Below are 288,358 nucleotides of genomic sequence, written 5' to 3' on the forward strand. Positions count from 1 at the left end.
ACGGCTTTCCTTGTGAAAGATTGTTGCTCGCAATCCACCACTTCAAGTCCACAGCAGCATCTCTGGAGATCTTGACCGCACCTTCTAGATCTCCCTTGTGTTGAGACCACTGCCTTCGGAGGCACCACTGAAGAGCCCTCATGTGCCAGCGAGCATGCGTGACCAACAGTATGCAGGAGGCAAATAGACCGAGCAGACAAAGGACCTTGAGGACTGGAACTACCGCTCCATTTCGAAACATTGGAACCAATTCCTGAATATCTTGAACCCGCTGAGGCAGAGGAAAGGCTCGATTCAATGTTGTATCCATAACTGCCCCTATGAACAGGAGGCGCTGAGAGGGCTCCAGGTGAGATTTGGGCACATTCACCGAAAAGCCCAGGTCGAACAACAACTGAGTTGTTGACTGCAGATGATACGACACAAGCTCCGGGGACTTGGCTTTGATCAACCAGTCGTCCAAGTAAGGGAATACTGCTATCACCTTCCTTCTGAGCTCTGCCACAACCACTGACATCACCTTCGTGAAGACTCGAGGTGCTGAAGTAAGACCAAACGGAAGGACCGCAAACTGATAGTGCTGCGACCCTACCACAAACCGGAGATACTTCCTGTGTGACTTGAGTATCGGAATATGAAAATAAGCATCCTGCAAGTCGACAGACACCATCCAATCTTCTTTGTTCAACGCCAAAAGCACCTGTGCTAGGGTCAGCATCTTGAACTTTTCCTGATTGAGGAACAAATTCAAGATCCTCAGATCCAGGATCGGTCTCAACCGACCATCTTTCTTGGGAATCAGGAAGTACCTTGAGTAACAACCTCGACCCCTTTCCTGCTCTGGAACCAACTCCACCGCGCCCTTTGAAAGGAGGAATTGAACCTCCTGTTCTAGCAACAGGAGGTGTTCTTCTGAACAATAAGATGGGCGGGGCGGGAGGGGGGGCGGAAACTCCCGAAAGGGAAGGGTGTAGCCTTTTTCCACAATACTGATAACCCAAGTGTCCGTTGTAATAGTCTCCCACTTGTGGAGAAAATGCCGTAATCTTACCCCTACAGGAGAGGAGTGAGTGGGAAATGGTGGAAGCCTAAGGCTGCTTTCCCTGCTGCACCCCTCCAGAGGACGAGGAAGAGGCAGAGTGCTGTTGAGAGGCTCCTCTGGTGCGGGCCCTACCTCTCCCTCTAAATGACCTATAGGGGTGAGAAGAGGCGGGTTGCTGGAACCTCCTCCGAAAGGAAGAGGAGGAAGAGCCACGCCCAAATCCACTAAACCTCCTGAAAAACCTGGAAGAGGCAGAGGAAGAAGGAGCTTGCAGCCCTAACGATTTGGCTGTGGCCCTGCTCTCTTTAAATCGCTCCAAAGCCGAATCTGCCTTTGCTCCAAACAGTTTGTCCCCATCAAACGGGAGGTCTAATAGGGTCGACTGTACGTCCGCAGAAAACCCTGAATTACGGAGCCAGGCCCGTCTCCTTGCCACCACAGCCGTGCCCATCGCCCTAGCCACCGAGTCGGTCGTGTCCAGCCCAGACTGGATAATCTGGGTTGCGGCAGCCTGGGCGTCTGAGACAACATCCAAGAGTCCCTGGGGAAGCTCCGTAAAAGAAGATGAAATATCATCCATAAGAGCATGGATATATCTCCCCAGAATGCAAGTTGCGTTGGTGGCCTTCAACGCCAAACTGCAAGAAGAAAATATTTTCTTGGATTGCGCATCCAGTTTTTTGGAGTCCCTGTCTCCTGGCACCGTCGGGAAAGATCCAGGCGCTGATTTTGATGAACAGGAGGCTTGCACCACCAAGCTCTCCGGCGTAGGGTGTCTTGAAAGAAAACCAGGGTCAGATGGTGCAGCCCGATATCTTCTGGCCACAGCCCTATGAACTGCCGAGGAAGATACCGGCTTCTTCCACACCTCCAACACCGGATCAAGCAAAGCCTCATTAAACGGCAAGAGAGGCTCCGCTGCAGCAGAGGCCGGATGCAGCACCAATAAATTCTGCTTCGCCTCTGCCACCGGCAAAGGCAGGTCCAGAAAGTTAGCCGCCTTCCTCACCACTGCGTGAAAGGTAGCAGCCTCCTCCGTATACTCCCCTGGAGATGAAAGGTCCCACTCAGGGGAAGTATCCAGCCCACTGGCCGTATCCAGACCATGCAGTCCATCACCAGAGTCCTCAACCTCTCCTTCCTCCAGGACTCGCTGGTACTCCTGCTCTTCCAAAAGACGGAGAGCACGCCTCCTTGAATGTAGTCTCTGCTCAATACGCGGAGTCGACATGGCCTCTGCCGAAGTCGAAGATCGGCGCCGATCTCCAGAAGCATCCGACGCCGCATCCAGCGCCACAGGCAGCTTCGGCGCCGATGAAGGAGCAGGACAAAGAGATCTTGGAGCCGATGGACCCACCGGAGTCACAGGACGAAATCCCGACGTCGACGGGATGGAAACCTCCGGAGCCAATCCCTCTGAAGCCACCGGAGCGGCCACCGGCGCCGAGCCCACATTCCCAAAAGGGAGAAAGGGCATAAAGGGTGCCGGCCGAAGAGGCGCAGGATCACCCAATGAAAAGGCCAAAGGCCCCGAAGGACCAGCCGGAGCACCTCCTGGAGCCATCTGCTGAAAGATGGTATACATCGCATTCAGAAATGCGGTGCTATCGGCTCCAGGGGCGGGAAAAGCCGGATACTGAGGTGCCTGGATCGAAGGCGACCCCGACGCCGGCCTCGACGCCGGAGACATCACAAGAGGCTGCATCACCTCAACCACAGACGCTTGTCCAGGCGAAGTCGGCGACGCCGGAGAGGGCAACGGGCGTCGATGGATGCGGCGTGACCGTGGGACTGACCTCCCAAGTCCTCCGACGCCGAGCCGAAGGCGACCTCGAACGAGTCTCCTTGCTGGAATGACGCCGTGAATCTCTACGGCGCCGGGAGTCTCGATGACGCCGATGAGACTTTGGCGAGGAAGACTTTTTGTGATGTTTTTCCTTTCTCTTCGCCTTCGCCAGGAATAGTTTAGCCTCACGTTCTTTGAGGGCCTTCGGATTCATGTGCTGACATGAATCGCAAGTCACGACGTCGTGGTCGGAGCTCAAACACCAGAGACAGTCGGAGTGAGGATCTGTAACGGACATCTTGCCCCCACACTCTCGACAGGGCTTGAACCCCGACTTTCTCTGAGACATTGTTACCGCAGAGAAGAACTAAGCAGCAGAAAACACACTGTAACTACTAAAGTAACAGTGGCTCCCTCGAAGATAACCGTTTTGAATGCACGGAAAAAAGGGAACTGACGTCGGCGAGGACCTCTTATTGCCTGTATGACGTCAGACGGCGTCGCGTGGGCTAGAGTGACGTCCTCGTCGACGTGCAGAGACTAGGAAGAAGATTTCCGTCGAATGCTGGCGCCATGGGAGTATTCATTAGGTGAGGAATCCACAGGTAGTTGTATCCATCAGAAATGTAGTATTTTTGACAAGATGCATCAGGATTTTTGTGCTTTCTACCGAAGAACAAGTTACTTACCTTTGGTAATGCCTTATCTGTTGGAGACTCTATCTAGCCGCAGATTCTTACCTTAGAATATTTCCCAGGCATCAAAGCAGATCCAGAAAATCTTGCACAGTACCCCTGCACACCGGTAGGTGGCATCGAACAGCTCAGAGTCAGTGTCATAGGTGTGCTAGATGTAAAGCACATATATATGCACCACCCCAGCGTGTTAAAATCAGTTTATTTTTGTGAATATTTCCATGCCAGAAGCACAGAGCCCCGTCAGAAGGCTGATCTACCAGTGAGCAGACTTTAAGGGCCTACAAGAACCTTTTTTATGCAGATAAAACCAGTTCACAGAACTGGGAAGATTGGGGGTGGGGCCAGGGGAGTCAAGAAGATGGTCTGTAAGGAAGCTGCCCCTAAATAGTCCAATGTTCACAAGCAAGGTTAAGAGTTTTTAAAGATTGAATCCCACTAAAGACCTTAGAAACGCAATAGCTCCAACTGGGGCTGTCACAGCATCGTTGACGGGGTCGTTCACAATTATCCAACGCCACGTGCACCGGTCATGGAGTCACACGGACCCCCAGACACAGTACTTTTGAAAACAAGGAAATGAAGTCGTGGGTATGAAGCGCCGCTGGAGCCGATGCGGCGTCCGTCCCTTACGGCATCCGGGGAGATGAGGTGTCGGTTCCGTACTACGAGGCAGAAGTGGTGAGGCATTGGTTCCGTCCAGTTGCAGGGGAAGCTGGTGTGGCATCAGTGGCGGGGCATGGGTTCCTTTCGAACTGGCAGGGTCGATGAATCCAGTCACTCAAGATGTGATGAGTCGACTTTGCAGTGTCGTTGATAACACCGCGAGACATCAGCAATATCGCAGTGACATCAGACTTGCACTACAGGCCGCAGTCGTTGAGTGCAGAGAGGACCAAGGAGACGGACCGGCATGGGTGCGGCATCGGGCAGCGGCATCTGTGCTGTAGTCGCTGAAATCGGTCCTGGATTCGCTGAAGTCAGAAAACTAGGTAGAAGCTAGTAGGTGAAATCTTTGTTGGCACTGAGACTTCAGAACAGGAGGCAAGCTCAATCCAAGCCCTTCAAGAGCACTTTTGGGGAAGGCAGATTCCTTCCAGCAAAGTCAGAAGCAAGCAGGCAGCAGGGCAACAAGCAAGGCACCAGTCCTTCTCAGTAAAGCAGTGCAGATAAGTCCTTTGGGTAGCCAGGCAGTTCCTCTGAAAGAGTTCAGGTGTAGATCCAGAACTGTCTGATTTGATGTGGTCAGAGTCTGTGTGTGGGGGGGGGGGGGGGGGGTTTGAGTCCTTTGTGTGAGGGCAGGCCACTGGCCTTTCTTTGAAATGACCTCCACCCTTCCTGTCCAGGGAGTCCCATTCAGTATGCAGATGAATGCAGATGTGACCGAGTGTCCTGTGTTTATGATTGTCTGGGTGGAATGCACAAGGGGAGCTGCCAACCAGCACAGCCCAGATGTGGATTAGAGACAGGCTGGAAGACACAGATGGCAGAAAGTGCCTTAGCTCTAGAAGACTGATGTGGAGCTGACACTCCACCGGAGACCAAAGTCCTCTAATCTCCAGCTCTCCCAGATGGCCACCCCACTCACATAAGCGATGCATCATCACCACTGTAAGCCTTTTTGGGGGGCAGGGAAATGGGTCTGCCACTGATTCAATCGTGGTTTGTCAGCCACTACTGCAGATCTTTTGTAGTCTTTGAAATCAGGACCAGGTCAGAGAGATTCCCCTGGTGTTGTGCCCCTAGGACCTCAGATCCCACAGCAAACGCCAAGTATGCCATCAAGCATGCTTTACGAGCAGGCTGCAGGAAGAATCAGACCTAGCAGTCTCGGAGTCAGACTAACCAAAATCCCAGACTGCGGTCAAAACATTGGGATCACAGGCCAAATATCCTGGATTCTCCTGTCCAGCAGACAGGTGTGGAATTGAACCATGTCCAGAATGTTTCAAACGAAAGGAAGAATTTGGGAATGAGTAAGGGGTGACTTCAGGATGTAGATAGTGAACCCCAGAGAATGCAGAGGTCCGCCGTAGTCTGAAGGTGGGTAACAACTGCTTGTTGGGGGGGGCATCTTCAGCAGCCAGTCATCTAGGGAGGAAACGACTGGAACTTCCAAAATCAGCAAATGTGCAGCAACCATCATTGTCACCTTTGTGAACACTTGAAGAAAAATGATGAGACCAAAGGGGAGCACAACGAACTGAAAATGCTTCAGTCACACTGTGTACCACCACGCTGCCATCCAATCTCCAGAGTCTAATGCAGAAAGTGTCAGAGAAAAAGTTAGCATCTTTAATTTCTCCTTCTTCAGAAATGCATTGAAATGGCGCAGATGTAAGATAGGAAGAAGGCCTTTGTCCTCCTTAGGCACCAGTAGGTAGAGGAAACAGCACCACAACAGACTTCTGATGCTGGCATCCTCTTGATAACTCTTTCGGCCAAAACAGCCTGCATTTCCTTGTGCAACAATAAGAGGTGCTCTTGCGTCAGCCGGTGTGAGAACTGTTGCAGAGGCAGCAGGGTTTCTAACTTGCAACAGCATCCCTTAATCAGACAATTTGAAGCACCCACTTGTCAGAAATGATGGCTTTCAAATGGGACGGGTGGTGCCTAATCCTGCCTCCAAAGCTGGCTCCCATAAAGTTGCAAGGGAATACTAAAGCGATTTTGGAGGCTGCTGGAGTGGTGGCAGAGGAGGCAGATCTCTGGCCTGGTTTCCCACTGGACTTGCAGGAGACGTGGCCAGAAAAAGCCTGAGAAGCCTGTTGGCTGTGGTGGTTCTGCTAAAAAGGATGCAGCTGGCAGCCCTGAACGCAACCAGCCAAGGAAGAAGCAAAGAGAAGAGTGAGGTTGGTGGGGCCATGGGGAGCACCAACAACTGGGCGGTGACACTACTGTCCTTGAACCGTTCAAGCACTGAATCAACTTTTTAGTTGAACCATCAAGTGCCATTGAAAGGCATATCCATAAAGCAATCTTGGACATCCCCCAAAAATCTATATGACCTCAGCCAGGTGTGGTGGCAGAGTGCCACAAACGAAGCAATGACCATGCTCAGAGAGTCTGTTGTGTCCAGCATCTGATGGCAAACTTTGCTACGTCTCCGCCATCAGCAACAGCCTGGTCTCAGGATGGCTCAGGCCTCCTCCCAGACCATAGGTAGCCCTTGTGCAACCGAGTCCCACACAGTGTGGCTATGTCTGCTCAAGAGTCACATGGTATTCACCGACCACAATGCAAGGCTGGCGGAGGAGAAAAGCCTTTTACCTAAGGTATTCAACCTCTTGGATTCCTTGGTGGAGTGATAGGAAATGTGCCAGGATTCACTCTCGATGTTGAGGCCTCCACCACTAGGCTCTCAGAGCTGGGGTGCTAGGTGAAGAAAGCTAAGTCTCCAGGAGTAGGGCAGTGGCGATGTGCAATCGTCCTGTACGTGGCGAGTGCCTATGCAGGGCTTGGCCCAGGCCCGAGTAGGACATCAAAGAGGGCTTCAGTAAAGGGCAATAGGGGTTGAAGCACTTCCGTCAAGACATGGTTCTTGACCTCCACGTATGGCAGCTCAAAGTCGAGGACCTCAACCACCCTCTTTACCACCATAGCAAAGGAAATCCCTTTCTCCATAACCACACTAACAGACATTAGGGGCAGTGTCTGGTGAGGTGTCCAGGGAACTAGCATCTGCCAGTTCCTCATACCAGTTGTCGTCATCCAAATGTGTCAGAGGGTCTTCTTAGGGCTCAGGGTAACTTTAAGGACCCTCATATCCATCCCAGTCGAACTCCCCACAGTACCAGTCAAGCAAAGATGGCACTGTCTCTGACCCTGACAAATGTTGGGGTCAAGGCGGCACCCGGGTGGACATTGAACAACACTGGTCCAGCTCTCTGTCAGTGTTAGGAATGAATAGGGCATCGCCGCCATGGGACCAAACCTGAGCAAAGATTCTAGATTTGTGATCGCAGTTAGTCCAGATCAACTACAGAGAATAGAGGGCCCGACTGGCACCAAGGGTGAGCCCAAAGATGGGAGTCCAATCGAGGCACCTCTTAGACCAGTGGGACCCAAGGTCGCTCCAGAGGGATCTGCACATCCAAATATGAGGTGCATAGCCTCATAAAACTTTTTCAGTAGGGCAGGGATTTCTCCAGTTCCAGTTCCAGGACCCAGGCTCAGGCTCCCCTGGTGTAGTGCTGGAGCAGAGCCTCGACTTGTGCAGTATTCACTGCACCTCATCTAATGATATGGACCAGTGCAGTTAAGTCGAAGAGTGCTTCGACTTCTTAGAGTTCTTGTTTTTCTGGGACTTACCTGATGACTTAAAACGCGATGACGGGAATGACTCTGAGAGCAGGCCCGAGACCTTCCACATGACCTAGAGTTCAGTGCAGTCTTCAGATGTTGCACCACAAGAAGCTTCTTTTCCTGGTTCCAAATCACCTTCAAATTCATGGTGCGGACGTCGGGACAGTTCCTTGAGGTGTGGTCTGGCTTCATGAAACATGGACCAACCAAATGGGGGGGGGGGGGGGGGGGGGTCTCAGACATTAGCTTGTGACACGCCCCAGGTTTCAAACCCCACTGGCTTTTTAGGGAATATCCCTAGCACACAGGGAGTAGAATGCTTAAAAAACACTGACAGAAATGGTGACATGGTCAAAAAGTGACTAAGGTAACTTTTCCAAATCCACACTGTTGGGGAAGAAAAAAAGGAGTGATATCAGTGTGCTATATAGGCACTGCACGTCACATCCGATGCAGATGACACCTAGGCAGAGCCGCTCAAATCCACCTATCGCTGTGCTAGAGTACAGCTCAAGATCTTCCTGGCCCAGTCTGCTGCCTGGGGAATATTCTAAGTGAAGGAATCAGTGGCTAAAAGTCTCTATCAGATGATCCCTACCCATGTAGTCAAATCACTAATCGACACAAGTAAGGTACAAAAGAGCAACAACTTCTAGGTTTGTTTTCCACGACACTCCAAGCTTCCCATCACATCGGTAACATTTGCTCCTGAACCCTGCTCCACTTTTCGCTCCACACACCCACATTCTAATATTGCCCTCCAGCTGTTGGTTTTCAGCTAAGTTCCTTGCTTTTTTAAAGTAATTAATCTGCAAGGTACTACACATCATAATGACGCCCCCAGGACCTACATTCTGCAAATAACTTTAAATAGTTTCCAAGTCCTAATTTGCTACATCTGAATACAGAGCATTCCACTTACTGTACCCACTGCACTAGAGCCCAGGCTTCCCCCTCAAGCTGCTTGTCACTTTCACACTATTTATGTATGGAAGTGCACCAGCAAGGAGCTGTTTTCAATGATTTTGCAGCATGAAGCCGCACAGGCTCAAGTGGTGTGAGGAGCAGTAAAAAGGCTATCAAAACATATTGTCAGGAAAAAAATACACCATTCCATAAATAAAAAGAATTCAATTGCCCAGCTAAATCTGTATTGCACAACTAAAAACTGAACATACAAATATAGGAAAGTGATACACTAAAATTGAGTGGAACTGAATTAAGAGAATCAAAAGTGATCCAAAGCAAGGATGATGGCCAGCATAAGTAATCTCTATGGCCGAAAGGCAAAGGCCTTGAGGAATGTGGATATATGGAATAATAATAAAGAAGTCCTGTTCAGAGCAGCCCAATGGCTTCCTCGCGCAGAAAGCACTGGTGTTTGAATATCCCACAGTACCTCCAAGCACGAGTTGCAGGGCAAGGTGGGCGTGCTGCCCCAAGGCAGGCTGAAGCCTGCAGTCCTAGTAAGAGTGGCTCAATGGCTTCCATACACAGCAATATCCCAAAGTGCTTCCAGGCGCGAGTTGCGGGGTGAGGTGGGCGGGCTACCCAAAGGCTGGAGCCTGCAGTCCTGTTTAGAGCGGCACTATTGCTTTCCCCTGTCAATAAGTGACAGAGGGTAGCTCTTTTCCAGGATCAGCACTAACTCCCCAGGAAAGAGAAGAACTGACGTCCACATGCTGAGATGGTGCATAGATAGGTGGTCATGGCGTCACTTCCGGCGCCAAGGACGAGCAGAACCGAACGAAGTCACCAGACGGTGTATAAGAGTACTGCTCACGCAAGAAGTTTCCAGATCCAGTCTGATGCCTGGGAAATTCAAATGTTAGGAATCTACAGCTAGAAGTCACTATCAGATTTACAGATATAGACAAAATTGCAGTTGGCAAATCAACAGTGACAAGGGCATGACAAGAATTATCAATTAAAAATCTTCAACGCCAAGTGTTAGAAAAAGGGGGTAACCAACAACACCACAAAAATCTGTGAAATTCCATGTAACATATAATCGGTCTACAGCCTTTAAAACTGTGTAATCACAACACATCCTTAAATGCCAACTTGTGTTAACAAATGTTTTAACTTGGTCAGGCTTGCTGCCTTGTAACTTTTTTTGAGGCAGATTGAGATGACAGACACCTTGTTTGTGTGAGCTCCCCACTAGTAAACATACCTGTTATGAAAGGTGCACCTATGATTTTCATTCAGGAGTGTCTTAGCTGAATCGGCTCCACTTCTCCACCCAAAAAAAATAATGTAATGGAATGTCCTTCTAAAACATTTGGATTACATCCATGAAAAAACATAACTGATAGCTAAACCAGGGTATCCTGTCAAAACCAAACCCATTACTTATTTCATAAAAAAACTACAGATTTTGTCAGTAGGGAGGTCGGAGGTATTTTGGATTAAACCATTTCCAAGCTAAAAACACAATTTGACAAAACACATTACAGTGTAAATCAGAATTAATACTTACTATATAACCGACAGAAACAATCACTATTAAATATTTCTGAATTCAGCTCATGCCACACCACCAATCTCGAACTGAAGTTAATACAGAGCATAAAATAAAAATTAATCAATCACCGGCAAGTAGGAGAAATAAGTCCCCAATTAAATCGTTAATCGTGCATTTTCCCCAAAGAATCAAAGCATGAAGTGACGTATTTCAACGTAGCTCAGAGCACTGTCTTTATTATTTTTCAAAGAGGTTTCCAGCAAGAATTGTAGTTATTTGGCAACCATATTTCATCTATTTCCCATAGCGGTGTCCTTTAGCACCACTGGATTTAATTCGTTTTTTGGAAAGGAACGAATGATTTATCGGACTCTCCATTTGAGGCAGTATAGGCAACGTAGCAAAGGACAATGTCAGTTCCTCGGGGTTTCTATCACAGTGTTTTGAGAAAAGCAAGCAGGGACCATATACAAGATCCTTGCACTTTAAAACAGCTAGCGTAACACTTCGTTATCAGCCGTTATCCCTCTTGCAGAAGTTACTGAGGCGCTCCATTTACGCAGAGTCCTTCGACATATGAGTGATGCCTGCCTCGTGCTCCCAGATAAAATTATCTCATCTGCCAGTTTGCACTATGCTTCAAGGGAAAACAAGGCAAAAGCGGGACATAAATCAATTGACTATCGAGAAAAAAATACTTACAAATAAACCATATCTATTTAATCACTCTAAAATGTAATGCAGCTACAAAAGAGCAGCACCGATACAGGAGGGTGTAATGGGTAAAGAAAAGCAAATGACAAACGATTTATGGGTACACTCTCCGACAATAGTGTAATATGGCTGTTTGGTCATTTTCTTTGTCCAGCCACGCAGGCCACCGGTGTCTATAGACCTCCAGCAGCATAGCTGGCCTCTTCAATGCGGCTCTCATAATCGTGTTAATTGTCAACGAAGAGGGCTGCAGTCAATTAATCGTCCGAATCGGTGTCATGCCGTCTCTTGGGTCCACGTGCGGAAGGGGACGCTATTCTTCGCTGCCCGGTATGGGGCTCCCGCCGTCTGCCGCCACTGTGGCTCCCGCCACCACTCTGGGTGGGAGGCCTCGACAGCCGGCGGCGGAGGGGGCTCTCCCCATTGCTCGACGAATCTGTGTCATGCCTCCGCCTGCCAGGCGGTCGCTGGGCATCTTCATCGCCTGATGAATGCCTGTCATGCCGGCTGGCTCCATACTGCCGGGGCGATGATGGATGATTCCGCTGTTGTGAGGCATTTTTCCTCCTGCAGTATAGAAATAATAAAAAATAATAAAACAAAACAAAAAAGGACAAAGGGGAACAGGTCAAATTGTCACATTAAACACCAGGCCTTCTGTATGTCATGAATGGGAATGAAGCAGAAACAAATGGAACAAAGGCGCAGGCAGTTCAACATGCTGGGTCTAGGCTGTTGTTTAAAAACAGTAGCAGGAGAGAAACCAAAGGGGAGAATAGCACACGCATTCCTGTCCAATTACCCGGGCCCCACCTCAGCACAAAAGCGGCATCCTCTGAACGGAGGACCGTTTGTGGTTTTAGATGTGTAAAGTGATCACGGCTATCTTCCCGCCTCTGTGCCAAGCGACGTGCATGTTTTTCTGCGCACTTGATAGGTTCTTTTAGTATACCGTGAACACGAGTGAAAACTAAGAGCCATCGGTCGTCTGTGATCGCAGAGAACACGAAAAAGAAAGCGCAGGCAGCATGTAGTTTAACGTTTTCTCACACACATTGACATCAGCAATCAACTGTTTTAGTCGCGTCCTTAATTTTGTCACTTAAATTAACAGACACGGCATAACTGAAGTATTTGCCACACACACAGCCGGTAGCGTAGCAAGGATGCCATGACAGGAGCAAGCACCAGTGCCAACATCTTTGTGAATTTAAAATATACCCCTTTCCTTCGGAGAAAGGCTTTGGCCCCCCCCCAAAAAAAAAAAAAAAGCTTTACCATTGCCAGCAACTAATTCCCAATTCCCAGTCTGTACGGTTTCTCTTTTCGGGGCCCACCAGTGAGCTGTGTCAAACCTATGCATTTGCAGTTTTTGGATTTATCTCACCGAATCACGCAGCTACACAGTTCGTGACTTTCTCTTTGAATTTATCGCCTTAGTTCACTTTAGGGTGATTTTCCTTTGCTTTCTGATTAAAGCAGCAGAGGGGACATGCTTTACACGCAGCCAAGATATAGCCACTATCGGCTAATGTTTGTCACGTCTTTTTGGTAGGCCCTTTTCCACTCAGCACCCATAAAGCGAAATCTGGCTCTCCAATAGAGACGCCCCTACGACTACACACTATTTCATCGTGTCATGATGTCCTGGAAGAAATACCAAATCCCTTTAGAACAGCTTACTACATATGCAGAAGCCTACCACAGACTTATTAATCACACAAGGGTGTAAACAGCAATGATTCATCTGAGCATCTAATGGTCCAATGAACATTTCTGGTGTACAGCGTTACAAAAACATTACTTTTGACAGAGACAATGGCTGGAATTTTTAATCCGGTGGACAAATTATTCATTCTTGTAAAGCGGTAATCTGCAGAAGGCATTTAGGGCAGTCTGGGGTCACCCGGCCCTCCTCCAAGGAAGAGGATCACTACAACCACATTGCTCTGAACCTTCCCAGTCTGCACAGACTCATACATGCATCTAGAAAGATGTGGTTAGAAAAATAGGCAACCTGCTTGACCTTGCATCAGTGTACCAGTAGCAGGGGAAAAAGAAGACAGGAACCACCAAAGCTGCTCTACTTGCTACATGTCCTGGCATAGGCATAATGGTATAAGGATTTAAACACTGGTATGCAGACTCGGGGAGAGAAGGACTTAAACGCAGGCAAATATGTCAAATACATCATGCCACCCAGATCATACTCTCATTAACTCAAGACGGAGGAAACCTGCTTCCCTTAAAATTCTGTAACCTCAGTGAAACTGAAGGCAAGGTGGAATTATTGTCACATAAAAACAATCAATGTGAAACACTCTGAAATGTTTGGGATCTCGATCAGATACTTCTTCACCTGTGGTTTATCAATGCTGTACGATCGATCACCTGTGGGTGATTGTGCTGGGACTGAATAAAGTCATAGTTGAACATGGCCTATCAACACTTATCTCGAGAGCTAGGAAATGCAGGAAAGTTCAAACAAAGGAGACCTCTCTCAGCCATGTTTGGTGTCTGCCCAGTTCTAAGAGTCAGCGAGGAGGAACCAAAGTCATGAGGATAAAAATAAATTAAGTGAAGACCGCAAAATATTAGCATCTCAATTGAACTGTCTCGTCCAGATTGGAACTATTCAAATTTTATAACCAATATATTTTGTTGAGAAGAGGTAAGCCCAAAATAAGCAAAAAAGGATACCAGATCAATGTGGCCTTAAGCCTACATCCAGTCTATGTAGGGATGTCTCATCAGTATCGACAAGACTTAGGGCTTTATTAAGAGTTTGGCAGTCCCACCGGGACCGCCAAACTCACGGGGAGGACGTCACCACCATAGCAGTGACATTCCCCAGAGCATTTTAAAATCCTCCCACCCGGCTGACCAGCAGGAACACTGTAATATGCGTTCCCGTTGGGCTGACCAACGGGAACAGTGTTACGATACTGGGAGCCGAGGCCACTATTCTAACACTCCAGCACCCTCGGAATGCGCACTACAAAGCACTGCAAAACAGACAGTGCGCACTCCCATGATGCTGAGCAGGAGGGGCCTGCACTGCTCATGATATGGTCGTAGGCAGTGCAAGGGCCCAACTGTGGCCCCCAGCACTTCTTTTCCGCCAGCCTTTTCACGGCGGGCTCCCCACAATGAAAAGGCTGGCCGAAAGAAGGGTTATCATCAGCCAGGCGGTGCGGAGTTCAGTGCCGGCATGGCTGACTGCAAGCCCGACTGCCACCAGGAACCATGTTTCCCGTGGGGATGGCTGTCCTTTGGCGGTCCGACTGCTAAAGTCGTAATTTGGCGGTTGGTCCGCCAAAGCCACAACATTCGACTGCCACCACGAGTTTGGCGGACTCATGACTGCCAAACTCATAATGAGGCCACTTGTCTTTTGAGACCCTAGATCAATAAAACTCTGGACTGTTGGCGTACAAAATGGTTTGCCAGTAGGTCAATCAGTGGGGAATGCAATCTGGTGAACAGTGCAGGCCAATATTCAAGATAGCAGTTAAGTGCAGCTTATCAACGTATAACACTGGCCTTTAGAATTTAATGGTGATGAAAATGTTTTCGCCAAAAACATTGGAAGAAGCCGGTCTTAATGATGGCTTTACTTTTATGTCATATTATTTTCTACAACTCTGCAGACGTGACTGGCAAAGCTGCATTTTCCAATAGGACTAGGGAGGCAACGTTATATTTGAAATAAAAAGCAGTTTAACAGGTGGATTTTATGAGAGTAGTTGCTTCAGTGGACATTTGAAGAGCTGCTCACGCTGCTCGGGTGCTAAGGAAAGTAGAAGTGGGTTGACCAAGGTGATTTGGTCGAACCACGTTCTGAAGAGATGGGTATAAATACATTTCTTGAATGCCAGACAGGAGACTCTTTCCTGCTGTTTTTCAGGAAAGACATCCAAAGTCAGCCGCTCAGAGGGACTGATGGCTGGGAAGCATTGGTTTGAGTTTGGGAACACCACTGGTCTCATTCCGATTAGTCCTGATGAACAGTCTGGCAAGTGGGATTTGCTTGTTTGGTGGGCAGGCTTTTTAGGGTTTTGTCTATAATTCACAAGCACTTAATACCTCATGGGCAGAGGCGTAGCTTGGTCAGTAAGATTGGGGGGGTGTGAGTTTCAGATTTCCCAACAATCATGCTGGTTAAAATATATTATGTGAGAAGCAGGGCATGACGGTGGTTTGGGAGCAGTAGAATGGGACAGGGGTGGGGATTGGGAGGGGTACTCAAAACTCAATATTTTGTAAAATATCAATTTTAAGACCTTTAAAACAGAGACGGTATGTTTGTGTGTGTATAAGTTAAAATGTAAACATCCTAAGTGAAATCCAAAAAAACATCTCATCATACCCAACTTAAAGCACCAGCACCCAACAATTTACTACAGAATACATTTACTAGAGCTAATAGAGAAGGTTTACTGTGTGTGTGCCAAGCATAATGAACACGTAAGTGTGCATAACACACAGATTTCTGGTCTTTCCTGAACTGGAATCAATCAATCAATCAAAAGATTTATAAAGCGCGCTATGTACCCGTTACGGTTTCGAGGCGCTGGGGAGGGGGGGGGTGGGAGGGGGTGCTGCTAACGTTCGAAGAGCCATGTCTTGAGGAGTCTCCTGAAGGTGAGGAGGTCCTGGGTCTGGCGAAGAGAGGTGGGGAGAGAGTTCCAGGTCTTGGCGGCGAGGTAGGAGAAGGATCTGCCGCCAGAGGTCTTGCGCTGGATTCGGGGGACGATGGCGAGGGCGAGGTTGGCAGAGAGTAGTTGACGTGAGGGAACGTAGAAGTTGAGTCTGGAGTTCAGGTAGGTGGGTCCGGTGTTGTGGAGTGCCTTGTGTGCGTGGGTGAGGAGTTTAAAGGTGATCCTCTTTTCCACGGGGAGCCAGTGGAGGTTCTTCAGGTGAGGGGAGATGTGACCTCGGCGGGGTACGTCGAGGATCAGGCAGGCGGCTGCGTTCTGGATGCGTTGGAGTCGTTTGATGTCTTTCGTTGGGATGCCTGTGTAGAGTGCGTTGCCGTAGTCGAGTCTGCTACTGACGAGGGCTTGGGTCACGGTCTTTCTGGTTCCTGTTGGAATCCACTTGAAAATCCTGCGGAGCATGCGGAGGGTGTTGAAACAGGAAGAGGAGACAGCATTGACCTGTTTGGACATGGTGAGAGCGGAGTCGAGGATAAAGCCCAGGTTTCGTGCGTGGCTGGCAGGGGTGGGTGGGCCACCAGGAGTCGTTCCAGGCCGAGGGGGTGCGTCCGAGGATGAGGACTTCCGTCTTGTCGGAGTTGAGTTTCAGGCGGCTGTTGCTCATCCACTCGGCGATGGATTTCAGTCCCTCGTGGAGGTTGGTTTTGGCGGTGAGAGGATCTTTGGTCACGGAGAGGACGAGTTGGGTGTCGTCGGCTTAGGAGATGATGCTGAGGTTGTGTTGGCGGGCCACTTGTGCGAGGGGGGCCATGTAGACATTGAACAACGTTGGGCTGAGTGAGGAGCCTTGGGGGACGCCGCAGATGAGGTTGGTGGCTTTGGAGCGGAAAGGTGAGAGTCGGACTCTCTGAGTTCTGTCGGAGAGAAAGGATGAGATCCAGTTGAGGGCTTTGTCTTGGATGCCGGCCTCGTGGAGACGGTTTAGTAGGGTGCGGTGGCAGACTGTATCGAAAGCGGCTGATAGGTCTAAGAGGATCAGGGCTGAGGTTTCGCCGTTGTCCATTTGTTGTCTGATGTCATCTGTGGCGGCGAGGAGTGCGGTCTCAGTGCTGTGGTTTCGTCTGAAACCAGATTGAGAGGGGTCTAGGGTGGCGTTGTCTTCTAGGAAGTGGGCGAATTGTGCGTTGACGATCTTCTCGATGACTTTCGCTGGGAAAGGGAGGAGGGAGATCGGACGGAAGTTTTTGAGATCGTTGAGGTCAGCCTTGGGTTTCTTGAGGAGGGGTTGGATTTCTTGAAGGTGAAGTGTACGCAGTGATGATCAGTCCAATGGAGTTCGGAGGTGTGGCTGAAAGAGATGTGGTTGCTTGAAGTGAAGAGTGGGTCAAGGGTGTGTCCTGCGATGTGGGTGGGGGTGTTGACCAGTTGACGGAGTCCGAGGTTGGAGAGGTTGGTGGTCAGTGATGCGGTGTTGGCGTCATTGTTGTTCTCCAGGTGGAAATTGAGATCTCCCAGGAGGATGTAGCCTGGAGAGGCGAGGGCGTGGGTGCTTGCGAGGTCGGAGACGGTGTCGCTGAAGGGGGCTCTTGGTCCTGGCGGACGGTATATGAGGGTTCCTCTGAGGGTGGTGTTGGGGTCCGTGTGAATCTGGAAGTGGAGGTGATCGGCTGACTTGAGGGTGTCGTCCGTGTGGGTGAGGATCTTGAGGGAAGATTTGTGGGCGATGGCTATTCCTCCGCCGATTCCGTTGGTGCGATCTCTTCTGGTGATGTCCTGTCACAGGAAAAGCAAGCACTGACAAATGATTATTAATCACAATCAAAAGCACACAAAGAAGTACGGGGTTCTATAGAGAAGACGTTAAGGGCACAATTGTTGCCCTTGGTTGTACGTGTTCCTATTTGGATAGGTAAGGTCAGTGAGAGGTCAGTAAGTGGCTGCGAAGTGTGTGGGTGGGGGGGGGAAGAAAAAGGGGGGGGGATTCCCTTTACGGACTAGGTGGTCTCACACACTATATAGAGTCATGCTTCATCATTTGACCACCTAGCCCCACCCAGGTAGGACAGGTACACCTGGGTGGACTCAACCTCGCTGTTAAAGGAACAGGAGGGAGTGCGTAAATAAACTTTTGTTGTGGAAAGATCGGGATCCAGCTAATCTAGTGAAAAATTAAAAACACCTAAGCAGACACCTGTGAGAAGTGACAATTTTAATGATGGTGTCTGATTGGTGTGGTTAAAATAAGGGTTGGGACACCTCTGTGAGAACAAGGACTCACAGGGTCACCTAACTATCAAATAGTAGCCAACATGTTTCTGCCCTCAGGAGTGAGCCAAGGAAGGTCTCGGGGCATTCATCAGGGCCTAGGATCCTTAAGCCTCACGTTGGAGGAGGAAAACTCTACTTAAATATTAAGAGGTGTAATGTAAAAGGTATACCTTATCCAAGGAATTACCTTGAGGCGGCCTGTAGAGGATAAACAGATAATTAGAACAATTGTGACACACGCCACTGCAAAATCAAACCAACCACACACGTGTCAGGGGGACGCATTCATGCACAAAAAACATCTGCTCATAGTAGGCAATATTCATGCACAAAGTGAAAAAGTAGGTAAATCTAAATAGGCAGGTAGGAAGTCCTACCACTGCAGGGAATTACATAGTCTTACCCTTTCCTTAGAGGCTACTGGCCTCTGGTATCCAGGAGGGGGAGTGTCCCCTTATAGTCAAACACTAAGGAAAAACACGGAAGGAAACAGATAGGGAGAAAAGGTGAGGAATGTCATACATATGTGGGGGAGTATAACCCAAGGGTAGGGTAGATAAAAAGAGGAAAAGGGGACAGTAGGAGAGGTTCCCACTAGGAACCCACCATCAATAATAAATGGATAAAGAGATACTGCATTGTGAGGATGGCAGTCACAAGAGATGGCTACAATTAATTGTAAAAAACAGATAATAAAAATAAGGGAAAAGGGGAGGTGGAGAAGAAGATTCTTATCTGTGCTGCCTGTGGTCCATTCAGTCACTCACTACATCAAAGGGGGCGTGCCGTCCTCTCCTCTTAATACATGAGTCCTCAAGCTTTTTCTCCTTTTTCCTTCCTGGCCCCCCTTCCCCTTCCCCTTCTTTCTTCCTTCCCCCTTCTCTCGCCCTTCACCCTTCTGTTTCTCCCCCACCCATCCCTCCCCTTCCTCTTCTTCCTTCCCCCTCCCCCTCCCGTCCCCCTCCTTCTAACTTCCCCGCCCCTCATTCCCCTCCCCCTTTTCACTTCCCCTTCCCCCCCCCCCCTGCGTACGTTGTCTGTGTCACTGGTATTTCTGTTACTCTTCTCCTGGCCGCCTCTTATGTCCCCTTTTTCTCCATTGTCCTCCTCCTTGTCTCCTTTTTTCCCCTCCCCTTTTCATCCCGCGTACTTTGTCTTGTGTCACTGGTATTTCTGTTACTCTTCACCTGGCTGCCTCTTATGTCCTCTTTTTCTCCATTGTCCTCATCCTTGTCTCTTTTCCTTCCCCTCCTTCCTCTCTCTCCCCCCTGAAAAACTGTCACTCCTTTTTTCTGTCCCTCTTCTTTCTTCAGTTAGTATTATGTCTAGTTTTTATCTTCCTTTCTTTCTGTCCTCCACTTCTTCTCTCTCTCCCTCCTTCCCTCTGTTGGTCTAAATTTCTCAATTTGTTTTGTTCCCTATTCCCCTGCTCATCTCCCCCTTTGGCTATTGCCCCCTTCCCCCCCCCTTTTTCTCTCCTTTTCTTCCCTTCCCCCACCCCCTTCCGCTTCCCTTTCCCTTTTTCTCAACCACTACCCCTACCTCGCCCTCCTCCACATCTCCCATATCCCCCTCCCCACCCCTCTCTCTCTGCCTGGTTTCTTCTTTTTCCTCCTCTTTACCGCATCGCGTAACAAGACCGCTGGGAACTACATTTCCCAGCTGCCCCGGGCAGCACCCGATGCTTCCGGGCTCCATACTTCGGCCAGAGGCTTCCGGCCCGGCTTCCCTCGACACGTGCCTGCCCTCAGCCGGCGCTTTCCCCCAGCTGTGGCACACACGTCCCCGGCAACCATACCAAGGCCAGAAACGCACTGCGGGCATGCGGCGGTGATCCTTTCCACCTGAGACATGGCGAGCGCCCCCTTTGATGTAGTGAGTGACTGAATGGACCACAGGCAGCACAGATATGATTCTTCTCCTCCACCTCCCCTTTTCCCTTTTGTTTATTATCTGTTTTTTACAATTTATTGTAGCCATCTCTTGTGACTGCCATCCTCACAATGCAGTATCTCTTTATCCATTTATTATTGATAGTGGGTTCCTAGTGGGAACCTTTCCTACTGTCCTCTTTTCCTCTTTTTATCTACCCTAGGGTTATACTGCCCCCCTTATATATGACATTCCTCACCTTTTCTCCCTATCTGTTTCCTTCCGCGTTTTTCCTCAGTGTTTGACTATAAGGGGACACTCCCCCTCCTGGATACCAGAGGCCAGTAGCCTCTAGGGAAAGGATAAGACTATATAATTCCCTGCAGTGGTAGGACTTTCTACCTGCCTATTTATATTTACCTACTTTTTCACTTTGTGCATGAATATTGCCAACTATGAGCAGATGTATTTTGTGCATGAATGCATCCCCCTGACACGTGTGTGGTTGGTTTAATTTTGCAGTGGCGTGTGTCACGATTGTTCTAATTATCTGTTTATCCTCTACAGGCCGCCTCAAGGTAATTCCTTGGGTAAGGTAGACCTTTTACATTACACCTCTTAATATTTAAGTAGAGATTTCCTCCTCCAACGTGAGGCTTAAGGATCCTAGGCCCTGAAGAATGCCCCGAGACCTTCCTTGGCTCACTCCTGAGGGCAGAAACTTGTTGGCTACTATTTGATAGTTAGGTGACCCTGTGAGTCCTTGTTCTCACAGAGGTGTCCCAACCCTTATTTTAACCACACCAAGCAGATACCATCATTAAAATTGTCACTTCTCACAGGTGTCTGCTTAGGTGTTTTAATTTTCACTAGATTAGCTGGATCCCGATCTTTCCAGAACAAAAGTTTATTTACGCACTCCCTCCTGTTCCTTTAACAGCGAGGTTTAGTCCGCCCAGGTGGCACTGTCCTACCTGGGTGGGGCTAGGTGGTCAAATGATGAAGCATGACACTATACAGTGTGTGAGACCACCTAGTCCGTAAAGGGAATCCCCCCCTTTGCCTTTCCCCCCACCCACACACTTCGCAGCCACTTACTGACCTCTCACTGACCTTACCTATCCAAATAGGAACACGTACAACCAAGGGCAACAATTGCGCCCTTAACGTCTTCTCTACAGAACCCCGTACTTCTTTCTGTGCTTTTGGTTATAGAATTAGGGAGCTAAGTACGGTTGGGTTCCTTCAAAAAACGTCCCTCCTTCTCCCTTATACTCTCTCAATGTGTATTGATAGTTGAGGAGCTGGTTAGCTGCGAGAGTCCGTCCTAGTGAGCAATTTTGGTTCTTATCTTCAGGTTTATACGCCGACACTAAGGATCTGGTTGTTTGTTTGTTTTTTTCCCCCCTCCTACTTCCCCACACCTCCGTCCTCTCCTTCATTATGGCGGAAGGGCTCTCTTTCAACGATGAGGATTTGACAGCCATTCTATTAGCCCCCTCACTCCTTGGTGATACAGCCCTCTCCAAAAGTCTGTCCCAGCTGGGAGACTGGGACACACTAGTGGAACTGAAGCGATCACATGTAAAAACCATCCTCCACGGAGCTGTCCTAACAGAATATCTCCGTAGCAACACAGCACCTAATGGGCTGTTGGTCACTAATGAACCACGCATCTTCCTAGAAGATCTGGAATTTAGAAAAGACTGGACCCTAATAGCATGGAAGTGTACGCGAGATTGGCTCATCCTCATCATAAAAACAGCGACAAGGTTATCTGAGGCACTTCTAATTCAGATAAAAACGAGTGAGAATAACCTGAAATCGGGGCTGAGTATTCTCTCCTTCAAAATGAAACTAGAGGAGGTAAACAAAAATATGAATGAGCACAAAGACTATCTCACCCAGCAAAAGATCTCTAAATTCCAGAAAGATCTCAACCGGTTCTCTCATGAGAAAATATACCCTTACACCAAATCCGACTATGTAGCAAAAGCTAACAACATGTCTGATACTTCGTCTGGCGGTAATCCCAGCTCAGATAATGACAGAGTATCATCAGACAACACCGGCAACGCCGCAGACGACGCGGCCAACGCCGGGGAAGGTGGAATTATCCACCAATGTTACCTCCATGCCCCCGTATAATAACCAACAATGGGGTTGGCCTCCTCAATATGGACCCCCAATCCAATACCAGGCGCCTTTCTTCCAGCACCCTGCACAATAGTCATTTCCTGAGCCACCACAACCTTTTTTAGACAGAGGCCACGGGAGGGGAAAAGGGAAAAGGAAAGAGGTGCACTGGCCGCCAAGAGAGGACGCCCCAGAGAATGCGACACAAAGGGAACCCCTCCCAGGGACGAACAAAACACTATAACTAGCCTGGTAGATAATAAAACAAATAACATTATCAATCTCAGCAACCGGGTACTTAGTGAACTTGAAACTAAAGCACTGAACAAGGGCCTTAATTTTGTTCCCACGCCCAAAATCGATCTATTTAAAACTCGAACAGAACTAGCAGGTCTGTTCCGCAAAATCCACCTAAAGACTCTCTTTCTGGGCAAGCATTTTGAGGCCCCAGAACAAAATACAGGACTACGCCCTAAGTCCACCTTCTGTCCAACAACAGGACAGATGCCTCCTGAGGTCCTGGCGTTTGAGAAATCAGTATCTCTAAGGATAAACTGACTCACCGAGACAGCTAATAAAACATACCAGAACATGAGTACGCATGAGCTTACGGCCCTGGAAGGTCTAACATCCGACCCCACGATAATCATCATACCTGCTGACAAAGGTGGAGCAACGGTAATTTCTCCTAAAAAATGTACAGAGATGAATGTGAACGTTTGCTGGGTAACACCCAACATTACAAACGCTTGTCTCGAGACCCCACACCTGACATCCAAGATGAGATTTCCTTCTTTGTGACTAAAGGTATGGAGAATGACTGGATCACCCAGCATGAAGCAGATTTCCTGGTACAAGCTAACCCAAGGATCCCCTATTTCTACATTCTTCCTAAGGTGCATAAAGGGAAAATCCCTCCGCCAGGTAGACCAATAGCGTCAGGGATAGGTTCAATATTAGAACCCCTCTCCCAATTCGTGGACTTCTTCCTTCAGCCACTGGTTAAAAGAATTCCAACTTAACTAAAGGATACTACAGACGTATTGGTATTGCTAGATTCTGTGTCCTTTGACAAGACCAGATAACTCTTGATCACCCTGGATGTGGAATCCCTTTATACCATATCCCCCAGGAGGCCACTCTGCAGGTTATCAGCAATCTCCTGGAAGCCAATAGAGGAGAGTCATGCACGCCTCCTGACTTCATACTGGACCTGGCTCATCTGGCACTCACAAGGAATTATTTCAAGTTTGAAGATAGTTTCTTCTTACAAATACAAGGAACATCCATGGGTAGCACATTTGCACCTAGCTTGGCATGCCTCTACGTCGACCACTTTGAAAGACAGGTGGTTGTCCATGATGACAACCCGTTCCTCCAGCAGATTAAACTCTGGAAACGATATGGAAAATGTCACTTACCCAGTGTACATCTGTTCGTGGCATGAGACGCTGCAGATTCACATACTTTGCACATCCCGCCATCTAGTGTTGTTCTCGGAGTGTTACAAGTTGTTTTTCTTTGAAGAAGTCTTTTCGAGTCACGAGATCGAGGGACTCCTCCCCTTTCGGCTCCATTGCGCATGGGCATCGACTCCATCTTAGATTGTTTTCCCCGCAGAGGGTGAGGTAGGAGTTGTGTATTATAGTAATAGTGCCCATGCAACGGAGTAAATATGTATGTACATAATGCGGTTTAAAGTGATATATTTACAAATTTACAAATGTTCAAGATCAACTTCGAAACGGCTACAGGCTCCCGGGGAGGCAGGTGGGCGCATGTGAATCTGCAGCGTCTCATGCCACGAACAGATGTACACTGGGTAAGTGACATTTTCCGTTCGATGGCATGTGTAGCTGCAGATACACATGCTTTGCATAGACTATTAAGCAGTTATCTCCCCAAAAGCGGTGGCTCAGACTGTAGGAGTTGAAGTTGTTTGAAATAAAGTTCGTAATACTGCTTGTCCTACTGTGGCTTGTTGTGTTGTTAACACATCCACGCAGTAATGTTTGGTGAATGTATGAGGCGTAGACCATGTGGCTGCCTTACATATTTCAGTCATTGGAATGTTTCCTAGAAAGGCCATAGTAGCACCTTTCTTCCTAGTTGAATGTGCCTTTGGTGTTTTAGGCAGTTCTCTTTTTGCTTTGAGATAACAGGTTTGAATACATTTAACTATCCATCTGGCAATGCCTTGTTTGGATATTGGATTCCCCGTATGAGGTTTTTGAAAAGTAACGAACAGTTGTTTTGTTTTTCGTATTTGTTTTGTTCTATCAATGTAGTACATTAAAGCTCTTTTGATGTCTAATGTATGTAGTGCTCTTTCAGCTACAGAATCTGGTTCTGGAAAGAACACTGGTAGTTCTACTGTTTGATTTAAGTGAAACGGTGATATGACTTTTGGTAAGAACTTTGGGTTAGTTCGTAAAACTATTTTATGCTTGTGTATCTGAATAAAGGGTTCTTGTATGGTAAATGCCTGTATTTCACTTACTCTTCTTTGAGATGTGATGGCCATGAGAAACGCTACTTTCCATGTTAAATATTGTATCTCACATGAGTGCATGGGTTCAAAAGGTGGACCCATGAGTCGTGTTAAGACAATGTTAAGGTTCCACGAAGGAAATGGGGGCGTTCTTGGTGGAATAATTCTCTTTAGGCCCTCCATAAATGCTTTTATGACTGGGATCCTAAATAAAGAAGTTGAGTGCGTAATTTGCAGATAAGCTGAAATTGCGGTAAGATGTATTTTAATGGAAGAAAAAGCTAGCTTTGACTTTTGTAAATGCAGTAAGTAGCTTACGATGTTTTTAGCAGATGCATGTAATGGTTGAATTTGATTATTATGGCAATAATAAACAAATCTTTTCCACTTATTTGCATAGCAATGTCTGGTGGTTGGTTTCCTTGCTTGTTTTATGACCTCCATACATTCCTGTGTAAGGTCTAGATGTCCGAATTCTAAGACTTCAGGAGCCAAATTGCTAGATTCAGTGATGCTGGATTTGGATGCCTGATCTGTTGTTTGTGTTGAGTTAACAGATCTGGTCTGTTTGGAAGCCTGATATGAGGCACTACAGATGGAGTCGACGCCCATGCGCAATGGAGCCGAAAGGGGAGGAGACCCTCGATCTCGTGACTCGAAAAGACTTCTTCGAAGAAAAACAACTTGTAACACTCCGAGCCCAACACTAGATGGCGGGATGTGCAAAGCATGTGTATCTGCAGCTACACATGCCATCGAACATAGATGATATCCTACTGGTCTGGACAGGAACCAGAGAGGAGGCACTCACCTTTTCGAACTGGCTAAATGCAGCCGATCCGTTCTTGAATTTCACCATTACTATAGGTGACAATCGGCTAGCGTTTCTTGACCTACTCATCTATGAAAACGATGGAGCTTTGGCCACGGAGGTATATTATAAACCAATGGACCGGAACAACCTACTCCAATTTCAGAGCTTCCACCCTTGGTCCTTGAAGGAGAACCTCCCTGTGGGTCAATTTTTGAGTCTGCAACGGAACTGCTCAACCCTAACAGATTACTGCAAGCATGCTGATAAACTGGCTATTAAGCTACAAACCAAGGACTACCCTACACATCTGGTCAAAAGAGCCTACAAAAGAGCGCTCAACAACAACAGGGACCAGTTACTGCAACCACGCGGCCAAAAACCTGACATGGCACAAATAGTGTGTGTGACTACTTTTAACCCGCTCTCCAACAAGATTCAGAGAATCATTAAAGAGGAGTGGAAAATCCTCACATCTGGGGGTTTACCTTTCCAGCAGCCATTACATGCCTACAAGAGAGCCACGAATATACGGGACATGATTGTCCACACAAGATCCAAAGAAAAAAACAATTCCCCAACCATACAGACCACACTATGGGGTCTTCCCCCACCAACAGGCCACTACCCATGTGGCAATTGTAGTGTCTGTCGTTTTACCCAAAAATCTACAACTATAGATTTAGACCTATAGACCCCATGGGTACAAAAATCCCTAACCAACTGTAATAGTAAAAATGTGATTTATCTGATCAAATGTCCCTGTAACCTCAAATACGTGGGAGTGACCACCAGGAAGGTCGCCACAAGGATCTGTGAACATAGAAGCACGATCCGTTGCAAGCGAGAAGCAACAAAACTGACCAACCACTTCCTTCTGAAAAAGCTTTCTTCAGATGACGTAAACTGGACGGTCATAGAGCAATTACCTCCTTCCACTTCTAATATGACACAGAGACTGTTCCAGACCGAACAGCGTTGGGTCTGGAGATTACACTTAGACCTGGTCTGAACAAGGAGATCCCTTGGTTTGCTCTTAATAAATGAGTCCTCAAGCTTTTTCTCCTTTTTCCTTCCTGGCACCCCTTCCCCTTATTTCTTCCTTCTCCCTTCTCTCGCCTTTCCCCCTTCTGTTTTCCCCCCACCCATCCCTCCCCTTCCTCTTCTTCCTTCACCCTCCCCCCCGTCCCCCTCCTTCTAACTTCTCCTCCCCTCCTTCCCCTCCCTCTTTTCCCTTCCCCTCCCCCCGTGCGTACTTTGTCTTGTGTCACTGGTATTTCTGTTACTCTTCTCCTGGCCGCCTCTTAGGTCCCCTTTTTCTCCATTATCCTCCTTCTTGTCTCCTTTTTTTCCTCCCCTCCCCCCGCGTACTTTGTCTTGTGTCACTGGTATTTCTGTTACTCTTCTCCTGGCTGCCTCTTATGTCCTCTTTTTTCCATGGTCCTCCTCCTTGTCTCCTTTTTTCCTTCTCCCTCCTCCCTCTCTCCCCTCTTCCCCCCCCCCTGAAAAACTGTCTCTCCTTTTTTCTGTCCCTCTTCTTTCTTCAGTTAGTATTATGTCTAGTTTTTATCTTCCTTTCTTTCTGTCCTCCACTTCTTCTCTCTCTCCCTCCCTCTGTTGGTCTCCATTTCTCCAATTTTTTTGTTCCCAATTCACCTGCTCATCTCCCCCTTTGGCTATTCCCCCCTTTTCTCTCCTTTTCTTCCCTTCCCCCACCCCCTTCCGCTTCCCTTTTTCTCAACCACCCCCCCACCACCAACACCCCCCACCTCGCCCTCCTCCACGTCTCCCATATCCCCCTCCCCCACCTCTCTCTCTCTGCCTGGTTTCTTCTTTTTCCTCCTCTTTACCGCCTCGCGTAACAAGACTGCTGGGAACTACATTTCCCAGCGGCCCCGGGCGGCACACAGTGCTTCCGGGCTCCATACTTCAGCCGGAGGCTTCCGGCCCCGGTTTCCCTCGGCACGTGCCTGCCCTCAGCCGACGCTTTCCCCCAGCTGTGGCACACAGGTCCCCGGCAACCATACCGAGGCCAGAAACGCACTGCGGGCCTGCGGCAGTGATCCTTTCCACCTGAGACATGGCGATTGCCAATTATCGCGCTAATTACGCACACCTCACACACCAAGCGGTCTCAGGAGAGGACGTCATAGGCGCACGACGAGCGCCCCCTTTGATGTAGTGAGTGACTGAATGGACCACAGGCAGCACAGATAAGATTCTTCTTCTCCACCTCCCCTTTCCCCTTATTTTTATTATCTGTTTTTTTACAATTAATTGTAGCCATCTCTAGTGACTGCCAACCTCACAATGCAGTATCTCTTTATCCATTTATTATTGATGGTGGGTTCCTAGTGGGAACCTCTCCTACTGTCCCCTTTTCCTCTTTTTATCAACCCTACCCTTGGGTTATACTCCCCACCCCTATAAATGACATTCCTCACCTTTTCTCCCTATCTGTTTCCTTCCGCTTTTTCCTTAGTGTTTGACTATAAGGGGACACTCCCCCTCCTGGATACCAGAGGCCAGTAGCCTCTAGGGAAAGGGTAAGACTATGTAATTCCCTGCAGTGGTGGGACTTCCTATCTGCCTATTTAGATTTACCTACTTTTTCACTTTGTGCATGAATATTGCCTACTATGAGCAGATGTATTTTGTGCATGAATGCATCCCCCTGACACGTGTGTGGTTGGTTTGATTTTGCAGTGGCGTGGGTCACGATTGTTCTAATTATCTGTTTATCCTCTACAGGCTGCCTCAAGCTAATTCCTTGGGTAAGGTAGACCTTTTACATTACACCTCTTAATATTTAAGTAGAGTTTTCTTCCCCCAACGTGAGGCTTAGGGATCCTAGGCACTGATGAATGCCCAGAGACCTTCCTTGGCTCACTCCTGAGGGCAGAAACATGTTAGCTACTATTTGATAGTTAGGTGACCCTGTGAGTCCTTGTTCTCACAGAGGTGTCCCAACCCTTATTTTAACCACACCAATCAGACACCATCATTAAAACTGTCACTTCTCACAGGTGTCTGCTTAGGTGTTTTTAATTTTTCACTAGATTAGCTGGATCCCGATCTTTCCACAACAAAAGTTTATTTACGCACTCCCTCCTGTTCCTTTAACAGCGAGGTTGAGTCCGCCCAGGTGGCACTGTCCTACCTGGGTGGGGGGATCGGTGGTCAAATGATGAAGCATGACTATATAGTGTGTGAGACCACCTAGTCCGTAAAGGGAATCCTCCCCCTTTTCCTTTCCCCCCCACCCACACAGTTCGCAGCCACTTACTGACCTCTCACTGACCTTACCTATCCAAATACGAACACGTACAACCAAGGGCAACAATTGTGCCCTTAACGTCTTCTCTATAGAACCCCGTACTTCTTTGTGTGCTTTTGGTTATAGAATTAGGGAGCTAAGTACGGTTGGGTTCTTTAAAAAACTTCCCTCCTTCTCCCTTATACTCTCTCCATGTGTATTGTTATTAATCGAAATCAGCAATACTGGTAGCACTGAGCTGAAGCTCGACTTACGAGAAACTACAAACCTGGAGCTGTTTTATGAATTTATTTGTACTACCTCGACAATTCTGAAGGGCCATAACTGTGTAATGTTCCATTTCTGCACTACACAAAACCAAAATATATTAGTTAAAAACTTAAGGCAGGTGCATTTATTTATTGAACTGATTTTCTCTGACCAACTCAGTAACTGCCATCCTGATGAAATCATCTTCCACAGGAATCAGAGATGTGTTTGGCTTGGCTCTATGGCCATGTTGGTAAATGTTGATAATTAATATTCAAACAGAAGCCCGTGCAATGAGTACATCACACATTCTTGCACGTGGCTGAACAATGAAGTGCATAATAGTTATTTGCGTTTGTTATCAGTTAAGAACATTAAAGCAGCGTGTGAGGTTTATTAATGAAACATCAAATTTAAATCAATAAAATAAATAAAAATTTCCCTTAAATAGCAACAGTTTGATTTTGTCATCCGTCTAGAACAGCTTGGGAATCACATTTGGTAACATGGATTTTTTTCATTTTTTAATTAATCCGGAGATTGCAGCACCCTTGCACCCGTGGATGAGATTTCATATAGCATTTTGTTCAAGGTAACATTTTACATCCAAATGGGCGCCAAGCATTCCATGGGTTTCTCAATTTTCTGTTTGTAATGTTTCAGAAGGCCTGGTCCGTCAACAATTATATGATTGAACGGTACAAGGTCTTTCAAAAGACGACAAACGGGGGTTATCTTTGTAGGGGTTATTTGTCATTGATTACCTTTTATAAGATATTGTAAATTCGGATAACTCAGTAAGTTAAGTGTTTGACACTAAGATCTGTATACAATTTGCAGCTCACGGTTTGCAACACTGAATTGGGATCCATTCAGAGACGTCTTAGACGATAATATGTCGTGACTTTCAACATACATGGAAGCCAATGCAGATTGTTACAAGCGAAGGACCGGAGCATAAGTGGCGTTAACACCTAAGCAATGCATTTACACTGACAAAGCCAGTAGATCTGACCATGACAAGTGTGCATTTTTTGTTTTGACAAACGTAAAAGATTTTTTTTTTAAATGGGAAACATAAAAATAACGTAGTACCCCATGATCCCTGGCCCATGAAGTGGATTCACTTTCAGGTGGCTGTGTGCACGTGATCACGAAATATATCAATGGATGAAGTAGATTGACAGACTGCCACATGCTGTGTGCTGTGGTGGGCAGAAGCAACACTTGAAAGACACCAGAACTGACCAATGGATGAAGAGGACTGCCTGAAGGCCCCTGTAAGTATGCATACAAGTCTCCATTTTTAAAAATCATGAGGCTTGCGAGACAACAAAATCTGTCTCTACACCACATTTAAAAAACAGGAAGACTACATTTGTTTAGATAACCTGGTATATGTGACGTTATAGGATTAGGCGGCACAAGTTATTAAGTGGGTGTTATTTGTTAAGCACTCACATTACCAGTTGATAGACTGAAAGCATTAAGTGGAGTCAGTAGTTAGGCAAGTCTATATATTCAGGAGAGTGTCTTCAGTTAGGTGGGTCTTCAAAATTAGGAAGCATCCTTTTATTGTCAGGAAGCAAAATATGTGAAACATCATTCAGTACTAACTTCCAAGGCCTAGATATTATCTATTGAACAAGTGGGTAAAATTAAAGTAAAAGAAAATTACAAATGACGTAAAATGGTACATGCCCCTGTATGATCCTTTGCAGGAAATGAACACTGGCGGATCTAGTGCTCTTAACTGCACTTAGGCTCAGAGTCTCCACTTTGCTAAAGAATTCATGCTTGAATGAAATCATTTCTCATCATAAAGGGGTTTTATACACTGTGAGTATACTGCTGAACTGTGGAGATGCTCAGAGGTTCTATGACATCAGCAGATATAATGTAATTGTAATTATGTAGCGCTTACTAACTGTGGCAAAGCATCAAAGCACTTTATGGCGAGTAGCATATTCCTCCAGAACCCAAGGTTATTGGTTAATCCAGTGGTTAATGTGATTAGTCATGTGGTCTCAAGAAAATATATACGTTACTTTGTGACAGACTATAATAATACCAGTTAGGTGTGATCAATCGTGGGGGCTTTGTGGTTTCAGGCAAATGATTGGTGAGACTGATAGGCTGGCGAAGAGGAGTTAATGTTAGATTTGAGGGTCAGGGTTTTTAAAGAGGAGAGGTTGTTATCTCTGAAATGAGATATCAGCCAATTGCAGAATTACAGTTAGAGAGATTAAGGAAGACTAGCATGAGAGTAGGGGGAAGCTATACCCAGAAATAGAAAGTATGCAAAGGATGGAAGGTAACAAAATGGTTACTTAACTGTAGGGGTAGTTCTGCAGCCTGAACAATCTTCTGCATTCACATGCCGTGCGTTATTCAGACTTCTTGTGGTTTAGGCCGAACTCTCCTCTTGTATAGTTGTCTCTTTTCTCTTTACCTTTTTGGTTTTGTTTCATTCTGTTGACCGTTCTCACCAAATGGCACAAAGTCCAGACACCCTTGACGTCAAACGTCCTCCCTGGAAGTCAGCATTCAAGGTTGCCATCATCAGATTCCTTTTTTCCCTGTGATTGAGTGTCTTTTAATGTCCCATGGCCTTCCTCTTGTGTGTACCTTCCTTATGTCCCCCGTTTACTTGTCTCAACTCATTTCCTGCGGAGGCCGGTGGGTCACATATGTATCCAAATAATTTTCCAAGCTGGAAAACTACTCCTACACGTAGGTAAACATTTAATTTTGCAGCATGAATCTTTTCTGGATTCACATGCTTTGCAACAATTTCGTAGCTGTTTCTGCAGTGTGGTGGCCGGGTTGGAGATGAAGTTGAGTTTGTAAATAAATGCTTCAGTACTCTGTCCCACTTGTTCTTCTCTTTTCATCTGTACATCGATGCAGTAGAGTCTTGTGAACGTGTGCACTGATGACCATTTGGCTGACCTACATATTTCATTAGACGGAATATTGGCCAGGACGGCTATTGTAGCTCCCTCTTTCCTTGTCAAATGTGGCCTCTGTCTAGTTTCCAGCTATATACTAGCTCTTATGTGGCACATTTGAATTGTTTGAGTTATCCACCTTGCAATGGTGTTCCTAGTGACAGGGTTTCTTTTGTTATTGTATGCAAAAGATACAAAGAGCTGCTTCCCCTTCCTGATTGGCTTGGTTCTTTCCATATAATACATTATAGCTCTTTGGCCATCCAGTGTATGCAGTGGTCTTTTTGTTAGTCTTTGGTTCTTGGAAAAAACTCTATATCTTGACTGTACGATTTAAATGGAAGTGGGGTATGAACTTGGGAAGGAAGTTTCGGTTCAACCTCATGACTATCCTGTCCTTGAGTATTTGCATGTAGGGTTCTTGTATGGTGAGCCCTTGCAGTTTGCTTACTCTGCGGAGTTAAGTCATTACACTTAGGAACACAGTCATAAGGGTGACAAATTTTAAGGTGGCCCTGTTGGGTGGTTCAAATGATTCTTTCATTAGCTGGGTCAGAACCACATTTAGGTTCCATGTGGGTGTTGGCACACTTCCTGGTGGGGCTATCCTGTTTGCCCCTTCCAGAAACCTTTAAATCACTGGTGTAGTGAAGAAGCTTCTTCCAATGCATCCCCTTTAGAAGGCCACTACTGCTTCTAAATGCACTTTTGGTGATGCATTACTTAGGTTTTCCTCTAATAATTGTGTAAGGTATTTGATGGCTGTAGTATCAAGTCTCGTCCTGAAAAAAGGAAAGATGTTTGGCACCATCGTGTGCATCTCTACCATTTGGCTGTGCAACATTTCCTAATTGATGGTCTTCTTGCCTCCCTGAGAACTGCCATTGCTTTCTCAGGCAGTCCCAGATGACCAAATTATTTGTCTTCAAGAGCCACACTGCTAGACTCGGTGTGTGTGGCTCTGGGTGAAGAACGTTACCCCCTGCATGAAAAGCAGACCTTGCAATGCTGGCAGCCCCTATCCGTTGTGTGCCGTCTCCATCAGATCTGAGAACTAGGTTAGTCTTGCCCACTGGGGGGGGGGGGGGAGGGGGGGGATAGAATGAGTATCAGCATCATTCACAATATTCTACAGTTGTTGATGAACATTGATAATAGCGGGATTTGGGGAGAAGAGTAAGTACATTTCTCTCACCAGTTTATTGACCGCGCATTCCTTAGGGAGTGGGATGAGGGTGTTTGGACTGGTATATTGCATTTCCTGGTGTTGCGAACTGGTCTATTTCTGGTGTTCCCCACCTTTTCAACATCTCTATCACTGCCTGACTCAACTCCCACTCATGAAAGGTGGATGCTTGCCTTTACAGTTTGTCCATTTCCAAGTTGTCTACTTCTGATCGATGTATTGCTGTTAAGGTTCTCTCTCTCTCTGTGGGCAACCTCCATATCTCCTGTGCTGGCTTTGATACAGCAAAGGATTTTGTCCCCCCCCTTGCATGTTGAGGTAGAACAGTGTTGTCATGTTGTCCGTCTGAACAGCCATTTTCTATGGTATTGTATACTGAGTCACTGTAATCGTCATTGCTTCATGTGTTAATGTACACCTGCTACTGTTACATAAACGCAATACAGTTTGTGTAAAAATTGTTGTCCGTATGAACTTGTACTGATTTGCTCCAAAACTGCTTCTAAAAGGCTATGAAGGCTAGGAACACCGTCGTAAGTGCAGCAAATTTATGTGTTGTACCACTTTTTCTGGTTCCCCTGTACATTTTGTGTTACAACCACTAGGTACTCCCAGAAGCCTGTTGCTTGTGACCATTCGTTTTGGACCCATTCCTGGATCGGTCTCAGGTGTAGCCTCACATGTGGCACAGTTGTCACTGCCAGAGACTCACCCCTCTGGTAGCACCAAACTTCTTGCGTTACTGCCTGAACTCTTTTTCCGCATGTGAGTGCTTTTGTTTGTGTTATGTTTATTCTTGCTCCCAAGAAGATTTTCTTTTGATATGTGGTGGCTGAAGATTTCTTCATAGTTATGTGGAAGCCCAGTCTCTGAAGTGTTGTTGCCACTGTTCTTATGCGGTCTCTGCACTTGAGTTAGGAACTTGCTCTCACCAGCCAGTCACCTAATTAGTATTCTTTTCCTTTTCAGATGATCGGCTAGGCCCGCTAAGCACTTCATGAACTCTCTGGGAGTTGATTTTATCCCGAATGGAAGAACCCTGAATTGTTAGTTTGTTTTGTCTCTTATAGAGTGCAGAAACTCCCTGTGCTTCATAACAGACAATGCACACTAACAATTCAGGGTTTTTCCATTCGGGATAAAATCAACTCCCAGAGAGTTCATGAAGTGCTTAGCGGGCCTAGCGGATCATCTGAGAAGGAAAAGAATACTTGTGTACCCCCGAATTAGGAGAATGGCTGGTGAAAGCAAGTTCCTCACACAAGTGCAGAGACCGCATAAGAACAGGACGCCTAGCTACACATCCTGTCCATATGGATGTGTAGATAGGAGTCCTTCAGGTCTATGGTTCCCATGTAATCACCCTGGTGGAGCTGGGGAATAAGTTCTTGCAGAGTTAACATTTTGTACTTTTGCAATTTTATGACCTTTTTAGGAAGTGGAGGTCTTGCATGAGCCATAGCAATTTGCCTGGTTTCAGTACCAAGAAGTATGTTGAGTAGATTCCCTGGTTGAGCTCTTTGAGGGGCACGTTTTCTATTGCCTTTTTTTTTTGTAGCAATACTTCTACTTCTCAACGAAGATAGGTTTTCTATGGTTTGTATGCTTTGGGCCTTTTCTTGGTGGGTGCTTTTCCAGTTCTATGCAATAGCTGCATTGGGTTATGTTGAATATCCACTTGTCTGATGTGACCTCTCTCCAGTCATGGAGGAAGGCTACTGTTTTCTCCCCTCACAGGTGTTATTTGTGGGTAGGACTCCCAGCCTTGCCAGTCAGTTGTCTGTTGCCCCTTGACGGCTTTCCTTTGCCATATCGCTCGTGCGTGAAAGGACTGTCTCTGTGGCACCTGAAATTGCCACTGTTGTGCTGGTGCTTGAGTTTGACTTGTGTGCTGGAATGCTTGATGTTTTGTGATTATTTGAAAGACTCCTTCTCCCGTCGGCTTTCTAGTGGTGGTGATTCCCAATCTCTGCTGCCCTCTAAACTGTAGGGCTCCCACCAACTTTGCTGTGTCACTGTCCTTTTTCAGCTATTGCAGTGTGTCAACTACTGCACTCCCAAACAGGTGTTCTCCATTGAAAAGGTTGTTGGCCTGAACCTCTTTCCACAACCTGGAGATTCGCAGAGAGGCATGCCTCCTTAAAGTTGTTCCAACAACAAGTTGTCTTTTTGTTGTGTCAGCGGCATCCAGTGCTGATTTTAGGCATTTGTTCACTATGCTCTTCTCTCTCTTTTGAGAGGAAGGCTACCCTCTCCTGGTATTTTTTTGGCAGGTGCTTCATTAACTTGGTCATCTCTTCCCAGTGTTGGTGGACATACCTGTTAAGCAGGGCGTTCCAGTTTGAGATACACCACTCCACTGTGCTGTGGCTTCACTCTCTTTCTCCCCAACATTTTTATCTTTTTTCTTTCCTTATCTGGGGATGGCCTGGAAGTAGTGGGTATACGGGCTCCTTTCCTAACGGTGGCTACAATGATGGAGTCTGCCACTGAAATGCCCCCAGTGTATACAGGGCCCTTCAGAGAATGTTTATATTTCTTACTGACCGTGGTGTCAATGACCTGCAGGTTTCTGTTTCTTTGAACACCTCGCTCCCCTGGTCCAAGATGCTCAGGAGCATTGGCAGGAATTGGCTCTTGCTTTGCGAAGGCAGGAGTGTCTCTAGTAGAAAGGATGTCTGATACTTCTCTTCATCCAACAGATCTCCATACCATTCTGCTGCACTTTTAACAATCTGGTTATAAATGACAATGTCATCCGGGGCTTATAGCGTTAACGAGTACATGTTCACACCTTCTTTGGGGGAATCTGCATCGAGTCCTTTGTATGCTGAATGTGGGCATTTCCCCCTGGCCCTGCATGGCTTAGTGAGCTTGCCTTTGTTTTTCTGGTGCCCTTAATGTTTTCAGTTTGAACTCTGTGTAAGCCTCACTGGTGTCAGTTTTGTGGTCTCTCGGCAGGCAGCGATTGCATACCTCTTTGTTGTCCCTCTGGGCAAGCTTGTGGTGGTACACTGGCTGAAACGGAAAGGTGTCCTCCATCTCACACAGAGCAGGGGACCCCCTGACACGGCATTGCCCGTCCTTTGCTCAATGCACATTCCACTTACTTCAGTGACTTTCAGTGGAAGTTCGTGAACATCTCTGATGGAGACTCCCTTTCTCTTGCTGTGGCGACGATCTTTCCATAGGCCTTTGATCTTGCTTGACGATCCCCTGTCCTTTTTCTTCGATGAAAGAAGAGGTTTCAGCGATGCTTCCAGACCCAACAGTGGGAAAGAGAATCTGAAGATGGCGACCACACATGGAGATGTCCGAGGAGGGCGTCTGAGGACAGGGCAGGCTGGACTAAGCACCAAAAGGTAAGGACCATCAACATCTAACAACAACAACAAAAAAAGAAAGGAAAGAGAAAACAGACTGCTATAGAAGAGAAGAGTTCCGGACCCAACCACTAGTGGGGAGAATAATGCACAGTATGTGAACCCAGAAAAGATTCATGCTGCAAAAGAAGAGGTTCACTGAAAAGAGAAAGGGGAGGAATCAAACAGAAGTCAGTCAAGATCACATTTTCATGCAGTGTTTTATCAGTATAGAAGAAGAAATATTTTTGAGATAGCAAGCAAGTGGAGGATTTAAGCTGTAGAAAGAAACAACATTATATATAGTGCTCTGTATCAGAGGCAGACAGCTTAAACGTGTGATTCAGAGTATTTTTCATTTAAACATTAAGAGCCTTAGCCTATTGTTGCCAAAACTAGGGCAGCACTTTTCAACATAGTCTGGAGTATCCCAACCTTAGTGCAGGGTCTGTATATGTTGCACAAAGGAAGCTGGCACAGAAAAGGTCTTTTAAAGATCTTCCGTCACTATTTTGTAATTAAAGGGTTTTTTCCCTCATACACAAAAATTAGTTATTTAGTACAGGCTGTAAGTGTCACCAACGCACAGTCAGATTCATACCCAGTTTTCTCATCTAATCCCATCCAAGTGTGTCCTGCGAGTGGTTGTGTATGTGGCCACTCTATTATATGCATTAAACGTAACAGCACAGCAGAGTGATGGAGATCTGTGGATTGTATTTTTGAAAGCCCCTGGCCTATTCATGTGCAGAAGATAAGATTAATCTTGTTTTCCCAGACAGTGGAAGGAGAGATGTAGGATGGAAGAGACCTAGATGGTGACGTGAGGACAAAGGAGACAGGGCTCCTATAGAAATTAGATTAGGTCATTTTGCTTAGAAGGGGTCCTGACTAGACAGGTTCTGCAGCACAGCCACTTGGGTAACGGTGGGGTTGCAGTCTCTGTTGTTGAGAGTGAAAATTATCTTTTAGGTAAAACCACCCCTTTGTCCCATTACGGGTTACTGTCTTTGTGGCTGTACACAGCTAGGTGCAGATAGCTCTCACCTTTTGTGCCTCTGTTGTGGGTGTTACAGGCTGAAGACTACCAGCGGGAGCCTGAAACTTCTGCTACCATCATTACTAGCACCTGGAGGCACCCTGCCAATACTGGTCCGCCCGCCAGTGCTTATCAAGAGCATTCTACTCCCACAGTGTCGGATGCATCTCTGGAGTGAAGGCGACCGGCGAGAGCCTGATACTAATGCTACCAGCATTACAAGCACCTTGAGGGGTGACCTGCTCTTGCTGCTCCGCCAGCGTTTATCAAGCACATTCTAATCCCGCAGTGTGGGACTCATCTGCGGATGGAGGGGACCGGCGGGAGCCTGAAACTACTGCTACCAGCATTACAAGTGCCCGGAGGCTCGCCCTGCTTTTGCTGGCCCACCCGCCAGCGCTTATAAAGCGCATTCTACTCCTGCAGTGAGGGATGCACCTAGGCGTGCGCCCGGGCCAGTCTGCACCCATCCGCAGTCCCATGAGGCCTGGCCCACTCTCTTGGCCAGGAAAGAATCGAAGACAGGGATTGAAATTGGTCTTCTGTAAGATTGTCACATTTATTCATGGTACCAGTGGTTGACTGCTTTTTATATTGGCTGGTGCAAAGGTTAAATATGGGCAAACGTAAGCTTGTACAAACCTCGTGAGGGAATGGCCCAAAAACAGGGGAATCAACTAATACTATTACTGTTTATCTCACCAATGCATTGGGTATTTTAAATGATGAAATAGTAAATGCTGGCTGCAACTAAGGCCACTCTATCTAGCACTATGGAGGATGCCATTGAAGAGACTGCCTCTGGAACCTCACCAATCTGCGCTGATTTAATACAAAAAAACATACCATCTAAAGATACCCAGCCCACATGCGTTTCTAACGCCACTCTTTTAAAAACCGAATTATCTAGCAATAATGAATTCACTTCACCCCCTGAGAAGGAAAGTCAACAACCGGTTGCCCTTAAACACCATAAAGGGAATAAATCAAGTATTTCCAACAAAGCAAGTGAAAAGGGAGATAGTAAACGGGGGTTGGACAATGAGAAAAACTTAGAAATGCTGCTACACAAAATTAGTGATAACTTCTTCTCCAAGTTCTCCAGCTTTTCAGCAGAGTTGAAGTAGATTAAGCATAAAATTACCATTCTAGAGGGCACTGTGAACAATATTGCAGCCTTACATAAGCTTACAGCCCAACAGCAGGACAAACCAATGTTTACCATGCCTCACTGTCCCTCTGCAGGCCTAAAGAGTAATATGCATATTAAAGGATTTAACAGGGAACTATCGAACTCCATGGCAGCAGGCGCTGGTATTTCTGATTACTCTAAAAGTTTGAATATTCCCTGTTCCATGCCTCAGAATATATCTGTTGCCCCCTTCGAAAGAGCCTCCAAGTTGGCACCTAGCACCTCCAAACTGGCATCTAACTCCTCTGCATCTCCCACCAGAGGCGATCCCATGTGTCATTGTTTTAAGAGACGTACCTAGATTACCTTTTATTTTGATGGGCCATGGAGAGCTTTGAAAAACAAAGATATATACTGGATGTCAAAACTGATTTGTGATCTGAACTTTACCTATAATGAAGTACTGTTAGTAAGAAGAGTTGATTGGGATGGGCCCTTTGGGAAACTGGGCCAGGGCGATTGTGTTGTAGTTATATTCTGATTTAGGCTGTAGGAAAAATAATGTAAGAAATATTGGGAGAGATATTAAGGCTAAACCATTAGATTTCTTTTACATTTTTACTTTTTGTTTAAAAATGTTTTAACGGCTCAACAAATATTCCCCCTGTCCTCAATTCCAATATGCACTTTTCTATCCCAGTTTCTAATAGATATCCACCTCTCACAAGTTGTGATGAGCAGGGCTGACGTCAGGGGTCTTTTACACCTGAACTGTCCAACGTTGTTTTAAAGGAAGTAACAGGTGAAAGATCAGTGTCTCCTCACACTAACAATGAGAGAGTCAAACTCGTTATCAGGTCATGGAATATTGCGGGCATTAAAAACAAACTAGGGACTCCAGAATAAATACTATTTTGTCAATTCACCTACTTAGCCTGCCGGAGACATGGGCAGCGGGGGATTTTCAAGTAGAAGGTTATACCTCTTTAATTACTCCTGCCGTTACTTCTAGTGCTGGGAGGGCTAAGGGTGGATTAGCATTGTTTATGTCAACAACCACCCCGGTTAAACTTAAATCGTTTTTTTTTACTAATTCACCCTATTTCCAGATCTTTCATCTGATGAAACTGATGAAACTATAACTATCATTCTCATTAAATTTTACAATAATATTCCTGACAGCATTAAAAATAGGGCTACAGTTGACTTCGAAAGGGAGGCTGAATCCTTTGTAAAGTACAGCAAAGAGGATCATAATGTCATCTGGGTTGGGGATTTTGATACTAGCAAATGTAAGCTGGCCATAAACTGCAGATATGTAAGAGCAAGTGGTAATAAATGCCCCCATTTCACCAACAACCCATATGGGGAGGTGATCGATAATGTAATCTTTAAATTTAATTTAGAACTGTTAGAACATTTCAAATCCAGACGGGGTTCCAAACCCAACTTACCAAAGGAACGGTCAATATTCCACCATTGATCACGGTTTGGTATCTGTTAATGGCCAATAATTGATGGAATCCTTTGTGGTTTAAGAGAGTTCCTTTAGTGACCACCACCCTTTGCCTCTGGTTTTGAAATTAAGTCCTTTCGCTTGCATGGCTTACAACTTGCAGATCATACTGAAACTCAGTGCAACAATGGGATTAGTCTTAGGTGGTCAAGTGTTGATGGCACTGCCCTTTTGGCAAATTTAATTAAAGAAAGGTTTATAGACTTTTTGATCTGTACAGATTGGAACATTGTCCCATACACAATTATAGCAGACTTCTGTAAATTAGCAGCAGCAATTGTATGTAAACTGAAATCGATCAATAGGGCTAGTAGAGGAATATCCAATGGATGGTTTGATCGTAATTGTACCCGTACCCATCGAAATTTGAAAAAAAGCACTGTAGGTTATTCCTAGAAACAGAGGCAATATCTCTGCCCTGAGAGCCTTTTACAAACATGCACTGATAAAGAGGAAAAGGGAGATTTAAGACAGGGCATGGTCCAATCTGCAGCAGGCAGCCGATACTTAAGATAGCACCCTCTTTTGGAAAACCATAAATCAACCATTCCTTAGAGATTCATCTGCCCTGAGGGTGGAGTCCTTAGCTCAAAAGGAAGACTGGTTAAAACATTATGATGGGATTTTTAACCCTGACAATCATAGCATAGGCTTTCCCACAGCCGCAACACATTTTATAGGATGCGTACATTTAACACCAATAAGTCTAGAAGAGGTGATTTGTCCCTTAGATAAATCTGCTAAGTCTAAGGAGCTTCGCCCTGATGGGGTCCCAATAGAAATTTATAAATCTAAGGCTACTTTATGGGCCCCTATAATAGTACAGGTTTGTAATACTGCAGTTGGAGGGCATATAGTACCTATTTTTAAGAAGCAAGACAGGGGACATGCACTCTGTTACCGTCCTATATCCCTCCTGGACTCTGCGGTCAAATAAATGGGTAGGAGTCTCTTGGAGAGGATGGAATGTTGGGTGGCGGACAACCATATTCTCAGAGACTCACAATATGGGTTCAGGAGGGATACTAGTACGATGGAACAATGTGTTCATTTGCATCTCATCATTAGTACAGAAGCAGTAGTAAAGAAGGGACATATTAACTTATTTTTACAGACTTATCCAGTGCCTTTGATTTTGTGAATCATGCCAAGCTGTGGAAGACCCTAACTCAGTTGGGGCACTAATTGGAATTATTACATTCCTATCAAAATGTAGGACTGTTTTTTAACTGCCCGTGTCTAATATGGTGTCGGGAGGGAATGTATGCCCGTTTTAAGGTTACATGTGAAATTAGGCAAGTCTGTGTCACTGTATATAATAGGGTGGATGAAATGTTGCAAAAGGTTAAAGCTGATGCTCTTATGGTTGGTAAAAGCCCTATACCTCTTCCCCTATATGTCGACAACATGGTGTTGATCTCTTGAACTGCAAATGGTCTTCAGCTCTTAATTGACTTTTTTACCACCTAAATGGAGAATAAAGATATGAAAATAAATCTAAAGAAAACATGCACTATGGTATCCGGAAAAGGGAGGCGAAAAAGAGGACCCATTATATTCATGGGGAGAGTTTAGATGGGACAAAAAAATTCTCCTATCTTGGAATACAATTTTCCAGTGATGGTCATTGGGGCTCACAATCACAAGTCGGGAATCTGAAACTCTTGAGATCTACAGAAGCTATTTTCGGATTCTCTGTCAAAATAGGAAATAAACCAATCAAAGAACTTCTGACCTCGTATAAGAGCAAACGTTTATCTAGCGCCAGTTATGGGGTTCCTCTGTGGGGATGGGACAATTGCTCCTCCATACAGGTAGAGAAAAATTGGTTTACCAGGATTCTTGCTGTCCTTACATTTCAGTAATATAGTTGTGAAAAATATGTTTGAATTATTTTAAGGACTCATATTAATTTTAGTTGTTAGTAATTTTGGTATAATTGGTATCAATTTTTAAAAATTGGGGTTGTAGGAGATTGCATAAGAAGTTATTTAAATTATAAAATGTTTAATTTAGTGTCGATTTTTTAAAATTGGTAATTAATTTTATAATTTGAGGTAAGCACTTTTTAGTTTTGTATTTTAGATGTAAAATTGAATTAAAAAATATTAATTCTGTTTTATCATTATTTAGAGTAAGTTATATTTCAGTAGGGGGTTGTTGGGCTTGTAGGGGTATAGGGTGGGAATTGTATTAATAAAATAAAAAATACTATTAAGTGAATCATTAATATTAATTTATTTAAATTATATTTTAGTCATGGTTGCTGGGTCTGTAGGAGATTAAAACAGAGTAGCTTAATTAAATTAAATGCTTTTAAATGTAATGTTATTTTTGTAAAAATTATGTATATTACACGATTTGTTAATTATTGTATAACTGCTGTAATATTTTATGTATTTTAGTATGTATTTTTTTTTTATATATCTTTATTGCACATGTATTTTGTGATACTGTGTTAATTGTTTAGGCGAGCAGGATGGTAAGAAAATATTTTTTTATTAATTGTTGTTTTTCACTGGAAAGGAACTATGTATTTTGAAATGTATTATTTTTATTTTAAATCTGTTTTATTCAATGGTGTTTGTAAGAATGTGTTTCTGAGATGATGTAATTGTTTTCTTAGATCAAATGCCAACTTTTTTAAAAATAAATAAATATATTTATTTTTGTGTTCTCCAATTTACCATTTAACCCCTTGAAAGTCCAACACTTACCCTACAGTTGTTTAGATTGGAGTGGAAATAGTAAACTTAACCCCTGCAGAGTCAAACATATTCTCTACTGCTGCGCTGACGGGAGTGGGAACAGTAAATGTAACCCCCCATTAAGTCCAACGCTTTGCCTACTGTTGCTTGAACTGGAGTGGGTATTGTAAATTTAACCCCTCCGAAGTCCAACACTTCCCCTACTGTTGCATAAATTGGAGTGGAAATAGTATATTTTATACTCTTAACCTGCAATAGTTTTCCTATAAGTGGTTAAATAAATTTTACAGTATTATATCTTTGTTTTTTATATTTATATATTAGTGTTTATTTTTAAATGTTTATATACTTTTTAGCAAATGTGTCTCATTGGGGTTTAAAAGTTTGCTATATATTATGTATTGCCTACATTATTAAATAATATATTTCACTATTAAATTGTTTATACTATTAGTGGTTGTTTTTCTGTATCTAATATATATATATGGAAAATGTCACTTACCCAGTGTACATCTGTTCGTGGCATTAGTCGCTGCAGATTCACATGCTGTGCACAGTCCGCCATCTGGTGTTGGGCTCGGAGTGTTACAAGTTGTTTTTCTTCGAAGAAGTCTTTTCGAGTCACGAGACCGAGGGACTCCTCCCATTTTGAGTCCATTGCGCATGGGCGTCAACTCCATCTTAGATTGTTTTGCCCGCAGAGGGTGAGGTAGGAGTTGTGTATACTAGTAATAGTGCCCATGCAATGGAGTGAATGCGTATGTACATAATAAAGTTTTAAGTAATATATTTACAAATGTACAAATGTTTAAGATCTACTTCTAAACGGCTACAGGCTCCCGGGGAGGCGGGTGGGCGCATGTGAATCTGCAGCGACTAATGCCACGAACAGATGTACACTGGGTAAGTGACATTTTCCGTTCGATGGCATGTGTAGCTGCAGATACACATGCTGTGCATAGACTAGTAAGCAGTTATCTCCCCAAAAGCGGTGGTTCAGCCTGTAGGAGTTGAAGTAGTTTGAAATAATGTTCTTAATACAGCTTGACCTACTGTTGCTTGTTGTGCAGTTAGCACATCTACACAGTAGTGCTTGGTAAATGTATGAGGCGTAGACCATGTTGCTGCCTTACATATTTCGTTCATTGGAATATTTCCTAGAAAGGCCATGGTAGCACCTTTCTTTCTGGTTGAGTGTGCCTTTGGTGTAATAGGCAGTTCTCTTTTAGCTTTAAGATAGCAGGTTTGAATGCACCTAACTATCCATCTAGCAATGCCTTGTTTTGAAATTGGATTTCCTGTATGAGGTTTTTGAAAGGCGACAAATAATTGTTTTGTCTTTCAAATTAGTTTTGTTCTGTCAATGTAGTACATTAGTGCTCTTTTGATGTCTAATGTATGTAGTGCTCTTTCGGCTACCGAATCTGGTTGTGGGAAGAACACTGGTAATTCTACCGTTTGATTTAGATGGAACGGTGAAATTACTTTGGTAAAAATTTAGGATTGGTCCGTAGAACAACTCTATTTTTCTGTATTTGAATAAATGGTTCTTGAATGGTAAATGCTTGAATCTCACTCACTCTTCTTAGAGATGTGATGGCAATTAAAAATGCAACTTTCCACGTTAAGTATTGCATTTCACAAGAGTGCATGGGCTCAAAAGGTGGTCCCATGAGTCATGTTAGGACAATGTTGAGGTTCCATGAAGGAACTGGTGGTGTTCTTGGTGGTATAATTCTCTTTAGGCCTTCCATAAACGCCTTTATGACTGGTATCCTAAACAATGAAATTGAGTGCGTAATTTGTAGGTAAGCAGAAATTGCCGTAAGATGTATTTTAATGGAAGAGAAAGCTAGGTTAGATTTTTGCAAATGTAGTAAGCATCCTACTATTTCTTTTGCAGATGCGTGTAAAGGTTGAATTTGATTATTGTGGCAGTAATAAACAAATCTTTTCCACTTATTTGCATAGCAGTGTCTAGTGGTAGGTTTTCTAGCTTGTTTTATGACCTCCATACATTCCTGTGTGAGGTCTAAGTGCCCGAATTCTAGGATTTCAGGAGCCAAATTGCTAGATTCAACGATGCTGGATTTGGATGTCTGATCTGTTGTTTGTGTTGTGTTAACAGATCTGGTCTGTTGGGTAGTTTGACATGAGGTACTACTGAAAGGTCTAGTAGTGTTGTGTACCAAGGTTGCCTTGCCCATGTTGGTGCTATTAGTATGAGTTTGAGTTTGTTTTGACTCAACCTGTTTACTAGATATGGAAGGAGAGGGAGAGGTGGAAAAGCGTACGCAAATATCCCTGACCAGTTCATCCATAGAGCATTGCCTTGGGATTGATCTTGTGGGTACCTGGATGCGAAGTTTTGGCATTTTGAGTTTTCTTTCGTTGCAAATAGATCTATTTGAGGTGTTCCCCAAATTTGAAAGTAATTGTTTAGTATTTGGGGGTGAATTTCCCATTCGTGGGTTTGTTGGTGATCTCAAGAGAGATTGTCTGCGAACTGGTTCTGAATCCCTGGAATAAATTGTGCTATTAGGCGAATGTGGTTGTGAATCGCCCAATGCCATATTTTTTGTGTTAGGAGGCACAACTGTGTCGAGTGTGTCCCTCCTTGTTTGTTTAGATAATACATTGTTGTCATGTTGTCTGTTTTGACAAGAATGTATTTTTGGGTTATTATGGGTTGAAATGCTTTCAGCGCTAGAAATACTGCTAACAGTTCTAAGTGATTTATGTGAAACTGCCTCTGATGTATGTCCCATTGTCCTTGGATGCTGTGTTGATTGAGGTGTGCTCCCCACCCTGTCATGGAAGCATCCGTCGTTATGACGTATTGTGGCACTGGGTCTTGGAAAGGCCGCCCTCGGTTTAAATTTGTACTGTTCCACCATAGAAGCGAGATGTATGTTTGGCGGTCTATCAACACCAGATCTAGAAGTTGACCCTGTGCTTGTGACCATTGTGATGCTAGGCACTGTTGTAAGGGCCGCATGTGCAATCTTGCGTTTGGGACAATGGCTATGCATGAAGACATCATGCCTAGGAGTTTCATTACCATTTTGACTTGTATCTTTTGTGTTGGATACATGGCCTGTATTACCTTGTGAAATGTTTGAACCCTTTGTGGACTTGGAGTGGCAATCCCTTTTGCTGTGTTGATTTTCGCTCCTAAGTATTGCTGTGTTTGACACGGCAACAGGTGTGACTTCGCGTAGTTGATTGAGAAACCTAGCCTGTGAAGGGTCTGTATGACGTAGTTTGTGTGCTGTGAACATTGTCTTAGCGTGTTGGTTTTGATTAACCAGTCGTCTAAGTACGGGAACACATGTATTTGCTGCTTTCTGATATGTGCAGCTACTACTGCAAGGCATTTTTTAAAAACTCTTGGCGCAGTTGTTATTCCGAATGGCAACACTTTGAATTGGTAATGTATTCCTTGGAATACGAACCTTAGGTATTTCCTGTGTGAAGGATGTATTGGTATATGGAAATACGCATCTTTTAGATCTAATGTTGTCATGTAGTCTTGCTGTTTGAGCAGTGGGATTACGTCTTGTAACGTGACCATGTGAAAGTGGTCTGATTTGATGTAGGTATTTAGTGTTCTGAGATCTAGTATTGGTCTCAGAGTTTTGTCCTTTTTGGGTATTAGAAAGTACAGTGAGTAAACTCCTGTGTTTTTCTGTTGAATTGGAACTAATTCTATTGCGTCCTTTTGTAGCAATGCTTGAACTTCTAGTCCTAGAAGATCTATATGTTGTTTTGACATATTGTGTGTTTTCGGTGGGACGTTTGGAGGGAATTGGCGAAATTCTATGCAATAACCATGCTGGATAATTGCTAAGACCCAAGTGTCTGTTGTTATTTCCTCCCAAAGTTTGTAAAATTGGCTTAGTCTTCCCCCCACAGGTGTTATGTGATGGGGGTGTGTGACTTGTGAGTCACTGCTTATTTTGAGGGGTTTTGGGGCCTTGGAATTTTCCTCTATTTTTTGGGAATTGGCCCCCTCTAAATTGCCCCCGAAAACCTCCCCTTTGATATTGACCCTGGTAGGTAGGCCTTGTTTGTGAGGTTGTGGTTTCTGTGGGTTGACCTCGAAACCCTCCCCTAAAAGGTGTTTTCCGAAATGTGCCTCTGCTCTGCGGGGAGTAGAGTGCGCCCATGGTTTTGGCTGTATCGGTGTCCTTTTTGAGTTTTTCGATGGCAGTGTCTACCTCCGGCCCAAACAATTGCTGTTCATTAAACAGCATATTGAGCACAGCCTGCTGGATTTCCGGTTTGAACCCAGAAGTGCGCAGCCATGCGTGCCTTCGTATTGTGACTGCAGTGTTTATTGTCCTTGCAGCTGTATCTGCTGCATCCATGGAAGACCGTATCTGATTATTTGAGATACCTTGTCCCTCTTCCACCACCTGTTGCGCTCTTTTTTGGAACTCCTTGGGTAAGTGTTCGATGAAATGTTGCATTTCATCCCAGTGAGCCGGGTCGTATCTTGCCAAAAGTGCTTGTGAATTGGCAATACGCCACTGATTTGCTGCTTGTGCTGCAACCCTTTTTCCCGCAGCATCAAATTTGCGGCTCTCCTTGTCTGGAGGTGGTGCGTCGCCTGAGGTATGAGAGTTGGCTCTCTTACGAGCCGCCCCCACAACTACTGAGTCCGGTGTTAGTTGTGTTGTGATATATATTGGATCTGTGGGCGGTGGCTTATATTTTTTCTCCACCCTTGGAGTTATGGCTCTGCCTTTAACTGGATCCTGAAAAATTTGTTTTGAATGTCTTAGCATTCCTGGGAGCATGGGAAGGCATTGATACTGGCTATGGGTGGAGGATAGGGTGTTAAAGAGAAAGTCATCCTCAATTGGTTCCGAATGTAAGGAGACATTGTGAAACTCGGCTGCCCTCGCGACCACCTGTGTATAGGATGTACTGTCCTCAGGTGGGGACGGTTTTGTAGGATAAGAGTCTGGGCTATTGTCAGACACTGGAGCATCGTAGAGGTCCCATGCATCGGGATCATCCTGACTCATTGTGGTATGAGCTGGTGAGTGCATCAGTGGTGGAGTTGTTGCTGGTGATGCATGTATTGATGGTGGTGGGGTAGTTTTCCTTGCCACCTTTGCTTGTGGTTGCTTTCCTTTTGTTGAAAGGGAAGTTTCCTTTTTATTTTGATTGGGGTAAGAGTGGTTCTCTTCCCTGTGTCCTCATGAATATGAAGCCTTCTTTGCGTGTAGTCAGGCTCTACCGCTTGAAGCTCCTCTCCAAATCTGTGTAATTGGGAGGTTAATCCTTGTTCCTCTGTATAGGAACTAGTTTTCGGCTCCGAGGCTGGCTGTTTCGGAACCGAAACCTTTTCGGAAGTCTTTTTAGGCTCCGAAGAAACCTTCTTTGTTTTCGGCGTGGTGTCTCGTGCCGAAATTCTTCGGTGCCGCTGTCTCTGTGCTGAAGTTTCTCGGAGCCGCTGTCTCGGCTCCGAGGTTGCTGTGTGGCGGTATCTCGACCGGAGTCGGATGACTTCGACACTAGCATGCCCTTTTTCGGTGCCTTGGATGGGTCACCTAGTTTTCGAGTTAAGCCATGGCCTGTTGGCGGTGGCGTCCCCTGGGCTTTTGTAGACTTCTCGTGAGTCTTGATTTTCGACGTCTTACTCACGGTTTGGTGTATTTCTTCGGCGTCGAGTTCTTCAGAATCCGACTCGCGGATGGAGAAAGCTTCTTCTTCCTCCTCGAAGCGTTCTTGACCTTTCGGCGTGGACGCCATTTACAGTCTCCTGGCTCTTCGGTCTCTCAGCGTCTTCCTCGACCGAAACGCTCGACAGGCTTCACAAGTATCCTCCTTGTGCTCGGGGGACAAGCACAAGTTACAGACCAGATGGTGATCCGTATACGGATACTTGTGATGGCATTTTGGGCAGAAGCGGAATGGGGTCCGTTCCATGAGCCTTGAAGTCGCACGTGGCCGGGCCGACCAGGCCCCGACAGGGGATCGAAAAAACCCCGAAGGGCCACCGGAGCTCTTCAAAATTCGGTGTCGATTTGTTCTAACTAACCCGATACCGAACGCAAACAATACCGACGTTTTTTCCCGAGATTCTAACTAACTTTCCGACCCGAAACACGGAGCGAAAAGGAACACGTCCGAACCCGATGGCGGAAAAAAATCAATCTAAGATGGAGTCGACGCCCATGCGCAATGGACTCGAAATGGGAGGAGTCCCTCGGTCTCGTGACTCGAAAAGACTTCTTCGAAGAAAAACAACTTGTAACACTCCGAGCCCAACACCAGATGGCGGACTGTGCACAGCATGTGTATCTGCAGCTACACATGCCATCGAACATATAGATATATATGATTTTTTTAGCAATACACGAAGTATTTTACAAAATATAAAATGTAAAATAAATATTTTTATTCACTACGTTACACTATATATATATATATGGAAAATGTCACTTACCCAGTGTACATCTGTTCGTGGCATGAGATGCTGCAGATTCACATGCTGTGCACATCCCGCCATCTAGTGTTTGGCTCGGAGTGTTACAAGTTTTTTTTCTTTGAAGAAGTCTTTTCGAGTCACGAGATCAAGGGACTCCTCCCCTTTCGGCTCCATTGCGCATGGGCGTCGACTCCATCTTAGATTGTTTTCCCCGCAGAGGGTGAGGTAGGGGTTGAGTATATAGTAATAGTGCCCATGCAATGGAGTAAGTATGTATGTACATAATGTGACTAAAAGTGGTATATTTACAAATTTACAAATGTACAAGTTTAATTTTTGTCAACTTAGAACGGCTACAGGCTCCCGGGGAGGTGGGATGGCGCATGTGAATCTGCTGCGTCTCATGCCACGAACAGATGTACACTCGGTAAGTGACATTTTCCGTTCGATGGCATGTGTAGCTGCAGATACACATGCTGTGCATAGACTAGTAAGCAGTTATCTCCCCAAAAGCGGTGGTTTAGCCTGTAGGAGTTGAAGTTGTTTGAAATAATGTTCTTAATACTGCTTGTCCTACTGTGGCTTGTTGTGTTGTTAACACATCCACGCAGTAATGCTTGGTAAATGTATGAGGCGTACGTAGACCATGTGGCTGCCTTACAGATTTCAGTCATTGGTATGTTTCCTAGAAAAGCCATGGTGGCACCTTTCTTTCTAGTGGAGTGTGCCTTTGGTGTAATAGGCAGTTCTCTTTTTGCTTTTATATAACTGGCTTGAATACATTTAACTATCCATCTGGCAATGCCTTGTTTGGATATTGGATTCCCTGTATGAGGTTTTTGGAAAGCAACAAACAATTGTTTTGTTTTGCGAATTTGTTTGGTTCTATCAATGTAGTACATTAGTGCCCTTTTGATGTCTAATGTATGTAATGCTCTCTCAGCTACAGAATCTGGTTCTGGAAAGAACACTGGGAGTTCCACTGTTTGATTTAAGTGGAACGGTGAAATGACTTTAGGTAAGAATTTTGGATTTGTGCATAGAACTACTTTATGTTTGTGTATTTGTATAAAGGGTTCTTGTATGGTAAATGCTTGTATTTCACTTACTCTTCTGAGAGATGTGATAGCTATTAGAAAGGCTACTTTCCATGTTAAGTACTGTATCTCACATGAGAGCATGGGTTCAAATGGTGGACCCATGAGTCGTGTTAATACGATGTTGAGGTTCCACGAAGGAACTGGTGGTGTTCTTGGTGGGATAATCCTTTTCAGACCCTCCATAAATGCCTTTATGACTGGGATTCTGAATAATGAAGTTGAATGCGTAATTTGCAGATAAGCCGAAATTGCAGTCAGATGTATTTTAATGGATGAGAAAGCTAACTTGGACTTTTGTAAGTGTAGAAGGTAGCTTACGATGTTTTTTGCAGATGCGTGTAATGGTTGAATTTGATTATTATGGCAGTAATAAACAAGTCTTTTCCACTTATTTGCGTAGCAATGTCTTGTGGTTGGTTTCCTAGCTTGTTTTATGACCTCCATGCATTCTTGTGTAAGGTCTAGGTGTCCGAATTCTAAGATCTCAGGAGCCAAATTGCTAGATTGAGCGATGCTGGATTTGGGTGTCTGATCTGTTGTTTATGTTGAGTTAACAGATCTGGTCTGTTTGGCAGTTTGATATGAGGCACTACTGACAGGTCTAGTAGTGTTGTGTACCAAGGTTGTCGTGCCCAAGTTGGTGTTATCAGTATGAGTTTGAGTTTGTTTTGACTCAATTTGTTTACTAGATACGGAAGGAGTGGGAGAGGGGGAAAAGCGTATGCAAATATCCCTGACCAACTCATCCATAACGCATTGCCTTGAGAGTGAGCATGTGGGCACCTGGATGCGAAGTTTTGGCATTTTGCGTTTTCTTTTGTTGCAAATAGGTCTATTTGCGGTGTTCCCCATCTTTGGAAGTACGTTTTTAGTATTTGGAGATGAATTTCCCATTCGTGGATCTGTTGGTGATCCCGAGAGAGATTGTCGGCTAACTGATTCTGAATTCCTGGTATGAACTGCGCTATTAGGCGAATATGGTTGTGAATAGCCCAATGCCATATCTTTTGAGCTAAGAGACACAATCGTGTCGAGTGTGTCCCTCCCTGTTTGTTCAGATAATACATTGTTGTCATGTTGTCTGTTTTGACAAGAATGTGTTTGTGGGTTATTAGTGGTTGAAATGCTTTCAACGCTAGAAACACTGCTAGTAGTTCTAAGTGATTTATATGAAGCTGTCTCTGTTGAGTGTCCCATTGTCCTTGGATGCTGTGTTGGTTGAGGTGTGCTCCCCACCCTACCATGGAAGCATCTGTTGTGATCACGTATTGAGGCACTGGGTCTTGGAAAGGCCACCCTTGGTTTAAATTTATAGTATTCCACCATTGAAGCGAGGTGTATGTTTGGCAGTCTATCAACACTAGATCTTGAAGATGACCCTGTGCTTGTGACCATTGTGATGCTAGGCACTGTTGTAAGGGACGCATGTGTAATCTTGCGTTTGGGACAATGGCTATGCATGAGGACATCATGCCTAGTAGTTTCATTACCAATTTTACCTGGAACCGTTGGTTTGGGTGCATGGCCTGTATTACGTTTTGGAATGCCTGTACCCTTTGTGGACTTGGAGTGGCAATCCCTTTTTTTGTGTTGATTGTTGCTCCCAAGTACTGTTGTATTTGACATGGCTGTAGGTGTGATTTTTGGTAGTTGAGTGAGAACCCTAGCTTGTGAAGGGTTTCTATAACGTACTTTGTGTGTTGTGAACACCGTTCTTGCGTATTGGTTTTGATTAACCAATCGTCTAGATACGGGAACACATGTATTTGCTGTCTTCCTATATGGGCTGCCACTACAGCAAGGCATTTTGTAAAAACTCTTGGCGCTGTTGTTATTCCGAATGCCAACACTTTGAACTGGTAATGTAACCCTTGGATTACAAACCTTAAGTATTTTCTGTGGGAAGGATGTATGGGTATATGGAAATACGCATCCTTGAGGTCTAATGTTGTCATGTAGTCTTGTTGTTTGAGCAAGGAGATCACGTCTTGAAGTGTCACCATGTGAAAGTGATCTGATTTGATGTAAAGATTTAGGGTTCTGAGATCTAATAAGGGTCTTAGAGTTTTGTCTTTTTTGGGTATGAGAAAGTACAGGGAGTAAACACCCGTTCCTTTCTGATGATTTGGTACTAGTTCTATTGCATCTTTTTGCAACAACGCTTGGACCTCCAGCTGTAATAGATCCATGCGTTGTTTGGACATGTTGTGTGTTTTTGGTGGCACATTTGGAGGGAATTGTAGGAATTCTATGCAATAACCATGTTGGATAATGGCAGGACCCATGTGTCTGTTGTTATTTCCTCCCAGTTTTGGTAAAAATCTGTTAGTCTCCCCCCCACTGGTGTTATGTGTTGGGGATTTGTGACACTGAAGTCACTGTTTATTTTGCAGGGTCTTGGGACTTTGGAACTTTCCTCTAGTTTTAGGGAACCGTCCCACTCTGTATTGTCCCCGAAAACTTCCCCTCTGATACTGGCTCTGGTATGTGGGCCTTGTTTGTGATGTTGAGGGTTCTGTGCTCTGTCCTCGAAACCCCCCTCTAAACTGTATTTTTCGAAATGTGCCTCTGCCCTGTGGGGAGTAGAGTGCGCCCATGGCCTTGGCCGTATCTGTGTCCTTTTTAAGTTTTTCGATAGCAGTGTCCACTTCCGGCCCAAACAACTGCTGTCCGTTAAAAGGCATATTCAGCACCGCCTGTTGAATTTCTGGCTTGAATCCTGAGGTGCATAGCCATGCGTGTCTCCGTATGGTGACCGCTGTATTTACAGTTCTTGCAGCTGTGTCTGCTGCATCCATTGCCTACCGTATCTGGTTATTAGAGATACTCTGGCCTTCTTCCACCACTTGTTGCGCACGCTTTTGGAACTCTTTGGGTAGATGCTCTATGAAGTGTTGCATTTCGTCGCAATGAGCTCTATCGTATCTCGATAGCAAGGCCTGTGAATTGGCAATGCGCCATTGGTTGGCTGCTTGTGCCGCAACCCTTTTCCCTGCTGCGTCGAACTTGCGACTTTCCTTGTCGGGTGGTGGTGCATCTCCCGAGGTGTGTGAGTTCGCCCTTTTGCGAGCTGCACCTACTACCACTGAGTCCGGTGTTAATTGCTGCGTGATGTACACAGGGTCTGTTGGTGGTGGTTTGTACTTTTTTCCACCCTTGGAGTGATGGCCCTGCCTTTCACAGGCTCTTGAAATACTTGTTTTGAGTGTTTCAACATTCCCGGTAACATAGGAAGACTCTGGTACTGACTATGTGTGGACAACAGAGTATTAAACAAAAAGTCATCTTCAATTGGTTCTGCGTGCAGGGTGACATTGTGAAATGCGGCTGCTCTGGACACCACCTGTGTGTAAGCAGTACTGTCCTCAGGTGGTGATGGTCTCGCTGGGTAACAGTCGGGACTGTTATCTGATACAGGCGCATCATAAAGATCCCATGCATCAGGATCATCTTGGCTCATCCCTGTATGCGTTGGAGACTGCATCATTGGTGGAGTGGGCATTGGTGATGGTTGTGGTGAGCGATGTGGTGATGGTGGCGGAGTTACTTGTTTTGCCACCTTTCCTTGTGGCTGTTTGTCTTTCTCTTGGAAAGCAAGTTTCCTTTTCATTCGGATTGGAGGGAGAGTTCTGATTTTCCCTGTCTCCTTTTGAATGTGGAGCCTTCTCTGTGTGTAATCTGGCTCCCCTGCTTCTAACTCCTGCCCGAATTTGTGTCCTTGCATCTGTGAGGACAGGCCCTGCTCCTCAGTGTAGGAGCTTGGTTTCGGTTCCGAAGCCGGATGTTTCGGTATCGAAACTTTTTCAACCGTCTTTTTCGGCTCCGAAGACACTTTTTTGGCTTTCGGTGTTTGATGTCTCGGTGCCGATCTGTTTCGGTGCCGGTTTCTCGATGTCGAGATTGCTCTGACCCGGTGTCTCGGTGTCGAGTCTGCTCTGTGCCGGTATCTCGACCGGAGTCAGATGACTTCGACACATGCGTGCCCTTTTTCGGTGCCGATGGCCGGTCACCTAATTTTCAGGTTAAGCCATGGCCTGTTGGCGGTGGCGTCCCCTGGGCTTTAATGTATTTTCCGTGAGTTTTGCCCATGGGTGTTTTGCTCACGGTTTTCGGCGTCTGTTCGGTTTCTGCCTCGTCCGAGTCCGAATCCGCGATGGAGAAGGTTTCTTCTTCCTCCAATTCTTGGTGTCCTGTCGGCGCCGACACCATTTGAAGTCTTCTTGCTCTCCGGTCTCTTAGCGTTTTCCTCGACCGAAACGCTCGACAGGCCTCGCAGGTATCCTCTTTGTGTTCGGGAGACAAACACAAATTACAGACCAGAAGCTGATCTGTGTAAGGATACTTGTTGTGGCATTCGGGGCAGAAGCGGAATGGGGTCCGTTCCATTAGCCTTGAAGACGCACGTGGTCGGGCCGATCAGGCCCCGCCGGGGAATCGAAACCCCGAAGGGCCACCGGAGCTCTTCAAAATTCGGTGTCGATCTGCATTAACTAACCCAATACCGAACGGAAACAATACCGTCGAATTTTCCGAGATTTAACTAACTTTCTGAACCGAAACACGGAGCGAAGAGGAACACGTCCGAACCCGATGGCGGAAAGAAAACAATCTAAGATGGAGTAGGAAATGGCTCCTTGTTACACTTACCCCCCACTTTTTGCCTGATACTGATGCTGACTTGACTGAGAAGTTTGCTGGGACCCTTCTAACCAGGCCCCAGCACCAGTGTTCTTTCACCTAAAATGTACCATTGTTTCCACAATTGGCACGCCCCTGGCACACAGATAAGTCCCTTATAAAAGGTACCAGTGGAACCAAGGGCCCTGTGACCAGGGAAGGTCCCCAAGGGCTGCAGCATATGTTGTGCCACCCTCAGGGACCCCTCACCTAACACATGCACACTGCCACTGCAGATTGTTTGTGTTGGTGGGGAGAAAAAGGCAAAGTCGACATGGCATCCCCCTCAGGATGCCATGCACACAAAATGCTGCCTGTGGCATAGGTAAGTCACCCCTCAAGCAGGCCTTACAGCCCTAAGGCAGGGTGCACTATACCAGAGGTGAGGGCATAGCTGCATGAGCAATATGCTCCTGCAGTGTCTTAATCTATTCTTAGACATTGTAAGTCCAGTGTGGCCATATTAAGTATATGGTCTGGGAGTTTGTCAAAAACGAACACCACAGCTCCATAATGGCTACACTGAATACTGGGAAGATTGGTATCAAACTTCTCAGAATAATAAACCCACACTGATGCCAGTGTTGGATTTATTAAAAAATGCACACAGAGGGCATCTTAGAGATGCCCTCTGTATTTTACCCATTTGTTCAGTGCAGGACTGACTGGTCTGTGCCAGCCTGCTGCTGAGAGACAAGTTTCTGACCCCATGTTGTGAGAGCCTTTGTGCTCTCTGAGGACAGAAACAAAGCCTGCTCTGGGTGGAGGTGCTTCACACCTCCCCCCTGCAGGAACTGTAACACCTAGCAGTGAGCCTCAAAGGCTCAGGGTTCGTGTTACAATGCCCCAGGGCACTCCAGCTAGTGGAGATGCCCGCCCCCTGGACACAGCCCCCACTTTTGGCGGCAAGTCCAGGAGAGATAATGCGAAAAACAAGGAGGAGTTACCCACCAGTCACAACAGCCCCTAAGGTGTCCTGAGCTGAGGTGACCCCTGCCTTTAGAAATCCTCCATCTTGATTTTGGAGGATTCCCCCAATAGGAATAAGGATGTGCCCCCCTCCCCTCAGGGAGGAGGCACAAAGAGGGTGTAGCCACCCTCAAGGACAGTAGCCATTGGCTACTGCCCTCCCAGACCTAAACACACCCCTAAATTCAGTATTTAGGGGCACCCCAGAACCTAGGAAACTAGATTCCCGCAACCTAAGACGAAGAAGGACTGCTGACCTGAAGCCCTGCAGAGAAGACAGAGACACCAACTGCTTTGGCCCAAGCCCTACCGGCCTGTCTCCCCACTTCAAGAAAAACTGCAACAGCGACGCGTTCCCCAGGGTCCAGCGACCTCTGAAGCCTCAGAGGACAACCCTGCATCTAAAAGGACCAAGAACTCCCGAGGACAGCGGCCCTGTTACAAAGAAACCAAAACTTGCAACAAAGAAACAACTTTAAAAGGACTCCACGTTTCCCGCCGGAAGCGTGAGACTTTCCACTCTGCACCCGACGCCCCTGGCTCGACCTGCGGAGAAACAACACTACAGGGAGGACTCCCCAGCGACTGCGACCCTGTGAGTAGCCAGAGTTGACCTCCCTGAGCACCCCAGCGACGCCTGCAGAGGGAATCCAGAGGCACCCCCTGACCGCGACTGCCTGCTTCCAAGAACCCGACACCTGGTAAAGACACTGCACCCGCAGCCCCCAGGACCTGAAGGATCCGACCTCAAGTGCAGAAGCGACCCCCAGGTGGCCCTTTCCCTTGCCCAGGTGGTGGTTACCCCGAGGAGCCCCACCCCTTGCCTGTCTGCTTCGCTGAAGAGACTCCTGGGTCTCCCATTGAAACCTATTGCGAACCCAACGTCTGTTTGCAAACTGCACCCGGCCGCCCCCGTGCAGCGGAGGGTGACTTTCTGTGCTGACTTGTGCCCCCCCCCGGTGCCCTACAAAACCCCGTGGTCTGCCCTCCGAAGTCGCGGATACTTACCTGCTGGCAGACTGGAGCCGGGGCACCCCCTTCTCCATTGAAGCCTATGTGTTTTGGGCACCACTTTGACCTCTGCACCTGACCGGCCCTGAGCTGCTGGTGTGGTAACTTTGGGGTTGCTCTGAACCCCCAACAGTGGTCTACCCTGGACCCAACTTTGAACCCTGTAGGTGGTTTACTTACCTGCAAAACTAACAAATACTTACCTCCCCCAGGAACTGCTGAAAATTGCAGTGTCTAGTTTTAAAATGGCTATTTGCCATTTTTGCTAAAACTGTACATGATATTGTGTTGATTCAAAGTTCCTATGATACCTGAGTGAAATACCTTTCATTTGAAGTATTACTTGTAAATCTTGAACCTGTGGTTCTTAAAATAAACTAAGAAAAGTTATTTTCTATATAAAAACCTATTGGCCTGGAATTGTCTGAGTGCGTGTTCCTCATTTATTGCCTGTGTGTGTACAACAAATGCTTAACACTACCCTCTGATAAGCCTACTGCTCGACCACACTACCACAAAATATAGCATTAGAATTATCTCTTTTTGCCACTATCTTACCTCTAAGGGGAACCCTTGGACTCTGTGCATGCTATTTCTTACTTTGAAATAGTACATACAGAGCCAACATCCTACAGCTGTTTAGCCTTTCTGAATGATTTTGTTCTGTCTATGTAATACATTAAAGCTCTTTTAATATCTAATGTATGGAGCGCTCTTTCTGCTACTGAGTCTGGCTGTGGGAAGAAGCCTGGAAGTTCCACTGTTTGATTTAAATGAAACGGTGAGATGACTTTAGGTAGGAATTTTGGGTTTGTGCGAAGTACAACCTTATGTTTGTTTACTTGTATAAAGGATTGTTCAATAGTGAATGCCTGTATTTCACTAACTCTTCGTAATGACGTGACTGCAACGAGGAATGCTACCTTCCATGTTAGAAATTGAATTTGACACGAATGCATGGGTTCAAACGGTGGACCCATGAGTCATGTGAGTATAATATTGAGATTCCATGAAGGTACTGGTGGTGTTCTTGGAGGTATGATACGTTTTAGACCTTCCATGAAGGCTTTGATGACATGCACTCTAAATAGAGACTTGTTTTGTATACTTTGTAAATGAGCTGAAATAACTGTGAGATGTATTTTAATGGATGAAAAAGCTAATTTTGCTTTTTTGTAGATGAAGTAAAGAACTCAAAATGTCCTGTATGGATGCGGCAAGGGGTGTTATATGTTTGGATTGGCAGTAAAAGACAAACCTTTTCCATTTGTTTGCATAACACTGCCTGGTAGTGGGTTTTCTTGCTTGTTTGATTACTTCCATACATTCTGGTGGAAGATGTAGATATCCAAACGCTAAGACTTCAGGAGCCAGATTGCTAGATTGAGTATTGCTGGATTGGGGTGCCTGATCAGTTGTTTGTTTTGTGTCAACAGATCGGGCCTGTTTGGTAGTTTGATGTGTGGTACTAGTGACGGGTCTAACAATGTTGTGTACCATGGTTGACGTGCCCACGTTGGTGCTATAAGTATGAGTTTGTTTTGACGCAGTTTGTTGACCAGAAACGGAATGAGCGGGAGAGGGGGAAGAGCATAAGCAAATATCCCCGACCAGTTGATCCATAGAGCATTGCCCTTGGATCGAGGGTGTGGGTACCTGGACGCGAAGTTTTGGCATTTTGCGTTTTGGTTGGTGGCGAATAGATCTATGTCAGGTGTTCCCCACTGGCGAAAGTATTTGTGAAGCACTTAGGGGTGAATTTCCCACTTGTGTGTTTGCTGATGATCCCGCCTGAGGCCATCTGCTAATTGATTGTGAATCCCTAGAATATACTAAGCTACAGGTTGAATGTTGTTGTGAATTGCCCAATGCCACATTTTGTGTGCTAGAAGGCAAAGTTGTGATGAGTGTGTTCCTCCTTGTTTGGTCAAGTAGTACATTGTCGTCATATTGTCTGTTTTGATGAGAATGTGTTTGTGAACAAGAAGAGGTTGAAAAGCTTTTAGTGCTAGGAATACTGCTAGCAGTTCTAAGTGATTTATGTGAAGTTGTTTTTGTTTGGTATCCCATTGCCCCGAATGTTGTGATTGTTGAGACTTGGTCCCCATCCAATCATTGAAGCATCTGTTGTAAGAATGCCGTGAGGCACAGGGTGTTGAAATGGCCGCCCTTTGTTTAAATTTGTAGAATTCCACCACTGAAGCGAGATGTAATTGTAATCGTATTTATATAGCGCTTACTACCCCTGACGAGGCGTCGAAGCGCTTTTTGATGAGTAGCACGCTACTCCGGTACACAACAAGAATTAGTGATGGATTAGTATAATTTAATAAGGAGTACAGTTTTAGTATTATTATGAGTTAATTTGAGTTGCGGATATGAGAGTTTGTTAGTTAGATTGACTGGAGTAATGGAGGGGTGGAGGAGGAAAGAAATCCAGAAGTGTTAATTGGGAGTTTATCCTCCATTTGCTCAATCCAAAGGCTTGAGATGAATAAAAGGGGGGCGGAGGGGAAAGAGGATGTGGAAGGGTTAGGGAGAGCATAGTAGCAGGGTGAGTGTGTGTGTTTGGCGGTCTATCAACACTAGATCCTGAAGTTGACCATGTGCCTGTGACCATTGTTTTGCAAGGCACTGTTTTAAGGGCTGCATGTTTAATCTTGCGTTTGGGACAATGGCGATGCATGATGCCATCATGCCCAAGAGTTTTATGACAAATTTGACTGTGTACTGTTGGTTTGGCTGGATTTTTGGCAATATATTGTGGAACGATTGTACCCTTTGTGGACTTGGGCTTGCAAGTGCTCTCTGGGTGTTTAATGTGGCTCCTTAATACTGTTGAATTTGCGCTGGTTGTAGGTGCAACTTTTGGTAGTTTATTGAGAACCCTAGTGTGTGTAGGGTGTTTATTACATAACGTGTATGATATTGGCACTGTGTTTGACTGTTGGCTTTTATTAGCCAGCCGTCGAGATATGGAAAGACATGGATATGTTGTCTTCTTATGTATGTTGCGACTACGGCAAGACATTTTGTAAATACTCTGGGAGCTGTTGTTATCCCGAAAGGTAACACTTTGAACTGGTAATGTTTTCCTTGTATTACAAATCTGAGATATTTTCTGTGCGCTGGATGGATGGGTATGTGAACGGATGGGTATGTGAAAATACGCATCTTTTAGATCCAGTGTTGCCATAAAATCTTGTTGTTCTAGCAGTGGGACTACATCCTGTAGTGTTACCATGTGAAAGTGTTGTGAGAAAGTAGCCTCTTTCTAGCCTTGTTACCCCCACTTTTGGCCTGTTTGTGAGTGTATGTCAGGGTGTTTTCACTGTCTCACTGGGATCCTGCCAGCCAGGGCCCAGTGCTCATAGTGAAAACCCTATGTTTTCAGTATGTTTGTTATGTGTCACTGGGACCCTGCTAGTCAGGACCCCAGTGCTCATAAGTTTGTGACCTATAGGTATGTGTTCCCTGTGTGATGCCTAACTGTCTCACTGAGGCTCTGCTAATCAGAACCTCAGTGGTTATGCTCTCTCATTTCTTTCAAATTGTCACTGACAGGCTAGTGACCAATTTTACCAATTTACATTGGCTTTCTGGAACACCCTTATAATTCCCTAGTATATGGTACTGAGGTACCCAGGGTATTGGGGTTCCAGGAGATCCCTATGGGCTGCCGCATTTCTTTTGCCACCCATAGGGAGCTCTGACAATTCTTACACAGGCCTGCCACTGCAGCCTGAGTGAAATAACGTCCACGTTATTTCACAGCCATTTTACACTGCACTTAAGTAACTTATAAGTCACCTATATGTCTAACCTTTACCTGGTAAAGGTTGGGTGCTAAGTTACTTAGTGTGAGGGCACCCTGGCACTAGCCAAGGTGCCCCCACATTGTTCAGGGCCAATTCCCCGGACTTTGTGAGTGCGGGGACACCATTACACGCGTGCACTACATATAGGTCACTACCTATATGTAGCTTCACAATGGTAACTCCGAATATGGCCATGTAATATGTCTATGATCATGGAATTGCCCCCTCTATACCATCCTGGCATAGTTGGCACAATCCCATGATCCCAGTGGTCTGTAGCACAGACCCTGGTACTGCCAAACTGCCTTTCCCGGGGTTTCACTGCAGCTGCTGCTGCTGCCAACCCCTCAGACAGGCATCTGCCCTCCTGGGGTCCAGCCAGGCCTGGCCCAGGATGGCAGAACAAAGGACTTCCTCTGAGAGAGGGTGTTACACCCTCTCCCTTTGGAAAATGGTGTGAAGGCAGGGGAGGAGTAGCCTCCCCCAGCCTCTGGAAATGCTTTCATGGGCACATTTGGTGCCCATTTCTGCATAAGCCAGTCTACACCGGTTCAGGGACCCCTTAGCCCTGCTCTGGCGCGAAACTGGACGAAGGAAAGGGGAGTGACCACTCCCCTGACCTGTACCTCCCCTGGGAGGTGCCCAGAGCTCCTCCAGTGTGCTCCAGACCTCTGGCATCTTGGAAACAGAGGTGCTGCTGGCACACTGGACTGCTCTGAGTGGCCAGTGCCACCAGGTGACGCCAGTCACTCCTTGTGATAGGCTCCTTCAGGTGTTGCTAGCCTATCCTCTCTCCTAGGTAGCCAAACCCTCTTTTCTGGCTATTTAGGGTCTCTGTCTCTTGGGATTCTTTAGATAACGAATGCAAGAGCTCATCCGAGTTCCTCTGCATCTCTCTCTTCACCTTCTGCCAAGGAATCGACTGCTGACCGCGCTGGAAGCCTGCAAACCTGCAACAAAGTAGCTAAGGCGACTACTGCAACTCTGTAACGCTGATCCTGCCGCCTTCTCGACTGTTTTCCTGGTGGTGCATGCTGTGGGGGTAGTCTGCCTCCTCTCTGCACTAGAAGCTCCGAAGAAATCTCCCGTGGGTCGACGGAATCTTCCCCCTGCAACCGCAGGCATCAAAAAGCTGCATTACCGGTCCCTTGGGTCTCCTCTCAGCACGACGAGCGAGGTCCCTCGAATCCAGCGACTCTGTCCAAGTGACCCCCACAGTCCAGTGACTCTTCAGTCCAAGTTTGGTGGAGGTAAGTCCTTGCCTCACCTCGCTAGACTGCATTGCTGGGAACCGCGACTTTTGCAGCTACTCCGGCCCCTGTGCACTTCCGGCGGAAATCCTTTGTGCACAGCCAAGCCTGGGTCCACGGCACTCTAACCTGCATTGCACGACTTTCTAAGTTGGTCTCCGGCGACGCGGGACTCCTTTGTGCGACTTCGGGTGAGCACCGTTTCACGCATCCTCGTAGTGCCTGTTTCTGGCACTTCTCCGGGTGCTACCTGCTGCTAAGAGGGCTCCTTGTCTTGCTCGACGTCCCCTCTACCTCCTGGTCCAATTTGCGACCTCCTGGTCCCTCCTGGGCCACAGCAGCGTCCAAAAACGCTAACCGCACGATTTGCAGCTAGCAAGGCTTGTTGGCGTTCTTTCGGCGGGAAAACACTTCTGCACGACTCTGCAAGGCGAGAGGGATCCGTCCTCCAAAGGGGAAGTCTCTACCCCTTTGCGTTCCTGCAGAAACCGCAGCTTCTTCTGTCCAGTAGAAGCTTCTTTGCACCCGCAGCTGGCATTTCCTGGGCATCTGCCCATCTCCGACTAGCTTGTGACTTTTGGACTTGGTCCCCTTGTTCCACAGGTACCCCAGATTGGAAATCCAGCGTTGTTGCATTGTTGGTTTGTGTCTTTCCTGCCTTATTCTCCTATCACGACTTCCTTGTCCTTTGGGGAACTTTAGTGCACTTTGCACTCACTTTTCAGGGTCTTGGGGTGGGCTATTTTTCTAACCCCCACTATTTTCTAATAGTCCCAGCGACCCTCTACAAGGTCACATAGGTTTGGGGTCCATTCGTGGTTCGCATTCCACTTTTGGAGTATATGGTTTGTGTTGCCCCTATCCCTATGTGTCCCCATTGCATCCTATTGTAACTATACATTGTTTGCACTGTTTTCTAAGACTATACTGCATATTTCTGGTATTGTGTATATATATCTTGTGTATATTTCCTATCCTCTGACTGAGGGTACACTCTGAGATACTTTGGCATATTGTCATAAAAATAAAGTACCTTTATTTTTAGTATAACTGTGTATTGTGTTTTCTTATGATATTGTGCATATGACACTAAGTGGTACTGTAGTAGCTTCACACGTCTCCTAGTTCAGCCTAAGCTGCTCTGCTAAGCTACCATTACCTATCAGCCTAAGCTGCTAGACACCCTATACACTAATAAGGGATAACTGGGCCTGGTGCAAGGTGCAAGTACCCCTAGGTACTCACTACAAGCCAGTCCAGCCTCCTACAAGTGTTCAGATAGGATGTAAAGATTGAGAGTTCTGAGATCTAGTATTGGTCTCAATGTTTTGTCTTTTTGGGGAATGAGGAAATACAGGGAGTAAACCCCTGTTCCTTTTTGATGATGTGGCACAAGCTCTATGGCTTGTTTGAGTAATGAACGAGTTACTTACCTTCGGTAACGACTTTTCTGGTGGATACATTAGCTACCTGTGGATTCCTCACCTAATGAATACTCCCATGGCGCCAGCATTCAACGGAAATCTTCTTACTAGTCTCTGCACGTCGACGAGGACGTCACTCTAGCCCACGCGATGCCGTCTGACGTCATACAGGCAATAAGAGGTCCTCGACGACGTGCGGACGTCAGTACCAATCATTTTTTACGTGCATGAGAACAACCAGGCAATGCAATGAAAGAGCAAGGCAACATCTCATTACATTGTAAAAATACACAACATTGCATGAATAACTGTAAATCTTTTATATATATATATAACTCTCTCTTTTTAAAATATATATACACATCAAGTATATACACAAAGATATATACATATATACATATATATAAATATAATATATACAACATCTATTGCACCCTCAAAGACCAAGAGGAGCGTACTCAAGGATTACTTGGTAAGACCAGAAAGGCAACGGGGAGGCGGGTGGGACCGTGAGGAATCCACAGGTAGCTAATGTATCCACCAGAAAAGTCGTTACCGAAGGTAAGTAACTCGTTCTTCTGATGGATACAACTACCTGTGGATTCCTCACCTAATGAATAGAGTCCCAAAGCAGTACCACGCCCGGCGGTGGGTGCCTAAATGGTCAAACCAAGAAATCCTGCAGCACTGACCGTGCAAAATGGCCGTCCCTTCTAACCTCAGAATCCAAACAGTAATGTTTTGCAAAAGTGTGAAGGGACGACCAAGTTGCGGCCTTGCAGATGTCGACCACAGGAACACCTCTGGCCAAGGCCGAAGTGGCCGACTTAGCTCTGGTGGAATGAGCTCTAATGCCCTCAGGAGGATCCTTCTTTGCCAAAGAGTAACAGATTTTAATGCAAAGAACAACCCACCTGGATAGTGTTCTCTTGTGGACTGCCTTTCCTCTCCTCTTGCCCACGTATCCAATAAACAGCTGATCCTCCAGCCTGAAGCCTTTTTCTATCAATAAAGAAGCTCAACGCTCTCTTTGGGTCCAGACGGTGCAGTCTTTCTTCCTCTTTGGAAGGATGAGGCGGAGGATAGAACGTGGACAAAGTAATTGCCTGAGCCAAATGGAAGGGTGAAACAACCTTCGGTAGGAAAGCAGCCTTGGTCCTCAACACCACCTTATCCCCATAAAAAGTTGTATAAGGGGGCTTTACTGATAAGGCCTGCAACTCACTCACTCTCCTTGCTGATGTTATAGCTATCAGGAAGACTGTTTTTAAAACCAAATACCTTAAGGGGCAAGAATGCATAGGTTCAAAAGGGGACCCCATAAGGAAAGTCAGGACCAATGACAAATCCCATTGCGGCATAACGAATGGCTTTGGAGGATATTTATTTAGAAGACCTTTCAAGAATCTGATAACAATAGGGGATTTAAATAAAGATGGTTGGTCTGGAAGACATATGAAGGCTGACAAGGCCGATAAATAAGCCTTAATGGTAGCCACTGCACAACCTTTCTGCGCTAGAGACAGAGCAAAAGACAAAACGTCCGATAGATGAGCATGCAAAGGATCATTCTGCCTCTCTCCACACCACGCAACAAATTTAGACCATCTATTAGCGTAGATAGATTTAGTGGAGTGTCGCCTGGCCGCTAATATAACATCCACTACCTCAGGTGGGAGAGAGAAGGAACTCAGGTTGCCCCGTTCAATCTCCAGGCATGTAGGTGCAGACTCTGGAGGTTGGGGTGTAGAACCTGCCCCTGCGACTGCAAGAGGAGGTCTGCCCTGAAAGGGAGACGGAGCGGAGGGCACATTGAGAGTTGGAGAAGGTCGGAGTACCATACCCTCCTTGGCCAATCCGGAGCTATTAGGATGACTAGAGCCCGGTCCTGGCGAATCTTCCTCAATACTCGAGGAATCAAGGGTATGGGAGGAAACGCGTAAAGCAACTGGCCGCACCAGGTTATTTGAAACGCGTCCCCCAACGCTCCCTGCATCGGATACTGGAGGCTGCAGAATAACGGACAATGCGCGTTCTCTCGAGTGGCAAACAGATCTACCCGAGGAAACCCCCACCTCTGGAAGATTAAACGGACTTGATCTGGATGGAGACGCCACTCGTGGTCTGCCGAGAAATGGCGACTGAGACTGTCCGCACGCACGTTCAAGACTCCGGCCAGATGGTTTGCTATCAAGCAAATCTGATGGTCCTTTGCCCAGGACCATAGTCGAAGAGCTTCTCTGCAGAGAAGGTACGACCCCACTCCTCCCTGCTTGTTTATGTACCACATCGTGGTAGTATTGTCCGTTAGGACCTGTACCGACTGACCACGAAGGGAGGAAGGCCTTGAGAGCCAGACGTACAGCCTGTAACTCTAACAGATTGATGTGAAACATCTGTTCCTCTGGAGACCAAAGACCTTTGATCTCCAGATCCCCCAGATGAGCTCCCCACCCTAGAGTGGAAGCATCCGTTATGACTGTGGCCACTGGTGGCGACTGCTGGAACGGCTTTCCTTGTGAAAGATTGTTGCTTGCAATCCACCACTTCAAATCCACAGCAGCATCTCTGGAGATCTTGATAGTACCCTCTAGATCCCCTTTGTGTTGAGACCACTGCCTTCGGAGGCACCACTGAAGAGCCCTCATGTGCCAGCGAGCATGCGTGACCAACAGAATGCAGGAGGCAAACAGACCGAGCAGACGAAGGACCTTGAGGACTGGAACTACCGCTCCATTTCGAAACATTGGAACCAAATCCTGAATATCTTGAATCCGCTGAGGCGGAGGAAAGGCCCGACCCAATGTTGTATCCAGTACTGCCCCTATGAACAGGAGGCGCTGAGAGGGCTCTAGGTGAGATTTGGGCTCGTTCACCGAAAAACCCAGGTCGAACAACAACTGGGTTGTTGACTGCAGATGATGCGACACAAGCTCCGGGGACTTGGCTTTGATCAACCAGTCGTCCAAGTAAGGGAATACTGCTATCCCCTTCCTTCTGAGTTCTGCCGCAACCACCGACATCACCTTCGTGAAGACTCGAGGTGCTGAAGTAAGACCAAACGGAAGGACCGCAAACTGATAGTGCTGCGATCCCACCACAAACCGGAGATACTTCCTGTGTGACTTGAGTATCGGGATATGAAATTAAGCATCCTGCAAGTCGACAGACACCATCCAGTCTTCCTTGTTCAACGCCAAAAGCACCTGTGCTAGGGTCAGCATCTTGAACTTTTCCTGCTTGAGGAACCAATTCAAGATCCTCAGGTCCAGAATTGGTCTCAAACGACCATCCTTCTTGGGAATCAGGAAATACCTTGAGTAACATCCTCAACCCCTTTCCTGCTCTGGGACCAACTCCACCGCGCCCTTTGAAAGGAGGACTTGTACCTCCTGTTCTAGCAACAGGAGGTGTTCTTCTGAACAATAAGAAGGGCGGGGCGGGATGAGGGGCGGGAACTCCCGAAAGGGAAGGGTGTAGCCTTTTCCCACAATACTGAGAACCCAAGTGTCCGTCGTAACAGTCTTCCATTTGGTGAGAAAATGCTGTAATCTTCCCCCTACAGGAGAGGAGTGAGTGGGAAATGGTGGAAGCCTAAGGCTGCTTCCCCTGCTGCACCCCGCCAGAGGATGAGGAAGAGGCAGAGTGCTGCTGAGAGGCTCCTCTGGTGCGGACCCTACCTCTCCCCCTAAAAGATCTATAGGGATGGGAAGAGGCAGGTTGCTGATATCTTCCCCGAAAGGAAGAGGAGGAAGAGCCACGCCCAAATCCACGAAACCTCCTGAAAAATCTGGAAGAGGCCGTGGAAGAAGGAGCTTGGAGCCCTAACGACTTAGCCGTGGCCCTGCTTTCCTTAAAACGTTCCAAGGCCGAATCAGCCTTGGCTCCAAACAGTTTGTCCCCATCAAACGGGAGATCCAACAATGTGGACTGTACATCCGCAGAAAAGCCCGAGTTACGGAGCCAGGCCTGTCTCCTTGCCACCACAGTTGTGCCCATTGCTCTGGCTACCGAGTCGGTGGTATCCAGTCCCGTCTGGATAATCTGGGTCGCAGCAGCCTGGGCATTTGAAACAAGATCCAAAAGACCCTGGGGAAGCTCTGTAAACGATGAGGAAATGTCATCCATCAGAGCATGAATATACCTCCCCAGGATACAGGTTGCATTGGTGGCTTTTAACGCCAGACTGCAGGACGAAAAAATCTTCTTGGACTGCGCCTCTAGTTTCTTTGAATCTCTGTCCCCAGGCACCGTCGGGAAAGAACCAGGCGCTGACTTGGATGAACAGGAGGCCTGCACCACCAAGCTCTCCGGCGTAGGGTGCCTAGATAGAAAACCAGGGTCAGTCGGAGCCGCCCGATACCTCCTGGCCACGGCTCTGTGAACTGCTGGGGAAGATGCCGGCCTCTTCCACACCTCTAACACCGGATCCAGCAGAGCGTCATTAAATGGCAAAAGAGGCTCCGCCGCAGCTGAGGCCGGATGTAGCACCTCTGTTAAAAGGTTTTGTTTAGCCTCCACCACCGGCAAAGGCAGATCCAAAAAACTAGCTGCCTTCCGTACCACTGCATGAAAGGAAGCAGCCTCCTCAGTATATTCTCCCGGGGACGAAAGATCCCACTCAGGGGAAGTGTCCAGCCCACTGGCCGACTCCAGACCACGCAGCCCATCACCCGAGTCCTCTAGCTCTCCTTCCTCCAGGGCTCGTTGGTACTCCTGCTCCTCTAATACACGGAGAGCACGTCTCCTCGAATGAAGTCGTTGTTCAATACGCGGAGTCGACAATGCCTCCGCCGAAGTCGAAGATCGGCGCCGATCTTCAGAAGCCACCGACGCCGCGTCCGGCGCCACAGGTAACTTCGGCGCTGACGAAAGAGCAGCTGAAGCAGATGGACCCACCGGAGTCACAGGCCGAAATCCCGACGTCGACGGGATGGAAATCCCCGGGGCCAATCCTTCTGAAGCCACCGAAGCGGCCACCGGCGCCGACACTGGTGCCGAGCCCACGTTCCCAAAAGGGAGAAAGGGCATAAAGGGTGCCGGCCGAAGAGGCGCAGGATCACCCAAAGAAAAGGCCAAAGGCCCAGCCGGAGCACCTCCTGGAGCCATCTGTTGGAAGATGGCATACATCGCATTCAAGAATGCGGAACTATCGGCTCCAGGGGTGGGAAAAGCCGGATACTGAGGTGCCTGTCTTGGAGGCGACCCCGACGCCGGCCTCGACGTCTGCGCCGGAGAAAACACCTGAGGCTCCAATACCTCAATCACCGACGCCTGTCCAGGTGAAGTTGGAGACGCCGGAGAGGGCAACGGCGTCGAAGGATGCGGCGTAACCGTGGGACTGATCTCCCATGTCTTTCGGCGCCGATCCGAAGACCTGGAACGAGTCTCCTTCGAATGACGCCAAGATTCTCTACGGCGCCGGGAGTCTCGATGACGCCGATGTCTTGGAGAAGAAGACTTCTTGTGATGCTTCTCCTTCGATTTTGCCATAAACAGCTTTGCCTCACGTTCCTTGAGGGCCTTTGGATTCATGTGCTGGCATGAATCACAAGTCGAGACGTCGTGGTCGGAGCTCAAACACCAAAGGCAATCGGAATGAGGATCCGTCACCGACATCTTGCCTCCACACTCACGACAAGGCTTAAATCCAGACTTTCTCTGCGACATTATTACCACAGCGAAAGACTACGCAGCAAAAATACACTGCAACCACAAAAGTAACAGTTGCTCCCTCGAAGATAACCGTTTCGAATGCACGGAAAAAAGGGAACTGACGTCCGCACGTCGTCGAGGACCTCTTATTGCCTGTATGACGTCAGACGGCGTCGCGTGGGCTAGAGTGACGTCCTCGTCGACGTGCAGAGACTAGTAAGAAGATTTCCGTCGAATGCTGGCGCCATGGGAGTATTCATTAGGTGAGGAGTCCACAGGTAGTTGTATCCATCAGAAAGTGCCTGTATCTCTGTTTGCGACATTGAAATGTGTTGAGATGAGAGTTTGTGTGGTTTTGGGGGTATATCTGGAGGAGTTTGTGTGAACTTCCGTGCAGTAACCATGTTGGATAATGGATAAGACCCAATGGTCTGTTGTGATGGGTAACCAGAGGGTGTGGAACTTTTGTAGTCTTCCTCCCACAGGGAAAGTGTGGTGAGGGAAGATGTGGATGAAGTCGCTGTTTGTTATGCGTGGGTTGGTTTGAGGGCTGATATTTTCCTCTAGATCTGGGAAATTGTCCTCTGTAGGTTTCCGGAAACCCCCCTCTCTGGTATTGTGTCTGGTAAGAGGGTTTGGATTGGGAGGTAGATGGCTCAGATGGTTGGGGTCTAAATCCTCCCCTATATTGAGGCTTTCGACATGAGCCTCTGTATTGAGTGGAGTAAAGCGCCCCCATAGCTTTGGCCGTGTCGGCGTCTTTTTTCATTTTGTCAATGGCTGTATCAACCTGTGTGCCAAATAGTTGGTGTTCGTTAAAAGGCATGTTCAGAACAGCCTGCTGAATTTCTGGTTTAAAGCCAAACGACCTAAGCCATGCATGTCGCTTAACGGTGACAGCCGTATTCATAGTTCTTGGGGCTGTGTCTGCGGAGTCTAATGCTGACCTGATCTGATTGTTGGTAATTGCCTGTTCCTCCTCTACTACCTGCTGGGCTCTTTTCTGTTGGTCCTTGGGGAGATGCTGGATAATGTCTTTCATCTCATCCCAGTGGCCCCTGTCGTATCTGGCCATTAGCGCCTGGGAATTGGCTATACGCCATTGATTAGCTGCCTGTGATGCCACCCGTTTACCCGCAGCATCAAATTTTTTGATTTCCTTATCTGGAGGGGGTTCATCACCAGAGGACTGGGAGTTAGCCCTCTTCCTTAATGCGCTGACCACTACGGAATCTGGGGGTAGCTGCTGGGTAATAAAAGCTGGGTCTGAAAGGCGGCGGCTTATATTTCTTTTCTACCCTCGGAGTAATTGCTCTTGCTTTAACTGGTTCCTGGAAGATTTGATGTGCATGTTTTAACATGCCAGGAAGCATGGGTAGACTCTGGTAGGTGGCGTGAGTTGAGGACAACGTGTTAAATAAAAATTCATCCTCAAGAGGTTCTGTGTGCATGGCTATGTTATGAAATGCCGCTGCCCTAGCTAGAACCTGTGTATATGAGGTGCTATCCTCTGCAGGTGATGGCTTTGACGGATAGCACTCTGGACTATTGTCTGAAATGGGATCATCATAAAGGTCCCATGGGTCAGTGTCATCCTGGTGTGACTGTACAGATTGTGCTGGAGACTGTGCAGTGGGGGTAGCAGGCGGGGAGACAGTTAGGTGAGGAGAATGAGGAGGAGACTGGTGAGGTGAAAACTGAGGAGGCGGAGATTTTTGTCTCGGTTTTGGCACTTTAGCCGGTGGCTGATCAGTGTCCAAATGTCCATGAAAGGCCAGTTTCATCTTTGTTTGTAGAGGAGGTGCAGTGAGGATTTTGCCAGTGTCTTTATGAATTTGGATTCTGGCCTGTTTTTCGTCAAAATCCTCCATTTGCGCGAGTTCTTCCGCAAATCTATGGCTTTCTTTCAATTGCTTGGAAAGTCCATGCTCCTCTGTGTATGTGTGTTTTTTCGGCTCCGAAGCCGGTTTCTTTGGGATCGAAAGGCCTGAAGTACTTGTTGGCCTAGGCTCCGAGAGGGATTTTCAGGGCTTCGACTCGATGGGTTGGTGCTTGAGAAGTTTGGAGCCTGTGCCTCGGCTCGAGTCCGAAGGCTTCGTTGGTGTGGCCTTTCTCTGTGCCGAAGATGTTGCTAGGTCACCGGTAGTTTTCTTATGGGTGGAGCCATGGCCTTCTGGCAGTGGCGTCCCCTAGCCCTTTTATTTGGGCTTGGATTGGGTCTGGCAAGTGTACTCACGTGCTGGCCCGCTGTAATCGGTCGGTCGTTGTCAGACACGTGCCCGGAGTCGAATCCCCGAACAGAGACTGCAGTGTGGATCATCTCCTCTTCTGCGTCGAGGCGTTCAGTACTTCTGGACGCCATCTCTAACCTTCGCGCTCTTCGGTCTCTCAGAGTCTTTTTCGAGCGGAAGGATCTGCAGGCCTCGCAAGTATCCTCTTGGTGGTCTGGAGATAGACACAGGTTACAGACTAGATGTTTGCCCTTTTAAGGATACTTGGCGTGGCACTGAGGGCAGAATCTTAACGGGGTCCGGTCCATGAGGCTTCGACAAGACTTTTGGTCAGGCAGACCAGGCCCAAGTTGGGCGCAGGTGCCCCGAAGGGCAAGTAAAGATCTGTGTCCGCCGGTACCGAGGTGTCGATGATAGATGGTACTCGATCGAAAACAATACCGACAAATTTAGAGAGTTTGTAATACTTTTCCGACTCGAACAACCGGCGTGAAAAGAAACAGTTCCGAACCCGATGGCAGAAAGAAAACAATCTAAGATGAAGTCGATGCCCATGTGCAGTGGAGCCGAAAAGGAGGAGTCACTCGGTCCCGTGACTCGAAAAGACTTCTTAGAAGAAAAGCAACTTGTAACACTCCGAGCCCAACACTAGATGGCAGGATCTGTGCATGCAAGAATTCTTCCATCTCATCCCAGTGGGCCTTATCATACCCAACCAAAAGAGCCTATGAGTTGGCAATCCTCCAATGATTTGCAGCTACTCTTTTACCTGCTGCACCTATTTTCTTACTTTCCTTGCCAGGAGGAGGAGCATCTGCTGTGGACTGACTGTTGGCCCTTTTCTTGTGGCACTAACTACAATTGAGTCAGGTGGTAACTGAGTTTTTATAAACATTGGGTCTGAGGGTGCATTGAAAGACATTGATATTGTTTATGTGTAGACTTTAGTATGTCTGCTCATTATGATATGCACATCTCTGGCTACTACACTGTATGCAGTAGTGCCTTCTGTTGGTGAAGGTCTAGCAGGATATAAGTCTGGATCATTTGGCAGAATGGGATCAGGATCATATGTATGTCGTGGATCATTGTCCTGCTGGTCCACACTAAAGTCATCCCTGTGGGGTGACAGTGAGGATGTGTGTGGTGACAACTGTGCTTCATATGTGGGTGATTGTGGTGGTGTGGAAGAAAGAACAGGAGAACGTGGTGGTGAAGGCTGTTTAGGTCTCGTAGCCTCTTCCTTCTGTTGTCTTTGGAGACCTTTTTTGATGGTGGTACATCCTTGAAAGTGTCTTTCAAAGTTAATTTCCTCTTAAATGACATTTGGAGGGAAGCAATTATTCTTCCTGTGCCCTTATGAATGTGTAGTTTTCGCTGTTTAGGTTGTATTTCCAGGGGTTCATGGGTAGAAGCAGTTTGCTTGCTACCTGTGTCTTTCAACTCCAAAGCTCTGTGTGTGGAGTGTTTTAATCAAACCAAAAACATCGGCTCCGAAGGTGGTGTAGATTTTTTTGGCTCTGAAGATGTCCCTTCTGATTTTCAGCCCAATTTAGAGGCTGTAGTTGGAGTCTGTTTGGTTGATGCTGAATGCACTTTAGTCTTTAATCTTGATGCCGAACCCAAAGGTTGGCATCCCGACTTACTTTTCCGATCAGGCCATGGCCTGAAGGCAGTGGAGGACCGACGACTAGTGCTGGAGTCTTTTTTAATATTTTTGTGTGGTGCGACGGGGCAGTTGCACTCACGTACCTCGCTGGAGATATGTAGTGGTTATCATCATCCGAGAGCTGATTCGATTTGGAGGCTTGGATGGAAAATGTTGCCCCTTGTCGAACTTCTTCCTGTGGGTGTTCATCACCAAAGATATCAGGTGTGTCTTCTGTGGACTTGGACGCCATTTCGAGACAGCCAGCTCTACGGTCCCGGAGAGTCTTTTTAGATCAAAATGATCTGCAGGCGTCACAGGTTTCTTCCTGATGATCTGGAGATAAACAGAGATTGCACACAGAATGTTGATTGGTGTATAGGAATTTAGCATGACACCGAGGACAGAATCGAAAAGGAGTTCATTCCATGAGCCTGACAGTGAAGTAGGCCCTAAAAGGGCAAAACCCTTTTAAGGGTGATCAAAACAATACTGACGATATTATAGAAAGGTAGAAAAAAGTTCTAAAATACCGAACCAAGATCCACCGGAGCGAGAGGAAATACGTCCGATCCCGATGGCGGAAAGAAAACAATCTAACATAGGACTTGATGCCCATGCGCACTATTACCGAGGGAAGGAGCCAGTCGATCTCGTGACCTGAAAACCTTCTTAGAAGAAAAACAACTTGTAACACTCCGAGCCCGACACTAGATGGCGGACTTATGCAAAGCATTCCATCGAATATATATATATATATATATATATATATATATATATATATATATATATATATATATATATACACACATATACACACACACATATACACACACACATACACAAAACAAGTCTATTTTTATAGAAGTATATATGTTTCTATATTATTAAATATTAGTGGAGTTTATTTAATTTATATTAAATTTAACATTTTAAACTATTCATACATAAAAAAAGATTCAATTTTGGAATGTTTTTGGGCAATACTAGTGTCAACTATTTTTTTTGTCCAATATTTTGGTACTTACCATTTTAAGTTTAGGAACACAATATTATGGTAAACGATACTTAGATTCAGCAGTTTTGTAAACAATATTGTTTACTTCAAAATGTTTTCATTGATCCTTTACCTGATAACTTTTATTGGATATCCACTATGGATGATGCCCAACAGACAGGGATCTGAGGTGTTACACAGCCAGGCTGCAAAGAAGGCACATATCTGTCTGCCCACCTTCATGTGAAGATACGTTGTAAGGTGGCCTGAAAAGTCGCTTATGTAGAATACGGTCCTGGATTCTGGGAAACAATGGGTGTCTACCTTGCGTTACATTCCAACACCAGATTGTCAATGTCTGTCCAATTAGGAGAAAGCAGGGTATGTGAGCAGCAGCCTTATGGTAGTGAAGAATAAAATCTCAGCGGGAGGCTGGTAGGAGCTCCTTTGACCTAATGGTTGGCACCCATAAGAGCACCAAAGGAGTGGACTATTTGGTTTTATACCTTGATCTTTTGAATGGTGTCATCATTATGTTTGCCAAACAAATGCTGCTTTACTGGAAGGCATATTTAGGACCTCAGATTGAACTTCTGGGCAAAAAAAGGTTCGTCTCAGCCACCAAATCTCTGCAGAACTGCAAACCTTTAAATGGAGCCACTTGGGACTCTTTTTACCGATGAAAGCATCAAAACACAGATATGCTGACGATACATGCTAGGTGAAGGTCTCCTCTGTTCCTGACATCCTAGGCATCAAATAATGCCTGCACTCCATCCAGTCCTGATTGTCCATCTCCTACCTGCAGCTGAATTCCACCAAGACTCAATTATGGTTATTTTGAAAGTACAAGGAACAATTCGTCTAGACTGGGCTGAATGACGTGATCCTGAATAAACTCAAATCCCAACTTTTAACCCATGCCAGGTTACTTGATATCACCCTGGACACCAATCTCACCCATAAGGAAGACACCTCCCTTGGGCAACATCCACCTTCTAGACAGTGGTAATCTGTGGCACATTGCTTCTCTTCTTCAGTCTCCATAGATAGGCATCTGTGTTTTGCTAGATGGGACTAGGGTCAGAGGCAAAGATAGTTGTGGTAAAAAAAGAGTGGGTAGAGGAATTAAAGATTCTGGCTGCTTGAGAGCCAGAGCATTGCCTGAGTGAAGATGATCAAGACTATCATCATCACCTCAGTCCACTGGTATTGGCACTGGTACGGATTTTGGACTCTTCTCACCAATGACATTATCTTTGCATCGAATAATTCTTCCACAAACTGACTCGAAGAAGGCACCTGAAAGATTTGTGGAGGAGGTATTTGTGTGATACGATACTGTGATACAGTTGATAGTAAAGGCAGAGTTGCTAAAACTTGACTATGAAAGAAGTGAAATTGAAGTTGTCAACTGAGTCAATGTCAATGTAAATATGAACAGAGCAGTTGTCAATGGAGGGCATGCACATGAAAGCTGTCCTCAATGACCAGCTGTTGACGGAGGAATAGCTATTAAAGAGGCCACTTATGGAGGAAAAATTTTCAGAGCAGATGAGAATGGCTTCACCTTTACATGAAGTAGCGTGAAGGGCTGGTCCCATCTCCTCCGCAAGGTCACTGCAGAACATAGCCTGCCCCACAGTGCTGATCTCTGCAATGCTGAATCTTTGAGGAGTGATGCTTGGGTTTGGATGTTGATGGGGGCACTATCAACTAGATAGTACTAGATACCTAAATTTAAGCTGAAGATGCACAAGGTGCAACCGTCAATGTAGATCCCACAGGTCCAAGAATCATGCCCAGACGGTTATGAGGTGGGATTCACAAGGGTATGGCCAATTGCAGTATTCTATTTTTAAACTTGGCGTATAATGTTGAGGGTGTGCTGTTCAGGGAATTCACATCAGCAGAAGCAGCTTTCAAGGCTTGAAACAGCCAACTCTTTCATGGACACTTTTAGAGCTAATCATTTAGCAAAATATCACAATCCTCAGCTACTTGGCCAGATTTGTGAAGACAGTAGTTAAATTTAGAGTCCTGAGCTCCCATGTAGATTTTCTTCACCGCACATGAGGCATGTGATCTGAAGAGTGACTTACCCTTTTAAGTTGAATCTACTAAGAAGGAGGTCTTAGGGTTCAACTATCAAAACAAAAATGGGGAAAACTGCTTACCTCCTGCAACTAGGGATAGAGAGGATCCCAGAGAGAACACCGAAAACTAAATTTGGAAGAACAAGTCAAAATTTGAGAGTTCCTTGTAGTCAGTTTGACATGTGACAGAAAATTGGAATGGGTGAGTCTGCTGATTGTTGGAGCTCTGTTTCTCCATATTATTGGCTGATATTTGGGTTATAAAATGAGACTAAAAAAGTACATACAATTTACAGCTGTCTCAATGGCTTTTAAATGAATAGGAACAATGCCATGTTATCACTAACTACAGACAGTTACCAGCCTGATCACAGATTACGGTAAGCATGTGAATCTAGTGAAGACCCAATGCTGGAGCACTTCTTTTAGCTCTGGAGTGATACAGTGCTGTTTCCTCAGAGTGAGACAGAGTCCAGCAGCTCACGTTAGTATTCACAAGAATTTTTAGAAAACTTTACAGGGCATCGAAGTAGACCATATTGCCATAGTCCAGTCAAGATAGCTCCCGGTCTCTTGTGGGTTCAATTTTGTGGTGTAGATGTAATTAAGTTAGAAGTCTTTGCAGCACCTTGAGATAGAAGTTAGAGTTCTTTGTCACTGTAAATATTTACCGACTTAAAAGAAAGAGCTTAAATTTGAACGCAACTCACTGTTTATTTTGTTACTGGCCCTACTAGTGTTTGGTAAGCTCCTACTTCCACAGGCCACTAGAATGGAGTTAGTTAAAAGTATTGTAAACATACCTTCATTTTAGAGATACTGAGGTGTAAAAAGTTTCCTTTCATATATATTTATAGACCGAGAGAGAGAGGGAGACACACACACACACTCAATATATAGCTTACATCTCTGGCAAACATTAGGAAAATTACCTATCCCGGTCATCTGAGGATGAGGAGGATTCCTTTTTACGATGTTTCTCCTTTTCCTTCTTCTCCTTGTTTTTTTTCTTTTTTTTCTTTTTCTCTTTCTTTGACCTCTTGTTGCTTTCAGACCTATGAAATAAGAAAGAAACAAGTAAAATATCCAAAGAAAAGAAAGGAAGGCTTTCTGCAACCCAAAAAAGTTAATATTTGTTTTCTCCAATGAATATCATAGAAACATGGTATCCTAAATGGTAAGCCGAACATTTCCTGCACTTGACTGCTTTGTGGAGTTAGTGTTTTACTAAAGTTAAATTTAGTTTTTCATTGATATATGTGCAAGCCACAAATCGAAAGACTTTGTATTGACAGCTCAATATGTATTTTTACTGTGTATGACATGACTGGATATCAGTAATACCTGCAGCTGAGAGCAGGAGGACAGTGGGGTTGGGGGTTGAATTTGGGGTTGGGACGGTGCACTATAGAATATGAGTGGAATCGTCTACAAGTGTGCTTAGGTGGTTCAATGGTTGATGTAAAAGAACGGGTTTTGAAGACTCACTGAAGGGAGATCAGAGGAAGTGTCTATTGAAATCACAAGGGCTGCTTGCATTCTTGAGAGATAATTGGACTAAGGGGGTCATTATGACTTGGGTGGAAGGAAAGGTCTGTCTAAAGGGCAAGTTGTCGCCAGTGCAGCCGCCTTCCCACATGCTCCATTAAGAGTTTCCCGCTGGGTCAGCAAGCGGAAACAGCCGCCCGCTGGCCCATCAGGAAACAGCCTACAGCATTGTCTCTGGCTCACAATAGAGCCGGCGGCAATGCTGTAGTGCATAGGGTGCACCAGCACCCGTCAAAATGTTCAATGTCTGCAAAGCGATGGGGCTGGCCAGGGCGATCCCCTGCACTCCCCATGCCATGCTATCTTGCATGGGGAGTGCAAGGGCCCCCCCCTGGGGCCCCCTGCACCCCATCTCCGCCAGCCTTTACATGGCGGTGTTACCGCCATGTAATCGCTGGCGGTGAAGGGACTCGTAATCCCCAGGGCAATACTGCTTGCAGAGCTGCCTTGGCGGATTAGAACTGGCAGTCTGACGAAAACTCATAATCTGGCAGTGCTGGTGGTCCGACCGTGGCGCTACCACCACAGTGGTAATGTGGCGGTCAGATCGCCACCACGGCTCTGGCGGTCATAATGACCCCCCCTAAGTGTCAAATGTCAGAGTGAGAGACCACATTTTGTGAGAAGTTAGCTTTCAATCTGAAGATTTCATCAGATGAGGGAGGCTGACAAACGTTATTCTTGTCTGTAGAAGACAGCTGTCAGAGGCGAAGCATGTCAGTGGATCTAAATAGTCCGCCATTTCCTAAAGCTCCGACCAGCCCATCTGTCCATTTGTCCTCAACCTGTACTATAGGTGCGGCTTTCAGGCCGTAATGTTCCCTTCCCGAGGAGAGGGTAAATGAATGGCCCTATTGCCATAGGAGGCTCGTATAGGAGAGGTAATGGCATTGAAGCCTGGTCCCACCACAATTGCTTGAGTTCACTGTGCCATATATAATGGCCCCACAGTGCTGATCTGTGTGGTGGCTCCAGAGGCCCGTGCCCGGCAGTATTAACCTGTCCTCACTAGGCGACTAGCCAGCTGAACCTTATGTAGATTAAGGTAGGGGCAGGATGTGGAGGCCCTAAGACATCATGAGGGAGCTACAGCCTCGCTAGAAGATAGATCCCATCTGAACTAGTGGTGATATAGCCTTCCACATGATGCTTTCTACTCTTGGACCCAGCTGCATGTGAGACATACAGCAGGGATCGAGAAGGCAAAATGGGGGCCGGTTCTGATGCTGGGAAAAGCTCAGTGGTGCTCTTGACATCTATCTGGGATCTGTAATTTATTAAGTAATTAGTGACCTGGTGCAGCTGGTGAACAATTTCTTTTGATCAGTGGATATCAGTTAAGTTCGCCTTAGTAGCCCTGAGTGCTTGTCCCTTTGTTGAGCTCCCATCCTCACCCTGGGACATTACTGCTACATTTGCCCCCGTACCCTTGTGTGAAGGACTTGGTCCCAGAATTCAGGACCACCATCAGTAATCATGTGGGGAAGAAGGACTTGAACAAGACTACAAGAGAACATTCCTAGGCTAGTTGCCCTTGGAGACAATCACCCTTTAGGAGTCAAAATCTGTTTCACGTCCCTTGTGGAAGCAGAGACAAAGGGGTTTTGAAGCTGCACTTCTCAAATGCACTGTCCCATGTCCTGTCCGAAACTCCTAAGGCAAATACTTTTAATATAAGCCATTTTGGGAAGACAAAGGAAGGACTCAAGTGCTCAGGACTATCTTGCCATGAGTGAGTTTTCCATGAACACAATACTGAAGAAACTTGTAGGAAACTGCTTTTTGGTGCAGTCGCCCACCCCTACACAACGTTTGCCTGTTTTTTAGCTATTGGATGCTGGTTTTCGACTCAGACAGTTCATTGAGACCTGCCGAGACCTCAGTGCCAGTGGTCTTCCCTTAAAACAAAGTGACTTCAACTGGCCAGCAGGATCTTCCTTGGAGCAGAGTAGCTGTTTCCATGTACTACTGCTGGCACCAAAAAGACCAAAATGAGAGTCTCTACCAGCACAACCCCGCTGGAAAAAGCCTCACTGCACAGGAGCCCCACGGCCCGAGTTGCTGTGAACCGATGGTACCCCAGGGCACAGAGACATTCAAGGGCTGAGCCCCATCTTAGGTTTAGCCAGACTGGCCCCACCAGTCCCTGCCTGCAGCCTCTTTCTGCTGCAGGACATCAGAAACTGCTAGAGCCTCTGGACCACCGCGATCCAACACCTGAAGGCACCACTGCACCTGAGCCCCACAGCCAGAGGAGAAGTGGACCAACAGTGCCTATGTGGTCCTGAGACCCTCCATGGCTGAACCTCCCCTTTGGGTTTGGCCCAGTCCTCGCCTGCAGCCTATTTTTGCAGGTAACCAAAAGCCGCAAGTGCATCTCGCTGTGCGACTCCGCCAGAGACAGTACCACTGCACCGCAGCCCTCCAGTCCGAATTCCAGTGGGCGAACAGTGTGTCTCCGTGTGCCCGAGACCATCAAGGACTGAGCCTCCCTGTGGGTTTGCCCGGACTGGCCCCCAGTCCTTATTTGCAGCCTCTTTTGAAATGGACCATTCCCTACTGATTTAAATGGGGAACCCAGCGCTGAAAATCACTTCTGCACCTGGACACCACAGAACCGACCGAGGCAACCTGTTGGTGCTGCCTTGGACCTAGCCCCATACTTATCTTAAATCAAGAAGATCAGTCCTGTAAGTCGCCGACAAGTATCAAGATGCAGTATATGTTTCTTTCACATAGGATAACATTACAGCTTTAAAGCTGCAGTTGCAAGAGTATTTCTGTATACTTTGAAATTTGTAATAACTTTTCGTGTTATCACTTTTTAAAGTTCTTAGTGTCAAAATATATATACAAATGCCTTTTGTTTTTCTAAATTGGTCTCGAATTTCTTCTTGAGTGTGCGTCCCATTAACGGTCACTGCATATGTTCAACAAATGCTTAATACTGCCATCTGAAAAGCCACATTTGCTTGCCCACAAAAGAGAGCATTTAGGGCTTCTATTTTTAGCCTCTATCTACCAACAAGGGTTGTCTGTACTGTCTGGATAGTGTACCCCTACATTGGCACCCTGCATAGACAGTAAGCTTCCTACAGAATTCATCTCCATCACGGTATTCATATCATTAGGTTAAGAGAGTATGGCACACAAATAAATAGAGATCAAATCTATCTGAAATGACACTGCCTCATTGCAAGGTAGTCTGGATTAGATGGAAAAACACTTCGCTGCCCAACAGGACCAGCTAGGAAGAATGCTGGATTGGGGTCAAGAGCTGTGGCTTTTTCACAAGAACACTACAGGCATGAGGGATGGAAGAAGTAGGAGGAACAATGTCAGGATATCAGGAGTTAGAGAGAACGTTGAGAGCAATAGTGTTAAGGCCTACCTGTGCACATTTTCTCCCACTTCGTGGTCATATCTTTGGAATTTTGACGAGTCGACATGATAGACCTACTGTGAGGCATCTCACAGCTGCTCTCGCACCCAGAGAGGCAGGCCCCACAGTTAACTCCCACAAAGCACTGCCAAAGGCAGTGCGCAGTGTGAGGTTGGTTGGGTGGTTGGCCATAGGGACTGGCCGCTGGTCAGGCCATGCGGCCAGTCCCTCACCGGGTACAGCTTTAGGTAACTATAACTCGCGCCCCGCCATGTCCAGTTTTTAATGAATAATTATAAAACAAATGTTAAAGTGATAGTATCCCCGTAACCTTTATTTTTTTCCCAGTGAATTTCTATATTTTTTTTTAAATAAAGTCATTTTAATTACTATACATTAATCCAACCACCGTCACGTACAACCTTCAGCCGTACGTGGCAGGGGTTGACTGCAGGGCCAGGCCTGCGGCCAACCCCATATAACCTCCCAACTCCACATCACGCACAGCTGAACGGTCTGTCTCTCTGGATGTTAGAATAGGTGTGAGAGGGTGTCTCTGGGTGTGAGAGTCTAAATGGTTCTGTGAGTGGATGTGTGATGGTCTGAGTGGGTGCATCAGTGTCTGGGTCTGTGAGTGGGTGGGGCAGTGTGAGTGGGTCTGTGAGGGTCTGAGTGGGTCTGTGAGTCAATGCATAGGTGTCTGAGTGGGTGTGTGGGTGCATGAGGGTCTGTGAGTGGGTGCGTAAAGGTCTGGGTGGGTGAGTGGGAGAGTGAAAGAGTGAGACGGAGAGAGATAGACAGCCAGTAGGATAGATATCAACATTATATATATATATATATATATATATATGTATATATATATATATATATATATAAATAATTTAGCTTAAAAACGGAGCCTAACTCTAATGTCCCTGTATTCTTTGACTTTTCAACATACAAAACAATAGAAATTCATCTGTTATAGTTAGAGTTCTTCCAAGTAACTACATTGACATTATCAAATATGTTATCAAAGATGGCATCAGTGCTGTAATTGGTGGGATACTTAGGAGTGCATTCCAAGGGCACGAGTTTAGTTACCTTAGGGTGTGAGTTATAGTTACATGAAACAACTAACTGTAACAGGTGAATTTCTATGGTTTTGTACGTTTAAAAACAGCCTACCTATAATGTCCTGTAACCTTTATATTTTTCAGTAAATTTCTATTATGTTTTTTTAACGAAAAGTAATTTTCATTACTATGTTAATTCAACCACCACCCCCCATGGCCTGTGTGGCCGTGCACGGAAGTGGGTGGCCACAGGGCCAGACTTGCAGCAAGGCCATGCGCCAACCCCTATAACCACCCAACCCCGCACAGCACACAGCTTTTGGCCATGCCTAGCGGTGATTGGCCGCAGTGCCTGGTTTGCAGTCAGGCCCTGCGGCCAACCCCTATAACCTCCCAACCCCGTGCAGTGCATGGCATTTGGCCATGCACAGAAGGGGTTGGCCGCAGGCCACCTGTCCTGCATGCACCCAAACCTAAGGTGCGCACTGCATTCAGCCGTGGTGTTTTTTTTTTCCATTTCTTTCTGGATCCGCAGATCCACCTGTGGAATCGCAGATTCGCAGACCGAGTAAAAAAAAAAAATATGACAATTTGGAGCCAATGAGGTGTCCTTAACCGCTTCTGTGCCTTGGACGAGGTGACCTCGTCCAAGGCTACAGTTCCCCTGTGCCTTGGACGAGGTCACCTCGTCCAAGGCACAGGGGAACTTGGGGGAGCGCTAGCGCACCCCCGTGCACCCCCCTCCCCCCCAAGGCAGGGATGGAAGGGGAAGAGATGGGGAGCGACCCATCAGGCAAGGGTCGCTTCCCTGGGGGCCAAATTGTATTTAGACCATTTCTGCCCCCCTTGGGGGCAGATTGGGCGATTTTAGGTCAATCTGCCCCCAAGGGGGCAGAAACCACTAGGCACCTGGGATTTGTTTTTTGGCGCCAATGTCACGCAGGGGGTGCGACCCCGTAGGCAAGGGTCGCTCCCGGGGGGGGGGGAGGGGGGGTATGGGGGGGTTGTTGGGAGTGCAAATTTATTTTAGGCCATTTCTGCCCCCAGGGGGGGCAGAAACCTCTAGGCGCCAGGACAAATTTTTTTCTGCCCCCCCCCTGGGGCCGGCTGAGCTAGAGGCCAAACTCCACAGGTAGGCACTTTGCAAAAAACACCTCAGTTTTCTGTGGAAAAATATGTTGTGTCCACGTTGTGTTTTGGGCCATTTCCTTTCGTGGGCGCTAGGCCTACCCACAGAAGTGAGGTACCATTTTTATCGAGAGACTTAGGGGAACGCTGGGTGGAAGGAAATTTGTGGCTCCTCTCAGATTCCAGAACTTTCTGTCATCGAAATGAGAGGAAAAAGTGTTTTTTTGGCCAAATTTTGATGTTTGCAAAGGATTCTGGGTAACATAACCTGGTCAGAGCCCCGCAAGTCACCCCATCTTGGATTCCCTGGGTTTCTAGTTTTCAAAAATGCGCTGGTTTGCTAGGTTTCCCCAGGTGCCGGCTGAGCTACAGGCCAAAATCCACAGGTAGGCACTGTTTTCTATGAAAAATTGGATGTGTCCACGTTGTGTTTTGGGCCATTTCCTTTCGTGGGCGCTAGGCCTACCCACAGAAGTGAGGTACCATTTTTATCGAGAGACTTAGGGGAACGCTGGGTGGAAGGAAATTTGTGGCTCCTCTCAGATTCCAGAACTTTCTGTCATCGAAATGAGAGGAACATGTGTTTTTTTAGCCAAATTTTGAGGTTTGCAAAGGATTCTGGGTAACCGAACCTGGTCAGAGCCCCACAAGTCAGCCCATCTTGGATTCCCCTAGGTCTCTAGTTTTTAAAAAATGCACAGGTTTGGTAGGTTTCCCTAGGTGCCGGCTGAGCTAGAGGCCAAAATCTACAGGTAGGCACTTTGCAAAAAACAGCTCTGTTTTCATTAAAAAAATTGGATGTGTCCACGTTGCGCTTTGGGGTATTTCCTGTCGCGGGCGCTAGGCCTACGCACACAAGTGAGGTATCATTTTTATCTGGAGACCTGGGGGAGAACTTTCTGCCACAGAAATGTGAGGAACATGTGGTTTTTTAGCCAAATTTTGAGGTTTGCAAAGGATTCTGGGTAACAGAACCTGGTCCGAGCCCCACAAGTCACCCCATCTTGGATTCCCCTAGGTCTCTAGTTTTCAGAAATGCACAGTGTTGGACCTGGCTTTTTGACAGGGACATCCCCAAACTTTTTGCCTCCTTCCTCCTATTTTTTTCTGACCTGTTGTTGTTGGCTTTTGACCTCTGAGCACTTTACCACTGCTAACCAGTGCTAAAGTGCATATGCTCTCTGTGTAAATTGTACTATTGATTGGTTCATCCATGATTGACTATTTAATTTACCTGTAAGTCCCTAGTAGAGTGCACTACATGTGCCTGGGGCATGTAGATTAAATGCTACTAGTGGGCCTGCAGCACTGGTTGTGCCACCCACCTCAGTAGCCCCTTAACCTTGTCTCAGGCCTGCCATTGCAAGGCCTGTGTGTGCAGTTTCACTGCCACTTCGACTTGGCATTTAAAAGTACTTGCCAAGCCTAGAACTCCCCTTTTTTCTACATATAAGTCATCCCTAATGTGTGCCCTAGGTAACCCCTAGAGCAGGGTGCTGTGTAGGTAAAAGGCAGGACATGTACCTGTGTAGTTATATGTCCTGGTAGTGTAAAACTCCTAAATTCGTTTTTACACTACTGTGAGGCCTGCTCCCTTCATAGGCTAACATTGGGGCTGCCCTCATACACTGTTGAAGTGGCAGCTGCTGATCTGAAAGGAGCAGGAAGGTCATATTTAGTATGGCCAGAATGGTAATACAAAATCCTGCTGACTGGTGAAGTCGGATTTAATATTACTATTCTAGAAATGCCACTTTTAGAAAGTGAGCATTTCTTTGCACTAAAATCTTGTTGTGCCCTTCAATCCACGTCTGGCTAGGTTTAGTTGACAGCTCCTTGTGCATTCACTCAGACACACCCCAAACACAGGGTACTCAGCCTCACTTGCATACATCTGCATTTTGAATGGGTCTTCCTGGGCTGGGAGGGTGGAGGGCCTGCCCTCGCACAAAGGACTGCCACACCCCCTACTGGGACTCTGGCAGACAGGATTGAGCTGAAAGGGAACTTGGTGCATTTCTTAGAGACTCTTTGAAATCACCCCCACTTCAAAGGCACAACTTAGTATAAAACAGGGCCTCTGCCCTACCTCATCAGACACTTGCTGGAGAAGAAACCGGAACCAGAAACTACATCCTGCCAAGAAGAACTGCCTGGCTGCTCAAAGGACTCACCTGTCTGCTTTCTCCAAAGGACTGCTGTCTTGCTGTTGCCCTGCTGCCTTGCTGAACTCTTGTCTGGCTGTGAAAGTGCTCTCCAAGGGCTTGGATAGAGCTTGCCTCCTGTTCCTTGAAGTCTCAGGACCAAAAAGACTTCTGCCTTTCACGTGGACGCTCCGTGCGCCGAAAATTTCGACGCACAGCTTGTTTCGCGGCGAGAAAAACGCCGCACACCGACGCTGATCAACGCAACGCCCTCGGGACGATCGAGACTTCGACGCACAACCTCGCAAGGACAAAGCCGCCCGACTTCCAAGGAGAAATCGACGCGACGCCTACCGTGAGTGCGAAACTTTGACGCACGGCCTCGCAAGGACAACGCCGCCCGACTTCCAAGGAGAAATCGACGCGACGCCTGCCGTGAGACCAAAATTTCGACGCACGGCCTCGCAAGGACAACGCCGCCCGACTTCCAAGGAGAAATCGACGCGACGCCTACCGTGAGATCGAAACTTCGACGCGCAGCCCCGCAGAACGACGCGCAGCCGGAAAATAAGCAGGAGAATCCACGCACAGACCCGGGACATCTGGTAATCCCCGCGATCCACAAAAAGAGACTGTCTGCGCGCCGGAAAACGACGCCCGACTTCCCCGCGTGGAAAAGAACGACGCAAGTCTGTGTGTGCTGAGGAGAAATCGACGCACACACCCCTTTTTCCACGCATCTCTTCTCCTGTGGCCCTCTGAGGAGATTTCCCACCAGAAACCAGGTACTCTGTGCTTGAAAGACACTTTATTGCTTTTTAAAAGACTTAAAGACACTTAATATCACTTTTCAGTGATATCTTTACAAATTCGTATTGCAACTTTGATCGTTTTGACCTACAAGTACCCAGATAAATATTCTATATTTTTCTAAACACTGTGTGGTGTATTTTTGTGGTGTTATACTATGGTGTTGTATGATTTATTGCACAAATGCTTTACACATTGCCTTCTAAGTTAAGCCTGACTGCTCGTGCCAAGCTACCGGAGGGTGAGCACAGGCTGATTTTGGATTGTGTGTGACTTACCCTGACTAGAGTGAGGGTTCTTGCTTGGACAGAGGGCAACCTAACTGCCAACCAAAAACCTCATTTCTAACACACAGGTTTGGTAGGTTTCCCTAGGTGCCAGCTGAGCTAGAGGCCAAAATCTACAGGTAGGCACTTCACAAAAAACACCTCTGTTTTTTCAAAAAATTGGATGTGTCCACGATGCACTTTGGGGCGTTTCCCGTCACGGGCGCTAGGCCTACCCACACAAGTGAGGTATCATTTTTATCGGGAGACTAGGGGGAACGCTGGGTGGAAGGAAATGTGTGGCTCCTCTCAGATTCCAGAACTTTCTGCCACAGAAATGTGAGGAACATGTGTTTTTTTAGCCAAATTTTGAGGTTTGCAAAGGATTCTGGGTAACAGAACCTGGTCCGAGCCCCACAAGTCACCTCATCTTGGATTCCCCTAGGTCTCTAGTTTTCAGAAATGCACGGGTTTGGTAGGTTTCCCCAGGTGCCGGCTGAGCTAGAGGCCAAAATCTACAGGTAGGCACTTTGCAAAAAACACCTCTGTTTTCTTTTAAAAAAATGGGATGTGTCCACGTTGCGTTTTGGGGCGTTTCCTGTCGCGGGCGCTAAGCCAACCCACACAAGTGAGGTATCATTTTTATCGGAGAACTTGTGGGAACATAGATTAGCAAAACAAGTGTTATTGCCCCTTGTCTTTCTCTACATTTTTTCCTTCCAAATATAGGAGAGTGTGTAAAAAAGACATCTATTTGAGAAATGCCCTATAATTCACATGCTAGTATGGTCACCCCGGAATTCAGAGATGTGCAAATAACCACTGCTCCTCAACACCTTATCTTGTGCCCTTTTTGGAAATACAAAGGTTTTCTTGATAGCAATTTTTTACTCTTTATATTTCAGCAAATGAATTGCTGTATACCCGGTATATAATGAAAACGCACTGCAGGGTGCAGCTCATTTATTGGGTCTGGGTTCCTCGGGTTCTTGATGAACCTACAAGCCCTATATATTCCCGCAACCAGAGGAGTCCAGCAGACGTAACGGTATATTGCTTTCGATAATCTGACATTGCAGGGAAAAGTTACAGAGTAAAACGTAGAGAAAAATTGATGTTTTTTTCACCTCAATTTCAATATTTTTCTTTTTCAGTTGTTATTTTCTGTAGGAAACCCTTGTAGGATCTACACAAATGACCCATTGCTGAATTCAGAATTTTGTCTACTTTACAGAAATGTTTAGGTTTCTGGGATCCAGCATTGGTTTCATGCCCATTTCTGTCACTGACTGGATGGAGGCTGAAAGCACAAAAAATTGCAAAAATGGGGTATGTCCCAGTAAAATGGCAAAATTGTGTTGAAAAATTGGGTTTTCTGATTCAAGTCTGCCTGTTCCTGAAAGCTGGGAAGCTGCTGAGTTTAGCACCGCAAACCCTTTGTTGATGCCATTTTCAGGGGAAAAACCACAAGCCTTCTTCTGCAGCCACTTTTTCCAATTGTTTTGAAAAAACCGAAATTTTCACTGTATTTTGGCTAATTTCTTTGCCTCCTTCAGGGGAACCCACAAAGTCTGGGTACCTCTAGAATCCCTAGGATGTTGGAAAAAAAGGACGCAAATTTGGCTTGGTTAGCTTATGTGGACAAAAAGTTATGAGGGCCTAAGCGCGAACTGCCCCAAATAGGCAAAAAAAGGCCTGGCACAGGAGGGGGAAAAGGCCTGGCAGCGAAGGGGTTAAGGGACACCCCTCTATGTGTGCATGGCACAAATTAGAAAGGTATTTTCTTTCCCCCAGCCTTTCATTTTCCTTATGCTGCTAAAAAAGGTTTGCTTACGTAGATATACATTCTTATTATTAAAGGCAATGCTAACCACTGTGTTATGTTCTGAATCCTGAGTTTGTGCTTCTCCAGACCAAGTACTCTAAGAAAATGCTTCCCAGTATGGATGCCATGTTATCCCTACACCTTGTAGTGCCCTGTAAAGTGCTCTGACTCTCTACACTGGTATAAGAGGTGCTAAAAAACAAATAAATGTGACAGGGAGGCTATGGAGAGATGAGAGGCCATTATGGTTTTACTTCTTTTTCCCACCACATATTTGTGGGAAAAAACTTTCTCGGATCTTATGTACCTAAAAAATAAAAACAGAAATCACTTGGAAAATGTAGAACCTGACCTGAGGATTCAGCTTTCCTAAATAAAACAAAACATTGAAAAGTTAGGTGCCAAGATACAGCCTCAACCTTTCCATTAAAATGTTTCAATTTTTACTTTTTTCCCCAATATAAAATAATTATATCTTTAGTATTTTGAGTATTTCTTTGGTATGTACTTGTATGTGCATGTTTTGCAAATTACTTTTTAATGTTTGAAATTTAAATCGTAAAAATTGCTTGGGGGTCCCTGCTTCTGGTAGTGATTCAGTAGGGGTCCTCAGGAGTCAAAGGGTTCTGAACCACTGAACTAAAGCACGGCTGTATGATAGAACAACACATGCACTTACAACGCATGCCTTTACAACGCAGTAAGCACAATGCACGGTCATTACCACGCATGCACTTACCACTAAATGTTTTTACAATGCATATGCTTTTACCACGAAAATTATGTAGTAAAGGCATAGTGGGTAAAGGCATATGCATGGTAAAAACTAGAGGTAAGTATAACATACTATATATATATATATATATACATATATATATATATATATATATATATATATATATATATATATATATATATATACACACACACATACATACATATACATACACACACACAAAAACCATACCAACCCTAAAAATTACCTTACCACCCCAAAACCCATACCCATCCTAAAACCTAAACATCCCTTACCACCCCAAACCCCATACCCACCCTAAAAACTAAATACCCCTTACCACCTCAAAACCTAAAAATGCCCTTACTGCCCCAAAACCTATACCCACCCTAAAACCTAAAAATGCCCTTACCACCCCAAATCCCATGCCCACCCTAAAATATAAAAATGCCCCAATATATATATATATATTTTTATCATTCAACCCACTTAATACTTACCTTTAAAACCTTTACCAAGCATATATCTTTACCATTCATGCCTTTACAATAAAATTCATTGTAAAGGCATGCGTGGTAAAGGTACATTTGTGGTAAAGCCATGTGTGGTAAAAGCATATGCGTGGTAAACGCATGGTGGTAAATGCATTTTGTTGCATTTACTGCGATGTAAGTGATGTTTCCCCAAAGCACAGCTTGCAAACACCCACCGCCAGCATCTTCCATCTCTGGGATTCAGCATTCACAAAGCCCATGGCTGCATGTGTGGAATATGGAACTATGCTTGTGCTGAGCCCGATTAACACCTGTTCAGCGTAATGGACTGTGTATGCTGGGCCCTTTGATTGTTATTCTCCAAATGAAAAAACAGAAACAATCGTCAGCTCTTAAAGTGCAATGTGACTCTTTGTTGCCAATAAATTTGGATACATTTCTTTAAAAAAACTATTTATATGGCAAGCCTCTAAATCTTTTGAATGCACAGTCATCAGCGCAAAAGAACAGTCATTTTTTGTGTAGTACTTTATTAGAACTCAGCTAATACTACACACAGGTAAAACATTTTATTTTTAACTAGAACTTAAATATAAAGATATCTTCATAGGTTGGACTTCACAGAATTCCTAACTAAACTAATGAACATTCTGATCAACCTTTTATGGGCTATTTCCTTGGGCCATTAATTACAGCACTAGAACACTACAGTATTTAGAAAACCACACATCACAGTAAAGAAACCCTCATTTTGCCTAAGCTGTCAATGCTGCCTTGTTTCCCTAGCAGTGATTTATTTAGTTGGCTAGAGAAAGCAGATAGTGCCGAAATACAAAATTAAATACATGTTAATATCACAATTTATACCTCTGAAGTTACCACACAATCCCAGGGGTGTGGAATTTCTATACCTAGACTCCCAGGACATATTTTTTGGGGTCAAAGCCAACAAGTTTTCATGTCTAATTTTTTCTTGGGACAAGTAAGCCCAACCCTCTGCAGCACAAACTCTTTCACTGCCATTTTAAAGTAAATTATGAAAGGGCAGTGTCGGCATTTAAGTTAATATTTGTGTCCATATGTTAAACATGTTAAAACTTGTATTCATGGTTAACTAATGCACAGCCTTTATTATTAGGATGAGAGCTCCAAGAAAATGTTGTAACCTCCGGACTGCACTACTGACAGTCTTTCCGGTGTAAAAATGTATAAGCAAAGTTTAACAACATGAGGCTACGTATAATGCTCCTTTAGTGCTCTCTAATTAGATGCAAATATTTGCAGAATCTTGAAAGTAAAATTAATAATTCTTTGTTTTCAAAATACATTTTTCACACAAAATGCAAGTAAGGGAAAAAAAGTTTTGCTAAACTACTGTGACATTTTAGGTAGCATTTCTTTGAATCAACATTTAGTAAAATGTGTTGATGCATGCTAGTATTTTCAAAAAAATATTCATAATGGAAAATCAGGGTAACAAGTCTCAACAAGCGTATGAAAAACATGGAGAAAAAAAAAACAAGCACTGACAAAGCCAAAAGTTCTGACACTGGTGGTCAGCCTTTTGATTTTGTCAATGCATGTCTTGTTTTGACATGGTCTTTGTACAGCTTTATAGCTGTGAGAGCTGCCGGGCATTTACCATTATAAAAAACATTGGCAAAAATAAAAATGTTTTTTGTTCTCAAAAAGTACACACTGCCACAACATTCCTGGCATAGAATAAAACTACTTTGTGTGCTGATATATTCCTTGTGAAAGAGCAGAATGTCGTCACTGCCTGTAGCTAGACAGAGAAAGAGCTAGAATTGTAATAAAAACAAAATGTCTTGATTAACACCGGACCTAATTATAGGCCGAATTCTTAAAGAAAGTTACAAACGTGCACCACACTAAATCCAAACAATTCTAAACTGCAATGAACTAGAGGCCAAGAAATGCATAGGGTTACTTGGATGGCATGAAAGCAGGTAAATTCATAAGATATTCCACAAGGCCATCACTCAAGTTACTGACTGCAAAGTCGAAAGGCCGAAACTTCTATATTGACTCATGGAACCATTTGCCTTAAGGGATTATGGTACTAAAATACTGGGGTGGGGTATAGCATTATTTTCGATCTCCTTAGATCTAGCAATCCTTCTAGAGAATTTAAACTAATTAATACGTTGATAACTTTAAACAAATTCTAACAGCAGCGTAGCATTAGCTTCTGCAGTGGGGTGGTTTTGGGGGGAGTGAACTCCAGGGGACCCCCTCAACATAGTACACTGTGCAATGACGGCAGCCCCCTGATCTGAGAGCTCCTGACTGGGTCCGTGGGGGGTGGGTGGAGAAGTCCCACCTTGTGCTTTGCAGGGAGCACCCTCAAGTTTCTTTACGCCACCGATTCCTAATGTAGTTGGTTTACTCCAGAACTAAGAAAATAGAGGGAAAAAAAAGTCATAAGACTCCTTAGTGTATGCTGAGGATGCAAAAAAATTGAATATCTCTGCCTTTTAATATAAAAACAAAAAAGCTAATATTAAAAAGTATATTGGAAGCAAAAATGAAGCACAATGAAGTCAGGTGTTTGGCGGTGTCTGAAATAATAAAAGCAATGTTAGAAAGGAATTGTGGTCCATGAATGACACATTTGATAATTACCCGTCAAGGCAGTCAACTTTGTAGTTATGGCAGACTGTGTGGTACATACCAGGACATTACATTAAAGAATCAATAATTAAAATAAGAGCACAATCTCTGATTTTCTGGGACTTCACAATCTCACTGGATCTGATTATGAAATTATCTGACTATATAGCTCAACATGCTAACCCTCATTTTGACAAAGCTGTTGAAGTAGATATACTGTGCTGAAATCTGAGCATACATGCATGATAGATAACACACTTTCCTTGTGAAATCTTCTAAGCATATCCTAAATTACCATACAATACAAACTGTAACGGAAAAACCATGAAAGGTCTAGGGTAATATGTATGCCATTGAAAACCAAAAATCAATGTGAATATTCTGCAAAGGCTATCACTCGAGTAAATGAACAGAAAAGTGAAAAAGGCAGAAAACCTCCTTAGTGACTTACAGATTCACTTTTCTGGGAGGGTAATTATACTATAATTCTGGTGGGCGTCTTATTAGTGCTCCTTAAATCTAAACATTCTTCCAGAGAAACCAAAATAATTAACTTAACAAATGTAAACCTAGTTTATTTATCCTAGAACTAAGAGAATTGAAAAAAACATATTAAGAGATTATTTTTTGTAGACCAAAGCTATAGAATTGGTGAGCTCTGCCATTTAATAGCAACATATAAGATGATAATAAAAACGTATTTTGGATGCAAAATGCTGAGTAATTAAGTCAGTTGTCTGGGGGTGCTTGAAATAAAGCAAGGTTAGTATGTGAATTATGCCCCAGGGTATTTAACTGGGTTGCTTTAGCAGACTGAGTGGTGCATACAACGAGACTCTACATTAAACAATCAGTAATAAAAAATAAGCCCATAACCTCTGGGACTTCTCAGTCTCAAAGGATTTAATTATGAAATTGATCACTGCAGCTAAACTATCATAAGACACAGGGCCCCAATGGCCTGATGATTACCATCTTCAACACTGAATGGGTATTCAGGGCAGCAATGCCAACTCCTGTTATAACAAAACCTTAAGCTTAAGGAGGTATACTAGACATGGAGATTGCATCTAATTTCGGCTCACCTCTGGAAAAGATCTCTGTGGTTCCTTCGAATTACAGGTTAATTGCACTTCTTGAAATAGAAGCAAATTTGCATACTAAAATTCTCCTCACAGATTTACAGAATTGGTTGGAGGAAAGAGCTATTTTACAAAGAACTCAAACAGGCAGGAGAGGGCTCCAAACTCTAGCTATTATGACAGTAAAATTATGATACCCCAACAACTCTCTTTGCAAAGAACAGCTATTTATTTGCAGGTTTTGCAGCTTTTGACAAAGCTGACTGTAATACCCTATGGTCTATATTAGCAAACAGAGGATGAAGCCCAATCTATAAGGGCAATTCAAACACTTTAAAATTGGTCCTGGGTAAGATTTTGACTGAATGACGCGCATGTTTCTTTAAGTTTGACTAACAGGGGATTAAAACAAGGTTGTATTCTGGCGTGCCTCCTTTTCAGCTTATTAACAGCTGACACAAAGTGAGCTCTTGCTAATTCTTGAGTATTTCTGCCAAATTTAGGGGACTAGCACATGGACCTTATGTTATAAGGGAAAGATACTGCTATTCTGGATAACATTATTTTGGGTTTCCAAATTTCATTAGATGAATTAGCAATGTACAGGGAGTGCAGAATTATTAGGCAAGTTGTATTTTTGAGGATTAATTTTATTATTGAACAACAACCATGTTCTCAATGAACCCAAAAAACTCATTAATATCAAAGCTGAATATTTTTGGAAGTAGTTTCTAGTTTGTTTTTAGTTTTAGCTATGTTAGGGGGATATCTGTGTGTGCAGGTGACTATTACTGTGCATAATTATTAGGCAACTTAACAAAAAAAATATATACCCATTTCAATTATTTATTATTACCAGTGAAACCAATATAACATCTCAACATTCACAAATGTACATTTCTGACATTCAAAAACAAAACAAAAACAAATCAGTGACCAATATAGCCACCTTTCTTTGCAAGGACACTCAAAAGCCTGCCATCCATGGATTCTGTCAGTGTTTTGATCTGTTCACCATCAACATTGCGTGCAGCAGCAACCACAGCCTCCCAGACACTGTTCAGAGAGGTGTACTGTTTTCCCTCCTTGTAAATCTCACATTTGATGATGGACCACAGGTTCTCAATGGGGTTCAGATCAGGTGAACAAGGAGGCCATGTCATTAGATTTCCTTCTTTTATACCCTTTCTTGCCAGCCACGCTGTGGAGTACTTGGACGCGTGTGATGGAGCATTGTCCTGCATGAAAATCATGTTTTTCTTGAAGGATGCAGACTTCTTCCTGTACCACTGCTTGAAGAAGGTGTCTTCCAGGAACTGGCAGTAGGACTGGGAGTTGAGCTTGACTCCATCCTCAACCCGAAAAGGCCCCACAAGCTCATCTTTGATGATACCAGCCCAAACCAGTACTCCACCTCCACCTTGCTGGCGTCTGAGTCGGACTGGAGCTCTCTGCCCTTTACCAATCCAGCCACGGGCCCATCCATCTGGCCCATCAAGACTCACTCTCATTTCATCAGTCCATAAAACCTTAGAAAAATCAGTCTTGAGATATTTCTTGGCCCAGTCTTGACGTTTCAGCTTGTGTGTCTTGTTCAGTGGTGGTCGTCTTTCAGCCTTTCTTACCTTGGCCATGTCTCTGAGTATTGCACACCTTGTGCTTTTGGGGACTCCAGTGATGTTGCAGCTCTGAAATATGGCCAAACTGGTGGCAAGTGGCATCGTGGCAGCTGCACGCTTGACTTTTCTCAGTTCATGGGCAGTTATTTTGCGCCTTGGTTTTTCCACACGCTTCTTGCGACTCTGTTGACTATTTTGAATGAAACGCTTGATTGTTCGATGATCACGCTTCAGAAGCTTTGCAATTTTAAGAGTGCTGCATCCCTCTGCAAGATATCTCACTATTTTTGACTTTTCTGAGCCTGTCAAGTCCTTCTTTTGACCCATTTTGCCAAAGGAAAGGAAGTTGCCTAATAATTATGCACACCTGATATAGGGTGTTGATGTCATTAGACCACACCCCTTCTCATTACAGAGATGCACATCACCTAATATGCTTAATTGGTAGTAGGCTTTCGAGCCTATACAGCTTGGAGTAAGACAACATGCATAAAGAGGATGATGTGGTCAAAATACTCATTTGCCTAATAATTCTGCACTCCCTGTATAAATAATTAAACTACTTATCCATTACTAAAACTAAAACAAAATTATTGCTTTGGGAGAAGATTAAATCTATTCCCATGATGTACTTGATGAAACCCAATAAAATAAGATGCAGTAGAACAGCAGTTAGGGAGTACTGATCTAGGTTATAGTCTTGCAAAGCACATTCAAGTTCTTTGAAATTCAAATTATATGATACTTGTAATACAAACCGCACTATAATAACCAATGTAATGCCACTACCTTCCATGCTACACATACAAATGTGCTCACCTTTGCATACTTATTGTACTTCTGTCTTTCACAACAAAATATCAGTGTTTCTAGAAACTACAGCATGCACCATTTTCAATGCTGTTCAATTCAAGTAAAGCCTACCACAGGATCAATTCAGGATGGAATTCAGTCCACTTGGTATCTGCATAGTTTCTTTTGGGGGTGTTTTGAAACATCTTCAAGGAATTAGTTTTGAACATAATGAATATTAACACTACTTTGTTTAGAATGGATAGACTCCGAAAATCACAGATGAAGTTTGACCTATCTGAATGAGTTACTACATTTGGAGCTTTAATGAGAATATCGAAGCTGCCCACTGATTAATTCCAGAGTTTGCTAAGAGTCACATGGTAGAAAGAGCATAGTTGCTGAATTACAGTAGATTTAACTAGTATACAGCAGTAAAATATGTGCTGTTTATGTACAGGGCTGCTAAACGACAAACTTTCCTTTACTTTCCCTTGATTCTACTAACAAGACACATTTACTCCATTTAAATTGCAAAGGCAAACCATATGCCTAGCTAATTGAGGAATACAAACAAACAGGAGTGTAAATAAAGTTTTTTGCACATAAAGCAATCGGGATTCAGGAACGGTGCATGTAGTACAAATAAAATCACTTCTTTAGAGTTGCTTTCACTAAAAGCCTTATAGGGAAAGAAATGTTTAGAATTGGAATCTCATTGATTATCCAGCAGCATTTGACGTCATGAGTAGGAACAGGTTATGGAGAAAAGCTGACAGCCATGAGGATAGAACAAGGCTTGCTACAATATGTATTCTTCTCATATGGAAACTTGGGATCAGGTCTAGCAACATTGTAGGGGGGCACACATCCATAGGATCATCATTGAAAAAGAAGTAAAGCAGGGCTTCCTGTTTGCTTCAATAGTTTTCGTCTATATATGGAACGACTTACCCAAGCATTTAAAACCTGAGTATTACTTCCTCCCTACTCCTCCCTTAAATGGGGTTTCATTCTCTTGGTGGTATTGATGTATGTATACTGTTACACTGATACAATAAATTTTACTGGATTACCTACGTGCTTATAACTAACCTATTTCCTGGAATAGCAACATTACCAAGTCTAAGATACTGACTCTTTGTATGATAATTATAAACAGTAGATTTGGAATAGGCCTAATGGGGAAATTACCATTTACCATTACTTGACCTTTTCATCTCTAAACCCTTGTTCTGGAAATCCCAAATGGAAAGCTTAAAAAAACAGGACTTCTTCTGCTCAAGGCCTACAATTAGTTAAGAAGAGGGACTACCATCAAAACCACTGCTGACTTCACAGCAGGACTAGTGTGTTGAGACAGTAATCTGTGGTAGGCTATAGGAGGTCGTTAAACAGGCAGCTAGATACTCTGGAGTATAATACAACAATATTCATCAATTTGCGAGGGAAGCAATGTTTCAGATGTTATTGTGACTAGAACTGAAAATGATCACAAGGAGTTGCTGCGGAGTTGAAGCCAGCCTACTTTACTGCCTCAGAACTAAACAAACCTCAGCCCGCAGTGTGTGGCCTCCAACTGTTTTTCACAATGGCACCAAAATAATTAAAACATGGAATAAAGCAGATAATCAAAAAACACAACCTTTGAGGCAGATATTATTTGGTTAGGTCAACTGTCTAGCTGTACGGAGCAAACTCACCACTATGACTGTGTATGCGATCTCCAAGTTAGAAGGATTTGTTATGGTTTTTAAATTTCAGACTAAGACAGACATAATAACTATAGTCTTGTCACGGCTAGGAAGGAATAATATTAACTGCAAAGTAGAGCAATTGGAGGATGAATCTCTAAAACATGCAATTTGTATTTGCCCAGGCTTGGTAGACACCTGCCATGTAAAAAAGGAATTGGAGAGAACACAACATAATGTCTTTATCTGGAGAAATAAATCTCCTTCGTTCAGCACCAAACAATAAAGTGCATGCCTATATTTTTCACTTTTGAGAGTTGGCTTTAAAAAGATTATTGTTAAGTGACAAATGAATACTACAATTGGGGATATTATATACTGTCTAATTAAATTTGTTCATTAAAATTGTTCATTTAACCCCTATGGTGCTCTGGACCAGCTCGTCCTGCACCCGGCCCACAGGCAAGGGCTAGCGCTCTCCCCCTGGGCTTTCCACCCACAACCCCAGTCAGGGATGGAAGGGGAATGCCCGTGGAGGCCCACAATTGTGGAGCAGGAATACACCACTAGATACCAGAGATGATTTTGTTAGTTAATTTTGGGGAGCGACCCTGCAGGCATAAATATATCTGTGTTTCGGCTGTTTTTTTGGCCGATCTGCCCCCTGAGGGGGTCCAAACCCACTAGACACCAGGGACTATATTTATTGTTATGTTTCAGGGCACTGACCCCTTAGGCAAGGGTCGCTGCCCTTGGGGCAATATTGTTTTTTTAATGTTTTGACCCAACCCATACACCCTGAAATTTGCAGACAGGAGGGATGTGTACATGCTAACTACCATCCATGATGTGGGTACTTCCCCTGTGTCTGTTTGGGGTCAGGCTGCGGAAATGCTCAAACCTGCATGCATTTTGGACTACAATAAGCACATGGGTGGTGTTGATAGAGTAGATCAGAGGTTGGAACCTTACACTGCTCTTCGTAGGTTTACGTGTGGTATAAAAAAACTGGCCATCCATTTGTTTCATTTGGCAACTTTTAATGCTTTTATTGTGTTCAAGGATTGTTCCCCTGAGTCAAGGATGAAATTTGTTAAATTTAAGGAGTCCGAGATAGAGAGCCTTATTGTGCTGGAACAGGCAAGAGTTCCTAGAGTAGCAGTGGTGGAGGATGTGGCTAGATTGAAAGATCGCCACTTTCCTGATCACATTCCTTCCACTTCCAAAAAAGACTTGCCCACTAAGAAATGTAGAGTCTGTGCCCGAAGAGGTATCCGGAGGGAGAACCAGATGTACTGCCCGGACCGTCCTTCAAAGCCTGGGCTGTGTGTGGCTGGCTGTTTCAGGAGTTGCCATACACAGAATAATTACATGGAACTACTGTGAGCGTAAACTGTCATTTTATATTTTCATATGTTCAGTTTTACGGTTGGCATTACTGTCATGTATTCAGTTAGAGCTTTTGTGTTTGTAGTTTTGTACTTATTTATAATTAGTTAGTGGTTTCTTTGTTGTTTAAAAACAAAAAAAAGTGATGTTGGTGTGCGTGGGGTGGCGCCTGGCTGGCGGTGTGCGTGGGGTGGCACATGGCTGGCAGAGTGCGTGGGGTGGCACTTGGCTGGCAGAGTGTGTAGGGTGGCACTTGGCTGGCAGAGTGCGTGGGGTGGCGCTAGGCTGGCGGTGCCAGCCAAACGGCAGTCCACACACTTCCATCAGCTGGTGTGATTGCTGTATCAGGCATGTGGGTGAATAAAAGTGATAGGCCCTTGAGTGGAGCTGTCTGTCGATGCAAGTGTTGTAATGTGCTGGGCCCGTGGCTGGTGGTGTGAATGGTCTTGTGCATGTCATGTACGAAAGGTGTGTGAATGGACTGCAAAGCGGTTGGTGCCTTGTCGCTGCTTTACAGCTCACGAGCTGTGAGCCATTGGTTCAGTTTTTTGGCCTTTCAGTTATAACAGTGCATTTCATTTTTGTGAAATCTCTTGTTAATAAAATTTAATCTATTAACCATCACTCACCCTCGTGCCAAATCCAACCAGTATGTGTGTGGTAAAAATGATAAAACCTGCTCTGCTGTATTTAGACGTCGCAGCACGCCTGTGACACGTTAGGTGTCTCGGGTGGGGCCAAGATGAGGAAGCATGCCACCAACTTGGTTTTTAACATAACCTAAGTGCGTTTCTTTTCCCAATTTTAGTGTTTGGAACAACACAGAAGTACGTGAACACATCAAAATGATCTATTACAAAAACTACCCGTGTTTGGGGGAAGGGGCACCTACGTTTTTGGTCCCAGGTCCGGCCTTCATCTAGGGAATCGTACCAAACTCAGACATTTTTTAAAACAAGACACCTGGAGGAGTCCAGGGAGGTGTCGCTTGCGAGGAACCCCCAACATTTTCTTACCCAGACTCCTCTGCAAACCTCAAAATTTGCTTAAAAAAACATATTTTCCTCACTTTTCTTTGTAAGATCACTGCTCCAGCACAAACTTCCTACCACCCAGCATTCCCCTCAGTCTGCCAAGTAAAATGATACCTCACTTGTGTGGGTCCCCAAAGCAGAATCAGCCTAAAGATGTGTAAAAGAAAAATATGTGCTTATCAACTCGCTGTGCTATCCCCTCAATCTCTAAAGGTTTTTGGTCTTTTTCTGTTGCAGGCACCTGGGCCACCCACACAAGTGAGGTATCATTTTTATCAGGAGACTTGGGGGAACGCTGGGTAGAAGGAAATATGTGGCTCCTCCTAGATTCCAGAACTTTCTATCACCGCAAAGTGCGGAAAAAGTTCTTTTTTTTTTTTTTTTTTTTTACAAATTCTGAGGTTTACAAAGGATTCTGGGTAACAGAACCTGGCGAGAGCCTCAAAAGTCAACAAATTCTGAATTCCCCTGGGTGTCTACTTTTCAAAAACATATACGTTTGCTAGGTTTCCCTGGGTGCCGGCTGAGCTAGAAGGCAAAATCCACAGCTAGGCACTTTGCAAAATACAGGTCAGTTTTCTTTGGGGAAATGTGATGTGTCCATGTTGTGTTTTGGGGTATTTCTTGTCGCGGGCACTAGGCCTAACCACAAAAGTGAGGTGCCATTTTTATCGGGAGACTTGGGGGAGCACTGGGTGGAAGGAAATTTGTGGCTCCTCTCAGATTCCAGAACTTTCTGTCACCGAAATATGAGGGAAAGGTGTTTTCTTTGGCTACATTTTGAGGTTTGCAAAGAATTCTGGGTAACAGAACGTGGTGAGAGCCCCACAAGTCACCCCATCTTGAACTCCCCTAGGTGTCTAGTTTTAAAAAATGCACAGGTTTGGTAGGGTTTCCCTAGGTGCCGGCTGACCTAGAGATCAAAATCCACAGTTTGGGGGAACACAGAATAGCAGACCAAGTGTTATTGCCCCTTGTCTTTCTCTACATTTTTTCCTTCCAAATATAAGACAGGCTGTAAAAAATACATCTATTTGAGAAATGCCCTGTAATTCACATGCTAGTATGGGCACCCAAGAATTCAGAGATGTGCAAATAACCACTGCTTCGCAACACCTTATCTTATGCCCATTTTGGAAATACAAGGGTTTCCTTGATACCTATTTTTCACTCTTTATATTTCATCCAATGAATTGCAGTATACCAGGTATACAAGGAAAACCCATTGCAAGATGCAGCTCATTTACTGCCTCTGGGAACCTAGGGTTCCTGATGAACCCACAAGCCCAATATATCTCCGCAACCAGAAGAATCCAGCAGACAAAACGGTATATTACTTTTGAAAATCTGGCAACGCAGGAAAAAGTTACAGAGTAAAACGTAGAGAAAAAATGGCTTTTTATCACCTCAATTTCAATATTTTTTAATTTCAGCTGTTATTTTCTGTAGAAAAACCTTGTAGGATCTACACAAATGACCCCTTGGTCAACATCAGAATTTTGTCTACTTTTCAGAAATGTTTAGCTTTCCAGGATCCAGCATTCGTTTCACACCCATTTCTGTCACTAACTGGAAGGAGGCTAAAGGCACAAAAAATAGTAAAGATGGGGTAGGTCCCAATAAAATGCCAAAATTGTGTTGAAAATTGTGGAGTTCTGATTCAAGCCTGCCTGTTCCTGAAAGCTGGGAAGATGGTGATTTTAGCACCGCAGATGCTTTGTTTCAGGGGAAAAAAACACAAGCCTTCTTCTGCAGCCCTTTTTAACCATTAAAAAAAAAAATGTTTGCTGTATTTTGGCTAATTTCTTGGTCTCCTCTAGGGGAACCCACAAACTCTGGGTACCTCTAGAATCCCTGGGATGTTGGAAAACAGGGACGCAAATTTGGAGTGGATAGCTTATGTGAACAAAAGGTTTTGTTTTAAACGTCTTTTTATTTATGTTTTATATCTGGTTTTCAAACGCTGTTAATCCATTTTCAGTAGTATTTTTTTTTAATAAATATAAATAGCCATAAAATAAATAGAATTACCCACATTAGGATGAAATTAGATGAATGTTTCACTTTCTTTCCAATTGTTAGCTCCTTTGTGTGGAAATGCATTTTGACTAAAGCTTGTATTTAGGACTCTAGACACAAATAGACGTTTAATTAATTTACTTAACCAACCAGCAGGGCTTTACCCTTCTAGGACAGAAAAACGAAATGGTTGCTATGGCATGCTCTAACAGGTCAAGATGACAGTTTAACACCCAACAATGGCTGATAAAGTAAGGGGGTAGTTGGAATGTATTTATATGTACTATATATTCTGAGTTTAGATGCCAGACTGTGGCATTCACTTCCAAGCTTAGTTTTCTCTAGGTGTTTCACAATTTTGCAAACATATTAAGGATAGTTTATTTCAGTTGCACATCTCACTTGAGCATTTTCCTTTCCTCTGAATTGAAACAAGTACTGGGATCATATTAAAGTTGCTTTTTACTCCTATAATTTACCATCTCCTTAGCTGGTTTAGGCTTTATGCCTAGACGAGTTAGCAACAACGCAAATCCCACATTAAACAATTCAATCAAAAAAAACAAATGTGAAAAACATCACAGATATAATGACCATATGAACACACTCATAAGAAAGAAGTTATTTCACTGGTGGTTTAAATAGTTACTTTAAAAAGAGTGGGAGACTTCCAACATTTTTTCTTTGGGTAAAATGTAATTTTACAGGTTAAAACCATAGGTATTGCTTGTAGCCAATATAGCCCTAACATTTCTTGAGGCTATCCCAGACAATAACGTGTTCACACAAAGCACTAATGTTCAACTCACAGTTATTGTCCATACATTGCCTACAAACAGAGAAAGGATAATGGTGTCAAGCATCAATTTTAGTGACTCAGCATATGCATGAAGCATCTAGAACATAATCTCAGCAAGCGAGAAGTATCCTAAGTAGTCTAAAAAACGGGAAGAACAGGTATATGGTGGTAAACAATGAGGTCCCAGCTGTGAGATCACAATCGGCTAGACAAAGGATGGATGAGGACTAAAGTTCCGAAAAAAAAATCATACACTAATAAAAGCTTTGGGTTGCACATTCTAATATGCTGATTTAGCAGCTGAAGAACAGAAGGTACAAGAGATACGAAGGTTGAGAAAATATTGCTTATCAAGTGTATTTTACATTTACATAGGTGGTTTCTTGTGAAGAGAAGGTAGGGGCTGATGTAGACCGTCATGTTCAGTCTCCCTTACTACAAAAAAAGTAGCTCCAAAAAGTATCTTAAGGTGTCTGGAAAGTTGACAAATCTTTTAATGCCACCTCCGAATCCTTGTACTAATTTAACTATAACAAAATGTTTGGTGTAGGTAAAATTATAAGATCATAATTAAAAAGGGACACAGATCTCATCAAGTAACAAACTAAAATGAAAATATTGCACACAACAATCAAAAAAGGTCTAATCCTCCATATTTGAAAAAATTATTGAGTGCAGCTGTCACTTCCACGTGGACCATTTGTGTGATACACTCAAGCCGTTACGTTTCCTCAATTAACTGGTGAAAAAATCATAATTTAAAACTAAAATAGCTTGGGACATGATACAAGTGGAGTATGCAACAAGTATGAAAATGACAAAATAGAGCCTTGTCGAAACATTTGGCATTTGTGTTTAAAAAAGATTTTTATTTACCACTGCAACAAACTTAATTGGACAAAGGGCCTGATTTATAACTCGGCCGATGGGTTACTCCGTCCCAACAGTGATGGATAGTCGAAATCTAAATACCATAGAAAACAAAGGTATTTAAATGTCAGTGGACAGGAAATCTGTCACTGTTACGACAGGGTAATCCCTCCGTCAAGATCTAAATCAGGCCTAAAATCTCACTTAAGCTGTTAAACTAATCTGAAGTTTACCTTGTCATTTCTGTCTTCTCTTGTTTGTCTGCTGGTTGCTTCACATTTGAACACACTCGACCACTTTCCACGCTGTGATGCTATGATATAAAAGAAAAAGATGGTAAATTAAAAAGCCCTTGTAAAGAAAGGCAATTATGGCAGTGTTTCACACAAGCACACTGATTTGAGGTGAAAATGGGGGTCTTGGACTGCTTTAGTTGCTCCTTCGGTCGACTCGTGCTGTGGGTGCAAATGTTTCACTATTTTTAGACAAGTCTATGGCAGCAGAGGATATTAATCCTGTGGAATACCTTTCTAGCGGTACCCAGATTTTGAGCAGTATATAGTTCATGGTAGGTCCCCAAGGGATGCGGAACTCTACAGAACAGTTCTTCCTCTTTAGATTGAGCATAGCAGCGAGCAAGCACTACACTTCTCGGCATGTTGTAATCTATTCTGAGGGCTTTAACCACGCCCATCTCACGCCTATCACTTTAATTCGCTCCTTGGCCTGCCTTTCAAAAATCCCTTGATGTCATAGGTCAATGCTTTATGTTTGTCCAGTCTTGAGGCTGCTTTGTTACCTCCTTCGAGACAGACCCTGTCTCGAAGGAGGACAATTGCGCGATCGGACAGATAGCTTTGTGTCGGTACACTATTTTTTAGTTTTGCTTCGCTCATGGCGGTATGTTGTTTCTTCGTCTTCCTTGGTTTCGGGTATCTTGCTGTTTCTTTGCTATGTCAGCGGGGGACTTTTTTATTTATTTATTCATTTTGCAGTTTTATGTAGTGTGAACTCCACACAAAGGTATTGGAGCACTTTCTTTTTTTTCTTCAGTTTTATATAGCATAAACTTAATGCAAAGGTATTACGGCGCTCTACATGAGCACTGGTTACATTACACAAAAACACACTCATTTTTGGAAGCAACTGGAGATTAAGTAATTTGCCCAGGATCACAGGATGTTGAGCCGACGTCGAGACTCGAACAGTGTTCCCTAGCTCCAAAGTCAGCCACTCTGACCCCTAAGCCACATCCTCTCCCCTAGGGTTCTTTCTCTGTTTCGTGTTGAAGCAGTCTGGGAAAAACTCATTTTTTAAAATATATCGCTTGTTAATACAGGTTCTGCCATTTCTTAGCGCTGCAAAGCAGGTGTCATTCTTAACAAAATTGCTATAATTCATTTGCATAAACCTTGCAGAGATGAAGAGGTGAAAAAGATATGCCAGGATTGTAATCTTTGATATTCTCGTTCTGCCAAGACCTCTGCAGTGGGTGCATTAACCAACTGACCTGAGGAGAGCTTAACACTAGGCGATAGCACATGCTCTTGATAACCTCCTGAGGGTCACCAACCAAGCACATAGGTTAGTTAAAGGAAAGATGGCGAAAGGTGTTGTCTCCAAAATGGTGGAAAAGGAGTCGTGACTCCAGACCCAAGCACTTCACAGCCTCAAGCTTGATAGCAAAAAAAACCATCTAACCTTTGGGAGTAAATTGGGCCTCTTCAAATAGAGTTCAGTTAGTGCAAACTTGATATAAGGTATTACATAGCTTTACGTGAGCACTGGTTACGCTATACAAAAGCACGGTTATTTTTTGTAGCAAGGGGAGATTAAATGATTTGCCCAGAATCACAGGATGTTGAACCGGCACAGAGACTCAAACCGTGTTCCCCAGCTCCAATGTCGGCAGCTCTGGCCCTCACGCCTCAGCCTCTCCCCCCATAGGGTTCTTTGTCTGATGCATGTTGGGGGAGTCTGGGAATAACTCTTTTTGTTGTTTTTGTTTTTTAATATGGCACTTGGTAATACAGAATTTGCCGTTTAATAGCGCTGCAAAGCAGGTGCCATTCTTAACAAAACCGCTATAATTCATTTGCAGTTAAGCTGTCTCTTTTGTTATTCTCTTTGTATACAGTGAAAGTTTTTAAAAGTTAGGCGGTATTGCCAATGTGGAAGAATAATTCCTTGAACCCCTCAGGTGCCCAGGACGAGGCGATTATGTCCGCTGCCGTGGCGCTCAGGCGCCAGGGACGTAACCAACTTGTCCTGGTATGGGCCCTCGGGGAAAGCGCTAGCACTCCCCACCCTCCCCCAAGGGCCTCGCACCCCCCTCCCATGGCCAGGGTTGGTAGGGGAATCGCTTCCCCTTCAAACCCCACCCCCCAACCCCTCCAGTGACATCTGATGACGTCAGCATGCGATTACCCACTGTGCTGGAAGCTCATCCTTTCAGCACGGATCAGAAGAGAAACCTCTTGACGCCAGGGACCATTTTTTTGTTTTGTTTATTTCATTTTTTACACGTGGGGAGCGACCCCATAGGCAAGGGTCGCTCCCCTGGGGGAGGGGGGGGCAAAATGTATTTTAGGCCATTCAGCCTATTTTAATTAGGCCGATCTGCCCCCCAGGGGAGGTGGGGGCAGAAACCACTAGGCACCAAGGATTTAAAAAAGTTTTTTTTTTTTTTTTTTACAGACAGGGAGCGACCCCTTAGGCAAGGGTCGCTCCCCTGGGGGAGCAAATTTATTTTAGGCCACTTCTGACCCCCTTAGGGGCAGATCAGCCTATTTCTATTAGGCCCATCTGCCCCCAAGTGGGACAGAAACCACTTAGGCACAAGGGATTGGTGTGTGTGTTTTGTTTGGGGGGGGGCAGACTCTTGGGCAAGGGTCGCTCCCCATGAGGGCACATTACTGTTGGCCATTTCTGCCTCCCTTTGGGGCAGATCGGCCTATTTTAGCAAGGCCCATCTGCCCCCAAGGGGGGTAGAAAGCCCACCAGAGAAGATTTTTTTTCAAAAAAGTAGGTGTCATACTCACACCCCAAATAAATGCAGACAAAGGTGTTCAGCCAACTGGTGGGCAGATGGGGCAATTACCCCCCCATCCACTCCCATGGGGGCAGAAAGCCTACTACATGCCAGGGAATAAAAATAAAAATAAATTGGGGGTGGTGGCTACCAACCAGTATGAGCATGGCTATGCCCCCACCCCAACCGAAGGGGGTAACAGTCTTTCTGCTCCCCGCCCGCACACTAAAACATCTTATCCCATGGCAAGCAAGAGGACATTTGATTATTTGGGGTTCTGGTTTTACATTGGGGACATGAGAGCATGTCTAACTCTCACAATCGTCCCACTTGGAATGGTGAGGGTTGCATTTTTTGGACTTTGGGACGCTGCCATGTAGGAAAATCTACAAGACCCAGACGCATCTGAAAACATCTTGGTCAATCCAGGGTCATGTGCTTCACACGCACCCGCACCATTTTCTTACCCACAATGCCCTGCAAACCTCCAACTTTGCTTGAAATCACACATTTTTCCCACATTTTTGTGAAGGAACATTCCGGAATCTGCAGGAATCCACAACATTCCTACAACCCAGCATCTATAGAGATAAAAAAATTCTGCCCCACTTTTCAGCCTGATAAAGCAACTGCCCTTTTGGACCCACTTTAGCTCCCCCTCATTTTCGACATGTTTTTGACTCTTCCCTGTCACAGGCACTTGGCCCACCTACCCAAGTGAGGCATCATTTTTACTGGTAGACTGAGGGGAACGTTGGGTGGTAGGAAATTTGTGCTGGTGTGGTGTTTTCAGAAATGTTTGGGTTTGGTAGATTTCCCGAGATGGCTGCTGAGCCCAGGACCAAAAACGCAGGTGCCCCCGACCCCCTTTACACAAAAAAAGAGTTTTGTATTTGATCATTTTTATGTGTCCATATAGTGTTTTGGGGTATTTTCTGTCATGGGCACAAAGTCTACTCACACGAGTGAGGTACCATTTTTCTCTGGAGACCTGGGGGAATGCTGGGTAGATGGAAGTTTGTGGCTCGTCTCAGATTCCAGAACTTTGCAGCACCGAAATATGAGGAAAAAGTGTTTTTTGCCAAATTCTGAGGAAAGGGTGTTTTTTTTGGCCAAATTTGAGGTTTGCTAAGCATTCTGGGTAATAGAACCTGGCAAAAAACAGGTCAGTTTTCTTTGGGAAAATGTGATTTCTCCACGATGTGTTTTCGGGCATTTCTGTCACGGGCACTAGGCCTAACCACACAAGTGAGGTACCATTTGTAGTGGGAGACTTGAGGGAATGCTGAGCGGAAGGCAATTGGTGGCTCCTCTCAAATTCCAGATCTTTTGCTCACCGAAATGTGAAGAAAAGGTGTTTTTTGCCAAATTTGAGGTTTGCCAAGGATTCTGGGTAACAGAACCTGGCAAAAAACAGGGCAATTTTCTTTGGGAAAATGTGATGTGTCCATGTTGTGTTTTGGGGCATTTCCTGTTGCGGGCACTAAGCCTACCCACACAAGTGAGGTACCATTTTTATCGGGAGACTTGGGGGAATGCAGGGTGGAAGGAAATTTGTGGCTCCTCTCATATTCCAGAACCTTCTATCACCGGAATGTGAGGAAAAGGTGTTTTTTTGGGGCCAAATTTGAGGTTTGCAAAGGATTCTGGGTAACAGAACCAGGTGAGAGTGCCACAAGTTAACCCATCTTGCGTTCCCCTAGGTGTCAAGTTTTCAAAAATGCACAGGTTTGGTACGTTTTCTTAGGTGCCGGCTGAGCTCGTGATCAAAATCCACAGCTAGGCACTTTACACAAAACATGTCAGATTTCAATGTAAAAATGTGATGTGTCCATGTTGCGTTTCCTGTCGCGGGCATTAGGCCTACCCACGCAAGTGAGGTACCATTTTTATTGGGAGACTTGGGGGGAACACAGAATAGCAGAACAAGTGTTATTGCCCCCTTGTCTTTCTCTACATTTTTCCTTCCAAATGTAAGACAGTGTGTAAAAAAAGACATCTATCTGAGAAATGCCCTGTAATTCACATGCTGGTATTGTGACCCCGGAATTCAGAGATGTGCAAATAACCACTGCTTCTCAACATCTTATCTTGTGCCATTTTGGAAAAACAAATGTTTCCTTGATGCCTATTTTTCACTTTTTATATTTCACCAAATGAATTGCTGTATACCCGGTATAGAATGAAAACCCATTGCAAGGTGCAGCTCCTTTATTGGCTCTGGGTACCTAGGGTTCTTGATGAACCTACAAGCCCTATATATCCCCGCAACCATAAGAGTCCAGCAGACGTAACAGTATATTACTTTTGAAAACCTGACATCGCAGGAAAAAGTTACAGAGTAAAATGTGGAGAAAATGGCTGTTTTTTTCACCTCAATTTAATTTTTTTATTTTATTTCAGCTGTTATTTTCTGTAGAAAAACCTTGTAGGATCTACACAAATGACCCCTTGCTGAATTCCTAATTTTGTCTGCTTTTTAGAAATGTTTAGCTGTCCGGGATCCAGCACTGGTTTCACACCCATTTCTGTCACTAACTGGAAGGAGGCTAAAAGCACATAAAAAATAGTAAAAATGGGGTATGTCCCAGTAAAATGCCAAAATTGTGTTGAAAAGTGTGGTTTTCTGATTCAATTTCTGGTTCCTGAAAGCTGGAAAGATGGTGATTTTAGCACTGCAAATCCTTTGTTGATGCCATTTTCAGGGGGGGGGGGGGAAACACAAGCCGCCTTCTGCAGCCCTTTGTTCCCATTTTTTTTTTTTTTTTAACAACATTTTTGCTGTATTTTGGCTAATTTCTTGGTGTGCTCCAGGGGAACCTACAAACTCTTGGTACCTCTAGAATCCCTAGGATGTTGGAAAAAAAGGACACACATTTGGCGTGGGTAGCTTATGTGGACAAAATGTTATGAGGGCCTAAGCGTGAAGTGCCCCAAATATCCAAAATAGGCCGGGCACCTGAAGGGGCTAAAAGTTTAACACCGAAATATATAGAAGCCCACCTTTATTTGCTCCTAACTCTTTTGACCCCTCATTCTCAGTGTTAAATGCCATAAAGGTGGCTCTGTGGCTTGTTTGGTGCCATAGAAGTTTAGATAAACACGCTAGAAACAGTTGAATCTCGAGGGTATCACAGCCAGTCTGCAGGAATGAGGCAAAAACACTCCCAAGATGGCAGCCTTGTTGCATCCCCTCTCCTGCAACGGCAGACCTGGGCGAATTGCTGTGGCACCTGGCATACATCCACTACACTTCAAGCCAAAACGCACAGGTAAAAGACATTGCCATTTACAATGCCAAATAGCTCCAACTCTCACAAATGGTTGTTTAGAACAACCAATAGGTCTGCTGGGAACATTTTACAGATGGGGAAAAGTGGGAAAAACGAGAGGTTTGGTAAGGAGAGGTTTTATGTCAATGTTTCAGGACAGTAAAGAACACAAACAAGCCGAATTATCAATTATACTATACAAGAAATAAGACCAGGTTAGACAACCATTGCTAAAGCTGAGATTTTAACTCTAAAAAAATATTTAAAGCAGGGTAAAAAAAGCTGAACTTCTGAATTAAAATTAACGAAGTTAAACAAACATATATAATGAGCAAGAACTACTACTTCATATGTAAATAATGGCCAAATGTGGCAATGCCAACGATACAACTTGAATGCTAGACGCAAAGCTCACTGACTGATGAATGAGAATACAGGATTTCTGAAGCAAAAGTGGTATATAATACACAAATGAAGCTGTCAATAGTCGATCACTACATATACGTGATGATTAAACAGTGCTTATGATATGAAACAAAATAATTGAAGTCGAGGAACATAAAGTAATAGAATAACAGACTTTATCAATAAAACAAAGAAGCAGCCTAATCATACTCCCTCTCTCTTGTTGAAGAACAAGCAATCATGCTGCACAGAACGCGGTCTCTATTAAGATGCTTTCTCGAAGCCACAACCAATCTTTTACAGTGACAAGAGGAAGAGAGCTGTGTGAAACTGACACATTCATGTCTAAAAACCATTACAAACGTTGGGGCTGATCAATTACACTAGCTATCATCCTTTGCTCTTTTTATCCATCATTTCCTGTTGCAGGGGCTCACAAGGGAGGACACTTTCATTTTTGAACTACTATGCAAAAATATCGTTATGATGAAATACTAGAAAATACAACACAACCACACATGCACATCAACTTACCGTAAAAACAGATAGTCCCATTTTAGCCGCCTCTTTGTCTTCTTTGGAAAGCATCATTCTTCCTGAGCCACCACTAATAAAAGAAAAAAGGGAGCATTAGCCTTGTGCTACTATATTCCGATTACATCCTTATTCTATATTCTTCTTTCAATGCTCAAGCAGTAAATGGGTCTAATCTGACATGATAAAGAAGGCTTGCGAGAGGGAACGAATCCAATCTACTTTTTCTTGGGGATTAAGGCTAAACTTAAGATACCGTTGGTCTGTAATACAACTGTCATATGCATTTCTACAAAAATGGTGACCCAACAAATATTGAATAAATAGTAGCTAACGTTATTTATCCAAAATACTTTGCATGGTTCTATATGTAATAAATTAATCTAACCTTTGGAACCAGACCCACAGAATCCATGCCTGTGCACAATAAATCTCCAATCACTTAAGAGCATGTCAGCGAGTCAGGAGAAATAATTTAAAGTACAGGTGAGAAGATCCCCCTTTTTTGTATAGTCAGGATCAATTATTGCCAAGTTTTAGTTCTGATTTGCCCAGTGTGTATGCTGCAACCCCTAAAACATACAAACTGGCTAATTTAATTCACTTATAAGGTCATAGAATGTTTTGCAGAAATTACACTTTTGGCATGGAAACTTCAATGCCACCTGTAAACTGCAGCACCTACTGTACCAGTGAAAGGGAAACTACAACAGCCACCAGAGGTGTCCGGGAAGGAGGGTGGTTTCATGTAAACCTACGGCACTACATGCCACAAACAGATGCTTACAGGGTGTAGGAAGTTGGCTCTGTATGCACTATTTCAAAGTAAGGAATAGTATGCACAGAGTCCAAGGGTTCCCCTTAGAGGTAAGATAGTGGCAAAAAGAGATAATACTAATGCTCTATTTTTGTGGTAGTGTGGTCGAGCAGTAGGCTTATCAAAGGAGTAGTTGTTGTACATACACACAGGCAATAAATGAGGAACACACACTCAGAGACAAATCCAGGCCAATAGGTTTTGTTATAGAAAAATATATTTTCTTAGTTTATTTTAAGAACCACAGGTTCAAATTCTACATGTAATATCTCATTTGAAAGGTATTGCAGGTAAGTACTTTAGGAACTTTGAATTATCACAATAACATATATACTTTTTACATAAAACACAATAAGCTGTTTTAAAAGTGGACACTGCAATTTTCACAGTTCCTGGGGGAGGTAAAGTATTGTTAGTTCTTGCAGGTAAGTAAACCACCTACGGGGTTCAAATTGGGGTCCAAGGTAGCCCACCGTTGGGGGTTCAGAGCGACCCCAAAGTCACCACACCAGCAGCTCAGGGCCGGTCGGGTGCAGAGTTCAAAGTGGTGCCCAAAACACATAGGCTTCAATGGAGAGAAGGGGGTGCCCCGGTTCCAGTCTGCCAGCAGGTAAGTACCCGCGTCTTCGGAGGGCAGACCAGGGGGGTTTTGTAGGGCACCGGGGGGGACACAAGTCCACACAAAAAGTACACCCTCAGCAGCGCAGGGGCGGCCGGGTGCAGTGAGCAAACAAGCATAGGGTTCGCAATGTAAATCAATGGGAGACCAAGGGGTCTCTTCAGCGGTGCAGGCAGGCAAGGGGGGGGCTCCTCGGGGTAGCCACCACCTGGGCAAGGGAGAGGGCCTCCTGGGGGTCACTCCTGCACTGAAGTTCCGATCCTTCAGGTGCTGGGGGCTGCGGGTGCAGGGTCTTTTCCAGCCGTCGGGATTTTAGAGTCAGGCAGTCGCGGTCAGGGGGAGCCTCGGGATTCCCTCTGCAGGCGTCGCTGTGGGGGCTCAGGGGGGACAACTTTGGTTACTCACAGTCTCGGAGTCGCCGGAGGGTCCTCCCTGAGGAGTTGGTTCTCCACCAGTCGAGTCGGGGTCGCCGGGTGCAGTGTTGCAAGTCTCACGCTTCTTGCGGGGATTGCAGGGGTCTTTAAATCTGCTCCTCTGGATACAAAGTTGCAGTCTTTGTTGAACAGGGCCGCTGTTCTCTGGAGTTTCTTGGTCTCTTGGAAGCAGGGAAGTCCTCTGAGGATTCAGAGGTCGCTGGTCCTGGAGAAAGCGTCGCTGGAGCAGGTTTCTTTTGAAGGCAGGAGACAGGCCGGTAGGACTGGGGCCAAAGCAGTTGGTGTCTTCTTTCTTCTTCTGCAGGGGTTTTCAGCTCAACAGTCTTCTTCTTCGGTAAGTTGCAGGAATCTAAATTCTTAGGTTCAGGGAAGCCCTTAAATACTAAATTTAAGGGCGTGTTTAGGTCTGTGGGGTTAGTAGCCAATGGCTACTAGCCCTGAGGGTGGGTACACCCTCTTTGTGCCTCCTCCCAAGGGGAGGGGGTCACATTCCTATCCCTATTGGGGGAATCCTCCATCTGCAAGATGGAGGATTTCTAAAAGTTAGAGTCATTTCAGCTCAGGACACCTTAGGGGCTGTCCTGACTGACCAGTGACTCCTCCTTGTTATTCTCATTATCTCCTCCGGGTTTGCCGCCAAAAGTGGGGCCGTGGCCGGAGGGGGCGGGAAACTCCACTAGCTGGAGTGCCCTGCAGTGCTGGAACAAAGGGGGTAAGCCTTTGAGGCTCACCGCCAGGTGTTACAGCTCCTGCCTGGGGGAGGTGATAGCATCTCCACCCAGTGCATGCTTTGTTACCGGCCACAGAGTGACAAAGGTACTCTCCCCATGTGGCCAGCAACATGTCTCGAGTGTGGCAGGCTGCTAGAACCAGTCAGCCTACACGGGTAGTTGGTTTAAGTTTCAGGGGGCACCTCTAAGGTGCCCTCTGGGGTGTAGTTTACAATAAAATGTACACTGGCATCAGTGTGCATTTATTGTGCTGAGAAGTTTGATACCAAACTTCCCAGTTTTCAGTGTAGCCATTATGGTGCTGTGGAGTTCGTGTTTGACAGATTCCCAGACCATATACTCTTATGGCTACCCTGCACTTACAATGTCTAAGGTTTGGCTTAGACACTGTAGGGGCACCGTGCTCATGCACTGGTGCCCTCACCTATGGTATAGTGCACCCTGCCTTAGGGCTGTAAGGCCTACTAGTGGGGTGACTTATCTATACTGCATAGGCAGTATGAGGTTGGCATGGCACCCTGAGGGGAGTGCCATGTCGACTTACTCGTTTTGTCCTCACCAGCACACACAAGCTGGCAAGCAGAGTGTCTGTGCTGAGTGAGGGGTCCCCAGGGTGGCATAAGATATGCTGCAGCCCTTAGAGACCTTCCCTGGCATCAGGGCCCTTGGTACCAGGGGTACCAGTTACAAGGGATTTACCTGGATCCCAGGGTGTGCCAATTGTGGAATCAAAAGTACAGGTTAGGGAAAGAACACTGGTGCTGGTTCCTGGTTAGCAGGCCTCAGCACACTTTCAATTCAAAACATAGCATCAGCAAAGGCAAAAAGTCAGGGGGTAACCATGCCAAGGAGGCATTTCCTTACACAGGGTAACTAACATTCTTTTCGAGGCATGTGCGGCTGAAGACACACATGCTCTGCATATACTGTAAAGCAGTCCCCTGTGGGTGTTGCAGTTGTTTGAAAAAGGGTATGTAGCACTGCCCAACTTATATTGGCTTACTTGAGTACATCTACACAATAATGTTTGGTGAAGGTGTATGGTGTGGACCATGTAGCTGCTTCACATATGTCAGCTCTGGGAATATTTCCTAAAATGTCATGGATACTATCTTTTTCAAAGTAACGAGTGCTCTGGAAGGAACAGGAAAATGTCTTTTAGAATTAGCATAACATGCCGAATGCATTTTACTATCCCTCTGGCTATGCCTGATTTGGATAAAGGTTTGCCTTTGTGTGGAGGTGAAAATGCAACAAAAAGTTGTTCTGGCTTTCTGAAATATTTAGTTCTATCAATATAGTACTTAAGTACTCTTTTAACATCTAATGTATGAAGAGCTTTTTCCGCAAAAGAATCTGGTTGTGGGGGAAAAAAACTGGCAACTTAATCAATTGAGTGAGGTGAAATTGAGATAACACTTTAGGGAGAAATTTAGAGTTTGTGCAGAGAACCACTCAGTCTCTATGTAGTTGGAAGAAGGGTTCTTCTAAGGTTAAACTAAGTGATGTGATGGTGACCAGAAATGGCACCTTTAAAGAAAGAAATTGAAGGAGGCATGAGTGTATGGGTTCAAATGGGGGGCCCAGGAGTCTTGTGAGGACAAAATTGAGGTTCCATGAAGGTGCGAGTGGAATCCGTCATGGAATAACTTGTTTGAGCTCCTCCACGAAGGCTTTAATCACTGGGACCTTTAACAAAGAAAGGTGTTGTCTATTTTGGAGATAGGCAGCCAATGCAGCAAGATGTTATCATATAGATGTGAACACTAACCCAGCCTTTTGTAAGTGAAGTAGGCAGAGGATAATGTCTTGTACTGTAGCTGTGAAAGGGACAATTTTTTTTGAGTGATAATTGCAGACAAAACATTTCCACTTTGCAACATAGCAAGCTCTAGTAGTGGGTCTACGTGCTTCCATAAGAATGTCCATACATTCTGGTGCCAAGTTAAGGTAACCAAACTATGAGCTCGTGAGCCAAATTGCTACGTTGAGATTTTGGCATCTGGGTGCCTGATTTCTCCATGGTTCTGAGTGAGAAGGTCCAGCCTGCTGAGAAGCTTCTCGTGAGGAACTACAGAGAGGTCTAATAGCATTGTGAACCAGAGTTGAAGAGCCCAGGTGGGAGCTAATAGGATCATTTTAACAGACGTCTGCCTGAGCTTCCGAACCAGAAATGGAGGGAGAGGGAGAGGTGGAAAAGCATGGGCAAATATCCCTGTCCAAGTCTTCCATAGTGCCCTTCCTTTGGAGAGTGGGTGTTTGGAACCTAGAGGCGAAGTCTGGGCATTTTGCGTTTTCTGCAGTTGCGAAAAGCTCCATATGAGGAAACCCCCCACCTCTGGAAATATTGGTGGCGGTATTGATGGAAGACTTGTGGTGGGGTTCCCATTTATGGACTTGTAGCTGCATCCTGCTGAGTAGGTCTGCAAAGTTGTTGTCTGTTCTCGGAAGATATTCCTCTAACAGGTGAATGTTGGAATGTAGAGCCCATTTCAAGATGGTCTGAGACAGGTGAGACAGTTGTGGAGACCGTGCCCCTCCGCTTGTTTCTGTAGGTAATACATGGCTGTCATATTGTCTGTCCGGACTAGGACAATTTTGTGAGTCAGGTGAGGTAGGAATGCTTTCAATGCTAGGTGAAGAGTCTGAAGCTCTAAGTCAGTGGTTCCCATCCTGTGGTCCGGGGATCCATGGGGGTCCGCTAAGCCTCCTGAGGGGGTCCGCAACTGCTTAGAAAATTAAGTAATATTAACAGATTAGGTCCCCAGCTTTCAGTAATGACTCATGGGGGGTGGGGGGTTGCCGGATTCCAATAAAGATTCAATGGGTGTTCCCGGGACCGAGTAATGATAAAGTGGGGGTCCACAGAAGTCAAAAGGTTTGGAACCACTGCTCTAGGTAGTTGATGTCGAGACTCCGGTGCTGGTCATCCCAGAGACCGTGCATTGTGAGGTCTCGAAGGTGTGCACCCCATCTTGTCTGTGATGCGTCCGTTCTGAAAGTGATGTGGGTGGGGAACAGGGTCGAGAAAAGGCCGAGCTTTCAGCAGGTTGGTGGTGTTCCACCATTGCAGAGAGTAGTGAGCGCAGGGGTCTATCAACACTAGATCCTCTAACTGACCCTGTGACTGAGACCACTGTCAAGCTAAACATTCCTATAATGGATGCGTGTGTAGTTGTGCAAGGGGTACTATAGCGATGCAGGAGGCCATCATCACTAAAGAAAAGCATCACTGTTCTCACTGTGAGTTGTTGATTTGTCTGAAACTGGAGCAACATTGCCTGAAAGATCTGGACTCTTGTGGGATTGGGGTAGACTCATCTGATTTGTGTATTTATGATTACCCCCAAGTATGGCTGAGCCTGCAAATGATGCAGGTGATACTTGGGAATGTTGACAGTGAATCCTAAGCGATGGAGTAGATCTTTTGTCATATGAGTGGGTTGTTGACACTGGTGATGAATGTTGGCTTTGATAAGACAATCCCCCAGATAAGGGAATACATGGATATTTTGCCAGGGTAAATGAGTACCTAACACCCCAAGGGATTTGGTGAACACTCAGGGTGTGGTGGTACCCCCGGAGGGGAGAATTATGAACTGATAATATTTGTCTCCTATGATGAATTGTAAGTATTTGCTGGAGGTATTGGTATTCTCACCCGAGGCAGGATATTGCATTCATGTGAACACCAGAGGGATTTCCTTTTGTTCATTTCAGCCTCTGGAGCTGGGAAAGAGATTCCCCAGTAGCCCGAGGCATTTAAAAAAACAAAATCACAATGTAATGATGATCGGCGCGCTGACATCACAATGAAAGTGGAAGTGAAATGTGCCAAACAGGGATCCACCCACTAGACCCCATGGACTATTTTTTTTTTTAAGTGGGGAGCGTCCTCCACACAACAGTCTAATGCTCCCTCCCTTGGCCCAAAGTCTTTCCAGTCTGGAGCTTGCTATCTACAATTTGGCCTCCCCTCCCTCCCACTGGTGTGAGGTTGGAGGGGTGGGGGTGGGGAGGGTGGGGGGGGAGAGGTGGAGGCAGAAAGCCCACTAGGCACAGATCAAGGAAGAAAACCCACTAGACCACCAGGGGTTATATTTGGAGGGGCCCCCAGGCAATGGACTAATGCTCTCCCCAGGGCCTAATGTCTTTGTGCTCCCCACCCTCCCCCATTGAAGAGGGAGTGGGGGGGAGCGGGGTGAAGATGGAGACCGGAAGCTTTTTATCCTACTCAACACCAGTTTTTTTTTTTTTTCCTTTTTTTTCTTTTTTTCAAGCACAATGGATGTGGGCAGCATTCCCAGACGCTGTTGATAAAAATGCTACCCCACTTGTGTGACTTGGTTTAGTGCCCTTGAGAGGCATAAATCAAACCAGGGTCAATAAGAGTTGCTCCACAAGACTCCCACTGACCTTGGTTTGATGCTTGTTTGTCACATGCACCAGCCAAGCAAAACAAGTGATGAAGCAATTTTATAGGGACAAGTGGGAGAATGCTGAGTGGTAGGAATTTTGTGGATTCCTGTTGTTTTTGGAAGTTTAAGTCACAGAAATGAAGGGAAATGTGCAATTTGATGTTTGCAAAGCATTGTGGATAAGAAAACAAGGCATATCACTCTGGGGCTCATCCAGATGTCTAGTTTGGTAGGTTTCTCTATGTGCCGGCTAGGCTTGGACCCAAAATCTAGCTACTCACTTTGCAAAAAACAGGTCAGCTTTGAGTGAAATGTGATGCAACCATTTTATGTTTTGGACCATTTCCTGTCACAGGCACTAGGCCTAACCACAAAAGTGAGGTACCACTTTCATCAGAAAACATGTGGGAGCATAGAATAGTAGGATACGTATTATTACGAACTGGATTTCACTGCATTTGTGCCTTCCAAATGTAAGCCAGTGTGTAAGAAATAAGACACTTTCAAGCATACCCTCTAAATCATATGCTCATACAAGTACCACAATTTCAGAGATGTACAAACAACCACTGCCCCTAAACTTCATCATATCTTGCATTGGTTAGATTGATTTCTATTTTTAACTCTACATATTTTACTATATGAATTGGTTTATACGCAGTACACAATGAAAATCCACTGTACGGTGCAACTCAGTTTTGGTTCTGGGTATGTTGGGTTCTTGGAGAACCTCCAAACCCTATACATCCCCCACAACCAAAAGGCTCTAAAAAAATTAATGCTACAGCGCTTTTGTAAACTGGCCATCATCAATGAAAGATACAGATAAAAACACTCACACATGGCTGTTTTTTACTATTTATTTTCAATATATATTTATTTCAACACTTAGGGCCTTATTACGATCTTGACGGAGGGGTTACCTCTATCACAAATGTGGCAGCTATCCCGTCTGCCATATTATGATCCCATCATAATATATGGAGATCATAATACGGCAGATGGGATATCCATCACATTTGTGATGTAGGAAACCCCCTCCGTCAAGATCGTAAAAAGGTTCTTAGTTTCTTTGGGAAAACCTTGAGGGATCTATACATAGGACTCATTTCTGAATTTGGAATTTTGTCTACTTTTCAGAAATATATAGCTTTCCTGAATCACCCATGAGTTTCACACTGGTTTTTACCACAAACTGCAATTAGGTTGAATGCACAAAAAATAGGAAAAATGCTAAAACTGGGGTAAAAACATTAGGGGCCATATGTACGAATACATTTTCCCATAGACACAGAATGGGAAAAACTGCTTGCTACATATGGCCCTATGTTCGTTGATTCAGCCCTGCATGTTCCTGAAAGCTGGGAAGATGGTGACTTTAGCAAATCAAACCTTTAATTGATGCCATTTTTCTTAAAGAAAAAAAGACAATTTTAACCAGAGAAAGTTTTCCTATTTTTCCAAAAAAGTCAATAAGTAGCTTTATTTTGGCCATTTCTCGGTCTCCTCCAATGAAATCCACAAACCGTGGATATCTTTAGAATCCCAGGATGTTGGGGGAAAAAAAAAACGGCATGGATTGCTTATGTGGACAAAAAGTTATAGAGGCCTAAGCGTGAACTATCCCAAATCGCCAAAAAAGGCTTAGCAGTGGGGTGGGGGACATTGGGTGAATGGGTAAGGAATGGCAGCGTAAGCGTTAATCTTGAAAACTTGTGCAAAAATATTTATACTTATATAGTGGCAATAACAACATATTTAAATGGAATAAAAAAAAATTAAAAAAAATCCAACACAGATCCATTTTTCACCTGTGCTGAATCACTGGAATGAAACATTATTTTTGGATGAATAGTGATTGAGATAGAACATCAAGCACAACTGCTGTTCCCATCTTTCTATTTTTTTAATGATCGGTTTCATCAGACGAATAGACTCGGTCATGCACTCAAAGCTCACATGAAACATCTAAAATGCCTTCTGCTGATTGAGCACCTACTACTTTTTGTGAAGAAATGTAAAGCTACAAATTGTAATTGGGCAAAAATATTATCAGTTAATTATACTATCACAGAACACTAATACTTCTACGAACCCTACAAGATAAGAAAGCACACACATATATACAGGAAGCGTACAATCCAGTTTCACAGCACCTCACAGCCTACAAACATACAAACAGAAAATTAGTGCTCCAAACTCAAATGTAGATGCTACCATTCATATTATTTCCAGGATTTCATTACATCAGTAAAATCCTAACCACAGGGGCTATTCCACACCTTTTAATCCCTCCCTATTCAGCTACTCGTCACTGCAGCTGTGTGTCCTTAGACTTTGAGCCTGATTTTAAGTTTATAGGATGGGTTAGTCTGTCACACGTGACAGATCCTGTCCGCTGCTTTACAAGTGCCACTGGATATAATGCACTTGTAATATGGCAATGGGGATATCTGTCACATTTTCAATGGAGTAACTCATCCAGTGAACTTTAATTCAGGCCCTCGGCCTCTTCACAAAATGTTACCATAAAAGCTACCCTCACTAGATTTCCCTCTGCCACACTCCCTACATCATTCTTTCGACTTTATTTAGTTCTAGTTCACTTTGCCCCCCAAAACAGCTAGGTCACAATTCACCTCTAAAGATTAACACTCTAGTCATTACCACACAAATTGTTTCCTGCCCAACGTCACAAATCAATTGCTCCCTCACTTTCATACCAAATCAGCCAGTCAAAAAGTATTTATTTCAGCTAATTAGCCATAAAAAACAAAACAAGCAACCATCAAGGAGACCAGCAATAATATTAACAGAAATAACCACAATTCATATACAGATCCAATAAATACATATAATCAAACCCTTAAGGATAGAAAGGCATACATAAAAACAATAAGTCACTTATATATATATATACAAGTTTGGAAACAAAGTAAAATATTATTAAGTATTAAAAAGCCACTTTCCTCTGTTTAAGACGCCACATAAGCAACAAAGTCTTAGAGACAGCAAAACCAACAAATTGCCTAGTTTCGCTTATTAACGTTCTGAGGGCAGGTCTAACAGTCCTAAGGACCAAATTACGACATACAGGCAGAAGCCAATTCTTCCTAAATCTCTGATAGGTTGAACAAAAGAAGATAACATGTATCATCGATCCAACCTCATTTGGGGTCAAGATCTAGTGCGGTCAGAGATTTCTTGTCTCTAGGAAGCTGTAAACAAATGAACAGGAAGGGAACCATGGTAAAATTTAATATAAAGAGTTTTTGCAGCCGGTGGGTCGATTTCATCCAAAACAAAACCTTTCGATTGATAGTCATCTTTAAACTCGGTGAGTGAGGCATTAAGACAGCTATTACTGCCAAAACCTATGGTTAGATAATCAGTATTCTGCCAAAAGCCTCTTTAAGGTCTTGCTTAGGAATGTTGCGGAATCTGGAGGCGACAACCATAAATGTTCATACCCCGTCTGCCCTAGCTAGTCTTTTACCACCCTTATCCATGAGATCTTACTGACACCAGGCAGACCCATCACCTCTTCTGGGGACTCCGGAAAGATGCAAGCTCCGGGGTTGACCACAGCCTCCGCCAGTACAACAGAGGTTTTAGACTAACCACATCTTTAATTAGTTTTAAGGCAAAGTCTAGCTGCAATGGACACGAAGGGGTGCTTGATGGCAAATTACAGATTCTTCATAAATCGAATCTCCACAAGTTCAAGGGCCCGAGTCCATGATGACCCCACAGTTCCCCTCCAAACAAAAAAGCCCCCCTTAGCCTGGCACTTATACACCTCTAGTGCTGGAGAAATCAGACGGATAAAAGAATTGCGTTGCACCCTGAAAATGCTCCCACAATACCACTCCAGCTTGAGCTTGCGTTTCAGAACGTGGGCTGACCAGTCAAATTTTTCGAAAAGGGTCAGCCCCATGTAGTCATATTCCTGTACACGATCAAGCATTTCACCATTGTAAGTAGGGTTGGGATGAGAGGCTGAGGAAGAAGGATTAAAGAATAAGTTACTTACCTTCAGTAACACTTTTTCTGGTGGATACATTAACTACCTGTGGATTCCTCACCTAAAGAATTCTCCCCTCGCGCCAGCTTCGACGGAAATTTTCTTCTAGCTCTGCACGTCGACGATGACGTCACAATTGCACGACTCCACGTGACACCGTATGACGTCATCCAGGCAATAAGAAGCCCTCGTTGACGTGCAGATGTCAGTTGTTACCATTTTTTACGTGCCTTTGAGGCGAACAGGTGCACATTCACCTTGAAGAGAACATATTCACATCAAATGAAGTGAAAACGCAACATTTATTACAATAAAAATAAAAAGAAACTAACAGCAATAACTGTTCCTTATGGAACCAAATATGTCAGTCAAGTTCAATCATGTGTACTTGAATTATCAGAACCAGAGAAAGAAATACACACACACACACACACACACACACACACACACAGGAGGCGGTGGGACCGTGAGGAATCCACAGGTAGTTAATGTATCCACCAGAAAAAGCATTACCGAAGGTAAGTACCTTATTCTTCGGATGGATACACCTACCTGTGGATTCCTCACCTAAAGAATAGAGTCCCAAAGCAGTACTACCTCCGGAGGTGGGTGCCTGAATGGTCAAACCAAGAAATCCTGCAGCACTGAGCGTGCAAAATGGCCATCCCTCCTAACCTCAAAATCCAAACAATAATGTTTGACAAAAGTATGGAGGGATGCCCAAGTTGCCGCCTTGCAGATGTCAACCACAGGAACACCCCTAGCTAAGGCCGAAGAAGTAGCCTTAGCTCTGGTGGAATGAACAAGAAGCCCCACAGGTGGTTCTTTCTTCGCTAAGGAATAACAAAGCTTGATACAGAGAATGACCCACCTGGATAGCGTTCTCTTGTGGACTGCTCTGCCTTTCCTCTTCCCCACGTATCCAACGAAGAGCTGATCGTCTTGCCTGAACTCCTTCGTCCTGTCGACAAAGAAGCTCAATGCTCTTCGTGGATCCAGTCGGTGAAACCTCTCTTCCTCCTTGGATGGATGAGGCGGAGGGTAAAAGGAAGAGAGAGTAATAGACTGCCCCAAGTGAAAGGGTGTAACAACCTTAAGGAGGAAAGCCGCCTTGGTCCTTAACACCACTTTGTCTCTAAAGAAGGAAAGGTATGGAGACTCTACACTAAGAGCCTGAAGCTTACTCACTCTTCTGGGCGATGTTATGGCTACCAGAAATACAGTCTTAAAGACCAGCAAATGCAAAGCACAAGAATGCATTGGCTCAAATGGCGATCCCATTAGAAATGTTAATACCAAGTTAAGATCCCATTGTGGCATAACAAACGGTGTGGGCGGAAACCTATTAGTGAGACCCTTAACGAACCTCAAAACAAGTGGAGATTTAAACAAGGAAGGTTGATCTGGGAGGCACAGAAAAGCCGACAGTGCTGATAAATAGCCCTTAACTGTGGCAACTGCACAACCCTTCTGTGCCAAGGAAAGAGCAAATAATATGTCAGACAAGTGAGCCTTTAAGGGATTAATTTGGTTCTCTCCACACCAAGGTACAAATCTAGCCCACCTACTTGCATAGATCGATTTGGTGGAGTGTCGCCGGGCCGATAAAATAACATCCACCACTTCCGGCGGGAGAGAAAAAACACTCAGATTGCCCCGTTCAATCTCCAGGCATGAAGGTGCAGACTCTGGAGGTGGGGGTGTAGAATCTGCCCCTGCGACTGCGAGAGGAGGTCCACCCTGTAAGGGAGGCAGAGGGGAGGGCACACAGAGAGTTGAAGAAGGTCCGAATACCACACCCTTCTCGGCCAATCCGAGGCTATCAAGATGACCTGGGCCCGGTCTTGGCGGATCTTCCTCAGAACTCGAGGAATCAGGGGTATGGGAGGAAACGCGTAAAGCAACTGACCCTTCCAGGACATCTGAAACACGTCACCCCAAAGCTCCTTACACCGGATACTGGAGGCTGCAAAACAACAGGCACTGCGCGTTCTCCTGAGTAGCAAACAGATCTATCTGCGGACACCCCCACATCTGGAAGATGTAAAGAACCAGATCCGGATGAAGACGCCACTCGTGGTCAACCGAGCTGCGTCGACTGAGAACATCCACACGTACATTCAGAACCCTGGCCAAATGATTTGCTACCAAGCCAGGACCAGAGTCGAAGAGCTTCTCTGCAAAGAAGGTACGACCCCACTCCTCCCTGCTTGTTTATATACCACATCGCGGTAATGTTGTCCGTCAGGACCTGGACTGACTGACCGCGAATGGAAGGGAGAAAGGCCTTGAGAGCCAGACGTACTGCCCGCAATTCCAACAGATTGATGGGAAACCTCTGTTCCACTGGAGACCAAAGGCCTTTGATCTCCAGGTCCCCCAGATGAGCTCCCCACCCTAGAGTGGAAGCATCCGTTACAACTGTGGCCACTGGCGGAGGCAGCGAGAACGGCCTTCCTTGCGACAGGTTGCCGACCGCAGCCCACCACTGAAGATCCACAGCAGTGTCTCTGGAGATCGTGATCGAATCCTCAAGTTCTCCTTTGTGCTGAAACCACTGCCTGCGGACGCACCACTAAAGAGCCCTCATGTGCCAGCGTGCATGAGTGGCCAGCAGTATGCAAGAAGCAAACAGACCGAGCAGACGAAGTACCTTGAGGACTGGAACTACCGCTCCATTTCGAAACATTGGAATCAACGCCTGAATGTCCTGAACCCGCTGGGGCGGAGGGAAGGCCAGATTCAATGTTGTGTCCAGTACTGCCCCTATGAACAGGAGGCGTTGCGAGGGCTCCAGATGAGATCTGGGCACATTGATCGAAAAACCCAGGTCAAACAACAACTTAGTTGTCGACTGCAGGTGACGCCCTGGAGTCTTGGCTTTGATTAACCAGTCGTCCAGATAGGGAAACACTACTATGCCTCTTCTTCTGCACGAAGAAAAGGCCTTCTTTGCTGTCTGGTCCATTTTCTTAGACTCCCTGTCCGAATGGGGTCCCGGGGAACGAACCAGGAGCTGACCGGGAGGAGCACGATGCCCGAACAACCAAACTCTCCGGAGTTGGGTGTTTGAGAGAACCGCAAACTAATAATGCTATGACCCCACCACAAACCGGAGATACCTCCTGTGCGATTTGAGGATCCGAATATGGAAGTACGCATCCTGCAAATCGACAGACACCATCCAATCTCCTTCGTTCAACGTCAAAAGAACCTGTGAAAGGGTCAGCATTTTGAACTTATCCTGCCTGAGGAACCAATTCAAAATCCTCAGGTCCAGAATTGGTCTCAACCGACCATCTTTTTTGGGAATCAGGAAGTATCTTGAATAACAGCCCTGACCCCTCTCCTGCTCCGGAACCAACTCCACTGCGCCTTTTGACAACAGGGATAACACCTCCTGTTGCACTAACAGAAAATGGTCTTCCAAACAGAAGGATGGGCGGGGAGGGAAGGGAGGAGGGAACTCCCGAAAGGGAAGAGCGTACCCCTTCTTCACAATGTCGATGACCCAGGAGTCTGATGTTATAAACTCCCACATGGGAAGAAATTGGGCAAGTCTCCCCCCTACCGGAGACACGTGAACAGGGAGTGGTGGAGGACTAAGGAGGCTTTCCCTGCTGCACCCCTCCTGAGGAAGAGGCAGAGTGCTGCTGGGTGGCTCCTCTCGTACGTACTCTACCCCTGCCCCTGAAGGATCTGTAAGGCAGGGATCCTGCAGATTGCTGTGGCGCCTGGAACCTGCCACGAAAGGAGGAGCTACGTACAAAACCTCTAAACTTCCTATAAGATCTAAAGGTAGAGGAAGTGGCTGCCTGAAGTCCCAACGATCTTGCTGTGGCTCTGCTCTCTTTAAAACGCTCAAGCGCAGAATCTGCTTTTGTCCCAAAGAGTTTCTCCCCGTCAAAAGGCAGGTCCCGGAGAGTAGCTTGCACATCCGAGGAGAAACCTGATGAACGCAGCCAAGCCTGACGCCTCAACACTATGGATGTACCCATAGCCCTTGCCACGGAGTTTGAGGTGTCCAACCCAGACTGAATCACCCGGGTCGCCGCCTCCTGAGCGTGCGTTAACAGATGCAACACCTCTTGTGGCAATTCAGGATGACCCTTCGCCTCCTCCATAAGGGCATGAATGTAACGCCCCAAAATGCAAGTTGTATTGGTCGACTTCAAGGCCATGCTGCCCGAAGAAAAGGCCTTCTTTGCTGTCTGGTCCATTTTCTTAGACTCCCTGTCCGCAGGGGTCCCGGGGAACGAACCAGGAGCTGACCGGGAGGAGCACGATGCCTGAACAACCAAACTCTCCGGAGTTGGGTGTTTGGAGAGAAAATCCGGGTCACCTGGAGTCTTGGCTTTGATTAACCAATCGTCCAGATAGGGAAACACCGCTATCCCTCTTCTTCTGAGCTCTACCGCAACCACCGCCATCACCTTTGTGAAGACTCGAGGTGCTGAATTAAGACCAAACGGGAGGACCGCAAACTGCTAATGCTGCGACCCCACCACAAACCGGAGATACCTCCTGTGCGATTTGAGGATCGGAATATGGAAGTACGCATCCTGAAAATCGACAGACACCATCCAATCTTCTTCGTTCAACGCCAAAAGAACCTGTGAAAGGGTCAGCATTTTGAACTTTTCCTGCTTGAGGAACCAATTCAAAATCCTCAGGTCCAGAATTGGTCTCAACCGACCAATAGCGTCTCACTACCGCCCTGTTGACAGCTGTAGAAGTCACTGGCTTACTCCAAATATCTTTGATGGGGTCCAAGAGAGCCTCATTGAAGGGCAAGAGAGGCTCCACCACTACTGAAGCCGGATGCAGCACTTCAGTCAGAAGGTTTCTTTTCATCTCTGCAGCTGGAAGAGGAAGATCTAAAAAGTCTGCAGCCTTCCTTATTACCGCATGAAAAGATGCAGCCTCTTCAGTATACTCCCCTGGTGAAGCCAAATCCCATTCAGGGGAAGTGTCAATGCCACTTGCTGTGTCCAAGCCTTGGAAGTCACCTGAAGGCTCCAAGATTTCGCCTTCCTCCAAATGCTGTCTGCTGTATTCCTCTTCCTCCAGGAGACGTAATGCTAATCTCCTGGATAGGAGCCTGGATTCGAGTCCCGGCGTCGAAAAGGCGTCAGCCGACGCCGAAGATCTTCGCCGGTGCCGATCCTCGGATCCATCTGACGCCGGACCCTCCGGCGACACAGGCAACTTAACTGTGGACTGGATCCGTGGAGAATCCACCGGCGCCGGGGCAGCAGACATTGTAGGCATCACAGGCCTACTGGGCGACGCCAAGGGCATCAGTGCCGAAGCGGCTCCAGAAGGCAGAAATGGCATAAAGGGTGTCGGCTTGTAAGGAGCCGGAGCACCCAAGTTAAAAGTCAAAGAGCCTGACGGACCCGCATGCCCTCCACCAGGCGCCATGGTGGAAAAGATATTGAACATTGCATTTAGAAATGCAGCAGGATCCGTACCCGGTGCCGGGAAAGCCGGATAAGCTTGCGGAGCCGACGCCGGCATAGAGGCCGATGATGGACCAGGCATCCCCTGCTCCGGCGAAGCCGCCGGTTCCTGATAAGGCTCAACTTCAAACACCGACAAGGGTGAAGTAGGAGAAGCCGGAGTTGTAGGAGGCGGAGGAGTGATGGTCGGGCTAATCTCCCATGTCGGACGGCGCCGAGCTGAAAGAGATCTTGATCTGGACCAGCCCCTGCTCGATATGCGCCGAGAGTCGTGACGACGCCGAGAGTCCCCATGGCGACGATGAGTCTTCGAAGATTTAGAAGAAGACTCTCTACGATGACGCCTTTCCTTTCTTTTCTTGAAACGGGCTAGGAATAATTTCGCCTCTCTCTCCTTAAGTGCCTTAGGGTTCATGCGTTGGCACGAACCGCATGACTCAACCTCATGGTCGGAACTAAGGCACCATAAACAATTTTCATGGGGGTCAGTGACCGACATCCGACCCCCACACTGGTTACAAGGCTTAAAGACAGATTTTCTTGGCTGCAACATAGTAACACCGAAGTGCAACTGTAGCTCCCTGTTAGCCTAGAAGAAAAAACTTTACTCGAAGGCACGGAAAAAAGGGAACGGACGTCTGCACGTCGACGAGGGATTCTTATTGCCTGGATGACGTCATACGGCATAGCGTGGAGTCGGGCAATTGTGACGTCATCGTCGACGTGCAGAGCTAGAAGAAAATTACCGTCGAAGCTGGCGCGAGGGGAGAATTCTTTAGGTGTGGAATCCACAGGTAGGTGTATCCATCAGAACACCATGTATTTGGTCTTGCCAAGGTCAATCTCCAATCCCGCTGTTCGCAGACAATCCCACAGCAATCCAAGAGTTTTTGAATGCCGTGGAAGACTGAGAGAGCAACAGGGCATCATCTGCGAACAGCAGGGTGGAGACTTCGACACTAGCCAAAGACCGGGCATCACACTCACATTTCACCAACTAGGACACCAGAGCAATGATGTAAAGAAGGAAAAGGGTAGAGGCCAGAACACATCCTTGTGTCACTCCCCTATCAACAGGGATAGGGTCAGTGAGCTCTCCCAGTGGCCCACATCTATCAGAGGCATAATTCCTAGTATGTAGGACAATTATGACTTTTAAGAGATAGGTGTAGGAAGGTAGCCTCTTTCTAGCCTTGTTACCCCCACTTCTGGCCTGTTTGTGAGTATATGTTAGGGTGTTTTCACTGTCTCACTGGGATCCTGCTAGCCAGGGCCCAGTGCTCATAGTGAAGACCCTATGTTGTCAGTGTGTTTGTTATGTGTCACTGGGATCCTGCTACCCAGGACCCCAGTGCTCATAAGTTTGTGTCCTATATGTGTTCCCTGTGTGGTGCCTAACTGTATCACTGAGGCTCTTCTAACCAGAACCTCAGTGTTTATGCTCTCTCTGCTTTCTAAATTTGTCACTGCAGGCTAGTGACTAAATTTACCAATTCTCATAGGCACACTGGTACACCCATATAATTCCCTTGTATATGGTACTTAGGTACCCAGGGTATTGGGGTTCCAGGAGATCCCTATGGGCTGCAGCATTTCTTTTGCCACCCATAGGGAGCTCAGACAATTCTTACACAGGCCTGCCACTGCAGCCTGAGTGAAATAACGTCCACATTATTTCACAGCCATTTTTCACTGAACATAAGTAACTTATAAGTCACCTATATGTCTAACCCTCACTTGGTGAATTTTGGGTGCCAAGTTACTTAGTGTGGGGGCACCCTGGCACTAGCCAAGGTTCCCCCACATCGTTCAGGGTAAATTCCCTGGACTTTGTGAGTGTGCGGGGACACCATTACACACGTGCACTATACATAGGTCACTACCTATGTATAGATTCACAATGGTAACTCCAAACATGGCCATGTAACATGTCTAAGATCATGGAATTGTCACCCCAATACCATTCTGGTATTGGGGGGACAATTCCATGATCCCCCGGGTCTCTAGCACAGAACCCGGGTACTGCCAAACTGCCTTTCCGGGGTTTCCACTGCAGCTGCTGCCAACCCCTCAGGCAGGATTCTGCCCTCCTGGGGCTTGGGCAGCCCGGGCCCAGGAAGGCAGAACAAAGGATTTCCTCTGAGAGAGGGTGTTTCACCCTCTCCCTTTGGAAATAGGTGTGAAGGGCTGGGGAGGAGTAGCCCCCCCCAGCCTCTGGAAATGCTTTGATGGGCACAGATGGTGCCCATCTCTGCATAAGCCTGTCTACACCGGTTCAGGGATTCCCCCAGCCCTGCTCTGGCGCGAAACTGGACAAAGGAAAGGGGAGTGACCACTCCCCTGACCAGTACCTCCCAGGGGAGGTGCCCAGAGCTCCTCCAGTGTGTCCCAGACATCTGCCACCTTGGAAACAGAGGTGTTGGGGGGCACACTGGACTGCTCTGAGTGGCCAGTGCCAGCAGGTGACTTCAGAGACCCCCTCTGATAGGCTCTTACATTTCTTGGTAGCCAATCCTCCTTTCTTGGTAGCCAAAACTCCTTTTCTGGCTATTTAGGGTCTCTCCTCTGGGGTATTCTTCAGATAACTAATGCAAGAGCTCACCAGAGTTCCTCTGCATCTCCCTCTTCGACTTCTACCAAGGATCGACCACTGACTGCTCCAGGACGCCTGCAAAACTGCAACAAAGTAGCAAGACGACTACCAGCAACATTGCAGCGCCTCATCCTGCCGGCTTTCCCGACTGTTTCCTGGTGGTGCATGCTCTGGGGGTCATCTGCCTTCACCCTGCACTGGAAGCCAAGAAGAAATCTCCTGTGGGTTGACAGAATCTTCCCCCTGCTAACGCAGGCACCAAAAGACTGCATCACCGGTCTTCTGGGTCCCCTCTCATCCTGACGAGCGTGGTCCCTGGAACACAGGAACCCTATCCAAGTGACTCCCACAGTCCAGTGTTCCTTCCGTCCAAGTTTGGTGGAGGTAAGTCCTTGCCTCCCCACGCCAGACTGCAAACCTGTGTACTGCGAGATTTGCAGCTGCTCCGGCTCCTGTGCACTCTTCCAGGATTTCCTTCGTGCACAGCCTAGCCTGGGTCCCCAGCACTCCGTCCTGCAGTGCTCAACCCTCTGAGTTGGCCTCCGGCATCGTGGGACCCTCCTTTGTGACTCTGAGCCAGCCCCGGTTCACAAATCTTCAAAGTGCCTGTTCGGGTACTTCTGCGGGTGCTGCCTGCTTCTGTGGGGGCTCTCCGAGTTGCTGAGCGCCCCCTCTGCCTCCTCCTCCAAGGGGCAACATCCTGGTCCTTCCTGGTCCCCAGCAGCACCCAAAATCCTCTACCACGACCCTTGCAGCTAGCAAGGCTTGTTTGCGGTATTTCTGCGTGGGAACACTTCTGCAACCTTCATCGCGAAGTGGGACATCTTCCATCCAAAGGAGAAGTTCCTAGTCCTCTTTGTTGTTGCAGAACTCCAAGCTTCTTCCACCCGGAGGCAGCTTCCTTGCATCTTCGTGCGGGGTTTTCTGGGCTCCTGCCCCCCCCGGACACTATCGCGACTCTTGGACTTCGTCCCCTTGCTTTGCAGGTCCTCAGGTCCAGGAATCCACCTTCAGTGCCTTGCTGGTGTTTGTTGTTCTTGCAGATTCCCCCTATCACGCCTATTGTGCTCTTTTGGGGTAGTAGGTGTACTTTACTCCTACGTTTCAGGGTCTTGGGGTGGGGTATCTTGGACACCCTGACTGTTTTCTTACAGTACCAGCGACCCTCTACAAGCTCCCATAGGTCTGGGGTCCATTCGTGATTCGCATTCCACTTTTGGAGTATATGGTTTGTGTTGCCCCTAGACCTATGTCTGCCTATTGCAACCTATTGTAATTCTACACTGTTTGCATTACTTTTCTGACTCTTACTTACCGGTTTTGGGTTTGTGTACATATAACTTGTGTATATTACTTACCTTCTTACTGAGGGTACTCAATGAGATACTTGTGGCATATTGTCATAAAGATAAAGTACCTTTATTTTTAGTAACTCTGTGTATTGTGTTTTCTTATGATATTGTGCATATGATAAGTGGTATAGTAGGAGCTTTGCATGTCTCCTAGTTCAGCCTAAGCTGCTTTGTCATAGCTACCTTCTATCAGCCTAAGCTGCTAGAAACACCTCTATTCTACTAATAAGGGATAACTGGACCTGGCACAGGGTGTAAGTACCACAGGGTACCCACTATAAGCCAGGCCAGCCTCCTACAATAGGCAGTAACACCCATCTCTCTAAATACCCTCCAGAGAGGGACAATCTGGGGACAAAGTCAAAGGCAGATCTGAGATCTATAAGGACTACATATAGTCTACTGTCCCTCAGGGAAACATACTTCCAAAAATACAACCGGAGGTGGAAATACTTGATCAAATGTCCCTACACCCTCTCTAAACCCAGCATGCAGGGTGTTAAACGTACAATTCAACCATCCACTCAATCTATTCATAATTATAATGCAGAACAATTTTTGCACACTATTGATTAGGCTAACTGACCTGTAATTAGTAAATAGAGATAGGAAGCCCTTCTTAAAAACGGGGATGATCTCTGCCCCGGCCCGTGACACAGGCATGGGTACCCCAGCCAACAGAACATTAAAGAACAAGACAAAATAGGGGCACCAAATATCCTTGAACAGCTTTCGTAAATCACCAGCCACTGTATCCAGCCCAGGAGCCTTATTAGGGGTAATCGAGTCTAGAGCTTTAGAGATATATATGCTGATTACACAAGAGGCCTGCTGTGATACTAATTCAACGTAGGACAGAATAGACATCTTATCAGAGGGATTATTACCCTTGAAACGATGCCCCACCCTGTTAGATAATGCCAGTAATGGATACTCAACAAGAGGACCCTCAGAGCCTACATAAAGAGTGGTAGTAACGACAACCCCACACCCTTGTACACATTACAAAGCCCCATTTCAGCCCTGCGCCGCTGCTGCTATATGATTCACTTCTGGCTCACAAATGGTAGCAAATGAATTCACATGGGAGAAGTGTTCAACCCAAGCATCCGCTGCAATGTTATTATCAAGAGGGGCACCATTGCCCCGGTCCCTACTGACAAGCACTCGTCAGAAATTACAAAGATCTTTGTTATTAAGGGCATCCAACACTGTGGCACACTTGCCCTGTTCCCAATCTTTCTTGCCTTTCTACTAGTGGCTTTTTAAGACAAGCTGGCTGTAGAAAAGTGCCTCTGTTGGCATGGTTACCCCCCACTTTTTGCCCAATATGGATGCCAACTTTGACTGAAAGTGTGCTGGGATCCTGCTAACCAGGCCTCAGCATCAGTGTTCTTTCACAAAACCTGTACCTTTGTTTTCACAACTGCACACCCAAGGCACACTGTTAAGTCCCTTGTAAAGGGTACCTATGGTACCAAGGGCCTTGTGGCCAGGGAGGGCCACCAAAGGCTGCATCATGTTGTATGCCACCATGGGGGGGACCCCTCATCAAGCATATACACATTGCCTTTACAGCTTGTGTGTGCTGGTAAGGAGAAAAAGGCAAAGTCGACATGGCAGCCGTCTCAGGGTGCTATGCCCCCAAACCACTGCCTGTGGCATAGGTAAGTCACGCTTCTAGCAGGCCTTCCAGGCCTAAGGCAAGGTGCACTATACCACAGGTGAGGGCATAGCTGGATGAGCAATATGCCCTTACAGTGTCTTAGTCCATTCTCAGACACTGTAAGTGCAGTGTAGCCATACTCAGTATATGGTCTGGGAGTCTGTTGTTACAAACTCCCTAGCTCCATAATGGCTTCACTGAATACTTGGAAGTTTCTCATCAAACTTCTCAGCACAATAAACCCACACTGATGCCACTGAGGGATTTATTGAAAAATACACCCAGAGGGCATCTTAGAGATGCCCCCTGTATGTCAGCCAAACTGCAAGTGCAGGACGGACCAGTTTGTGCCAGCTGGCCACTTCCAGATACGTTTCTGACCACATGAGGTGAGAGCCTTTGTGCTCTCTGTGTTCAGAAACAAAGCCTGTCCTGGGTGGAGGTGCTTCATAACTCCCCCCTTCAGTAACTGTAACACCTGGAGGTAAGCCTCAAAGGCTCACGCTTCGTGTTAAAATGTACCAGGGCACTCCAGCTAGTGGAGTAATTACCCCCCGCCCCCTTGGGCAAAGCCCCTCTTTTGGTGGCAAGTCTGGCGGCAAAATTAGGGAAAGCAGGGAGGAGTGACCACTCCAGCTAGCACCACCCTAAGGTGTCCAGGGCTGAGGTGACCCCGCCCTTCAAAATCCTCCATCTTAGTTCGGAGGGCAAGGACCAATAGGGTTAGGAATGTGTCTCCCTCTCCAAACGGAGTGGGCACAAGAAGGGTGTAGTCCCCCTTAGGGACAGTAGCCCTTGGCTACTGCCCTCTGACGCTGTAACGCCCCAAAATCCAGAATTTCAGGGCTCCCCTGAACCCCAGTCAGATTCATGGCGACCTGACAAGAAAGAAGGACAGTTAAGCTGAACCCCCAGCAGAGAAGAAGGAAGACGACAACTGACTCAGCCCCAGCCCTACCGGCCTATCTCCTGCTTCAAAGAACCTACACAAGACCAGAGACGCATCCAGCAGGACCAGCGATCTCTGCCAAGCTCCAGAGGACTTCCCTGCACTCAAAAGGACAAAGAACTCCTGTGGTCACCGGCTCTGTCCAAGAAGAAACAACAACCAAGGACTCCAGCCTCCTCCGAATGCGTGAGTCCTGACCAATCTGCACCAGACGCCCACGGCCTGTGTCCAGGTGGCCCAACCAACTAGAGAGGATCCTCAGGCGATTGAGCAAGTGCCCACCCTGGGTTGACCTCTCCACCCCTCCATAACGACCCCTTCGGCGGAAATCCTGAGGACCCCCCGACCGAGAAAGCTCCAGATGAAGATATCAGACGTCTACAAGACCACTGCACCCGCAGCCCCCAGGCCTTGGAGAACCCGACCTCCGGTGCAGCCACATTCAGCAGGCGGCCCTAGACGACCCCCTGGATCTTGCCTGTAGCCTCTAAGTGACCTCCGGGGTCCCCTTATAGAGAATCATTGGAAATAAGAGGCCTTGTTTGCACGCTGCAGCCGGACACCCCAGTGCCGCTGAGGGTTGTGTGTTTGGTGCCTACGTGTGCCCACCATGCTCCTCTAAACAGCCCCCCCGCACCTCACCCAGTCTGCCCTCTGAAGTCGCAGGTACTTATCTGTAGGCAGGCCTGATTCTGAGTGCCCCCAGGCTACATAGGAACACATGTTAATTTTGCCTAAACTTTGACCTCTGCATCCGGCCCGGCCCAGTGTTGCTGGTGGCAGGTGTTTGGGGTTAACTTGAACCCCAACCTGTGAACTTCCTAACCCCCGGAGACTGGAAATGTAAGTCGAGTACTTACCAGTAAATCGTATTACATTTTCGTCTCTCCAGGAACGGTTTCTTAAAATTGCACTGTCAAACAGATAATTGCCAATATTTCAAAAACTGTATGACTTATCGATTTCAAACAAAGTACTTTTGATATATGTGTGAAATATGAATCTATTGAAGTACTTATCTGCAACTTGAATCTTGTGGTTCTAGAAATAAATTAAGAAAATAGATTTTTGTTATATAAACACCATTAATCTGGAGTTAAGTCATCAAGTGTGTGCTTTTTAGGGTCGAGCCTGCTTTGCATGTACTCGCGCATGCGTATCGCAGCGAGACGCTTTAGTATTTAGAAAAGGGCTCAGAGCCCTGTCAACGTCACGTCAGTGTTTTTTATTGGTTTGTGGGCTTGCCTAATGAAATCTGCTTGCTTTCATTAGTCGAAGGCACGCATACGTCATGCCTTTTCCGGTGGCTAGCCCTCCTCGAGTGCAGCGATCAAGTACAGAAAAAATGCGAGGCTCGCTGTTTTCCATCGGGCTCGTGGACTTCTTTTTCTCTAATTTACGAGCGCGATCTCGCTTGGCAGAAGCCGATCGCTTTACATAGTTAATTTCACTTTTTCGGGTTATGTGCATAAATGCACTTTTGCCCGATAGGTGAAAAGTCGGGTTAGGAGTTTACAACGCGATCAGCTCTAACATGAGCAAACGCGAGACCCGTTGCAGTGTGTGTGTGTGTGTGGTGTGTGTGTGGTGTGGTGTGTGGTGTGTGGTGTGTGTAGCAAATGATTTGCACTACCCTCTGATAAGCCTAATTGCTCGACCACACTACCACAAAAGAGCATTAGTATTTTCTACTTTAGCCTCTGTGGAACCCCTGGACTCTGTGCACACTATGGGGGGTCATTTTGACCTCAGCGGTCTTTTTGAAAGACCGCCGAGGGACCGCCATGCGGAAGACCGCCAGTGGTGACGGTTTTCCGCTTGGCCTATTATGACCGTTGGCAGCTCTCCATCCTTTTTCGGACGGAGAGCCGCCAACAGCCATACTGGCGGGCGGCGGGGAAGTGGAGGTTGCTCCACCTCCACCGCCACGCCAACAGAATACTGCACAGCGAATCACATCCTGTGATTCGCCGTGACGGTGTTCTGTTGGCGGTGTGGTGTCGGCGGAGCTGCCCCCATGGCTCCCGTCCCCTCCCGGAGGATCGTCGGAACAGGTAAGTCGATCGTTCGTGAGGGGAGGGGGGTGGGTGAGTGTTGGGTGTTGTGTGCGTGCATGGGGGTGTGCGTGTGTGTATGTGAAGGGGGGTGTGAGTGTGTGTATGGGAATGAGTGCGTGTATGTCTGTGGGTATGTCAGTATGGATGTGTGCGTGAATGTTTGAATGTGGGTGTGCGTGTCTGCCTGTGTATGTAGGCATGTATGTTGGTGTGTGTGCGTGTGAGTGTGTAGGTGGTGCCTGCGTGCGTGTCGTGTGGGAATGGGTGATGTGATGTTGGGGGTCGGGGTGGGGAGGGGGACCCTGCCCCCTTTGGGGGGTGGCAGGGGTGGTGAGGGGGGTAGGGAGTCGGGTGGGGGGTGGGGGAGACCCCTATCAGTGCCAGGGAAGGAATTCCCTGGCACTGATAGTGCTTACCGCCATGGATTTCATGGCGGTTCAAACCGCAGGAAATCCACAGCGGTAAGCCGGGTCAAAATACCGCCGGCGGTATAGTGACGGCCACCGGGCTGGAGACCCAGGTCTCCAGCCCGGCGGGCGGAACGGAGAACCAGCGGATGACCATGGCGGTAACCGCCATGGTCATAATCCCATGAGGGGAGACCGCCAGCCTGTTGGCGGTCTTACCGCCGGTTCTCCGCCTTCCGCCAGGGTCGTAATGACCCCCTATATCTCATTTTGATATAGTACATACAGAACCAGCTTCCTACACTGGATCTCTAGATCTTGTTTTGATAGACCCAAGCAGGGCACTTCGAGCTTTCCTACAAGATTTAGTACACCACGAGGCTTCATTGTTGGTATACTGAACACACTTGGACTCTTTAGTGAGCCGGTCCCTGATGGAAGCAAATAAAGAAATTGCACTTTAATTCTTCAGAGGGTCCACACAATCCGCGGGCACTTTATCAAAATTCAACGCTTCTAGACCAGATACCATGGCCAATAGCACCGTGTTCAGAGTTCCTTCTGACTCAACCACCAACCTTCATTTAAGCCTACATCAATTGTTCCTAGGACGTAACCTTAGGTCTAGAGTAACATGGGGGAACTTACCAAGAGTGTAACCCAGGGATACAAGTGTTAAGCTCTGTGCATTGTGATCACTATACTGCCTTGGCACTACTTCCATATCAACCAGGTCTGGTCACATCTTTATATCCAAAAGGATATAGTCTATTAAACTAGAATACTGTAGCTCAGTGTGGGGAGGTTAGCTAATAAAGATAACTGCTTAACAGTAAGCTCCAGCAAACAAAATTTCTCCTCAGAGGGGCAAACGAACCTGGACTAAGAAATCAAATAAGTCTATCCAAGTCAACAGAATTAGCAGCATCAGGATAAGGCACAGGGGGCTCCGCTGAGTCTTTAGGGCTACAATGTTTCTTGCCCCTAACCTGCAGAGTGTCGTAACCCCCTTTCTGCTTCTGTTTGGCACAGGGGCCATAGTCACTGTACATAGTGGCATCGGAGTCACAAAGAGACGTATTAAATGGCGGAGTTACAATCGATGCAACTGACACAAGTGGGGGCTCCGAACACCCCAATCTCAAGACAACCACCTCTCTGCTAGCTCAACCTCTTTGTAAACAATCCTTACTGCTCGAGCTAGAAAATAGTCCAGTACTGTACAGTTAGGCTTAAGGGTGTCAGTCTTCTCCAGCGGGGCCTTTCTTTTCCCCATGTTCACTTCAATTGTGGCAGGAGGCAATGCTTAAGAACCAAGAGACAGAGCCCAGCTCAGCCCCATCCAGCCACGGTCGGACGCAGTCAGGTCCGGTCTTGGCCTGGGCACGTCCTGCACTATGGGACCTTACAGCGCCTTAAAGCCTGTTGGTGTCACCAGCCCGCCTCCTAGTGCAAGATGAATCCTGGGGGACAAAGTCCCACCCCAGGTACAGGCATACAGGAGGATGCTGCAAAATGGTCAGAAATGTCCCACGCTACAGGGGCCTTGCACACTTTAAAGCATGTTGATGTCACCAACCCTGCCTCCCAGAGCAAGATGAATCCTGGGGGACGAAATCCCACCCCAGGTAGACACACACAGCAGGACATGGCAAAATGATCAAAAATATCCTGAACCGCAGGGGCCTTTCAGCACTTCAAAGCGTGTTAGTATCACCAGCCCCACCTCCCAGACCAAGATGAATCCTGGGGGACAAAGTCCCACCCCAGGTACAGGCATACAGGAGGATGCTGCAACATGGTCAGAAATGTCCCACGCTACAGGGGCCTTGCACACTTTAAAGCATGTTGATGTCACCAACCCTGCCTCCCAGAGCAAGATGAATCCTGGGGGACGAAATCCCACCCCAGGTAGACACACACAGCAGGACATGGCAAAATGGTCAGAAATGTCCAGCGCCGTCAGGGGCCTTGCAGTGCTTTAAAGCACGTTGGTGTCACCAGCCCAGCCTCCCAGAGCAAGATGAATCCTGAGGGACGAAGTCCCACACCAGGGTCAGGCACACACAGCAGGGAACAATTATCAGAAATGTCCAGCCAAATCAAAGAATTTCAATTCTGCAATTTCTTTATTACTGCTCACAAATCCTATTGCTTATCCTTCTTGGCTCCATTACCACGTCTCTCAACTTCCCTGATTATGAAACCATTTAAATGCCATGCTTTTAGCTGACCGAACCCACTTTCATTTTACACTTATAAGGCTGGAAGTGATGGGAGACATATCATGTGGGTAAAGGTATTAAGACATTCCAACTAATATAGACTGTACACCACTTGAGACATTTCTTGATCACCGACTTTTCAGTGCTTGGAACACAATATATAACACATGCCCCCAAGAAATCTGCAACTCTGGACTGTGAGCTCAGCTCTCAACCATCTTTACCCACCCACCCTCCCCGTATGGATCTGGAAGGGATGGGAGACAAATACTCTGTTGGCATGCCTATTAGTTTACAAGACATTCAACCTAACACACTGTAAAACACTTGATATATTTCTCTACTATTGATTATGCAGCACCTGCAAAACCTTCATAACAAAATTCTGTACACCCTGGACTGTGTGCTCTAAACTCACCCCCCCTGCCCCAAAAACACTGATCACAAGACTATACTCAACCAAGCAAGGCAAAGCTCCTGAGATTAAAACCAGAGAACAAGCCAAATGGCAGACTAACTTAGGGGATAGCTTGCCAAAGGAGATGTGGCAGGACTGCTGTGTCAAGACGGACAGGCTCTTGCATCAGATTACAGGCTATAACTCACATATTCCATTTTACATAGATCATATCATACACCCATTAGCTGACAGGTGATGTTTATGATGCAGGGCTGCGGAAGCAGATTTCATGCATTAAGCTTGGTGGAGTGATAAGATGACAGAGTTCTGGACCTCATTATTTGATTCTATAGATGCAATGATTTGTGATATGATGCAGAGAGCACCACTGGTAGCCCTGCCGGTCTAGAACAAGGAAATCACAGCTGAAACTTTCAAACCTACAGCTACGGGGCAGCTCCTGACTAAGAGATAAGTTGCACTGCACCGGGGACAATGTGCCAGCCCACATAAAAATTGCTGGCCGAAAGATATGCCTTACTACCAGGAAAAAACTGAAGAGTACTGTTGCACGAATGTGAATTTACCCTGTAAAAAAAAAAAGCAAAGACTAGAAGCGTTTTGGCAAAGCAGGAACAGTTTGTTTAATTAAACACTAAGCCTGGAGAACAGTTACAGAACCGGGATCTGAGGACGGTCTCAAGCTACAGTTGGTCTAAGTGATGTTTTATTCCTTTCTCCGAGTGCCATAAAACAATTACAGCATTCCTTTTAGGGTAAAGAATGTGAACAGTTGTTTTGGAGTCATAAATAAGGTCCTGGTAACAAATGCAGGTGAGCCTCGACCTTGCGTGGACACAATGAGGGCCGCTGGATAACGTATTATGTGTGGCCTGAGGGGAGCGTGATCGCACCGTGCTACTGTGCATGCTGTTTTCTGATTGGCTGAGTGTTCCTAACTACATGAGGCACCTGACTCTATGAGGCTTAGGAATGCGCACGCCTTCCTGGTTATCTGTGCTTTATTGGGGCCAATCTCCTGGGAACATTTTGGTGCTGCTACATCTGTCTGTGGGACCAATCCTGAGTTTCCTGTTTGCCCATTTGATTGTTGTTTACGTACTGCCCCAGTGGTGACCTGTCAGACAGTAACCTCAGACCGAGGTCGTAGAGCCTGCCTGACCACGTCATTTGGAGTCGAGGTTAATGGAGAGTTCATGACGGGTGAATTCCCTAATAGAGATGTGATTTCATTGTTATATGTGAGCATATCATTGTACACATTGACTTCTTCAATATTAACATTACTAGACACTAATGCCAGACAGATACCACCCACACAGCATTTGGGGCTCACTTAGCAGATATCTGGAATCTCAAACGGAGTGGAATACGTGAGAAACTGCCTCACTGCGCATTTATGGAAATGATGAGTGCACTGTCGTAGGGTAGACCAATCAGGGAACAAGCAGTTGTTGCGATATTCCCTTTCCATTTGTGCTCCCTGTCCACGGACTACAATGTAACCCAGCTGAAACTACTGGCAAGGGGCAAAAACTATACAGATTTGAACACAACTACAAATTAAATAAACAGCTGTCACTGCTAGTATGATACTTTTTATTTTAGTGGGTGAGCTTAGCCAACATGTACATGAAAATTTAAGTGACTGACACACGGTATATAAATTGGAATTGTATTGTTTGTTTTGAATGTAATGTAAAAAAAGATCCAATAAAAACAAGCTCTAACCATTTAATTGAAAGGGACTTTTTCTCATGCATGATTAACTCTTTCACCTCTGATCACCATAAACGCCTCTCAACTCTCTGTAAAACAAGAGACTTGACCACTGCAAACTACTGCTACCTCTCACTATTATTAACATTGCCAGAATATATCCAAATCCAATTCTATTTCTATCTTTTGATTCACACATTCTCCATCTCATAGGGTTCTTCACACTCTCCACCAGCCCCTCTCCCATTTGTGCTCCCAAGGCTCATTCATTGGTCCACTTCTTCCAACGTCCCCTCCCCACCCAAACCCCCCCTAAGTAAGGTAATTTCCTCATCTGGCTTTTCTATGACCCCTATATACATGATTCCCAAATATTTTTTCTCATGTTCAGCATTTACCTCTGTCTTGCATCTCTACCTTCCACCCATTCATACATCTCTGACTGTCATGCTGAACTCTGTTAACACTGCGGAGCGCTGCTAAAACTGAAAGCATCCATTAACCTGCTTCATTTGCAGTAAGTTCTTTCTTACCCACTTGTATTCTCTCCTGGCATTCAATTCCCTAAGCCCATTAAAATGTTAAATACTTCTTAACTATAGTTAACGCACTAGTTGAGTCTTAAATTGATTACTGTAACAATGTCCTCCTAACTGCCCTACCTTTCCGCTCTTTCTCCTGCTGGACAAATACATCCATTTTGCCACCCAACTATTTTAAAACATCACCTGGCATAGAGTTACTTGTTCTAAAGTTAACCCTGCTTTAAAACAAATAAGGCTCCGGTCAAGCTTGTCATTAAGACTGTTCAGGTCACATTTACCACATACATATCCCAAGCAGTTCTTCCACATTCAATCTATGCACAACCTGCAAAATCCCCTTGACACCCTGTTCCATATTTGGACTTGTATATGACCTAACTGCTCCCACTTCTGCATCTTTAAGACCAAACTTCTACAGTGCATGCCTTCAAGTTGCATAGAGGTTTCCAGTTATCAGTTTTAACTGATTTTTACAGATTAAATACAGACAGTGTTTTTTGTCTATGTTTATTTTTAAAGTGGAAAAAAACGAAAATTGGTCTTACTCTGAGTGACTGTCCATGCAGTGATGCATGACTTTCAAGCCAATAGCTATACATTCACAGTGTAAGAAGTTAAAAAATGGAATGGGATTTCCTTTAAACACTGCATATCTCAATATATGTTTGTGGTATTATGCTAGTAAGTGCTCGTAGGTGTTATTCTATTTGGTTGGATAATGTATTAACAACTGGCAGACATCAAAGTGCAAGTGAACGTCTAATGGTTAAATAATTGTTGAAAAATAAATTATGACTTAATTTGTTGACAAAACACAAAGCATCTATGTATATATATATATATATATATATATATATATATGGCCAAAAAACTAAATATGGATAAATACAGAATGAAAGGTTTAAAACAATAAATACCATAAAACAGGGAACCCTAACTGTATTCAAAAGCAGCTGGTGACTGTGTCCCACACCCACATTCCTTGTCTCACAAAAAACCCAGCACGCATTTTCACCCTCCCCCGAACCCAACTCTGAAAAATCAGTTAATACAAGTTATGTATTATAGCATAGGTACTTAATGTCTTTTCTTTGTGTAAACCACTGAATATCATGTTATACAGAAAAATTTATCTTCTAATGTTAAGCATATCCCCACATGTACTATAGAGAGAATTTCTTGTAGAAGTGCAATTGTTATTTATAAAATACAAAGTACTCAGAGAAGCAAAAAGCCACTGAGAGAACTGGTCTGAAAGTATTTTCTTACAATATAAAATCATAAATAGAAAAATCTCCCAGACCAAGGCCAAGTGGAGTCAGTTGTGTTTGACAGGACAGAATGCTGTAAGATGCAACAAGGTGAACAGATTTCATAATGGCTATATATCCTCATAATACATGTATGAAGGGAAAGAGTTGACATAATAGTATACGTAGGATGGCAGGTCTAACGACCATCCTAATTTGAATCCCAAATTGGTGAGATTCCAAAATTATTTATCCATGTGATGGAACATTTCCAGGACTGTGATCGCACAGTGATTTCTCTGGGAGGTGCAATGAAGAATTTCAGATTCATAATTATATGCACATGTTCCAAGTATGAAACAAGAAGATTCAAATTCTGGAGGACTTAACCATGGTTGGCAATATCTACGAGCACTCCAAATACAAATTGGTATTTTGTAATTTAACCTGGATTGACCTCTAAAATTAAGTCAGGAAGTGGGCACTCAGGAGGCAAGACCCTTTCCTATTTTACGCTGAAGGGGCTACAGGATTCCATGGTTAATGACTAATAATATATCCTCTTCTTTACTTTACAAGATATTTGCCTGGGGGATCGGTAGGGTTCTGGGGAGATGGTATGAGGGGGGCGGATCCTTTTTGAGAATACAAATGGGATTGTTATGCACACTGAGCACATGTACCATTTGTTCCCACGTAGACGGGGTTGCCTCACAAGAATGACTAATTAAAAGAGTATTTTGTTTATTTAAAAAAAAAAACTAGATTGACATGTCAAGATACAGCAGTATTATAGAGTCACTGTCGAGCAGAAATATTACGAATTATGAGCAGGAATTTAAGGGCAGTGTTAAAAGGGAAAAGAAAGAGGTCTGTTCGAAACATTAAAGTAATGATATTCACAGTCCTGGAAATAAAGACCTGGAATGGACTCTTAACATGATATAGCACTTCTACTGTTTCTAAATAGTGGACATCACTCGTGCTTAGAAAAACATTTTTTTCAGGGAAGTCTTGAAATCGAGAGGCCATGAAACACAACTGTGCTGGCTTGCCATGAGATGAACGTCTTGTTAACTAGTGAACATCATCAAACTAGACCCTCTTCACCAAATGCACAAATATGTCTTACTTTTCTTTTTTAATACTAGCGAGGTAAGAAAAGATAAATGGTTTAAAAAAAAAAAAAAAAAAAAAACTCGTAACTGGCATTACTGCTTACAAAAATGTTAAATGTATGCAGATAAAAGACTAAGAATATACAACGCTAAACACAGCAATAATAAATTATCATAAGTTATTAAGGCTAAAAATAGGAGTGAAAACATGGTTTTTATTTTCTACTATATGACACGAGGGAAAAAGCCGGCAGGTCAGACAAGCAAGAAAAAAAAAATCAGGTTGCACAAAGAGAAGAACTGGGAGGATGCAGAGAAAGGGGGCCGCAACCACCAACGTGCCATGGGAAGCACAGAGCTCAAAACAGGACTGCTCTCTCCACGCACAGATGTGTCCAGATGTTATTCTCTGGGTGCGGTTTAGTTCAGGAGGTAGTGACATTGGAATTGGCATAAAAAGCTGGCGACAATTTCCCCCTGTAAGAAGCTGGCTCTTAATATGGTATACCAAAGTGAGGTATATCGTGCAAAGAGTACAGGGGTTCCCTTATAAGTGCACAGTGGATTGCTTTAGCAAACCCCAGGGATGTCTCTGAGGGGGTAAGGTGGTTGGGCAGCTTGAGGCTTATAAGAGAGGAGAGTTAGACATTTGCTGCATGCACCCAGTCATTAAATTATACACACGATTCAACAGGGAGATCCAAGCCACTATATAAAAAGCATTTGCAATGCAACGGGTGTCGCAGCTGTTCGAGTTAGAGCTATTAGTGTTGTAAATTCCTAACTGGACTTTTCTTGCCACATAAATTGAAATCTTAAAAGTTAAATAGTTTCACATAAGGGAGCCGATTCACAGTGCTACGGCCGCCATGAGCATCAGCGTGAAGAAACACACAAAAGGAAAAAAAAGTTCGCTCGCAGTTAAACTAATCGGCAAAAGGTGCATTTAGCCATGTAACAGGGGCGATGGCCAAGGCGGTCACAAAACCTCCCCAAGGAGGGACAAAGGTAAACCACTTACCAATATCATCAAAGAATTTTTTGAAGGGAAAGCCCACGAATGAGTGGTAGTGATGGGCGTGAGGGGGGCGTTGTTAAAAGCCCAGATACTTACCAACACATCGGAAAAGCAGCGCTTGCGCGCTGCAATGCTCGACCTAAAAACAAGGACTGGCAAAGCCAATAGGTCACACCTATACAAGAGCTATTGGCTTTGGCAATGTGTTTTTGTCATGTTGTACAACAGTGTGGCTGCTGTTGCGCATGGCTAAAAGTTAGTGGCGTGGAGAAACAAAGTGGAGTGGAGGAGTAGAGTGGAGTGGGGGGAGTAAAGTGGAGTAGAGCTCAGTGGAGGAGAGTAGAGTTTAATGGTGCAGTAGCAAAGTGGCATTGGGAAAGGTGGAGTGGGGAAGATTGTAGTGGGGTGGACTGGAAAGCAGTAGATTGGAGTTGATTGAATAGAGTGGGGTGGAGTGAAATGGGGTGGACTGAAATGGGAAGAGGTGGATTAGAATACAGTGATTAGACTGGATTGGGGTTTGTGGCCTGGACTGAAGTGATAGGACTAGGGTGGCATTGATTGGGGTGGGGTAAATTGGGTTAGGGTGGTTTTGAGTTGGGTGAATTGGAGTGGGGTGGATTAGACTGGACTGTAGTGCGGAGGATTGGAGTGGACTGGGGTATATTGGATTACTGGAGTGGGGTGGAATGGTCTAGGGTGGATTGGACTTGAGTCAATAACGATCTGGATTGGACAGGAGTTGAGTGTATGGATAGGAGTGGGGTGAGTTGGATTGGGTAGAGTGGGGTGGACTGGACTAGAGTGGATTAGAGGGGGTTGGTTGGATTAAATGGGGAGGGGTAGACTGGAGTGGGGTGGGTTGGAATGGAGTGGGGTGAATTGGATTGAGTGGGGTGGTCTGGACTGGGGTAGAGTGGATTGAGGTGGACTGGACTGGGGTAGTTTGAAGTAGGGTGGGGTGGATTTGAGTGGAATGGATTCGTTTTTCGAGTGGGGTGGATTGGATTGCAGTGGAATGGATTTGAGTAGGGTGGATTGGACTGGAGTGGGTTGGACTGGACTAGGTGGGTTTGAATTGGATTGGAGTGTGGTGAATTGGAAAGGAGTGTGGTGAACTGGAATGGAGTGGAGTAGATTTGAGTGGATTTGACTGTTGTAGGATGGATTGGATTGGTGTAGGGTGGATTAAGGTGGGTGGGATTAAGGTGTTTTAGACTGGGGTAGATTGGACAGGTATGGGATGACAGTGGATTGGAATAAATGGACTGGAGTGAATTGGGGTGGGTGGACTGAACTGGGGTGGTGTGGGGTGGATTGCAGTAAAGTGAAGTGGTGTGGAGTAGACTGGAGTAGAGCAGGATGGATTGAAGCAGAATGGGGTGGACTGGAGTGGAGTGGGGTGGATTGGAGTGGGTAGGACTGGATTAGAGCAGGTAGTATTGGAGTAAAGTGTGGGGGATTGGATTAAAGTGTGGGGGATTGGAGTAGAGTGGGGTGAGGTGGAATGGAGTGGGGTGGAGTCAATGGGATGGAGTGGACTGGATGGGATGGAGTGGACTGGATGGGATGGACTGGAGTGAGGTAGAATGGGGTGGGTTTGACTGCTGTATTGGGTATGGTAAGGTGGAATGGAGTGAGGTGGAATGCACTGAAGTGGGGTGGATTCCATTGGGGTGGGGTGGACTGAATGGGGTGATTTGGATTGGAGCGGGTGGACTGAAGTGAGTTGGAGAGGAATGTAGCCAGGTGGATTGGATTGAGTGGGGTGGGGTGCACTCGACCGGGGTTGCATTGGACTGGAGAGGGTTGGATTGGAATGGAGTTGGATGAACTGGATTGAAGTGGCATGAACTGGACTGGTGTGAAGTGCGGTGGACTGGGGTGGAGTGGGTTGGATTACGGTGGTGTGAGATGGATTGAGGTGAACAGGACTGGACTGGGGTGGATTAAGGTGTATTGGAATGGAAGGGAATGGACTGGGGTGAGTGGGTGGATTGGTTTAGGCTGGATTGGAAAGAGTGGGTTTGATTAGAATGTGGTGGTTTGGTGTGGGATGGGTTGGGTTGGATTGGAGGGAGGTGGTTTAGACTGGAGTGGGGTGGGTTGGAATGTAGTGGGGTAAATCAGAATATAGTGGGGTGGGTTGGCCTGAAGAGGGTTGTCTTAGGTGAACTGGAGGGCGGTAGATTGGATTGGAGTAGGGTATATAGGACTGGAGTGGACTGTGTTGGTCTGGTCTGGATTGGGATGGGGTGAATTGTGGAGGACTGAGTGGGGTGAATTGGGATGGAGAGGGGTGAACTGGATTGGGGTGAGGTAGACTGGACTGGAGCGTGGCGGTCTGAAGTAGGGCAGACTGTTTGGATTGGAGTGGGGCAAATTGGAATTGGGCAGATTTTGGTTTCCAATGGGGCAGATTGTTTTGGATTGGAGTGGGTGCAGATTGTTGTGGATTGGAGTGGGTGCAGATTATATTAGAATGGTGTGGGGCAGATTATTTTGTAATGGAGTGGAGCAGATTGGAGTGGGGAAGATTGTTTTGTATTGGAGTGGAGCAGATTGTTTTGGACTGCAGTGGGGCCGATTGCTTTGGATTGCAGTGGCAGGTTGTTCTGGATTAAAGGGGGGCAGGCTGGAAAGGGGCAGATTGAGTGGGGCAGACTAGAAAGGGGCAGATTGGAATGGGTTGGATCGTGGTGAGGCGGACTAGATAGAAGTGCGGTGGATTGGAGTGGGGTGGATTGGATGGGGGATTAGCGTGGGTGGATTGTTGTGGATTAGGGTGGGGCCGATTATTTTGGATTGGGGTGGGGCCGATTGCTTTGGATTGCAGTGGCAGGTTGTTCTGGATTTAAGTGGGGAGGTTGGAGTGGGATAGATTGTTTCGGTTTGCACTGAGACAGACTGGAGTGGGGCAGATTGTTTTGCATTAGAGCAGCACAGATGTTTTGGACTGGAGCTGGACAGACTGGAGTGTGGCAGAGAGTTTTGGATTGGAGTGGGGCAGATTGTTTTGGATTGGAGTGGGGCAGATTGTTTTGGGATGGAGTAGGCAGGTTGTTTTGGTTTGGGCAGGGACAGATTGGAGGGGGGCAGACTGTATTGGACTGCAGTAGGGCAGACTGGAATGGTGTGGATCGAGGTGAGGTGGATTGGACTGGACTGGACTGGGGCGGATAAGACTGGGGGGTAGAATAGGGCAGACTATTTTGGATTGGAGTGGGGCAGATTGTTTTGGACTGGAGTGAGGCAGGTTGGAGTGGGGCACAATGTTCTGGATTGGAGTGAGGGCAGATTGTTTTTGACTGAAGAGGGGCATATTGTTTGGATTAATATGGATTTTACAGGGGCAGACTGGAGTGGGGCATACTGTATGGATTGGAGTGGACCTTTTTTCGACTGCAGAGGGGCAGACTGGTTTAGAATGGAGTAGGCAGCTTGTTCTGGATTGGAGAGTGGCAGATTGTTTTGGATTGGAGCAGGCAGGTTGCTTTGGATTGGAGTGGGGCAGACTGGAGTGAGGTGCAAGGTTTTGAATTGGGGCAAATTGCTTTGAATTGCAGTGGCAGATTGTTTTGGATTGCAGTGGGAAAGGTTGGAGTGGGACAGACTGTTTTGCTTTCTACCGGGACAGACTGGAGTGGGGCAGATTGTTTTGTATTTGGGCAGACTGGAATGGAGTAGATTGTTTTGGACTGGAATGGGGCACATTGTTTTGGATTGAAGTGGGACAGGTAAGAGTGGAGCAGATTGTTCTGGATTGGGGCAGATTGTTTTGGATTGGAGCGGGGAAGAATGTTTTGGATTAGAGTGTGCAGATTGTTTTGTATTGGAGTGGAGCAGCTTATTTTGGTTTGTGCTGGGACAGAATGACATGGGGCAGACTGCTCTGGAATGTAGTGGGGCAGATTTTGTGGAGTGCAGTATTTTGTAATGGAGTAGGCATGTTGTTTTGGACTGGTGTCGGACAGACAGAAATGGGGTGGTTTGTGGTGAGGTGGACTGGATTAGAGTAGGGCAGATTGTTTCAGATTGGATTGCTTTGGACTAGAGTGGGGCAGTTTGGAGTGGGGCAGTTTGTTTTAGATTGGGCAGATTGCTGTGGATGGAGTGGGGGAGATTGTTTTGGCTTGCTGTATTGGAGTGAGGCAGATTGGTTTGGATTGAAGGGGCAGACTGGAGTGGGTGGGCTGGGTGGGTTGGGAGTATTGGAGTGTAGTGGATTGTATGAGTGGGGTATACTGGAGTGTGGTGGATTGGACAACAGTGTGGCTGAACGGAGTTGGGCAGATTGGTTTGGAGTTGGGCACATTGTTTGGATTGGAGTGGGGCAGGTTGGAATGGGGCAGATTACTCTGGATTGGGGTGAGGCAGACTGTTATGGATTGGACTGGGGCAGACTGGTGTGGGGTGGGTTGAGAGGATTGCAGTGCGGTGGACTGGAGTGGTTTGGAATGTGTGGTTTGGATTGGAGTGGGGAGGACTGGGGCGTACTGCACGATTACGTGTTAAAGTATAATTTCGAAAATTACACATAAGAAGGAAACAATGTTGCTTTGCAATATTTAGAACAAGATAATAGTAATCTTTTGAGAACAGCGCCTACGAGCAAAAACAAAACATGAGTGCAAAGTGAGAAAAAAAAGACTTGCAAAATACAAAAATGTTAACTATAGAAAATAAAACTTTAAAAAATGTATTTGTCCTGCTGGGCATGTTTTTGCCAGTCACCCACCTTCAGTTTCCCGGCCACTAGAAGTTAAAAGAAGGAAATAGTACCTTAATCACGTCGGGAGAAGCGGATGGCACTGACTAAGTTGAATTAATCAGTGCTGGGTCGTTACTCCATGGAAATGATACGTCCGCCAGTGAAAGAAGAGTGCCACGCAAGCAAACAAATGGTAAGCTGCAGCTGGACTCCAAGCCCTTTTCTCGCTAGTGTCTCGCTAGTGATATACATGAGCTAGTGCATGATGTTGCTGGCTCGACCCTAATAACGTTTATCTTTATATAATTTTAGGCACCAAGATCATCAAGATCAAGAAAATGAGGTTTTGAGTTATGAATTTTTACAAGTTTGAAAACAGTGCAATTTCTGAAGCAGTAATGTTATCCTATGGAGGAAAGGCATATACCGAATACAGGTACTTTACAGTGACTTACAGGACCAATCTTCCGGACATAAGGTGACGGGTCCAAGGAAGCACCAACAGGTCACCTCTAGAAGCACTGGGGCATATGGGTGCAGAGGTGCTTTTCAGTGTCAGGTGCCCTAATGCTATCCATTGGGAAAAGGAGCATATACTGCATTCGAGCACTTAGCAACGACTTGCAGGACTGTTCTTCTGGCGTTAAGGTACGTAAAAGGGCAAGGTCCAAGGCAGCATCAACAGGGCACTTCGGAAGGCACTGCAGCATTCGGGTGCAGAGGTCCTTTTCAGCTTCTGGTGCCCTAATGTTATCCTATGGGGAACAGACCAGTTAGAAAAATGATGCAAGCTGGGAATGGGGGACCAGTCCAGCAGAACCAACAAAGGGCCTCAGGTCTCACGATGCTCAGGAACATGGGGACACCTTTGGTCCTCTTCTTTTCAGGCCAGTGCGGCTGGGTGCAGAGGGGTCCCAAGGTGTAAGGTTTTTCTCACCGGGTCACTAGCGCTAGACGGGGACCAGCCCAAAAAGACTGCAGGCAGCATCAGTAAGTCTACAGTTGGAAAACCCAAGGTGGGCTTAGTCTTTGGAGGGTCAGGGACCATACTGGCACCATTGGCCCACTTCAACTCAGGCTAGAGGGTACAGGTGCAGTGGTGCTTTCCAGTGTCGGGTTTTGGTGGTTCAGCATCCTCGTAGGTCTTCTGGGTGCTGGCAGGATGTAGGGGAGCAGCTCTGCTACTACATGGGATTTCCTGGGTCTTGATCGACGGCTGGCAGTCCTCCCAGGCTTTTGGAGGCACAGGCAGTTGCAGGACAAGTCATCTTTGGCGTCATTGTCGAGGACGGCAGGCAGGCTAGGCTGGGGACAAGTCAGCTGCTGGTCTTCTGTTCTTGCGTTTGCGACTCTTTATGATCAGTTTTCTTTAAGGTTGCAGGATCTGGTTTTCTAGTGCCAGGGGCTTTCCTAAATACTGAATTTATGGGTGTTAGGAGAGTGTCGGATAATAGCCAATGGGCTACTTACCCCTGGGGTTACTACAACCCCTATATGACCACTTCCTGTGTGAAGTGGCAATAACCCTGTCCTAGAGTGCCTAGTTCTGCTATCACCTACATGGCAGACTTTCAAATTTCGCTTTCACATCAGGTAGCTCACCATAGGGGTGGAACTGGCCTGAAGGTGGGCACGCCTCTCTGACTACTCATTTCCCCACCTGTGCAGGTGCTGAATGGGCCCTCGGTCAGGGTGGGTCCGCATCTCCTCATCTCTGAGGGAAGCCAGATTCGTATACCAAAGGGCGGTGGGCTCTTTGAAGCACCCTTTCCTTGGAATGCTAATTTGCAGGCCATCCTGTTAGGAGTGGTGTGTAACACCCCTGCCAGAGCAGGCTCTGATCCTGACCAGTGAAGGCTCTCACCCCTGGGGTTCAGAAACTTGTCTGTTGATGGCAGACCAGTTAAGACCAGTCGGCCAGCACACCATTAGTTGGTACGTTTTTAAGGCAGCACCTCTAAGGTGCCCTCTGGGTGCATGTATTAAGACATCTATCACTGGAATAAGTGAGGGTTTATTAGAATGAGATGTTTGATACCAAACATCCCTAGTTTCAGTGAAGCCATCATGTAGCTGGGGAACTCGTCTTGATCAGTGTCCAGCACCAGAACTTAAAATGGATTCTCTTGATTTACTTACTATATGTAAGATTCGACTAAGTCATAGCAGGAGCATATCTACTCTTACATGTCCACACATTTAATGCAATGCACCCTGCCTTAGGGCTGAAAGGTCTGCTTTAGGGGTGACTTACATATATTGCAAGCAAGGTTGGTGGGTTCACTTTTAGCTGCACCAAGACACGCATTAGCTACATGAGGGGTTCCTGAGGGTGGCACAATACATGCTGCAGCCCTTGGGGACCCTCTTCTATACCCATGCCCTAGGTACGTGGGGTACCATATATCAGGGACATACAAGGGAACCAAAAGGTATTACCAACTGGGGAACAATTCTACAGTTTTAGGGAAAGAACACTGGCACTGGGGACCAGGTTAGCAGGAACCCAGTGCACTTCAGTCAAAGCTGCCTCAAATACCACGCAAACGGGCGTGTGTGGGGGGGGAGGAGGGAATACTCCAACAAAAGCCCAGTCTCCTACACCCCCCAGACTTGTTGCTGTCCTATGTATGCCACCACTCATCACCCTCACCCATTTATTATCATATTCATTATTGCTACAATGCATGCTGAGGTCATTATGCTCTTGGGTAAGATCTGATCATCAGGCCCTCCACGCAAAAGCAGTTTGGTGTGGTACAATGCCATGCCCACTGGGTACTAACAATAAGGGTAAGGAGTGAAGGCCCTGGACCCAGAGCACACTGGGAAGAGCACAATTGCACTGTGTTCAGCAGATGTTTCTACTCAGGACAGGGCCTAAAAAAGAAAGCTAGTCTCTGCATCCAGTGCCTCCTTGTATGGCCAAAGAGTGAAAGCAGTGAATTTTAGGGGTGAAGATTCGCCAATAGCCTTCAGTTGTAATTTTATTTCTACAGCATTTACTAACCCTGATGAGGGGTCAAAGCACTTTTCAGCGAGCAGCATGCGCCACCAGATCCCAAATGGATTAGTGGTGGATTAGTATAGGGCAATATAAGTATAGTGTTAGTATAGGGACATATGAGTTAATTTGAGTGGTGGACATGTGAATCTGTTAGATTGAATAGAATAATGGGGGGGAGAGATAAAGAAAGAATCTAGAAAGTGTTAATTGGGAGATCATAGAAGTAAGGTGAGATTTGGTATGAGCAAATGAGAGATACAGGAGTGAAGTTTTAGTAAGGTTGTTTGGATGATCATAGTAGTAAACTGAGGTTTGGTGTGAGCCAAGGGGGATAGAGAAGGGAAGAGTCTAGGAAGGGTTAGTTTGAAGATCATAACAGTAGAATGAGGTTTGGGATGAGTCAGAGAAAGGAGATAGAGGATATATTGAGACAGGCTTAGGGTGAGACAATAGTACATTGGAGTTAGTCATGTTTTTTCTCTTGTACAGCAGGATTAAAGTGATAAATAAATAGAAACATGATTACATAGAAAACGAATATATGTATAAGGAAGATAATATATTAAGTTTTAAATTTGTATAATTTAAAGACTGATTCAAGTGTTGCGGTATTTGAAAGTAATTTATTTGTATACTTTTTATAACTATTTTTTTTAGCTTTTACTCAATATTTCAATAGTGAAATGCTTGTAGATAAATAGTTCAGATAATATTTACCTATTATGAAATATAAATGAGACAGACTCGTAAGCACCTAATCAAAACAACTTACATAGAAACTATGGACCTATGAACATGTTAAGCATTGAATATAAGTAATATATACATTTGTTAAGCAGGCCGAAAGAGTATGTATATATTTTAAGAGACAAAAACAATTATACATTTTTGTTCAAAGAAATACAGGTCTAGTGTAAGGAAATGCCTTCTTGGCATGGTTACCCCCTGACTTTTTGCCTTTGCTGATGCTATGTTTTGAATTGAAAGTGTGCTGAGGTCTGCTAACCAGGCCCCAGCACCAGTGTTCTTTCCCTAACCTGTACTTTTGATTCCACAATTGGCACACCCTGGCATCCAGATAAGTCCCTTGTAAGTGGTACCCCTGGTACCAAGGGCCCTGATGCCAAGGAAGGTCTCTAAGGGCTGCAGCATGTCTTATGCCACCCTGGAGACCCCTCACTCAGCACAGACACACTGCTTGCCAGCTTGTGTGTGCTGGTGAGAACAAAACGAGTAAGTCGACATGGCACTCCCCTCAGGGTGCCATGCCAGCCTTTCACTGCCTATGCAGGTATAGATAAGTCACCCCTCTAGTAGGCCTTACAGCCCTAAGGCAGGGTGCACTATACCATAGGTGAGGGCACCAGTGCATGAGCACTGTGCCCCTACAGTGCCTAAGCAATACCTTAGACATTGTAAGTGCAGGGTAGCCATAAGAGTATATGGTGTGGGAGTCTGTTTTACACGAACTCCACAGCACCATAATGGCTACACTGAAAACTGGGAAGTTTGGTATCAAACTTCTCAGCACAATAAATGCACACTGATGCCAGTGTACATTTTATTGTAAAATACACCCCAGAGGGCACCTTAGAGGTGCCCCCTGAAACCTTAACCGACTATCTGTGTAGGCTGACTGGTTCCAGCAGCCTGCCACAACCGAGACATGTTGCTGGCCCCATGGGGAGAGTGCCTTTGTCACTCTGAGGCCAGTAACAAAGCCTGCACTGAGTGGAGATGCTAACACCTCCCCCAGGCAGGAGCTGTCACACCTGGCGGTGAGCCTCAAAGGCTCACCCCTTTGTGCCAGCACCGCAGGACACTCCAGCTATTGGAGTTGCCCGCCCCCTCCGGCCACGGCCCCCACTTTTGGCGGCAAGGCCGGAGAAAATAATGAGAATAACAAGGAGGAGTCACTGGCCAGTCAGGACAGCCCCCAAGGTGTCCTGAGCTGAAGTGACTCTAACTTTTAGAAATTCTCCATCTTGCAGATGGAGGATTCCCCCAATAGGATTAGGGATGTGACCCCCTCCCCTTGGGAGGAGGCACAAAGAGGGTGTACCCACCCTCAGGGCTAGTAGCCATTGGCTACTAACCCCCCAGACCTAAACACGCCCTTAAATTTAGTATTTAAGGGCTTCCCTGAACCTAAGAATTTAGATTCCTGAAACCTACAAGAAGAAGAAGACTGCTGAGCTGAAAAACCCCTGCAGAGGAAGAACAGAAGACACCAACTGCTTTGGCCCCAGTCCTACCGGCCTGTCTCCTGCCTTCCAAAGAACCCTGCTCCAGCGACGCTTTCCAAAGGACCAGCGACCTCTGAATCCTCAGAGGACTGCCCTGCTTCAAGCAAAACAAGGAACTCCCGAGGACAGCGGCCCTGCTCCAAAAGAACTGCAACTTTGTTTCAAGGAGCAGACTTAAAGACCCCTGCAACTCCCCGCAAGAAGCGTGAGACTTGCAACACTGCACCCGGCGACCCCGACTCTGCTGGTGGAGAACCAACACCTCAGGGAGGACCCTCCGGCGACTCCGAGACCGTGAGTAACCAAAGTTGTCCCCCCTGAGCCCCCACAGCGACGCCTGCAGAGGGAATCCCAAAGCTCCCCCTGACCGCGACTGCCTGAACTCCATTTCCCGACGGCTGGAAAAGACCCTGCACCCGCAGCCCCCAGCACCTAAAGGAACGGAACTCCTGTGCAGGAGTGACCCCCAGGAAGCCCTCTCCCTTGCCCAGGTGGTGGCTACCCCGAGGAGCCCCCCCCCCTTGCCTGCAACGCTGAAGAGATCCCTTGATCTCTCATTGATTTCCATTGAAAACCCGACGCTTGTTTCTACACTGCACCCGGCCGCCCCAGTGCCGCTGAGGGTGTACTTTTTGTGTGGACTTGTGTCCCCCCGGTGCCCTACAAAACCCCCCTGGTCTGCCCTCCGGAGACGCGGGTACTTACCTGCTGGCAGACCGGAACCGGGGCACCCCCTTCTCTCCATTGAAGCCTATGCGTTTTGGGCACCTCTTTGACCTCTGCACCTGACCGGCTCTGAGCTGCTGGTGTGGTAACTTTGGGGTTGCTCTGAACCCCCAACAGTGGGCTACCTTGGACCCAAACCTGAGACTTGTAAGTGATTTACTTACCTGACAAAACTAACAATAACTTACCTCCCCCAGGAACTGTGAAAATTGCACTGTGTCCACTTTTAAAACAGCTTATTGTGTTTTATGTGAAAAGTATACATGCTAATGTAATGATTCAAAGTTCCTAAAGTACTTACCTGCAATACCTTTCAAATTAGATATTACATGTAGAATTTGAACCTGTGGTTCTTAAAATAAACTAAGAAAAGATATTTTTCTATAACAAAACCTATTGGCTGGATTTGTCTCTGAGTGTGTGTTCCTCATTTATTGCCTGTGTGTATGTACAACAAATGCTTAACACTACTCCTTTGATAAGCCTACTGCTCGACCACACTACCACAAAATAGAGCATTAGTATTATCTCTTTTTGCCACTATCTTACCTCTAAGGGGAATCCTTGGACTCTGTGCATACTATTCCTTACTTTGAAATAGTGCATACAGAGCCAACTTCCTACATCTAGATATATACATATAATCAAATTATAAATGTTTATAAAACACAGCGATATGCAGTACATTGCTGTTTGAGTATGGTGGTTATGTAGGAAAGAGCCAATACTTGAGTAGTCTTCTGAAGATAAAATAGTTATCCGTGAATCTTATATTTAGGGGTAAAGAACTCCATAGTTTGGCCGCTTGAACAGAGAAATATGTACCACCCATTGTCTTTCTTGTATGGTGAAGTTTTGAGGCGAGGTACCAATCTTGAGCAGAGGTTCCTCTGCTAAACGTATTTGGGGAGTTTATTCCAGATGAAAAGCAGTCCTGTTCCATGTGTTGCTTTGTTGGATCTTCTGGGAACCAGTAACGAATGTAGAGCCCTTAAGGCAGGGGGACGTGGGCATGTGGCTTTAAATGTAGGAGTAGTCTGGCAGAGTTCTGAATCCGTCGCCTTTTCATAGTAGATAGAGACGATCCATGGCAGATGGTGTAATCCAGTTTAGACAGTTCAAGAGAGATAGCAGCCTGGACATTGTGTGGAAATTCCAGATGGAGCAGGCATCAAAAAATCATAAAGATTTTACTAGATCTGCAAGTCAAGTATCTTGAATAATCTACTCAACCATAACTATAATAATGTACTTGACCCGTAAATAGGTCTCAATTGTGTGACCCAAGTCAAATATTTATCTTTACCTTTTCCTTCATTCTCACGAGTGTACCTTTAAACGTGTGAGCTCAGCCTTTCTGCTGTACAAAATAACTTCTTTAATTGATTAAATGGACTTAACATTTGCTCCATGTATAAAAAGAATGTAGCCCACTTATAGGGGCCACATGATCCATTACTTCCCGCTTAGCTTACTAACAGCATTGCTATGACGGCATTAATGTTTCTAGGTTTATGTTTAAGCACTCATTTTAATAAATATATTACTAAAGCATGATGTAGTCACACACTGTCATTTACAGATAGAAAATTTCCATGAAATGTTCAAAAACCTTCCCACTAACTTGCAGCTTTACTGATAAAATGATATAATGTATTAACAAATCTGTGATAATTGGGTTTCAGAAAACATTTATTCTTTGCACATCACCAAGTAAAGTGTTCTGATGTGTTTGCATCCTATTTTTATATCACACTGAAGTACAAACAATAGGCTTTCATGAATACTGAAATATATTTAGAAATGTTTGTATAGTTACAGCTACAGTTGATACAAAACACTGCGGCTAGGCTATTATTGAAACTGCCTCGTGGGGCCTCTGCTAAGAGGTGCCTTAGAGATTTACATTGGCTTCCGGTAGCCCAGCGGCTCTCTTTCAAGGCTCTCTGCATCACTCACAAGGCTGTCCATGGGATTGGGCCTAAAGCCCTAACCACTAAGCTGCAATGGTACAGGCCCAATAGGCTGTTGCGATCTGCCTCTGCCTATCGAATTCAAACATCCCGCACTAAGAAGGCGAAGTGGGGAGATAGAGCGTTTACCATTGCGGCTGCTAAAATTTGGAACTCAGTACCATTGGATTTAAGGCAAGAACACAATTATCTAAAATTCAGGAGACTGGTCAAGACTTGGCTTTTTCCGCAATAAGTCTTGGAGTCCCCTTGTTAGCTGACTCTGCCTCTCCCAGTTAGCGCTTCGATGCCCTCGGGCCGGAATGCGCTTTATAAATACTCAATACATACATACATACATACATATAGTTGACTTAGCTTTTTAAATGTTGTGGGTTAGGCAAAAAACTGACAAAATCCTGGAACTCTGCAGTCAGAAGGAACATTAATTGTAAGACAAACTGACTTTTGACCTCTGTCTCTGAACACAGAATACATGTGACAAGAATAAGATTTAAAGGCCTCCTTCACTTTCTGACTGACCAGAACACCTGTTCTTTGTCAACTAGTAGGTCCTAAAAATAGCTCGACCTGATAAAATATGACTTGCCATAGTGAATGGGTGAGTAGACGTTTCGAGGCATGTGGGGGAAGATGTGTGTCAGAGTTTTCATGGTGATGAAGTTTGATCTTGCTAATTTATCCACTTAGGTATTCATTGTTAACTTGTAGTTCATGGTAATTTCAAGGTTTCATACTTCCTTAGCTACTTCAGGAGTTGGTCCCAGATCGTCTGGCCAGGCGAAGAGTGGGTCATAATTTTTCCAAATGCCACATGTGAGTATTTGCGTCTTGAAAGCATTCAGTTTGAGATGGCTCCATGTCATCCACTGATCAACAGCTCTGAGGCAACTAACGACTTGTGAGTTTTCAATGTCTTTGGGGAATTTCAACTTAACCTGTTAGGTGCGGGCGTCGGCCACTGGCCGACGCCCACACACCCTCCCTGGTGCGGGTCACGACCAGTGGCCGACACCAGGAAGGGTATCAATAAATCCTCGGGTGCGTCGCACCCGAGGATTTATTATTTTTTTTAAACCCCCCCCCGGGAGACACGGAAGCTTCCGTGTCTCCCCCCGCCCCCCCACCCGCCCCTTTGTGACGTCAGCGCGCCTCGCGGCGCGCTGACGTTGCAAAGGTGTTTTCCCCATCAAAGCAGGAAGCAGCCTTGCGGCCGCTTCCTGCTTTGATGGGGAAAACGGCCTTTCTCACGTTCGGGAAGGCCTCGTAAGAAAGGGGAGAGTCTCCCCTTTCTTACGAGGCCTTCTCAAAGTGTTTCCTGGCCCCCGATCGCAGCACAGCTGCGATCGGGGGCCAGGAAACACCACTAGACGCCAGGGATTTCACTTTGGGGGGGCGGCCCCCTCGGAAAACGGGCCGCCCCCCCCCGTGGGGCATAATTAATAAAAAAAAAAAAAAGGTAGGTGCCCCCTGGGGGGAGGGGGGGCGCGATTGCGCCCCCCCCCCCCCCCAGGGGATTGTTTTTTTGTTTTTTTTTAAATAATTTAAAAAAAAATTAAATGACAGGGGGTCGCCCGTGGGCAGGGTGACCCCCTGTGGGGGCAATTTTTTTTTTTAGATGTTGTAGGGTTTCCCTGGGGGCCATTTTGGCCCCCAAGGAAACCATACAACAACTAAAAAAAATAGATCTATATATAGATCTATATTTATATATCTATGTAGATAGATATATCTATGTACATGGATATATCTATAGATATATCTATGTACATAGATATATATATATATATATAGAGGTAGATCTATATATACCAAAGAGATTTATAGAGTGTGCTACTCACCTGTGAGGGTCTCAAGGCGCTTGGGGGGGGGCGGGGGGAGGGAAAGGGGCTGGGAGGTTCACTGTTCGAAAAGCCAGGTTTTGAGGCCCTTCCTGAAAAGAAGTAGGTTTTGGGTCTTGCGAAGGTGGGTTGTGAGGGCGTTCCAGGTTTTGGGTGCAAGGTAGGAGAAGGATCTGCCCTCGGTGGTGGTGTGTTTGATGCGGGGGACAGAGGCGAGAGAGAGGTCAGCTGAGCGGACGTTTCGTGTGGGGGTGTGGAAGGTGACTCTCGTTGAGGTAGGTAGGGCCTGTGTTGTGGAGTGATTTGTGTGCGAGGATGAGGATCTTGAAGGTGATCCTTTTGTCAATGGGGAGCCAGTGGAGGGATTTGAGGTGTGGAGAGATGTGTTCGTGTCGGCGGAGGTCGAGGATGAGTCGTGCTGCTGAGTTCTAGATGCATGTAGTTTGCGCTTGAGTTTTAGAGTGGTGCCGGCGTAGAGGGCGTTTCCGTAATCAAGCCTGCTGCTGATGTGTGCGTGAGTGACAGTTTTTCTGGTCTCTGTGGGGATCCATTTGAATGTTTTTCAGTATACGGAGTGTGTTGAAGCATGAGGAGGTGAGAGCGTTGATTTGTTGGGTCATCGAGAGGGAGGAGTCTAGGATGATGCTGAGGTTGCGTGCGTGGTTGGCGGGGGTGGGTGCAGGGCCTAGCGTGGTGGGCCACCATGAGGGGTCCCAGGTGTTTTTGTGTGGGCCCAAGAGGATTATTTCGATTTTGCTTGAGTTGAGTTTCAGGTGATTGGCTGTCATATATATATCACTTTTGTCAATATGTGTGTGGTTTCCCTGGGGGGGAAAAGGGTCCGACTTGTCTAGTGGCAGTTTTAGTGCCATAAAGAAGCGCAGAAGGTTTATATGCCTACTGCAAAGAGCAAATCTGTATTTTATGTAAATAGCTGAGTACATTAGCAAAGTCTATGGAGAGATGAAGGGCACTTTTGCTGGGTGGTAATGAGGGAATCCGAGGAGGAGGGAGTGGGAGCACCAATAATGATTGTTGGACTGGGCGCAGGAGGTGCTAAAGACTGTGACGAATGGTATGTGACAAGGTGTTTTTTGAGTGTCTTGAAAGTACGTGCTGATTGAGGGAAGAAGCGCAGGTAAGGTGGCCTCTACTGTTGCACGTATCTCACACACCATCGATTTTGTGACTGTCTACGTAGGCTAGTGTTTTAGAGCAACAGTTTAGCCAATAGCAGAGATGGCATCTTGATGCATGACTGCTGCCTACACTCGGGTTATAGAGGACCGCTCTGACATAGGATCAGAGACTGAGACATCAGATACTGAGACAGCATCTGAGGGATAGGACAATGGCGCAGACTCTGGGAGTGATTTTTCAGTCAGAGGAGTCCCATTCGATAACTCCTCTTCCAGTACATTATGAGGGAGGTGATGAGGACAGTCCTGCTGTCCCTTCGCAAGCTGTTTGTGCAACTGGGTAATAGTGGGTTAGGTCAACCCAGAGAGCAGGTGAATGCGGCGGCAAGCAGAGAGAGAGTGCTCTCTTGGGAGCTCCCCAATTTAGTTCAGCCCCAAATTCCACCACCCAAATCATATTGTGGAGACATCAAAATTATCCATGGCAAAACAAACTGGTTTTGTAAGGCAGGCACCTGTGTTTTTGGTCCTGGATTCGGCGGCCATATAGAGAAACACACTAAACCCAAACATTTCTGGAAACTAGACATTCGGGGGAGTCCACAGAGGTGTGACTTGTGTGGCTTCCCCAAAGTTTTCTTACCCAGAATACCCTGCAAAGCTGAAATGTTGAAAAAAAACTAAATTTTTCTCGCATTTCTGTCACACAAACTACAGGAATATGCTGGGATCCACAATATTCCTACCACCCAGTGACTCCTCACCTGTCCTGATAAAAACACTACCCCACTTGAGTGCCTACACCTAGTGTCTGTGTCAGGAATGGATCACCCCAGGGTCAACAGCTGCCTCACGTAAGGACCAACATTGACCGTTGTGTGATCTATTCCTGTCGCAGGCACCAGGCCTAACCACACAAGTGAGGTATCATTTTTATCGGGAGGCTTGGGGGAACGCTGGGTGGAAGGAAATTTGTGGCTCCTCTCAGATTCCAGAACTTTCTGTCACCGAAATGTGAGGAAAACTTGTTTTTTTAGCCACTTTTTGAGGTTTGCAAAGGATTCTGGGTAACAGAACCTGGTCCGAGCCCCGCGAGTCACCCCATCTTGGATTCCCCTAGGTCTCTAGTTTTCAGAAATGTACAGGTTTGGTAGGTTTCCCTAGGTGCCGGCTGAGCTAGAGGCCAAAATCTACAGGTAGGCACTTTGCAAAAAACAGCTCTGTTTTCTGTGATGTGTCCACGTTGTGTTTTGGGGCATTTCCTGTCGCGGGCGCTAGGCCTACCCACACAAGTGAGGTATCATTTTTTTCGGGAGACTTGGGGGAACATAGAATAGCAAAACAAGTGTTATTGCCCCTTATCTTTCTCTACATTTTTTCCTTCCAAATATAAGAGTGTGTGTAAAAAAGACGTCTATTTGAGAAATGCCCTGCAATTCACATGCTAGTATGGGCACCTCGGAATTCAAAGATGTGCAAATAACCACTGCTCCTCAAAACCTTATCTTGATCCCATTTTGGAAATGCAAAGGTTTTCTTGATACCTCTTTTTCACTCCTCATATTTCAGCAAATGAATTGCTGTATACCCAGTATAGAATGAAAACCAACTGCAGGGTGCACCTCATTTATTGGCTCTGGGTACCTAGGGTTCTTGATGAACCTATAAGCCCTTTATATCCCCGCAACCAGAAGAGTCTAGCAGACAAAACGGTATATTGCTTTCAGAAATCTGACATCGCAGGAAAAAGTTACAGAGTAAAACATAAAGAAAAATGGCTGTTGTTTTCAGCTCAATTTCAATATTTTTTTATTTCAGCTGTTATTTTCTGTAGGAAAACCTTGTAGGATCTACACAAATGACCCCTTGCTGAATTCAGAATTTTGTCTAGTTTTCAGAAATGTTTAGCTTTCCGGGATCCAGCATTGGTTTCACACCCATTCCTGTCACTAACTGGAAGGAGGTTGAAAGCACCAAAAATAGTAAAAATGGGGTATGTCCCAGTAAAATGCCAAATTTGTGTTGGAAAATGTGGTTTTCTGATTCAAGTCTGCCCGTTCCTGAAAGGTGGGGAGATAGTGATTTCAGCACCAGAAACCCTTTGTTGATGGCATTTTCAGGGAAAAAACCACAAGCCTTCTTCGGCGGCCCTTTTTTCCCATTTTTTTGGAAAAAACTAAATTTTCACTGTATTTTGGCTATTTTCTTGGTCTCCTCCAGGGTACACCACAAACTCTGGGTACCATTAGAATCCCTAGGATGTTGGAAAAAAAGGACGCAAATTTGGCGTGGTTAGCTTATGTGGACAAAAAGTTATGAAGCCCTAAGCGCGAACTACCCCAAATAGCCAAAAAAGGGCTCAGCACTGGGGGGGAAAAGGCCCAGCAGCTAAGGGGTTAAAGAGCATTTGTGTCTCATCTGCATTGTTCTAGCATGCGAGCTGAAATTTGAAAAGCATGGGTGAGATGATTGTGCCTTGAAAAACCCTTGCTTTTGTGAAATACAGCTCGGATGAGAAAGTGGGAGTATGAATAACATTTTGAAGGTAGGATGTGATCCAGACGAGAGCAGCTCCCTGTGTGCCAGCTTCGTTGAGTCTTTGTATTATGGTTTCATGCTCAACTGTGTCAAAGGCAGCTGAGAGGCCCAAGAGAAGTAGTGCAGCAACTCCACTGCGGTCTATTGTGTTTTTAAAGTCATCCCAGACAGCAACAAGGGTAGATTCTGTGGCTCTTCCTGGAGGGAATCCAGTTTCTTAGTCTGAAAGTATGGAGTTCTCTTTAATGAATTTTAACATCTTGGCAAATGCTGCCCTTTCTATCAGTTTGCCCAGGAAAAGTCCATTTGTAATTGGTCTGTGGTTGTTGGGGTCCTGCAGATCCAAGTTTGTTTTCTTTAATAATGGGCGTATGTATGCCTTTTTTTTTTTTAGGTCTCCTGGAAAAATTCCTGTAGCTAAAGAATTATTGATGATTCTTCTGAATGGTGTGGCAGCAGAGGTAGATAAATGAATGTTCCTGAAAATATGTGGTGGACAAGAGTGAGAAGAGCAGTCAGAAGGCCTGCTTGCTTGGACTAGATCCATAAATTTACTTTGTTATATTTTTTTCAAAGGAGTGCAGAGGGTGGATTGGTCTACTGTTAGAGGGGTTATTTGGAAATGGGTTAATGCTGGTGTTTTTTCTTTGTTTTAAATAGAAGTCTAATGTGTCTTGTTGGACCTGGACCTTTTTGCAGGGTCATCCCCAAACTTTTTGCCTCCTTCCACCTATCTTTTCTGACCGGGTTTTGTTGGCTTTTGAACTCTTAGCACTTTACTACTGCTAACCAGTGCTGAAGTGCATATGCTCTCTGTGTAAATTGTACTGTTAATTGGTTTATCTATGATTGGCATATTTGATTTACTAGTAAGTCCCTAGTAAAGTGCACTAAAGGTGCCCAGGGCCGGTAAATCAAATGCTACTAGTAGGCCTGTAATCATGTCTCAGACCTTCCTCTGCAGTGTCTGTGGGTGCAGTTTTAAACTGTAAATTCGACTTGGCAAGTGTACCCACTTGCCAGGCCTAACCCTTCCCTTTCCTACATGTAAGACACCCCTAAGGTAGGCCCTAGGTAGCCCCATGGGCAGGGTGCAGTGTATGGTTAAGGTAGGGCATATTCTAATATGTTGTATATGTCCTGACAGTGAAATACTACCAAATTTGATTTTCACTGTTACAATGCCTATCTCTCTCATAGGTTAACCTCGGGGCTGCCTTTAAACGTGATTAAAGTGTAGCTTCCCTTTGGGAGCAGTTAGACATGTGGAGTTTGGGACATCTGAACTCACAATTTAAAAATACATCTTTTAGTAAAGTTGATTTTGAGAATGAGTGTTTGAAAATGCCACTTTTAGAAAGTGGGCATTTTCTTGCTTGAACCATTTTTGTGACTTTGCCTGTTTGTGGATTCCCTGTCTGGGTTAGTTTGACAGTTGGGCTGTTTGCACCTCTCTCCAGACAGCGACACAAAGGGGGCTGGGTTGTGGCCTGCATATTCTGATGACCCATCTGTGCTAGGAGTCAGGGGAGGAGTGGTCACTCACACCTGAAAGGGCTGTGACTGCCCTCACACAATGCAGACTCAAACCCGCTGGTGTGTGTATGAGGCCTAGCCTGGGCAAGGCAGGATTTTACAAACAAGAGAGACTTTCCTTTAAAGTAGGCCTACTTCAAAGGCCAAAATGAGTTAAAGAAGAGGACCCAAAACCACAGACTTTAGACAGTTCTTGGGGTAGACACTCACAGACACTTCTAGACAAGAAACCTGCTGTTGAAGAATCCGTGATCCAGACCTGCCAAGAGGAACTGCCTGGCTGCCCAAAGGACTCAATGGGACTGCTTTTCTGACAAGAACTGCTGCCTTCCTGCTGCCCTGCTGCCCTGCTGCTCCCTGGCTACGCTGAGAAGTGCTCTCCAAGGGCTTGGATAGAGCTTGCCTCCTGTTCACTGAAGTCTCAGGACCAAAAAGACTTCACTCCTGCAACTGGACTCCTTGTTCGGCGAAAATTAAACGCACAGCCTGCTAAAAATGACGCACACCCTGCCCTGCGGTGAGAAATTCACTGCACGCCGAACCGGAATGACGCAGCGCAACTTCGCAAGGAGAAGATCAATGCGCCGCCTGCCTTGTGACCGGACCTTCGACGCACGGCCCACCGGATCGATGCACAGCCGACCCGGAACGACGCAGCCGACTTCCAGAGAGGAATCGACGCAGCGCCTGCCGTGCGGGAGACATTTCCACGCAACGCCCACTGGATCGACGCAGTGCTTGTGACTTAGCTCCGCAAGCCCGGGATTCCACGCACGGTCCCCGGGGAGCCAGAAACCCCTGCAACCCAAAGAGGAACCAAGTCCGCCCACCGGAAATCAACGCAAAGTCTTCCCCTGCGTGGAATATAACGACGCAAGTCGGTGTGCGAAGGGGTAAAAACCAACGCACACCTCCCAGTTTTCCACACATCGCCTCCTCTGTGGTACCATGCAGAGATTTTGAACGCGAACCAGGTACTTTGTGCTTGCAAGAGACCTTTATTGTTTTTAAGAGACATTTACTTGTTTTGAAAAGACTCAAGATACTTTAAATCACTTTTCAGTGATATCTCAATATTTACTTATTGCATCTTTGATCGTTTCGACCTGCATTTATCAAGATAAATATTAAATATTTTTCTAAACACTGTGTGTTGTATTTTGGTAATGCTATATGGTGGTATTGTATGATTTATTGCACAAATACTTTACACATTGCCTTCTAAGTTAAGCCTGACTGCTCAGTGGCAAGCTACCAGAGGGTGGGCACAGGATAATTTGGATTGTGTGTGACTAACCCTGACTAGAGTGAGGGTCCTTGCTTGGACAGGGGGTAACCTGACTGCCAACCAAAGACCCCATTTCTAACATGTCTGCTTTGGTTTTGTAATGATTTGGCAGTCTGTCTGTGAATTCTTGAGTAATGGGATGAGTTACTTCCGTGCATTTAGGTTTAAGAAATTCGGTAAGAATTTTATAAAATTTGTATATTTAGCATTTTGAATTCTCTCTCAATAGTACTTTTTTTTGTTTTTTTGCTTTTTTTGATTGTTGATTTGTATATTCTGTTAAGTTTGCGTAAGCAAAGTTTGTCTTGATTGTTGTTTGTTTTGAGCCAGGTGTGTTGCAGCTTTCTGATGTGCTGTTTCATCTTTTTTAGTTTTTTAGTTCAATATTTCTCCAAGGTGTTTGTTTTCCTTTCTCCTGTTTTGTTGTTCTTAATGGTATTAGGATATCGAAAGCTTCCTGTAGCCACTCAAAGGTTTTCAACAGAATTTGTGTTAAGATCTGTGTTAGGTGTTAGTTGTGTTTGTTAGTATTTAAAGTTGCGTTTGTTCCAAGGTTGATAGGTGGATGCATGTAAAGTGGTCTTGGGAGTATTGATTTGTGGAGTTTTATGTTGGAAAGCTACTACATGGTGGTTTGGCCATGTGACTGGAGTAATCCTTTGAAAGGTAACTAGTTCTGGATTCTCAAAAATTAAGTCTAGGATGTGTCCAGCTATGTGTGTGGGATTGTGTACAATCTGATGTAGGTTCAGTGTGACCAGAATGGGGCATATTGGGTTTTCCAAACCAAATGTTTAGGTCCACAAGAATGCATAGGTTGGAATACAGTGTTATATGGTTTGAAACTGTATCTAAAAACATGTCTGAGATTGTTGCATTGCTAAATGGTAGTCTGCAAAGGAGGAGGAATTACAGGAGGAAGTTGGTGAAGGGTTGCATCTATATGAGGGCCTCACAACTTTGGATGGAAATGTTGTCTGTTTTGCAGAGATTTATTGTATGCTTGTATAGAACAGCTAGTTCCCCTCCTCTTTTGCCTATACGATTTTGTGAGATAGTTTGACAGCCCGGAGGAACGGCTTCATGCAACACTGGAGCCAAGTCATCTCCCAACCATGATTTTGTTATGAAGAATAAGTCATGTTTTGTGTCACTGAATAAGTCGTAGATGTAATGCTTGCTATCTGTTACTTTGTTATTGTATTTACAGCCACACATGCCATCGAACAATTAATATCCTGTGACGGTCCACATTAATTCAAACCTTTCTGGAACATTCAATGGTTTATTTTTGTGTTCACGCAATGTGGGAGGGTGAAGCAGAACAATGGAGAAGACTGACACTAGGGAACTTGCTGGAAAATATGGTATATGTTCAGGAAAATGGGATCTAGATGGTAAGTACCAAGGTTGTCAGGCTCTTACCCAGAAGCAATTGAAAGGGTCAAAAATGTGTAGATCCTCCGAGGCAAGGGACATTTTCTTGTACAATGGTTGTGAGCTGTGGTCACTTATTATTTCATATTGGTAGTCCGGCTGCCATTGGAAACCCTCTTCCTTCCTTTTAGTTAATACCTACAATAGCTCTTACCGTAACATCAAGACACAACTCCTAAAAGACTTATTAAGCATCTTTACACTTTTGGTTTATGAGAGTACAGCCCATTTTAATGAAAGATTTGTCACAATCTAGCCACTTCAGACATGGATGATAGACTGTACTGCATACAAAATGTTATTTGGAAAATTCTTTCAAACTCTAAACCCATTTAACAAACAGTAACTCGAGAGAAGAAATATTAAACTTCAGAGTTTTGGCTCAAGAGCTGCACATGGGAAATACTCTGATGATATCCCAATTAGGTGCATGGTTCATGGGACCATGTTTTTGTCAATTATGTTTTTGTCAATGATGATATAAGATGCCATAAGTATTGAGATGATCTATCACATGTGAGATAGTTGGTGTGGACATCGACAGGGTATCATGGGAGTTACGGTTGGCTAAATTCAGTAATTTTGTAAGTTTTTGATTGTAACCGTGATGTCCGTTCATCTGAAAAAGCAATCATATCTCACCTTTTGTCAATTAACACAATAACCTGCTGGATTTGGAAGTGTTACAAATACAAAGTTCATTGTTAATCGTAATTCTGCAACTGTACACAAAATTAAATGTAATTCTAACTAATACACAGTTGTATAAGTGAATTTCATCTCAGTATTGTTTGCAGAACAGTCCCTATTTATTTGATCTGAGTTTACTTTATTGACGGGAAAGTCTTACATATGTGTCTTACAGCAGTTCTGTAACGGAAATTAACTGTACCTTGAACTTCCCAACCCTAGAACTCTGTCAACATCTTTCTCATCTCGTTCGACTCCTTCACGTTTGCAGACCTCAGCCAGATCCTAAATTAAAAAAGAAAATGGTACAGTCATATTAGGAGGAGTCAGGCTGGTCATAGGTATATGAAAAGGCACTTCATTTGCAATATGAGTCCTACAATCTAGCAACCCAAAAACTACTACACTATATTTAGAACAAAGGCTTCCTCTACATAATCGTGATGATGTATGGCTCTACTTTACAGCTTTATTAAATTGTATTACATTTTGTCAGAGTATTACTTTATAATCTCTAGTTGTAGATGCACAGTTAATTAGGCTATTCTACCTAAACAAATAACGTCCAGTGCTTTCTGCTTACCAACCCTCCAATCAAGCAGTTGGTGAGGAAATCGACACAAAAGATTATATAAACAACTTTTTCCATACTTGCAGTGCTTGATCAAGTAGCCTTTCTAAACAGTTTTTTCACCCCTGGAAAAGTTTAGAAGGCAGTTTTAATGGTGTATATGGCCACCCTGGCCATGACACTTTGGATGGAATTTAACTGGTGGGGAGCGCAGGGGGAGTCCAGAGAGCTGCCTGTTCCCAAAGTGTTTTACAAATTAATGTAATATTATTTTCACCATCAAAATATGTTGAGCGTATCTAACTTAAATACTACCTTCACCACACTTTGGTGGATTAGTCAGTGCTTCTAACATTGGATGTGCCCTGTTGCTTCACCAAAATGAAGCAAAGATTTGTGGTCACGGTATCTATGGAACAGAAATGAAGAATTCACAAACCAGCAGGATGATGAGGAGAATAATGGTAGGGAAAATTTCCTGTTCCCTGTAATAAATGAATCGCTGAAATTTTATCATTACTGCAAATCATACAAAGGGCTGCCCTTATTATCCAGAGAGTGTTCTGAACCCGCATAGAAAAGGGAAAGTGAAGATGATTGGGTAAAAGATCTACATCACATGTTTTTATGTATACTTCATCTTATCACTAGCTCCATATTTGTCCTGCTTTTATCATTGTTTTTGTTTCATATTTCATGCTCAACAGTTCTTTTGTTCTTAACATTGCATTTTATTACCTTGCCTGGCCTTTATTTTAGTTTGTGGCCAGAGTGCTTTCATAATGGATGTAGCCTGTCATTCACCTTTCTCTGAGTGTTTCTGCTATATATGGAAATACCAAGTGGGGCCCCCTATTCCTAAACTGCTTTATCAACCAATCAATCAAAAAATGTATTAAGTGCGCTACTTACCCGGTAGGGTCTCAAGGCCCTGGGGGAGGGGGGTGAGGGATGCTGATTTACTGCTCAAAAAGCCATGTATTGAGGTGTTTTCTGAAAGTCAGGAGGTCCTGGGTTTTGCGTAGGTTGGTGGGGATGGAGTTCCAGGTCTTGGAGGCAAGGTAGGAGAAGGATATGCCTCCGGAGGTGGTGCGTTGGATGCGGGGGACTGTGGCGAGATCAGCAGAGCAGAGGAGACAAGTGGGTGTGTGGAAGTTCACTTGTTCGTTGAGGTAGGTTGGTCCAGTGTTGTGGAGGGATTTGTGGGCGTGGATGAGGATTTTAAAAATGATCCTTTTGATGATGGGTAGCCAGTGAAGGGATCTGAGATGGGTGGAGAGGTGTTCATGGCGTGGGAGGTTCAGGATGAGACGTGCAGCTGCGTTCTGGATTCGCTGGAGTTTCTGCTGAAGTTTGGCTGTGGTACCAGCGTAGAGGGCGTTTCCGTAGTCTAGTCTGCTGCTGATGAGCGCATGGGGGACGGTTTTCCTGGTTTCTATGGGGATCCATTTGAAGGTCTTTCGTAGCATGCAAAGGGTGTTGAAACAGGAGGAAGTTATGGAGTTGATTTGCAGGGCCATGGAGAGAGATGAGTCTAAGATGATGCAGAGACTGCATGCGTGGGTGGAGGGTGTTGGGGGTGATCCTAGGGCGATGGGCCACCAGGAGTCATCCCATACTGTCTTGTTGGGGCCGAAGATGATGATTTCTGTTTTGTTGGAGTGGAGTTTGAGGTGGCTTGCTGTCAATCATTTGGCGGTGTCGTGGAGTCTGGCGTGGAGGTTTGTCTTGGCGGTGGTGGGGTTCCTGGTGAGGGAGATGACGAGCTGGGTGTCATCTGCGTACGAGATGATGGTGATTCAGTGAGGGCGGAGGATGTTGGCGAGCGGGGCCATGTAAATGTTTAAGAGGGTAGGGCAGAGGGAGGACCCTTGGGGGACCCCGCAGAAGATCTTGGTGGCTGGGGAATGGAAGGGAGGGAGGCAAACTTTCTGGGTCTTTCGGCGAGGAAGGAGGTGAGCCAGTCCAGGGCCTTGTGTCGGATTCCTGCGTCAGAAAAGGCGCGTGCGGAGGATTTGGTGGCAAACAGTGACGAAAGCTGCAGAGAGGTCCAGGAGGATGAGTGCGACGGTCTCGCCCTCGTTAACTCTGGTTCTGATGTCGTCAGTGCAGGCGATGAGGGCAGTCTCAGTGCTGTGGTTCTTGCGGAATCCAGACTGGGAGGCGTTGAGTGCGTTGTTTTCCTCTAGGAAGTGAGACAGGCGGGCGTTCACTATCTTCTCAGCGACCTTGGTGGGGGAGAAGAGAAATGGGGCGGTAGTTTGTGAGGTCTTCCGGGTCTGCTTTGGGTTTTTTGAGGAGTGTGTTTACTTCGACGTGCTTCCAGGAGTCTGGGAAGGTGGCGGCATCGAAAGAGCTGTTGATTACGGTGCAAAGCTGGGGAGCGATGATTGGGCTGGCCTTGTTGAAGATGTGGCGGGGGCAGGGGTCTGTGGGGGAGCGTGCGTGGATGGAGTTCATGTTTTTTTCAGTTTCTTCATCGTCGGTAGGGGCCCAGGTGTGCAGTTGGTTGGAGTGGGGGGATGTGGTGTTGATGGCCGGGTCAGTGGTGGTGATGGTGGGTTCAGGTGGTATGAAGCTGTTGTGTATGTCAAAAATGTTGAGGTGGAAGTGGTTGGAGAGGGAGTTGCAGAGGTTTTGTGTGTGAGTGGGGTCAACGTTGCAGGATTTAGGTTTGGAGAGCTCTTTGATGATGGTAAAGAGTTCCTTGCTGTTATGCGAGTTACTATCTATGCGTTCTTTGTAGTAAGCCCTTTTGATGGTTCGGATGAGTTTGTGGTGTTTGCATATGGTGGTTTTGAGGGTGGAAAAGTTGATCATGGTGAGTTCTTGGCACCAAGCTTTCTTGGTTTTGCAGCATTCACGCTTGGAGTTCAGTGGTGAAGCAGGGGGCGGTCTTGATGTTGCTGGTGGTGTTGTTGCTTTTCAGAGAAGCGAGGGAGTCTGCGCAGGTTGTAAGCCATTGTGTGAGGTTGTGGGCAGCGATGCTGGGGTTGCTGGTGAGGAGGGAGGAGCTTGTGCAAGCTTGGCGTTCAGGTGTTCAGTGGGGATCTTGTCCCACATACGGTAGGGTGTGGTGTATTGTCGGTAGTGGGTGGGGGGTTTCGTGAAGGAGAAATGGATGCAGGGGTGATCGGTCCAGTGGAGTTCGGTGGTGTGTGTGAAAATTGCTCTAGCATGTGACCTGCTGTGTGAGTGGGTGAGATGACCAGTTGTTTGAGTCCTAGGTTTGTGAGGTTATCTAGCAGGGTTGTGGAGTTGTGGTCATGGTTGTTTTCCAGGTGAAAGTTGATGTCACCAAGGAGGATGTAGTCTGTGGAGGTGAGGGCATGGGGGGCTGATGGGGTCAGATATGGCGTCAAAGAAAGGGGGGAGAGGTCCTGGTGGTCTGTAAATGAGGGTTCCTCTGAGGGTGGCGTTGGCGTTTATGTGAATTAGGAAGTGTAGGTGTTCTGCGCTGTATAGGGTGTCGTGGGTGTTGGTGGTGATCTTGATGGTGCTTTTATGTATGATGGCGATGCCTCCTCCCGGTTTATTTAGACGGTCTCTACAAGAGATTTTGTAACATTCTGGAATGGCTATGGCTATGTCGGGTTCAGATGAGGGGTTCATCCAAGTTTCCGTGAGGAAGGCGATGTCAGGGGAGTGTGTTGTGATCAGGTCCCAGAGCTCGATGGGGTGCTTGTGAACGGAGCAGGTGGTTAGGAGTATGCAGTTAAGGTGGTTGCGGGGGCTGTTGTTGTTGTGGTGCATGTTGTGGAGCGTACTAGTGTTGTTGTGGAGCGTGCTAGTGTTGTTGTGGAGCGTGCTAGTGTTGTTGTGGAGTGTTGCTGTGGAGTGTTGCTGTGGAGCGTGCTAGTGTTGCTGTGGAGCGTTGCTGTGGAGCGTGCTAGTGTTGCTGTGGAGCGTGCTAGTGTTGCTGTGGAGCGTGCTAGTGTTGCTGTGGAGCGTGCTAGTGTTGCTGTGGAGCGTGCTAGTGTTGCTGTGGGGCGTGTTAGAGTTGGCGTGGGGCGTGTTAGAGTTGGCGTGGGGCGTGTTAGAGTTGGCGTGGGGCGTGTTAGAGTTGGCGTGGGGCGTGGTAGTGTTGGCGTGGGGCGTGGTAGTGTTGGTGTAGAGCGTGGTAGTGTTGGTGTGGAGCGTGGTAGTGTTGGTGTGGAGCGTGGTAGTGTTGGTGTGGGGTGTGTTGGAGTTGGTGTGGAGCGTGTTAGTGTTGTTGGTGTTTGTGGGGGTGCAGAAGAAGCGGCATGCATGACATGTGAAAGGTCCGTGTGTGTGCTTGGGGGTTGGCTTGGGTGCAGGCAGGGTGCTGTCCTGGGTTGAGGACGTGGAGTTTTGTGGAGGAGTAATAGTGCCTTGGGAGGTCGGGGCAGCGAGGGCCAGGGGGACTGGCGCTGGGCAAGGGCCAGGCGTGGACGGGCGCAGACTGGCCGCCAATAAGAGGGGGATGTGGGAGGGTGGAGCAGGCGGGAGGGAAGGGCCAATGGGGGCCCGAGGGGGGCGGGCCGCAGGGGACGCAGCGGCAGGGCAAACGGGACCAGCGAGAGCCGGCTGAAAAACTGGCGAGCACAGCAAACGGACAATTACAGAAGGGGCACACAATGCAGAAATACACAATGGGGGCAGAAATACAATGCAGAAAGCGAAAAATGCTATTAAAAACGAAAACGAGAAACAAGGGAACATAATAGCAGTTCCAGTGGTTGTTTTGTAAGGTATTAAGAGTCCCAGCATGTATGTATAACATAATGCTAGCCAAGTGCAGCAGAGCGCTGTTTTTGGTAACAAGTCTCAACAGTGAGGTTGATGTGCAGACTGAATAAAACTAAGTTAGCACTCAGTGAGATTTGCAGTTTGAAGCTGTCAAGGGTAATGTAATTGACCCAGATTTGTACTAAGCCTTGATTGTTCTTCTTCTTCTGGGAAACAAGAGCAACCTAAATGTCCACATAAACATGGGTATTAATACTAAAACATAGAACAAACGTTTAAGAATAAAAACTTGTTCAGTGTTTACTGACTTTATGTACTGGTTGCTTTGTTTACCATGGATTCATGCCTGACAAAATGCGCACTGCCTTAGTGGAAATGTTCTATTACTGATTAATTCTATGCAGGACTTTCTGCTTCATTATATCTAAATTATAAATGAGCTTGTTGTGAACAGCTATTCTATGTTTGTGCTTGCTGTTCTCAGCAAATTAGGCAATTATATCTTGGTGAGGCTGAACTTCAAATAGGCACTAGACATCAAGGTGTGGATAAGGTGCAGGCATTGTCTGAGGCATAGGATGACTGAAGTAGACCAGACTTTTGAAAAAACAATGGGGTAGATGCGGTATTAACAATCTAACATCCTAAAGAAATATAATCATTGGGTCTGGTACCAAAAATTACTTATTGAGTGTAGCGGTGCTCATATGGTTGCTACTCCCTGCTACCAGTGCTCACATGGTATCTACACCACAGACCATTGACCCTAGGGATTTATTATTTATAAATAATAAATATTGATAGGCAACAAAACAAAAGTACATAGATATAAATCACGTAGAGAGATTCAGTCATATTTATTTAAAAAACGATCCATAGTTCAGTCCAAACTTCTAGATGCAACTTGATTTTAAGCTTTTTGCAACAATGACAACTGCCACCTATTTCCTTGCAACAAACTTCAAGGTTCCAACAATATTCATAAATTGGTATAAAGTGTAATACCCTATTATAACCATCATAACTGTATTGTGTCCAAAATTATCAGACATCTTGAGAGACAGGAAAATCCCAACACCTTGTGTTCACCCCAAGAAAATTTGTTCTTCCCCAGTGAGGATCATATCATTAAGGGAGATCAAAGCATATTACCAACCAAAGTGTGTTATATAGAAACATTACTGCTTGTATTTACTCATGGAACTTCAAGTGAGAAGAAGTCGTCCAATACTACTTAGTGCAGTATCATAACAAACAATGTATCAAGAAGCAGAACATAAGCACCAAATGTGGCTAGATCAAATCAAATCAAATCATTAACATTTAAAAAGCGCGCTACTCACCCGTGCGGGTCTCAAGGCGCTAGGGGAAAAAGGGGGGGGGGTTATCGCTGTTCGAACAGCCAGGTCTTTAGGAGTCTCCGGAAAGCGGAGTGGTCCTGGGTGGTCCTGAGGCTGGTGGGGAGGCCTCAGGACCACTCCGCTGACTAGATAGAGATGACAGAAAAGGAGAAGCACCCTAATGTGTATAATAACTGTGCAGTGAAATGCTTGAAGTGTAGAATACTAGTAACAAATAAATCTCACCAACAAATATATTTGCAACAACTGTTAGGTATCAAAGAAACCAATCCAGGACATCAACTTCCATTCAAAAAATTGAAAAATAGGTGTTACTAGAAAGAAATTCAAAGATCAATAAAAAATATCTTACCAATAAAAGAATAATCAAATCCAAAAGAAAGCCACATAATATGAAAACGTTTATAACAACAAAATATATAGAACTCACTGTCAGTAAAGTAGACTGTGAGAGATAAATGCCCCTATAGTGGGTAATAAGTGGTGAAATCCAAGTACTGCACCCATATCGGCAAAATGTGTGTTCTAAAAGTTATAATGCTAATGTAGGAAATCAAAGCCTTAGTAAGCTCCCAATTCTAAAAATGAACCGAAACAAAGTGTAAGGATACATCCAAGTTCTTCTATTGTAAAATTAGTCTGAGAAAGCTAGAGGACACCCGAAAAATCCACTGACCTGACATTTACTTCTAGTATCCGGTAAGAGTAGGTGAATCTAGGCAAGATGGTGACATATGCTAAAAAAAAGTGTGTTGGTTAGAAATCAAAGAAGGACACAAACCATAACGGCTGCTGAAGAGAATGCTGCCATACTAGAATGTCCAACAAATATGAGTACAATGGATATTCATGAGCCGCAATGTGTAATCACTACGAAGAAACAAACTCAAATAACAGAAAGGCCTATTACATGGACATTGTAAAAAAAAAATCAAGCACAGATATATCCTAAAAGCACTAAGATAATTGCAAAAGTTAAGGAAGCGCATATGTGGAAATCAAAAAAGGACACTTACGTGTCCAGTTCTTAGGGGATTACATCATATTAAAAGGAGCAGCAATATTCAAGAAAACTCTTAGTTGTAAACAGTATATGCTTGTCAACTATTTTTGAAATGGTGGTTAGGTTCGCAAACTTCTAAGTACAATTTGTATAGCCTGTATATTGGTGAATTTTAATGCTGTTATCTGCGGGCAGAGTCTCAAGGAGCTCCAAGTAGATGCTTAAGACAGGAGATAATATGGAACCATGGGGGTTATGCAGGTGATAGGGATCTTTTGGGACCTGGAGCTAGCCATGTGAATAAACTACCATCAATTGGAAAGGTGGAGGAGAACCAGTTAAAGACATGTGATCTGAAGCTAGACAGATGGTCTTGCAGGAGATGGTTCGCAATGTTGTGATATTGAAGCTGAACACAGACAGCTTATTGATGATCTTGCCAATAAAGGGAAAGTGAGTGATGAGCCGGTAGTTTGGGAGGTCATGACAGTCTAGTATACGCTTCTTTAAAAACTGGAGGATCTGCTTGTCTTGAGCACTTCTGAAAATATGCCTTGAGTGAGGGAGGCACAAGCCAAGGGTGAATAAGGCTCTTGAGCTTCCCTCAAGAGAGCTATGATGGAGCATGGGAACATGACATCATCATAGGAAGGTGCTAGAGGGAGTTGAGTATGCTGGGTGAGATCTGCAAGAGATATGGTTTGAATTAAGAACATAGCAAGATTCTATGAGAGTAGGTGCTTGTCAGGGAAGACAGACTGGACCATCAAACTGGCCTCCAAGTAGTTTAACCTCAAGCACAACTGACAGACTACAGCCAAACTACCACATTTAAACAGCTTTACAAAATTTCATATGGCGATTGATCAGTTACAATGCTTCAGGCAAAGTTTCAAACTTGGGACAGCAAAACTGAAATGCCATCCTTATCCACTTTGAGAAAAATGGGGCACAGAAACAAGATGAGAAGCATAAAGTGCATTTATAACATAGATTGATAAGAAACCCGTGCAAAGCACTAGTTACAAAGAAAAGGTTTCAAGCTTTTTTTTTTTTTTAAAGACGCTTAAGTAGATTTTCTCAAAGCATACAGACAATAGCTCCACTGCTTAGCCTCTAACAAGGCAAGGAAGTGGCATCCCCTACTAGGATTTTAGGGATGACTAGGAGGCTCTGATTGGTTGACGGGAATAATATTTTAGGAACATACTTCCTAATCGTAGCCCTGGGGTAGGCGGGCCCTTTGGTCTGAATTGCTCTAAACATAATGGGGATTTAAATGTAATCTTTAGACCTACAGGCAGACACTGGAGCTGACTGAGGTGTGGGGGGGTAGGCTTTGCCTAGGTTAATTAAGAACCGGCCTTGCAGCCCCATTCTGTACCAAATGAAGCTTGCAATGAGGCCCAGGGAGATCCCTAGGTAGTAAGAATATGCATAGTCTATTATAGAGCTTATGAGTGCATACACTATAGTTTCCCAAACATGGAATAGAAGGAATTTTAAGGTCAGAGATTTTAGTAGCACAAACCAGGATCCTGTGATGGGTCATATCTGAGGTTTGAAGGAGAGCTCAAGGTCTAACTTAATGCCCAGGTTACTGAGAGTCGTCGGAGGGTACACCAAAAACCTAATGACTGGTTGTGCAGGCTATTACCAAAGAAAAGGATGCTTTATCAGGAGTGTGTTCACTTTGCTTTTGTGCTCAGGTATCACTGAAATCTTTCCACTACCGTCTCATCTACCTAATGGAAAGAAAGCTGCGTGTCATTTGGATATGATATATTGAAACCCCACAGTTCGACTACCTTGTGGAAGCTGGAAAGCTTGATATTAGTCAGTTATTTGGAACATACTTGGTGTATAGGTAGAGCACTGAAACATGAAAGAGATAGGCACTTTGATTAATTGGCTATGCTTTAAGTCTGTGTCACAATGCCCCTTGTATTGATCAGGGATCTCAGTTTCCATGAAAAGTTTGCTCAAACAAGAAACGCTTAAGATTATTCACAATGTCAAAAAAACATACTATACAGTCAGTACGTTTGAGATTTTGTTTAAGATAGTCATCCAATCTAATTCAAAAAACGACTTAGAAAGTGATAATGATTCAATGACATCCTTGTGCAGAACACACAGGGTTCAAAGAAAGACCAGAATCCCTAATAATCAATATGCACGCCGAGATGTTGGCTTTGTAAATCTTTGTCTGCGAACAGTTACTTTAAAAAAGTTAAATAAAAGACTCAACATACTGGAAGAAAAGCAAATACATCTTAAGGTTTCTCAAAACTGTGTATTGAATTTAATGTTTTGAATCTTTGTAAATAGCATGATTCATTTTTCAAATAGTTTCCGCTCTGAAAACTGAACAGAATTAAAAAAGAATAAAGAAGTGCCAGAATGTAAAGGGGGAATTTGTGCCAAGGCCTAATTTAATATCTACAGGATTCACTCATTTGGTCCTCCGACATTAGCAATGAGAAGAGATTTAAAGGTCTCTAAAAGTTGTGACATGCCTTTCCCCCAGTGCATTAAAACCCTATGTTACAAAGTTTGTACTTTCAAGCAATATGTGCAATGCAAGAAATAAAACAAAACCATCCCTTAAAGTTTGCTCTTCAGCCATACCACAGCAAAAATATCCTGGATGCCGTAGATTCTACAGACAGGCTGAGAGGGGTGGAGGAACGAAAACACACCATAAGGGGAGAGAGCAAAACACAAGGAAAGCTCTAGAAAACATATGCACTCTCTTGGACTGTAGAATGGAAAAGACAAACGTAGGAACCAGTGTTCATAATATGCGTCATCTTTTGCACAAGTACTATGTTTATATAAATGTGTCTACAAGGTGAACCTGGGATGTAGATTTTCAGGTCATTTTGGCCAGACTTAAGTCTCTTTTAGTGCTGATTATCTAAGAAGAAGATGTTGTTATGTAAACTGTACATGCCTGCGTGTCGTGAAATATGCAGACAGCTTGTTTGAGGGTGGCAATGAAAAAAAACTCAGTCACGCTACTGCAAAGTGTATTTAATAATGTAGTCTGGCTCAGGAATATATACCAACCCCACCTTGCAAGTCAGAGGTAACGTCATACATGTAAACACGTGTTAAAGAATGTTCAATCAAACAATTTGCTCAAAGTTAAATTTTGTGTAAAAATGATCATAGAATATAACACATCAAAAAGCTTCTTGTAAAGCATAGTAAAACTATGCATAGCATTTGCAGAACGGAACATATGCTTTTCATGACTACTTAAAATCCTTGTTTGCGCGTTAGAAAGCCTATTGCATTTGCGTTCAATGTATGTTGCAAAGCTGTGCATGTTTCAAATGAATTCATTAAAAAATAATGCATTGTCAATGAACATGGTCACATCTGGGCTTAATTAAAGACACATTTTGTAAATCTAAGTAAACGAGGCATGATATTTTAATGAGTCAAGTGAAAAAAACAAAGTGGCATAAAAATGATCAAAACTAGGACAAAGACAAAAGATGAAGGAAGAAAAAAAAAAAAACAATGTTCCAACCAAATCTCCATACAGGTGAATATCAGGCCACTAAGAAACTATGGGCCTGATTACAACTTTGGAGGACGGTGTTAAACCGTCCCAAAAGTGACGAATATACCACCTACCGTATTACGAGTTCCATAGGATATAATGGACTCGTAATACGGTAGGTGGTATGTCCGCCACTTTTGGGACGGTTTAACACCGTCCTCCAAAGTTGTAATCAGGCCCTATGTCTTTATCTTCAGTCGTTGCAACCCTGTAGCACTGTCCTTTTTTAATGTACCTCATGCCAATCTTAAACTCTCCTTTCATTACACATAACACAACCCTAAGGTAGGCATCAGGTAGCCCATAGGGATATCTTCAATTAAGCATGATTCACAGTGTCCGTGCTTGTAACTGCAGATACAGAGCGATGCCTGGGCCATCAAGGTATTGATTAGTATACCCTGGCTATAGGCTGGGAGGGAGTCATGTTGGAAACAGCCCTTTCAGCAGGGTCACCCCCAAACGTTTTGCCTTCCTCCTCCCCTTTTTGCTGAATTTGTTTTCACTTGCTTTCGGACTCTGGGCACTTTAACAGTGCTAAAGTGCATGTGCTCTTTCCCTAAACCAAGGCAACATTGACTTATCTGGGTGCGTGGCCACACAAGATGGTTTATGGGCTGCGCTTCTGAGCCATCCCAGGATATCCTGCACAATCCTGCATGGAGCGGCGATCTTGACGATTGAGGGCAGCCCGGGATGCATATCTCGCCCGGCCCGCCACCCTCTGAATGAAACTTTGGGTTCTACAGGAGGCCCGCCTGGGAGGAGAGGATTCCTCTGCGGGCCGGACTGCCTCGTGGTGACAGGGGCGTCAGCCTGTTCATCATGCTGGGCCTTTATGGCTGGTTGTGGCGGCTCCCTGTGCCCTGTGGGGCCCTCCGGTCAAGCTGCTATTGTCACTCCTCGGGGTGGAGGGACTCAGGCGACGGGGTGCTGCGGGCTCTGGCCCTCTCCTACTCCCCCCATCCCTCTCCTTGGACAACACCAGGGTTGAGGGAAGCGTGACTTGCAGCGCAGGGAGGAGAGTAGCGCCCTGGTTGGCCTCCTGACTGGGCCTTGCAAAGGGATACTACAGTTGGAGGGCACAGGGGGCCAGAACACTGCCGCAGACGGTGCTACATCTATGTGCAGACGGAGCGAGTGGAATATAGTTGGCGATTCTCTGGCACTAAGAGACAGCCCTAGTAAGGCTGTGTCCTGTGGGGGGCGGAAGGGAAATCAACATGCCCTTAAACTTTGTGAGGCCTGTACCTTGGGAAACCACTATCAGAAACAGTGTAATTAGCCCCACAGGCAATGGGCCAGAAATCAGAGCCCTGTGATCCTGGCCACACATTATACCATACTAGGCAGAGCGTTGGTCAAAATGCTGTTAGCTGTGAGGGCTCCCACGTTTGGATAGAGAACCCTGCTGCCTCTTAGCACCGCGTGTCTGGTGGAACCAGGTGCTCAACGCATACGGAGTAAGGCACGCCAGGGGTTTGCTTGGCTGTCAAGAATCTACACCAGGGTGCTTGCTACTGGCCTTGGTTGACAGAGAGTGGGGCACTGGGCTGAGGGAGGCTGGAACTGCGGATCAAGACATGGGAGGAAAATAAACAACCAGGACCCACGCAGGAGAATACAGTAGAGCAGTATATCCTGGCGACTCCGATGGCGTAGCGACAGACACGACAGGGCGCCAGTCATGGAGACATGACTGCGGAAGAGCTCTCGTGGGCAAACCGCATGGTGGCAATACAGGGCTTCCGGGTGGCACTGGAGGAAAAAAAATCAGAGAGTGGCCATAGAAGTGAACCTCCTTCGCACTGACATGGGAAAGGTGCCCAATAAGGTTTGTGTTAGGGAGTGGACAATCGTGGAGCTCCAATGTGAGATGGCCTCGCTCAGGCAACAAATGGCCGCAGTTAACAAATGGCAACAGTCAACTGCGCAGTTGGATCGCAGAGCGGAGGATGCAGAGATGAGATAAGGTCCTGCCACAATAATGTACGTTTGTTGGGTTCCTCGAACAGGTGGAGGGAACAGAGATGTGTGGAACGTTGGATCTAGGACACACTTTGACCAACAGTTTTGTTGCCATTCTTTGTCATCGAGAGGGCACAACGGGCACTCCGCCTAGACCGGGGGCAACACTGTGAGCCATCATAGCACGCATCCTTAATTACAAGGACAGGGACTGTATCATGGGGGTGGCCCAAGAAACTGAAAAAGCAAGCTATGAGAATCATAAAATCTCTATTTATCCAGTCTACACTCACAAGGTGCAGGGTAGCAGGAAGAATTTTCTGGAGGTCAAGGAGAAGCATAGGTCTTCGGTATATGCTGCTCTAACCTGCCAGATTGCAGGAGATCTCCGGGGGCAAGACCTACTTTTTTGATTCACTGGAGGACGTATGGAGTTGTTTGGAGGTTTGGGACAAGATCCCCGTGGACAAACAGGAATCATGGAGATCGGGCTCTCACCCAGCGAGGGGGTCCCGTAGTCCCACCCAACTGGAAAGCTAGGGAGGAATCCATTGACAGTGCCACTGGGAATCCAGAAAATTACATTTCGGGGCACACTGTGGTGCAGGAGTATGGAACTATAGCAATGACCCGCTTGGCAGAGACGTCAGGACAGCCAGTCAACCCAGCCTTGCTTATGGAGAAATCTTTGACAGAACCTGCTACTTGAAAAACATTCTGTTTATATTTGGTATAATGCTCCGTAAGTGTGTGATTTTCTTCATTATTGTGGTTTCCATTGTTTCGGGTGGGTGGGGAGACCAAGACCTATAGAGGGTGGTTGATTTCACTCTAGTTGCATGTTAGTACAAAGCTGGCAAGATGAAGTGAATTATGTGAGGTGGTGTGGTGCCCTCTCTACGTTTCGTGGTAGCCCATTGTCGGGGGGGGGGAAGGGGGTTAGGCTTAGGCTTCAGGTCCTGGCAGCTATGGTACTCATGGATGAGCAGCAAGTTTGGTTGTTTAATAGCTGTGTATCCAGGGTAGGGGGGTCAGTTACAAATGTGTGTATTCCCTGATGTTTGCATGGATAATTTGCGGTTTTACAGTGCATGTACGAGACGGGGGGAGCATCTCTATTGTGAGACTGTACTACTGGGCGCTTTCTACTGTGGGCGTTGTAGGTTGTTTTCTGGGTCGGACACACTCTCATGGCTGACAATACTCATATCCTCACATGGAGTGTCAGGGGACTGAGGGATTACACTAAGCGATATAGACTACAATCATATCTCCGGTGCCACAAGGTTCAGATTTCTTGTTTGCAGGAAATACATTTGATGGGGTGGGAGGTCCAAAAACTAGCAAAGAAGTGGGAGGGTCAACTTATTTGTGACTCATATTCCTCCTATGCCAGGGGGGTGGCAATATAGATAGCACCAGGCATGCCTTTTAAGCACACACACAATGAGGTGGACGTGGAGAGTCGCTATGTACTCCTGCAAGGCACACTGGATGGCAGGGATGTCACTATCTTGAACACTTACGGTTCCAAAATAGATGATCGACAATTCTATTACATGAAGCATGGACTACCTGATGACAGTGTGGACTCCCCATTAGTGTGGGTGAGGGAGTTTTCAACTGCGTCCTTGATGGACACAGGGATCCGCACCAGCCGTGGCTGGGAACGAAACCACATATGATGAAGTCCCTCAATAGTCATGCAGAATCTGAGGTTTATAGACTGTTGGCACGCCCTTCACCCACAGATCCATGACTATAATTGTCATTCTGTGACACAGAACACTTACAGTCAATTGGATAGGATTCTCACGGCAGGACTAGACTTTGGGTCTATACAGAAGGTTAATCATCTGTGGAGGTACTTATCCGATCATGCCCCGGTGTCAGTACAGCTCAGCTGGGGAATAGGGCTAACATGTCAGGCGGTGCAGCGAGTAAGGAAACATTGAGGGATGAGATTAGGCAATACTTGTGTGGTAATTGGGGCACAACAGACACCCGAATGGGAGGCCTTTAAGGTCATCATGAGAGGGGCCTGTATTGGGATGACATGTGGGGTGCGGCAGCAGTTGACAGTGGACATTGGGAGGGATGAACAAGCTTTGGCTCGGCTACAGGAGGCTTCCACAGTTAGAGGGGAGGTTGTACACACTCAACGACACCCCGGACAGGCATACGCCTAGGTCCTACTGCCAGGGCCACAGGGCCTCCACAGGGAAAGTGACAAATCAGGCCTGGATACTGAAACATGAGCAGGATATTGAGCGAATCCTACGACTTCGAGACAGTGAGTGACGATTGGTGACACAATGACAGGACATACTGACGGCATTCGCAGCGCATTTCCAAAAGGTGTACCAGGTGGATGATGAAACTCCTCCTGACATGGCTGAAGAGTTCCTTGGGGGATTTTGGGGGGGGGGGGGAGAAGGTGGGTGGAGGGGCCAGGGGGAATGTTTTAACCATGCCTAGCATATCTCCTGAAGAGGAGCAGGACTTAGACTAAGATCCCGTGCTGGAGGAGCTTAGAGCTGCACTCCGGGACCTGAATAAAGCCAACACTCCCCTAGGAGAAGGGGTTCCCTTCGAAATATATCAGGCTTATGCAGATGTATGGGGGGGAAAGGTTACTGGAGGTTCTACTGGAGGTGAGAGCGCTTAGCATCCTACCTCCTACTAAGTGCGAGGGGGTACCGTGTCTCATGTTGAAACCTGGTGGAGACCCAGAGGATCCTGAATCCTATAGACCATTCACCATGATTAAGTCCAATGCCAAAATACGTTTTAAGGTATTGGCAAAGCAGCTATAGGGAGTCATAGGGGATTTATTCCACGATGATTAGTGCCCTCAATCTGAGAGGCCTCACTCATACTATTCACAAGACTGCTGGGTCGGAGCAGGAGCTGGCTCTTGTGTCGCTCGACATTGAGAAGGCGTTTGACACAGTTGAGTGGACATATCTTAAGTCAGTGGTCAGGGTGATGGGAATTGGCCCAGGTTTTCAGGGATGAGTTCAGTTACTCTACACGAGGCCCACATTACACATTAAGGTAGGGGGAGAGATGTCGGGTTCCTGGGCAGTAAAGGGGAGAACTTGTCAGGGATGCCCCCTCTTGCCGCTATTATTCGCCCTGGCAATGGAGCCTCTGGCCACCCTACTGCGAAGGGATCTAGGGCTCCGGGGAATTTGGGTGGGCGGCTGTAGGAAAATGGCTCCCTATTACAGTTACTATCCCCCCCCCACACTTTTTGTCTGATATTGATGCTGACTTGACTAAGAAGTGTGCTGGGACCCTGGTAACCAGGCCCAAGCACCAGTGTTCTTTCACTAAAAATGTGCCATTGTTTCCACAATTTGCACACCCCTGGCACACAGATAAGTGCCTTGTAAAAGGTACCAGTGGTACCAAGGGCCCTGTGACCAGGGAAGGTCCCCAAGGGCTGCAGCATGGGTTGTGCCACCCTAAGGGTCCCCTCACCTAACACATGCTCACTGCCATTGCAGACTGTGTGTGTTGGTGAGGAGAAAAAGGCAAAGTCAACATGGCATCCCCCTCTGGATGCCATGCACACAAAATACTGCCTGTGGCATAGGTAAGTCACCCCTCTAGCAGGCCTTAAAGCCCTAAGGCAGGGTGCACTATACCACAGGTGAGGGCATAGCTGCATGAGCAATATGCCTCTACAGTGTCTAAGTCTATTCTTAGACATTGTAAGTACAGTGTGGCCATATTTGGTATATGGTCTGGGAGTTTGTCAAAACAAACTCCACAGTTCCATAATGGCTACGCTGAACACTGGAAGTTTGGTATCAAACTTCTCAGAATAATAAACCCACACTGATGTCAGTGCTTGATTTATTAAAAATGCACACAGAGGGCATCTTAGAGATGCCCCCTGTATTTTACCCAATCCTTCAGTGCAGGACTGACTGGTCTGTGCTAGCTTGCCACTGAGACAAGTTTCTGACCCCCTGGGGCGAGAGCCTTTGTGCTCCCTGGGGCCAGAAACAAAGCCTGCACTGGGTGGAGGTGCTTCACACCTCCCCCTGCAGGAACTGTAATACCTAGCAGTGAGCCTCAAAGGCTCAGGCTTTGTGTTACAATGCCCCAGCGCACTCCAGCTAGTGGAGATGCCTGCCCCCGGACACAGCCCCCACTTTTGGCTGCAAGTCCGGAGGAGATCATGAGAAAACCAAGGAGGAGTCACCCTTCAGCCAGGACGGACCCTAAGGTGTCCTGTGCTGAGGTGACCCCTGCCTTAGGAAATTCTCCATCTTGTTTTGGAGGATTACCCCCAATAGGATTAGGGATGTGCCCCATGCCCACAGGGAGGATGCACAAAGAGGGTGTAGCCACCCTCAAGGACAGTAGCCATTGGCTACTGCCCTCCAGCCCTAACACACCCCAAAATGTAAGTATTTAGAGCCGACCCTGAACCCAGGAAATCAGATTCCTGCAACCTACAACAAGAAGAAGGACTGCCGACCTGAAAGCCCCGCAGAAACAATTGAGACGACGACTGTCTTGGCCCCAGCCCTACCAGTGGTCTCCAGACTCAAAGAACCAGCACAGCGACGCATCCAGTGGGACCAGTAACCTCTGAGGACTCAGAGGACTGACCTGCACCCAAAGGACCAAGAAACTCCAGTGGACAGCGGCTCTGTCCAAGAAACCAAGAAGTAGCCATCTTTAAAGGGACTCAAGCCTCACTCCGGAAGCGTGCGTCTCCAAAACTCTGCACCAGACACCCCCGGCTCACGTCCAGAAGAACCAACACTGCAGAGAGGACCCCCAGGCAACTCCCACGACGTGGACACCCTGAGACTACCTCCCAGCACTCCCACAGCGACGCCTGCAGAGAGGATCCAGAGGCTCGCCCTAACCGCGACTGCCTGGTAACAAAGGAACCTTAAGCCTGAAAGAAGCACTGCACCCGCAGCCCCCAGGTCCGAGAGGAACCAACTACCAGTGTAGGAGTTACCAGTAGGTGACCCTCCTCCTTGCCAAGTTGGTGGTTGGCCCGAGAAGCCCCCCTGTATCGCCAGAGTGACCCCCAGGTCTCTCCATTGATTCCTATCTGAATCCCAACACCTACTTCTCACACTGCACCAGGCCGCCCCTGTGCCGCTGAGGGTGTATTTTGTGTGCAGGTTTGTGACCCCACCCCCCCAGTGCTCTAGAAAAAAACCCTTGTCTGCTCCCTGAGGTCACAGGTACTTACCTGCTTGCAGACTGGAACCGGAGAACCCCTGTTCTCCATAGGCGCCTATGCTATTTGGGCCATACTTTGACCTCTGCACCTGACCGGCCTTGTGTTGCTGGTGCTTTGTGTTTGGGGTTGCCTTGAACCCTCAACGGTGGGCTGCCTATGTCCAGGAGATTGAACTTGTAAGTGCTTTACTTACTTGAGAAACTAACTATTACTTACCTCCCCCAGGAACTGTTGATTTTTGCCAAAACTGTGGAAATTCAAAGTCCCATCCTTACCTATGTCAAGTACCTTACAATTTATGTACTTACCTAAATTCTGAATCTTTTGTTTCTCAAATATATTAAGAAATATAATATTTTTCTATGTAAAAACCTATTTGCCTGGAGTTAAGTCTGAGTGTGTGGTCTCATTTATTGCCTGTGTGTGTACAACAAATGCTTAACACTACCTTCTGATAAGCCTTCTGCTCGACCACACTACCACAAAATAGAACATTCGTATTATCAAATATTGCCACTGTCAACCTCTAAGGAGAACCCTTGGACTCAGTGCACACTATCTCTCACTTTCAGATAGTATATACAGAGGCAATTTCCTACAACAACTCGATGCACCTTGTCTCGCTATATACGGACAATGCATTAATATAGGTTTACACACCCACAGAAGCGCTACCCGTTTTGATGAGACACCTAGAGTGCTTCGGGAGGATGTCTGGATTGTGTGTAAATATACAGAAAACCCTGATGTACACACTTGGGAGACTAGCTGAATTGACACTGAACCAATTACCTGACCTGTATATACACTGGGAACGAGAAAGCTTCCGATATCTTGGTGTCATGGTCACTAAGACGGCGGAGGAGCATTGGCATACGAATGTGTAGAGGTAAGTGCAGGGCTTTTACAGATCGACTGAATTTTGGAACACAATGCCTTTGTCAGTAATAGGGAGAGCAGCAATTGCTAAGATGGTCTTTCTACCTCGGTGCCTATATCTTGTACAGAATGTGCTCTTCCCTATCCCTGATAGGTTTTTCCATACCGTCAATGGTCTCCTTATTTCACTAATATGGGCAGGAAGGAGAAGCAGGGTGGCGCTGTCCGTTCTGAAAAGGGATCTGGCAGATGGAGGACTGGCCCTCCAGGATATAAACTTTTACTATTGCACAGTACACTTGCAACACGCAGGTTGGCAAATACAGACAACTGGGAGAAATAGCTCCTACGAGGCAAGATTGGCAATGATACACTGCCACGCATTTTAATGAGAGGGGGACGTGCGGACATCCCATTACCAAATCTGGTCCACTATATTGCATAGGTGTGTGAGTCGGTAGTGAACAAAGTATTGCGCAGAGCCCCCTTTGACAGGAAATTAAGCATCTGAGATCTCAAACCCTTTCGATCTTTTCACAATGACATCTCCATGGCACAGTGGAGGGGGGGGGGGATGCCTTCTAGCTGGGGATCTTTACCCTCGTAGGGATTTCTTCACTGCTCAATAGGCCCAAGACACTTTCAATGTGGGAAGGGGGTCCCTTTCTGCAGTTCACCAAACTAGAGAATACTGCAAGGATCCATGGAGTACCTATCTGACAACAGCACCGCCGTCCTCACAGATGCCAGGTGGATTGATTCGATAGGGGTGGGGGTGGGGGGAGTAGGGTCGAAAGGGGCAGACACATCATTTCCCCATTTTACACAGTAATCCGGGCAGACCTGGCAAGAGATTTATTCACAGAAAAAAATGGCATGGGAGTGAGACCTGGGGGAAATCACTGAAGATGCATGCTGGGAGCGAGCATGTGATCTGGTGAAGAGGGTGTCCTGTAAAAAAATCGGTTCAAATTGCTCCATTTTTTATTTTTACACCACACAAATATGACACCTGCTCAGCTTGATCGTATGGATCCCACCAGGTCACGGAATTGCGCACACTGCGAGATGGAGAAGGCCTCATTTCTACAGTTGGACTGGACGTGCAGAAGTGCAGGACTTCTGGAAGGTGGTGGTGCCCTGCACAAAGGAGGCAGTAGGGTTTGAGGTGCAGTTGACGTCAGAGGAATGCCTTTTGGGCACGGTAAAAAAACCTAGAGCCATAAAATATCTTATAAGCTCCTACAACTGGCACTTTTACTTGCCAAGCGAAGGATTGCTATAGGATGGATGGGAACCCGGATCCCCAGTGAGGAATAGTGGGTTAAAGACGTGTTGGAAAGTGGGGTAGCGGAGGAGCAACACATGAGGCTCTTGTACGGATGATAAGGTCACAGATGATTTGGTAGCTTGGGGGGAAAATGTTGGATACCTTTAATGAGCTGGATCTGGATACAGACTAAGACAAATATGGAGATAAGAACGGACACAGCATGTGCATACTTAAGTGAACTGACCTGGCAGGTGGGGTAAGAAATTATTGTTGTTGGGTATAATCTTCATGTAGACCTGGGACATGTGATGTGGTCCGCACTGTAACAGTTTTGTTACTTTCCATGGCAAGGAGAAGGGGGAAATTAGACAGTCGCACTCCATACAATACACCAGATATTGTAACTGTATGTTTTTTGCATTTGAGAAAGTGGATAAAGGTATAAAAAAGAAAAAATGGCTCATCCACAACTGGCATATTTAATTTACTGATAACTCCCTAGTAAAGTGTACTACCTGTGCCAAGGGCCTGTAAATCGAATGTTACTCATGGGCCTGCAACACCGAATGTGCCACCCACTTAACTCGTTTCACGCTTCGGACGACCAAAGCCTAACCGAGGTCAATAGGTGTCTCCACACAAGCACTCCCATTGTCCTTGGTTTGATCCGTTCCTGTTGCGGCACTAGGCCCAGCCACAAAAGTGGGGCATCATTTTCAATAAAAAACAGGTGGGATAATGCTTGGTGGTATAAATGTTGTGGATTCCTGCATATTCCAGAAGTTTCCATCAAAGAAATGTAAGGAAAATATGTCATTTCAGGAAAAGTTTGAGGTTTAGTAGGCATAGCGAGTACCTAATGAGATCCATGCAAGGCACATCATCATGGATTTCTCTAGGTATCAAAATTTCAAAAATATATTGGTTGGCTAGGTTTCCCTATATGCCGGCTGAGTCAGGGTCTAAAAACTAGAACTACCCACAATCAGAAAAAGAGGGTCAGTTTACGGTGGAAAAATGTGCTGTATACATGTTCTGTTTTGGGCCGTTTTCTGTCGCAGGCACTAGGTCTACCCAGACAAGTAAGGTATCATTTTTATCAGGAGACTTGGGGGAATGCCAGGTGGAAGGAAGTCTGTGGTTCCCCAAAGTTTCCAAAAATGTGAGGGAAATGCTTTTTTTTTGGTCTCAGTTTGAGGATTGCAAGGAATTCTGGGTAAAATAAAACCCGCTGTGAGAGCCAAGCAAGTCAACCCCCTCTGGATTCCCCCAGGTGTTTAGTTTAAAAAAATGCACAGGTTGGCTATGTTTCTGTAGACGCTAGCTCAGCTAGGATCCAAAGTTTAGAGCTACCCACATTGGAAAAAAAGAGAGTCAGTTTTTGGTGGAAAAATGTGCCTCTAACATGTTGCATTTTGGGCCATTTCCTGTCACAGCCCCTACACCTACAAACACAAGTGAGGTAGCATTTTTATCTGGAGACTTGTGGGAGCATAGAACAGTAGAACATTTGTTATCAACAATTTGATGTTGCTGCATTTGTGCCTTTTAATTGTAAGCCAGTGTATAACAAAGATGACATTTTAAAATGTACTCTCCAAATCATATGCGAGTACGGGTACTTACAAACTCAGATGTAGAAATAACCAGTGCTCTTATTCTCTATATCTTGTGCCCATTTTAGAAATATGTAGGTTTCCTTGATACTCATTTTCCACTCTACCTATTTCACTATAAGAATTGGTTTAACCCGGTACTCAATGAAAAACCATTGTACGGTGCAGCTCAGTTGTTGGCTCTGGGCACCACGGGTTCTTGGAGAACCTGCAAACCCTAAATATCCCAGCAACCTGAAGGGTCTAGCGGACGTAAGGTATAATGCTTTGGTCAATCAGCCATTGTTACTGAAATTTACAGATGAAAATGTTGCCACAAATGACCGCTTTTTTCTACTCACTACCAACATTTCTTTATTTCAACAGTTATTTTCCTCTGGAAAATCGCGAGGGATCTACAAGTATGACCAGTTGCTCAATTCAGAACTTTGTCTCCTTTTCAAAAATGTATACAAGGGTTTCCTACCGGTTTCCAACACAAACTGGAAGTAGGCAGTGAGCATTAAAAATAGAGCAAATCAGCTACCCCATAGAAAAATGCTAAAGCTATGGTAAAAAAATTGTTTTTTTGATTCAGCTCTGCATGTTCCAGAAAGATGGAAAGATAAGGATTTTAGTACAGCAAATCGTTCATAGGTGTCATTTTTAGGCAAAAAGCCAGACACTTTTTCCCTATTTTTTTAAAAAACACAATCTTTTGCTATATTTTGCCTATTTGCCCAGTCACCTCCTCGGGAATCCACAAACCCTGGGCACCTTTAGAATCTCCAGGATGTTGGGGGGAAAAAGGACACAGATTTAGCGTGGATAGCTTACGGGCACAATAACTCATGGGGGACTACCTAAGCATGAACTAAGCCAAAGAGCCAAATAAAAGGTGTAGCACTTGGATGGGGGAAGAGAAGAGAGATGGCCTAGCAGTGAAAGGGTTAGGTAGCCCTTTAAACATGTCTCAGGAATGCCACTACAGAGCCTTTGTGAGCAGTTTTGAACTGTCATTTCGACCTGGCAAAAGGCTCAAACCTTCCCTTTAATGCCTATAGGTCACCCTTAGAACAGGCTCTGAACAGCCCAGAGGGCAGGGTGCAATGTATTTAAAATGTAGGACATGTACTTTTTAGGTTTACATGTCATGGTGGTGAAAACACTTAAATTTGTTTTTCACCAACATAAGGCCCATCTCTCCCATAGGTTAATATTGAAACTCTCTTATTACACTTTATAAGCATAATGTACAAACAGGAAGACATAACCCCTTCAAGTTTGGTGTTTCTGGAATCACAATTTAAAAGTCTAACTTATGGTGAAGTCTGTAATGCTCTGTGTATTTTACCCCCAGCTCCATCTTAACCACTGACTGCATTTTGTGCTTAGCTTAGCTTCAAACACTGTCATATTGGTGGTGCAGGTATTTTTCCATGCACAACTTATGCAACATGCTTTTCGCTCCTTTCGCTCTCTTTCTCATCCAGGGAGGGACATAACATGGAGGAGTGAGGGAGAAATAAGGATGTACCAGAGAATGTTTATGGTACAGCAGGGAACAGTTCGGTCCTGGGAGCGCAACTTGGGATGTGGCCAATCTCTAAACGTGCTCTTTCAACACGGACCTCGTACAGCCAGCGTCTGAACAACAACTTACTGTATGGGAGTTTCTAGAATTCTCCTTTCCAGGCTGTTTAAAGTATATAAGAAGGAAGCCTGACGACCAGGGCTAGACAAAACTCATTTCTGGGAGAGGACGCCTTGCTCGGATCCTATTGTGGGTAGTTCTCCCTTTTTGTTTGGGTTCACGACTTGAAGCTGGCAAAGAGATGATGTCACTGTCAAGCCCCATGGTGATGCATTTTTAATTCAGATTTTTAGCTTTGCATTGTGCATAACTATATAATCTCTATATTATAGACATATTATCCATGGTTCAAGTAGTGTATTTTGTTTGTTTGTTTCTATGATCATTATTATTCTACTGCTTTGATTATTTTCAGAAGTGTACTTGTGTTGCTGCATTTGATATAAACGCTTTCTCTGTACGAAGCTTGAGAAGTGCCTTAATAAATTCATTCCTCAGACTAAGAGTGCTGCATTGTTGGCATTCCTTTCATTTTGTCTTCTCCGAGTCTGAAGTATAGCAAAACAAGGTTGGACTTTAAATTGCAATTCTGAAATAAAGCTAGTGTTTTTTGCCTTAGCCATTGTGTGCCCACAGCCTGTCTCTGGTCACAGAAAATCATCTTCTTGGATACATGTATGGTCCGAATAGGACTTCTTCACATTTTATTTGCCACAATTTGGTACCTTACACACTTTTTAGGTCTACATTTTCTTCCCAATACTCATAACCCTGTGTGCTCAGTTTTGTATTAATCAGAATAATCAGTTTGGTGTATGCTTTCGTGCTGCCTTTGGTTTCTGTTTCTAATAGAAAGCAGATGGGTCGTTTGCCTTTCCCCCTAGCCTCCAAGAGGGGGGTGGTGTTGTCGCCGGTCTTGGCGTCTTTCCCTAGGACAGACGTATTTTTCCCAGCAGGTTTGCCCATTGTCCTATGGGACGCCTGTTTGCTCCAGCTAGGTCCCCTTTATCTTTTCCTATACATGTTATTTTGGTCCCCTCCATCTTGTCTCCAGAATTACAAGCCGTTTTTGGTGCCATGCTTATTTTCAAGACGTGAGGTAGCGCTCTCACAAATCCAGCTAGTCCTGCTACTGCTGCTATCACGTCGTATATCACCCGTTTAATGACACCCCTTGCAGGCTGAAAGGGAGTGCGCAAGTAGCTAACTGTGCCGACCTGTGTATCAAATACCATTGGGGCCGCCCAGCGCTCTTTTTTATGTTATGACCATTGTAACTATTGTGGCCCTTGGCCTTAAGAAGAGGATTTTCCAGCAGAATTCTGGCGATTCGTTGAGGTTACCCCCCCCCCCCAAGTAAGATGGCCCCTATAGTAGAAGCAAGCAGCAGCTTCAAGTAGCGATCAATGGTGATTCCCCTGATACATGTTTGAATATTTTGGTATTCTTTAAAACCGTTTCAGATTCCGTTTCTTAGTGTTAACGTCAATATGTTTATAGTGCACCTGCCCTTAAATCCCATCCATTAGGGCATCTAGCGCCAAATTTGCTGTCCGATGCTCCGCACAATCCAGCAGCTTCGCTCCCCTTGCCCCCTCCTCTTACTTGGTTTTGCTGGGTGCAAGCGGAAGAAGCAGAGCGGGGAGACCATCCTCCTTGCAGCGCTCCCCCCTCAAGAAAGTGGTACTGCACACACAATCCCCCCCTCCGGAAACAGTCTGTTTGTAACAGAAACTATCCCCTCGGATACCTGCAGCGAGAAGACTCCTATAGAAAGTAAGGGATCCCTTATAAAAGCTGCACAAGGTAGTGAAGGCCTGTCAGGGGCCTTGGACAGCAGCACAGCAACAAGGAAGGAAGGAGAGGGGCTCCCCCGTAAAAAAAAAAAAAAAAAGAGCGGCCTCAAGCGCAGCGTTCTGAGAACCTAACCATGTTAGAAGCCACAAGTGATACAATTGCCACATTGGGCACTGAAGATTTGCAAAATATGCCATTAAAACCGAAGGGATGGGACAAGGAAATCAAAAAAGATTTGAAACCCTCGGATTGGGCTAAAGACAGTGGCGATACATTTTATTCTCTGACAGAGGAATCCGATCTCAGCAGCGGTGAGCATAGCTTCTGCGAATCTGGTAGTAGCGTATCCTCCGAGACTGGAAATGTATCATCAAGCAACAAACCCACAGTACGGCAGCTGCGGCGGCAGCGGAAATGCACAAAAATACGGCCTGGCCCCCAGAAGGGCCCTGAATTCTCTACATCCACTGGTAGCAACACTTTAAAGTGGGACTACTCTGGCATTAGATTAACAGATACACCTACCACAAGTGGTCAGCAGCTGGCCAACAACAACATGGAAGGAAGTACAGTAGGTCCGACAAGTAGTGCATGTATGGTTTGCACTGATTCCGGGATGCTGCAATCGATATACAACTCAATTAAAGAACTTCAAACAGAGACTAGGATTGAAAATCGCCGTGCAAGGGTCGCTACAAAGTGCCTGCACGATCAGTTCGTAAAGTTGCAAAGTCAGGTACAGAGATTGAAGCTAAGCTGTGCTCGATGGATGAAAGGATAGCAGCAGTCCAAGAGGACGTTGACGCCCTTAAACAACAGAGTGTCGCACAGGATGGCCAATTGACTGATGTAATGTGGAAGCTGGAAGATTTTGAGAATCGACAGAGAAGAAATAATTTATGTTTCAGGGCATAGACAAAGGGCTTAAGCTCTTAAGGGGGCCTTTCCGGAATTGGGTAATTGGGATTGGGATTGGGACAACGAGGTTCAGCATGTCCATAGGTTCCCGGCAATCCGGCGGGAGGGAGGGCATTGGGCAGAACCTAAGCACCCTAGAGCTATTTTGGTCTTTTTTGGCAACTACTTGTTACGGGAGGCTATTTTTGATAAAGCTCGTCCTAATGCCCCACGCAGTGTGGAAGGAGTTACCTTTTTCACTTGGCCAGATTTTTGCCACAAAACTGCTGAACGGAGATGGCGGCTCCGACAGCTGATTAAGCCGTTTTTGGACAAGGGGGAGGGAGGCCTATCTGATGGCCCCTGCTCGCCTTAAAACGGTAGTGAATGGGAAAGTAAGAGTGTTCACATCAGAGATCCAAGCAAAAGAATATCTGATGGGGCTCAAATGAGCGGGGTCAGAGGTATTAAGATAATAAGCGAATTCGGTGGTGGGCGGGCGGCCCACATCTATACAACACCAACATTCAGGCCAACGGGGGTCTGACTGCTCAACAGGATGGGGGGGGACTGACTGGAAGAGTGAGATCCAAGCCAGTCCTTGGGGGGGGGGGGGGGGGTTGAGGGGGTTGAGTGGTGTTGGGAGTGGGGAGGAGATGGGAGAGGGGCTGGGGAGAAGGGTGCATTGGGGGAGGGGGGAAAGGAAAAAAAGGGGAAAGGAAGGGATAAAGAGAAGCAAGAGAAGTACAAGGCCAGGGGAGGAAACCAAGAAGGGAAGAATATCTAGGATTCTCAAGATTTCACTCAGCCAGGTAGGAAAGCAAAAAAAGAATAGAAAATGACTAGACTTCGAATAACCTCAATTAACATCTGTGGATTAAATGACCCCCGAAAAAAGAACGTTGAAGAAGATTTAAAAACTCTTAAACCGATGTTTACTGCCTACAAGAGACACATGTGGAGTATAAAAATTGCGGAATTTTAGGGTCACTCGGTATGAGAATGATAGTCTGCTCAGAACAAGATGTTAAAACCAAAGGGGTGGCAATATTGGACCGGAGTAATAAACTAAAATTCGCTAGACAGAAGGCTGACAGGAACAGGAGATGGGCAATCGTAGAATGTTGCTACGGAAAAGGAAGCTTTACTTTATGCTCTCTATATGGGGTAGTCACTGATGATCCAGCAGTAATGGATACTCTCGCTATAGAACTAACAGGTTGGGGGGGGGTTGAGGGGGTTGAGTGGTGTTGGGAGTGGGGAGGAGATGGGAGAGGGGCTGGGGAGAAGGGTGCATTGGGGGAGGGGGGAAAGGAAAAAAAGGGGAAAGGAAGGGATAAAGAGAAGCAAGAGAAGTACAAGGCCAGGGGAGGAAACCAAGAAGGGAAGAATATCTAGGATTCTCAAGATTTCACTCAGCCAGGTAGGAAAGCAAAAAAAGAATAGAAAATGACTAGACTTCGAATAACCTCAATTAACATCTGTGGATTAAATGACCCCCGAAAAAAGAACGTTGAAGAAGATTTAAAAACTCTTAAACCGATGTTTACTGCCTACAAGAGACACATGTGGAGTATAAAAATTGCGGAATTTTAGGGTCACTCGGTATGAGAATGATAGTCTGCTCAGAACAAGATGTTAAAACCAAAGGGGTGGCAATATTGGACCGGAGTAATAAACTAAAATTCGCTAGACAGAAGGCTGACAGGAACAGGAGATGGGCAATCGTAGAATGTTGCTACGGAAAAGGAAGCTTTACTTTATGCTCTCTATATGGGGTAGTCACTGATGATCCAGCAGTAATGGATACTCTCGCTATAGAACTAACAGGTTGGTCTCCCCCATATATTCTTTGTGGGGATTTCAACTTCAACGGCTCTTGAGATGGACTGGAGGATCTATTAGAACCCGCAGCCAAGAAATATCAGGGGCGCAAGCAATGGTCGGCATCCAGAAGGAGCTAGGATTGGTGGACGCCTGGATAAAGCTATGCGATCCAGATCCTGGATATACTTACTTTTCGGCCCCTCGTGCAAAGCTGGCATGACTTGATTTTTTCTTGATATCCCATGAATTATTGACACATGGAAGGATGGAATTGTTTCCACGGATTATGTCAGATCACAACCCATTAGTATTGGATTTGGAATTAGATGGGCTCAAGTATAAAGTCAGGAGGTGGACCTTCGAAAGAGGGCTTCTTAAGGATCCTGAATACTGTGACTATATGAGAAATTGGATAGTCGAATTCTTGGGGATTAATCAGGGGTCAGCCCCAGTAGAAATAGTCTGGGATACTTTGAAAGCAGGAGTACGGGGGGGGGAAACCCTAAGCTTTAGTCTTAAGAAACAAAAAAAATTCCCAAAGTAGAATAAGGGACCTGCATATGAAGCTTAGAGATGTAGAAAGACAGTTGATCATAGCCATAGAAACGGGGGAGGATATAAACAAAATCCAGGAGCAGATCGCTATAGTAAAAGCAGCAATAAATGAGGTTACCGCTCAAAGAATAGCAGAGAAATATCTGGCGCAACGTTCTGAAAGGTATGAGTTCGGAGAAAGATCCGGGCATCTGTTGGTGATACGGGCAAGTCAGAAAAAGGCAGCTGGGGTCATCGAAGAGATTAGTGATCAGCAAGGACAAATAATGTCAGATGCGGATGGAATTAGGAAGGTGTTCCAGAGATATTATACGGAGCTATATAATGACACATCTGTATTTTCGAATACAGAAATGCTAGAATTCCTGAATTCTATCGAGATTAAAACATTATCGGAGGAGGACCATCTGCAAGGTGAGATGGACAGCCTAGAACTAGACAAGGCATGAGTGAACTTGCCACTGGGAAAGCCTCTGGCCCTGACGCGATGCCTCTAGAGTTTTATAAAACTTTTGAAGTACTGTTGCTCCCTTTGATGATGGAGCTATCATGGGGAATGGCCAACATAGTAGTCTTTTTGAAGAAAGGGAAGGCCCCACGGAATCCGGCTTCTTATCGGCCGATTACTTTAATCAACAGCGACGTTAAAATTACTCAAAAGTACTTGCCGCTCGATTATCCTCAGTGATTAAGAAACTGGGTAACATCTAGACAACACAGGTTTGTTCCGGGTTGAGACACCACCGAACATATTTGAAGAGTCATCACGCTCTTTGACGCTACAGGAGTGGCGGAGGAGGCCATGGCAGTCGCATTATTAGATGCAGAGAAGGCATCTGATCAGGTAAATTGGAAATATCTGTGGCAGGTTATGGAGCATTATGGGGAAGAAATTCATTTTAGCAATAAGGGCTATATATAGGTCACCGGGAGTGAGAATACAGCTAATGGGAGGGCAATCCGAGTGTATCCAGGTAGGGAGAGGTACTAGGCAGGGATGTCCATGCTCTCCGCTGCTGTTTGCTTTACATATAGATCCCCTGCTTAGACAGCTAGAAGGGAACAACAGGATCCCACCGGTGTGTAGGCATGGATGGGACACAAAAGTTTTAGCATACGCAGATGACATAGCCATTATAACTCCCAACCCAGATCTAGCACTGAAAGAAGTTGAACAGGTGACAAGCAAATTTGGAATGTTTTCTGGATGCTTGCTAAATAGAACAAAAACGCAATTACTGATTAACCCTTTAAATGCAGGCGTCGGCCACTGGCCGATGCCCACACTACCTCCCTGGTGCGGGTCACGACCAGTGGCCGACACCAGGGAGGGGGTTAATAAATCCTCGGGTGCGTCGCACTCGAGGATTATTATAAAAAAAATTTTTAATCCCCAGGAGACACAGAAGCTTTTCCGTTTCCCCCCCCCCCGCCCCCCCACCCGCCCCTTTCTGACGTCCGTCACCTTGTTGATTTCCCCATCGGAGCAGGAAGTGGCCCCAAACAGCCTTCCCCACATTCGGCAAGGCCTCCTAAGAAAGGGGAGACTTACGAGGCCTTCCTGAAAGTGTTTCCTGGCCCCCGATCGCAGCACAGCTGCGATCGGGGGCCAGGAAACACCACTAGACACCAGGGATTTCACTTGGGGGGGGTCGGCACCCTCGGAAAACGGGCCGCCCCCCCCCCATATTTAAAAGGTAGGTGTCCCCTGGGGGGGGGGGGGGGGGGTGCGATCGCTCTTGATCGCGCCTTTCCCCCCCCCCACCCCAGGGGCTACATTTTATTTTATTTTTTTAAATGGACAGGGGGTCGCTCGTGGGCAGGGCGACCCCCTGTGGGGGCAATATTTTTTTTGAGTTGTTGCAGGGTTTCCCTGGGGGCCATTTTGTCCCCCAAGGAAACCATACAACAACTAAAAAAAAAATATATATATATATATATATAGATCACTTTTGTCAATACATGTGTGGTTTCCCTGGGGGCTGCGATCGGCCCCCAGGAAAACCAGACCCACATATAAAAGTGATCTATATATTTGCCACCAGTTGTCTTGCAGTTGCAGCATGCGTCTTCAAAGCAATGCACATACTTCAACTGACGCATTTCAACTGTAGCTTTTAGGCAGCAATAAAAAACGTCAAGTAAGTATTGTGATTATGTTTCTGCCACAAAAGGATCAGACTTTTGTCTAGAGGCAGTTTTAGTGCCATAAAGAAGCGCAGAAGGTTTATATGCCTACTGCAAAGAGCAAATCTGTATTTTATGTAAATAGCTGAGTACATTAGTAAAGTCAGCCATTACCTGCGCTATAATACAAATGAAATGCATGTGCCGGGTGAGGGGCGGCTATGGAGAGATGAAGGGCACTTTTGCTGGGTGGTAATGAGGGAATCCGAGGAGGAGGGAGTGGGAGCACCAATAATTATTGTTGGACTGGGCGCAGAAGGTGCTAAAGACTGTGACGAATGGTATGTGACAAGGTGTTTTTTGAGTGTCTTGAAAGAACGTGCTGATTGAGGGAAGAAGCGCAGGTAAGGTGGCCTCTACTGTTGCACGTATCTCACACACACCATCGATTTTGTGACTGTCTACGTAGGTTAGTGTTTTAGAGCAACAGTTTAGCCAATTGCAGAGATGGCATCTTGATGGATGACTGCTGCCGTCACTCGGGTTATAGAGGACAGCTCTGACATAGGATCAGAGACTGAGACATCAGATACTGAGACAGCATCTGAGGGATAGGACAATGGCGCAGACTCTGGGAGTGATTTTTCAGTCGGAGGAGTCCCATTCGATAACTCCTCTTCCAGTAAATTATGAGGGAGGTGATGAGGACAGTCCTGCTGTCCCTTCGCAAGCACAGTCTGTGCAACGGGGTAATAGTGGGTTAACCCAACCCAGAGAACAGGTGAATGCGGTGGCAAGCAGAGAGAGTGCTCTCTTGGGAGCTCCCCAATTTAGTTCAGCCTCAAATTCCACCGCCCAAATCATATTGTAGAGACATCAAAATTATCTATCACAAAACAAACTGGTTTTGTAAGGCAGGCATCTGTGTTTTTGGTCCTGGATTCGGCGGCCATATAGAGAAACATACTAAACCCAAACACTTCTGGAAACTAGACATTCGGGGGAGTCCACAGAGGTGTGACTTGTGTGGATTCCTCAAAGTTTTCTTACCCAGAATACCCTGCAAATCTGAAATGTTGAATAAAAACTCTGTTTTTCTCGCATTTCTGTCACACAAACTACAGGAATATGCTGGGATCCACAAAATTCCTACCACCCAGTGATTCCTCACCTGTCCTGATAAAAACACTACCCCACTTGAGTGCCTATACGTAGTGCCTGCGTCAGGAATGGATCACCCAGGGTCAACAGCTGCCTCATGTAAGGACCAACATTGACCGTTGTGCGATCTATTCCTGTCGCGGGCACCAGGCCTACCCACACAAGTGAGGTACCATTTTTATCGGGAGACTTGGGGGAACGCTGGGTGGAAGGAAATTTGTGACTCCTCTCAGATTCCAGAACTTTCTCTCACCGAAATGTGAGGAAAAAGTGTTTTTTAGCCACATTTTGAGGTTTGCAGAGGATTCTGGGTAACAGAACCTGGTCAGAGCCCCACAAGTCACCCCATCTTGGATTCCCCTAGGTCTCTAGTTTTCAAAAATGCACAGGTTTGGTAGGTTTCCCTAGGTGCCGGCTGAGCTAGAGGCCAAAATCTACAGCTAGGCACTTTGCAAAAAACACGTCAGATTTCAATGTAAAAATGTGATGTGTCCATGTTGCGTTTCCTGTCGCGAGCATTAGGCCTACCCACGCAAGTGAGGTACCATTTTTATCGGGAGACTTGGGGGAACACAGAATAGCAAAACAAGTGTTATTGCCACTTGTCTTTCTCTACATTTTTTCCTTCCAAATGTAAGACAGTGTGTAAAAAAAAGACGTCTATTTGAGAAATGGCCTGTAATTCACATGCTAGTATGGGCACCCCGGAATTCAGAGATGTGCAAATAACCACTGCTTCTCAACACCTTACCTTATGCCCATTTTGGAAATACAAAGGTTTTCTTGATACCTATTTTTCACTCTTTATATTTCAGCAAATGAATTGCTGTATACCCGGTATAGAATGAAAACCCATTGCAAGGTGCACCTCATTTATTGGCTCTGGGTACCTAGGGATCTTGATGAACCTACAAGCCCTATATATCCTCGCAATCGGAAGAGTCAAACACACGTAACGGTATATTGCTTTAAAAAATATGACATTGCAGGAAAAAGTTAGAGTAAAACGTGAAGAAAAATGGCTGTTTTTTTCAGCTCACTTTCAAAATTCTTTTATTTCAGCTGTTATTTTCTGTAGGAAAACCTTGTAGGATATACACAAATGACCCCTTGTTGAATTCAGACTTTTCAGAAATGTTTAGCTTTCCGGGATCCAGCATTGGTTTCACACCCATTCCTGTCACTAACTGGAAGGAGGCTGAAAGCACCAAAAATAGTAAAAATGGGTTATGTCCCAGCAAAATGCCAAAATTGTGTTGAAAAATGTGGTTTTCTGATTCAAGTCTGCCCGTTCCTGAAAGGTGGGAAGATGGTGATTTTAGCACCAGAAACCCTTTGTTGATGCCATTTTCAGGGCAAAAACCACAAGCCTTCTTCGGCAGCCCTTTTTTCCCATTTCTTTGAAAAAAACGAAATTTTCACTGTATTTTGGCTAATTTCTTGGTTTCCTCCAGGGGAAACCACAAACTCTGGGTACCATTAGAATCCCTAGGATGTTGGAAAAAAAGGACGCAAATTTGAAGTGGATAGCTTATGTGGACAAAACGTTATGAAGGCCTAAGCGCAAACTACCCTAAATAGCCAAAAAAGGGTTCAGCACTGGGGGGAGCGGGGGGGGGGGGGGGGAGGCCCAGCAGCTCAGAGGTTAATCAATACACAAATACTCAGGATAATCGGAGGGTTGATCATGCAGTGTATCTGGGTATCGATATAATATCAAAAGTAGGCGAGATTATCAATCTGAACCTAGACCCAATACTTGCGAAAGCCAAAAATTATATGTGCGGGTGGAATAATTTACATATGACTATAATGGGGAGGTGCAATATGGTCAAAATGATTCTCCTCCGTAAACTAATGTATATTTTTCACGCTATACCATTGAGTTTTACAAACTCTCAGCTTGAGGAGATGGACCGGTCACTCATGAGATTTATTTGGGCATATGGCAAATGCAGAAGAGCGGGTAAATTTATGTCTTTACCTTGGGAAAAGGGGGGTGGGGTCCCTACCAAATAAGAAATTATATCAAATAGCAGCAGCTTTTCAGTATATGCACCCATTATGGGGGGGAAAGACAGGAGAGACTGAGGTAGAGAACTGCCCTAACATCTATGAGCTGCTGGTAGGAGCAGCAGCCAATGGATGCTTGTTAACATTTCACGAACCTGGATACTACAGGAAAGCTCAAAATAAGGTACTAGAGGAGGCCTATAAATGTTGGCAGTCATGGCGGAAAAAGAATGGGCTTGGGAGATTTAATCATTATACTATAATAAAGAATAACCCATCGCTTCCCGAAATATTTAAGGATAATTATATGGTAAAATGGGCTTCTTTAGGTATAGAAAGGTTAGGAGACTTTTTTTGATGATCTCGGGGTCAAGGTGTTTAAGAATCTTCAAGAGCAGTATGGTTTAGAGCGAAGGGACTTTTTCAAATACTTACAGATACGAGACTTTTTGGGTAAAAAAACGGGAGGCACAGGGATTCAGAAGTAACCTGTTGCTTAAGGATATTTTGGGAAAATCTAATATAACAATTAAGTTAATCTACTCATCATTGATGGCAGAACAACCTGATGACCTGGAGAAGTACAGTGAGAGGTGGAAGGACAAGTTGGCTGATGGGAGTACTAACTTTCTCAATTCATTAAAACTGGGACATACCATGTTACTCTCTTCTTCGTTGCAAGCACAACATTATAAGACTGTGTTTGACTTGTATCATACACCAGCTCACCTCGTCAAGTGGGGGGGCTCATTAGGAACAAACTGCCCGAGATGTGGGACCCACAGAACAGATATTGTACATATGTTTCCCACTTGTGGGGAACTGATGGCACTGAGAGATGGCATTCAACTTGTCCTAAAAGGGGTATTGGGATATGATCTGGATCTTACCCCGGAGATCATGGGCTTGGGGGTCGCCGAGGAAATAAGGGGATGCCATAAAGCGTTTATCTCTCTTGCCATGGCGGTCTACCGATGTATCTCTTCTGCATTGGTTGAACTCACGACCACCGTCATGGCAGCAGTGGCTGGGCAAATTATTGTCTGTATACCATTTGGAAATGGCACTGTATGAACGTAAGGAGAGATGGGCTAGGAATAAAGGGAAGGCAATATGGGGACAATTCCAGGATTGGATCCTGGCCCATTAATGTATGATTAACTCAAGGCTTTCCCCAACCCACAATAATGAAACTCATCTCTCGAATTCTTATGTTATGGGCAAAGTGACTTATGAATGTAACTATTTCCCTTTCCTTTCCAAGAAGAAAAAAAAAAGAGAAAGCAGATGGGTCAGATCTGTGTTCACCGCTAAAATAGGAAAACATTTTAATATAATTTGTGGGTGCTGCCTCCAGGGGTTATTGTGCACTGTTGCCATAGTTTGTAACTGTATAAAACAGGGTGCGAGTTCTGTGAAGTAACGGTGTGCACAGTGATGATAACAATGCATGTCCTTATAATTTCACACATTTAATAAGGATAATTTTGAAGGGTAGAATACGCTTCTAGGGCGGACATCATACATTTTTACTGTTTCAATATCCCATTCATTTGAAATGGAACCAGGAGTTATAATATTATCCATTGAAATTGTTGTAGCATTTGGTAATTGCAAAATTTCAGTAGGCCCCATAATCTGGATGGGGACCTTATCCCAAACCGTACCATGTGGTATAGATTACACTGTAATGTTCACAGAATACAAGTCTCTTTGAAGTTGGTGGGAAGAAAACTGTGGTTTTAGTTCTTTTTTCACCATCTGTAGCCCATTCTGTCTTGAATATACTCAACTATAATAACACAACAGTTACCATTACCAGCCACATGATAAAGAAGAACACTTCTGTAGCATTCCAAAAGTAGGACCATGGTGGCAAGAGACACCGGTCACGAAACCAGCCCCATGAAACTTTCAGGCTTGCTGTGTTTGAGGAACCTGAAGAAAAGTAAACTGTACTGTATCCAGATTCAGTGGCACCCAAACTTCTGGAACTTATGGGCAGCATCTCCATCGATGTTGCTTCTACGGGGGGTTCACAACATATCACAGTATTTGATCACACAGTTGCTCTAGTAGAAATGTAGTCGTTAAGTTCTTCCATGGAATCTGATGTGAGTTCTAAAATGGAAAGCTCAGGATACTTGTTGTCCCTTGCTGGGGACTTAAGCTCCTGCAGGGTAGACAGTGGATGCAACGTACTACCCAGGTTATACCTGGGTTGTATCCGGGTGAGACAACTGTAGAGAATGAACTCCGTGCTGCTTTTTCACATAACCAATTGCTACTTGTCTAATATTTTTTGAGCCAGTCAGGAAAAGCAAAACTACAGTGTGTGTGCCCTTTACTGCCAACCCAGATGAAGTGGGTTAATATGGTAACAGAATCAGAATGCTTGGCATTTAGAAGCATGTCTCTGACAGCTTGCATTTTCTGTAAAGCTGTCAAATGTTTGTCTAGGTCGAAAGGATTTTCTTCTGCCGCTTTTCCAGAGTTGTCCAGGCCAGGAACATATATAGGTATTTTAAAGAGTCACTCGTATTGAGGGAGACATCCCAAGACTATTTTAGGAACGTTTTTTAATGTTCTCAGGACTCCATACAGATGATGGACCCAACTTAGACCTGTACTCAACACTTGGCCCATTAGGGGCTGCTTAAGCGTGTAGTGAGAGTGTTCTACTAAACCATCCATGTTACTTTAGAATGGATTACTAGATTGAAGACGGACCACAACAAAGTCATTGCAAAGTTAAACCACTGCACATATGCTATGAGTGTACTCCACCTGCGGCTTTCAAACACCACAAATTCAGTACAACAGTCCTATAATCAGGAGATCTCTTAGGCCACAACCATAAGGACTGAGAACATGAATCTACCACCACCACTAAAATATAGATATGTGTACATAATATATATATATATATATTATCAGATTGCGTCGGGGTGGTGCCTTTATAGGCAACTGTGACGTCACAGACGGTGCCAATGCCACGAGGATCCGAAAGACATTACCCGACGGCATGTGCAGGGTACTGCTCAGCAAGAAATTCCAGATTCCAAGCTGACGCCAGGAAATTCTAAGGTAAGGAATCTGCAGCTAGATGGAGTCTCTACAAATGCGTTACAGAAGGTAAGTAACTTGTTCGTTTGGGATCAAAATTTGCAAGTCTGTGTAGGAGCAAATTATTGGAAGCTTATTGGCTTTAATGACACTTAGTCGGAGAACAGAAACTGTGCATGGAGCAACAATTATAATTCATGGTGGTAATAACAATATGATGCAAAATGTACACAGTCCATGAAAAAAAGTGTTAAATAGTATTAAGGTAATAACAAAGATGATAATTAGTGGTACTTCTGGTAAGTTCATGGTACAGAGAATTGTTGTATTTTAAATTTAGAAAATGAAAAGACGAAACACTCAACAGGCAATGCATAGTTAGTGACACTATTGAGATATCAGATATAACATTATGTATGTATACCAGGCGAAATGAATGAAAAAGCAAATTTTTCAAAATATTTAAAATCTATTCCTGAAATGCCATTTAAATTATTCAGATTAAAATGCTAGCCGTTTGGTGTGGAAATATGGATGGCTTCCTGCAACAGACATCGCATGTGCAATACAGTATAGTACACAGGTCTGTATTGGGTATGCTACTCAATTTAATTTTAAAAAGCTAATCTTAAAAAAGACGAACAGAAAAGAAACCACAAACATTTATTCCAATAATTAAATAGGTTTTTGAAAATATTGTTTGTTCACCTGATTTAGTTAACACAGTTCTACTTCAACCAGAGTTAACAGCTGAAAGTATTTTACTTACTGATAGCCAATAAAGACAAGTACCATCAACTGCCCCATATCGCCCTAAAACCCAAAAATACTTAGAATCACGATCATCTTCTACCTCACCTCCTTGCTAAGGCCTGTGGGCTGCCGTTTCACATTCTTGTAACCTCTGAAAGAAAACAATTCAGAAAATATTATCATTGCACTTGTATTTCATTTTTTCAGTACAATTACTTATAATCAGCACCCTCCACACTTTAACAATGTTGAGCAACAAGGAGATGAAGTGGTGATAGGTGGGGTTGAATTGTCAGTGGAGACTGGAAACTTACAGGGCTGCCATCATGGCCTCTTGCTCAGCTTGTCGTACTGCTGCCAACTCCTCTTCTCTGGACATTGAGGCCTTGCCCCCCTTCTCCTTTGCATACCAGGTCAGATCCTTCCCTTTCTGCCACCTGCCAACAGGGGCCATCAGAGAATTACCTGCAGAGGAAAAGGGATAATTTCACAACCTGTAAAGTGCTAGACATTTAGTGGCTTTGGTGACTTAACGTTTGTTCTATTCTGTTTTCTATCAAGCATTCCTACCCAACTTTTTAAGTCGGACTTTTAAATTGTATAGTGTATGTGAAGAAAAACATGGGCTAACCTAGAAATATTCAGATAGGCAGGTGCCTTTCAATGGTATACTGGCTGAAACAGAGACAGTGATGTGACAGGCTGATGGAGGAATACCCATACTGTGAAGTGACTCTTGCAAAGTGTTTGAATGTAGTATTTGCTATACACATTTATCACAAAGAATAAGATTTAAATTAAATTAAATCAATACAAGGAATGCATTGCATTTCAACACTACTGGAGATTCAATCAATATGAGATGCATTTCACGAAAATTGTGGGGCTGAAGAAGGCCCTGAAATGGAACACATTGATTGTTTTCAGCCTCATTTGAACCTGGGTCGACAAACTTCATTTTCTATATGCAGTGGAATACTTAAACCTTAAAACTATGATATGCTAAAAAGGAAACTGCTTCTTGCTTATCAGCGTTCATAGCTTCTCATATTTGCATGCCAATACCAAATGTACACCAGCATTCATAGCTTCTCATATTTGCAGGCCATACCATATGTACAGAAACTACTGCACAGAATAGGTCAGTTTGAACTTTAACTCAAGTGACCTAATTAAAATAGTGCATAATGGAAGCATTCCAGTGGAGCAGGACTAGGAAAACATGTACAGAAAGATCAACAGAACATTCTAAAAACTAAAAAGACAGAGAATGCTATTCCAAAATCAATTAATACCGTAAAGAAGGATCATAACGACTAAGAATCGATTTCTGTTATTAAAGAAGGATTACATTTTACTTTAATGCATATTCACTGTCAACAGCATGTCATACCCTCCTATGTGTCCATCTCCAGTTTGCAAAGAAAGCATATTTGTTGTTACAGGTTAATGATATACAAAAAGTCAATCGCAGGAGCCATATTAAGAACTTATTTTGGTAAAGCAAAATGAACGTGTGTGCAGGACTTGTGCCTCAGGCTCACAAACAGTATTTGCTTATATAGTTGCTTGAGCATCTTTATTTGGCTTAACACTCAGTAAAAGAAGGGCCGTAAAGCATTCGTTGTCAAAACTGTCATTAATTGTAGAAAATTAAAGTATTCTAGCATTGTTTTAGTCATTGTACAGTTCCATTTTGCTTACATTTACTCTTTCAAGGTTCCTTGGACCTGGCCAATGCCTACTGATACATTGTCATGGAGTCCAACGGTTGCACACAGTTTGTCAGTAATACATATTTCTCAAAATCATTTACTTCCACTTTGCCCCAATGTTCTTGCAGAACTGGCCACTCCTTTCTTTAAGAAGGAGTTCACAGGTAGAGCTGCACCGGGGGATAGTTTTGGAGCTGAAATATGGTTTTAATGTGGAACCAAGAAAACTGAGGTATGCAGGGGAGGGAGTTTAGGGGTTGGGATTTGGAGGTCTACCATATGATGTTAGTCTTGGTCAATTTGGTCACAGAAAAATAAAATGTGCAGTAGCTAGATTTGTTCGTATTGGCAAATGGTATGCTAAAACCGAAAAAAGTGGGATTTTGTTTCAAAGTTAGATGACTGTCAAAAACAAATGAAGTCACTGCTTACATAAAACCCTGCAGAAAGAGTGTTTTCTTACCCAGATAATTTTCCCTTTGCTTATCTGTTTTCACATCTTCCCAGCTGAACTGGTCCTGTCCTCCCCGCACACCAGCTCTGGAGGAACCAAACATTGCTAAAAAAAAGAAAATATATATATATATATTAATCATAAAACTGAAACAATATATTGATCATTTATATTTATTAACACAGCTGAGGCTTTCCCTTTCCTAGTGTTGAGCCCTTCTGTGTTTTAATGCTTGGGGCACGTAATGCTTAAACCTTCATGACTCTTTTTACCCCACACAAGATATCCAGTATCCAGGCCAATATTGAAAACCTTCCCCCCCCCCAACCACCTCTTGGAGATTTTAAAGGTATCCAGGATTTGTGGGTTCCCCTGGAGGGAACACAGAAAATAATCAGAATATAGCAGTATTTTGTTTGATTTTTTTGGGGGGGAAGAGTATGATTGAAAGGAGAAGGTTTAAAGATGAAAATTTTCCTCAGATAATCATCACCTAGGCTTTCAAGAACAGAGCTGAAAAAAGATCCACTTATTATTTATTTTTTATTTTTTTAAATCACATTTGCATTTTTGTAAGAGGTAGTCCATTATAGTAGTTTCGACCTACTTGCGGATTGCAGAGGAACTCTGCTGGTATGAAACTCAGGGATGAACCCAGAAAGTTATTTCTGAAAACTTTACAAAAATCCAAATTCAGCAAGGGGACATTTGGGTAGATCGCTCATGGTTTTACCAAAAGTAGTAATGGTTGAAAAAAAAAAATGAGGTTAAAAAACAAATTGTACAAACAAACACAAATAGCTGATGTTTTTGTAATAAACTCTGAGTGCCATTAAACCATTCTAATGACAGTGATGCACAGTTTTTGTTGGTTGTCCAAAAACAGGAGATACCCAAGACCATGCACCAACCTATATGGTAACATCTAATGAAGGAAAAATTGTGAGGAAAGAAAACTATGCCTTTTTTTTTTTTTTTAAGTGTGCCTAAGACACGCAGTTTAGGAATAGTGGCTATTTGTTCAGCTCTGAATTTGGAGGTATTCATAGCCCCATGTGTTTTAGAGGGTATCTTGCAAAATGTTGTCTTTCTTGCACACTGGCTTACAATTGGAAGCCAGAACTGGAGAAGAATTAAATTTACAATAACAAATGTTCAACTAATGTATTCCACACGTCTTACGATAAAAATGGTACCACACATGTGAGTGGGCCTGTTGTTGTGAGAGGAATGATCCCAAAACACAACATGGAACATCAAATTTCCCCATGACAAATGACCTATTTGAGAAGTGCGGCTAGCTGCGGAAGTTGGGGGCCAGGTTCATCTGCCACCAACGAAAACCTAACAAACTCATACATTTATTTTTTAATTCAAAACTGTACATTTTAGAATAAAATACATGAAACCTTGAGATTGCAGAAAAAGAGCAAGGCCTAAGTATCAATATGTAGTTTGGAATTACATGCTAACCATCATACTACACTAAACATAACAATTAAGTAGATAATTTTGAAGAAGGATTAATTTGGATACGGACTAAGTTAAAATGTATTCATGTATTTTGTATAAATGTTTATGGTTTAATTTTATCAAAATGAAGGTCTAGTTTCTCCCATATAGGACGTTTTGGGTTTGCAAGGGATTTGTTGCGGTGTGAGGTTATCCACATCTCACATTTAAAAAAAAAATTTTTAAAACACAACCATTCTTTCTAACCTGAAAAGAGATCTTTAAAACGTTTTTCCAATTGCACAAAATAACTTTACATCCAAGTGTGATAAAGTGATCAAGAAAATATTCGTACTTGCTTTATTCAGATAATTAAGCACTGTTCGTAGATATAAGAAATATTTAGACGGTGTGATCTGTAAAGTGTTCCTTACAGGAATTCTCGTCTTATTTTTTCATTTTATAAGTGTGTTCAGTAAAACATCATGTGGGCTGCAGGTCCAGCATATGAGTTTTTCTCTCAGGTTCAACTGTGTAGTCTTCTGTGGAGTCCAAATTTTTTTTTTTTTTTTAAGAGTTTACATTTTGCTTGAGAAAGAGAGCATCCTATTTTATTCTTAAAAGGACAGGTCCAAAATCAATGGCCGGTTGTATACAACTTGGACTGAGATATTTTCTGATTTCCATTTAGATTGGGTTAGTTTAGTGGGCTTGGGGAGAAGCAGTGAATAGGTTATGAAGACAACATGCCTGACCCTTCCAAAGGAGGATACAAGACCAATGGTAAAGGCATCCATGTCAATTTTTTTTTTAAACTTCGGCAGTCGCTACTGTAATTCTTAGGATGTGATACAACTCTGTGTTTTCTAATTGTAGATACTTTGAAGTGTAGCAAACTAAATTTACTTAGTCTTCTAAACAAACCGCTTTAACACACATATCCCTAGAGTACCATCCACTCCAATGTATGATTTAACCATCTACTTTAATGCTCTTAATGCATCTAAGGGATGTTACATATGAATTTTTGAGTTTTATTTCCATCTTTGAACCGATTTGTAATATGGCTTTCCTGGTGCGTGCAAAGATGGTGTTTGAGTGAGGAAGTTTATAATTTGAAGTGGTCAGGAATTAAATAAGATTGGAGCTCTGGATGATGGATTTTTCCACTTCCAAGCATACTGTCTGATACAAGCCAATAACTATCTTGAGCCTTGTTTAAATGTAAATGTTAACTGGAAGTCTTTAAAGTTATCTTGTTTGACTCCTCCTTGGGGAATCTTAATTAATTTAAAGAGATTCTAGGTTCTTTTTCCCCCATACAAAATTGACTGTATTTTCTACGCAGGTAAAAAAAAAAAGCTGAATGTTTTGCAGGAAATCATATTCTATGGATAGTTAACCAGTTCAATTCTTCCCGACCATGTCAAAAAACTGGGAAAACTACCTAAATTTTCTTACGTGAGGTGTTTTCGCTATTCAGTTGATTCTTGCTTATTTTTAAATTCAATGTCAAGGTATTTTACGACACGTGATTGCCAAGCTAATGTTGAGTCTCATAAATATTCTCTGACACCCAATTGATTTAAAGCAATGACTTCAGATTTGTCCATATTTAAGGAATATCCAGAGAATAGGGAATATATTTCTATATGTTAGAAATGGTGTCTCTGGTTGGCAGTCAGTATGCACTCTGTCCAAGCAGTGACCTTCACTCTAGTCAGGGTAAGGGAGATGCACACCTAGGATAACTTCTGCTCACTCCCTTGGTAGCTTGGCACAAGCAGTCAGGCTTATCTCAGAGGCAATGTGTAAAGTATTTGTACAATCACACACAGTAACAGTGAAAACAATACGAAATGGACACAACGCCAGTTGCTGCAGCGCAAAGGAGTCAGTGAGAGGGGTCAGGTCCTTGCTGCGGAGCTATGGAGGTGAGGCGACGTTGGTGCAAAGCGTTGGATCTTTACACTTCCGGCAGAGTCCAGTGTCACGGACGTCGGTGACACAGCACTTCGGGACCCACGGAATTGTGGACTTCTGCGAAGCTGCAACGGCATCGGGCCTGTGGGGTCGGCGCACTCCAGCAGGAACCACGGCTTCAGTTGCAGGCGGCGTCGTGGGATCCGGCAGCGCCGTTAGTCTGTCGTTATCTGAATTCAGTGCACTTGGTTCTTCTTGGTTTTTCACCACCTTCTCCTTTCAAGGGTGCAGGGACTGGATTAGGCACCACTTGGCAGGGTAGGAGTCTCAGCAGAGGAAGTCTTTGATGGCCCTGAGACTTCAGAACAGGGGACACGCTTAGTCCAAGCCCCTGGATCAACTTCACAAGCAGGATGCACAGCAAAGTCCAGTCTTTATCCTCTCCATGGCATAAGCAGCAACTCCAGGCCAACCCAGCAACGGGGCAGTACCCCTCCTCCAGCTTTTCTCCTTGGCAGAGGTTCCTCTTGATCCAGAAGTGTTCATAAAGTCTGGGGTTTTAGGTCCACTACTTATACCGCTTTCTGCCTTTGATGTAGGCAAACTTCAGAGGAAAGTCTCCGGTGTTGACAAGATCCTGCCTTGCCCGGGCATGGCCCCAGACACACACCAGTAGGTTGAGACTGCATTGCGTGAGGACAAGCACAGCCCTATCAGGTGTAAGTTTCATCTCCTCCCTCCCCACTCTAGCCCAGGAGACTCATCAAGATATGCAGGCTACACCCCAGCTCCCTTTGTGTCACTCCCTAGAGGCAATTTATACAAGCCCAACTGTCAGTCTGACCGAGACATTGAATACACAAGCAGGCAGTGGCACAGAATGGCTAAGCAAGAAAATGCCCACTTTCTAAAAGAGGAATTTTCAAACTGACACTCCAAATTATGTGTTTTTAAATTGTGAGTTCAGAGACCCAAAACTCCAGATCTCCATCTGCTCCCAATGGGAAACTGCACTTGAAAGTTAATAAAAGGCAGTCCCCGTGTTAATCTATGAGAGAGATTGGCCTTGCAATAGTGAAAACTGAATTTGGCAGTATTTCACTGTTAGGACAAGTAAAACACATCAGTACATATCCCACCTTTAACATACACTGCATCCTGTCAATGGGGCTACCTAGGGCCTACCTTAGGGGTGCCTTACATGTATAAAAAGGGAAGGGCTGGGACTGGCAAGTGGGTACACTTGCCAAGTCGAATTGGCAGTTTAAAACTGCACACACAGACACTGCAGTAGCAGGTTTGAGCCATGTTTACAGGACTACTCATGTGGGTGGCACAATCAGTGCTGCAGGCCCACTAGTAGCATTTGATTTACAGGCCCTGGGCATCTCTAGTGCACTTTACTAGGGACTTACTAGTAAATCAAATATGCCAATCATGGAAAAGCCAATTACATATACAGTTTACCTAGAGAGCACTCACACTTTAGCACTGGGCAGCAGTGGTAAAGTGCCCATAGTACCAAAACCAGCAAAAACAAAGTGCATCACACAGTCACAACATAGGAAGCAGAGTCAAAAAGACAGGGGAGACTTCTCCAAGGATGCCAGGTCTAACACTATAGTTTCCTTTAAGGCTTTTAATCATTTGTTTCTGCAAAAAGTAGTACGTTATCTGTGGAAGCAGCAGTCTTGACTGAGGTTTTTAACCTTTAGGCTTGAAATGTCTTAGTTTAGTCTAAAAATATGTAATAAGGGTTCGATAATTAAAAGGAATAAATCTGGTAATATTTGACAGCACAGTACGATACCTCGCTTTAATTCAAAGTATTCAGAGAGTGTGCCACTGAACCTCACTCTAGCTTTTGGCTGGGCATAAAGAGTCATTGCCATTTTTATAAACTCAAGTTAAGATTTGTGAAAAACAGATAAAAGGAAAGGGCAAGCAACTTTTTCAAATAAGCAAAAAGAGGTATTGCCACAGTTGGTAAATGCGCTAGCAGAGCTCTCTTAATAGGACATAACAGTTTGGGGTCATCACTGGAAAGCCTGTTCTTAACAAATCCCACTTAAATGAGTTTTGAAAAGTGTATTTTTTAAATCTAAACCAATAGTATTTTAGCATATATCTTGAAACCTAGGTTAAGTGATAGACTTGGCCTTTAGTTTTTAGGGAGGTTTTAGACTTTCCTCTTTTTCATATGACAGTTATTACAGCTTCTACCAGGTTTCCACTTATACGCCTGAGTTAAAATAATAGCCTCAGTCGACAGGTTTGTAAACTGCCCAAAAAGATTCATTTTGTTTTCAATTCAAAAGAGCTTTATTGCGGCTACAAGAGCCAAAAAAGCGCGAGCAGTAATAAATACAAATAAATACACATAATCAAAATTACAGGTAAATATAATGATAAGAAGGGAGTAAAAGATAAGAGAAAAATTGAAAAAGTTAAATAAAAGTGGAATAAAATAAAATGCGCTGCGCAGGATGTTGAGACAGTCTTATATAGAGTCTTTATCCATAAGAGTTTTCCCTCTGACAAGCCAACTAGCTCCGAGGAATTTGGCGATGGCGATCACTAGCGTTGGCCTGGTGTCTGATCTGAGGATTCGCAGGGCTAGCGCAGAGCAGCGGACTCCCAGTAGTCTGCATGCCGGGCCAGCCATTTCCTACGGGGGCGGTGTACGCGGGGCAAGCAAAAAAGAGGCGAGGGAGATTCTCGACTGGGGCTTTGCAGGCGGGGCATGCGGTTGATTCATTGTGTGACCAGCTACTGGTGAAAAGTCTTAATGGGAGTGTTCCAATGCGGAGCTGGAAGTACAGTTTCCTTTCCCTTGGGGCCGTGATTAGGTCCCAGAAAGCTTCGTACTTGCATGACTCTTTTAGGTTGGCAAAGTCACAAGATAGTGTAGTGTGCAGTGCAGCCCTCGTGTCTTCGTGGTTGGCCATTTGCCAGTATAGTTCCTTTAGTTTGCTTTTCGAGGGAAAGACTGACGTGGCTGGTGAGTTCCAGAGAGCGAGCCCGAGTGAGTACAGTTGATCCTTGATGCATCGTAGCCAGGGGATTCTGTGAAGATGGTCGGCTTTTAGGATGACCTGTAGAGCTTCGGTGAAGATGTCGAGCTCCGGAGTGGTCCAGAGACGCCGCCAGTACAGCAGGGGTCGCAGGCGGGCTTTGTGACCAATGCGTTTGATGCTGAGATCCTTGAAGAGAGGGAACAGTGGGGTGCTTAGCGGAAGGGACACAAGGTTTCTTAGGAAGTTGTTTTCAGCAATGGTTAAGTCTTGGGTTTTGGTATAGGCCCAAAGTTCAGCCCCGTAAAGCGCTGAGGAAACGGCCTGTGCTTCGTATAACTGTAATGCTGGGCGAATTGGTTTTGTGTGTGAGAGGTGGAAATTTTTTAGTAGAGCCCCTGTTTGTCTTAGTTTTAGGGCTTGTTTTCCTAAGTGTGGCTTCCAGGACATGTTGTCAGTGAATGTTATGCCCAGGTAGCTGAAAATGCCCACCTTCTCAAGTGAGGAGCCCTCCAGAGTAAACTTCCCTTTAAAAGATCTGTGGGGATTAAGGGTCATTAGTTTTGTTTTCGAGGCGTTGATTTCGAGTCCCTGTGATGAGCAGAAATGCTCGAAGCACGCAAGGAGTTTCCTTAGACCACTAGGGGTCTTGGATATCAGAAGAGTGTCATCGGCAAAAAGTAAGACTGGGATTTTTTGTGTGCTAAGTGAGGGTGCGTCAGCCTGCAGTCTGAGGAGGGAGGGGACAATTTCATTGATATACAGGGAAAAGAGGGTCGGGGCAAGTACGCATCCTTGCCGCACACCCCGGGAAACGTGGATTCTATCAGTTAGTTGGCCCTTGTTGCCCCACCTGACTTGTGCGTAGTTGTCCTCGTGGAGTCGTATCAAAATGGCAAGAATGTGCTCTGGGATTCCCATCCGAGAGAGAGTGGCCCATATTGCGAGGTACTAGGTCAAAAGCAGATTTGAGGTCCACAAAAGCTACATAAAGGCTGCCTTTACCAATGTACACTATTTTCCAATATAATAATAGGAATCTGAGGGCTTGGTCAGTGGTGGAAATCTTCTTTCGGAAACCGGCTTGGAGGGGGCTAAGGATATCGCGGTCAGTCATCCATACTTCGATCTTTCCTAGGAGGCAGTGGCAGAAGACTTTTTGGACACAGTCAATTAGGCTAATAGGTCTGTAGTTGCAGGGAAGTGATCTGTCGCCCTTTTTAAAGATTGGAATAACAATAGCCGCTTTCCAAGACTCGGGGATTGGCGCCCCAGATGCTATTGCGTTAGCTAGAATGGTGAGGTATCTTGACCAGGATGCTAGATCTGTTGAGAACAGGTCTGCTGGGATGCAGTCTGATCCAGGGGCACTGCCGCGTTTTAAGGTGCTTAGAGAGTAGGTTATATCGCTTTGGGAAAACAACAGGGGTGCTGCGGTGGTGGGTGCTAATGAGAGATTTAGGTGGGGGCCCGTATGAACGGAGATGGGGCTATCATGATCAGGGGAGTACAGACTACTAAAGTGAACTATCCAGTCTCTTGGGGCAATGTTGGTTGTGATGTCCAAACCACTAGTTTCTGGGCCTCGCGCTGCCAGGGACCAGAACAGACTATGGTTCCTCTCGCGCACAGCGTCGCTGAGTGCTGTCCACCATTTATTATCTTGATCACGCTTGGCTACGCGTATTGCAGATTTATAGGACTTCCTAGCTACACGGATGGCGGTGGGGTCCTTGGATTTAATGGCTTGAACTAGGCGCTTGTTTAGGGACCGACACGTTTTGTTGAACCAGCGGTGCCTACCTATGGGTCGTTTGTCGTCGTGGGCTGGAGGTACTGAGAAGTGAGCTGCGATATCCCTAAAGCAGGAAGTGTGGATTGAACTTATTTCCTGGTGGGGAATTGCAGAACCTGCCTCTAGGCCCATTAGTGTGGATTTTAGGGTGTTATTGGCAGAGCTGGTGAGTGCGGGCCGAGCCACGACCTTGTCCCATTTTAAGTATCTTTTATTGTTGGCCAGGCTAATGCCCTCGGGTGCTACAGCTGCAGAGTTGGACGTGGCTGGGAGATTACCTGGAGCTAATGTGTGGACAGAGAGAGGGTTGTGATCACTTTCAGTCCTTTCGATGATCGTCATGTCGATGACTAGAGGCCATAGTCTTATATGAATAGACAATAGTCGATTCTGCTGGAGTGGTTGGTTTTATTGTACGTATGACTGCCATTGGTGTCTGAATTGGTTCTGCCATTTAGCGCCCTGAGCCCAAACTCCATGGTCAGTGATTTGACCTGAATAGCGACCGGCGTCTATCTCTTGATGGGTGGGATTGACAGGGCGGGGATAGACCAGGCTTGATCTTCCTCGTGGGTGGACCTGAGATCATCCCAGTCAAGAGGTTCGAATGTGACGTTGAAGTCCCCAGCCACAATGGTTTTGTGGTGGCGGGGATAATTTTGAAAGAGGGCTACGAGGGCGCAGAGGGTTTTGGAGACTTGACCCCCCTGACCCCTCTAGTGTAGATATTAAAGATGTTCACCACAGAGTCAGGCCCAAAGGATAGACGAATGCCTAACAGGTCGGGAGAGACAGTAGGTAGCTGTGATATATGGCAGCTGAGTGATGTTTTGATCCAGATGGTCAGACCCCCTGAGGGTCTGCCTCTCGTGCTGGCCACAGCGGGGATGTGGAAATTTGTGTAGCCTGTTCGGAAAAGTGGGACGAGTGACCATGTTTCTTGGAGGAGACATATGTCATGTTCGTCAATAAAGGAAGAGAAGGATGGCAAGGGAAGAATAGATTTCAAACCTGCCACGTTCCATGAAACAAGTCGTACCCCGGATTGTGGTTGAATTATCCTGTCTAAATGCCTGGGGTTTGTAAGGTTGGCTGTCGGGGGTTGGTCTGGCAGATGAGGTTGAGTGAGCAGAGATGGGTTGATACCAATGTTTGCCCGTGAGGCTTGCGGTGGTTGGTGATGTTCCTCTGTTGGAACTGGCCTGGTCCTGATCCAGGAAGTGCTTGCAGGCCTAGGCAGCAGCACTTGGTTTGGTGGGCAATGTGCCTGCAAGATGGAAGGAGCATCGTTGTCGTGATTGTTCAGTGGACCGGAAGTGGTCTTAGTATCATGGGTAGGGGAGAGAATACATGGACAAACAGTGGTGGGGTGAAAGGAGGATCTGGGAGTGGTAGATGTTAGAAGGGTGCGAGGTTTGCCTGCATAGAATTTAGGTGAGGCTGTGAGTCAATCATATTTACCAAGAGAGGATAGGTTTTCTGTTGGGAGGTAACTCGAGCACTCCTCGTAGGGCGTGGGTGGCCTGGGGTGTTTAAACTGGATGCGTGAGTGTGCTGGTGGGCTTGTTCTTGCGTCTAGGGCCACCAGATTGTTCACCATAGTCCTGTTCTTGAGTGTCAGTTTTAGGATATCAAAGTGAGTTCCCGGGACTGGCCGTCGTACTACGTTAATTATGTCCTCTCGTATTATGGATCGGCAGCCTCTAACATGGCGAATCCAATGGATTGCCTTGTTTTTGATGGAGTCTGCCCCTTCCCTGCGTGTCAATGTGGTTAACTTGGGAACGTTAACCATTAGGACTATATTACCTAGATGGGACTGATCAGTGGCAGGTTGTGCAGAGTATTTTGAGGCAGTGTTGCTCATGGGTTTGGGTGTTTTATGATAGATGTCTAGTGAGTTTCCTATGCCTGAGTTGTGGAAAAGGGGTGTCTGGTAAGAGGTCATGGTCTTTTCTCCGGTAGGGTGAGGGCCGGCGTGGCTAGAAGCTGAGGAGTTGGGCGGATTTGTTATGATGCCTGATAGGGTTGGGTTTTGGGCAAGGTTAGTGGTGGTCGTGTTATTTGCGTGGGTTAGCTGTTTTACTATTGCGATTAAGGAGTTAACCATATGCTTGAGTTCTGTGACTTCCTTCCTTAGGACTTGTATGCATTCAATATGCTGTGGGGTTACATGAGGAAAATGCATATTGGTTGCTGCTGGCCCATCTGCCAGGGTGTCTGGGGTGATGTCGTCGTGTGATTCAGGGATATTGGTTAAGGGATCGAAACGGTTGCTGAGCTGGATGGAATCGTTGGTGGCAAGTGGTAGGTCTTCTACTAGAGAGGGGGCGGTATGGGTGATAACGTTCCTACTTTCACCCAGCCCTGTAGTGTCAGTGACTTGTTGCCTACGTTTCACGAAAATCTCGGCGATTTTCGTGGGACCATCCTTCCTGTTGATTGAAGTGGGCCCCTCCCCAGTTTCAATAGAAATATTACCCTGGGGACTAGTTAGTATTCCATTGCATTCGCCCAGGAGAGTGTCGATTCTATCCATGACGCAGTTGCTAGCTGCGTGCTTATGCCTTTTTCGCTTGGCTTTTAGCACTGCCCCGGCCCCTGCCTCTATTGCTTTCCTTTTGCCCATCTGGTGTTGGTGTAGGTGCAAGGTTGAACGATAAGGTGTCAGATTTAGTGGAGCAGCTGACTGGGGACACAGAGTTGGCTATAGCAAATGGGACTAAGTCCAATGTGGCCTTCTTGGGTGATAGATGTCAGGGGGGTGGCCCAGCCCGGCCTCTGCCGGGCGCAGGACGGGCCCGCCCTTGGCCCGGGCTTTGCCCGGGCTCAGCCTGCGCGCGTCCCACGCTGCGGGAGCGCGATACTGTTTTTAAAGGGCTCCTGCCCCCTAACGGCTTCACAGCGCTTCCCGCGACGGCGGGAGCGCGATACTGTTTTTAAAGGGCTCCTGCCCCCTAACGGCTTCACAGCGCTTCCCGCGACGGCGGGAGCGCGATACTGTTTTTAAAGGGCTCCTGCCCCCTAACGGCTTCACAGCGCTTCCAGCGACGGCGGGAGCGCGATACTGTTTTTTAAAGGGCTCCTGCCCCCTAACGGCTTCACAGCGCTTCCCGCGACGGCAGGAGCGCGATACTGTTTTTAAAGGGCTCCTGCCCCTCTAACGGCTTCACAGTGCTTCCCGCGACGGCGGGAGCGCGATACTGATTTTAAAGGGCTCCTGCCCCTCCCACTGCTTCACAGCGCTTCCCGCGACGGCGGGAGCGCGATACTGTTTTTAAAGGGCTCCTGCCCCCTAACGGCTTCACAGCGCTTCATAATAAAATTAACATTAATAAAATGTAGCTGTATAGTCAGCAAGCGCCGGGGCTTTATCCATTTTTGCAAGCTTCCTATAAAGTTAAAAGTTTTATTAAGTTTTGCTTTGTCATCAAAATAAATTTTCTAAAACTTCAGCACATTTTTGAGAGTCAAGTTTGGGGTTATCATCGTATGATTCTGTATAGAATTATTTGAATATTTCCGCAATTCGTGTGGATTTTAAATGGGTATTTCCAGAGTTATCTTTGATAGCAGAGATAAAAAAAAAACGTTATTTTGTTTAAACTTCCGATATGAAGCCATCATCTTAGCAACTGTGCTGGCTTCATACAGTTTTATACTGTTTGTTCATAAATCCAAATGCCTCCTCTAGTGCTTAATATCTTATTATTTTTGTAGGTGTTTAATTGATCAAATATATTATCTTTTTTTAATGTCTATGTTGAGTTTTCAGTAGTTTAATATCTTAATTATTTAGTAGCTCATTAGCGTCCGTATTCATGTAGGATCAAATGCAAGAGATCCCCTTATTATTATAGTTTTTAATGTATCCTATCCATTAGAGATGTTGTGACTGGAATGTATTTTTTTTTTAAATGATTTAGTTATGTATTTATTTTGTTGTGATAATCTGGGTTTTGCTGAATGTCACCATTTAGTCTCCAAATATTTTGTGTTATACGTTTAAAGCCCCAGCATAGATATACCATAATGCATGATGGTCTGAGGTATGCCTGGGTTCCATGGAAGCTTCATCTACATTTTAAACATGATTAACAGAAATCATGAACGAGTGCATTCGGGAAAAAGACTGATGAGGAAGAGAAAAAAGGTTAAGTATAGGAAATCGGTGCTGCATTCTCCAGGCAATCTTTAAATTATATTTAGAATATATTTATTATAAATGTATGTCATCTGGTTGATCTGCATTTACAGGAGGAGGATCCACCCTCGGTAAATCCATAGGCAAGTTGAAGACTCCTCCCAATGAGATCAAAACTTTTATCATGAATGGATTTCATGTTGTCTTATAGGTGAGACCAAGATTTCAGGTTATCACTGCCCGATACATAGATACTGATAACACAAAAATGTTTACCCTCTTAAGTAATTTTCAAGATTATGCATCTACCTTCATCATCTGCAGTGGTGGATTATTTAGATAGGTTTTCTTTTTCAGCCACAATTATCACACTCTGTTCTCCTTGTCATTAGCCTGAGATCATATGGGTGGGGTAAACTGGAGTGGGGTAGAGTGGAGTAGGATATATTGAGGTAGATTGGGTAAGAGTGGAGTGCAGTGGGGTAGATTGGATTGGGGTAAATTGGAGTGGGATAGATTGGATGGATTACGTTAGGGTAGATTAGAGTGGAGTAGATTGGAGTGGGGTAGACTGGGTGGATTATGGTAGGGAAGATTGCAGTAGAGTAGATTGGGGTGAGATAAATTGGAATGGGGACATATGGAGTGGGTAGATTGGAGTGGGGTCAATTCGGTTAGAGTAAAGTAGATTGGACAGGGCAGACTGGAGAAGGGTAGACTGGGGTGGGGTAGGGTAGATTGGGGTTGGGTGGAATGAGGTAGACTGTGTTAAACTGGAGTGGGGTAGATTTGGATGGCATGTGGCAGACTGGATTGTAGCGTGGTAGACTGGGGCACAGTGGAGTGGGGCAACTAGACTAGAGTGGGGTATATTGGAGTGTAGTGGGTTGGAGTGGAGTTGGATAGACTGGAGTGGGGTGGGCTAGATTGGAATGTTGTGCAGGGGGATAGAGTAGGATGGAGTGGGGTAGATTGGGTGTAATAGAATAGGGCAATAAAGTGAGGTAGACTGAAGAGGGATGAAAGCAGTATGGTAGTTTGGAGTGGGGTGGGGTGGGGTGGACTGGGACAGAGTGGAGCAGATGTGGATAGAATGGTGTAAGATAGAATAAGGTGGAGTGTTGTAGATTGGAGTGGGATGGAGTGAGGTGGACTGGGGTAGATTGGAGTGGAACGTGTTAGACTGGAGAGGGGTTATAACACACTGCAAGCATGACCACACACAGAATTGTATTCTTTTGTAAAATAAAATGTATTGTGTTGTACATTGATGCGTCAAGATGTTTGCAAAAGGCCCTTCTCCTCTCACAGTGCCATGTTCCTTCAACGCAGAGGTAGTGTGACTGTTCTTTCGCACTGAACCCTGTTGAGGTGCGTGAAGTCCCTCAGGAGAAATTAAGAGCCTTTGAGTATACTCGCCTTACAGTAACTAAACAGTCTTCTTTCACCATCATCCTACTGAACTAGTGCAACAGTTTCCTTTCTGATCACTGTGAACAAGAGCATCATTAACACCGTACTCTTCATGATCGTAAAAAAAACCTTCAACACCTGAGGTTAGTGTGCTCATTCACTTGGGTTCTGGCTCTTGTGTTCACAAAATTTGCCCCATGGTGTGCTGAAAACAATGTAAACACTTGCCTGGTGCCACAACCCAAGGGAAGGGTTGTGGCCCAGAAGCCTTATATGTCTTTCTCCCTCCGGATAGGGCCTGCCTCTGCTCTCCTACCTCCTTTCAGTCAGCTGGGTCGGTACTCTGGTGTTTGTGTTCGTTGGCTTCTCTTCCCCTCTCTCAACAGCTTCTGTCTATCTCCTGGTCCAGTTGTCATCCTCGGTGTTCTCTCTCTCGATGTCTTCCCTTCTCCAGCCTCTGTTCCGTTCTGTGGTTTCTCTATTGGCACTGGGGGATCTCCATCGTCCTGGATGACTTCACTGGGCTCCTCTCCGCTGAATCAAATGTCGCCCAACACTTATTTATCGCTTGGCATTTCCTGGTTCACCTCACGGTCCCCTAGACTCCACCTTTCAGACACTGTCAATTGTCCTAAGCTCTGCATCTCTTGCCTTGTGTGAGCTACTTCCGGTTGAGTTTCAATAGCTGCAGCCAAGCTGGATTACTTTAAGCTCCTCAGTGGCTCCTGGAATTCCTGGTATCAGGGGTAGATTGCAGTAAAGTGGAGTGGGTTAGATTTGGGTACAGTGGAGTGTGGTAGAGTGTAATGGAGAAGATTAGAGTAAGTTAGACTGTTGTAGACTGGAGTGGAGTAGACTGTGAGGAATGGCATATATTAGAGTGGAAAGGAGTTGGATAGATTGAGATGGAGTGGAGTGGGGTAAATTAGACTGGGGTACAGTGGAGTAGAGTGGGCTGAATTAGGTCGGTAGACTGGAGAGGACTGGACTGGGCTACACTAGAGTGAGGTGGATTGGGGTAGACTGAAGTGGCGTGGAATAGAGTGGATTGGGGTAGACTGGAGCAGAGTGGGGTAGATTTGAGTGGAGTGCTGTAGATTGGGGTGGAGTTTAGTAGATTGGGATAGAGTGGAGTGGGGTAGATTGTACTGAGTGGGGTAGAATGGATCACAGTGGAGTGGATTGTGGTAGATTGGAGTGGATTAGAGAGGAGTAGATCGAAGTGGAGTAGATTGGGTAGAACAGGGTGGGTAGAGTGGGGTGGGATAGACTGGGGCACACTGTAGTGAAGGGGATAGATTGGAGTGACAGGGCAAAAAGTGAAGTGGCGTGTTGAGTGAAGTAGACTGGAATGGCGTGGAGTTGAGTGACGTATCAGGGAGTGGAGTAGAATGCCGTGGCGGGGCATAGAGTGAAGTGGAGTAGCGCAGTGTGGAGTATGGATGTGTGGAAGCGCACTGCAATTACAGACAACACATTTTCAACTGAAATTACCATTACATTGGCACTGAAATAAGGTTTTACTGCACACAAATGTGTGCAAATGTCATCAACTAGTTTATTAATGTACTTTGATTGTATTCAAATATTTGTTTATACCACACTTCAGAATTTAAAAAAATATAGATTAGCTTCATTTGTACTGATTCTTGTATTTTCTGAAACATCAGTACTGTTAATTTTTTTGTGCTAGAATAAAATCCCCACACACTCTCATCTCACAAGGGTACTCAGCAGAATTCTCACATAAATTCTCTCACTTTTAAGTTAGAGACAGAAAAGTAAATGAACAACTCCCTCGAAGACAGAGGCTGACATTTGACCTCTGTGTTTGAATTCACAGCAAATGTGACAAGATAAGAATAAGATTTAAAAGCATGTTTACAGAAAGCGAGTTTTTGGAAGAATACTGTGAGATAGCGTTTTTATAGGGAAAAATATGGAAATGCCAAGAGGTAGGAATTTTGTGGATCCCTACAGATTGCAGAACGTTCTCTCACAGAAATGTGAGCAGAATGCATTAGTTTTGTCAAAGTTAGAGATCTGCAGGTCATTCTGAGTACTAAAATCTAGCAGGATCCCTGCAAGCCACGCCATCTTGGATTTGGCCGGGTCTCTAGTTTTCAGTAATGCCCAGGGTTCCCAGGTTGCCTTCTGACCCACAGCCCGAATTTTTCAGCCACTCACCATGGCGAGCGAGAGGAAAATTGTAATTTATCCCCTCTCTGCTGGCCAATGTGACAATACTTGCGTGCCATGTGGATGAGGGTTGCGTTCCCAAAGCAATTACCAAGCAGGGATCCACTTGGGAAATATACAGGTCCACTGTTACTTTTATCGTACAGAAGGTGCTCAGTGTTACTCCCCTGAGCACAAACCAAAGTGAAAGATGACCCACCCATCTAATGGCGCAGCCAGCTTTCACTAAGTTTTCTGTTATGTGAGCATGCTGTGCGCAGCAAATAAGAGTAAACAGGAAAAATAAAAACTGGGCTGCAAAGGAAGCGCTCTTTCGCACTCAGACATTCTCCTGCTATGTGTTGGACGAGATATTCACATCCACCGTGCTGTAGAGGTAGTTTGGTGGGTGCCAACGTGTTGTCCACTACACTCAAATGCTTAAGTACCATAATACATCAATCACAGTATAATGATCAAGGGCAACAATGACTAGACTAGTAAAGAGATACTCTACTGCATTCTCTTAAACTTACTGTTTGAGCGATTTCTTCTAAGAATATTTCTCTAACCGCAAAATAAAAATGCACAAACAATGCAGGAACTAAGTAGTTATTAGTCCTACAAATACTCTTCTAAAAATTCTACTGAAATATTAAAGGCTTTTCAAAATTCTCAGTTTTCCCTCACAGCACCACTGTCTAGGACGCTGCACATCTCATCACCAGAGAACATGGGATGAGTTATATAGTTAATTCTTATCAAGTATGACAGAACCCTGTCAGATTGTCATTTTGTTGAATCCGGATTGCATTTTTAATCAAGTTATTTTCAAAGGCAAGTCATCTTCGAACAGATAAAAAGATTAGATGAGACTGATCAATCAGCTACACAAAGTATTGGCAAAGCCAACAGGTCTTGCCCAAGTGAAAGCTATTGGCTTTGTCAATATTTTGTTTACTCAAGTTGTACGACAGAGCTGCTGCTGTGCAGAATGTCTGAAAATGTAAAGGAAAAGAGTGCCATGAATGGACCTGCACATCAGACAACTTTATTTGTTTACATTCAGCAATGCTGCACTGCAGCCGTGCTAGGGTACAACATATCAAAACACACTGACAGAGCCAATAGCTGTTGCACAAACAAGACCTTTTGGATTTACCAATACTTTTCTAGTTGTGTGCAGGCTGTCACTTTGGAAAATTCAACCCGGCATCTAGGATCGATAAAACACTCACTACTTCACCAACTTGTAACTAGAACTGATAACTCAGTGGGTTAATGCATTCACTACTGTGACAAACATGACGCAAGATCTGAACCGCAGGCAGCAGAATGACAGTCAGGGCGCACTCAAACATTAGGTGCAGTGAGGGCAAGAAGCCTACCGGTAGTAGTGGAGTTGTTCAGGTGATACTACTATGGCCCTTTGTCCACAAGCTAACCTTTAAGTGCCTGGTGGGATATCCATCAAAGTGTCAGTGTTCCAAAGCTAGCAAAAGGACCACTTACTACACCCACCACAAATCTGTCAACCATCCTCCTGCATCACTCTTCCCCAAGTGTAGCCAACATCATGCACTCTACAAGCAACCAGCTGTTGCAAAAGTTTGTCTGACACCAGATTTACACTGAAATGGGTGCCTAAGTTACTGTGTCAAAAATGCCTTGCCTCTGGGGTTACTGTGGTCGGACTGGGTCCCACCGTACTAAATAAATGAATAAATAAATAAAAGGTGGCCACCACCAGCAGAGACCAGCACAAGGCAACACGTCCGAGCACATAGGATTCTCTGCATGCTCTGTGTTCTATTGAAGAGGTGCCAATTAACTCGTTTATTTAAACCGAAGCATGAGTTATACATTTCCAGTCCTCTTCATTGAGCAGATGTCTAAGTCGCCACCACCATAAAAAAGGGAAACACGTGTAGCGCGACATGCACAAACCATTTACTCTATCTAAAAGCTACCTTCAAAAGTTAATAAAGAACAATTACCATAGCAATTGGACTCCAGGCCGCATGGCTACTATCACTGACATCCCAGAAGAGATCGGATTTAGTGCCATGTAGACTGTTGGTGAGTTATCTGCATATTAGTTCAGGCGCGGGGATGAGCAAACAAATACAAGATGCAGGGAGGACTGCATGTACTTTCTTCACTTTTCAACAGAATAAAAAAATGTCTAGCTATCACGTCAAGAATTTTCATTTCTATTAAGGACAGGCGAGGATTGTGCTTTCCCTTTCTTTACTGAGAAAATGACAACAGCCAATCAAATTATAGTTTAAAAAAAATACATTTCCCAATATTCTTGTAGTCCATAACCTGCCCTATCCCAGGCCAGCTCTCCATAAAAATGTCTCTGTTCCTTTAGTCCTTCCTCATTCTTTGCAATAAGAACAAAAACAACCTGCATTCTATGAACTGAACTTCTCAATGGAGAAAACAGCAGCCACCGGCTGAACCGGAACCATCCCTTTTCATTGCAAACGAAACTCTGGACCTTCAAACACCTTTATTAACCGATCCTAGGAACGACAGAAATGCGCTAATAAACTAGCAATGACTAATAAATACATGGGAGGGTACAAATCAAGATACATGAGAAAAAGCACATCATACAGCTAAATCAACTGAATTATATTCAAATAGCATAAGTACATCCAGAAATATCAGTTAGAATACAAAAGAATAATACTAATATCAAAAGTAACAGAAATAGGGTGGGATAATCCTTGCCTCCGTGTCCTTGACAGAATTGAAAATTCTTGAAGCAATAGCTAGATTTTTTTTTATTCTATATCAGGACCGGAGGGTTCGGATTATGCTGGTTCAAAGCTAATCCACCACTGCAGATGCAACGTCAACAATAGGCTTATGATAAAAGACCTTAAAAGTATTGTCAAAAGACCAATCTGCAGCAGCCATGATACCCTCCAAAAGAGAACCAACGCTAAAGGATTTGGATGTCATGGTGCCACGAACTGAATGCGCTCCAAAAATGGTGTTATCAATACCAGCCTCACCTTGCAACCATTTGACCTATCTGGCCAAAGTGGCTGCTGACACTGGAGCAAAAGGGCTTTGTAATGATATAAGCAATTGTCATCACGCATCTCTCTCGAGTGCAAGCCTCGTAAGCCTTTAAACATTTAGGGCCATATGTACAAACACATTTTCCCATAGACACAGAATGGGTAAAACCCTTTGCTACATCTGGTCCTATATCCCACATAACTTCTGATTATGGGGAAAAGCTGGAAAAGAAATAGACCTAGATGAAGCTTTAGTACGTCTAGTAATAGTGAAAGAGACTCCAGACGGAGTAAAGACTCTACCTGCTAAATCCAGGGAGCGTACATCAGACACCCTTCGACAGGAGATGAGGCACAGGAGTATGGCGAGTTTGGCCGATAGTTGCTTACGAGAAAGATCTTCGCCACAAGGCCAGGATCTTATAAATCGCAGATCAATGTCAACATCCCATAGGGTAGAATATCTAGACTGAGGGTGTTTGACCATTCTAATACCTCTCAAAAGTTTACAAATCAAAGGATGTTGCCCACAGGTTTACCCTCCAAATGGGGGTGTCCAGCAGAAATAGCAGATCTGAAGTTATTGATGGTTCTGTACGCTAAACCCTTAGTTGCTAGCTCTGAAAGAAAATTAACAATCATATTAATATGGGACCCCATGGGAACAAAACTTTGTTCACTGCACCAACCCACCCATCGCTTCCAGGAGGCTTTGTATCATTTATGGGTGGAAGGAGCCGAAGACTGGGATAAGAAGAACAGAGTCTCACAAAACTCCCATCCATGAGTAATAACTGTCCATGCATTATCAGTGGATGAGGGATTTCCGCCAGGAGCAAGGACGGGAATTATGGAATTAGAACTGGTAGGGCACATGATAGTGACATCGCTACTGGAAACCACGATTGAGCTTTCCAGAGAGGGGTCACCAAAATGATCTCCGCTAATTGGCTCTTCCCCCGAGTGAGAACACTCTGAATCACAGAGAACGGAGGAAAGGCATCTGATGGTCTGATGGAGACCCCGGGACCAGTCCTGGAGAAACGCATCCAAGCTCAGTGCCAGAGGGTGCAGTCTCCAACTGTAAAAACATGGAAGTTGAGCACTGAATCGAGACGCAAAAAGGTCTATTGAACACTCGCCCCAACGTCTCATCAGATTGAGAAATATTGACTGATACAGCTTCCAATCACTGCCATCCCTCAAAAGAATGGGAGTTCCAGTCCGCCACCACATTGGAACGTCCTGGAATGTACTCTGTTGTCACCGATATTGAGTGACGGAGACAAAAATGGCAAAAATCCTGAGCAATCTTCGCCAGAATCCGAGATCTGGTCCAGCAGAGGCGATTTATATATCCCACCATTGAAATGTCCATACATAACAGTATGCAACAACTGGCTTTCTGGGGAGAAATGGAGCGGATCGCAAAGGTCCCCGCCAGAAGTTCCAAACCATGGATATGGAGTCTGAACTCCTCCGGGGACCACCTGCCCCCCCAGCTCCACTGAGCCGCATCGAGCTCCCCATCCCCACTGACTGGCATTCAGTGAGGATTCAAAAGTAGCTTTGCCGTTCCACGCATCCATGTGGTCCAGCCACCAAGTTATCTCCATTCTTGCCTCCTCTGTCAAAAGGATCTGTTCTGAGTAGGCCAGTCCTTTGCAAAGATGAAGGATCTTTAAGCGTTGGAGAGCTCGCTAATGTAGGGGACCCAGAATAATTGCTTGGATGGAAGAAGCAAAAAGTCCCACTAGGTGAGCAAGGGTCCTCAATGATCTAGTCTGAGAGACAAGGGCTCTCCGTAACTCTATCTTCATTGAGGCAATTTCAGTTGCGCTCTGATGGAATCCACCTGAAAGCCTAAGAACTCTATACGTTGAGAGGGAGACATGACTGATTTGTCGGTATTTATCATGAAACCTAGATCCTGCAGAATCTGAACAGTCCAAGACAGGAATAGCAGTACTAACTCTTGGGTGTGGGCCATGATCAGAATATAGTTGAGATAAATGATGAGGCGAACGCCTTGCTCCCGAAGGAATTGCACTACGGGTTGCAGTAATTTAGTGAAACACCATGGGGCCGAAGACAGCCCGAAGAGAAGGACAATGATTCGTACCATTGGTCTCTCCAACAAAATTGAAGGAAACGGCGATCCGGAGTGAAGATCGGCACCGTTAGGGAGGCATCCTTGAAATCTAAGCGGATGAGCCAGTCTCTTTCTTGCAAAAAAGATCTCTTAATAGGTGTATACCTTCCATTTTGAAATGACAGTAAACTATCCAAGAACTGAAGACTTTCGGACAGAGAACAAGATGATAACCTCCTCCTTTTTTCTGGACCAAGAAGATTGTACTGGCAAAACCTGCCAGATGGGGAAGTGCCTTGACTATTGCTTGTTTGCAAATCAGTGCGGTGATTTCGTCGTCTATGACAACCCTCCCTCTATAGGGAAAAATGAAGAGGGAAAGGAGCTACTTTCTGTCTGGGATGGGGAATAAAATTCCAGCCTGTATCCTAGAACTGTCTGTAGAACCCACGGGTCCCGAGAAATGTGCTCCCAAGCCAGTAAATGCCATTTCAGCCTCCCACCCAGAATAACATCAGAAAAGGGAATTACTCTCACCTGATGCTGTGACATCTGCAGTGCCGGCACCACCTCGTCCACCACCTCTGTAGGTACGTCCACGGCCTCCATTGTTTCTGGAGGGACAAAATCCTGATGAAGCTTGGTAGGAGCCTCGACCTCTCTGGGAATATCCTGAGGTCTGATAAAAACCTCAGGCTGGCGCTCGACCCCCATAGCGTCTGGCCCTGGTGAAAAGGCCACCACTAAACATCCTCTTCATAGAGGTCTGAGCCTTGTCACGGGCAGAAAAAGTGGAAACTTATTTTCCCAGATCCTTTACAAATTTATCAACAAAAAACAACCCATTTGCCTATGTTCCAGGCTCTGTTAGAGCCAATTCAGCCATTTTGGGGTCAATGCGCATCAAGAACGACTTCCGTTGTTCCATAGACATGGCACAATTGTCATTCCCCAGAAGACATATAGCCCACTGAGCCTATTCAAAGATAGCTTCAGGGTTCAACGGCATACTGGATTCCTTCGCTTGCACTGCCAGCTCAAGGATTTTTGTAATGGGCCCCGAGATGTCGAAAAGCTTGTTTTGGCAAGCTCTCCAGGCCTGATCAAGGCCCTTCTCAGGATCTTTAGTAAACTTCTTGAGGTATGGTGACACTAGGGTCCAGTTCAGGGGTGTCGACCACCTTATCAAGTAAAGAGGAACGAGGGCATTCAGAGTGTAACATATTACGTCCGTCTTTGTCAAAACATTTACGCAGTTTCTCTTATGGGCCACTTCCATACTTGGCAGCCACTCGGTAGATCTGGGATGTATAATGCCTTCAGACTCAAACAATAAATTATTTTGGATCGCTGTTTCCATCGAGGTATGGTGGGTCTTGCGCTTGCTTTTGACCGGTTACTTGGCGTGGTCCAAGTCAGAGGAATGAGGGTCAGAGGACTGGGACTCCTCACTTCGAGGCAGTGAAGGGGTTGGAACAGTCTCCGTACCCAAAGAAACCCCAGGCCGACCTTTGAGCACTGAGGCAGCCATTTGAGTCAATATCTCCGCAGAGGATAAATGTCCCCCAGAAGCTCTCGGGACAAAGCCTGCATCATCAGACATACTTTCTCTAAGTAATGGTTGAATGGCCAGTTGTCCCAGCAATTCTCTTTGCCCAAACCTCACTAAGGGCTGTGTGAAAGGTTTTAAAGCTTTTATTAAAGCTTGATTAACAGAGTCCTGTACACGATGACCCAGGGCCTGTACCAATCAATCCTCTATCTGATGCTCAAAAGGCACTTCTACCCCTTCTTGGTAAAATTTGTCCTCTTCTGCGTAATACGCCATGCTTAAAAAAGCTAGAGGATATGAAGGAGTTCAAGGGAGGAGGGGTAAATCAGCCCCAGCAGATCACCAAAGGATAAACTCCCAAAATCAGAAAAGAGAATACACTCTTGATATGGCCCAAATTTGAAGGTGGAGAGAGCACCTGCTCAAAATATTCATCTAGGGTGAGGCCCTTGTACGTTTTTATGCCCCGTTGGGCGTTCAGGGGGATCTGCACCACTTGCTATGCCCGTGTCGCACTTGAGCCGATCACCGACACTATTCCAGTCGGAAAATCGGCTCACATGCAAAAACATAAAGAGAGGACTGAGTCCTCTAGGCAGCACTCGACTGGCCTCCAGAGGAGGCGAGGAAATGCCAGCGCACATCGCCGCGGTATTGGAGCGTCCCTAGAAGTGCTCCACAAGGCTGGGCGGTGAAGCGGTTAATGGACTCGAACGCGGCCCGATCCGAAATAAATTAGCAGGATCGGCCATGTGCGAGCGAAAATGTGTGCAGAAACAGAAAATATGAAAATTCCTCACACAAGTGCCGCTCATTCCCTCCCCACGGGCCTAAAATATACATATATAAACTTGTACAATAAGTAATGATGAAATGTCATAAGCATTTATCTCTGTCTGCAAGCAGCAATGAAAGAGGAAGGACTAAAGGAACAGAGACATTTATATGGCGAGCTGGCCTGGGATAGGGTAGGTTATGGACTACAAGAACACTGGGAAATGTAATTTTTTGATTACTAAAATTTGATTGGCTGCTGTCATTTTCTCAGTAAACAAAGTGAAAGCATAATCCGAAGCTTCCGGTCCTTAATAGAACAGGCAAGATAGTTTCCTCAGTTCACCAATTTGAAGTGAACATTCAAGGAATTTAAATACTGTTAAAGAATTGCAAGAGCTGTGGGAGCATGTTGCTATGACAATTGGGCCCTGTTTTGGACGCTTGTCATATGTAGTGAATAACTGATACAATGTCCCAGTTAAATTCCAGATTATAGCACGCACGGATGACACAAAGGTTAAGTGGATGCGCACTCCAGTGGCCGAGGTCATTAATAATGGGAGACCTTCAATTTGGTATTTCCTACATGTACTGGAATTAGAATTGCACTTATGTATCACTTACTACCGTGGGAGGGGCGTGGAAGCGCTTGCAAACACTGCGAAGCTGAACATACAATTTAAGGCCAACCTGCTTACCTTCTTTAATGAAGTGTATAGTTAATAGCATGGTTTCCTTTACAGTGTAAGCACTGAATTTGCATGGGCCCAGACCTGTAGGACTGACTACATGCAAAATACCTACATCTGTATATGGTACATACAATGGCAATCTATTATTTGGCAATTCGCTGCAGAGTGGCTGAATGATTAAGTGAATAAATTGAAAATATATCTATGGCAACTAAAATGAACTATGACAAAGGTCCAAAGTTTCAGAACTTTTGGATGTACATATTTCAACCAATAGTCCCACTGTGAGCTTTTTTTCATGAAAGATATTTACAGTAATTCTACTCTACATTCTAAATGTTACCATCCATTCAGAGCACACTGTATAGAAACTGAGTACAGGCAGATGGAACTGTATGTACAACACCAATTGTGCCCATAAAGCTGATCATATGCTGAAAACTTTTGGGAAGAGGGTATACAATAGCAAGCTTTGAACAAAAGCATATCGCCAAGCAGACAAAAGATACAGAGTTGAGTTGACCTCACCTTAAAGAAGATTTTACCTCTAAAAACAGCCATCATTTATTTGTGGGTGCCTAATATCAAGGACAAGTTAATCATGAATGTTAGTGAATAGACATGGGAAAAATATTTGGTTACATTAAACAGTTTAGTTTAAATGTGGTACATGCCATGTCCGTGAGGCATCTGAAGAAATTCTAGCAAATCACAGGAAAAGTTATATTTTATAATAACCTTCATAAATTGTAGAACTTTATTTGTGATCTATGATTTGTGGTGTCTTGTAAGCCTTATTATAAAGGTAACACCATACATTAGCTGAAATTGTGCCCAGCAAAGCAAAATAGGGTAAAAAGATGGAGCTATGACAAAGCCAGTTGCTGCTCATTGTAAGGAGAAGTATAATGATAACAATGTTTTTTTATTGGCGGTACTATGCCATGTTTGAAAAAAATCTGCCTAGAGGTAACAGAAAATTAGTTGTGACAACTTGATTCAAAATTGATTATATTTCGGTCAACTCTACAACCCAATGGGCTGAATATTGACAAAGGTCTTTATTTGTTCCCATGATTGACAATGGATTCCTCCTATCCCTTACTGCACTCTATATACTCCTGGCATTTTTACAATTTAATACTTTGAAATGTGGCTTTCCCATACTGTTAGGAGAGTTTTGTCCAGGATTATACATGTTTTCCATCTATTCCTGAAAATTATAATTAATTTGGCATTCTCCCAATTAGATATGTGTCTAGTATTAGAAAATTCATTTACAATAGCAGGAGATGAGTTGTAATTTAATGAGTGCATTGTATTAACAATCAGGAACAGAAACTAACATGCACCACCTAAGTTCAGTAATTGTTAACCTCATCTGTGAGTGGGTATATTTTTATAGTCCTAAAGAAAGCCCAGGGATAGAACTCAAATGTTGGGTACGTGGTGCAATACCATGCAGTTCCTGTTTTCAATTGCTATTATATACAGATTTTCTAAATATTTTTTCCTTTTGATAGAATGGTCCTCTATTGAACTCTGATGGATCACTGCATAATCTAATTGAATAGAATACTAGCTAGCGATAGGCAAAAGTTGTGGTGTATGGAAAATCCCTAGAATTCACCATATCCCAGAACATGGTCAGTAGCTGAGAACCATCTCTAACACCACACTTTTCCACCAACTCTAGAACTATGTTCTAAGCCACATCATGACAAGGCTAGAACGTGAAAAGGCACTACTTGCTGGATTCTCCAACTACCCATGATTTTTATGAAAATGACATCACGCACACTGAAGGTCACTCTCATGACTGGTTTCTGCCTCAACACAGCAGCTAAGCACTGCGACCACACACCTGCATTCTAGCCTTGCTTCACGAGTACACCTGGAAGCCAACATCCAATTCAAATCAAACTGAATGCATTACAAGATAACACACTATGAACTACCTGAAAAGCATGCGCAATGCTATGCTGGTTTACTAACCAAGGACAAACACATCCTACTAATTATAGCCCCCACATCTCAAAAGGAAACATAGGTACCTCCCAAACTCAGGAAACACTGCACTCATTGAAACTCCCACCAAATGAAATGCAACGCTGTCCTAAAATATTTCTCCTTCCAGTTGCAAACTAAATATGCTGTTCTTTCAAAAACTACTGCCTGCCTAGAGACCTAGAGCAGGTGTACAACAAGCCCAAAAGTGTGCCTATACCGAGCTCTCTTCCAGACACTCACACATTCTGAAAACATATGGCATGGGAAGGTGGCTAGCCCAAACTGTAAGCAAATGGAGAGCCACCACCTCAGAATATATCTTAAGTTAATTATACTTATTAGACTTAAATCTGTGTATATGCATCCACCGCCCTTGCTCCCACAACATCCAGAGCATATGCAATTTACTGATGCTTCACTTGTGTAAAAATGTCATTAATCTGCAATTCCTTGTTCTATGAATGTATAAAGCTCAATTACTCTTTTAGAAGTCATGCTGGCCTACTCTAATGAACTGAAATAAAATTCATTTATGGTCAGGTGTCCACATGGAGTTATGCTGTCAAGGCCACAGGACTACTACTCATGGAAAACTTTGTTAGAGGAAGCTCAAGTAAGGAATCACATTCCACTGTTAGTCATTGCGAGAAATGTGGAAAGCAACATGGTTCCCCAAGTATTTTACCACAAGAAGTGCAGGAGCCTATTTACTATGAAGAGAGATTTACAGACTGTTAAGCGAAAAGCTGAAGCAAGTGTCAGTGATGATGCTTTAACGTGTGACTGCACGAGTAAAAGACAACGGAGCTTAGAGTTGACAAAAGGCTTTGAGAGAGTGCAACCGTTAATTGTGATTCAAGGATCTTAGCAGTTTGTAGTAGGGGCATAGTGGCTGCAGAAGCCCATTATTCTCCATCTTGTTATACGAACTATACAAGGGTTATAGCAAATGAGGAAGCTCATGCTTCTAGCATTCAAACCGAAGATCACTACAAAAATATTAAAGATGAAGCATATGATGAACTATTTCAATACATTAGAACTGGGATTATTCCTAACAAAGAGGTAATATGTGTGACGACTCTCACTGAAGGGCCTGAAACCCTCATTACACGCAGAGGAACACAGGGAATAGACGAATCAACCAAGAAGCATTTTGGAAGGAAATTGGACTCTGAGTTTGGTGACAGCCTTCACATATTCACAGACAACCAAAGGAAATTATTGGCCCAACCTGATTGTGTCATGCTACAGGACGTTGCAATAGAAAAACCAGAGTTTGAAAAGAGAATTTTCAGTTTTAAAGGTTAAGGCAACAGACATAAACAAGATCAATGATCAAACATCATCGCACATAAGAACAAGGATTAAAACAAACCTGACACCAACACCATGGCCATATCATCCATCAGACGTTGATAAAGATTCATTTACAGTGCCGGATTACCTTAAACAGTCCCTATTAGGACTTCTGACTGGAGATCCAGAAAACACAAAGCCCTCCAAAAAGGATGCCTCACTTATGCAATCATTCAGTCAGGACATTATATATGGAATCACAAATGGCCAGCAGAACCCTCACAAGCAACTGTTGCTGCCATGTGGCGTAAAAATGCCGATAGGCAATGTTGAAATCATTCACACTCTAAACAGACTTGGTCATGGGATTTCATACTCGCAACTGTAAGAAAATTATACCATCTTGTGTCTTCAGAAACTTGTTTCTTCCTTGAATTAGCAAATTGTACTTTCAGTCGACATTTAGCCTCATGTCTTCACTAATTTACCATGGGATAATATTGCTGCTCTAGAATGAAATTGGCATTTACATCTTACCACCATACGCTCTATCATCCCATGGTGCTTTGCGTATGATAGGATGAACTATGCTAAATATCTTCCTGTATACTATGCCGAAATGACATTACCTGCAGTGAAATATCCAGAGATACAGCATAACTTCATCAACTGATGCTTTCAGTTCAATTATGAGATGTTAATTCATTTGAACGAATTATGGTCAATCTAGCGATAGTGTTAACAGTTGACACATACTCTAGATGGTACGACAAGGTTCAACCTCAAGGCGAGTGCTGTGAAAAGATATTATATGACGGCTGAACAGAGCCAGAGGTCAGAGGAGGTAAATGGTTCATAACAAGAGATCAAATCTTACTCACGCAGACCTACATAAGTCACAAATTGAAAAAGACAAAGATACTGTTACTAGATCTGTTAGTCTGGTTCAAAGCTGGATAAACCCATTTGTTGAGTCACATGATCTCAGTCTCTCCACGGCAAAAAAGGCATCTCAAGATATAATATCTGACATAATGAAGGCACATGAAATAGGTGAACAGTGCTATACAGATTTCGAACTTTAGAATAATCCACCTATTAAGAAGTTTCATGACACAATGAAAATGAAATAATTTAAAACCTTCACTAACATATCCAAGAAGAAGACAGTTAACAGCAATGGCCGGACAATCATCATGAAAGCAGACAAAACACTATATGGTTGAATCATTGTGACAACACAGAATCTGAACCATTAAATGGCGGATGCACTCTCTCATCCCTTAGGACCTTTATCAAGGGCCTAAACAACTCCAAAAGGTCTGGTGCGAAAGACAAACTAAGCTGTTTAGCAACATGATTGCAGAAAAATTTTACCCTGCTGAGGAAATACCTAGAAATTCAGCCACACTTGTTGATGGTATGGTTCTTTTTCAGAGAGTAAAAAGAGAGGAATCAAACTTTGGTGAGGTGGCTATGTCTGTCTTGTCCATGGTTTTGTGATAAGGAAATGGAAGTCAAAGAGCTGATGTGTTTGATACGAACAGTGAAACATCTATTAAGAACAGCGAAAGGACAATCAGAAGGTAATAACTCGGGCACCAGTTACAGAGCATCTCACTTTTCCAGACTGTCAGACAGTGGAGGAAATTCTTAAGCCACGTAAAGAATAAAACAACTCTCATCGCATTTCTTGTTAACAAATGAAGGAAACCAGAGTATTTTGTAAAACTTGAGCATAAAACTGTTTGCGAACTGTGAAGATAAATGCTACAAAATTACATCTGAAAGGAGCTACGAAGTGCCCGATCCCAACCGTTCACAAAAAGATTCAGATGGTTGTTTGTTGCTGCAATCGCTGCTAATAAGGGTTATGAGGCAGTAATGAAAAGCTCAGATGGCACTAATGTGTTTATTATGTGTTAGGGATTCCTTGACAGAATCATGGCTAAATTGTTCTTGAAATGTGGTACTAAAATATGCATGCAAGTCCTTGACATTGGAGAAAAAAGCTTCAACTCTTTGTAAAAATGTTTGTTTAGCTATGCTAGGTCTCCATATGTTTATTGGATGTGAAACAGTAAGCACATTTGCGGGAAAGGGAAAAGTAAGTGTATTCAAAATCCTGTCTGCCAACAGACATACACAGGAAACATTTTCACAGCTCAGAGACTATTGGAATCTCTCTGAAGAACTAATGGACAAAGTAGAGCAATGCTCATGTTTGCTGTATGCACCAAAATCTTTAGTTCATCACTTGAATGACTTGGGATATCACCTATTTGGCGCAAAGAACGATGAGCTAGACAGTCATCAACTTCCACCTTGCAAGGACTGTCTGAAGAAAAATGCCGAATATGCGAATTATCAAGCCGCTATAAGCAAGAGATGTCTTCTGAATGATCCACAAACACCTAGACCAATTGGGAGAGGGCGAAAGTTGGAAAAACACGAGGAAGCAGGGCAACTGGTAGTGGACTGGATGGAGGGGCAGCCATCACCTCAAGCTATGTGAGATCTACTAGCTTGCAAATGCGTTAAGAACTGCAAACTGCCAACATGCCTGCTGACAAAATGACATCAAGTGCACTGGGATGTGCAGGCTTCCTGCCTGTGAAAATGAAACAGATGCAGAGAATGAGGACGACGAATGTGAATGATAACATCGCGTTTATGCTCACTCAACATACATTACCTATGTAAGATGTGACTATTATTCATTGAAATTGTAAGTGAAAATTATGCATATAATTGATATTATTATATGAGGAATACAATGAGGTTTTATTGTTATTATTTAAAGGACTGTTTTCTTATTACAATTAATAATCATAATTATTTTTAAATTATATTGAATTTAAACAATCTGGTGGAATTAGATATATTTGTCCACATATTATGATGAATTTGTATGCTATTTAATCAAAAATATAAAAAGCCTTGTTTTTTTGGCTATGGCTGCTCATCCCATAATAACAGACAAAAGGGGCAAACTGTGATGACTTGCTATCACATATTTTCCATCTCTAGGCATTGCAAAAAAAATTATCAAGTTAGAACTCAACAAACGTCCCCCCCCCCTCTCCCAAGTGGTACCAACGGCCTAAATTTAGGGTCCTGGTGCCTAAAAAGGAAAGCAGTGGTGGCACGGTTACATCAAGAATAAACAGTTATCTTCTATCACTGTGCACCAAAACTTGAGGATAATACTACCTCTCGCCGTCAGTAAAGACGAAGGATGATGCCCCTTAACTTTGATCACTGTAGAAAAGGCATATTATCGGGAGGTAAACAAATAGTGCCTGCTCTAGATCAAACTTAAATAATTCCCATTACAATAACTCAATCTGATCGATTCCATCACATGCCAGGGGCCTACCCTAACTGCTTGACTTCACTGGTTGGCTTCCCCTTCCAGCGTACTGCCCTTTGCCAGATGAAATCTCAACGTCATTTGTGCTACATCAAAGTATTCTAAAAATGGTGAAGACCGATTCGACCCAGAAAATCAAGTTTGTCGATGTTCACTTCAGGAAAACATCCCTTTGCAACAATCGTATTAAGAACTGCTAACACCTCATTCTTCCTGGTTTTATCGTTTAATTCCACATCTGGATTTCCTGACATGGGTCTGTAACCACCACAACTTAACTGTAACCTCAACTTACCTTATCCTTGGTGCTCAATTTGGAAATGCTAGATCGTTGCCATGATTAGTTATAGTTAAGAAAGTTAGACACCGCATCTTTTCTGCGGTACGGCATTCGTACACACCGCCAATTCCGGAACCACTGCATAAACACAAATATTTCAATATCCTTGTCCACCATGTCTCAATGACCCAGGCCACTTAAGGCGGTACTAAACACCTTCCTGGACAACGTAGACTTCTCAACAATTGGCTTGTGCGAGTACACGATAACGAAGGGCTGTAATAAATGGACTACCACCAACTTAAATAACAATAACACCTGTCATATCAATGAAAACACGAGAACTCATAGTACACCACGCTACATAAAAATACATAATTTCAAAGGCCACGCTCATTAGGTTCTAAGCCAGCTCTGCGATCCACACAACCAACAAAATAATGTACATTCCTGTTCGTTTTCATTTGCTCCTCGACGCGTTATTTGAAAAGCGACAAACGTCTCATGTTGAGTATAACGCACCCACCTTTTGTATTTTAGACGTGATCTTTCTTGTGGTACAGCTGTTTCGGTGTGTTTACGTGAGACTCTGCGTTCACAGACAATTTACAGATTCGTACCGATCACTTGAAAGTCGCGCTGTCGTACACAGATGACGTTTTCGTTACGCGACTCAAAAATTTTGACTGAGAGTCGGTCGTGCATTGTTTACAAGCGAAGAGCTACGCTTTAATTGGTCAAAGAGGATGACGGAATTGGGAGGGGCACATAAAAGCGAAAGCAATGCTGCGCCTCACTTTGGTGACAATACCAATGCTTGGAATGCCACAAGAATGAGTGACGTTCAGTGTTGCCAGATTGGGCGGTTTCCCGCAACAATGGGCGATATTTTCCCCATTTGTGAGGGAAAAAAACCCAATTGCGGGGAACCCGATTGTTGGGCTATTTTTAGCCCTGTGTGCGCTAAAATCGCGGCGGAGATACTGGTGCGAGGAGATACGCAAAGACTCGTGCGCGCAGGAGGGACTGCAGCCGGCGGGGGTAGGAAGCAGCGTGTGCGCCGCCGCCGCGCCGTGCTTGCAGTGTCTCAGGGGGGTCAATTGGTAGCGCTTGAGCTCAGTGGGGCAGAGGGCCGTCAATCTAGTAGCGCGCGAAAGCGCTACCAATTAGCCCCCTGGTGCGACACTGACTCCTGGCTCTGTACCGACAGCGGCTGAGCGAGTAGAGAGCGGAAGATGGGGAGGCAACAACACACGCCCAGGTGAATGCGGTCCCCACTACTCAAGAGGGCAGGGCAGGGCAGGCATCTTCACAACCAGGCGGAGGACTCTAAAGTGACGCCGCATGCTTGCAGACAGCTAAGACCTCAGCTGGTGTTTGGGTCGAAGGGCCATCAATCTAGTAGCGTGAAAAAGCGCTACCAATGACGGCCCCAACATAAATATATTGGCCAGCCCACCCGCCCCCTGCTCGGCCCGCGCTTTAGATTATCCTCTTCAAGCCTCCACTCCAGAGGCATGGGACTACTTAACCTCCTTGTGGTACTGGCAGATAGTGTGCCATTACCCTGCAGTGCCAGTAAGTGACTAATGACGATTAGTGAGTGCTGTGGCAGGCAGTGCCCAACAGCCACAGCCAGCCAAGCCTGGCCATACCCTTATACACCCAGCCCAACCCCAGAGCCACTCTCTTGAGCCTGTCTCCCAAGCCCATCAGCATTTCAACATCATTGTGCCGGATCCTGGGGCTCCAAAGGCTTCTCTCGAGGTCAGAGTAGGGCTGATAGCATCCAGAAGTGAAACCTTGAGGATCTGGGACACTTTCACTGCAGGTAAGAGTGTACCCAGTCCCCAGTGAGTGTGTGCAGTAAGAATTACTCTGGTCCATGATTATAAAAACAAGACCGTGACCCTGTGTAATGTAAGTGATGCACATATAAAGCACTGCAGCATCTTTAGGTACAGTTTGTACTATATAAAAATTGCAGAAAAATGCTCAGAGATAAAAAACAAAACCTTAGTATAAGGAAAGACAAATAGAAACACATTTACTGTCTGATTTGTACAAGGTGAAGCCAGAGATTCTGGATAAATCACGGCTTCCATGCTGAAACTGTGTGACCTTAGGCAAATATTTTATTTCACCTAAACAAATTTTTCTTGATAATAGGGAATGAAAGCACTTTCAAATGTGTGTGTTCAGAATACCAGCTGTACAAAAACCTGTTGTTTTTGACTTCCTAGACTAAAATGTTGCTCTATAATAAATTGGGCTACATACAGGATTCACATGACAACTGCCTTGCCTCTTGGGTCACTAATGGCACTGTCAGCAGTGTGGGGACAGGGGCAGGAATGGTTCTAGTTCATGTTTAAAAACTATCACTTTCAGTATGTATTCCTAAAATAAAACATATTAATGTCAAAGCATCTATATATTAAAGAAATGCACTTTTTAAAAATTTACAACACCTTATCATATTCTATTATGATTGTGGCATCACTTACCTGGCTTTTAATTTCAGGACTTAACTCATGACCGGGATCTTCGAGCGAGGGCCAACCTTGGCTTGGATCTCCCTGATAACTCGCCCACCTCTGTCGTACAATGCACATGCTTAAGTATTTTAAGGCACTGTCATATGTGCTAGCCAGGTCATGAGAACATAGGAGAGCCCCTTTGAAATGCATGTTGTAGGAAGTTGGCTCTGTATGTGCTATTTCAAAGTAAGGAATAGCATGCACAGAGTCCAAGGGTTCCCCTTAGAGGTAAAATAGTGGTAAAAAGAGATAATACTAATGCTCTATTTTGTGGTAGTGTGGTCGAGCAGTAGGCTTATCCAAGGAGTAGTGTTAAGCATTTGTTGTACATACACATAGACAATAAATGAGGTACACACACTCAGAGACAAATCCAGCCAATAGGTTTTGTATAGAAAAATATATTTTCTTAGTTTATTTTAAGAACCACAGGTTCAAATTTAACATGTAATATCTTGTTTGAAAGGTATTGCAGGTAAGTACATTAGGAACTTTGAATCATTTCAATTGCATGTATACTTTTCAAGTTATTCACAAATAGCTATTTTAAAAGTGGACACAGTGCAATTTTCACAGTTCCTGGGGGAGGTAAGTTTTTGTTAGTTTTACCAGGTAAGTAAGACACTTACAGGGTTCAGTTCTTGGTCTAAGGTAGCCCACCGTTGGGGGTTCAGAGCAACCCCAAAGTTACCACACCAGCAGCTCAGGGCCGGTCAGGTGCAGAGTTCAAAGTGGTGCCCAAAACGCATAGGCTTCAATGGAGAGAAGGGGGTGCCCCGGTTCCAGTCTGCCAGCAGGTAAGTACCCGCGTCTTCGGAGGGCAGACCAGGGGGGTTTTGTAGGGCACCGGGGGGGACACAAGCCCACACAGAAATTTCACCCTCAGCGGCGCGGGGGCGGCCGGGTGCAGTGTTAGAACAAGCGTTGGGTTCGCAATGGAAGTCAATGAGAGATCAAGGGATCTCTTCAGCGCTGCAGGCAGGCAAGGGGGGGCTTCCTCGGGGAAACCTCCACTTGGGCAAGGGAGAGGGACTCCTGGGGGTCACTTCTGCAGTGAAAGTCCGGTCCCTCAGGTCCTGGGGGCTGCGGGTGCAGGGTCTTTTCCAGGCGTCGGGACTTAGGTTTCAGAGAGTCGCGGTCAGGGGAAGCCTCGGGATTCCCTCTGCAGGCGGCGCTGTGGGGGCTCAGGGGGGACAGGTTTTGGTACTCACAGTCGTAGAGTAGTCCGGGGGTCCTCCCTGAGGTGTTGGTTCTCCACCAGCCGAGTCGGGGTCGCCGGGTGCAGTGTTGCAAGTCTCACGCTTCTTGCAGGGAGATTGCAGGGTTCTTTAAAGCTGCTCCTTTGGATAAAGTTGCAGTCTTTTTGGAGCAGGTCCGCTGTCCTCTGGAGTTTCTTGTCGTCGTCGAAGCAGGGCAGTCCTCAGAGGATGCAGAGGTCGCTGGTCCCTTTGGAAGGCGTCGCTGGAGCAGAGTTCTTTGGAAGGCAGGAGACAGGCCGGTGAGTTTCTGGAGCCAAGGCAGTTGTTGTCTTCTGGTCTTCCTCTGCAGGGGTTTTCAGCTAGGCAGTCCTTCTTCTTGTTGTTGCAGGAATCTAGTTTCTAGGTTCAGGGAGAGCCCTTAAATACTAAATTTAAGGGCGTGTTTAGGTCTGGGGGGGTTAGTAGCCAATGGCTACTAGCCCTGAGGGTGAGTACACCCTCTTTGTGCCTCCTCCCAAGGGGAGGGGGTCACATCCCTAATCCTATTGGGGGAATCCTCCATCTGCAAGATGGAGGATTTCTAAAAGTTAGAGTCACCTCAGCTCAGGACACCTTGGGGGCTGTCCTGACTGGCCAGTGACTCCTCCTTGTTATTCTCATTATTTTCTCCGGCCTTGCCGCCAAAAGTGGGGGCCGGGGCCGGAGGGGGCGGGCAACTCCAATAGCTGGAGTGTCCTGCGGTGCTGGCACAAAGGGGTGAGCCTTTGAGGCTCACCGCTAGGTGTTACAGCTCCTGCCTGGGGGAGGTGTTAGCATCTCCACCCAGTGCAGGCTTTGTTACTGGCCTCAGAGTGACAAAGGCACTCTCCCCATGGGGCCAGCAACATGTCTCTAGTGTGGCAGGCTGCTGGAACCAGTATGCCTACACAGATAGTCGGTTAAGTTTCAGGGGGCACCTCTAAGGTGCCCTCTGTGGTGTATTTTACAATAAAATGTACACTGGCATCAGTGTGCATTTATTGTGCTGAGAAGTTTGATACCAAACTTCCCAGTTTTCAGTGTAGCCATTATGGTGCTGTGGAGTTCGTGTAAAACAGACTCCCAGACCATATACTCTTATGGCTACCCTGCACTTACAATGTCTAAGGTTTTGCTTAGACACTGTAGGGGCACAGTGCTCATGCACTGGTACCCTCACCTATGGTATAGTGCACCCTGCCTTAGGGCTGTAAGGCCTGCTAGAGGGGTGTCTTACCTATACTGCATAGGCAGTGAGAGGCTGGCATGGCACCCTGAGGGGAGTGCCATGTCGACTTACTCATTTTGTTCTCACTAGCACACACAAGCTGGTAAGCAGTGTGTCTGTGCTGGGTGAGGGGTCTCTAGGGTGGCATAATACATGCTGCAGCCCTTAGAGACCTTCCCTGGCATCAGGGCCCTTGGTACCAGAGGTACCAGTTACAAGGGACTTATCTGGATGTCAGGGTGTGCCTATTGTGGAATCAAAAGTACAGGTTAGGGAAAGAACACTGGTGCTGGGGCCTGGTTAGCAGGCCTCAGCACACTTTCAATTCAAAACATAGCATCAGCAAAGGCAAAAAGTCAGGGGGTAACCATGCCAAGGAGGCATTTCCTTACACATGTGATCAGTATATCTGCTGTATAAAAAAGATTCACTTGCATTGTGCTCAGATTGTATGCACGCATTGTAAGGCTTGCAAGGCATTAAAGGGAAATGTCACTTTTTAAACTGTATTACAGATTATCATGGATGAAGCACATGGATTTACAAATTGCTTCAGGGGCAATGATTAATGGAGTAATTTTAAATGCATACTGTAACATAAAAAGGTTATTTGTAAAACAAACATTCACACCTTTGGTCATCGTAGCTGTTAAATAAGATGTTTGATGCTTGTAAGCTATGTTGTTCCAAGCAAGACTCCCTTTTAGGCACACTAAGTTATACCACCTCAACTCTGATCTGTTTTGAGGCACCATGTTTGATGAAGAGATTAAGCGTGATGGCACAGTACACAGCAGAGTAGGACAGTGTCTTACAAAGGAGCAGGGCATAGAAAATACAAAGAGAAAGTTGTATATCATTTATTTTTAATAAATGTATCAGTGTGTTACACACACGAAACCTAGAAGAGCGATGCTTAATGGAATAAATGTGGACTATTATTTGGGGAGCTTGTAGCCAGCTCCCTACATATTATAGCAGCATGTTGTAGTCTCACTAAAAGGAATGTGTATCATGCAACAAAAGGGTGTAGACTTAGGCCCATATTTATACTTTTTTTGCACTGCATTTGCGTAATTGTTTGACTCAGAAGCTGCGCGAACGTACAAAATGTATCTGTATTTTGTAAGTTTGCACCGCTTTTGCGTCAAAAAATGACGCAAATGTGGCACAAAAAAGTGTAAATATGGGCCTTAGTTTGAATAAAATGGTATTTCTTAGTGTTAATGGTTTAATAACTCTGAGTCCAAAAACCCTTCCACCTGTCTTTTTTTGGTTGTAATGTCCATGCTTATTCCAGGCTTGATTTTGTGGTGTGGATTGAAACAAAAAAATATCTTGATCAGGATCACTGCATCAGCAAAGGAGAAAAGTGCAAAAATGTCTTTTGCTGTTAGATCCTGTTGACCCTCATAATCCAGGGCAGATGTAGCTCACTAATACATGAGTGGGGCAGTGCCTCAGTAGGTGTAGAGGAGGCAGCATGAGGTGACTGACAGACTGGCCTGATGCCCTTTTATTGCCAAGTCTTTAAAGTAGAAGAACATCAGAACAGGCTATAGATATGCACTGGACATGCTAGATGGTCAGTTGTATTTCTATACATCCCAACATTTTAGACAAAGAAAGTTGCAGATTTAAAAAACAAATATTGTGAGAATGTATTTTACCCATTGACTTCTACTGAAGCAGAGACATTTTCATGCGGGGTACAGCAAAAATAAAGCAATTTTTGGCTTTAGAAATCGTCAGCCTCCTGCCTGAATGGGCTCCACTGACGTGCATGTGTTTCACCCATATCTAGCATGCGCAGTGTGCATTTGAAAGGCGGTAAGAAAAGCAAGTTGTGCTTTGGATCCATTAGGTAGGGCTCTCGAATCTCACAGGTAAATGCTGTAGGTAACTAGCAAATGCTTGTCTTACATTTTGGCACTGACATTATATTGGGATTAACAGGACTACTAGTGTAAAAAGTAAAAGGAAAAACATGGAATTCTACATATTTCTTTAAAAGAGAAATTAGACTTATGCTTTAAAATGTTAGATTTATGATCCAAAATGTTTCTTACAGCCTGTAATTGCATTTTTTGAGCGTTACAACTTTGGGCTTGTTTTGGGCTAGAGCTGGTTCATTTTGGGCTTGCTTTAGGCTGGTAGTTGAACAGCTTTGGGCTGTATAAGGCTTTGAAAATCTGGCAACACTGGTGGCGTTTTGCACTTGGGAATTGTGCGTCCCATGTGGCAAGTAAACCGGGCATCTGGCTAGGCCATGCCACCAAGACCAAAGACACAAACTGCAGGACATGCTGTATTCAGTCTATGGGCTTTAATCACACCCACTATTGCCATTAGTTCTTTGTTGTGCTTGTCTTAAATGCTTCTTTTTTCTTGGTGCATTTTTCAAAATTTCTCTCCTTTTGTGTGCTTAGTTACCTCCCAGGCAATTTCACTAAGGGAACATTTTTGTTTGCCATCACACTACGTTCACGCATCCTCCTGTTACAGCGTGTGATGGCCCTTCCTCCCATTTGGGAATTGCAGTCTAAGGGCCAGATGTAGCAAGCAGTTTTGCCCAATCTGTGTCTATGGGAAAATGTGTTCGTACATATGGCCCTTAGTGTCTTTTGGTTGTCTATAGCAATGTGTTCACGCCACACCTGTAAAAAAGACTGTGTTTAGAAAGGCACCAAAGGCTTCAGGTTTCAGTTGTTCTTGTGCCTCTGCTCGGGTATACTTAATTACTGTTTTACAAGCCACTTTTCCCTCCACTGCTATTTTAGAAATAATTGTCTCTGTGTGCGTTTTGCACTGGTAGACACACACTCATCCACTTTGAGTCTTCCTCGTACTAAAGTCCTCTAAACAGTGCTGCAGCTGCTTCTCTGGTTCCAGTGATAAATCCTCATTCTTACTCCTATAGGCAGTGTTGATAGCTGCTTCTCTGGTCCCAGTGGTAAAAGTTAATTCTTAATCCTATCGCTGCTTGCTGATTCTCTGGTCTCGTCAGTAATTCCTCATTCTAAGTCCTCTAGAGCATGCTGCAAGTTGTTTCTTTGGTCCCCTTGGTAATTCCTCATTCTAAGTCCTCTAAACAGTGCTGCTAGCTGCTTCTATGGTCTGTAGGACGCTGGGCTGGTTTGTAGTAGGTACCCTAGGTACCTTATACGAGGTCCAGTTATCGCTTATTAGTGAAATGTAGTCAGTGTTCTAGCAGCTTAGGTTGTTAGAGGTAGCTGTAGCAGAGCAACTTGAGCTGAACTAGGAGACATGCAAAACTCCTGCAATACCACTATAGTTACACAGTACTTATACACAATAAAAGATAATACTCAGTTTTACCAAAAATTAAGGTACTTTATTTTAGAGGCACAAGGCCAAAAATATCTTAGAGGCAACACTCCTTCTACAGGTAAGTATTGTACACAATATATACACTAGAGACCAAAATGAGGTAAGTAAATAGTCACAGAATAGTGCAAACAGTAGAAAACACAATAGAAGGCATTAGTATGCAATAGGCCTAGGGGCAACACAAACCATATACTAAGAAAGTGGAATGCGAATCACAAATTCCCCCCTAGGCAAGAGTAGTGTGTAGAGGGGTGCTGGGAGTGTAAGAAAACCACAAAGGTGAGTAAAATACCCAACCCAGAGCCCAGGAAAGTATGAGTAAAGTACTGCAAGTTTCCTCAGGACACACTACAAGTCGTGATAAGAGTTATTGCAAGAACCAAGCAACAAATGGTGGATTCCTAGACCTGAAGACCTGTGAAGAGAGGAGACCAAGTCCAGAAGTCGCAGAAGATTCCAGGAAGGACAGGAGCCCCTGCCAACATAGAAGATGGTGCAAAAGAGGATTCTCCAGTTAGAAGAAGTATGCAGAAGAGCACCAAAGAAGATGGCTGCTGGTTCCTGCGTGATGCAAGAGATGTCCCATGTCGAGATGTTGGATGCAGGCAAGTTGCAGCGCTGGATTCATCGAACAAGCCTTGGTTCAAGCACTGTCGCGGTTTGCATAAAAATGGCGCTGCCTGGACCCAGGAGGGACCAGGGGGCCTCAACTCAGACTGAGGAGCCAGAGGGGGCTCCCAACACTGGATGGAACCCACAGATGACCAGGCAGCACCCACGGGATTCCCAGGACACAGGGACAAAGAAGGTGCAAACTGTGGTTGCTGCAGCACTACAAAAGAAGGTCCCACGCCGCTGGAGAACAACTCAGCGAGTTGTGCGTCACAGTATGGAGTTCTGCAAACCTGGGCCGTGCTGTGCACGAAGGATTCATGGAAATAGTGCCCAGAGGCCTCAGGAGATAGAGATGACGTGGTGCACAGGGGTACTGTCGCAAACCAGGAAGGCAAGCTCTTACCTCCGCCAAATTTGGACAGCTGTATCTTAGGACAATGTAGCTCGAAGGGGTCCACCACCTGTGTTTCAGGGAGCACGCTCGTCGCCAGGAGAGGAGTCCCAGAGAACCGGTCGTCCTCTTAGAAGGTGCCTGCTGGAGCAGGGAAGTGACTCCGTCACTCCACAGGAGATTCCTTCAGTTATTCTGGTGCAGGGTGAAGGCAGGGAGTCTTCAGAGCATGCACACCTTCGAAACTGTTGCAGTTGCTGGCTGGAGTTGAAGTTGCAGGGTCACAGTAGCTTTTCTGGATACTTTATTGCAGTTACAGCGGTTCCTGGAGCAGTATGCGGTTGATCCGACGGTCAGAAGCTGAAGCAGAAGTAGCAGAGAATTCCTGGAGGAAACTTGCAAGCTGAATCTGAAGAGGAACCCACAGGAGAGACCCTAAATAGCCCTGAGAGGGGGATTGGCTACCTAACCAGGTATGCACCTATCAGGAGGGGTCTCTGACGTCACCTGCTGGCACTGGCCACTCAGAGATCTCCAGAGTGTCCCCACACCTTGGAAAACAAGATGGCTAATGCCAGGGCCACACTGGAGGAACTCTGGGTACCACCCCTGGGGTGGTGATGGACAGGGGAGTGGTCACTCCCCTTTCCTTTGTCCAGTTTCACGCCAGAGCAGGGACTGAGGGTCCCTGAACCAGTGTAGACTGACTTATGGAAGGAGGACACCATCTGTGTCCTTCAAAGCATTTCCAGAGGCTCTGGGAGGCTACCTCACCGAGCCTGTAACACCTATTTCCAAAGGGATAGGGTGTAACACCCTCCTGTCAAAGGAAATGCTTTGTTCTGCCTTCCTGGGACTGAGCTGCCCAGACCCCAGGAGGGCAGAACCCTGTCTGTGAGGTGGCAGCAGGTGTAGCTGCAGTGCAAGCCTCAGAGAGCTGGGTTGGCAGTACTGGGGGTCCATGGTGGAGCCCCCAGGATACATGGGATTGCCTCCCCAATACCAGATTTGGAATGGGGGGACAATTCCATGATCTTAGACACCTTACATGCCCATATTCGGAGTTACCATTGTGAAGGTACATATAGGTATTGACCTATATGTAGTGCGCCCGTGTAATGGTATCCCCGCACTCACGAAGTCTGGGGATTTGGCCCTGGACAGCATGGGGGCACCTTTGCTAATGCAAGGGTGCCATCACACTTAGTAACTTTGCACCTAGCCTTCATTAAATTAAGGTTAGACATATAGGTGATTTATAAGTTACTTAAGTGCAGTGGTAATGGCTGTGAAATAGTGTGTGCACTATTTCACGCAGGCTGCAGTGGCAGTCCTGTGAAAGGGTTTGTTTGAGCTCCTTATGGGTGGCAAAAGAAATGCTGCAGCCCATAAGGATCTCGTGGAACCCCAAAGCCCTGGATACCTAGGTACCATGTACTAGGGACTTATAAGGAGGGCCCAGTGTGCCAGTTGGATTTGGTATATGAAGTCACTAAACTATGGTGATTAATTTGGAAGCAGAGAGAGCATAAGCACTGGAGTTCTGGTTAGCAGAACTTCAGTGACACAGTTAAGCACTACTGACAACACACACAGAGGCCACAAACTATGAGCACTGGGGTCCGGCTAGCAGAATTCCAGTGAGACAGGCAAAACACACTGACAAATAGGGTTTCAACTATGACCACTGGGGTCATGGCTAGCAGGATCCCACTGAGACAGTAAAAACACACTCGCACACACTCACAAACAGGCCAAAAGTGGGGGTAACCATGCTAGAAAGAGGCTACTTGCTCACATGGTCCCAGTGGTAAATCCTCATTCTTAGTCCTATAGGCAGTGCTGCTAGCTGATTCTCTGGTCCCAGTGATAATTCCTTATTCTAAGTCCTCTAGACAGTGCTGCTAGCTGCTTTTATGGTCCCAGTGGTAATTCCTCACCTCAGTCCTCTAGACAGTGCTGCAGCTGCTTCTCTGGTGTCAGTGGTAAATCCTCATCCTTGATCCTATAGGCAGTGCTGCCTGCAGCTTCTCTGGTCCCGTTGGTAATCCTCATTCTAAGGCCCTCATTATGACACTGGCAGTAAGTCCCACTAACTGCCATGCTGACTTCTGCCAACACCCCCCACCGTGGCGGATTACCGTTACCCATATTATGACACACACATAGCAATCCATCACTATACAGCCACACATACAAGTCTGCCAGCCCAGAGGTCGGTGATAAACTGGCGGTATCTAAACCCACACCTTTACGCCAACAGAACTACGCCCACAACATCATGACCCACAAATCACAGCGGCAGACATTCAATGGCGGTAAACCATTGGCGCTACATACCGCTGCGCTCAAAATACACACACACATACAAAACAACGCTACATTGGACAATTCACACTACACACAACTGACACACACCACACCCTCACCACTATAAAACACACACCCACACTACCCACAACCCTTTACGACTACAAACAAGTGCCAACTGAGAGAGAGAGAGACACCAAGAGCACCCACAGAAACAGAGCCACATAATACCATCACCCATACACCATCCACGCACCTTTCACACACCCCAACACATTACCCCACACACCCTCACACACACCACTTACACTACACCCATGGCACCTCAAAGACACCCCAGGTTCTCAGAGGAGGAGCTCAGGGTCATGGTGGAGGAAATCGTCCGGGTAGAGCCACAGCTATTTGGATCACAGGTGCAGCACACCTCAATTGCAAGGAAGATGGAGCTATGGCGAAGAATAGTGGACAGGGTCAACGCAATGGGACAGCACCCAAGAAATCGGGAGGACATCAGGAAGAGGTGGAACGACCTACGGGGGAAGGTGCATTCCGTGGTCTGAAGACACCACCTGGCGGTTAAGCGGACTTGCGGCGGACCCCCACCTCCTCACCCACAACTAACAACATGGAAGGAGCAGGTCTTGGCGATTCTGCATCCTGAGGGCTTCGCAGGAGTAGGTGGAGGAATGGACTCTGGTAAGACAAATCTTAAGTATTACATCCCCCACCCTACCTGCATGCCAACACATACCCCCACCCTCACCATCACCCCCAGCACTCCAACTCCTCACATATGTCCCAACATCACAAACCACACATCCCAACACCAAGCCCTGCATGCAACAACAAAGCATGGACACCCATCACTAAAGCATGCCCTCTGCACATACCCATACAACCCCCTAAACCATCATCACACAAGGTCCCACACAGGAATGCAAGCACTGGGGTACACGGTCACCCACCCATTGCACACCATGCCACACACAGATGTAATAACCATCCTTTTATACCCCAGCAGGACCCCTACCCAACGTCACTGGACAGGAGGGTCCACACATGTCCACACCACCAACAGAAGAGGCCCACAGTGATGACAGCAGCTCTGTCCAACTGGATCTAGATGACCAGCCTGGCCCATCGGGGACCTCGGGACAGTCGGTTCCCCTCACCCAGTCACAGGCCCCACAGACCTTCCCCCCTCTGGAAACACCAGCACAGCACCCACCCAGTGGGCCCATACCTCCGTCCCCAGGACACGTCAATCAGCTGTGTGTCCACCACTACAGGGAACCCAGGCTAACCCACCACCCCAACAACAACAGGGACCTGGGGGCAGTGGCAGTGGGCACACAGTCCAGGGGACGGAGGCCCAGGAACACAGGGGAACTGGGAAGGCTGCTGTGCGACAGGGGGCGGACAGGCCAAGGGAACCCACTCTCCACGAGACCCTCTCCTTCATCATGGGAGCCTACCACCACTCCCAGGAGACGATGGCAACGGTACTGGCCAAGTTTCAGGAGACCCAGCGCCTGCAGAAGGAACAGTATATGGGCTTCAGGGAGGAACTCAGAACCATCAGCTCCACCCTGGGCACCATCGTAGGGGTGCTGAAGGAACTTGTGAAAACCAGGAGGGACACTGTGGCACTACAAGGGGCCCCTGACACTAGCATGGACGATGAACTGCCCACCATCTCCGCCGGCGCTAGTGGACAGGCGCCCCGCCACAGGACCACCACACCAGCACCCCACCCCCTGCAGAGGGAGAACCACCCTGCAAACGGTCCCTGAGATCCAGGAAGAAGACAGAGCACGATGCCAAGACCCCGCCAAGAAATGAGACCACCCTGAATGTCATCCTACTGTCCCACTTTGTCACCATGTCCATACTTAAATTGCCCCAGCTCCACTTCCTATGCCTATATGGGCAATGCACCTGTGAGACTAATAGACTGGACTCTGCCATGGACATTCCTCCGCCATCACCCCTCACCATTTCACTACCCCCTCCAATATTGAGCACTTAAATAAACACACTTAAAGCACAAAACAATCTGGGGTCTGTCTGTGATTTCGAAATAGTGTATTAGCAATTACAGTGACAAAATGCTCTTTCAATTGTAATGTCAACATACCTATGTCACACAGCTCTAGTCCATGAGGAATCTAAGCAGATGTCACACAGTGGGACCCACATCTGTGAAATCGTAAGGGAAAGTGAAAGATCAGTGACCATACACTGGGTGAAAACGACAGATAGTAGAGAGGTAATAGTGTTAAAGTACATGTAGTAGGCAGGTCTGTACTCTTACATGTGTCTCACTGGAAATATTGCTGGATCACTGAGTCCCTGTTGTTTATGTCTTCTTCCTCTGCTTCCACATCTTCACTGTCCACAGGCTCCACAGCTGCCACAACACCGCCATCTGGACCATCCTCCTGCAGAAAAGGCACCTGTTGTCGCAAAGCCAAGTTGTGAAGCATACAGCAGGCCACGATGATCTGGCACACCTTCTTTGGTGAGTAGAATAGGGATCCACCTGTCATATGGAGGCACCGGAACCTGGCCTTCAGGAGGCCGAAGGTCCGCTTGATCACCCTCCTAGTTCGCCCATGGGCCTCATTCTAGCATTCCTCTGCCCTTGTCCTGGGATTCCTCACTGGGGTCAGTAGCCATGACAGGTTGGGGTAACCAGAGTCACCTGCAAATGGCGAGGGACAACTGTAGACACACACTGACCTGGAGGGATATCCCAAGACCCAGACAACCATTCCCACTGTCTTGCTCCCAGGTGCTCACCTAATAGCCACACACAGTGCCTCTGGAGTTGACCCATCACATAATGGAGGCTGCTATTCCGCAGGATGTAGGCGTCATGCACTGAGCCAGGGAACATGGCATTCACATGGGAGATGTACTGGTCTGCCAAACATACCATCTGTACATTCATCGAATGATAACTCTTCCGGTTTCTGTACACCTGTTCACTCCTGTGGGGGGGGACCAAAGCCACATGTGTCCCATCAGTGGCACCTATGATGTTGGGGATGTGTCCCAGGGCATAGAAATCACCTTTCACTGTAGGCAAATCCTCCACCTGAGGAAAAACGATGTAGCTCCGCATGTGTTTCAGAAGGGCAGACTACACTCTGGACAATACGTTGGAAAACATAGGCTGGGACATACCTGATGCTATGGCCACTGTTGTTTGAAAAGACCCACTTGCAAGGAAATGGAGCACTGACAGCACCTACACTTGAGGGGGGATTCCTGTGGGATGGCGGATTGCTGACTTCAGGTCTGGCTCCAACTGGGTACACAGTTCCTGGATTGTGGCACAGTCAAGCCTGTATGTGATAATCACATGTCGTTCCTCCATTGTCGACAGGTCCACCAACGGTCGGTACACCGGAGGATGCCGCCATCTCCTCACATGTCCCAGCAGACGGTGCCTATGAAGGACAAGAGCGAGCACAGAGTCAAACAACTCAGGTATGTACCCACAGTTTACACAGAACACCATTCATACACAAAAGGTGGCCTGTATGTGTGTTGAGTCTAGGCCTAGGTATGTGTGACGCAGTTGAAAATGAAGCCATATGGGCCCCTGAAATGGCGGCTGCCTGACCTGTAAAGTGGTACAATGGGATGTGAGGTAACTGCGCTGTCGTTGTACACCGTTGTGGTAGGCGGTCGCAGACCGCGGCGCAATGCTGCATTGGTTAACATTGGACCCTATGGGTCCCAGGAGCCAATGACGATGTATGCCGGCGGTGACGGTACGCACCACCGTGGACGTGACCGCCATTTTCTATCTGTTCAATCACTCGATACCTGATCTTCGACAGGAGAGGACATATACTGCAAGTGCTGCTGTGACCTCGGTCTGGAAGAGACAATGGCTCGAGTGTCTGGGGAAAGGGCCCCTGCCTTCACATCGGAGGAGTTGGAGAAACTCATGGATGTGGTCCTCCCCCAGTACACGCTACTCTACGGTCCTCCAGACAAACAGGTAAGTACACAGGGAGCATGTTGTATGGGCTATGCCTGTGTGGAGAGGGCTGGATGTAAGAAGGAAGGGGGGAGAGTGCTGCATGCATGAAAGACGGTGAATGCATGTGCAACATGGCAAGGGTAGGGGTGGGGGCCAATCAGTTTGACGGTGCAGTTGGTAATTACTTACTCTTCCCCCTGTACATTTCATGTAGGTCAGCGCCCACCAGAAAAAACATATTTGGCGTGCTATCGCCAAGGACGTCCGGACCCTGGGGGTCTACCACAGACGGAGCACCCACTGACGGAAAAGATAGGAGGACATTCGCCGCTGGAGCAAGAAGATGGCGGAGGCTCAGCTGGGGATGGCCTCCCAATGTGGGAGTGGTGCCCATCGCACCATGACCCCCCTTATGTTCAGGATCCTGGTGGTGGCCTACCCGGAGTTGGATGGGTGCTTGAGGGCATCACAGCAGCCACAAGGCGGTGAGTACACTCTCATTCTGCTGACTTTGCATGCAGTGGAGGTGTCTGGTTCGGGGGGTGGGCTCTGGGTTTCCCTAGGCCAGGGCGAGTTCCGTAGGCAAGGCCCCTCTGTAAGGCAGGCCATGTGGCACCCCACCCCACCTCTGTAGAGTGCCAAGTACACCTAGTCATGCCCCTGTGTCATCAATGTGTGCAGATGTCGTCCATAGCCTTGTAGGCCATTTCCCAGGAATTGAACAGTGGAGCCCAAGAGCGGGGCGTAGTACAGGGGGCTTCTGTGTCTGTTGTGTCCGCCAACGGTAGCGGTAATGCATGCACTCAACATGTCTTTCTTCTGTCGTCGTCCCCCCCTTTTTGTGGTCTCCCTGTTCTTGTGTGCATTAGCATCATCAGGCGGAGGAGCAGTGGCACCAGAGCACCAGGCGGCTGCATCCCACATGGCCATGGAGGGCCACACTACAGACTCGGACTTCACCAGTGGGACAGAGGGCGAGGGAAGCTCCACGGCGGGGACAGGAAATGACACCAGTGACACGGACTCGTCCTCCGATAGGAGCTCACTTGTGGTGGCGGCAACATCTGTGCCACCCCCATCTACAGGTACAGCCGCACCCCCCCCTTCCAGCACCACCCTCTCAGCAGCCCCTCAGCCTTCGCCCGTGCCCGCTCACCAGGGAGGGTGGGCATCAACATTCGCCCCAGGCACCTCAGGTCCTGCCCCAGTCACCCCTGCTGCCCTCAGTGAGGAAGCCATTGACCTCCTCAGGTCCCTCACTGTTAGGCAGTCTACCATTTTGAATGCCATCCAGGGTGTAGAAAGGCAGTTGCAACAAACCAATGCATTCCTGGAGGGCATTCATTCTGGTCAGGCGGCCCTTCAGCGAGCTTTTCAGACTCTGGCCTTTGCACTGATGGCAGCCATTGTCCCTGTGTCTAGCCTCCCCCCTCCAACTTCCTCCAACCCCGACCCAAACCCCTGAACCTCAGCCTATCCCAAGCACACCTACAGACCCGCATGCACACACGTCAACACACAAGGGAAGCTCAGGCAAACATAAGCACCACACATCCCACAGGCACTCACGTAAGCATTACACACATGCAGACACACCAACATCCACTGCCTCCATTGTGTCCCCCTCTTCCTCGTCTCCCTCCTCCCTCCCAGTCTCGTCTACACTCACACCTGCATGCACTACCTCTACAGCCACTACGTCCCTCTCTAGCACACCCACCACCACACCCCGCTCACGTGCAGTCACCACTCCCACTACCATTCACACGTCCCCTGTGTCCTCTCCCAGTGTGTCTGTGACGCCCCCTCCCAAGATACACAAACGCAGGCACACACCCACCCAACAGCCATCCACCTCACAACAGCCTCCAGCGCATGCACCTTCACCCAAAGTCAGCAAACGTACACCTCCTACAACCACCACCTCTTCCTCCACTCCCAAACCCCCTCCAGCTACCCATCCCAGTGTGTCCCAAAAACTTTTCCTGTCCAACCTTGACCTCTTTCCCACACCTCCCCCACCCCGTCCGTCTCCTAGGTCCCGAACTAGCACATCAGCCACATCTTCTCCGGGACTAGTGGTGCCTGTAGTCACCGGAATCTGAAGTGCACCATCCACCAGAGCAGCCAGTGTGGCACGGAGCCACAGCATAGACAATCCCCCACCTGTGAAGCATCAGAAGTTGGCCAGTGCCTGGCGGGAGAGGGGGAAGACTCCAGCCACCAAAGCCGCTCCCAGGGGTCCCGGTGGGAGTGTGGAGTCAGCTGTGACACCTTCCAAGGTGGGGAAGGGCCACAAGAAACCCGGCAAGTCTGGGAAGAGCAGCACGGCGGAGAAGACCGCCATCATCCCTGCTGCCCAGGAGGCCACCTCCAGCACAAGCCCAGCTGCCCAGGAGGCCACCTCCAGCACAAGCCCAGCTGCCCAGGACAGGCCCGCCAGCACAAGCCCATCTGCCCAAGACAGGCCCGCCAGCACAAGCCCAGCTGCCCAGGGCAGGCCCGCCAGCACAAGCCCAGCTGCCCAGGACAGGCCCGCCAGCACAAGCCCAGCTGCCCAGGACAGGCCCGCCAGCACAAGCCCAGCCGCCCAGCACAGGCCCGCCAGCACAAGCCCAGCTGCCCAGGACAGGCCCGCCAGCACAAGCCCAGCTGCAGAGGACAGGACCGCCAGCACAAGCCCACCTGCCCAGGAGGGGCCCGCCAGCACCAGCCCACCTGCCCAGGAGGCCACCGCCAGCACAAGCCCCGCTGGGCCATGAAGGACCGCCAGCAAAAGCCCCGCTGGGCCATGAAGGACCGCCAGCAGCTGAGTCCCTGCAATGGAGACCGCCATCTCAAGCACCGCTGAACAGGGCACCGCCATCTCAAGCACCACTGAACAGGGCACCGCCGTCTCAAGCACCGCTGAACAGGCCACCGGCGTCTAAAGCACCGCTGAACAGGGCACCGCTGGACAGGGCACCGCCGTCTCAAGCACCGCTGCACAGGGCACCGCCGTCTCAAGCACCGCTGCACAGGGCACCGCCATCAAAAGCACCGCTGAACAGGGCACCGCCATCTCAGGCACTGCTGAACAGGGCACCGCTAAACAGGGCACCGCTGTCTCAAGCACCGCTGGCCCATGAGCGGCAAGGGCACTGACGCAACTGAGTCCGTCACGGGGTGAATGATGCACTCTGGGCACAAAGCCCCCTCCAGAACCAGTGGAGACTGTCATCCACTACCTCTGTCCTTAGCAGGATGAAGCACTCTGGGCACCATGCCCCCTCCAGAACCAGTGGAGACTGTCATCCACTACCTCTGTCCTTAGCAGGATGAAGCACTCTGGGCACCATGCCCCCTCCAGAACCAGTGGAGACTGTCATCCACTACCTCTGTCCTTAGCAGGATGAATCACTCTGGGCACCATGCCCCCTCCAGAACCAGTGGAGACTGTCATCCACTACCTCAGTCCTTAGCAGGATGAAGCACTCTGGGCACCATGCCCCCTCCAGAACCAGTGGAGACTGTTATCCACTTGAGAGACTGTGGCTTTGCACTCCCCAGGATATGACAGTGGGCAAACCACCCACTGTAGAGACTTGAGAGACTGTGGCTTTGCACTCCCCAGGATATGGCAGTGGGCAAACCACCCACTGTAGAGACTTGAGAGACTGTGGCTTTGCACTCCCCAGGATTGAACAGTGGGCAACCCACCAACTGTAGAGACTTGAGAAACTATGGCTTTGCACTCCCCAGGATTGAACAGTGGGCAACCCCCCCACCGTAGAGACTTGTGAGACTGTGGCTTTGCACTCCCCAGGATTGAACAGTGGGCAACCCACCCACTGTTGAGACTTGAGAGACTGTGGCTTTGCACTCCCCAGGAAGGAACAGTGGGCATGTGGCCCCCTCGTGGATTTGGCGTCGTGCACTCAAGCGGCTGAGGTGCCCCCCCTTTCCCTCCCCCTGAGGTGCCTGTTTAGTTGCTCTCTGATGCCCCTGCAGTGTTCTCTCCGTCAGGGTCGGGGATCTTGTTTGGGCCTCGCCCATACCGTGTGGTCCCAGTGTTCCACGGACTTTCTTAGAGCACTACCTGGACTACTATGCTTGGTATATATTTTGTACATGGTGTATATATATATTTCTGCCTACTTACTTTTAATATATTACAATGATTACACTAATTTTCTATTGTCTTTGCATTCTTCCGGAGGGTTTGGGGGGGTGTAACTGTGATGTATTGATATGTATTAGTGTGTGTGTTGTAGTGGATGAGGGTGGGGGTGTTGCGTGTGTATGTCCCTGTTTTTTCCCTCCCCTGTGTCGTAGGTGCAGTACTCACCGTGGTCTTCGCCGCTGGCGTTCGTGCTCCTGGTAGAGGAGCAGGAAGACTATTGCAGGTAGAATTTGGAGTTCCGGATCCATGGCGTCCTCGTTCCTCGTGGGGTGTGTAGAGGTGAGCGTTTTCCCTTCGGTATTCCTGTTTCCGCCGTTTTTTTATCCGCAGTGAATCCGCCCCGGAAAAGGTGGCGGATTGGCCTTTCATAATAGTGTGGGCGGTAAATTGTCTCCCGCCTGTCTGTTGGTGGTGACCGCCGCACTGTTTGTTTGTACTGCCGTGGCGGTCGGAGTGTTAAAGTGGCTGTCTTTGTTGGCGGTTTCCGCCCCGGCTGTAATTGCAATTTTTTTACCACCGGCCTGTTGGCGGTGTTACCGCCGCTTTAACACCGACCGCCAAGGTTGTAATGACCACCCTCGGCTACTAATAGACATGAGATTTTTTAATGTAACTTGTGCACAAGGCCAATTTCTAATAGGATTAAGAGGGGTTTTAACTGAACTTATAGGGCCGGGTATAATGTAGGGACTAAAGGCGCATGAAGAGTTTGAAATGGCTCAAATAGATTATTAAAAAAATTATATTGGTTGATGGTAATATGGAAAATTTGCCATATATTAAAGAGGCATGATGTAAAATGTAGAACATTTTAAATTGGTAATTGCACTTTATGTCATTGTAAGGATCTGAGTCCCATCAGAATTGTATGTGGGATAATTTGGTTGGCACGCCTCCTTTTAAAGAATTGGTAGGAAATTAAATTGGTTGAAGGTTGAAATAATTTAATGAATCATGTAAGTAGAGGTGGTCAATAAGAATCAGAATGAATTATGAATTTCGTATGTGAATGTATTATGCAATAGGGAATTTTCTTTTTAAATGGAATTTGTATAATCGACTATTTATGTATAGGATTTTATAATGAACTTTGTAAAATTTTATTGCTTTTTATACTTTTAAGGTTCAAACCAAATAAAAGAATTTATGACTGACTGACCTAGCCCACAAAATAACTACTCACACAAGGCAAAGCTGACAGGGCAACACACCCATGCACAAGATGTCACACGCAGAAACAATAACACTGCATTTACATCCCCACAGGTCCCCCAGCCAACATCACTGGACAGGAGGTGCCAGCAACATCCAATCCCCCCACAGAAGAGGCCCACAGTGATGACAGCAGCTCTGGATGCCTGAATCTGGATGACCAACCTGGCCCATCAGGGACCTCCAGACAGTCGGTTACGCAGGCACAGTCCCATACCACCAAAGCCTCCCCCCTCAGGAAACACCATCACAGTACCCACCCAGCGGGCCCATACCTCTGTCCCCAGGACACGTCAATCAGCAGTATGCCCACCACTACAGGGACCCCTGACAACCCACAAACACAGGACAATCCAGGACCTGGGGTCAGTGGCAGTGGGCACACGGTTCAGGGGACAGAGGCACAGGACAACAGGGAAGCTCGGAGGACTGCTGTGCGACAGCGGGAGGACAGGCCCTGGGAACTGACTCTCCAGGAGGCACTCACCAACATCCTGGGAGCATACCACCATTCCCAGGAGACGATGGGCCAGATACTGGATTAGTTGCAGGAGGGACAGTACCTGAGGATGAGGGAGGACCTGAAGGACATCCACACCACCCTGGTCACCATTGCAGGGGTGCTCTCAGACATGGCCAACACCATGAGGGAGGCAGTGGCACACCAACGGGCCCCTGACACCAGCCACACCGATGAACAGCCCTCCACCTCCACTGCCGCTAGTGGACAGGAAGCCCCACCACAGGAACAACAGGCCACCAGCACCCCTCCCCCTGCAAAAGGAGGACCACCCTGAAAATGGTCCCTGAGAGCCAGGCAAAAGCCAGAGAACATTGCCAAGACCCCTGCCAGGAAATAGGAGTCTCCTGAATGTCACCCTTGTGTCCCACTCTGTCACCCTGTCCACCTTCAACTGCCATTGCTCCACTTCCTTTGCCCCCTTAGACAATGCACCTATGATACAACTAGACTGGACTCTATCCTTGACTTTCCTCCACCATCACCCCAGCCCATTGCAATACCCCTCCACTTATTAGCACTTAAATAAACACCCTTGGAAAACATTACAAGTATGGAGTCTGTCAAATGATTGAACTGTGTATTCGTTTAACAATCTGTAAACATTGCAATTAAACTGTACAGTAATGTATACAGTACATAGGTACGACCTGTAGCTGGCTGCAGTCAACACACCTGGAGCCAGAGTGGGACACAGATATCTGAAAATAGACATGCCAAAGGGTACAGTAAGTGGCCATAATTTTGGCGGAATCTGCCTACTATGTACAATGTCCAATACAAAACTGTCAATGTAAGGTGAAGTTACAGTATCTTACCTGTGTGTCACTGGAAGTACTGTCATATGATTGCTGTTCTGTTGTCCTCATCCTCATCCTCTGCCTCCTCATCTTTACTGTCCAGAGGGTCCACTGCTGCCACAAGGCCATCTCCAGCCTCCTCCTTCTGCAGAAAAGGCACCTGGCGTGTCAAGGCAAGGTTATGCAACATGCAGCATGCCACGATTATCTGGCAGACCTTCTTGGGTGAGAAGTACAGGGATCCACCAGTTAGATGGAAGCTACGAAACCTGGCCTTCAGGAGGCCAAAGGTCCTCTCGATAATCCTTCTTGTCTGCCCATGTGCCTCACTGTAACATTCCTCTACTCTTGTCCTGGCATTCCGCACTGGGGTCAGTACCCATGAGAGGGTGGGGTAACCAGAGTCACCTGCAAATATCGAGGGATACCTGTTATACACATACTCACCCTTAGGGCCAACACCATACCCACATACCAACATACACTGGGTGGGAACCAGGGCTCACCTATTAGCCACACCTGGTGCCTCTGGAGTTGAGCCATCACACATGGGATGCTGCTATTCCTCAGGGTAAAGGCATCATGCACAGACCCAGGATACTTTGCATTGACGTGGGAGATGTACTGGTCTGTCAGGCACACTATCTACACATTCATCGAGTGAAAGCTCTTTCGATTTCTGAACACCTGTACATTTCTCCGGGGGTGTGTGTGACAAATGCTATATGTGTACCATCAATAGCCCCAATAATGTTGGGTATATGTCCCACTGCATAGAAGTCAGCTTTAACTGTGGCCAAATCCTCCACCTGAGGGAAGACGATGTAGCTGCGCATGTGTTTAATCAGGGCAGACACCACTCTGGTCAGCACTATTGAGAACATTGGCTGTGACATTCCTGCTGCCAAGCCCACCTTCACATGGAAGGAGCCAGTTGCCAAGAAATGGAGCACAGATAGGACTTGCACAAGAGGGGGGATCCCGGTGGGCTGACGGATAGCAAAGATTAGGTCAGGCTCCAGTTGGGCACAAAGCTCTGTGATTGTGGCCCTGTCCAGTCTATAGGTGAGGATAATGTGCCTGACCTCCATTGTTGCAAAGTCCACCAGGGGTCTGTACACAGGGGGATGTCTCCATCTCCTATTCATCCGCAGCAGTTGTAACCTAGGGGGCAAAACGGGGGGGAGCTGGTCAGTACTCCACACACTACACTGCATTGCATGTTGTGAATGTAACACATTTATTTTGGACAGGCCCAAATGGTGCATATGTGTAATGTGACGCAGTTATGTGCCATGGCCTGCCCCCCCTCTGAAATGGCATCCACCTGTCCTGTGTGGAGAGACACGTGGAAATGAGGTAATTCCACTGACGTTGTGCGCAGTTGCAGGAGGCGGTCAAAAACCGCCGTGCAACTCCTCATTGGTTAACATTGGCCCCAATGGGTTACAGTGGCCAATGGTGATGTACGCCGGCGTTGACGGTACGCACCGCCGCGGACGTGACCGCCATTTTCTATCTGTTCACTCACTTGCTACCTGACCTTCAACAGGAGAGGACCTACACTGCAAGTGCTACTGTGACCTGTGTCTGGAACTGACCATGGCTCGATTCACTGGGGAAAGGGCCTCTGCCTTCACTGCTGCGGAGTTGGAGAGACTGGTGGATGGGGTCCTACCCCAGTACCGAATGCTGTATGGGCCTCCAGACCAACAGGTGAGTACACTGTGAGCATGATGCAAGCGGCATGAATGCATGGAGTGCTGTGTGTGAGGGCCTTGTGTGGGGAGGTTGGTGGAAGGGTCCTGGACAGCGTGCTGCATGTATGGAGGGCAATGTCTGTGCGTAAAGGGATGTGAGGGCTATGGTGGGCCATGAGTGTAACAGGCCGGACGGTCTGACTGATACCTTTTTCTATGTGTATTTTTCTGCAGGTCAGCGCCCATCAGAAAAAGGGCATATGGCATGCCTTCACCACGGACGTGCGGACCCTGGGGGCCTACGGCAGGCAGAACACCCACTGTCGCAAACAGTGGGAGGACCTGAGACGCTGAGCACGGAAGACCGCGGAGGCCCAGCTGGGGATGGCCTCCCAACGAGGAAGGGGTGCCCGTCGAACCCTGACCCCCCTGAAGGCCTGCATACTGGTGGTGGCCTATCCGGAGCTGGATGGGTGCTTGAGGGCATCACAGCAGCCACAAGGGGGTGAGTACAGTTTCCCAAAATACTACTTGCGCATGGTGGGGTAGTCTCTGGGTCGGGGATGTGGGCCTGTGGGTGCCCCTAGGCCAGGCCGGGTATTGCAGGGTAGGTCCCATGTTGGGCAGAGTCTGATGTACACCACCTCATTCCAACCTACTAGGCATCCACTACTGGGAAGGGGTCTGTGGGTCTCAAGTATGCTGCTATTGGCGTTAGGTATTCCTGTCCTTGGCCTGGTGACTAGCATTGTGACTGTTAGTGCATTGCCTAGTGAGTAGGGCTGTTCCCTGTGTGTGTGTGTGTGTGTGTGTGTGTGTGTGTATCGTGCACGCCAACGATGGTGTTGGATCAGCCATTGACCAAGTGTATCTTTTGTCCCCCCCCCCTTTTTGTCAGCCTGTCCTTATGTGCATTAGCATCATCTGGCGGAGGAGCTGAGGCACCGGTGATAGAGGGAGCTGCATCCCACAGGGCCCAGGAGGCCGAATTTACCGACTGTGAAGGCACCAGTGGGACGGAGGGCGGGGGGAGCACCACGGCGGAGACAGGAGGGGACAGTTCTGACAGTGATACCTCCTCCGATGGAAGCTCCATGGTGGTGGCGGATACCTCTGTGCCCACCCCAACTACAGGTACAACCGTCACGCAAGTACCAGCACCGCCCTCCCAGCAGCCCCTCAGCGTGTTTCCCATGCATGCTCACCCAGGAGGGTGGGCATCTCCTTCGCCCCAGGCACCTCAGGCCCTGCCCCAGTTAGCCCTGCTGCCCTGAGTGAGGAGGCTATCGACCTTCTGCGATCCATCTCTGTTGGGCAGTCAACCATAGCATATGCCATCCAGGGGCTGGCAGCCCATTTGCAACAAAAAAATGTATTCCTGGAGGTCATTCACTCTGGCATGGCGGCCCAACAGAGATCAATCCAGGCTCTGGCCTCCTCTCTGATGGCAGCCATTGTACCTGTTTCTAGCCTCCCCCTCCAACTTCCTCTACCCAGTCCCATTCCCCTCAACCCCAACCTATCCCAAGCACACAGGCAGTCCAGCATGCCCACAAGACAACACACAGGAGTGGCTCAGGCAAACACAGGCACCACACATCATCCTGCAGGAACTCACACAAACACCATCCAGAATCAGACATACCAACATCCACTGCCTCCACTGTGTCCCCCTCCTCCTCCTCGTCCACCTCCCTCCCAGTTGCATCTCCACTCACACCTGCATGCCCTACATCCTCATCCACTACATCCATCACCATCACGCCTATCACTACACACCCCTCACTGGCAGTCACCACCCCCACATCCATGCACACGTCCCCTGTGTCCTCTCCCACTATGTCTGTGCCCCCTCCTCCCAAAGTACCCAAACACAAGCACTCAGACATCCAACAGCCATCCACCTCACAACAGCATCCAGCCCATGCACCTGCACCCAAAATCAGCAGATAGACACCTCCTACAACCACTTCCTCTTCCTCCAGTCCCAAACCTTCTCCCTCTTCCCACCCCAATGTCCCTAAGAAGGTTTTCCTCTCCAGCGTTGACCTCTTCCCTCCCCCTCCCCCCTGTAGTTCACATCGTGCCAGGGTGGCAGAACACAGGCGAGCACATCAGCCACCCAGTCCACGGCCACAGTAGTGTCGACATCTGCTGCAGGTGGGAGAGGCTCCAGGGAACCTGGCACCAGCAACCTGACCTGACCTGGCAACCTGAAAGTGTGCCTGCACAAGGTGCGTCAAGGAAGGGCAAGGAGGCACCACCAGCTGGCAAAGGGAAGGGCAAGGAGGCACCACCAGCTGGCAAAGGGAAGGGCAAGGAGGCACCCCCAGCTGGCAAAGGAAAGGGCAAGGGGCTAGCACCAGCAGGCAGAAAGACAAGAGGCCTGGTGCTGGGATTCATTTGGTACCCCCACCACCAACCATGGTGGTTCAGCTGTCCGAGGCTGGAGCCTCCCCCCACCACTGCCAGCACCGCCACCAGCAGCAGCTTCCCCAGTGGGCAGCTGTCCGAGGCTGCAGGGGATGGGCTGGAGCCTCCCACCACCACCAGCAGCAGCTGTGGGCAGCCGTCTGAGGCTGCAGGGGATGGGCTGGAGCCTCCCCCCCAACTGCCAGTACCGCCACCAGCAGCCCCAGTGGGCAGCCGTCCGAGGCTGCAGGGGAAGGGCTGGAGCCTCCCCCCACCACTGCCAGCACCGCCACCAGCAGCAGCAGCCCCAGCGGGCAGCCATCCAAGGCGGCAGGGGATGGGCTGGAGCCTCCCCCCACCACTGCCAGAACCAACACCAGCCCCGCCACTGCCACCACTGAGTAGCCATCACCGCCGGAGGGCAGTGTGTAGTCCTGCCTCCATGGGCTGTAGTGCGTCCTGGCTCCTGCAAATCCTGTGGGTGTGACACCCAGGTGAGAGACTGTGACCTTGCACTCCCCAAGATCTGCATCACAGGGTACAAGGCCCCCTCCAGAACCAGTGGAAGAAGCCATCCACTCACCCCCTCCTTGCCAGGATGAAACACAGCGGGCACAAGGCCACCTCCAGAACCAGTGGAAGAAGCCATCCACTCACCCCCTTCTTGCCATGATGAAGCACACTGGGCACAATGCTCACTCCAGAACCAGTGGAAGAAGCCATCCACTCACCCCCTCCTTGCCATAATGAAGCACACTGGGCACAAGGTCCCCTCCAGAACCAGTGAAAGAAGCCATCCACTCAACCCCTCCTTGCCAGGATGAATCACACTGGGCACAATGCCCCTCCAGAACCAGTGGAGAAGCCATCCACTTGAGAGACTGTGACCTTGCACTCCCCAGGACCAAGCAGTGGGCAAACCATCCACTTGAGAGACTGTGGCTTTGTACTCCCCAGGACCAAACAGTAGGCAACCCACCCACTTGAGAGACTGTGGCTTTGCACTCTCCAGGACCAAGCAGTGGGCAACCCACCCACTGGAGAGACTGTGGCTTTGCTCTCCCCAGGACCAAGCAGTGGGCAGACCATCCACTTGAGAGACTGTGGCCTTGCACTCCCCAGGACCAAGCACTGGGCACACCACCCACTTGAGAGACTGTGGCTTTGCACTCCCCAGGACCAAGCAGTGGGCAAACCACCCACTGGAGAGACTGTGGCTTTGCACACCCCAGGTCCAAGCAGTGGGCAGACCATCCACTTGAGAGACTGTGGCCTTGCATTCCCCAGGACCAAGCAGTGGGCAAACCACCCACTTGAGAGACTGTGGCTTTGCACTCCCCAGGACCAATCCGTGGGCAGACCACCCACTGGAGAGACTGTGGCTTTGCACTCCGCAGGACCAAGCAGTGGGTAGACCATCCACTTGAGAGACTGGCCTTGCATTCCCCAGGACCAAGCAGTGGGCAAACCACCCACTTGAGAGACTGTGGCTTTGCACTCCCCAGGACCAATCAGTGGGCAGACCACCCACTGGAGGGACTGTGGCTTTGCACTCCCCAGGACCAAGCAGTGGGCAGACCACCCACGTGAGAGACTGTGGCCTTGCACTCCCCAGGACCAAGCAGTGGGCAAACCACCCACTGGAGAGACTGTGGCTTTGCACTCCCCAGGACCAAACAGTGGGCAAACCACCCACTGGGGAGACTGTGGCTTTGCACTCCCCAGGACCAAGCACAGGGCATGTAGCCCCCTCCAGGACCAGTGGCGTTGAACCATCTTCCGGCTGAGGTGCCCCCCCTTACCCGTCCCCTTGAGGTGCCTGTGTATTTTCGACCTGGTGCCCCTGCAGTGTTCTCTCCATGTTGTTGCAGGAGTGAGGTGGAGCCTTGGCTTATGTGTAGTGGCCCTGTGGGCCACGGACATTGAGGACTGGGCAGTGTCCCTCCATCTGTATACATGTATATACTGTTTTGATTTAGAAGCATGTATTTCTACTACTTTATCTTATTACACTCACTTTAATCAATTCCTTTTGTCTTTGCATTATTCCTGAGGGGTACTGGGTGGATTTGTAATGTTATTGCATCTGTTTGTGTGTATGGGGTGGTGGGGTGCGCGTGTGTGTGTCACTCTCTTTTTCCTCTCCCCTCCCTTGTGTGCTAGGCGGCAGTATTCACCATGGTCGTCTTCGCCAGCGTTAATGTTCGTAATGCATGAAGAGGCATACAAGCATGGGAAAAATGTGCAACTCTGGCTCCTTGGCGTTGTGGTTGTTCCCTGAGTCTCCAGAGGTGAGTCGTTTCCCTTCTATGTTCTGTTTCTGCCGTGCTTTTGATGTCGTTGGTACCGCCCCAGAAAAGGTGGCGGATAGGCCTGTCTTAATACAGTGGGTGGAACATTGTCTTCCGCCTGGCTGTTGGCGGTTACCGCCATGGTGCTTGTTGCTACCGCCGTGGCGGTCGGTGTGTTAAAGTGGCTGTCTGGATGGTTTCCGCCGTGGTCATAGTTCCATTTTTGTAACCGCCGACCTGTTGGCGGTATTGCCGCTGCTTTATCACCAACCGCCAGGGTTGTAATGAGGGCCTAAGTCCTCTAGACAATGCTGCAAGCTCCTTCTCTGGTCCCATAGGTAATTCCTCATTTTATGTCTTCTAGGCAGCGCTGCTAGATGCCTTTCTGGTCCCAGTGGTAATTCCTCATTCTAAATCCTCTAGACAGTGCTGCTAGCTGCTTCTCTAACCCCAGTGGTAATTCCTCATTCTGCGTCCTCTAGACAGTGCTGCAGCTGCTTCTCTGGTCCAAGAGGAAATTCCTCATTCTTGGTTTTTAGACAATGCTGCAGCTGCTTCTCTGGTCCCATCAGTAAATCCTCATTCTAAGTCCCCTAAGCAGTGCTGCTAGCTGCTTCTCTAGTCCCAGTGGTAATTCCTCATTCTTAGTCCTCTAGGAAATGCTGCTAGCTGCTTCTCTGGTCCCGTCTGTAATTTCACTTTCTAACTTCTCAAGTCAATGCTACAAGCGGCTTCTCTGTTCCCGTCGGTAATTCCTCATTCTAAGTCCTCTAGGCAATGTTGCTAGCTGCTTATCTGATCCCAGTGTTAAGTCCTCATTCTAAGTCCTCTATACAGTGCTGCTAGCTGCTTCTCTGGTCCCAGTGGTAATTCCCCATTGTTAATCCTGTAGTCAATACTGCAGATGCTTCCCTGGTCCCAGTGGTAATTCCTCATTCTATGTCCTCTAGACAGTGCTGCAGCTTCGTCTCTGGTCCCAGTGCTAATTCCTCAAAGTGCTGCTAGCTGCTTCTCTGGTCCCATAGGTAATTCCTCAATCTAAGTCCTCTAGACACTGCTGTTAGCTGCTTCTCTGGTCCCATCGGTAATTCCTCATTCTAAGTCCTCTAGGCAGTGCTGCTTCTCTGTTCTCAGTGGTAATTCCTCATTCTAAGTCCTCTAGATGGTGCCACCAGCTGCTTCTCTGGCCTGTCAGTAACTCCCCCATTCTAAGTCCTCTAGGCTATTTTGCAGCTGTGCCTCTGGTCACAGTAGTAATTCCTCATTCTTACTCCTCTAGGCAGTGCTGCTAGTTGCTTCTGTGGTCCAATCAGTAATTCCTCAATTTTAAATCCTCTAGGCAGTGCTGCAGCTATCTCTCTTTTCCCAGTGGTAATTTCACATTCTTATCCCTCTAGACAGTGCTGCTAGCTGCTTCTCTGGTCCCGTCGGTAAGACCACCATTCTAAGGCCCTCATTACAACCCTGGCGGTCGGTGTTAAAGTGGCGGTAATACCGCCAACAGGCTGGCGGTAAACAAAATGGAATCACGACCATGGTGGAAACCGCCAACAGAGACAGCCACTTTAACACTCCGACCGCCACAGCCGTAGAAACAAACACCGCAGGTGTAACCGCCAACAGACAGGCGGAAGACAATGCACTGCCCACTGTATTACAAGGCACCAATCCGCCAGCTTTTCCGGGGCAGTACCAACGCCATCAAAAGCATGGCGGAAACAGTACACAGAAGGGAAACCACTCACCTCTCGACACCCAACGAGGAATCAGGACGCCATAGAGCCTGAGTTACAGGTGCTACCAATGTTGGTTTACCTTCTCTTCTACCACGAACATCAAAGACAGCGGCTACGAGCTGTGAGTTCTGCACCTGGCACAGAGGGAAAGGAGGGAGGAAAAAGAGAGTGGCACGCAACACGCAACACCCCCACCCTCACCCACAACACCATACACACAAATACATGCAGCAACATTACATATACTCCCTGTAACCCTCTGGAAGAACGCAAGGACAAAATGAAATGATTGTAAGGAGTGTAATCATCGAAAATCCAGATAGGGAAACAGGTCTGTAACAGATCATTATATACAAATATGTATAGCAACTACACAAGTCCGGATAGTGTTCCATTAATTGTCTGTGGACCAGTGGTCCCAAAATGCATGGGCGAAGCCCACACGATACCTGCCTCAAAACGGAGAGAACACTGCAAGGACATCAGGTCGAAAAAAAACAGGCACCTCATGGGCAAGAGGAGGGTGGGCACCTCAGCCGGATGATGGGATGATGCCACTGCTCCACGAGGGGGCTCCATGCCCACTGTTTGCTCCTTGGGCGCGCAAAGCCACAGTCTCACAAGTCTCTCAGGTGGGTGGGTTGCCCACTGTTTGCTCCTGGGGAGTGCAAAGCCACAGTCTCACAAGTCTCTCAGGTGGGTGGGTTGCCCACTGTTTGGTCCTGGGGAGTGCAAAGCCACAGTCTCTCAAGCAGGTGGGTTGCCTACTGCTTGGTCCTGGGGAGTGCCAGGCCACAGTCTCTCAAGTGGATGTATCTCTCCACTGGTCCTGCAGGGGGCATTGTGCCCAGAGTGCTTCATCCTGCCAAGGACTGGGGTAGTGGATGCTTTTCTCCACTGGTTCTGGAGGGGGCTTTGTGCCCAGAGTGCTTCATCCTGCCAAGGACTGAGTGAGTGGATGTATCTCTCCACTGGTCCTGGAGGGGGCTTTGTGCCCAGAGTGCTTCATCCTGCCAAGGACTGGGGTAGTGGATGCTGTTCTCCACTGGTTCTGGAGGGGGCTTTGTGCCCAGAGTGCTTCATCCTGCCAAGGACTGGGGTAGTGGATGCTGTTCTCCACTGGTTCTGGAGGAAGCTTTGTGTCCAGAGTGTTTCATCCTGCCAAGGACTGGAGTAGTGGATGCTGTTCTCCACTGGTTCTGGAGGGGGCTTGGTGCAAAGAGTGCTGCACATGGTGTGTGGCAGGTCCCATTCCCGCACCTCGGTGTCAGAGCCATGACATTTCCTGGGAACAGGTAGCATGATACTCCATGGAGGCAGAGACACACTCCACCCTGCGGCAACATAGCCTGCCAACTGCTGGTACTGCCAGTGATGGTTGTGGTGCCTCATGTACTCTGTGCAGGGTCCAGGATGTCTCCAGCAGCCTTGGAAGACTGCCCACTGGGGTTGATGTTCACGTCGGCTGTGGTGGCACTGTCTGAGCACGTTGTGGGGCAGGTGGCAGAGGTTGCGGCGGTGTCAGCGGAGGAGATGCTGGCGGTGGTGCATGTGTCAGCACCTGTGGAGGTTTCCTGCAGCCTCGGACGGCTACCCACTCGGTATGATGCTGGGGACTGTAGCAGAGGCAGCAGGCGTGCAGGTGGCGGTGGTTGCGGTGGTGGCCACCGCTGGACAGGTTGCTGGTCTGTCTTGCAGAAGGGGTGTCACCAGTCCCTCACCCGGAGGCTCCGTGCCCTGAGCTGACTTCCCTTTGGCCTTGTGTCCCTTCCCCACCTTGGAAGTCACTGCTGGGACCTTGGCACTGTCCTCTTTTGTCTTGGAGGAGGCCTTGCTGGGTGGTTGGTGCGGCTTTTCCCTACGGCATGTTGTCCCCTTCTTCACCTTGGCAGGTGGCGGAATAGGGAGATCCTTGGCCTCACTAGGTGCTCGAGGATTTCGTGGCTGAGGTGCTGGGCTGGGATCCGGACATCCTGGCCCTAGGGGAAGGACGGGGGGAGGTGTAGGGAAGAGGTCAAAGTTAGCCAGGAAAAGTTTTTTAGACACACTGGGACAGGAAGATGGAGGGGGTTTGGGAGTGGAGGGAGAGGTAGTGGTTGTAGGAGGTGTACGTCTGCTGAGTTTGGGTGAGGGTGCATGGGCTGAAAGTTGTTGTGAGGGGGGTGGCTGTTGAGTGGGTGTGTGCCGGCATTTGTGTACTTTGGGAGGAGGGCTCACAGACACACTGGGAGAGGACGAAGGGGACGTGTGCATGGTAGTGGGGGTGGTGATTGCACGTGAGCGGTATGTGGTGATGGGCGTGCTGGTGATGGAGGTAGTGGCTGAGGATGTAGTGCATGCAGGTGTGAGTGGAGACGAGAATGGGAGGGAGGAGGAGGACGTGGAGGAGGGGAACACAATGGAGGCAGTGGATGTTGGTGTGTCTGCATGGGGATGGTGCTTATGTTTGCCATGTCCACTCTTGTGTGCTGATGAGTGTATATGCTGGTCTGATGGTGTTCTTGGGATAGGCTGAGGTAGAGGGGATTGGGTCTGGGTAGTGGACACAGGGACAATGGCTGCCATCAGTGCTGAGGCCAGAGCCTGAAATGATCTCTGTTGGGCTGCCACGCCAGATTTAATGCCCTCTAGGTATGTATTTGTTTGCTGCTAATCAAATGCCTCTCGACACCCTGGATGGCATTCAAAATGGTTCATTGCCCAACAGTGAGGGATCTCAGGAGGTCAATAGCCTCCTCACTGAGGGCAGCAGGGCTGACTGGGGCAGGGCATGAGGTGCCCGGGGCGAAGGAGATGCCCACCCTCCTGGGTGAGCGGGCACGGGAAACTCGATGAGGGGCTGCTGGGAAGGCGGTGCTGGTGGGGGGGGGGGGGCGGCGCCTGTACCTGTTGTTGCGGTGGGCACAGAGGTGCTTGCCACCGCAAGGGAGCTCCCATCAGAGGAGGCGTCACTGTCACTGGTGTCTCCTCCTGTCCCCGTCGTGGAGCTCCCCTCGGCCTCCGTCCCACTGGTGCCTTCAGACTTCGTACATTCACCCTCCTGGACCATGTGGGTTGCAGCTCCCTCCTGCTCCGGTGCCAATGCTCCTCCGCCAGATGATGCTAATGCACACAAGGACAGGGTGACAAAACAAAAAGGGGAGAAAGACAGAAGAGACACATGGCAGTTGCCTGCAACAACACCACCGTTAGCGGACACAACACACAGGGAGCAGCCGTATGCACTAGGCCATGCACTAACAGTTCAGGGGAAAATCACATGCCCATGGGGGACTGTGCCTAGACCTATTTGATACACACCTGGAACCCACAGGAGCCTGACTAGGTGTAGAGGGCCACTACCAATTTTGGGGTTGGACTGGCACTGAGCCTGCCTACCAATGGATCTACCCTGGCGTGTTTGCCCTGGCCTAGGGGAACCTACAGCCCAATTCCCACACCCAGAAACCTCATAAAGCGTGCAGAGTCAGCTGCATGAGACTGTATTCACCCCCTTGTGGCTGCTGTGATGCCATCAAGCGCCCATCCAACTCCAGATATGCCACCGCCAGGATCCGGTGCATCAGGGGGGTCATGGTGCAACGGGCACCCCTTCCACGTTGGGAGGCCATCCCCAGCTGGGCCTCCGCCGTCTTCTTGGTCCAGAGGTGCAAGTCCTCCCATCTTTTGCGGCAGTGGGTGCTCTGTCTATGATAGACCCCCAGGGTCCGCACTTCCTTGGCGATGGCACGCCAAATACCCTTCTTCTGGTGGGCGCTGACCTAGAGGTAAAGTAAAGTAAGAATGGATTTTACTCCCCTGTCCGGTTCATCTTACTCATTTGCCACAACCTCCCACCGTGGCCCACAAACACATACACTGACCATCCTCACATGCTGGCCTCTGCCCACCCCCCACCTGTATCTTCCATCGACGCCACTCCATACATTCATGTCCTATCCATCATGCTCACAGTGTACTCACCTGTTTGTCTGGTGGATCGTAGAGTAGCTTGACCTGGGGGAGGACCCCAGCCCCCAGGTTGTCCAATTCCTCAGCGGTGGAGGCAGGGGCGCTTCCCCCAGACACTGTAGCCATTGTCGCTTCCAGATTCAGGTCACAGCAGCTCTTGCAGTGTTGGTCCTCTCCTGTTGAAGGTCAGGTATCAACTGAGTGAACAGATAGAAAATGGCGGTCACGTCCGCAGCGGTGTGTACCATCACCGCTGGCGTACATCGTCATTGGCTCCTGGAACCCATAGGGCCCAATGATAACCAATGCTGAATTGTGCCGCGGTCTTCGTCCGCCTACCGCAACGCTGCACAACGCCAGCGCAGTTACCTCATTTCCCCTTGTCCCTCCTTACAGGTCAGGCAGCCGCCATTTCAGGGGGCCCCATGCAAGGGCACCTAACTGCGTCACAGCACTTGTGGGCAGGAATACGGACATACAGCGCAAAACACCAATTACATCACATTTGTTCTAAACACCCTTGTGAAACCTATATGGTGTATGACCCTCTCCTCACCCTTCTCCTCCATAGGGCACGTCAACTGGGGCAGATGATGAGATGGCGTCATCCTCCGGTATACAGACCTCTGGTGGACCTGTCGACAATGGAAGACAGACACATCATTATCACCTACAGACTTGATTGTGCCACAATCCATGAACTGTGTGCCCAGTTGGAGCCAGACCTGATGTCAGCTATCCGCCATCCCACAGGAATCCCCCCCCCTCTAGTGCAGGTCCTGTCAGTACTCCATTTCCTGGCCAGTGGGTCCTTTTAAGCAACAGTGGCCATGGCATCAGGGATGTCACAGCCAATGTTCTCGAACGTGTTGTCCAGAGTGGTGCCTGCCCTGCTGAAATACATGCGCAGCTACATCGTTTTCCCCCAGGTGGAGGATTTGCCCACAGTGAAAGGTGACTTACTTCTATGCCCTGGGACATATCCCCAACATCATTGATGCAATTGATGGTACACATGTGGCAAATTCCCTCCCCCCGTAGGAATGAACATGTGTACAGAAACCGCAAAAGCTACCATTCGATGAATGTGCAGACGGTGTGTTTGGCAGACCAGAACATCTCCCATGTGAATGCCAAGTATCCTGGCTCTGTGCATGATGCTTACATTTTGAGGAATAGCAGCATCCCTTATGTGATGGGGCAACTCCAGAGGCACTGTGTGTGGCTAATCGGTGAGCCCAAGGTCCCAACACAGTTTACATAGGTGTCTGGGTATGGTAGAGTCCCTAAGGGTTGGTGTATGTCTAACAGTTGTCCCTCAGTATTTGCAGGTGACTCTGGTTACCCCAGCCTGTCATGGCTACTGACCCCAGTGAGGAATCCCAGGAAAAGGGCAGAGGAACACTACAGTGAGGCACATGGGTGAACTAGGAGGATAATTGAGCGTACTTTCAGGCCTCCTGAAGGCCAGGTTCCGGTGCCTCCATCTAACAGGTGGCTCCCTATACTACTCACCGAAGAAGGTGTGCCAGATAATCGTGGCATGCTGTATGTTGCACAACCTGGCTTTGCGATGCCAGGTTACTTTTCTGCAGGAGGATGGGCCTGATGTTGGTCTTGTGGCAGCTGTGGAGCCTGTGGACAGTGAAGAAGAGGAGGCAGAAGAAGAAGATATAGGCAACCAAAACAACATCATCATGCAATACTTCCAGTGAGACACAGGTAAGAGACTGGCACTGCTCCTCTCATATCACACTACCGTAGGACATTGCATGATTCTGCCTTTTTACCTCTGTGTATGGACCCTGACAGTTCACTTTGGCTTTCCATTTTACCGATCTGGGTACGACTTTCTGCCTTCTGCTATGTTTACTGCTGCCCAACAACTGTCTAACATTGATATGTGGAAATAAACATTGACATTGCTATTTTTCAGATAGGTTGCAATTACACATTTGTGAAAGTACAGACTGACTCCAGATTGATTTGTGATCCAAGGGTGTTTAGTTCTGTGCTAATAAGTGGAGGGGGCTGTGCAATGGGCTGGGGGGATGGTGGAGGAATGTCCATGGTGGAGTCCAGTCTATTGGTATCACAGGTGCATTGTCCAAGGGGGCATGGAAGTGGAGTAATGGCAGTTCAAGGTGGACAGGGTAACATAGTGGGACAGAAGGGTGACAATCAGGAGAGTCTTATTTCCTGGTGGGGGTCTTGGAAATATTCTATGTCTTGTTCCTGGATCTCAGGGACCATTTGCGGGCTGGTTCTCCTTCTGCAGGGGGTGGGTTGCTGGTGGCCTGTTGGTCCTGTGGCGGGACCTCCTGTCCACTAGCGCCGGCGGAGGTGGAGGGCTGTTCACCGTTCAGGCTAGTGTCAGGGGCCTGTTGATGTGCCACTGTGTCCCTCTTGGTGTTGGCCATGTCTGCCAGCACCCCTGCAATGGTGACCAGGGTGTTGTTAATGGACTTCAAGTCCTCCCTGATCCACAGGTAGTGTTCCTCCTGCAGCCGCTGGGTCTCCTGAAACTTGGCCAGTACTGGGCCCATGGTCTCCTGGGAATGGTGGTATGCTCCCATGATGTTGGAGAGCACCTCGTGGAGAGTGGGTTCCCAGGGCCTGTCCTCCCCCCTGTCGCACAGCAGTCCTCCCAGCTTCCCTGTTATCCTGCGCCTCTGTCCCCTGAACTGTGTGCCCACTGCCACTGACCCCAGGTCCCTGATTGTCTTGGGTTGGTGAGTTTGCCTGGGTTCCTGTAGTGGTGGACACACTTCTGATTGACGTGTCCTGGGGACAGTGCAGTGGTTGTGTTTCCTGAGGGGGGACATTCAGTGGTTGTTTGTGACAGTAGCAAGGGAACCAACTGCCCTGAGGTCCCAGATGGGCCGGGCTGGTCATCTTGATCCAGGCGTGCAGAGCTGCTGTTGTCACTGTGGGCCTCTTCTGTAGGGGGACTGGATATGTCTGACACCTCCTGTCCGGTGACGTTGGGTAGGGGTCCTGTTGGGGGGTAAATGCATAGTTATTGTATCTGTGTGTGCCATCTTGTCCAATGGGTGAGTTACCCTCTACTCCTATGCTTGGCTTATTGTTTTTGGCCTTGTATGATTGGTCATTTTGGGGCCTGGGTGAGTATCTGTACTGGACATGCTTTGGTGATGGGGGTCCATGCATTGGTGTAACATGCAGGCCTTGGTTTTGGGATATGTGGATTGTGATAGTGGGGTATCTGTGGGGTGTTGGGGTGATGGGTGTGAGGGTTAGGCTAGGAGTTTGTGATAGCATGCAGGTAGGATGGGGGAGATTTAGTAGTAAATATATGACTTACCAGAGTCCAGTCCTCCTGCTACTCCTGCGAGGCCCTCAGGATGCATGATTGCCAAGACTTGCTCCTCCCATGTTGTTAGTTGTGGGGGAGGAAGTGGGGGTCCACCGCCAGTCCTCTATACTGCTACCTGGTGTCTGGATACCATGGAACGCACCTTCCCCCGTAGGTCGTTCCACTTCTTCCTGATGTCATCCCGTGTTCTTGGATGCTGTCCCACTGCGTTGACCCTGTCGACAATTCTCCGCAATAGCTCCATCTTCCTTGCAATGGATGCCTGCTGCACCTATGATCCGAATAGCTGTGGCTCTACCCGGATGATTTCCTCCTCCATGACCCTGAGCTCCTCCTCAGAAAACCTGAGGTGTCTTTGAGGTGCCATTATGTGGTGTGGGTGATGTGTGAGGTGCTGTTTGTTGTGCTGTGTTGTGTTGGTGTGTGTTGTATGAGGTGCGTGGATGTTGTATAAGTGATGATTTTGTGTGCCTGTGGATGCTGGGGTTGTGTTTGCTATTCTCTCTCTCTCTCTGCTTCTTCCAAGCAAATCGTTGTAAGGGGTTATGGGTAATGTGGGTGTGTGTTTTATAGTGCTGTGGGTGTGTGGGTGTGGTGTGTGTATGTGTATCAGGTGTGTGTATTTTGAATTGCCCAATGTGGTTGTGTTTTGTAAATGTGTGGGTATTTTGAGCACAGCAGTGTGTACCGCCAATGGTTTACCGCGGTTGAATGACCGCTGCGTTGATTCGTGGGTCGTGATAGTGTGGGCGTAGTTCTGTTGGCATGACGGTGTAGGTTTTGCTATCGCCAGTTTATCACTGACCTTTGGTGTGGCGGACTTGTGTGGATGTCTGTATTGTGGTGGATTACGAGATGTGGGTCATCATACCTGTAGCGGATTTCCGCTGCGGCCACGGTATCTCAACGGCTGTCAGCACGGCGGTAAGCAGGATTTACCGCCAGGGTTGGAATGAGGGCCTAAGTCCTCTAAGCAGTGCTGCAGCTGTGTCTCTGGTCACAGTGGAAAATCCTCATTCTGTGTCCTCTAGACAATGGTGCAGCTCCTTCTCTGTTCCCGTCTGTAACTCCCCCTTTCTAAGTCCTTTAGGCAGTGCTGCAGCTGTGTCTCTGTTCCTAGTGGTAATTCCTCATTCTTAGTCCCCTAGACAGTGCTGCAGCTGCTTCTAAGGTCCCTTCAGTAATTCCTCCAGTCTAAGTCCTCTAGGTAGTGCTGCAGCTGTGTCTCTGTTTCCAGTAGTAATTCCCCATTCTTAGTCCTCTAGATAGTGCTGCATCTCTATTCAAACATTCACTACACTTCAGAACAAAACACATAGGTAAAAGACATTGGGCCTGATTACAACTTTGGCGGAGGGGGTTAATCCGTCCCAAATGTGACGGATATCCCGCCCACCGTATTACGAGTTCCATAGGATATAATGGACTCGTAATACGGCGTGCGGGAAATCTGTCACATTTGGGACGGATTAACCCCCTCTGCCAAAGTTGTAATCAGGCCCGTTGTCATTTACAATGCCAATAGCTCTAACTCTCACAAATGCGATACCTATTGCATTGCAAATGCTTCTTTATATTGCACTACTTATTCACTGTTGTAGGAGGCTGGCCTGGTTTGTAGTCGGTACCTTTGGTACTTACACCTTACACCAGGTCTAGTTATCCCTTATTAGTGAAATGTAGTAGTGTTCTAGCAGCTGAGGCTGATAGAGGTGCTACAGCAGAGCAGCTTAGGCTGAACTAGGAGACATGCAAAGCTCCTGCAATACAAAAAAGTAAATAGAATACCCAGTGTTACCAAAAATAAAGGTAGTTTATTTGGGTGACACAAGGCCAAAAATATCTTAGAGGCAATACTCCTTCTGGAGGTAAGTATTATACACAATATATACACTAGACACCAAAATAAGGTAAGTAATTAGACATAGGATAGTGCAATTAATAGGAAATGCTATAGAATGCAATGGGAGAAAGTAGGTGTAGGGGGAACACAAACCATATACTAAGAAAGTGGAATGCAAATCACAAATTCCCCCCTAGACAAGTGTAGTGTGTGCAGAATCGGTGGGAGAGTAAGAATACAGTAAAGGTAAGTAAATTACCCCACCCCAGAGCCCAGAAAAGCAGGAGTAAAGTACTGCAAGTTTCCTTAGGACACACTACACCTCGCGATTGGGATTTTGCAGTAACCAACCAAGTCAGCAAATAACAACTGCTGGATTCCTGGACCTGAAGACCTGCAAAAGAAGGGGACCAAGTCCAGAAGTCAAAAGAAGTTCCAGGAGCCCCTGCCAACCCAGAAGAGGGTGCAAAAGAAGAGTCCCCGGTTGGTCGAAGACTGCAGGAATGCACCCTAGGAAGATGCCAGCGGGTTCCTGCATGATGCAGAAGATGTCCCTCAACGTGAAGATGGATGCAGACGTGATTTCCTGTTGGAAGTTGCCAAACAAGCCTTGGTTACGACAAATATGCATTTTGTGTCAAAATGGCGCTGACTGGACCCAGGAGGGACCTGGGTGCCTCAACTCTGTGTGAGGAGGAAGAGAGGGCTCTCAGCACTTTAGAGAGCCCTCAGGATGCCAGGCAGCACCCACGGGAGTCCCAGGACACTGGGACAAAGGAGGTGAAAACGCGGTTGGTGCAGCACAACAAAGGAAGGTCCCACACCACTGGAGAACAACTCAGCGAGTTGAGCGTCACAGGATGGAGTGCTGGGGACCTGGGCCAGGCTGTGCACAAAGGAATTTTGCAAATAGTGCACAGAGGCCTCAAGCGGTGCACAGGGGCACTGTCGTTCTCGGGGAAGGCAAGAGCTTACCTCCTCCAAAGTGCATCAGCAGGCCCTCAGGACAGTCTGTGTCGATGGATTCCACCCTCTGTGTCCTTAGGAGCATGCTCGTCGCTGTGAGACGAGTCCAAGGGTACCGGTCTTCGTCTTGGAAGGTGCCTGCGTGAGCAGGGGAGTGACCCCGTCAGCCCACAGGAGATTTCTTCGGACCTTCTGGTGCAGGATAAAGACAGGGAGTCCTCAGAGCTTGCACACCGTGGAAACTGTTGCAGTTGCTGGCTGGAGCTGAAGTTGCAGAGGAAAAGTATTCCTTGTGGATACTTTGTTGCTGTTACAGCGGTTCCTGGAGCAAGCTGCGGTTGATCTGAGGTCAGAGGATGAAGTAGTAGTTGCAGAGGATTCCTGAAGGAAACTTGCAAGCAGAATCTGAAGAGAACCAACAGGAGAGACCCTAAATAGCCCTAAGAGGGGGATTGGCGACCTTATCAGGTAAGGACCTATCAGGAGGGGTCTCTGACATCACCTGCTGGCACTGGCCACTCATAGCCCTCCAGAGTGTCCCCACACCCTGCAAAGCAAGATGGCTGAAGTCTGGGACACACTGGAGGTGCTCTGGGCACCACCCCTAGGGTGGTGATGGACAGGGGAGTGGTCACTCCCCTTTCCTTTGTCCAGTTTCGGAGCAGGGGACAAAGGGTCCCTGAACCGGTGTAGACTGGCTTATGCAAGGAGGGCACCATCTGTGCCCTTCAAAGCATTTCCAGAGGCTGGGGGAGGCTACCCCTCCCCAGCCTGTAACACCTGTTTCCAAAGGGAGAGGGTGTAACACCCTGCTCTCAGAGGAAATGCTTTATTCTGCCTTCCTGGGACTGAGCTGCCCAGACCCCAGGAGGGCAGAACCCTTTCTGTGAGGTGCAGCAGCTGTAGCTGCAGTGCAAGCCTCACAGAGCTGGTTTGGCAGTACTGGGGGTCCATAGTGGAGCCCCCAGGATGCATGGAATTGGCTCCCCAATACCAGATTTGGAATGGGGGGACTATTCCATGATCTTAGACATGTGTCATGGCCATATTCGGAGTTACCATTGTGAAGCTCCATATAGGTATTGACCTATATGTAGTGCACATGTGTAATGGCGTCCCCGCACTCACAAAGTCCCGGGAAATTATCCTGAACTATGTGGGAGCACCTTTCCTAGTGCAAGGGTGCCCTCACACTAAGTAACTTAGCACCTAACCTTCACTAAATGAAGGTTAGACATATAGGTGACTTATAAGTTACTTAAGTGCAGTGCAAATGGCTGTGAAATTGTGTGTGCACTATTTCACACAGGCTGCAATGGCAGGCCTTTGGAAGGGTTTGTCTGAACTCCTTATGGGTGGCAAAAGAAATGCTGCAGCCCATAAGGATCTCCTGGAACCCCAATGCCCTGGGTACCTAGGTACCATATACTAGGGACTTACAAGGGGGGTCCAGTGTGGCAATTGAAATTGGTAAATGAAGTCACTAGCTTATAGTGACAAATTTAAAAGTAGAGAGAGCAGAAGCACTGAGGTTCTGGTTAGCAGAGCCTCAGTAACACAGTCAAGCACTACTGACAACACATACGGGCCATAAAGTATAAGCACTTGGGCCCTGACCAGCAGGTCCCAGTGGGACAGACAAAAACATACTGACATACAGGTAAAAATGGGGGTAACAAGCCAAGAAAGATGGTACTTTCCTACAACTGTACTGTGTATGAGAATGACATTAAGGTTAGTGACTTTTTCACCTTCTGCTAGTTTAGTTAAGGTGAACAAACATGTGGCTCACCTGACCCTCCACTAGACGTCAAACCTAAAGCAATTAATGAGTCAGAGAAGATGGTGTGGATGACAGTTTCACACCAAATATTAGGATGCGAGGTACTCACAACTTGTCTGTAGTCTCACAGCACCAAGAAGGCCCGACTGCTGCATTAGAGTGCGCGTCATGGACTCTATATCTATCTCAGAACTAGGAGCCCGACCACCAGACACAGATTAGATGAAGTCAAGATCAGATGGGAGATCCTCAACAACTGATTCAAAGGGTCTGTAACAGGCTGGCTGTTACAACCGGCCCCACTATTTGAGTGGGGGCTGATAAACAAGTGCCCCTGGGGCGCTTCGGAAATCCACCCGTCTCTCCTGACATGCAAAAACCCGGAAGTAGAGGGTTACCCGGAGACATGGGAGGGAGAAGAAAAGACCGAGAAAAGAACAGACGTGCGCACGAAATCGGAGGAAGAGGACGCCAGACCAGAGAGCGAAGGAGCCCACCATCGGAAGACTGAGGAGATCAGCATCAAGTCAGCAGTGACAGAGAGGACCCGGGAAGCGGAGCTCGCCGCCGAAGCCGACTCGAGACAGGAGGACACCAACACCACCCGCCATGTCCCAGGAGGGACATGGCTACAAAAGGTACGAGCACACCTGCCAAATCTGTACTATTATGTTACGGGGATGAAGGGAGGGGGAAAAGAAGAGGTATAACGAGGGAAAGAGGAATGAGAGAGATATTCATAAAGAATTCTATCTTGTATATCAGCAGCACTTGAGCACTCGGTGAAAGAATCAATACCTTCACATTGTTTAGACACAAAACCTCACACCCCTCCCCTCAGAGACAAGGAAAAATCTGCATGAAAGATAAAAATACTTACCCACTCCTTATTTCCCTTTTCCCTTTTTTCATACCTATGGGAGTAACGTGCCTACCTCGGAGAAACCTGTGAGAGAAGAAGAAACAAAAGAACCCTTAACAAAAGGGGGAAGATAACCACAGGAAGAGAGAAAGAGAGAGAGAGAGAGAGAAAAAGCGAGATTAACTGAAACCAGAAGAACAAACAGAATATAAGAAAGAAAGAGGAAAAAAGAGAGACTATAAGAAAGAAAGAACCACAAAACTATTGAAATATCTAAAGCCAATAAAAAGGAGAATATTCAACAAAGATTTGCACAATCTGTGTTTTCATATTAAAATCTTGAGACAGACATACACCCACGACAGGGTCATTGCTAAGAACTAGCTAAATAAGAAAGAGAAGAACAATGTGGGACTTCCTAAAATCAGATACACCCTCTATGAGTACTGGAAAGTAGTGCATCCCTTTAGAGTAGTCTCAGTCAAATGGTTGAATAAGGAGCACTCTCCCACCTTGGCAAATTCTGCCAGTGCAATGGTCCATTGGTAGTGCTTGTAGACGGTGGGTAGATGCCAGCCCCTTGAAATTGTGGGCTTTGGAAATTGCCCACTCTGTTCATGCCTAAAATTGGCTCTGCAGTCGAGCCAAGTCTGAATCAGTGGTCTGGCGCATCCCTAAGAGCCAAAGAGCACGCAGAACCTTCAAAATATTTGCACCACAAGGTGCAATTGCGCAAAAAACAAAATATAAGAACATGATAAAGACTTTAAAATGTAGAAAGAGTTTCTTTAATACATGGAAGTGTTTTAATTTAGTATGTGAGATTAGAACATTGAATTGACATTTATTTGAATTGGAAGTTTCTAAACATGAATGTTAAAACATTTATTAACCCTCCGTCATAACAAAGCCAAGAGTGAACAAAGTGTGTGAGTATTGGCCTTCTGTTATGGCCAATTTTATTTTTTTATGGATGGAGGAACATTACAGATAAAGCATATACTTGTGAGGTTTTTACACAGATCCATCTTGAACTGAATTACTTGAATTTGCTCTCAAATGTCACTATCAAGTAAACTAGACACATGAAGTAACTTGATTTGACTTAAATCACTCAATTTAGTCATGCAGGTGAGCCAGGATTTGGACCCAGGTTTCCTGATCGCACATAATGCAATTAAGCAATTGACTAGATTGCTTTCTTTTTCTCAATCCCCTTTAGCACCAGATGACAGTGTTTTATACAATCCTGTCAGATGAATAATACATTATTTTAAGTAAATAGAGATCAAAGGTTAATTTGACATCATGTCTAAAAAAAGGCATATAGTGAAGGTGAAGTACAGCGAGCCAACATATTCTGACATCACTGGCTTTCTCAGTGATGGAAGGGCATTTAAAAAAAAGGTATGGATACTGTAATCATGAATGTAATGGGGATGTGGTCAGTGAACGTGGAGGTGGAATGAAAGGCGTAGAGAAAAATAACAAAATATTCTGTGACTTTTAGTTTATCTTTCGCCATCAGGTATCTGCATATAAAATAATACACACCTTAAATGAAAAGTAAATGCAAGTTTAAAAACAACAGTGGCGAATATGCTACTGTATTTTGTGGAACCTTTGGTGGTTAATGTGATCACTGCAGGTGTATGTGTGTGCAACCAGAAGACCATTAAACTGAATTCTGTTTGGTTCAACAAGAAATAGTGATTTGTGTATTTTTAGTGCTAGGACGTCCCTTCCCATGACAGAAAGCAGTGTGAATGTGTTTGTCATTATTTTAAATTTGCATTACACACAGCATAAGACAGGCTGCCACAAAATGTGGACATGAAATTAGGTTCAAATTAAACAACTGGTTTTAAAGTACATATTTTAGTAATATGGAAATTGCTCTCAGTGCAAACAGTATTATAACTGTCATTAAAAACAGGCACTCCACAACTCAGCTTGAAATACCCCCTAAAATACCTCTCAAAAAGGATAGAATATTTATCTTCTGGAAGCTTAAAGTGACTCCATCTATTAATGCCTCATCTACAGGCTCCCATGCAGCCTTTACTTTTACAGATTAGCCAAGGTCACTGATCTGCATTTCTTTTCACGCAGCCGGCACCCTGGAGAGAAGGCTTGTTTCTTGCATGTGTCTGCTCCTCCCTCGGGATTCCAGCACAGGAGACCTTTCACTAGGCAAATAGGCATTTAACGGTACTATAGTTCTTTTAGTTTACAGGCTAAAATTACGGACAAATGCTGTCCGTTGAAATCTTCATTACGGACAACAGACTTTAGGGTTAATTCACTGACAGTCCATGAAAATTACGGATGGGTGGTCACCCTAGCCAAGGCGGAGCAAAGTAAATGCACCAGTTGCTGCACCATGGTATAGCATGTATGGAATAAAGAGCACAGACATTAACTTGGCGTAGTATGAGGTGGATGAAGTGCACCACCAACAGCCTGGTGCAGCATGTGTGGGGTACACTACACCATGAGGGGAACAGAGCACGATGGAACCATGGAAGAGAATGTGCTTCTAAAGGATGGTGGCGGTACCAAGGTGAGGCATGTGTAGGATGTAGAGTATAGACAGCAACCTGATATAGCGCGAGTGGGATAAAGTGCACCAGCAGCTCCCTGGTTTAACAAACATGGGATAGAGCATGCAGATGTTACCATGGAAAAGCATGTGGGGCTAAAGTGCACTGGCGCCATCTTGGTGTAGCATAAGGGGGGAATAAAGTGCACCAGTTGCCCCTCAACTGTATACAGCATGTGGGGATAGTGAGTACAGATGATACAATGGAAAAGTATGTGGGTCTAAAGCTAGCTACCGGCACCTTGGTGTGGCAAAAGGGAGCTCAGGTACACTAGCTGCACCCTAGGATAGCATGTGGAAGATAGTGTGTACAGATAGCAAAATATGTGGGACTAAAGTGTGCATGTGGCACCTTGCAGTAGCCTTTAGGAGGGGTAGAGCACAAAAAGCAACCTGGTGTAGCAGGTGGGGAATAATGTGCACCAGCGGCAGCCTGGAACAACATGTGGGGATAAAGGACAAAATGGTACCATGAAAAAACATATGGGGCTAACACGCAGTAGTGGCACCTTGGTATAGCATTTGTGAAATATAAAGCAGAGAGCAACCTGGGATAGCATGTGGGGGATAAAAAAACACCATCGCCACCCTGGTGCAGTATGTGGGGGATACAGTGACAAATGGAAGCATGTGGGGCTAAAGCATACTGGCGGGACCTGGTACACCATACAGGTTATAAACTTCCGGTGACAACAAATGTAGCATTATTAGATAAACAGCGCACTGTAGTAGCATAAGTGAAATAAAGGGCACCCTGGAATGGCAGGTGGCAGATAAAGAGAGATTGGAGCATCCTAGTATAATATATGGGGGATAAAGGAACCCTAAAGGAACTCTGGTATAGGATGTGGGGATAAAGAGCACCGTTGGCACCATGGTATAGCACTGTGGAGAAAGACCGTAGACAGGACTAAAATGTAGAAATTTTAAAGATGCAGTTGGCAAAGAGCACAATTAACATACTGGTCCGTATGACACTTGCTCCCATTAGTATGAGGGATAAAGCAACGCCAACTGTGCACACCAGATGATCACAGCAGCAATGTCTTTATGACACACTCATTATCCACACGAGCAGAATAGGCTGTAAGCTTGTGTATTCGATCACCAGAGCATAATGTTTCATGAGTGTTATTAATGCTTAATTAAACTTAGCACAAATACAACAAAACATACAGGGGGTCATTCTGACCTCGGCGGTAAAATGCACTTACCGCCGGTCAGAAGACCGCCATAACACCGCCGCGGCCGCGGGAAACCGCCACGGTCATTCTGACCCGCAACAGGCAAACCGCCAAAAACCCGACATCCACAAAAGTCCGCCACACCAACGGACAGCGAAAAACTGGCGATGACCAAACCTCCACCGTCACGCCAACAGAAATACGCCCATTCCATTCCGACCCACGAACCCACGCAGCGGTCTTTCAACCGCGGTATTCCATTGGCGGTACACACCGCCGCGGTCAAAATAAACACACAGCTCCAAAACACTGCCACATTGGACATTTTGAAATACACACACCTGATACACATACAAACACCACTCCCACACACCCAACTCAATATAAAACACACACCCACATCACCCACAAACCCCTACGACTGCCATTTATTGACTAAGGCCAGAGAGAGACACCACCAGCTAGTACAGAGCATTCACAGGCACATAACACCATCACTCACACAACATCCACGCACAAAACACCACCACACTCACCACACTCACCACACTCATCACCACAAACGCCACCCCACACCTCATCCACACCACCCCATGGCACCCCAAAGACACCCCAGGTTTACAGACGCTGAACTCAGGGTCATGGTGGAGGAAATAGTTCGGGTAGAGCCCCAGCTCTTCGGGACACAGGTGCAGCACACCACCATTGCCAGGAAGATGGAGCTATGGCAAAGAATAGTGGACAGGGTCAACGCTGTGGGACAGCATCCACGAAATCGGGACGACATCAGGAAGCTGTGGAACGACCTACAGGGGAAGGTGCGTTCCATGGTATCCAGACACAACATCGCGGTGCAGAAGACTGGCGGCGGACCCCCACCTCAACCCCCAGAATTTACAACATGAGAGGAACAGGTCTTGGCGATCCTGCATCCTGAGGGCCTCGCAGGAGTAGGCGGAGGAATGGACTCTGGTAAGTCGAATCTCAACTACTTCATCCCCCCCACCCACCGGCATGCCAAATCATACCCCCGCCCTCACCCCCACCCCCATCACACATCCTCCTTGCTAATGTTTCACCATCACAACCCACCCATCCCAACACCAAGCCCTGCATGTGACCACAAACCATGGACACCCATCACCTAAGCATGCCCACTGCACATACCCATCCCCCCCCCAACCACCCTCACAACAGCCCCCACAAGGGAATGCCAGCACTGGGGTACACGGGCACCCACCCATTGCACGCTATGGCACACACAGAAGCAATAACCATACTCTTATACCCCTGCAGGACCCGAACGCCACAACACCGCCCAGGAGGGTCCAGAAATGTCCATTCCACCCCCAGAAGAGGCCCACAGTGATGACAGCAGCTCTGTCTCCCTGGACCCAGATGACCAGCCCGGCCCATCGGGGACCTCGGGACAGTCGGTTCCCCTCAGACAGCCACAGGCCACAGCAGACCTACCCCCCTCTGGGAACACCAGCACAGCACCCACCCAGCGGGTCCATGCCTCTGTCTCCAGGACACGTCAATCAGCGGTGTGTCCACCACTACAGGGCACCCAGGTTAACCCACCACCCCAACAACAACAGGGACCTGGGGGCAGTGGTAGTGGGCACACGGTCCAGGGGACAGAGGCACAGGGAAACAGGGGAACTGGGAGGGCTGCTGTGCGACAGGGGGGGGACAGGCCCAGGGAACCCACTCTCCACGAGGCCCTCTCCTCCATCATGGGAGCATACCACCACTCCCAGGAGACGATGGCGACGGTACTGGCCAGGTTCCAGGAGATCCAGGTCATGCAGGAGCAACAGTACATGGGGTTCAGGGAAGAACTCCGAAGCATCAGTTCCGCAATGGGCACCATCGTCGGGGGAACTCAACCAGATTGTCACCACATTGCGGGACCACGTGGCACCAAAAAGGGCCCCTGTCACTAGCATGGACCAAGAACAGGCTACCACCTCCGCCGGCGCTAGTGGACAGGAGGCCCCGACACAAGAACAACAGGCCACCAGAACCCCACCCCCTGCAGAAGGAGAACCACCCCGCAAGCGGTGCCTGAGATCTAGGAAGAAGACAGAGTAGGATGCCAAGACCCCCGCCAGGAAAGGATACCCCCTGATTCCCATCCCACTGTCCCACATTGTCACCCTGTCCAACCTTAAACTGCCCCTGCTCCACCTTCCACAGGCATATGGACAATGCACCTGTGAGACTGAAAATCTGGACTCTGCCATGGACATTCCTCCACCATCACCCATCACCGAATTGCAACCATTTCCCAAAATTTTACACTTTAATAAACACACTTATTGCACAAAAATAATCTGGAGTCTGCCTGTATTTTTGAACAAATGTATTACACAGCACTGTGCCAAAATGTCCAGTTACATTGTGATGACAACATACCACTGTCACACAGCTGTAGTCCATGGGGAAACAAAGCAGAGGTCACGGAGTGGGGCCCACATCTCTGAAATTGGAAGGGAAAGTCACAACTCAGTCAACATACACTGGGGGGAAACTCAGACAGTAGAGAGGCAGGAGACTTTAATTAAATGTAAAATGCCGGTGTTGATTCTTACCTGTATGTCATTGAAAATACTGCAGTATTACTGTGTCCCTGTTGTCTGTGTCGTCCTCTTCGTCTTCCTCCTCTTCACTCTCCGCAGCACTTCACTGCCACAA

General features: G+C 46.2%; 1 protein-coding gene across 1 annotated transcript; it reads right to left on the reverse strand.

Moving 5' to 3' along the window:
- Positions 1-10,503: 10,503 nt before the first annotated feature.
- On the reverse strand, positions 10,504-239,312 carry C10H1orf35 (chromosome 10 C1orf35 homolog). The gene is made up of 9 exons (XM_069210984.1): positions 239,175-239,312; positions 207,626-207,721; positions 205,762-205,912; positions 205,553-205,598; positions 167,705-167,787; positions 110,546-110,618; positions 103,537-103,616; positions 76,916-77,038; positions 10,504-11,576 (listed from the first exon to the last, which is right to left on the reverse strand). Exons 2-9 carry the CDS (start codon positions 207,717-207,719, stop codon positions 11,267-11,269), a joined length of 960 nt encoding a protein of 319 aa, XP_069067085.1. The 5' UTR covers positions 207,720-207,721; positions 239,175-239,312; the 3' UTR covers positions 10,504-11,266.
- Positions 239,313-288,358: the final 49,046 nt, after the last annotated feature.

The sequence above is a fragment of the Pleurodeles waltl genome, chromosome 10 (assembly GCF_031143425.1).
Source record: "Pleurodeles waltl isolate 20211129_DDA chromosome 10, aPleWal1.hap1.20221129, whole genome shotgun sequence".
NCBI classification, from domain to species: Eukaryota; Metazoa; Chordata; class Amphibia; order Caudata; family Salamandridae; genus Pleurodeles; species Pleurodeles waltl.

Bases quoted from the DNA above. Each gene is read 5' to 3' on its own strand.
- C10H1orf35 (XM_069210984.1), bottom strand. From the start codon at position 207,719: ATGTTTGGTTCCTCCAGAGCTGGTGTGCGGGGAGGACAGGACCAGTTC. The intron at 167,788-205,552 runs GTGAGGTAGAAG...TTTTTAATTTAG, and splicing joins CCACAGGCCTTAGCAAGGAG to GATCTGGCTGAGGTCTGCAA. The intron at 103,617-110,545 runs GTAAGTTGATGT...TTTATATCATAG, and splicing joins TGGGACTATCTGTTTTTACG to CATCACAGCGTGGAAAGTGG.